The sequence below is a fragment of the Rhamphochromis longiceps genome, linkage group LG13 (assembly GCF_057381845.1).
Source record: "Rhamphochromis longiceps isolate RC_006_pf linkage group LG13, R_longiceps_female_GT1.1, whole genome shotgun sequence".
NCBI lineage: Eukaryota > Metazoa > Chordata > Actinopteri > Cichliformes > Cichlidae > Rhamphochromis > Rhamphochromis longiceps.
The window spans coordinates 518,941-789,963 of NC_140569.1; the positions used below are offsets into that span (position 1 = coordinate 518,941).

The 271,023-nt window shown below is 43.1% G+C and overlaps 4 protein-coding genes and 3 pseudogenes across 10 annotated transcripts in view; 4 read left to right on the forward strand and 3 right to left on the reverse strand.

Moving 5' to 3' along the window:
- The first annotated feature begins 6,937 nt into the window (after positions 1–6,937).
- Positions 6,938–8,173, forward strand: LOC146654941 (uncharacterized; annotated as a pseudogene).
- Positions 8,174–17,827: 9,654 nt separating this feature from the next.
- pitx3 (paired-like homeodomain 3) lies at positions 17,828–36,763 on the forward strand. 2 transcript variants are annotated; one of them, XM_085427726.1, is made up of 4 exons: positions 17,828–18,030; positions 23,777–23,947; positions 28,174–28,379; positions 35,321–36,763. In XM_085427726.1, exons 2-4 carry the CDS (start codon positions 23,839–23,841, stop codon positions 35,891–35,893), a joined length of 888 nt encoding a protein of 295 aa, XP_085283852.1. In that variant the 5' UTR covers positions 17,828–18,030; positions 23,777–23,838; the 3' UTR covers positions 35,894–36,763. The 2 variants fall into 2 exon arrangements, with proteins under 2 accessions (XP_085283852.1, XP_085283851.1); XM_085427725.1 differs by having other exon boundaries at positions 23,830–23,947.
- Positions 36,764–88,232: 51,469 nt separating this feature from the next.
- On the forward strand, positions 88,233–91,359 carry LOC146654943 (uncharacterized; annotated as a pseudogene).
- A 3,991-nt stretch (positions 91,360–95,350) lies between these two features.
- Positions 95,351–98,387, reverse strand: LOC146654944 (uncharacterized; annotated as a pseudogene).
- A 29,308-nt stretch (positions 98,388–127,695) lies between these two features.
- hspa12a (heat shock protein family A (Hsp70) member 12A) lies at positions 127,696–199,613 on the reverse strand. Of its 5 annotated transcripts, none has more exons than XM_085427909.1 (12): positions 199,256–199,613; positions 169,313–169,389; positions 168,734–168,858; positions 164,150–164,336; positions 155,020–155,124; positions 153,935–154,051; positions 149,056–149,227; positions 137,539–137,628; positions 135,931–136,035; positions 135,595–135,853; positions 133,619–133,722; positions 127,696–131,795 (listed from the first exon to the last, which is right to left on the reverse strand). In XM_085427909.1, the coding sequence occupies exons 1-12, from the start codon at positions 199,293–199,295 to the stop codon at positions 131,164–131,166; spliced, it is 2,013 nt and encodes a 670-aa protein (XP_085284035.1). In that variant the 5' UTR covers positions 199,296–199,613; the 3' UTR covers positions 127,696–131,163. The 5 variants fall into 5 exon arrangements, with proteins under 5 accessions (XP_085284035.1, XP_085284033.1, XP_085284036.1 ...); XM_085427907.1 differs by having other exon boundaries at positions 168,734–168,861; XM_085427910.1 differs by having other exon boundaries at positions 137,539–137,625; positions 199,256–199,611.
- A 30,880-nt stretch (positions 199,614–230,493) lies between these two features.
- On the forward strand, positions 230,494–252,888 carry eno4 (enolase 4). Its single transcript, XM_085428565.1, has 13 exons — positions 230,494–231,204; positions 234,589–234,717; positions 237,732–237,889; positions 238,202–238,317; positions 240,101–240,267; positions 240,342–240,470; positions 240,673–240,741; positions 241,770–241,934; positions 242,088–242,213; positions 242,336–242,510; positions 245,182–245,243; positions 251,560–251,677; positions 252,203–252,888. The coding sequence occupies exons 1-13, from the start codon at positions 231,037–231,039 to the stop codon at positions 252,322–252,324; spliced, it is 1,704 nt and encodes a 567-aa protein (XP_085284691.1). The 5' UTR covers positions 230,494–231,036; the 3' UTR covers positions 252,325–252,888.
- An 8,444-nt stretch (positions 252,889–261,332) lies between these two features.
- Positions 261,333–271,023, reverse strand: part of shtn1 (shootin 1) — a 41,951-nt gene continuing 32,260 nt past the window's right edge. The window contains exons 10-16 of one of the 2 annotated variants that reach the window (XM_085427913.1): positions 270,355–270,508; positions 269,997–270,111; positions 268,973–269,055; positions 265,805–265,905; positions 264,126–264,176; positions 263,670–263,787; positions 261,333–262,541 (exon numbers count right to left, since the gene is read on the reverse strand). In XM_085427913.1, coding sequence (XP_085284039.1) covers positions 263,677–263,787; positions 264,126–264,176; positions 265,805–265,905; positions 268,973–269,055; positions 269,997–270,111; positions 270,355–270,508 — 615 coding nt within the window. In that variant the 3' untranslated portion in view covers positions 261,333–262,541; positions 263,670–263,676. Of the gene's footprint in view, positions 262,542–263,669; positions 263,788–264,125; positions 264,177–265,804; positions 265,909–268,972; positions 269,056–269,996; positions 270,112–270,354; positions 270,509–271,023 lie in introns of both variants that reach the window. The other variant, XM_085427912.1, reaches the window with a different exon arrangement.

The following is a 271,023-nucleotide window of genomic DNA, read 5'->3' on the forward strand; positions in this document are numbered from 1 at the left end:
TTATCAGAGAACCACTGTTAGCCGTCAAACCTTCCAAGACTCAAGAAATGATTTTTAATGACCAGGAGTTTGTGTTGCACTCAACGATATCCCTTTGCTACCATGATCAGTGGCTTATGAAACATCCGGAGTTCTCTCCATGACATTTCTTTCATCCGAGCTAAAAATATTGATTTAAAGTCGTGGACGTGATTGGGTTTATCATGAATGACAGACACAAGAATAAGAGCACTGATCTTTCTTTAACTCTGCAGGGTAAAGTTTGGATTATGGATGCACTTTCTTATTGGACGTAAACCGGGTGAATTTTCAGTAGAGTGGCGCCTACCTACAGAACGATCCCGCTAGCAAACCTGACTCAGCGGACCGAGTTTGATCCGTCCACTCTATTCAGGACGCCCGGGACAGCAGGGTGCGATCATTCGCAGAGTTAATAGTTCTGATTAAATCTTCTGGAACCTAAACCATGTCCTCCTCACAGCCTGATGTTCCTGCTCCTCCGGAGTCGCCTGAACCTGAATTCTCTGTCAGCGGGTTAGAAAAATGTGTCACATCTAGCTTCTGTCAGCACAATCGGACTGATGCCTTTGACTTTGTGAAAACTGTCAACAGCTGTCCTGACTTTAACAGCATGAAGGTCCCTGCTATAATGTAACCTGAATCAGACCATGATCTTCATTTGAATCCATCATTACTCCGAGCTAACCAGTTCATCCTGAACTAAACTGCAGATTATTTTAACCTTTAAATAACACCGTTTGTTTACCTTAGTTTATTTTGTAGCACATTTCACATGTACAGACCCAGTATCTGATTTGAAGCCATGAGCACTTGATGCAAGCTGAGCAGTCCTCAGCAACAAACCTCTCTTCTTCCTCTCCTGTCCTTCTTTCTTATCTTTCTCCATCTGATTGAAGTTCGCTCTTTAAAATGCAGCAGTGGGACCTTTAGCAGACACACTGCACACATGAACAGTTTGTGTTTGCTGCTGTTTAGAAGCGCTGCATTTCTGCTAATTACAAACTTTACTCTTTATGCTCCTCTCGCTCCTCTTTCGTAGCTGGATGCTGAGCACAGCAGCCAAACTTATGCACAGCTGCACTTTTTGTATCCAAAAAACAAACAACAACAACAACAAAACTGAGTTACTTCCCACCTGGCTGTAGGGGTGGCTGTAGCTCAGGTGGTAGAGCAGGTCATCCACTGGTCGGAAGGTTGGTGGTTCGATTCTTGACTTCCCCTAGTCTACGTGCCAAATATCCTTGGGCAAGATACTAACCCCAAATTGCTCTCTGATGCATCCATCGGAGTATGAATGTGTGTGAATTTTAGCTATAAAGCACTTAGAAAAATGTGCATGGGTGAATGCACAAGTTGTGTAAAGCGCTTTGAGTGCTCAGATGAGTAGAAAAGCGCTATATACTGTAAGAACCAGTCCATTTACCATCTATGTTGTATAGCAGCGGTCCCCAACCTTTTTTGCGCCACGGACCGGTTTATGCCCGACAATATTCGGGTCAGCTGGAGGCGCAGTCGAAGATTGCAGCGGTCCCAGATCAGATGTACACACTGGAACTCTTTCCCATGTTGCTGTCTGTGTTTATTGTGCTATGGTGTGTTGATATCTGTGCATTCCTGTATTATCCTTTTGTGTTACACATTTCGATGTTTTTTTTCCTCGCTACCTAGCCTGACCTGTTTCCCCAATGTGATGTTTGTGTATTGTATGTATGGTCAACAAGGCGCACATCTCGGTTGTGGGCCTTTAAGGCCTTTAAGGTGTCGCGGATAAATACAACAAAATAAAACTAGTACCGGTACTGAAAAAAAGACGATTTATTCATAACACAGGTGAAAAGACCCAGGAAAACCGAGTTAACAATAAGAACGATAACAAAATAACGCTGAAAACCGATAAAAACCCTGAAAACTATACATTTCACACCTGAGCCTCAACTCTCGCGGCCCGGCACCAAACGACTCACGGACCGGTACCGGTCCGAGGCCCGGGGGTTGGGGACCGCTGTTGTATAGCATTTCCTGTGGGAGTCTCTGGGGTCTCCAAAGTCAGCTATGCACTGGTTGTTTCAGTCCCTCCCTCCGACCATCCGGCTTTGTGTCACGACCTAACTGAGGTGTTCCCCAAAGATCTTGGACTCTATAGATCTGCTTCCTTGTGCTCCTTTGCCCTGTAGCTGCCTCTACAGTTTAGCCAAGTCCTTTTTAAAATTGTGTTTTTGGTCTTATTTGATAGGAGCAGTAAAAGCAGAAGGAGAGAAAGGAAGACATGTGGCAAAGGACTACGGTAAATGGTAAATGGCCTGTCCCCCCTAGGGACCCCAACATGCTTTACACACCCAGTCATCCACCCATTCACTCTCACATTCACACACTGGTGGAGGCAGCTACAGTTGTAGCCACAGCTGCCCTGGGGCAGACTGACAGAAGCGAGGCTGCCATATCGCGCCATCGGCCCCTCTGGCCAACACCAGTAGGCGGTAGGTGAAGTGCCTTGCCCAAGGACACAACGACCGAGACTGACGGGTTGGGATTCAAACCCGGACCAGCCGCTCTCAGCAGTTCATGGTTGCCTGCTCTAAATCGGCGCCCGCTGAGGTACATCAGTGACGGTTGAGCTCCTGGTATCATTGGTGTCTCTTCCTGGTGCAGGTTTTTTCTTTGTTTAAAAGAAAGATAAATAACTCTGTCCCTGTTTGGCCTGAACAAAATAACTTTAAAGAACTGTGACCTCTGTTCTCCTCTGCTTTTGACCTTCTGCAGTGGCTATCAACTTCTGGAGCTGGGCCTGTGCACCACTTCCAGTCAAGTATAAAGGACGGAGGAAGACGGTCTTCGCTTCTAGTATTTGGTAATGCCATTTGAGTCAACTAATGCACCAGTTGCTTTTGAGCCCCTAGTGAACGATGTCCTCACTCTGTCTTTGTCTAACTCGACCACATCCTAATCCAACTTTAAGTCTAACATCTGTCAAGTTGGTCAACATCTCTTGGAAAACCGTCTCTGTGTAAAGGGTGAGATGTGAGTGGTTCACGCCAAGTTTCATTTCTTGGTTTCACTGTTGAGAAAGGTCAGTGCAAGCAGTGATGGAGTGGCCTGCCCCCCCAGCAGAAAGCAGCTTCAATGATTCATGTTGATTACAAATAGATTCCTGGAGAAACAATTTGCAAAATTTTACCACCATGCCCTAGACTAATCGCAGCTCTCCCAAAGTTAGATTTCAGTGGGACTCAAGAACGAAAGCATCACTTCCTGTTCCTGTTACAACACACAGCTTATCTGTGCAGCCAGGTTAGTTAAAAACCTGTAGATAACATCTTATTTCATAGTGTAATAATTCACATTTCTGTTTAATCATCTGCTGATTAAATTCACAGTATTCATTCACCCTTAGAAACTGTCTCTGTTCCCAAACCAACAAAAAACAAACCAAAAAAACTTCCATCCACTCTCAAAACCACCCAGCTGTTTATTGATCACATCTTCTTATTTCGGAATAATAATTCACCTCTCATGTGTGGAGCGCTCAGTCTTTTATCCATTTTCACCCCCAGACTAATGGAAAAACTGAGCATGCTAACCACCTGCACTGATGCCGCTCTTTGCTGTGTTGCATCATCCAACCGGTCAACTTGGAGATCTCACCTGCCCTGGATTAATTATGCGCACAACCACATGACATCAGCGACAACTCTACTGTCCCTGTTTGCGTCCCCAGTCGGCCACCAGCCTGCACTTTTTCCAGATGCTCTTTGTTTCCTCTTTACAGGATATCTTACACCATCATTTCCAGTTGAAGGCAGCTGAAGCATCAATGGCGTGAGAGGGGCTGGGCTTGGTGGACTGGGAAAGATATGGCCTGGTTGCTCCAACCTGGGCAAACATTACAACTTTGTATAATCTGAAGACTCCCTACATTTTGATGTCATTACTTCAGTGAGAAATCTGGTGTTGTCTGATGATAAAAACTAAAACCCTTGAAACTGGTCTTGTGCATAAACACCTGCAGATATAAAAAATTTTATGGATGATGCTGCAGATTGTGTTTTAAGCTATTACAATAAAGCTTAACTTCCACCCACTCGCATGGATAAGAAAGACACAAACCACGTAAACACAATTTTCCTACCCTCCTGCCTTCTTTGTAAAGAGTGCAGAGGAAAGGGGAGAGAGTGATTAGTCCCATCATAATCACCCGTCCCCTCAGCACCACCGCTCCACTGCAGCAGGCCAGAGACCACACCCCTGCCATAAACTGATATTGATCTTATCTGAAAAATAAACCAATAAATGTAGAAATACAACATCTTGAAATACTTTATTTATCAAACACAAACTGTCGCTAAACCTAATATATTCTTGAAAGGTTTACAACAGACATGGCAAAAATCTCCATAGTCCTGAATGCACTCCAATGTTTCCAGAAGCCAGAACTCGAGCTGTAAACTGGGAATCAAACGAGGTTTTTATGGAGGTTTCCTGTGGGATATGTGGTCTCTGTAAACTGACCTACATGCTTAGCTAGCTGCACAGTCTGAATTCTTTGAGCTGGTTGCAACAGTCTTCTTTATTAAAACCAAAGAACTGTCTCTTGTTTACTATTCACTCTCTGCCCTTCTGTATCACCTGAGCTGCAGAACATGGACAAGTAGTTTATCAGTGCTGGCATTCAGCGTGGGCTTTTCACACACCAGGTGTAAAAGAAAGACAAATACACCTGCCTTCGATTGTCGGTCATTTTCATACCCAACCTGCACCAGTGGTTGGATTTGCAAGCCTCCGGGGCTAGCATCAGCAGCAAATGGCATTGAAAGATGACAAACACTGTATTGTGTATATGTGTAATATCATATCTCGAGGGCCACAGCTGTGTTTAGTTGTGTTAACGTGTCAGATAAGTGTGATTCATGCGCTTCTTTGAATCAGTGTGGAACCGGTGCTCTCTCACTATAGTCCAAGCGTCCTATTCCCCATAGTCAAATTAAGAAACAAAGCCTAATGTGAGATGTTTTTGCTGTGATTCTTGACCTTATGAAGTCGTCATGTGTTTGTTATTTTTCCATACTCAAATTCAAATTTTTTTATTTGTCACGTACACAGTCATACACAGTACGATATGTAGTGAAATGCTTGGAGAACTGCTCGTGACCTAAAGAAAACAAAAAAGGAAAAGGCTATGAATAAGATAGGAAATAAATATGAAAAATTAAAAAGGGTAAATTTAACTAGGAAGGAATAAAATATAAATTAAGGTTAAAAATGAAATAACTGTACAACACAAATTAGAATGAAGGGTAAATTTAACTGGGAAGAATAAGATAAAATATATAAATTAAAGTTGAAAATAAAATAACTGTACAACAAAATACACAATACACAATATAGAACTATATAAGAATGTATGAAGAAATATAAATAAATATATACACAATAACAGCAGCGTGATTTAAGTAATGAAGTGAAAACAATGTCCAGAAAGTCCAGTGTGTGTGTAAGAACCATATGTGTGGGTCAGTACTGTGTGGTGGTGTGATTGAGAGACCGTATCGCCTGCGGGAAGAAGCTCCTCCTCAGTCTCTCTGTGTTGGTCTTCAGGGAGCAGAATCGCTTTCCTGACCTCAGCAGAGAGAACAGTCTGTTGTTGGGATGGCTGAGGTCCTTCACGATCTTCCTGGCCTTGGTCCAGCACCGCAGGTCAGGGAGCTCGGAGCGGATGGTGCGCTCAGCTGACCGCACAACCCTCTGTAGAGCTCGTCTGTCCTGCATGGTGCTGTTCCCGAACCAGGTTAAGATGTTTCCCGTCAGGATGCTCTCTATGGTGCACGAGTAAAAGTTCCTGAGCACCTTGGAGGGCAGTTGGAAGTCTCTCAAGCGTCTGAGGTGGTAGAGACGCTGTCGGGCCTTTTTCACCACGGTGTTGATGTGACAGGACCATGACAGGTCCTGCGTGATGTGAACTCCGAGGTATTTGAAGCTGTCCACTCTCTCCACTGGGCACTCGTTGATGACGGGGGTCTGGTAGTTCCTCTCCTTCTTAGTGCTGAAGTCCACTATCAGCTCCTTTGTCTTACTGACGTTTAGAAGGAGGTTGTTCCTCTGGCACCAGTTCTCCAGATTCCTAATCTCCTTCAGGTAGGCAGTCTCGTTGTTATCAGAGATCAGGCCCACCACGACGGTGTCGTCAGCAAACTTGATGATGGTGGTGGAGCTGGTAGTGGCCACACAGTCATATGTGTACAAAGAGTACAGCAGGGGGCTCAGAACACACCCCTGGGGGGCTCCAGTGCTGAGAGTGGTGGAGGCTGAGATATGTCCGCCCATCCTTACTGCCTGTGGTCTGCCAGTTAGGAAGTTGGAGATCCACTGACACATAGATGAGCTGAGTCCCAGATGCTCCAGCTTGGTGGTGAGTGTGGAGGGAATTATGGTATTACAGTTTTTGCTCGTTGCTTGAACACTATAAACCCATGCTTAGACTAAAGTAACACAACTTGAAGCTTTTGTTACCATACCCCAAACACATGTACCCATACCTTAAACAAAAGTGCTGCTTTGCACTCTGGTTGCAATTATGCAACACACTTACTCCTTTATGCAACACACATGGTCCTGCATACTACACTCTATTTCATACATAAGACACTTCGTTCAAAAATGAAATTTCAGGGTGCCATTTGGAAAACACATGTATCCAAAATACAAAACACATCGGGTAATTGCAACCACTCAAATACACACCTGAAGGCACTTACTTGCAAAACTGAACACCAATTAGCCAACCACAAAAAGCCCTCAGTTTAGCCATTTCAAGAACTTTGCAAGCATGGATGGAGGGAGAGCAAGAGGAAGAGGAGGAGGAGGTCAAAGAGGCCATGCACGGACCTATATTTCTGATGATATAAGAGCAACTTTGGTGGACCATGTCATCAACCACGGCCTGACTATGAGGGAAGCTGGGCAGAGAGTCCACCCACATCTAAGCCGCTTCACAGTGGCATCTGTAATAAGAAAATTCCGACTAGAAAACAGGTCTGTCTTCATCTCACTGCCTTCTACTCTACTCAGATGGTTTTTATAGTACTGTTCTACAGTTACCATATCAAGTGTGCAGGGTACTGCAGGGTGCTAATGCTCCTTTTGCAGCCAAAGTGGTAGTTTCTGTGAAACATACCATGATTACTTATATTGAAGTACAGTGTTGTACAGTGGATGATACAGTATATACAGTAAAGTACTGTAAGAAAAATAAGCAAACCGATGACAATATGTGGTTGTATTTCTCTAGAATGACTCGAAGACCTTCTGGGGGAGGACGCCAACGCCTGTTCACACAACGGCAGGAACTTGCCGTTGTGGACCTAGTGAGGGCAGACAATGCTATGCGTCTCCACCAGCTACGAAAGCAAATACTTGCAGACAGGCAAGTGTTCAACAACATAAACCATGTGAGCATCACCACCATCAGATGCATCTTGGGAAAACACAGCATCACCATGAAGCAGCTCTACAGAGTCCCATTTGAGAGGAACAGTGACAGGGTCAAAGGACTTCGAGCTGAATATGTACGGGTACGTGTAACTGTCCCTTACATTTACAATAGAGTATTGGTGAAGTCCAGTAGCAGCTGAATATGTACCATATCAGTACCACATGGATCTATTCTGAGAGCTACACAGGTACCTGTGTGATGGGGTGAGGGTTCTGTATGTGTAGCACTGTAGTACAGGGATATGTTCCCCTTTTTTTCAGAGAATCTTGGCCATGGATGGAGCTGCACAGCCTCATGAATACATTTTCATTGATGAAGCTGGATTCGACCTGAGCAAAACAAGACGACGGGGTCGTAATGTAATTGGCCAAAGGGCAATTGTGCACGTTCCAGGGCAGCGCGGGGGAAATATCACATTATGTGCCGCCATAAGCCTTCGAGGGCTTCTGCATCATCATGCAAAACTAGGTCCATACAATAGGCAACATATACTCACATTTCTAGATGCTCTCCATGATATAGTTGTACAGAACAGACCAGATCAGCCCAGGTTTGTGGTGATATGGGATAATGTCAGTTTCCATCGGGCTGCTCTGGTCCAGGCCTGGTTCTCCAACCACAGTCAACTTGAAGTGGTATGCTTGCCCCCTTACTCACCATTTTTAAACCCTATAGAGGAATTTTTTTAGGCTTGGAGATGGCGTGTATATGACTGCCAACTACATGCCTGCATGCCTCTTCTGCAGGCAATGGAACAGGCCTGCGGCGACATTCAGGTGACAGCAATCCATGGATGGTTTTGACATGGAAGAGGATATTTTCCCCAGTGCCTAGCGGGAGAAGACATTGCTTGCGATGTTGATGAGGTCCTGTGGCCAGACCCCAACAGATGGCGGGATCCATGAGCCCACGTATGCACAATTGTCATGATTTTTTGTTTACAGTATAGTGTTTTTTCTATTACTGTATTATGGGTTTTTTGTTTTTGTTTTGTTTTTTTGCTTTATCTGAATTCATGGTACTGCAATGTACAGTGCTGCAATGTACAATATTGAGTAGGCCTATTTGCTTTTTTGGTTGTTTGCAAATGTGTCTCCTGAAAATATGCCTTCTGAATGAACAATGGAAATCAAAGACTGCAGTGCTTTATATAAAGTAGACTAGTGTGTTCCCCCTGCTCTGTAAGTGTTTGCATATGATGCAAGTATGTGTCATTTTGTCAACAGAGTTACATTTTGACAAAGGAATGTCAGGTTTTGATAGCAGAGTTTAGGTTTTGAGAGTAGAGTTTCAATTTGGTGCAGATGTGAATGGTATATTTCCCAGTGTTGTGTCATGTGTACTTGTGTTTAGGGTTTTGGCACAATGAGCAAAGTTTTGCAAAATGTGTTCAGGCAACGGGCAAAAACTGTAAGTAAGGATGAATAACTGCATGCTTAAACTCGCTTGGTACTTGACCTGACAAGAGGCTGGTATTGATCTACGGAGGACGACTCAGAGGGACTGGACACAAGTTGTTCAAATAGTGTTGAAAAATCCTCAGCAGTATCTGAGCCGAAGGCACGATAGCATCGCATAAGTGCAGCCCGTTTAACAACAGGACTAAGAGGAACAACGTCAAATACAATGAGCATATGGTCAAAGAATACAGCATCCTCCACATGTAAGTTACAGACAGATAACCCATATGATAACACCAAGTCCAACGTGTGACCAGGTTCTTGAGTGGCACCTTTAACAGACTGAACAAGATTAAAAGAGTTCACCAGGTCCATGAACTCCTTAGCCAGGGGCTTCATGGGCAACAGATGAAAATCACCAAGCAGCAGGACCTGGTCAAACCGGGATGCACAGTCAGCGAGAAACTCAGAAAACTCAGATAAAAACTCCTTGTTATATTTAGGAGGCCGATAAACTATTGCACACAGCAATGAAGGCGAGTGGCCCAGTTCACACAGGCAAAGTTCAAAGCTGGTGTGGCGTGTCCATGAGGATAGTTGCTTAAACTCAAAGTGTGCTTTAAAAACAGCTAACCCCCCGCCATGACCAGAAGCTCTCGGAGCGCTAACATAAGCACAGCTGGCGGGCAGCAGTTCAGAAAAGGTGCTTAACTCACCGGGGGAACTCCAGGTTTCAGTCAAACAGAGGAAATCCAAAGCATGGGAAGAACAGAAATCCTTCAAAATAAATGTCTTATTTGCCACCGATCTGGCATTTATTAACCCAACCTGAGGGGAGCTGGTTCAGAGGAGTCATAGCCCTGCCCCCAAGGACATGAAGCAGACATGGAGGAGATCCAGGCCCCAGACATCTAGAGGCCCCCCAGAGCACGAGAGCACCTAGCCCCAGACACTGGGAACCACCAACGCACCAGTGGGTGAGGACATCAGCCACTGGCAGGGAGTGTGGTGGGGGGAGATTCCTCGGGGGCCCTGAGATGTTCCCAGAGAGGTGGAGTCTAAGACCCCGACTGACACATGACAGGCACACACAGACACAAACATGCATTCCCACCCTCACGCACACACATACAAATAATGAGCACTCACCCAACGTGGAGACAAACAAATGAACACTGTACGCACACTCACCCTCCCCAGACATACTCTATAGCCCAGGTCCAGGTACCATCACCCCCAGAGGGGCAATCTGCCCCCAGACCCAGGAGATGTTTCCCTTTGCTCTGGGGTGGAGACAAGCAGACCATCCCCGGTCCTTCAGCAGCAGGGAGGCCCAGCATCCCAGACCCCGACCACCAACTCCTCCTCCCGGTTCCCCGCCCCCTTTCTTGGGTTTCTGCTACCTGAGGTACTCACTAAGCACATGATCAATTGTGGTCATCTTCCTGATGTATTCATGATTTCTTTTGTTTCCTTCTGACACTCACTAGTTGTTACTACATTTCTCCAGTCTGAAAGACGTCTTGGGTGAGGGGGTTCCTGACTGTAAAGAACAGCAGTGGGAGCAGAGCATCTCTGTTTTGATGGCAACTTGTGCAATTGTCTTGAAGTTGGCCTCTAGTGTTGTTTGCCACATACCACTGAATTTCTGATAATGGCTCTGGTGTTTCTGTCAATTCCTCTCTAGGCTCAGCTTTTGTACTGAGCCATGTGCCTCTTCATCTTATCCACTATGTTAACTGGCATGTTACATGCCAGAATTCAGATGGGGATCAGGACTGTCCCGCCTTTGGGAAACCATTCTAGGTGCACATCATCCACGAGCATCTCGTTCATTTGTGCTGCCAGACGTTCATGGAGTGCAGTTAGCTTCTTTAGCCATCAGATGTGAACCATATCAGGGCCTGGTGCTGTACAACTCTTCATGTTTGAGGCTCTTTCTTGGATATTTGACACTGTGATGGTTACTGGACCCTGTTCAGGGAGGTGCTGCTCAGTCCACTAGACACTGAACATTGTTGTTATGTGTTGCGTCCTTCTCCCATAAGGATGCAACATAAAAGGTTTTTTAACCATGAAAGGAGCTTTTAGAGATGGTGACAAAGAATGGATCAAACAGGAAGAGAAGATCTAAAACAAAAAACTGAATACAAAAAGAAGATAGAAAGGAAGCTACAGTACAGCAATACCTGTGAGGAGGTATGCAAAATCAAAAAGAAAACATGGACACTTGTAGGTGATGTGGAAAGAGCTGATGATGTCACGGCGGGGTGCGCCGATGTGTGCGGAAACAGGACCCAAAAGCAGATGATGACGAGGAATAGTAATGATTAACAGAAAAGTGAACCTTTATTGCGATGACGGCAGGAAATGAACCAAGAGACCAAAGCAAACAGGCAAAACACTAAGAAACAAAACACTAAGCTGGCAAAACACTAAGACCAAAAACTATAACTATGACTGAGGTGGAAAATAAACAGGCTAAGACTATGACTGTAACTCTGGTGAGATAAACAGACGAACTGACAATGGCATGAAGAAAACAAAAGGCTTAAATACAGACATGAGGTGATCAGGGGAAGTGGCGACACATGGGGGAAAACAGCTGACAGACATAAACCTAATGACAGGACCAGGAGAGGAAAGCTAAATACAATGAACAAAGAACACATGACATTGTCAGAATAAAACAGGAAATGACAACACAACTTAACAGACCTAATACGTGATGAAATAAATAGAAAACCCCAAAACATAGAAAACCCAGGAACAATAACTGCCTAAACTAAAGGCAAATAGGAAATAACACAAACTAATAACATATCAAAAAATACAAAGAAAACTCAGAGTGCTGGGTCGGAGACCCAGCCTGTGACAGATGAGCTCGACCAGTTCTTCGATAGATTCAACCCTATGGTCCCACCCACTGCCACAGCTTCTCCTTCTCCTTGCATTTCTAATGCAGCAGCTTCTTCCTCTCTCACACCTGTGTCCCCACCTTTGTCTGTCACAGACACAAGGGTAAGACTGGCGCTAGGAAGACACTGCTGTGGGAAGGCTGCTGGCCCACACGGTGTGTGTCCAAGGCTTCTTAAGGTTGTATTGCCCAACTGTGTCCACCTTTCTACAGGATCTTAAATCTAAGTCTACAGTTGGGGCGGGTGCCGACACTTTGGAAAACATCCTGTACTGTGCCAAAATAATAATAATTGCACATCATCAAAACACTGAGACTTGAGGTCAAAGACTAAAATGATCCACTGCAGTTTGCATACAAACAACACATGCAGTGAATGAGTAGTTGTCAAACAGCTAACAGGTACAGGTACAGGTACTGTGCTGCAGTGGTTTGTATCATATCTATCTAATAGACTCCAGTTTGTGCATGTAAATGGAGAGTCCTCTTCACACACTGAGGTTAATTATGGAGTTCCACAGGGTTCAGTGCTAGGACCAGTTCTGTTTACATTATACATGCTTCCCTTAGGCAGCATCATTAGAAGACATAGCATACATTTACACTGCTATGCAGATGACACCCAGCTCTATCTGTCCATGAAGCCAGATAACACACACCAATGAGTTAAACTGCAGGAATGTCTTAAAGACATAAAGACCTGGATGGCCGCTAACTTTCTGCTTCTTAATTCAGATCAAACTGAGGTTATTGTACTCGGCCCTGAAAATCTTAGAAATATGGTATCTAAGCAGATTCTTACTCTGGATGGCATTACCTTGGCCTCCAGTAACGCTGTGAGGAACCTTGGAGTCATTTTGACCAGGACATGTCCTTCAATGCACATATTAAACAAATATGTAAGACTGCTTTCTTCCATTTGTGCAACATCTCTAAAGTTAGAAATATCCTGTCTCAGAGTGACGCTGAAAAACTAGTTCATGCATTTATTACTTCCAGGATGGACGACTGTAATTCATTATTATCAGGAAGTCCTAAAAACTCCCTGAAAAGCCTTCAGCTAATCCAAAATGCTGCAGCAAGAGTCCTGACAGGGACTAGAAAGAGAGAGCAGATTTCTCCCGCTTTGGCTTCCTGTTAAATCCAGAATTCAAAATCCTGCTCCTCACATACAAGGTCTTAAATAATCAGGCCCCATCTGATCTTAATGACCTTGTAGTACCATATCACCCTATTAGAGCACTTCGCTCTCGCTCTGCAGGCCTACTTGTTGTTCCTAGAGTATTTAAAAGTAGAATGGGAGGCAGAGCCTTCAGTTTTCAGGCCCCTCTTCTGTGGAACCAGCTTCCAGTTTGGATTCAGGAGACAGACACTATCTCTACTTTCAAGATTAGCCTTCAAACTTTCCTTTTTGCTAAAGCATATAGTTAGGGCTGGACCAGGTGACCCTGGATCCTCCCTTAGTTATGCTGCAATAGACTTAAGCTCCCATCATGCACTGGGTGTTTCTTCTTCACTCACTATGTATTAACAGACCTCTCTGCATTGAATCATATCTGTTATTACAGTTTTTTCTGATTGCTTAAGCACATTTTTTGTAACTATTGGCTAATTTTGCAAAACTCTTCACACAAATAAGAAAACCTGTCACCCAATTATCAAAACATTTTAGTTCTTTTGCAAAAGCAAACACAGCTAGATTAACTCTTCACACCTTCGTAAAAATGGTGTTTCCGTATCAAACAGTACACACAAGCCATCATCTACTAAGCACACAATGCGCCAACTGCACACTGATGGTATGAATACAAAACACATCTGGCTTTTGCTTTCTCTGTGCACAAGGTAGGCTATGTCAGTTTGAGCTCATACTTCTGTCATAGATCCATAAGCATAGAGGGATCCAAACTTCAAGTACTGGTGTTTATTCAAACACATCAAAACAAACACAAGTGTTTATTTCCAAGTATAGGATTATTTGCAATCGCCATAATGACTATATGGGTTTCTTGGTCTGCAGTGAACATGCTTCCTCTGCCCCCTCCTCATCTTCCTCTCCCCCCTCCTCATCTTCCTCTCCCCCTTCCTCGTCTTCCTCTTGCTCCTCCTTGTCCTTGTCGTCCTCTTCATCCTACTTCTTCACCTCCACGTCCTCTTCCTCGGCCTCCTCTACTTCTCACTCTTTCTGCTCCCTCCATTGTACTCCGCACACACAGCTTACCTGTATTATAGTGCTTAGGCTGATTGCAAAGTGAACTAATTATCTAAGAAAGTTTTCACATGTGAAAGTGTGCCAGACAGTTGGCAAGTTAGTGTTAATGATAGCCATACATGTGTATACTTTTGCTAGGAGTGTGTTGGAAATTTGGTAATTGAGTGTTGTGCAGTGAATTGTGCCTACAGTTTTGCAAAGTGTGTGTTACAAAATTGCAAACTGAGTGCAAAGCAGTTTTTGTGCTTTTAGTTTTGCAAACTCAGTGAGTGGTTTTGCTATAAGTCTGAATAGTTTTAGAGATTGTGCTACAGGAATCACAGTTAGGGTTTAAGCATTCAGAAAAAACTGTAATCTCTGTCTCTCTTCCACAGCATGTCTTTATCCTGTCTTCCTTCTCTCACCCCAACCAATCACAGCAGATGGCCCCGCCCCTCCCTGAGCCTGGTTCTGCCGGAGGTTTCTTCCTGTTACAGTTTTTACCGAATGCCTAAACACTAACTGTGAATCCTGTAGCACAATTTCTAAAACTAGTCAGACTTATAGCAAAACCACTCACTGAGTGTGCAAAACTAAAAGCACAAAAACTGCTTTGCACTCAGTTTGCAATTTTGTAACACACACTTTGCAAAACTGTAGGCACAATTCACTGCACAACACCCAATTTCCAAATTTCCAACACACTCCTAGCAAAAGTATACACATGTATGGCTATCATTAACACTAATTTGCCAACTGTCTGGCACACTTTCACATGTGAAAACTTTCTTAGATAATTAGTTCACTTTGCAATCAGCCTAAGCACTATAATACAGGTAAGCTGTGTGTGCGGAGTACAATGGAGGGAGCAGAAAGAGTGAGAAGTAGAGGAGGCCGAGGAAGAGGACGTGGAGGTGAAGAAGTAGGATGAAGAGGACGACAAGGACAAGGAGGAGCAAGAGGAAGACGAGGAGGGGGCAGAGGAAGCATGTTCACTGCAGACCACGTAACCCATATAGTCATTATGGCGATTGCAAATAATCCTATACTTGGAAATAAACACTTGTGTTTGTTTTGATGTGTTTGAATAAACAGCAGTACTTGAAGTTTGGATCCCTCTATGCTTATGGATCTATGACAGAAGTATGAGCTCAAACTGACATAGCCTACCTTGTGCACAGGGAAGGCAAACGCCAGATGTGTTTTGTATTCATACCATCAGTGTGCAGTTGGCGCATTGTGTGCTTAGTAGATGATGGCTTGTGTGTACTGTTTGATACGGAAACACCATTTTTACGAAGGTGTGAAGAGTTAATCTAGCTGTGTTTGCTTTTGCAAGAGAACTACAATGTTTGGATAATTGGGTGACAGGTTGTTTTATTTGTGTGTAGAGTTTTGCTAAATTAGCCAATAGTTACATAACATGTGCTTAAGCAATCAGAAAAAACTGTAAAAGGGAGTTTTTCCTTCCCACTGTCGCCAAAGTGCTGCTCATAGGGGGTCATATGATTGTTGGTTTTTTCTCTGTATGTATTATTGTACGATCTACTGTACAATATAAAGCACCTTGAGGTGCCTGTTGTTGTGATTTGGCGCTGTGTAAATAAAATGGAATTGAATTGAATTGAATTGAATGATGTTGCCCTACATAATTCACCGTGAGAGAATTATGTTCTTGCACTTTCAATACCTCCAAATAAATATACTCAAAAGCAAGCTCACAGAGGTGGGAGCAGATTCCTCCTCTGTTTCCTGGATCACCGACTACCTGACAGAAAGCCCATAGTTATCAGGTTGGGTGGGACACTAATGAGCAGCACATGGGCTTTCCCGGCTCCATTTCTTTTCACACTGTATACTTCAAATACAACTCTGAGTCCTGTCACATCTAGAAATACTTGGACGACCGTGCCACTGTGGCATGTATCAGAAATGAAACAGAGTCTGTCCATTGTAAAAGCCTTCATTGACTGGAGTTACAAAAATGGTTCATATTAAACACCTCTAAGATGAAGGAAATGATAGTAGATTCAGAGGTTTGTGGTTTAGACATAGAGGTTGTAACAAAATATAAATATCGAGGTTTTCACCTGAATAACAAACTAGACTGGTCCCTCTATACAGACAAACTATTATAAGAAGTAGCAAAGTCCCCTCTTTTTGTTAAGAAAACTAAGAATATGCTGAGATCTGCAGTAAAATGCTACAGATGTTCTATCAGTCTGCGGTGGCAAGTGTGCTTTTCTATGATGCAGTGTGCTGGGGGGGGCATTAGAAACACGGATGCAGGCAGACTGGTGAGGAAAGTTGGCTTTGTAATTGGAACCAGACTGGACACGCTGGGAGACGTGGTGGAAAGATGCACACCAAAGATGTTAGAGCCAGTAACTCTGATCAGCCACTTTATCTTTATGGAACAAAAACAGCAGTACTGGAGGATTCTTGTCTCTTTATTGGAAAACAGAGAAATACAGAGAATCACCCCCAACCATCGAGCTTTTTAATTCTCATACAAATAGCAGATTAGCTCTGTCAGACTTTTCCAATAAAATGATTCTTATTCTTATTATCGTCATAAGCCTTTCCAGTATGGCTCCATCTCCAGCCTCGCTGGGACTGCTCTCGTATCGTTCCCTCCACTGAGCGCACACCTTGGATAGTTTAGTGGCAGACATCTTTGTTCTCCTGACTTTTAACTGTCTGGTTTACCTGTTCAGGTATTCATAAAATTACATAAATATAAAATAAAATCCAACTGATAACAACACTTTTTTCACATTTTAAACTATTAATTGTATTTCAATTTGTGTAAGCATGTAAACATGCAAATACATTTAATTTAATATTAAAATAATCAATAAAAATACAAAAGACTTGATGGAGTTTAAAGTTGATAGAATTGCATTAAAACTTAATTTGCCTTCCTGGAAACACATTTTTTTCTGTATTTTAATTATGAAAAATTTCAGTATTTGTACATGATGGTAAATTCCATTATTTCAGCTACCAGAATATTCAGTAGGTTTGTTCTTGTTGTTTTGATAGTGGCCATTCTGGAGGCTAATAACAGATTGTTGATTTTTGTTGTTGTTGATGTTTATGAAAATCATTTCTCTATAGTGGTGCTTCCTCTTTAAAAGTCCAGTGAATCCGTTGATTGGTATCAGCTGCATTAGTCACAGAATTCCAGGTTCACTGAACACGTGGTTAAATATGTTAAATTACGCCACATGTAGAGCTGCGTTTGAGTGTTGTCATTGTGATCGCTGCTCTCAGAGACGCTCAGAAATACTTCCGAGCGTGGACAAGACTTCTTTTAAAACGTGCCGGTGAAGTGAAATCTTCCACAGGAAGCACAGATGCATTTCTTTTCTATTCAAGTAAATATTCGAGCTTATGTGACAGATCTATGTATTTCTGTGTCAAAGAAACTTCAGTGTAAACTAAACTGAAAATGATTAAATTCAATTTAAACTAAACTATTGTTCATTTTTCTGGTTGAATTTTAAAGCTATAAGTGCAGCTGTTCCCTACAAACAATGTGCAGGTAAATAATAACCAGAGTTGTGCAGTCAGGAAGAGATGGAGGGTGTTTGTAGACAGAGCCAATGGGAGTTCAGTGTTTGCGTGTGTTTGCACATCAGTGTGTCTGAGTGTGTGTGTGTGTGTGTGTGTGTGTGGGGGGGTTCGCCTCTCCTCTCTGCAGTGGACCTGTCGCACACAATACTTAGCACCAGATCAACCCCTCCCATCCCCGCACCCCCTCCCGCCTCTTCCCTATACTCTGTGTGGGATCAAGTCTCACTCGTCCACAGCCTTCATGTCTGACAGTACCGAGGATAGAAGAAGAGGAGGAAGACAGAGAGTGACGGCAGACACATTCTTCTGAGGTTTGGACGCACCCGGGGAAGTTTTTGTCCATGTCACCAGCAGACCTGACGCCAGGACAGCCATCAGCCTGCAGCAGAGCTCTTTGCCCTTTCCACGGATTAATTTAACTAGCCTGGGATTCCATGTAAGTGAAACTGCCCAACTTTCCCCGCGCCCCTTCAGTAATTTTGTCTTTTTATTTTTCAGCTTTTCTTGGTGTGTTTGAAATCCAAGTAGATTTTTTTTCCTGTGCATTAAAGTTCGCAAGACGACCAAAGTAAAAATTGAGAGGCTTCGTTAACGTTCTTCTGTGGGACGATTTGCACTTTTCCAAAATACACACGTTGTTTGTTCTTGGACAGAGTCAGAAGAATAAACCGTGAATAGCGCTTGGAACGCAAATAAAATCCCGTCTGCGTTCCTCACGAGCAGATCACTGTGCTGATGAAAAGCGACCGTTTGATGCTTCAGTTAAATCACAGTGAATGTTAACTTTATACACGGCCGGCGTGACGTGCTTCGAGTAAATCCGACAATTCGCACTTGGTACAAGAGAGCGGTGCTGTTTGCTGCAGCGCTTCTCCGTGGGTAGGTGTTCGAGGCCTGTTTTTCTTTTACCTCTATTTTTGTAATAACCAGAAAGATGATCATCTCGAAACGTGTTCAAACGACGGCGTGACAATATTTGAAAATGTGAAAAATATTTGTGAATGTGAGGAAAACTGATGGGAGGCTGCAGAGGCCCGAGGAAACCCCACGAACCCGCGGACATACACGCGCGCGGATACTCACAAGCTTCACTCTGTATAATCACACTGAAGGGAATCTTCAAGGAAACAGCAGCAGCAACAACAATAATAATAATGCTATTATTATTATTGTTATTATTATTATTATTATTGTTCCACAAAATAATTTTGTTTCATTCCTTTAAAATAACAAAAAAGGGAAAGAGCGTGAAACTGTCACTACAGAATAAACAGATCAAAATGTTCGATCACTATAAGCTCGCGCTGTTTATATTATTATTATTATTATTATTATTATTATTATTATTATTATTATTATTATTATTATTGTTCCACAAAATAATTTTGTTTCATTCCTTTAAAATAATAAAAAAGGGAAAGAGCGTGAAACTGTCACTACAGAATAAACAGATCAAAATGTTCGATCACTATAAACTCAGAAGCTCGCGCTGCTCATATTATTATTTTTATTGTTATTATTATTATTGTTGTTGTTATCATTATAAACATGAAAATCAAAGCGATTGTTCTTTTTTAAATTTATAAATGACCATCTTAGCGTTGCCCCTGCAGGCCTGTACTTTATAGCCTTTTTTGCATATGTTTTCAGATCCGGACATATGAAAATACTTACTTGAATTTGTTTAATCGAAGTTCACGTTTGGCCTCAGGGCACAATGGAAATATTTTACACCCAGCCGAGGGCCGAGGTGCTCCGCTGAGAGGCCAAGGTTCCAGCACAATGACTTATCAACATGTTTACATTACTTTTGTGATCTGTCGAAGTAATAATAACAATAACAACAACAACAACAACAACAACAATAATACTAATAATACTACTAATAATAATAACAATAATAATAACAACAATAATACTAATACTAATAATAATAATAATAATAATAATAATACTAATAATAATAATAATAATAATAATACAGACTTGGAGTTGACTGTCATTTGTGCTCCATCTAATAATAAGAAGCAGATCGCACACTGTTCAAACACAACCTTTAGTTATAAATGGACCCAGATTCACGCGCGGGACTTAACCCGGCCGTCTGTGAATAAAATCGCGAGTGTTTAGTATTCCCCTGCAGGTCTGAATTTCTGTTAACTAAAGTTGCTTCGCAGACTGAGCTGAATGGGTGAAATGCATTTTTTATCGGGCCTAATAAATTCTTGATGTGGAAACGCTCTGTACTGATCACTGTCGAGAGCTTCTATTGGCTCGCCCAACCAATTATTCCTCCGTGATTCTGCTGCAGGACTTCATCGGCCTCGCTCCCTCAATCATATGCAAATGGCTGTTATAGGAGGGCAGAAATTAACATCTACAAACATTGGACCGAAATTCCATCTGCCGCCTCTTAGGAGGAGGAGGCCCTTAATAAGTTCTCAGACAGCAAAGTGACACACATCTTAATCAACTCTTAATCCCAGGAATTAATTCTCAACGCGTTTATGAATAATTCCCGGGCTAATGCCTGCTGTCCGTGGAAATGCAAGCACGCCGCCGCGCGCACTGCCAGATGGACCGCCAGAACTGCAGAAATGAGAGGATTCCACTTTTTCACAAGTATTTATTGTATTATCGTCAGCAGATATATGCTTTGAGCTCGATTTCACCAGGCTGCTACTCATGCAAAGCGCTTCTGCTCATGCAAACTGTTGATTTGCGTTTACTTCCTAGCAGGACCCCCGCCCGCCTCCTCCAGATTACCCGTGTTTTAGGCTTTGTTTCAAAGCTGAGGTAGAGGTTCGAGTGTGCTCCAGGAAAGAGCCGCGGTCTGTGTTAGAAAGCAGAGGTAAGATCCGTGAAAAAGTCTGCTCAGCTCAGTGGTTCGGTCACGGGAGGCTGTGCGGTCAGTGATTAGTCACACTGTCAGCTGCTGAGGCCCGGCCTGCTCGTTAGCTCGGTGATAGTTTGTTGGACATACTGAGCAGGGAGGGAGGATGAGGGCTTTTGATTTTACAAATATAATCGAGCCCTTCATGAGAAAGTGTGTGTGAGTGCTGGTGGGTGGGGCTGTGGCACGTTGTTTTGGACAAAATGACTGGCTTGCATCACCCGCACTCGCCCTCACTGCCGAGCCAGCCGGCCTCTCGGGCCTCTCAGCACCACATTGACAGCAGGCCCCGCGTCCATCCATCACTGCCACGGCGGATATAGTGCCCCAAACTAGCTCACTGTCATTTCTGGCCAAAATACCGGACCTTGCTGATACTAAACCTGGGCGGCTGTTGCTCTGTCGAGTCCATCGCCGTTTAAGTGGCGTCTGTGGAGGGCTGTTAGCTTTAAAACAGAGAAGTGGCTCAACAACAATCCAGCGCAAAGGTAAACATCCATTGATGGTCTGCTTTTCAAATGAAAAGAGTTCATTATCATATAAGCTGATTGCCTGAATTCATATCTTGTTGCAGTTTTTGCTGCTTTTGTTTGACTTTTACAGTGAAGCCTATAGATGGGCCTTGAATGTAAAAGTGTGTGTTTGTCGTTGTTAAGTCATCCCGTTAAAGAAAAGTTGGAAAATAAAACAGTAACTGATCTTTTTAACCCACCGTCCATGTCAGAGTCATTAATCCAAAGCACTGAGGTCTCGCCCCCCACCCCCGGGATCCAGCTGTAGCTTCCACGCAGTGCTCATTTTCCCGTCTGTTGTGAAATGTTGTCACCATTGTCACGGATGCTCAATAAAAAAAAGAGACTCAAGTCTTTTTTCTCTGAAGTGTAGCAAATGTTGGTGGTGATCACACGAACGTGCTTTTTAAAGGCTGAGAAACAGAAGTGGAAGAAAACGTTGATTCAGATGTGGCATATGTCGCACACCTTTCATCACAACATGTAGGTTGGCCTCAGCGCAGCATCACACCCGCTGACACGATGTGAAGAGGGAGCAGGAAGAAAATGCAGTTGTATGTTTTTGTGTGTTGTTGTGCCAAACAGCATTTGCTCTGTGAACGTTAGTGGAGGACATTTGCATTTGTCAGGCTGAGTTTGGCGTTGTGTGGTTCTTTCTGGGATTACATTTAGTATTCTTACTTGATTTTGTCTTATTAAGCTGACCTCTAAATATTAGGACTTTATGTCCTCTCTGTAGGAGTCTTTAGGTGTGTTTTGCATGGGGCTACAAATATATGCATAGACTCTTTAGGGCATTTCTGCCAAGAGAAACGGATTAGAACAATAGAATAAAGACAAAACAAGAAAAACTCCATGTGGTCACTGGTTCTACCTCCCATATTTCAAGAGTAGAGTATAGATGAGTGACAAATTAAAAGAAAACCATTGCTACATGTTGAGCCACCACACACACCCAGATTTCTTCAGTGCTCCTTATTGTAAAGATGAAGCTCTCCTGGGAGCTGGAACTTCATCTTGCTCGTTTAGTGTTTGATAGTAGAGCGTAATGTCTGCCAAGCTGGTCTAAAATCTCCTGTAGGTGTTTAACTGACTCCAGATGGAGCGACTGTAATGACCATAACACGCGATTCAGATCATTTTCATCTGCATTAAGCATTAAGTGAGCCATCACATCATATGGATGGAGGCACGGTCCTCCTGGAAGAGACCAGTCCGGTCAGGATAACCATTTCATTTTGACAAAAAGGTCAGAACAACTTTGAGCCCTTTTCTCAAACTTCTTTTCAGGCCATTGCTTTTAATGAATTCCTACCGTAAAACAGGGGATAGTGTTTAATCCATGTTAGCAGTGGGATGGTGGTCTTTGATGCAACACCGCAGTCCGAGCCCTCTGATTTAACTCTAGCAGAATGTCAGGCCTGGCATAGTGGCAAACAGAGGACAGGGAAACACATTCGTGATGGAGGGGCTGAGGAGAGGTGGGGGTCACAAATACCCGTTCGCCTGGAAATCTAAATGTGCTGCTTCTAAGTATAAAGCTTGTAACCACAACGTTAACTACACACAGACACTGGCAACATCAAACGGGGAGCAGCCGTATCATCTTTTTAAACCTCTGATGACATGGATTCGCTGACAGTAGCCTCAAGACCTGCTCTGAATTTTCACTCACTAACCGAACGTGGAAAATGCAAAGTCAATCAAAAAGACGAGTAAACATTGGCACCGTGCTGAGTTTAGGGTGGGTCTTTATCCCTTTGATTCCCTTTTCTTTGATTTGATTGAGTCCAGCACTTTGCAGCTGACAGTAACATCGATGAGCCTGCACTGATCCGCTCGCTTCAGGACCGTTTCTACTGGCTTCATTTCTGAACCAGCATTTTGTGATTAAACCAAATCCTGTTTTCACCTCAAAGCCACAAATCATCCCATCGTTTTCTATAACTGCATTTTCAAAATCAGCTGCTTTCAGATTAATAAAACAGTGACCGACACTTTGACCTCACTGTCTTAAGTTTGTCTTGGAAATGTCATAGTGTGTTTTACAGCCAGACCTCTACAGCGCTCCCTGTGTATCCCAAAATAGAGCCAATTCAAGGCAGGTCTACTTATAGCTGCTTGTGTCAGCCTTCTATACAGGGGATCATAATCATAACCACAACCGAGTGTGAAAGGAAAGCTTGGAGAGAGAAGAGAGCATGTATCGACAAGTACAACAAATACACACAGACCCACATGAAACACTGTGATTCAGAGGGTGATACAAAGATGTCAGGTGATCCTCAGATGCAAAGATGATTGTATGCACATGATGAACCACACTGTGTGTTTGATTTGATGCACTTCAAGTCAGAGTATTTGATAATATTTTTGAATTTTTCACGATTATGAAAACTCAGTCCCTTCCTTTTTACATTAAAGAAAGGAGTTGTGCACAACACATGATGTTGGTAACATCAGTATTTTATCAGCTCTGTATGGATTATGGCAGCTGGACATGAGTCATAAATATAAAACTGGAGAAAACATGGATAAATGTTTGAACGGAGTCACGACTGTCCCTGCAGTAAGACAACATTAAAGAAGGATAATCATCTGAAATCAACACTGCAAACAATAAAGTAACAATATTACAAAATGATGAAAATGTTCTTGGAAATAAAATATTTAAAAAGGTAAAATCGTCTTTCTGTTGGTAGAATTGTAGATTTATCAGATGATAATTGTGGTCGCTGACCTTTAGGCCGCTGTTTCTTTCTTTATGCTGACTGCAGGTGGTGAAAAGTGTTCTGACCGTGTCTTTCGCTCCGTGTGTGTCTGTGTGCAGAGCCTGGTTATGGATTTTAACCTTCTGACGGACGGTGATCCCCGCAGCCCGGCGCTGTCGCTCTCAGACTCCGGGACCCCGCAGCATGACCCGGGATGTAAAGGCCTGGACCAGAGCGGTCAGTCTGATCTCTGTCTGACACATGACTGATGCACTGCGCAAATGTACGACTAAATGGTTTATTAGTTTACTCTAACAGCGAGATGATATTTCCGTGAAGATGACTGGAAAAGAAACTGGTGGTTTTCTGCTTTTTCTGCGGGCTGTTGTGTCTGCTGACCTCGAGTGTAATGTCATTACAGAAGTGAAGAAAGGCTCGGAGTGTTGCGCTGCGAGTGGAATTACATTCTGAGCCTTTTTCATTTGCGGGTGATTTGTGTCGGCGCAGACTCTCTAGGCCCAAACTCAGGCCGATGATAAGCTCTAATCAAACGTCGCTCAATCCGACTTTGAATATGAAAATGAACCGCCGAACAATCAAACGTAATTCTCGCCGTGGACGCGCACCGGACCGGTTGCGGCCGTCGCCACATTTCTGTGTTTAATCACCAAAGCGACGAAGAACAGCTTCCCGTCATCTCTTCCGCCAATTTCTACGTGACCGTGAGACGGACGGACACCGAGAGGCGGCGGCTTCAGTTCCGTTCTTACAGAGAAACAAACTGTGTTTGATGAAGCTGCCACTCATCTTCGCTATAAAAAAATTAACCCACTGAAATTTTTATACGTTTCACAGACTTGCGTGACGTGACCGGTCGTACATAAGAATCATCGTCTCCGCTCTCTAAGGTCTGATCTGAACCCAGACACCCGTCTGCCAGTCCGTGTCAGTGCCGTGAGGCTGTGTGTTTATGTGTGTGTAACCCAATCTAATGGCTCCACTCCGCTACGAGATCCGTGGCACTAACAAACTGTCAAACACGCGCTATTCTAAAGAGAAATACGGCGCTCCCTCCGCAGCACCTGCTGTCGCCTTTTGTTCTCCTGCTTCTGTCACATTTCTCATCCAGTTAAAACTGCTTATTATTATTATAATAATAAATCAAAGAAAGCTTTTAGTTTGAAGGTAAAACTCAGTGTTTAAAGTTCAAAATCTAAATCACACAATTTATGAATTACAAGCCTTTACTCCACAATCAAAACGCAAAATAACTCTACTTCATAAACAATGAATACATTGATGCCAGGTCACTCATGGAAATGAGATTTTAATCTCAATGAGATTTTTTACCTGGATAAATAAAAGACTAATAATAATAATTATAATAATAATAACATTAAAGTCTGGTTTAAAGAAATTGTCTTTTGCAATAAAACATGTCATAACTTCCATTTACCACACACACACACACACACACACACACACACACACACACACACACACACACACACACACACACACACACACACACAGGCTATTTTATATATATGCGTGTGTGTGTTACTTTCAGTTTAATGTTCACGTGATCATGAACAAAACATACAACCTTAAGCTCTGTTATTCTGGAGAATAGGTTGCCACACCTCACCACACCGAGCTGACGCCTATGCTGCAGGCGTAACTGAACGAGTGTGCGGTGCTACTGGACGCTTTCTCTCTGGATAAAAGGCTCCACTCCTGTAAAACCTGACTGGCTTCTGAAAGCTGGGATCTGGACTCGTCTACGTTTAGCAGCTCATGTCTTTTTCTTCTTTCTGTGAATGCATCTTGCTCTTTGTTTTTTTTCCCAGCTGTTGAAAAGTAATTTGGTTAAAAGCTTCTTGAAGTTGTTTTCCGTATTAAAATCTCAGAGAGGCTGACCTGGAAGGACTTTGTCATGTCGGCACATTATCAGTCCGATTGCTCCTATTGTCCGTCGCTGCATTACTCTAAAAGTCGCTGCCCTTTCGTCCGTATTGTGTTATAGATTCTGGCCTTAAGTGACAGCTTACCCAGTGTCAGTTTACTGCCAGATAGCAGCTTCAGCTTATTCATTTGGTCGGTGGTCCCTTGGAGCCTGCTTTTAAACCCTGCTGATCATTTTGAACTGCTCCCAGAGAGCTAAGCCCTCACCAAACAGAGCCCAACCTGCCCTCGTCACAAAAGCCTGATCCACAGGATTAACTGGCCAACTAATTTCACTTCTTTCTGTGAGGTCCTCAAATTGCAGGAGTCAGATCTGTCAGAGAGGAGGCCTGGCAGACATAACATGCAGTCCCTTAAACACTGCACTGGGGGCGAAATGCAATCACTCTGTTCTCCTGCACATCTCTGACCATAATGCACTGTTTGCAGGCATTCCCTGCAGGCAACACGATGTTACGTTCTGGGACAGAGCGATACCATCTGATGATTCTCTCACATTATTATCCAGTCAGTTTCAGCTGGTCTGGATAGTGCCGGAGCCATCCAGCATGAAAGGTGTCAGAAAAATGTTTCCAGTGTCTCTAGCTCTCTCCGAAGCCAGCAAAATCCCCATTTTGGGAAATCACTGTCCTACGGCATTCGGATGATTTCCCAGAAAAGAACCTGAGCGTTCAGTTTTTCTGGTGTCTATATTCAAACAAGTAGGACATGTTTATAAAATAATAAAGTACATTTCCTGTGGTTTTTCACTCTCAATCTTTTCTTAATGATTATTAATGGATGCTGGAAGCGCATCAAAAATACACAAGTTCAAATGCAGAGATGGTCATGGAAGTGATGCGTGGTTGCTGTGCGACAACCCAGCAGCAACCCTGAAACAGCAGCTGTACTGCTGAAGCTTTAGGATGCAGGAAACCCAAAACTCAGGCATAAACCGAACTGGGAACAGTAAGAACAGAAGCACACACAGCACAGCCTGGGTGTAAGGACACGACAAGGAACAGAGGAAAGGTAAGGGCGCAGAGAAAACACCTGGGGGACACAATCCACTAATGAGCCAAGAAAGCCAAAGCCCAGTGTGACACACATGGAAACAGGGACTATCAAAATAAAACAGGAAACGCACGAGCTCGGCATGGACAAAAAGGTAAACAAACAGACTTCTGGAGACGGATACACGTGAACAGACTAAATACAAGAGAAGTGACACAGGAGCAAGGGAACCCCGAGAGCACTTAACCAAACACAAAGTAAGACGTGGAAGTATGATAACAGAAGCACAGGCAAGGATGGCCTCTGTAATCACAACGTGGAACGGACTCTGAATGTCAGGAATACAAGTCCGAACAGAGCCGGGCCGCGGCACTCCTTATGTTCACGCACACTTCCAGAGAAACACTTTATTTTTATGATCCGGGGCAACAGGAAGAGCAGTTTGTAAATATCACAAAAAAGAAAACAACAACAAATAAAAACATTAACACTGCTTCTGCCAACTATTTAACACACAATATGACTATAACAAATATCACTGATGTTAAAGTCTGTTTCTGTGTTACTCGGACGTTAGCTTGCATGTTCGTTTTGTGACATTACTTAAAGTGAAAACACTTCAGATTTAGCTACATAAAACCACTTTGTTTCCTAATTTATACAAATTTAAAATTTGCACGTTAATTTGCACATGTTAACTTTACTGCATAACAAAACTGGATCTGTTTGCACTGGTATAATGGTTAAATGGGTCCAGTCAGATGGGTGCTTGAAGCCTGACTCCTCCTGTAGCCTCTCACTCAGTGTTTGAGTATTAGAGAGTACTTAGACATGGATGTAGGAGGGACATGACTGTATGTATGACTGGATGACCTTTACTTGAAAGGTACCATGTGACCACCATTTACCAGTTATAAATGAGATGACTGTGGGTATAAAATGAAAACCATTTGTTAACTTCCTGAGTACGAGTCAGAAAAGCATAGATGCTGAATGAACTGAGAAACCAGCAAACACTCTTGTTTTCATGTATTTTACTTAAAGGTTACAGTCAATAAATGTTTTATACATATTTACACATTTCTGTTATTTGAGAAACGAGTTCCTCCTTGTAGGTGTGGTGCTGATTACAGTGATGTACAGCAGGTGTAGTTGGTGTTAAATGACTTCTTATGGATTTGTTGATTAATGCTGATCAGTTTTATTGGCCTTTATTACTTACAGCGAACATATGACAGAAATCTGAGTCACTGTGTCCACAGCTGCTTTCATGTGGTCTTGAGTAGAGTACAGTTATGACTGTGAGCTGATTTGCATCGTCAGCCACGGCAACATGCAGTTATATGCATGTTTCTTCCTTTTAAAAAACGGGTATGTTTAATTCTAATCATTACTGTACAGTCATGTATGAACCTTCACGACCAGCCGTTTGATAGTCTATAGAGTCGTTGCTGTCACTTCCTCCTTGTGTCTCATGCAATGTGTTATACCCTGTGTGTCTGTAGACACAGAGAAATCCCAGCAGAACCAGCTGGACGAGTCCAGCGCCGAGGACGGCTCTCTGAAGAAGAAGCAGCGGCGGCAGAGAACACACTTCACTAGCCAGCAGCTGCAGGAACTGGAGGCCACCTTTCAGAGGAACCGCTACCCTGACATGAGCACCAGAGAGGAGATTGCAGTATGGACCAACCTCACCGAGGCTCGGGTCAGGGTGGGTACATGAGTGCTGTCATGGTGGGGAGAGGGAAGCCCTGACTGTATTTTGTTCCAGTATAGGTGACAAGGCTGCACAACATGTTTCCAAGCATTTCCCTGCATTAACGTTTGGTGGCCTTTGACTGTGTCCCCCAAGTGTGCAAACTTATTAACTGTGACCTCTGCAAACCACAACTTTAGTGCCATTGTCAAGCTTGGCAAAGTTAAACCTGCTACTTCTAAGTGTGCGTTCACAGTGACTGCAGCACTGCGTGAAAAATCGTGATCTCCTTAATTTGAATGGCGTCAGCCTGCACAGGAGAAGGCAGAGTGCAGAGCTCAGGCAAATAAGATGCAGACGTCTCCTCACAACATGTTGTTGTCCAGCAAGTCTATGAGCCAGTCCCACAGATGAGTCTGTGATGGGCTACTGTTCATAAACAATAGTGACAAATGGACTCTGACATATTACTCTGCTTTTACTTCAGGGTGGAATTATTCTTATTCTAATTTCATCAAGTGAAACGAGCCTTTTTAGCTTTGTTGGCTCTTCAGAGTTTGAACCAAGTTTCTTCTGATTGGCTGCAGGTGGGAAGGTTTGTGTGCACACAGCACGAGCTGAAAGGACCACATCAGAAATATCTCCCTCACTTTGTGCACCTCCAAAAATTCAAAGGCAGAAAAGTGTCTTTGCAATCTGGGGGGTTTAATCCTGTCGGATCTTCATCTGCTCAGGAAAACACTTTACTCTGTAATACTGATTGTAATCTTTAAAATTTATGTTCATCTGTAAAGCTGGGGCAGAATTCATGATTTTAGCACAACTCAAGAACGGGATACGTCAGTCTTCTGTGTGCACCGTGCTATTCAATGTTGAAATATGTCATTAACAAATCTGCCCCCATGGATGTGACTCCATGTAATTAGCTGGGTAAAACATTTTGTTCCCTTCACCAAAGCGTGAGTTTGGACAATAAACCTAAATGTTAGGACGTGGCCACACCCACTGGTTTGGTCATTGTAGCTATATGAAGCAGGAGGACACACATTGTGATGGATGACAATACAATCGCTGGCCTGCCTGACAAGTAATGGATCAAATTAATGTTGGCTGTAGGAAAGGTCACATAGCACGCACGCTCGGCTGATATTTGGAAAGGACAATAGAGCGCACATCGTGTCGTTCCTAACGTCCATCGGTGGAATCTAAAAACTCTCGATGCGGACCGTTGAAGCAGATTCCTCCATGTTCCAAAGATTTCATCTGTCAGTGTGATTCGTGTGATTTGTCAGGGAGCTATTGTTAAACATCAAAGCTGGCTGTGCTGTGCCAGTTTTTACTTAAAGTGACTTTAAAGCGAGGCAATGACAGTCATGTTTCCAACTAAAACATGTATTTCAGGATGTTGTGCGTGTGGGAACAATCACTGTGGATCCGAAACAAAGTGGTTTTGTGGCACAACCTGCCCCCGGTGTGCGGTAACCATCCAGTGTAGTTGTAGGATCTGGTTTTGTGTGCAAAGTTCACCGTAGCAATCACAGTTAGTTTAAATATGTCTGTGAAGGTTCTCAGTCATCACAGTCTAAGGAGCCCGGAAAGAAAAAAAGAGTCTGGACTTGTTTGAGTTACTCATAGTGCAGCTTACAGAGCGCTAAAACATTTCATCTGTAAATGTTCACACAAAACAAAAGTTTGATTTTGTTGCCTTTCAAAGTAAGTTTTAGAACTTCTATGTGCTTCATTCTTGTGCAATGAGGCTCTCCTCTCTGCAGGATGAGGAAAATGGTTGACTCTTTAAAAATGTGCGGTCACATGACCCACTTCCTCTATGGTTTCGTAGAAACAGGGCGTGGCACAGATCACCCCACTGTTGATAAGACGGATTCTTGGGTAAAGAGCGAACTGATCATAAAGAACTTCTACGTGATGCATTATTGGTTTTCATTTCATTTTGGATCAGCGTGATCTACACTGACTGTATGTTGAACTGAACGCTGACATCAGCAGATTAGCAGACTCATATTTTTGGATTTGAAATGTGAAATACACCCCATGAAATACACTCCGCATCAGGGCGTGGCCGGCCTTACACTTTCATGTTCTTGTCATGGCTTTGTGTCAGTCTTAAATTAAAAATTATAATCAAATGTTCAGAGACTCGGACAAATCCAAGGTTGGTTTCAGTGCAGGAGATTTAAATTGACTGTCGGTGGCATATTCAGCGGCAGGTAAGTGGGACTTTAGTCGGGGCGTGCGGTAAATCAGTGCTGATAATGATGCTGGATGAGAAACGTTTGTACAACTCAGTGAATGTTGGTGGATGGCAGCACATTTTGTAAAGACATCCAAAGTATTAGATGTAATGATGATGTAAAGTGCTACATGCCAGTACTCGCCTTAAATCTATTGCAAACATTGTTGATTCCTGGTCTAAGGAGAGTTAAAACCTAACAGATAAATGAAGCTTTTAACCTGCTTGTGTGGCTTAATAGAGTCGAGGTCTCAGAGGTCAGCACGTTTGGTCTCTTACTCTAAAGATGAGACTAAATTGAATAAACAGCTCCCAACAGTCAGGAGTGCTCTGGGTTTGCTAAACCTGTAAACTAAAGCTGGCAGTTGTTGAGCGGGTTGCTGTGAAACCTGATTATTGTTTGGTAGGTTTGGCTTTCTGACAGCTCGGGTCAGTCAGGTGACGCACTAAAGACGGGCCCAGTCTCTGCACTGGTAGATGTGTCAACAGACGAAACTGGGTCAGAGTTTCTGTGGTGACTATTTTTCAGGCACAGACAAAAAGTAACAAAGTGGAGTACGGTAACCAGTCCATCTCATCAAATGTGTCTCACTGTGGTTTCAGAGGGATCGTTGGATTTGTGTATTTATTTCAGCAAAAGACGCATAAAAGTGAAAAAAACCTCTCTCAGAAACCTTCAAACAGCATTGCAGACGACTCTCACAAGCTTGTCCTGACACTTCTCTGTTACTGTAGGATCGGGTGATGCACAGCATGCACCAACACAGAGGTTCAGGAGGATTAAAGCAGCAGAAAACGTGAATATGACAGACATGTGGTTCTGAACAGATCACCAGGAAGCAAATATAAAGTGTTTTTCACAGACATGTAGTCACAAAGCGCTGTGCATCACAAATGAAAACGACAGGAATAATGACAATAAACTCATAGGAAATACAGTTAATAAGATAAAAAAAAACAAAACAAGGAAAAATACAGAAAAAAATAAATTCAAACAAAACAGAATAAAGAAACAAAAATGTTTGTAAGGACTTTGAGTCCATAGAGTCAGCTGAACAAAGTCTTTGTGCTGAAAAGCTCCGTCACCCCGAGCTTCAAGGGTAGACCGCCCGCAGGGGCGAGACGGGAATTAAAATATATATTTATATATATGTAAAATAATTTAAAAATGACTTCTAAAATCTGCAGGAAGCCAGTGTAAAGAGTATAAAATAAGAGCACTGAAGCACATTACTGATCTGGCAGTGGTATTTTCTATAGCTTGGAGATGTGACAGAGAAGTGGCTGAGTGGAGCGTCACAGTCATCTGTGCACGATATCAGAAATATATGCACAATTTTCTCCGGTTCAGCCGAGGAAACTCGAGCTCACAGTTTAGTGTTGCTTAATGAAAGAAACGGGGATGTGAAATAGCGTTTACATGTCAATCAGAGTGAATCAGATATTACACCAAGTATTTATATGGATGGTGGAGTGTGTCAAACACCATTGTTCTGCAAAGTTTGTCCAGAAATGTAGCTACAGAAGAACTCCTCTCATTTTGAAAAACCCTAGATTTGAATTTTCCACTAAAGCTTTAATCCGATATATATCCTCCAAATATAGGGCCATAAAAGCACCAATGTGACGCTTGCCCTTCCCTGACATTTCTTTCATTGAGATTTCGCAATTCAAATAAGTGAATTATGAGTTTTAATAAGCCTTTCCTAATATGACTGTTTGACAGTACACTTACTGTCTGTGATCATCACGTATTTCAGAGACTGTGGGTTCGTGCGCACACAATATTACTGAGTATTTGACAGAGAGTTATGGTTAAGAGACAGTTTCTAACTTTCTTGGTCCTTCGCTTTTGTCTTTGTTATTGAAATAAAATTATGAGTGAAACTGTTAGACGTCAACTTTCAGATAAATTACATCTTCCTGTCTGTGGCATTTCATGCTGTGTGTTTCTCTACAGTTTAACCTTTTCTACCCTCAACATTACCTGTTGGCTCTGTCATTGCAAATGAACTTTCATGTAACTTCCACAAAACAATAAAAAACAAAAAGAATAAAAGTTTTTTAATTAGAGCTAGTCTTAATTTGATGTAGCAGCTAAAATAAGTATTAAAATGTTACCAGTTTTCTAAGTAAATATATTTGTAAATGTGATACAACAACACATATAAAAGGTGTCACACAAGGAACATCTCATGATCTCAAGACCTCTGCAGCCTCACTGCTGCAAAACATACTGATGGCGTTGGTTAAAGAAGAAAGGACTGAAGGTGCCAGCGAGCACTGTTGGGGCCATAATCACCATAACCACGTTTATAATGACACAAATTGCCAGATATTTATGAAACTATTCTTTTTAGTGAGATATAGCCTTCATGCTGTTCTTTAAACCAAAATATGTTATGGAAATATGAGCATGCTGTGCAGCACTGAGAAAGCTTACATGCTGGAGTTGTAACAATGTTTGAAAAATCTCAAAATAAAATATATATGAACTTATATTTGTATGATTATACAAACTACGATTCTGAGCCCAGTGCAGAATTGTCAGGTATAGTGTTCCCACAGTGTTCCCACAGTGTTCACATAGTGTTCCCACAGTGTTCCCACAGTGTTCCCACAGTGTTCACATAGTGTTCACATAGTGTTCCCACAGTGTTCCCACAGTGTTCACATAGTGTTCCCACAGTGTTCCCACAGTGTTTCCACAGTGTTCCCACAGTGTTCACATAGTGTTCCCACAGTGTTCCCACAGTGTTCACATAGTGTTCCCACAGTGTTCCCACAGTGTTCCCACAGTGTTCCCAGTGTTCCCACAGTGTTCACATAGTGTTCCCACAGTGTTCCCACAGTGTTTCCACAGTGTTCCCACAGTGTTCCCATAGTGTTCCCACAGTGTTCCCATAGTGTTCCCAGTGTTTCCACAGTGTTCACATAGTGTTCCCACAGTGTTCACATAGTGTTCACATAGTGTTCCCACAGTGTTTCCACAGTGTTCCCACAGTGTTCACATAGTGTTCCCACAGTGTTCCCACAGTGTTCCCACAGTGTTCCCAGTGTTCCCACAGTGTTCACATAGTGTTCCCACAGTGTTCACATAGTGTTCACATAGTGTTCCCAGTGTTTCCACAGTGTTCACATAGTGTTCCCACAGTGTTCACATAGTGTTCACATAGTGTTCCCACAGTGTTTCCACAGTGTTCCCACAGTGTTCCCATAGTGTTCCCACAGTGTTCCCACAGTGTTCCCATAGTGTTCCCAGTGTTTCCACAGTGTTCACACAGTGTTCACATAGTGTTCACATAGTGTTCCCACAGTGTTCCCACAGTGTTCACATAGTGTTCCCACAGTGTTCCCACAGTGTTCCCACAGTGTTCCCAGTGTTCCCACAGTGTTCACATAGTGTTCCCACAGTGTTCCCACAGTGTTTCCACAGTGTTCCCACAGTGTTCCCATAGTGTTCCCACAGTGTTCCCATAGTGTTCCCAGTGTTTCCACAGTGTTCACATAGTGTTCCCACAGTGTTCACATAGTGTTCACATAGTGTTCCCACAGTGTTTCCACAGTGTTCCCACAGTGTTCCCATAGTGTTCCCACAGTGTTTCCACAGTGTTCACATAGTGTTCCCACAGTGTTCACATAGTGTTCACATAGTGTTCCCACAGTGTTTCCACAGTGTTCCCACAGTGTTCCCATAGTGTTCCCACAGTGTTCCCAGTGTTTCCACAGTGTTCCCATAGTGTTCCCACAGTGTTCCCATAGTGTTCCCACAGTGTTCCCAGTGTTTCCACAGTGTTCCCACAGTGTTCACATAGTGTTCACATAGTGTTCCCACAGTGTTTCCACAGTGTTCCCACAGTGTTCCCATAGTGTTCCCACAGTGTTCCCAGTGTTTCCACAGTGTTCCCATAGTGTTCCCATAGTGTTCCCACAGTGTTCCCAGTGTTTCCACAGTGTTCACATAGTGTTCCCACAGTGTTCCCGCAGTGTTCCCACAGTGTTCCCATAGTGTTCCCACAGTGTTCCCGCAGTGTTCCCACAGTGTTCCCATAGTGTTCCCATAGTGTTCCCACAGTGTTCCCAGTGTTTCCACAGTGTTCACATAGTGTTCCCACAGTGTTCCCGCAGTGTTCCCACAGTGTTCCCATAGTGTTCCCACAGTGTTCCCACAGTGTTCCCTTCCAAACTGGCAGATGTACAAACATCCAGAATGACCACACAGTGATATCTGTGAGTTAGGAGATGCTGAGCATTGTGTATTGTCCTAATTATGATGAGTTATGTATACCTGTGTTTAATGGAATTGTCTGGGTTTATTAATGACGACAGAATAAAACAGTGTTTTGGGGTTACAATACATATACGTATATGTATGTTTTTATAGATGTTCCAAAAATGTAACAAATACAGACAAAATGTAAGGTTTTCTTCTGAAAAGAAGGCAGCTGTAACGATTCACTGTCTGAGCTTGTTTGTCTGATGGTTTCTGTGCAACCTGACTGTGGAGCTGCAGCTTTCACGAGTAACTGAAGGATTTAAACCAGGAAAGTGAAGCCAAAAAAGAGAATTCAGAACATGTCCAGCTGTGTTTGTGAAAAAAGAACGTTTTGGATGCCAAAACAATGTTCTTATGCCTCACACTGACCTGTTCATACACACACTGTATGAACTGTAACATATAACTAGCTATTTTTGTGCGTCCTAGGTATGGTTCAAGAACCGGCGTGCCAAGTGGAGAAAGCGCGAGAGGAACCAGCAGGCAGAGTTATGCAAAAATGGCTTCGGTGCCCAATTCAATGGACTCATGCAGCCCTATGATGACATGTACACGGGTTATTCCTATAACAACTGGGCCACCAAGAGCCTAGCAGCAAGCAGCCCACTCTCTGCCAAGAGCTTCCCATTCTTTAACTCAATGAATGTAAGCCCCCTGTCATCCCAGCCCATGTTCTCCCCACCAAGCACCATCCCCTCCATGAACATGGCCTCTAGCATGGTGCCCACAGCAGTAGCTGGAGTTCCTGCTACGAGCCTCAACAACCTGGGCAATCTCAACAACCTCAACAGTCCCTCAGCACTCAACTCGGTAGCAGTGACCGCAGCCACCTGCCCCTACGCCACCACAGCCAGTCCCTACATGTACAGAGACACCTGTAACTCCAGTCTGGCCAGCCTGCGGCTCAAGGCCAAGCAGCACACCAATTTCGCCTATCCAGCAGTGCAGAACCCCGTGTCCAACTTGAGCCCCTGTCAATATGCTGTGGACCGGCCAGTATGAACTAGAAACTCTGACTCAGTCAACCAGCTGTAAACTCACTGCTACCCCACTTCACATCTCCTTAGTTCCATCTGTAACGTGGCCGATGCACAGCAGACTGCCAGCTTGTGTGTTCATGGTACACAATAAGAGTTATCTCCACAACTGACACAACAAATAGACGTGTTCAGATGGACCACTGCGCTTTGTCGCTGAACTGACCAACTGCTTCAAATGATTTTTAAATATTATTGTTCCTTTTCATTTTTGCCTTCTTTTGAACTGCATGATTAGAATAAATGTAGAAACCAAGGCTAAAGAAAACAAAGATGCTGCAACTGGACTGCTGCTGGCCCACAAAACCCTTTGAGCTGCAGTCTTCGCTGCAAAGACAACTGGAAGATGTATATAGTTGAATTTTTCTGTTTGTTTTGTATGTGAAAAATATATCAAATGTAGTACGGATGACAGGAGCATGTTCTACAAATACAAAGGCCTAGTTTGATGTTCTATGAGCACATTCTTTAAGAACTTTATTGTGAATTCCTCGACCGTTGAAGGATCATAGGTCAAAGGTCGGCTTGGAGAGGTGACAGGTTAGTCCTGAAATACGAGCACAACCTCGAATTTAAACAAACAAACACACACACACATGCACCAGAATGAGCAAGAAGTTTCAAGTAAATATAAAAAGCCATTGAGTATATAGATTTGTGTGGTGTTATACAAAGAAAGTCCATGACTGTAAACATGTATGTAAGAGTGCAGTTGTTATAACAAAAAACCAAACAAAAAACAAGCGAGCTTTCTTCCTGGTGTAGCCTGCTTTGTCTCATTCATGAACCAATTAAAGGATCCGATTCTATGAACCGTGGAGAGCATCTATCACTCCGTTTCTCTCATTTCAAAGACGTGACACGAACTAAAACATGCTGTTCTCAAAGCAATGTGCATGATGTGATGGAAACACTCACCTCAGCAGCAAGTAGCAGGCTGGAAGAGAGTTCGATGGGAAATAGTGCTCACTGATATGTTTGACCTACAGTGTGAGTGGTGCCCACAGGAGATCCAGTAACGCTGAGAGAATTCACAGAGACGCTGCCAGTATTATATAAAGGCTTTGAGGAGCAGGGTGTCCCAGCAAAGTCAGAAACAAGGAGTTTGCATCAACATTTCCACTGCTGTTCCCTTTATCGGACTCATTCAGCTTTAAACCACAGGGTGACTTTATCTCGAGTGGGTTTTAACACTGAAGCACTGTGAAACTCCCAGAATTAATATGGAGAGTATGAAGAAAATGAAGAAACTTAAAAAAATCATTTTATATAAAAATTAAACAAAAATCTTAATATTCCTTTGATTATGGACCGTGAGGCAAATACAGAGTTTAAAGAAAAATCTCTATGAATATGTTTAGATCTTCTAACACAATTTTCAGCATGTTTTTGTGACACAAAGTCAGAAGCCATAAACAAAAAGCAACAATCAAATGCCACACGTTTACAGTAGGAGCCTTTTACCTTTTCAGTGCTTTTCTCTCCATCACTTTTAAGACAGTTTTTACTCAGAAGACTTACCAGATGAGCGTGCTTTGGAACAATGGAGAAGAAGATTTAATGTGAAGCATCGTGGATGTTTGAAGCTTGTTACCAGCTCACCGTTAAGCTAAATCAAGCCTCAGAGACCAGGGTGGGGCTGGAAAACAAGATGTTAGAGGGGCAAATATTTCTTCTTATCCATATTTAAACACTTATTGAATTACCAATGGCTGAACTTAATGCACGCGTTCTTTGTTTCTCTATTGATTTATTTCTATGTATTATAATTATAAACATATCTATATATTAATTAGATCTATTTCATTACAAATGTCATTTATTAGACCAGCTGTAAGAACACAAAAAGGAAAATATTTTAGAAATCTGTCAAAGACGTAAATAACTGGTTTCACACCCGCCACATTGGAGTTCTCTGAGAAGCCAGAAATCAATCAAGCTTAATATTCAACGACTCACATTTTTCATTTCTTTTCAGGAATACAAATAAATATGTGTCATTTTTGTATCTTAATTAAATAAACAAAATAAAAAAATTTTCAGCTTTGTTGAAAAACAGTAAATTTAAAATGAAAAAATAACAATAATTAGAATTAAAAATATTATATTTTGAAATCTAATTTCACATATTGTGAACGCTTGCAGGTGGATTAACATCACACAAACAAAAACAATGACTCTCAGCTGTCCTATTGGCTGAGGGTGTAATTAACTCATTAAGGCCTGTATGTCCATAATTACATTACAGCCCTGCAAAATCAATAGAATTATTTTACTTCTCAGGCTGAATGAGATGCTTGTTTTTAAAATGAAATATTAAATCCTATAATAATAAAATCAAACAGACATTCTCCAGTGGAGATCCTGATCACAGGACCTTTCATCAGATACTGATTGTTGTGTGAGTGTTTTTTAAGATTTGTTGTAATGATTAATAATCCAGTAATATTCTTCATACAGCTGAAGAGTCACATTTGCATAAGCTTCTATATAAACTTCTATTCACCAGAATTATGAATATTTAAAAACAGGCCAAATCACCCACATCTAAAGAACAGTAATGACTACATCACCCTAAATGTTAAGCTGTAGATTAAGGGTGTTGTGCACACACAAACATGTGCTGCAGTATTAAACACACCCTCAGAAACAAAGCAGCACTGTCAGATTGTACAACAAGCAGCAAGGAGCGCTCAAATTAACCTGCTGATCCAGCTGCAGCGAGTCTCCTGGTGGCCTCCTCACAGACCTGTTTTGTGGAGTGAAGAGAAACGGTCACAGTATGTGCTCCTCACAGCCACACCACAATAAAGAATCAATACTCCACCGGAGGGTTTATAGGTCCCTGATGTTTCCTCAGACCCACAGAAAGAGAGGAGAGGGCACAGAGCGTGGTCTGGAAAAAATACAGAACGAAGTAAGTTCTAACAATTACCTCAGAGAGTAGGGGAGAAGAGCAAACTAACAGGGAGGAGTTAGCGCTAGAAACAGAGAAGATTCAGCCGTTCTCTAGTTTTGCTTTAACCTAATATTTCATAAATGGTTTTAAAACAATCCCGACACCTCAGAGGAAGTTAGGGATTATGCTTTAAGAAATGATGCATTAATTACTTTTAACATAAGGACTTTAGATGATTATGTTCAAAATAGAAAAGGATAGATTTGATATATGTACAACACCGATGAAGACGTAATCTAATGTTTGTAATATTTTTATTTACATTATAATCACTACTATATTACTTTTTTTAAAAAAGCATAATTTTAAAATAGAATTAGACAGGCGGCGTGGCATAAATGACACGTCTGGAGAGTTTAGGAGTCAAAAATATTAATTAGAACATATTACAGTTTTTGCCCGTTGCCTGAACACATTTTGCAAAACTTTGCTCATTGTGCCAAAACCCTAAACACAAGTACACATGACACAACACTGGGAAATATACCATTCACATCTGCACCAAATTGAAACTCTACTCTCAAAACCTAAACTCTGCTATCAAAACCTGACATTCCTTTGTCAAAATGTAACTCTGTTGACAAAATGACACATACTTGCATCGTATGCAAACACTTACAGAGCAGGGGGAACACACTAGTCTACTTTATATAAAGCACTGCAGTCTTTGATTTCCATTGTTCATTCAGAAGGCATATTTTCAGGAGACACATTTGCAAACAACCAAAAAAGCAAATAGGCCTACTCAATATTGTACATTGCAGCACTGTACATTGCAGTACCATGAATTCAGATAAAGCAAAAAACAAAACAAAAACAAAAAACCCATAATACAGTAATAGAAAAAACACTATACTGTAAACAAAAAATCATGACAATTGTGCATACGTGGGCTCATGGATCCCGCCGTCTGTTGGGGTCTGGCCACAGGACCTCATCAACATCGCAAGCAATGTCTTCTCCCGCTAGGCACTGGGGAAAATATCCTCTTCCATGTCAAAACCATCCATGGATTGCTGTCACCTGAATGTCGCCGCAGGCCTGTTCCATTGCCTGCAGAAGAGGCATGCAGGCATGTAGTTGGCGGTCATATACACGCCATCTCCAAGCCTAAAAAAATTCCTCTATAGGGTTTAAAAATGGTGAGTAAGGGGGCAAGCATACCACTTCAAGTTGACTGTGGTTGGAGAACCAGGCCTGGACCAGAGCAGCCCGATGGAAACTGACATTATCCCATATCACCACAAACCTGGGCTGATCTGGTCTGTTCTGTACAACTATATCATGGAGAGCATCTAGAAATGTGAGTATATGTTGCCTATTGTATGGACCTAGTTTTGCATGATGATGCAGAAGCCCTCGAAGGCTTATGGCGGCACACAATGTGATATTTCCCCCGCGCTGCCCTGGAACGTGCACAATTGCCCTTTGGCCAATTACATTACGACCCCGTCGTCTTGTTTTGCACAGGTCGAATCCAGCTTCATCAATGAAAATGTATTCATGAGGCTGTGCAGCTCCATCCATGGCCAAGATTCTCTGAAAAAAAGGGGAACATATCACTGTACTACAGTGCTACACATACAGAACCCTCACCCCATCACACAGGTACCTGTGTAGCTCTCAGAATGTATTCATGTGGTACTGATATGGTACATATTCAGCTCGAAGTCCTTTGACCCTGTCACTGTTCCTCTCAAATGGGACTCTGTAGAGCTGCTTCATGGTGATGCTGTGTTTTCCCAAGATGCATCTGATGGTGGTGATGCTCACATGGTTTATGTTGTTGAACACTTGCCTGTCTGCAAGTATTTGCTTTCGTAGCTGGTGGAGACGCATAGCATTGTCTGCCCTCACTAGGTCCACAACGGCAAGTTCCTGCCGTTGTGTGAACAGGCGTTGGCGTCCTCCCCCAGAAGGTCTTCGAGTCATTCTAGAGAAATACAACCACATATTGTCATCGGTTTGCTTATTTTTCTTACAGTACTTTACTGTATATACTGTATCATCCACTGTACAACACTGTACTTCAATATAAGTAATCATGGTATGTTTCACAGAAACTACCACTTTGGCTGCAAAAGGAGCATTAGCACCCTGCAGTACCCTGCACACTTGATATGGTAACTGTAGAACAGTACTATAAAAACCATCTGAGTAGAGTAGAAGGCAGTGAGATGAAGACAGACCTGTTTTCTAGTCGGAATTTTCTTATTACAGATGCCACTGTGAAGCGGCTTAGATGTGGGTGGACTCTCTGCCCAGCTTCCCTCATAGTCAGGCCGTGGTTGATGACATGGTCCACCAAAGTTGCTCTTATATCATCAGAAATATAGGTCCGTGCATGGCCTCTTTGACCTCCTCCTCCTCTTCCTCTTGCTCTCCCTCCATCCATGCTTGCAAAGTTCTTGAAATGGCTAAACTGAGGGCTTTTTGTGGTTGGCTAATTGGTGTTCAGTTTTGCAAGTAAGTGCCTTCAGGTGTGTATTTGAGTGGTTGCAATTACCCGATGTGTTTTGTATTTTGGATACATGTGTTTTCCAAATGGCACCCTGAAATTTCATTTTTGAACGAAGTGTCTTATGTATGAAATAGAGTGTAGTATGCAGGACCATGTGTGTTGCATAAAGGAGTAAGTGTGTTGCATAATTGCAACCAGAGTGCAAAGCAGCACTTTTGTTTAAGGTATGGGTACATGTGTTTGGGGTATGGTAACAAAAGCTTCAAGTTGTGTTACTTTAGTCTAAGCATGGGTTTATAGTGTTCAAGCAACGAGCAAAAACTGTAAAATGGCGACCCATGACACTATTGGCAGGACTCATGCATTATGGGAGTGCTGCTAAAACTCCTTATGTGTGTGTTTGACATCTATCCGCCCATTTTCTTGCTCTTTCTGGGATTTAAGATCACCTTTATTAGTCCCACACGTGGGAAATGTGTTTTGTTACAGCAGAAAGTGGACAGTGCAAAGTTACATAGCAAAAATGAGAAAAACACTGGTATAGGATAAGATGATAAGGCCACTTCCAGCTCATCTAGGAGACACCAAAATGTTCCAAAGCTAGTCAAGAGACATAATCTGTCCAGTCTGTCCTGTGTCTGCACAGGGGTCTCCTCCTGGTAGACCATGTGCACAACACCTCCTCAGATGACCCAGTTAGAGGCCTGAACCACTTCAGCTGGCTCCTTTTGTTATGGAGAAGTAGTTATGGTGCTCTGTACCTCCGAATGACTGAACTCCTCACCCTATCAGTGAGGGACAGCCCAGCCACACTTCTTGGATCAGCAGTCTCATTCTTTTGGTCACGACCCAATGCGTGAGACCATAGGTGACGATATAGGATAGAAAATGGGACTGACGGTCATGGCAGGGATGGGCACCGCTGCAGTGGTTGCGGGACAGTGTCAGGCTTGCAGGGCAGCTGGGACTGACGGGGTAAAATGAACTCAGCTGAGCTGGAGACACGGTGACTCAAAAGTCTTAGTATCACAAAAATGTGATTTAGTGTGGTCGTGTGTTGATATTGTAAATGATGATGGGTTAAGGTTAGGGTTAACGATACACCAGGAGCAGGCAGTGGTGCATTATGTGCAACTAAAGAAGCTGCAGGCCTAGACCAAGTGCCAGATGTAGGGGCTAGAGCAGCTGGTCCCACAGTCTGGATCTTCTCCAGTGCTGCTTGTCTCAAGCCCGATAGTGACACTGCATTGAATCGGGAGGAGGATGATACCCAGGCGTTCCTGGAGACGATGCAGGAGACAGCAGAGGCATGGTCACTGTGGTTGTTGCTGCTGTCGGGGGAAGCCCAGCCTGCAGCCAGCTTTGTGAGGGTGCTCTGCTGAATCCATAAAGTATTTATGGACTCACTGGGCCTCTGCAACACCAGGATGGAGGTGTATGATTGCCCCTTTGCATTTGTTATCCACATCTGAAATTGGCCATCCACAAGCAATTTGTGGAGGAACTCTCCCGTGAGACAGCCCAGTGGGCCCACTGCCATCAGCAGCCAAGCCTGGAGGCGGCAGCCACACTGCAGAGTATCACCTGGTGGCACCGGTCCCTGCCCTGAGGCTCTCCAGCCCTGCTCCTGCTTTGTTGATTGTTGAGCAGTGTGTCTCTGGAGTGAATAATGGACTGATTTTATTGGCCGGGTACCTGACAGAACGTGCACCAATGATGTGCATCCTGCCCGCACTGTCAGCTGCTGAACCAGCGTGCCATTCCAAAAGTGTCTTTGTGCTCATTACCAGTAGTTAAGCACAGTGGCCTGGACCTTATCGGGCCATTTCACTGGAGTGCTTGTATTGCTTTGTATTATTTCTGGTGGATTATGGACACAGTATCATGAAGCTGAGCCAGAGTTTCTGCAAAGAGTGTATTTAATTTCTGCTAGTGCTGTTTCTGGTTATCTCCAAGCAAAGATACTGACTGACTGGGCACATGTCTCGCACACTGAAACAGCTGTATGAAATAGGGGGAATTAATCTGCTACCACCCTCAGACTGACGGGTTGGTGGAGCGGCTGAAGAAGAGTTTAAAATCCATGACTCCTTAGTTAATTCCCGAGGATGAACACAATTGGGATCCTGCATAGTCACACCACTCTCACAGAGCAACATGTTGAAACACATCCCTACAGGTTAGCTGAACACAAGAGGCAAATAGCTCAGAAGGAGGTGACTGCTATGCTGGAGATGAGTGTAACAGAGAAGTTCCACAGTGCCTGGCGTAGCCCCATAGTTCTTGTATTGAAGAAAGAAGGGTCTGTCTGGTTCTGTGGGGACCAGGTGGCCAAGGTGAATGACGTGTCACAGTCTGATGCTGGAAGGATGTTGCCCCTAGTCCATGACACCTGGGCAGACACATGCCATAGCATGATGGTCACAGTCCAACATGGCCAACCCAAAGAAGTCTTCAGTTGCATGGAGGGAGGTGCAATATCTGGGTAGTGACAGCATCTGGGTACATACAGGCTGTGTCCCAATCCAGCGACCGCACGCTTCGTAGTGCACATCTGGAGACCGATTACGTCACAGCGACTCGACGAAGGGTGTCCCAATTCGAAGTGTACTCCAAATGCGGTCGACAAATGCGCAGTTCATTTCCCCAAATTTGAAGTGTGGTCCGGTGTAGACTTTGTGGTCCCACAATTCATAGCGCGGCGGTGGGTGTGGATATTTTTTTCGGAAAAAAACGCAGATGGCTGAAGCGGAGCGGCCGAAGAGTAAACTGTCAAAAGTAAGTACTGAATATGATGTCACTTATGTGCGAATGTTTAATAACGAAGAACATTAAAACATGACTGTTGGCCACATGTCGGCAAAGTTATGTGACATTAGCGATGTTTGTACTAACTTGATTTTAAAGCCTTTACTTTAAAATATGCGCCGTTCAATAGTCGACCTTAATCTGACAGAGACTCTGATGATTTTGTGGATAATTAAAGTCAGTCATATATCCACAAACACAACGAGCTGAAAGTCAGTGATGCTGCTCGGTTTGCAGTCCTGAATATCACGGCACAAGCAGGATCCACTGCACTGTTAATGTGAGCTGTGTTATATTGTTGCCTCTGTGCGGTGGTGTCGAGCCAAACGGACTTTAACGTGTGTTTGAACGAGCTGACGGTTCACTCGTTAAGCTGAAAGAAAGATGCTGGGAGAAAGTACTCAGGGCCTTCAGGTTACACACTATGAAAGGCAGCAACAAGTTTAATGTTCAGACACCTAAAGTCTGTATCAGCAGCAGAATGGAGCTAAAATAAATGTTGGTTTCAGTTCTATGAAGCTTTGAGTATTTTGGATCAGTAGCTGCTGTGTTTGTTGCATCATATTGCTGTAACTGTTTATATGCTTTATATATTCTGAGCTAAGTTGATCTATAGTGTTACATCATATTCTATAAGGATGTTATGTGTTTGTAGACTTTCTGCCCAGTTTGACCCATTTAGCAGACGTCAGCCTGTTTAAGGCTCTGATGTCTATTCTGTGTGACTTACAGCAGTTATGACATGGTCTGATTTTCTCACCCAATAAAGGAATATTTCATATATCAGTCTACTCTTCATTCTATCAGACACAGTTATCACAGCTCCTACATTTGATTTTTACACATGTATGTAAGCATTGAGCCAAATTTAGTAATGCCAACATATTAAAAGAACAATATTTGTCTCTTATATATAACACATCTGTATATACACTGTCACAGATACTCGTCTTTGAGTGAAGATTTAAGGTGACAGGAAATATAAATAACTGCAACTTGAATCTTTGAATCTTTGACACAGAGTTCAAGCTCACTGCTGTGATATATCATAATAATCTGACAATAAATATAACATTGTCCATATTATATTTACATTACACAGTGAGATGACTTTAGTCTCATGAACAACATGAACTAATTGTTATTTACTAACTAATCTTAAATGACTGTTCAGCACAGAAATGAAGCCCAACAATCATGTTTTACAGTCCGGTGGTCTCAGCCTCAGATACTCAACTAATCAAAGTGATGTTATGACAAAAATGAATGAACAAATGGTTGCTAGGAAACCTGAGCAGCGCGACGAAGGCCAGACCGTCCCATTTCACAAGCCTCTCACTTCCGCACTTCTCATACTTCGTAGTACCCGCCGTACGTGGTCCGTGAACTGCGCGTACTCCGAAGCGTGCGGGCGCTGGATTGGGACACAGCCTCAGTCTCTGATGCACCTGCCAGCCTCCCAGGTGGGGGGGGGGGGGGGGGGGGGGGGGGGGGGGGTGGATCCACAGATGGAGAAAGCTATAGGACCAAAAAAACAAGTGGGGCGGTTTTTGGGGCTGCTGGCTACTACCTCCAGTTTGGTAAATGGACTGATTCTTATACAGCGCTATACTTCTCTCCCAGAGTACTCAAAGCACTCTATACAACACACAAGTGCTCTACACTCACACTCCAGAGGGCAACTTTGGATTAGCATCTTGCCCTAAGATATTTGACATGCAGACTGAGGAAGCCAAGGATCAAACCACCAACCTTCCAATCGGTGACTGATCTGCTCTACCACCTGAGCCACAGCCACCTCCAAGTTTGTGCCTCACTGCACAGTGCACTGCTACACCACCACATGAGGAGTGCCACCACCACCGGGTTTTGCAGGTTTGAGGAGAGTGCAGTGTGTCAGCATGCTATGGTAGATGCGTTGTCTTGGAGAAGGTGGACTGAATGAAAGCAAAGAATGTGACAAATATAATTAGGATTCAAGCAGAAAAGCAGTTCACAGAATTACTGTTGAAATCACAGAGTAAATCAACAGACGGGTTACTGTTTGTTCCTGGGAGGGGATTAGAAAAAAATGAGAAGAGCTGGGGTGGAGCAAGCTTTTGAAGTAGTTAATTAAAGAGACTTTTTGTGATGGTTTTTATTACCTCGTTGTTCACCTTTTTAAAGTGGAAAACATCTCAGCTGTTAATTGCCAGCAGTAATTTGGAAAAAGATGCATGTAAAGATGAATAAGTGTGACACATAACTCTGGATATTTGTTAGCGCTTGAGCACCACGGTGACACTACTCTATCTGCTGCAGTTATTACTACAAGGGCTGGCACATCAACAGCATGAAGGCCATGTTGTAGCTGCTCCATTTATTATTATTTGGTCAAATGAAGTTATTTTACTTATTTTTAATCCTGTTCTGCAGAATCATGGTCTGAATGCTTTCTTGCGGCAATCACGTTTGCTTTCATAAGAGGAGCACTGTAGACTCTTCTTGTTAATCTTGTTGTTTTATTTATTCGTTTTATTTTATTGTATCTTTCCTATTATTATCTGTGCGTTATGCCGGAGTGGACGGGGGTTAAGACCAGGTTGGTGAAAGAAAGGAGAAGAAAACAGAGGACTAGAACGAGAAAATGGACAGAAAGAAAGAGAGAAAAGAACATGCGGGGTTTCTGCTACATCTGTAACAAAATACACCGAACAAAACCCAGGGAGGCACACAAACAAACATGTGTGTGTGTGAGAGAGTGAGAAAGTTGGCCGAGGATGGGGTCCTGGACCCAAGGCCCCCCCCATGGGATGCAGTTAATCCGCCCCCAGATCCCCAGCCAGTATTCAAGAAACGTACTGTTGCTGAGTCCATGTTTTGGTACCTTAAATGAAAGTTTCCATCTTAAATAACCTTTTCTAGGTTTCCGCCTTTTCGTGCCATGAAAACTTTCTTTTTCCTGACAGATATCTGGATTGTTCCAAATGGATGTTGGTTTACATGGGATAAGTGAAGATGCTGTTATTTTAAAAAATCGCCATCAGCCTCTCAGCGGTGTTTATATAAAGATGCTTAATACTGGTGCTTATGAGAGCGAGATGAGACGTTTTTACAGGGTTCTTGTTCTCGATCCAGCCACAGATCTAGAACAAGAACTCCATCTTGATTTGATCCATTCTGAAACATATAGCAACCTGTTGGATAAGAAATAGTCATGAGATTGTGGTAGTTCTACACCACCATTGTGTTTTTGTTTTTTGTAGTTTTCAGACTTATTCGTGATGGTTGATTTTTCTGTAAAAGTTTCGAGATGGTTGAGTCTAGTGACCTGAACTAGACAGTAGAGGGTTTATTGGGAAACAGTGGGAACAGTTTATTTTAATTGTGTTGTAGGTAAAGTGCTCCAACGTGTGAGATCATCTTCTACTGATTTTAGTAGAGCAATATGGTTCAATCATATGGTCTGAGCATCTGGTGGAAAGATTATACCCGACTGTAGTCGAGATGTTCTGAAATGTACCATTCAGAGGCAGAACTGTAGATTTCCTCCAGGTAACAGAGTAGTCTGACATGGATGAGAAAGTATCTATGAGAATGATTGTCTTCAGAAGAGAGGTTTGGGAGTTGCACGTAGGCTAATCTTATGGTCTGGAAAGTAACATCTACATGTTGGTTGCAAAAGTTCCAGTTTACCCAGTCAAATGCTTTCTCTGCATCTATAGAGACAGCTGTTTCTACGCGGATGATGGTGGAATAATCTGTGGGTGTATTATTGGCTCAGTGTCTACCTTTGAGAAAACCTGTTTTATTATGCTGTATTATGAATGGAGCGATTTTTTTCATCAATCCAATTAAATCAGATTAAATTCAGTTTGATTTCTATAGGGCCAATTCACAACAACAGCTGCCCCAGGGCACTTTATATTGGAAAGTAAAGACCATACGATAATACGACCCTCTTCATGTTTCTAAAGATCACTTTAAAGTCTCTGGTTTCATTTTTGCTTTGTGTTCATACCTAAACACTAAGAGTAAGATCACATGTGTGCTGGTGTGTAGGACTGTAGCCTCAGGTATATATTGTTAAACGATAATTATGAGAGAATGTGTTTCAGGTCATTTCACAGAGAAATGCAACAGTAATGTAGTTTAACGACTTACTTCCTCCTGGGAATAATTAAGTAATGCATTACATTACATTTAAGGTATTAGTAAGTAATTAACTCAAAAATGGTTCTGTGTAATACATTACTTTTTTTGAGTATTGACACCTACGCTGATCACAGCAAAGTGCAGAAATACCAACACCCACAATCCTTTGACCTACAGCATGTAATCAGTTTGCAGGAATGTAATGTCTTTGATTTGCTGCTTAGAGATGGTGGCGACTCTCAAACCGGAGCCGCTAACAATTAATAAGGGATTGATAAGGAACTAAATCGATAATGGAATCGTAAGTGCTAAATTCTGATCAATCCCCACCTTTAGCCCTAACTATATCAAAAAGGTGTGTGTGCAGAGCGAGAGCGAAGTGCTCTAATAGGGTGATAGAGGAATGGCTTATTTGAAGAGTTTCAGTCAGGTTTCAGAGCTCATCACAGCACAGAAACAGCTTTAGTGAAGGTTACAAATGATCTTCTTATGGCCTCTGACAGTGGACTCATCTCTGTGCTTGTCCTGCTAGACCTCAGTGCAGCGTTCGATACTGTCGACCATAATATCCTATTAGAGCGATTAGAACATGCTGTAGGTATTACAGGTACTGCACTGCAGTGGTTTGTATCATATCTATCTAATAGACTCCAGTTTGTTCATGCCGAACACCAATGAGCTTTGTAATAAAAAGCCACCAGAGCAACACAAATCACCGGGAAAAGACTCGGGTGCTGCTGAAACAGTGTCTTGGATCATGCTTGAAGGAGGCGTAGGACTGGCTGAGCAAGTGTGATCTGTGGGGGGAGACAGCCGAGTAGGACCTTCAACGGTCCCAGAACGGATGTCCTGAGAGAATCTGCGCCAGTTAGTCATTAATGGATTTATAATGCTGTACTAACAATCGCAGGGACTGCTCATGTGATTATGATGCCCTGCTTTGAAATAGCGGTCCTGACTGTACTGTCACTGTACAGTCCGATACGTGGGAAGGACCCAAAAGCAGACCCAATGAACAACAAATTAATTAAGTGAACAACCTTTTATTTGTCCAGGGGGTGAACTGGGGTAGTGGGCTGAGGTGAGAGTCTCAGGCATCACTGGAAACAGAGGAAGAGAGCGGTTAGTGGAGGGACAGAGAATAACAGCCTGGTGACAGAGAAGAATGGAGAAGGTGCTTCTCAGGTTGAGAGAAGTGAGGCCTTGGGGGAGGAGTGTGTGAGAGGTAGACAGTCCCACCTTGTGAGAGACGGGCAGGAGGGCAGGCAGAGAAGAGAGCCAGCGGAGGCTATTCAGGTGAGCCGTGAGGGAAAATCCAGCGACGGCAGGTAAGGATGCAGAGAGCACAGGAAGACACAAAGGTAGCACAGAGACCGCTCCCAAATTCAAGAGTACATGAGCCAAGTTACCACCAAGGGTAGTAGACGGTCTGGCAGAGAGTGGAAGTCTTAAACACTGGATGGCTGATTGCTGTTTGAAGGCTTGCAGGTGGTCACAGCAGGTGAGAAATGGAAACCACGCCCTGATGGATGGCAGCACACAGACCACGACAGATAACTGGTGTGTACACAGAGTCGAGCTACATGTTTCAGTCTTCATATAAAACTATGGAGATTGTTCTTCACATCACTTTTCACAATGCATGTATTATAGCTGAAGCCAGCGTTGTGTCATGCTGGAGACAGAAATGGGTGTGTACCGCACCATGGTTGAGGTCGAAGCTGAACTTGGAGGAGAGCTCAGGCAAATTTGTGATGGAGGCTCAGTGAAGCAGGAGCTGGCACATCTCGTATTAATAGGACAGGAATGATTTAGGGCTTTCAGAAAACCTATGTTCATATGCCAGGTGGTGGAAAGTTTGAAAACACACAAACAGACAATACGTTACCACACTTCCTTTTATCTTTCATCACATCTGCCTACAGTTTGTCTTCTCTCTTCTGACCTTGTATTGTGTCTCCTCTCCTGCGTCTCCTCCCCCTTTGTGCCCCGAGGCCACGGGTCAGCCTGTGGTCCTGTTCTTCCTCCAACTGTAATACATTAGGAGGATTAACATTCCTACAGTAAGCCTTTGCAGTGCCGAGCCGACCGATCTAGCTTTTCTGTTCTCTTCTCCAGCCCCTCCAGCTTGTGCTGTCTTGCATGTAATTTCCTGTTTGCCTTAAAACTCCCCCCACTATCCTGATCATGGACTCCAATATGCATGCCATGCACACAGTTTGAAGAGATGTTGTGAGTTTGTGTTGCAGACACATTGTCAGCTTACGGCACGGGCTCCCCTCACTTTCACTTTATTCTTCTTCTTCTGTTCATGTTCGATGCAATCTCCTGTAATCAGTAGATATGTTGAACATAACATGATGATTCTTCTTCTTGTTGTTGTGATAAACCATTGGGCTTATGTCACTTTTTATTCCAAAATACTGCTGTAAAGAAAGTCACACAAAAAGAAACTAACAACATTGACACAACAGTAGAATTAATCTACATTTGTACAATAGCTATATTTAATGAGAAACAATAACATATTTTACTGATTCTCTCCAAAGGCTGTAGCTCTTCACTCTAAGCCCACAGTTTCCTATTAAAATAGCTTTATTGTGTCGTCGCGTTTATCAGTGAAAAAAATGCTTCTGTAGAAAACTGCAGAGGATCAAAATGATAAATATTAAGTCAAATATAAATATGCCTTTTTAGAACCTGAAATGCTACTTAATAATGATGCTATATTTGTCTATATACAAAGAAACTTACATGTCTGTGACGTATATCACTGAATATCCATTCTTAGGTTTATGAAGTAAAACTATGAGGTTATCTTTGCAATGATGATTGGAAAATGCCTTATGTGTGCGCAGACACACACACACACACACACACACACACTGACTGCAGACTAGCCTGGTATAAAACCAGTCCCAGGCACCTCTAATTGGGCGATATTTATCCAGGAGCCCAGGAGAGCAGAGTGCATGCAGGGCTGTTTTCACAAGGGATTAACCCAGGTCCAAATCCAAACACTGTTCACAGAGAAAAACCCCGACAGTCTCATTGCATTATCTGGCAAAGACTCGCCCACTCTTATTTATCTCATTGTTTTGGAGCAGCAGGTCTGCTGGAAGGTGACAGAGCTTCAAAAGCACATTAAGTTATAAAAATGTGTCTTTATGTAGAGACTGCAGTTTTGACAAATTAAACCCCTCAGTGATTATATTCAATCAGGGTCGATATCTATGTATCGATGTAATGTGCAGTAAGTCCATTTACTAACAGTCAAGAGAGGAAAGATCTAATATGACAGTTTTCAACACAGTGTGCATAGTACCAATTAGCTGGGACAGGCTTTCTCTCTCCTGTTCAGAAATAATGACAATCACAATAACATGCCTGTTATGAGTGATGTACAAATCAGTTTTTTAAAGAGTAAATGTATTTTTTTTGTTCGCTGCAGCAGAACATTATTAAATAGTGCCTGTGTGGTCATCACGAGTCGGATTAGGCTCTGGTAGATGGGATCTATTAGGTCCTGAAGTTTTCACTGAACACATGGTCAGTTGTGGCCATCTTCCAGATGTCCTGTTGTTTGTTGTCTTATCCTGGATGGTGGTTCGGATTCACTAGTTCTCAGCCTCCTTCCTTCTGTTTAGCTGCTGGTCATGATGTCGGTTTGGATATGTGGTGAGAGGGAAACATGAAGATGAAACCAGGAGATGTCCTTACTGAATTAACAGGGAGAGGGGGGCCCAAAGAAATACTTTTCTTTCTTATTCTCATTTAAAATGTCTCACTTTTATTATATAATTATCTGAATCTTACAACCAAAGTTTTTATCTGACGTAAAATGTATAGAAATCATACATATACCAACAAGACTGTACATCACTGTCACAACAGCGTTTTCATTCAAAGGCTTTATGGCTTTAAGACCTGGTCTCTAGTCAAAATGCCCGGATTGATTTTTTGTCCCAGTCCAGCCCTGTCTGCAATGTTGCCGACCCGCTCAGTTAGCAGTTAGTTTCCCTCAGTTACCATGCCACTGCACTTCTCCAGTCTGAAGTCATCACTGTAAATAAGGGGTGTCGAATTCCAGGCCTCAAGGGCTGGTGTCCTGCAGGTTTTAGATATCACCCTGGGTCAACACACCTGAATCACATGATGACTTCATTCCCAGGCCTCTGGAGAACTTCAAGACACGCTGAGATCATTTAGCCATTTAAATCAGCTGTGTTGGATCAAGGACACATCTAAAACCTGCAGGACACCAGCCCCCGAGGCCTGGACTTCAACACCTGTACTGCAGCTGTTTAAGCAAGATGGCGCCGGTGTGCATGGCTGACCGTCTCCGACCACGTCTTCGCCTCGGCGTTGTACTTCTCGTTGTTTTATCTTTGGTTTTATGTTCTCTAGGTGATTGTACACTAATAACTTATGACAGAGACACGCTCCTGAATCTTCGGTTTTCCTGTTCTCAACGACCTGACTGCCTTGGGACCGCCGGTGCCGCTATCCCCCTGATGCCTGTCTCCCCTACCTATGTGACCTATCCTCCTCTTCCCATGCTCCGTAGGAAACGCTTCAGGAAACGGGGTAGGAGGAGCGGCGTCCGTGTCCGCGTTAAGGCTTATATCAGAGCCATGGCTATGGACTTCCCTTCTACAAGCCGTGAGCTATCCTGTTTCTTCCACTATCTCAGCAGCCACTCTGCGGCTAGATTGCTAACCCACCGTTGGATTTGCTCCGTCGGCCTTCAAACCTACCCTGCTCGCCCAGTGGCTTACCACTCTGCCCGATTTTGGATAACACCGCCTGGCCGCGGTGTTCAACATAACAACCTTTGCTCCTTGCGACGGGCTACTACAAAGGTCCTGGCCCCCCGGATTCGGATGGCCTTATTTAATGTCAGGTCTCTTTCAAATAAGGCCTTCCTCCTAAATGACTTTTTTCTCACCTCGGGACTGGATGTCCTATTTCTAACGGAGACCTGGACTTCTCCGGGTGAGTTCATCCCCTTCTCTGAGCTTCTACCTCCTGACTGTGCCTTCTTTAGCTCACCTAGGCTAACTGGTAGAGGTGGTGGCTTAGCCTCGGTTTTCAATAATAAACATGATGCACGGCTGCTATCCTCTCCAACCTATTCCAGTTTTGAAGTTCAGCTATTGGAACTGACGGGCTCTCGGATCACTTTGTGTGTCGTGGTCTATCGTCCGCCTAAATATCATAAGATGTTTATCTCTGAATTTGCTGATTTTTTGGGATCCGTTCTTTTTAAATATGATTCTGTTATTGTCTCTGGAGATTTTAACATTCATGTCTGCTGTATGAATGACCAATTGGCTAAAGACTTTCTTGTGCTGACTGATTCTTTTAATCTTATTCAGTGGGTGAATGAGCCTACCCATGTTCAAGGCCACACCCTTGATTTGGTTTTTTCATTCAATGTGGACATTTGCATTAAGGAAATCAGGAATACTGGTCTCTCTGATCATTCCCCGGTCATCTTCGATGTAGACCTGGGTGATACTGGACAATACCTAAACTCTCCTCTTTATCCTACGCGCACTATTAATGCTAATACTGTGGTCAACTTTATTACGTCTTTTGTTAACTCCCCATTTAGTATGCTGGATTGTTCTTCCCCACACACACTTGAGAACTCTACTAATACTCTTTTTACCACCTGTTCCTCGATTCTTAACATTGTTGCACCCATCAAAATGAAACGCCCTAGAACTTTCTCACAATGCTGGTTAAATGATTCTGTTCGTGCCCTACGACGTATATGTCGGCGTGATGAGAGGAAGTGGAGGAGTGATAGACTTCAGTCTTCTTATGATATTTTACGTATTAGCCGCTCGAAGTTCCAAACTGCTGCCAGAACGGCTAAAGCGGCTTTTCTCTCTAAAATTATTACCACTAATGGTGATAATCCACGAATTCTATTTAAAATCTTTAACTCTGTGGTGAACCCCCGTCCCTCTATGCCACTGCTGTCTTCCCCGGGTCTTTGTGGAAAATTCTCAAACTATTTTTTAGATAAAGTTTTATCCCTTAGATCTACTCTTCCTCTGGTGACTGATTGTATGTCTACTCCTGATTGTTCGGCCACCTTTTATCAATTTGAACCCGTTTCTCTCTCCACTCTGAAGCGTCTAATTGATAAATTGAACAATACTAACTGTGTACATGATGCTCTCCCATCCCGTATTGTTAAGGATTGTTTCAGTGTAATTGGACCTTGTTTATTGTCCATATTGAACTTCTCCTTGCTTTCTGGCTATGTACCTTCAGCTCTCAAGCATGCCATAATCCAACCTGTTCTAAAAAAAAGGAACCTTGAGCTTAGTGATTTTGCCAATTTTAGGCCAATTTCTAAGCTTCCCTTTCTGGCTAAAATACTTGAGAAGGTGGTTCTGCTCCAACTGCAGACCTACCTTGATGAGAATAATATAAATGATAAATTTCAATCGGCCTTCAAACAACATCACAGCACAGAATCAGCATTGCTTCGTGTTTTCAATGATCTCCTACTAATGGCTGACAACGGACGCCCCTCAGTCTTAGTGCTTTTGGATCTATCATCGGCATTTGACATGGTTGACCATAATATCTTATTAGCGAGACTTGAGCACACTGTAGGCATCAAGGGCGCTGCCCTGGATTGGTTTAAATCCTATCTCTCCAATCGGCTCTCTACGGTACATCTGGCTACATCCTCTTCCTCGGCTGTACCTGTTTGCTGTGGTGTCCCCCAGGGATCTGTGCTGGGCCCTACCCTTTTCTCATTATACTTGCTTCCTTTAAGTGCCATCTTTGAGAAATACCATATTGCTTATCACTATTATGCAGATGATATCCAGCTCTATTTTGAGCTAAACGACGATCTTGCTCTGTCTCTGAATAGCCTCCGAGAATGCATGTCTGAGGCCAAGAAGTGGTTGTTGTCGAATTCTCTTATCCTTAATGAGAAGAAAACCGAGATTATGATTTTTGGTAGTAATGCCCTTCGTGCCAAACTCCGGGATGCCTTTGGTTTTCTTAGTTGTTCTCTCTCTGATACTGTCAGGAATCTGGGTGTCTTATTTGACAGCTCCTTTTCATTTGACAAACAAGTGTCTGCTGTTGTCAGATCTAGTTTTTACCAGCTTCGTCTTATCTCTAAGGCTAGGCGCTATATCCCGCATAAAGATCTCGAAAAGCTCATCCACGCCTTTGTAACGTCGAGGCTAGACTATTGTAATTCACTTTATTGTGGTCTCCACTCTTCCCTTTTACAGAGATTACAGACAGTTCAGAATGCTGCAGCTCGCATTCTAACTAAAACCAGCAAGTTTGCCCACATTACTCCTGTCCTTGCCGATCTGCACTGGTTGCCTGTCAAATATCGTATTCAATTTAAAATTTTGTTGTTTACTTTTAAAATTACTAACAACACTGCACCCAGCTACCTTAAGGACCTTTTAAACCCTTATGCTCCTGCCAGGGCTTTAAGGTCATCGTCACAGTTACTGCTGGCTCAGCCCAGATCTCGACTTAAGACTAGAGGTGATCGATCGTTTGCTCTTGTTGCACCTGTGCTTTGGAACAATCTCCCGATTGGCATCCGGGCATCTGATTCTATTCATTCTTTTAAATCACAGCTTAAAACATATCTTTTTAAACTTGCCTTCTCCACCTTTTAATTGCTGTTTTGTTTGTTTGTTTGTTTGGTTGCTGTGACCTATTGACCTCTTGTATTAATTCCCTCCTATCTTTCTATTGGTGTTTTTTATTATGGTGGTACAGCTTTTATCTTGCTATTACCCATGTGCTGTAGTCATTCTTATTGGTAGCTTTTATCTATGAACATAACTCCTTATTTTTTTTTTTATCCGTTATCAATGTTTGAACCTTTTATTGTTTTATGTAAAGCACTTTGGTATGCCCAAGGCTTTTAAATGTGCTCTATAAATAAAGATTGTTGTTGTTGTTGTTGTAGATCCTGGTGGTGTGGATCAGTGAATCGATGTCTCGTTCACTCCTGGCACACAGCTTGATGTCATACAGGAGGTGCCTGATGATTGCTTGTGAAATTAGCTTGTAGTTGGTCTCTAGTGTTGTAGGCCACATCCCCATTGACTTCCTGATGAAGGCCCTTAGGGTCTTACTAACACTAAACCAGTGAACTACTGTGAATATTGACATGAGCTTGAGCTGTTGGTTCACCTCGAGGCTGATCTTGTTGTAACACTACTGCTGATGTGTTAACAGACCTCTCTGCATTGAATCATATCTGTTATTAACCTCTGTCTCTCTTCCACAGCATGTCTTTATCCTGTCTTCCTTCTCTCACCGCAACCAATCACAGCAGATGGCCCCGCCCCTCCCTGAGCCTGGTTCTGTCGGAGGTTTCTTGTTGTTAAAAGGGAGTTTTTCCTTCCCACTGTCGCCAAAGTGCTTGCTCATAGGGGGTCATATGATTGTTGGGTTTTTCCTCTGTATGTATTTTTGTAGGTCGACCTTACAATATAAAGTTTGTTCTAGCAGTTGATATACCTTGGACAAGTAAATATGACTGGAGCATTACATCTTTTCACAATCTGAACTACTGATGTGAACTTTGGGGGAGATCTTTTGGAGAACATTTGCTGTTCTGCATCATATGATGTCCATCTGTCAAAGCAAAAGCATAACCCCACATCATGATGAGCAGGTGCTGAGCTTTAACCTCAAGACGAAAGCTGCAGGTCCCAATAATATACCGAGTCGTCTGTTAAAGGGATGTGCACAAGAACTCACTCACATCTTCAGGGAGATATTCAGCATCTCCTCGTGTCAAGCTGCTGTGCCATTCTGCTACAAAACTGCAGCCTTCAGCGGTGCCAAAGAAACCCTCAGTCACCTGCTTAAATGACTGTTGGCCTGTAGCACTTACATCCTTGAAAATGAAGTGCTTCGAGAGACTGATTAAGGATAACATCACCTCACTCTGCCACTCTCACTTGACCCTCTTCAATTTGCATATCAAACGAACTGAGGATGCTATATCGACTGCACCTGAGCCTGAGTCACCCAGAGGAAAAGAACTCGTGTCCGGATGCTGTTTGCAGAATTCAGCTCAGCATTTAACACCATAATCATCCAGCATCTGGTAAAAAAAACTTGGCCCACTGGGGATGAAGACACCCGTTCAAAACTGGTACTCGATTTTCTGACAAACAGGCTTCAGTTTGTGCGGGTGGGAAACAACACATCTACCATCTAAGCACTGGTTCTCCTCAGGGGTGTGTCCTGAGACTGCTGTTATACACCCTAATGACACATGACTGCTGTGCAAAGTTTGGTACAAATCACATCATTAAGTATGCAGACGATACAACAATGGGGAGACTCCTACAGGGAGGAGGTGGAGCGTTTCACGTTTCACGTGACGTTTTACGTCAGGGTACAGCAACAACAACTTGGTCCTGATTTAGGATAAAAACAAGGAGTTACTGATCGACTTCAGGAAAAACAGCTCACATTCACACCACTCTAGATCAACACCAGCACAGTAGAGAGCGTGCAGCACATTCCTGGGAGTTCATGTGATGAACAATCTGTCCTGGTCCCTGCACACCAAGTAAACCACTGCCTGCACTTTTTTGGAGGCTGAAAAGGTTGCATCTGAGTCCAGATGTTATCACCACCTCCTACAGAGGCACAGTTGAGAGTGTGCGCTGACAAGCAGCATGTCTCTCTGGACAGAGAGCAGCAGTGCTTCAGACAAAAAGAGAAGAGTGTTGAGGTCAGCCGAGAGGACTATTTGGGTCACGCTGCCATCTGTTGAGGGTCTGGCCAAACAACGCTGCTTATGTAAAAACCGAAATCTTGAATGTCAAATCCAACTATGGCAGGAAAAGAACGATTGAGTCATCATTCCTGGTTATTTGCTAAAAGGAGATGGAGACTAGAGATGTGTAAGTGAAAAGTCATAAATAAAAATGTAAAATACAAATAACCCACAGTGAGATACACCAGTTATACAGCCAGTTATACATGGAGTGCTGCATGTCCATCCATTCTTTACGGGTCGGGAGCCTCCCCTTTTCTTTAGGTTCAAACATAAAAAGAGGAATCCTGTAACGTAAACTGAGACGTGGCATGAGACAAGCCACTGAAATCTATGAGAAGAAATGTTACTTTCATTTCATTAAAGTTGTGTAACTTCGCATCTTTGACTAACCAAATGTTTTACTGTGTGAAAAATACATCAACCATATATTGTGACAGGCTATTACAGGAGCAAAGAGCTGCCACCCAGGCTAAAAACATTTATAATATATAATGGATTGGATTTATATAGCGCTTTTCAAGGCACCCAAAGCGCTTTACAATACCACTATTCATTCACTCTCACATTCACACACTGGTGGAGGCAGCTACAGTTGTAGCCACAGCTGCCCTGGGGCAGACTGACAGAAGCGAGGCTGCCATATTGCGCCATCGGCCCCTCTGGCCAACACCAGTAGGCAAGTAGGGTAAAGTGTAAAGTGTCTTGCCCAAGGACACAACGACCAGGACAGAGAGCCCAGGGATCGAACCGGCGACCTTCTGGTTACAGATGCGATTCCCAACCCCCTGAGCCACGGTCGCCCCATAGCGTGATATATATCTATATCACGCTATAACAAAAGCTTTTTCATGATCTTACAATAAAAATATTGTACAAACCTGAAAATCCTATGGTTTGAACAAAACCAAAGGTGGGGGAGTGTGTTTCATGATAAACAGAAAGTGGTGTGATGCCAGGAGCATTTCTACTCTCTCCAGCGGCTGCTCGCCACATCTGGAGTTCCTGAGCATTAAGTGCCGCCCTTTCTATCTGCCCCGTGAGTTCACCTCGGTCATCGCCACGGCGGTCTACATCCCACCCCAAGCGGACACAGGTATGGCTTTGTCCGAATTACATGATGTGCTGAGCTCGCTTCAAAACAAGGACCCGGGCACAGCCCTCATTGTAGCAGGAGACTTTAACAAAGCGAACCTCAGACAAGTCATGCCAAACCTTTACCAGCATGTCTCGTGTCCAACGAGAGGGGATCGGATTTTGGATCACTGCTACACGCCATACAAGCAGGGCTACAAAGCTGTCTCACACCCGGCTTTTGGGAAGTCTGACCACAACGCCATCTGCCTCATCCCCCAGTATAAACAAAGCATACGGAGGGAAGAAGTAACCACGAGGGAGGTAAAACGGTGGACTGCCCAATCAGAAGCTACGCTACAGGACGCACTCAACGACGTGGACTGGGACATGTTCAGAGCATGCGCAGTCGACATCAACGAGTTTACGGAAGTAGCAGTATGCTTCGTCAATATGCTAGCGGAGGAGATTATCCCCACTGCGAGAGTCACCACATTCCCAAACCAGAAACCGTGGATGGACAGATCGATCCGCACTGCAGTAAACGCCAGGACCGCCTCCTACAACGCGGGTCTCGCCACTGGCGATATGAGCGCCTACAAAGCGGCCTCATACGGCGTGCGGCGCGCGGTGAGAGATGCCAAACGCAGGTACCGGGAACGTGTGGAGTCCCGCTTCCACCAGGGCGACACACGGAGTATGTGGCACGGACTACGCACCATTACGGACTACAAAGCCAGGGACACTGCGCCGATCAACGCCGACTCTGCATTCACCAACGAGCTTAATCGGTTCTACGCCCGTTTCGAGGTTAGCCAGGCGGCTAATGCTATCTACCGCCTGACTACCGAGGACAGTGACGTCATCAGCGAGAGACCGGTGACCAGCATCGCGGAGCATGACGTCCGAGCGGCACTGAGGAGAGTGAACACAAGGAAAGCGGCGGGGCCAGACGGCATCACCGGCCGTCTGCTGCGCTGCTGTGCTGACCAGCTAGCAGGTGTGTTCACTTACATCTTCAACGAGTCCGTGGCGAAGTCTGTGGTCCCCACATGCTTCAAAAGATCCACCATCATCCCTGTGCCCAAGAACAGCAACCCCTCATCCCTGAACGATTACCGGCCAGTTGCACTGACCTCGGTAGTAATGAAGGTGTTTGAGAGGCTGCTGAAGAACATCATCTCCTCCTCCATCCCAGACACCACAGATCCGCTGCAGTTCGCCTACAGATCCAACAGATCCACAGAGGATGCCATCGCCCGCGTCCTACACACCACTCTCAGCCACGTGGACAAGAAACAGGGTAACTATGTGCGAATGCTGTTTGTTGATTACAGTTCAGCGTTTAACACAATAGTGCCCTGCAGACTGTTCACAAAGCTGAGGGATCTGGGACTTAACAGCCGTCTGTGTGCATGGGTGTTGGACTTCCTCACTGGCAGAACTCAGGTGGTGAGGGTGGGCAGGTGCTTCTCCAACAGCATCACCATCAACACAGGAGCACCTCAGGGATGTGTCCTCTCGCCACTGCTCTACTCCCTCTACACTTCAGACTGTGTGGCCACCCATGGCTCCAACACCATTGTGAAGTTTGCTGACGACACAGTGGTGTTGGGTGCCATCTCCAACAACGATGAGGCGGCCTACATGGATGAAGTGAAGAATCTGGCATCATGGTGCCAGGACAACCACCTCCAGCTGAACGTCGGCAAGACCAAGGAGCTGGTGGTGGACTTCAGAAGGGGTCAGCACAGAGACTACAAGCCCATTATCATCAATGGAGCTCCAGTGGAGAGGGTGCAGTCCTTCAAGTATCTTGGTGTCCACATCTCCTCAGACCTGACATGGGCTGCCCACATTCAGGTCCAGACCAAAAAGGCTAGGCAGCGCCTGTATCACCTACGACAACTGAGGAAGTTCAGGGTCTCTCCAGAGATCCTCAGGATTTTCTATACAGGCGCTGTGGAGAGCATCCTCACACAGAACATGACATCGTGGTTTGGGAACAGCTGTGTGAAGGACCAAAAAGCTCTCCAGAGAGTGATCCGTACAGCAGAACGCTGCTGCAGGATTGCTCTCCCCCCGCTTCAGGACACCTACACCAGGAGATGCCGGACTAGAGCAGCGCAGATACTGAAGGACCCGTCCCATCCTGGCAACAAACTGTTCCAACTTCTGCAATCTGGTAGAAGGTTCCGCATCTTCCGGGCAAGGACAGAGAGACTCAAGAGGAGCTTCTATCCCCAAGCCATCCGTGCCCTAAACACACACACCCGCCCGCTCACATCATCTATAATTGACTGAGACAGGACTCTCTTCCAGACACTAAACCAAGGCACAATGTACATTTCAATTCCTTTAATTTTAAATATGTTTATATTGTCTATCCTGTAAAATAGTCAGATATCTATTCATATTAATGTACAGAATTCACCTGCTTGCTGCTACTACTGCACATTCACCCAGTGAATATACTGTATGTATATATATATATGATGTTCTTCCTCTACACCCCCCCCCCCCCCAATTTTTGTACATGTCGAGGAGCGTGTCAGGCTACATTTCACTGTGTGTTATACTTGTATAACTATGCATGTGACAAATAAAGAACCTTGAACCTTGAATAAAGTCTTTACATTATAACATATCTTTTGTTGTTCTAAGATGAATTAGATGTTTACATTAACCTCCTAAAACCCAAACTCTTCCACAGCAGCATTTTAAATTTCTCTTTGGGCTGATTGGGACCTGATGAATGTAAAAACAAAGAATTACCTGATTTTTTTTAACCTAATTTTTGTTTCTAAGAGAAATGAGAGCCACATATGAGGATCTTTGTTTAAAATTTCGATAGAACAGCAGCAGCATAATGTCCTCGTAAGTGGATATCAGGCCCTTGTAGAGCAAAATTGAGTATTTTGGTGTAAATAACCCAAAATGTGATGCCCACATATGTGGACGTCAGGTCCTAGGAGGTTGAAACATAATTAAGTTGGTGACGGTGCAGAGCAGCGTCTCATTTATCAGAATTGATTAAGTTATGTTTTATGCTTGGATTGAGGCGTGGGAACATTTTGCTGTTATTGAACAGATAAGCACACGGACACTTAGAAGAAACCTCACAGACGTGGGGCTTTCTTATAGTCGATTTCTTATTGATGAGCTGGAGGGACACGGGAGGCTCCATGGATACAAACTACACCTGAACTGCATTCAGGCAGGTTATGTTGTCACACAGAGTCCTGTGGGACATTTACTGAAATATCTTGACCCATATGGGGTTGAGCAACCACGCAGAAATCACCCTAACCCTATCTCTAAGGGAGAGGCCAGCCACCCTTCGGAGGAAGCTCATTTCTGCCGCTTGTATCCGCGATCTCGTTCTTTCGGTCACTACCCACAGCTCGTGGCCATAGGTGAGGGTAGGGACGTAGATCGACCGGTAAATTGAGAGCTTCGCTTTTACACTCAGCTCCCTCTTCACCACGACGGACCGGTGCAGCGTCCACATTACTGCAGCTGCAGCCCCAATCCGTCTGTCGATCTCTGGCTCCCTTCTCCCATCACTCGCGAACAAGACCCCGAGATACTTGAACTCCTCCACTTGGGGCAGGAACTCATCCCCGACCCGGAGTGGGCACTCCACCCTTTTCCGGCTGAGAACCATGGCCTCAGATTTGGAGGTGCTGATCCTCATTCCCGCTGCTTCACACTCGGCTGTGAACCGTTCCAGTGCGAGCTGGAGGCCATCACCCGATGAAGCCAACAGAACCATATCATCCGCGAAAAGCGGGTCCGGGTCCGGCAATCACAACTGGCCAGTGGGCCTTTCTGAGATGGCATCATGCTCAGCACTGGATAAACACCTCCACGAACTAAAAGACAATAAAACAGTGTAACTATGTTTCTATTCTTTTACTGAGTCATTGTGTGTGTGTGTGTGTGTGTGTGTGTGTGTGTGTGTGTGTGTGTGTGTGTGTGTGTGTGTGTGTGTGTTAGAGAGAGAGAGAGTATAAAAAGTGTGCATTAACACCCAGCGGGCACGTAAACCAGCCTTATTATCACTGTGTTCAGCACATGAAACTATCCTTCTTTCACTGCCCAGAAACATAGAATTACACTGTTCAAAGCTATTCATGTTCAGAAATCCCCCTTTTCCACAGTATCACGCAGACATGGCTGTTATTGTTGAGTAAAGTATTGTTGTGTGGTGCTTTTGGGTTTGATTGATTGATTGAATCTTTATTTTGAACATGTTGAAAAAGTATAAAAAAAATAGAATTAAAAGAGACAAATGAACAAAGCAAACAAAAGGAAAACGAGCAACCACAACTCCAAATAACGTCCATGTTCAAAAAGGAGCAGGAAGAAGCATAAGCTTATTTAATCCCACCCCTTTTCCACTATCTAGTATCAATAGACTACAGAAATACCTCCTTGCAATTACATTATATGTTATGTGTAATTTTTTTTTTTTAAATATATACACATATATGTTTCTATCTATCCATACATACGTATATACACACATACGCACATATACACATTTTCAATAACCCCATTAACACCTCAAGGATACACAACCTACAATTATATATATATATATATATATATATATATATACCAACAAACCCGTGCATGCGCACACACATGAAAATATTAGACAAGAACACCCTATCAAATCTCTACCTTTTCCCTGTACCCTGTAAAAACCATATCCTTAAACCGCTTTTTAAACTGCGCCATGCTTGGACATTGCTTCATATCTTTACTTAGTCTGTTCCACAGCTTCACTCCACACACAGAGATGCAAAAACTTTTTAATGTTGTACGGATACGAGGATGTTTTAAATTTAATTCCCCCCTCAAATTGTATCCCCGTTCCCTTTTAGAAAACATTTTTAGAATATTGTCAGGAAGCAGGTTATTTATTGCTTTATATATAATTTGTGCTGTGAGAAAATGAACCAGATCTGTGAATTTTAGAATTTTTGATTTTAAGAATAGTGGATTTGTATGATCTCTGTAACCAGTTTTATGGATTATCCTTATGGCCCTTTTTTGTAATATAAAGATTGATGATAGCGAACATTTGTAAGTATTGCCCCAAACCTCTGCACAGTAATTCAAATACGGTGCAATCAGGGAACAATAGAGAATGTGGAGTGATTTGTGGTCCAGAATGTGTTTTACTTTACTCAAGATTGAGACACTTCTTGAAATTTTGTTATGTATATGATTTATATGAGACTTCCAGTTTAATTTATCATCTATAATCACACCAAGAAACTTATGTTGAAGTACTCTTTCAATTTCCACACCATCTACATGAATCTGCACTTGTGCATTTCTAAGGGAATTCCCAAATAAGATAATTTTAGTTTTACTTAGATTTAGCGATAGTTTGTTCCTGTTAAACCATTTTTTAATTTTGCACATTTCTGAAGTAATTGTATCCAGCAGCTCCTTTAGATTCCCCCCAGAACAAAAAATATTTGTGTCATCTGCAAATATAACTAATTTTAATATATCAGATGCCTTACAAATATCATTTATATAAATAATAAATAATTTTGGACCCAGTACAGAGCCTTGTGGAACACCACAAGCAATGTCCAAGCATGATGAGGAATGGACACCCAGCTTCACAAATTGTTTCCGGTCACTTAAATAATTTTTCACCCATTGTAGTACAACCCCCCTAATCCCATACCGTTCCAGTTTATTAATTAATATGTCATGATTGATTGTGTCGAATGCTTTCTTGAGATCCAGAAATACTCCAGCTGCATACTGTTTCTGATCTATAGCATTCGTAATCTCCTCAACTGATTCGATTAATGCCAGAGATGTTGATCTTTTTGATCTGAATCCATATTGACTGTCAGAGAGTAATTTATATTTATCTAAGAATTTGTCTAATCGTTTATTAAACAGGTTTTCTAGGATTTTGGAGAATTGTGGTAGTAAAGAAACAGGCCTGTAATTTGTGAAGTGGCGTCTATCCCCGGTTTTATACCTGTACCTGCTGCGGAGACTCAGGTCGTTTGGAGTGGAGGGCCCACTCCTGAAGACCTTCTATGACTCTGTTGTGGCTTCTGCTATCTTTTATGGCGTGGTCTGCTGGGGCGGCAGCATCTCTGCTGGGGACAGGAAGAGACTGAACAGGGTGATCCGAAGGGCCAGCTCTGTTCTAGGATGCCCTCTGGACCCAGTGGAGGTGGTGAGTGACAGGAGAACGGCGGCTAAGCTGTCATCCCTGTTGGACAACGTCTCCCACCCCATGCAGCAGACTGTGACAGCACTGAGCAGCTCCTTCAGTGGGAGACTGCGGCACCCACGGTGTGGGACGGAGAGATTTCGCAGGTCTTTCCTCCCCACTGCTGTCAGACTCCATAATAAAGACTTTAACTGAACAAACACACACATCCACACATATGCAATAATACTAAGTGCAATAATCTTTTCTGGCATCGTTGTATTTTTACTCAGTTGTATATAGCATTCGTATTCTATTTTTATCTTATTGTATATTTTTATTCTATTTTATCCTACTGTATATAGTATATTATTTTATTCTATTCTGTACAGCTGTGTACTGTATTTATTCTTATTGTATTCTAATTTTTGCGTCATAACTTTTGCACTGTCCACTTCCTGCTGTGACCAAACAAATTTCCCACGTGTGGGACTAATAAAGGTTATCTTATCTTATCTTATCTTATCTTATCTTATACAGCGGCACAACTTTAGCTATTTTCATTTTGTTTGGCACTTTTCCCGTCTGAAATGATAAGTTGCAAATATATGTTAGAGGTCCTACAATTCCTTCAATGACCTTCTTGACGATTTTCATGTCAATATCATTACAATCAGTGGATGTTTTATATTTACACATGTGTACAATGTCAATTATTTCTTTTTCCTCCACTGATGTGAGGAACATTGAGTTAGGGTTCCTATCAATCAGGTTTTCACTACATTCTACTGATGGCAGTGACTCAGGAATTTGTTCTGCCAGTTTTGGTCCAATATTTACAAAATAATGATTAAAGCTGTTGACCTTATCAGCAGTGTTTTCCATAATATTGCCATTATCGATAAAGTATTGTGGATAACTTTGTTGTCCAGAATTATTTTTAATGATACCGTTTAAAACATCCCATATTCCTTTCATATTATGTTTATTGTTGTTCAATATTTTACTATAATACTCCTTTCTACATACACGTATAATATTGGTCAACTTATTTTTGTATTTTTTATATTTATTTTCAGCTTCTTTTGTTCTTTGTTTTAGGTATTCCCTATAGAGTGTATTTTTCTTTTTACATGCATTTTGTAAACCCTTAGTGAGCCATGGTCTATCTGAATATTTGTGCTTTCTGTTGTATTTTATTGTTGGACAGTTTTTATCGTACAACTCCATGAATATTCTTAAAAATATGCCATATGCAATATCAATATCAGCTTCTTTGTACACATTGTCCCAGTCCTGATTTAATAGATCGTTCTTAAATGCAGTCATAGTTTCTTCTGTCCTTACACGTCTGTATCTCAGTTGTTCTTCATGCTGATTTTTCTTATAATTAGTGTCATAAACTGCAAAAACTGGTAGGTGATCACTGATGTCATTAATTAATATTCCGCTCACAATGTTGTTTTCCATATTGTTAGTGAAAATATTGTCAAGTAAGGTGGCACAATGTGGTGTAATTCTGCTAGGCCTGGTTATTTTAGGATGTAAACTCAAACTGTACATAGTGTTTAGGAATCCGTCGCTCATTTTATGCTTTTTTGGATTCAACAGGTCAATATTAAAATCACCACAGATAAACACAACTTTTTGATTTGTTTTAGAGAATATTTCCTCTATGAAGTCATTAAATACTTGAATACTAGAGCCAGGTGTTCTATATATACAGCTAATTATTACATTTTTCTCTTTTTCCTTATAAATTTCAATTGTTATACATTCTAGTAAATTATCAATTACAGTTGTCATACTTTCTACCACCTTGTAGTTTAGGTTTTTATCCACATACACAGCTACTCCCCCTCCACTCTTGTTCCTTCTATTTACAAAATTCACTTCATATCCCTCCAGTCCAAAGTCCATTCCTTTCTCCGCATTGATCCATGTTTCAGAAATGGCAATAATTCCAAATGGATTTGTCAACTCATTTAGATATTCCTTTATATTGTTGAAGTTGGCATACAGACTTCTGCTATTAAAATGGATTATTGATCATTTATTTTCCGTGTTGATGGTGTGCTTAAACTGTTCATCAGTGAAGTAGCAGCAGTTACAGCTGATGTTGTAGAAGAAATTATTTTCCGGGTCTATATCCTTTTCTAAGTCTAGAACATTATGGTCTGTGTATCGAAATGTTCTCAGTTCCAGATTATCATAAAGAGAATTCCAATGAGTCATGTTGATATTGTTGCCGGATGCAGATGAAGTTCTTTTGGACTGTGCCATGTGTTGTGTTGTGTGTCACGTCACATGTGTATTCATACCTCCAGAGTAAGTTGACCTCAGTATTTGTCCAGCTCTTCCATATTTCTGATGACCAACACTTTGGCTTGTTCCGGTGTTCCATTGAGTTTAATGAATACTTTGCAGTTGGTGGTCCATGTATTTTGAATTTTTCCCTGTTTCTTCAAGTAACGTGCTTTCCTGGCAATGTCCGCATTTCTTTTTATCAGATGTTCGTTCATGAAGACATCGGATCCTTTCAGTTTCCTTCCTTGTTTTAACAGTGCTGTTTTCTGTTTTCTGTTTGCAAATCTCACAATGATGGCTGGTTTGTCACTGTCATTTTTTCGGGGTAGAGGGTGGCAAGCCTCAATGTTGTTATAATCCACTTCCACACCTTTGGACCGTAGAAAGGTAACCACTTGATGCTCCGTGGAGTTGACATCTTCCTCTCCTGGCCCTCCTACATTGTCAGTGGCGACCGCCCGGGCATATGACCGGGGTTTGATGCGAAGCCCCGTGATGATAACATCGTTCATCCGGGTGTCCTGCTCCAAATCCACCACTCTGTTCTCCAGGTACGCCAGCCGCCGATCCTTCTCGGCGTTCTGGATGCGGAGAGCCTTAACTTCCTCGACCAGGTCCAGGATGGCTTTCTGCTGCAGTTTGACAGTAGAAATCTCCTCTGTCATAAACTCCAGCGACTTCTTAATATCGTCTCCTTCCTCGGCTGACAGAACTTTTTTCGGGCCCATGCTGAGAGACGCTCTTGTAGCTTTGCCGTGACGACCGGCTAGCTAGTTGATGCTAGCGTCCTTCCTCTCACTCCTTCCTCTCAACGTGTTACCCACTCACGTGGGTAACACGTTGAACCAAAAGAAATCTGTTCTTTTACTGATGTGAGATTTTTATAACTGTTAACATTTACAGGAAGAGCTGCAACAAGCTGCACATTTGTGAAACACCAACAGAATACGCAGAAGCAGAGATGCAGTTGCTCCAAGTGGATGCGTGATTCCCACGTACACCATCCCTCATGGTTTTGGAGGACAGGATCCTCTGAAACAGTTCCTCGGGAGGCAGTGGATGCCAGCAGAGAGGACCTTATACCTGTGATGAACCCATTCTCACCTTGTGTTGCCTTATCACGTCAGAGAACCTCTTACTTCAACCAAGCACAGCAGATGAACCCAATGAATATCTTTTCCTATAATACAGAATGACTTATAAACCTGCTTTGGGAAATTTTGCTAACAAAAATGATTTTTATTATTTGTTTTGATTTTGTGTTCAAGATTGTAGCAAATGAATATGTTTAACCAAATCAATGTTCTCAAGTGAACGATCAAAGTTGAACCAGGTCCTTGACATGAACTGCCCCACGCCCACCCGTGACTACGGTTCCTGCACTGTTACCTTTCCATCCTTAGCTGAGATCTTTAGTTGCAGTGACAGCACTACAATCCAGTTTCTGGGACAGACACGGCTTATTTTTATTCTTTAGTTTTAAACAAAGAAAGAATTCATTGTTTTTATCTGATGTTAAAAACTGGTTGATTTGGGGATGTTAATTATTAATTTTTTTTACTACAGATAGCTTTATAAAAGTAGTATTGTTTTTCTTTTTTAATGTTTTGACTGACATATTTATGCAAACAACAGGCGTTTTAAACCTGTTTATTAGGTGAAATGAAAACTTTGTAAATATTTAAATACTCAAAATGTTTAGAAAATAAAAGAATAGAAAGAAATGCATTTGATCCTGTTTGATTTCTGTTTTCAGATTAAACTGCTGATTTATACATTCGTTCATGAATTCTTGTTACCAGTGTTTTCAATATGACTAAACATGCTGTACAGCTGCTACACACCCTTGAACAGTTTCTTGTAAACTAGTAAATGTAAAAGTTCAGGATTATTTATCGATAAACAAACACTGTTAGATATTAACCTGCATTTTATTTGTGTTTGAGGAAGAGAAAACATGACTCTTGATAAACACTACAGAACTTAGATGCCAGCCTTCTGTGTATTTTATTCTGGTCAACTATTGCATCGAACACACTCCGATGCAAATAAGTTATTCCTCGATACATGTTCTAAAACAGATGACTGGTGTAAAGGTTAAAAACACTTCATATTAAATCTCTTAAATTATGACTAAAACGAGATCCCCTCCAGCAGACATGTTGCACAACACAGACCCGGCTTTGACACGTCATCAGAACTCTGTCAGAATAAACACAGTTCCAACAATATGAACTGATTAGAGATGCTTAGTTAACATTTCAACTAGTAAAACTTTGAAGTATGAAACTTTAACATTTATGTTTTTCATGATGAACACAAATTGATGTTATTCCCCATTTTTGAAAAGAAATTCAAATAACATAAAAAGTTCCTGTGGGTTACTACAAAAACACATCCCTGAAATTTAAGCTCCTTTTTAATCCAATGATGTGTTTCCTATATGTGGGTGAAAACAAACAAATTAGCACCTCATTGTTCCCTCAAACCTGTCATCCAGAAACAACAAACTCTTATCCTTTGGGCAACTGAAGAACACTTGGCTCTTTAAAGCTACAGTCACTGGTGCAAATACGCTGATTACATCTGGGTCAAAATCAAAATCCATGAAGTAGAGTCGTTCACTGCTCACATTTACTCAGTGGATAGAAGGCATATTCGGAAAAGCACATGTCGGTGGACTGTGTGTTTACATCAACACAGAATGGTTACCGAGCACTGCTGATGGAATTTATCTATTTCTCCTGTTTTGGCTTCCCTTCATTGGCTTCCTGTTAAATCCAGAATTCAAAATCCTGCTCCTCACATACAAGGTCTTAAATAATCAGGCCCCATCTGATCTTAATGACCTTGTAGTACCATATCACCCTATTAGAGCACTTCGCTCTCGCTCTGCAGGCCTACTTGTTGTTCCTAGAGTATTTAAAAGTAGAATGGGAGGCAGAGCCTTCAGTTTTCAGGCCCCTCTTCTGTGGAACCAGCTTCCAGTTTGGATTCAGGAGACAGACACTATCTCTACTTTCAAGATTAGGCTTCAAACTTTCCTTTTTGCTAAAGCATATAGTTAGGGCTGGATCGGGTGATCCTTCCAGGTTTCTTCCTGTTAAAAGGGAGTTCTTCCTTCCCACTGTCGCCAAAGTGCTCGTTCATATGATTCTTGGGTGTTTCTCTGCATACATTATTGTAGGGTCTACTCTGCAGTATAAAGCACCTTGAGGTGACTGTTGTTGTGATTTTGTGCTGTATAAATAAAACTGAATTGACCTGAATTGAAATTGAGCTATGAATACAGTGTAGAGGAGTTTTTGACCATACTTCCTGGGAGATAGTTGATTGAATTGCTCTTGCTCCTCTTTGAGAAAGAGGGCACATTGTGAGCCTCAGCTGAACGAGAATATTCATTCTCTGACGTATCTGCAGACAAGCGCAGTGAAAATGAAAAGAGGAGGCACTCCAAGATCCTCTCCGGAGTTTCCTGAAATTCTTTGAACATAATGTTTAGTATCAAAGAGCTGTAAAGAAGACAAATCCTGAGTTTTTGTATCACCACCCAGGTCTCAAGTTCCTTGTATGGTTTTTATTTCTCTTATTGATCTTCTGACTACAGATCAATATCTGTAGTTACATTAAGCAATATAATGTGTGAGATCTTATTGAAAAAACTTGTAACCTTATGCAGAGAACCTGTTGTTATTGACCTCTTAATATCCCCTTTATGTCCTGCTCTTTGTGATGAGTGTAATTATTATGTTCCCCTATTTATCTTATTTAATCCTGTTTTTATCACTGTTGGCTGTCGTATTTTAACTGTGGTCAACACATCTCTTAGTTCACGTGCAGTTCTCACTTTCTTTAAACATGCTATTGTGCAACCACTCTTAAACATGCATTATATAAACATTATTTACAAAACAGAACTCAGAGCTCAGCATGATAACATTCACAGAGTCCTGAGAAACTTTGAAGGCAGGGGACGGAGAATGTTACACGAGGGGAACACACAGGAAGTGATGTAACGGGGAGCCAGTGAGTCCTGGGGGAGATGTCCATCAGAGTGTGCTGTGGGGTGAGCACAGTGAGGGAAGGATGCAAGGTGAAACTCACATACAACCTCATCTTATCTTTGTCTAACATTTTAATTTGTTTGATCTGAAACATTTAAGTGTGACAAAATCAGGAAGTGGGGCACTTTTTCACACCAGCACATGATGCCATCTCTGACCTCCACACAGCACATCCAGTGTTTTCAGGTCTGTATCTTGATATTACTTACTACACATAACAAAATGACTCATACTTTCTTAATCACGCCACTTAAAATGTAGATTGTCCTGTGGAATACTGGACTTGTCCCAATGGAAAAGCTGTAAAGAAATCCCAGGCTGAGTTATTCCAGATGGACCATTCTGCGCAGATATTTTTGATAAGGGATGATGATGCCCTTCTGAAATATGCTGCTGAGCAGAGAGGCTCAAGTGACAGCATTGGTGCCATTCCTGGGTCTGGAATGGAGGAGATGAGGGTGTTGTCACAGTGGTGACTCTGCCACTTTTGATCCTGTGGATAAGAGCGGGTGAGTGGGAGCTGGCGCTGCATAGTTCGAGGTCTTGGAGTGCCTGTTTTTCCCCGTACTGGAACAGAAAACAAAAGGACCCCTGACCTCTTTCTATGTCTGTCTCTGCACTGCACTGTCTCACATTCTTAGTCTGACTCTCAGATTAGTTTTAATGTTCCTACTCCTCTGTGAAAATAAAACTGAATTGGTAGATGTGAGTCATCTAAAATGCCAAGTGCTGCTCAGCGCTCAGAAATACTGATTTAAATTGGCTGTGAAACTAGAAATAATTCAGTTGATTCAAACTGAACTCATATTTTGCTAAGTGAAATTCAAGGCTTTAATAGTGTATGTATTTCTGTCTTTAAATATTGCTCCTTACCTGATAGCATCTCCGTCTCAAACTGATCGTTAAACACACCACGAGTTAGATCATTTTTATTTCTAAGACCTTTGAGCATTTTTACCCTCTTTAAATATATTCTGATAATAGAAAGAAAAGAGAGAGAGAACCCACTCAGTAAAAACATGCTTAAAAACCCTGAAGAGAAGTGAAAGAAGACTTTGCCAGATGTCTAAAAATGTTGAGATTGGGATTGCACCTCTGCGAACACCTCATAAAACAATTGATTCAAACTCCGATCTGTCCTGCTGTGAGGCAGTGTTGCTAATCACTACACAACTGCACATATATGAACCCATAAATGTGCTTTTTTATATTGCCATCTGGAAATCTATGTTCTCCTATGCTCAGAGTTGTGTCACTGTCTGATAACAACCATTTCGCAAATAAAAACAAAAGTTCAAGTGTTTGCAACATGTACGTGTCATAGATCGGCTGTAGGCTGCAGGGTGGACTGAAATGCAGGAGACATCAGAATCCTGTCAGGCAAAAATAAACAAAGTCTAAAAACACGAGGAAAGAGTCGGAAAACATGGCACAAGGACTTGAAAGGAATTAAAACTAAACATCAAGCACAAGAAACAAAGACTGCCACGAATGAAATGGGAAGTAACGTACCACAGAGATGAAAATGAACAAGGATGCAGGAATATACAAGAACTTAAGGAATTAAATATACATCCGACCGTTACCATGAACAGAATTAGATGAGAAACTAAAACCACAGAATATAAATATAAAGAAAACAACCAGGAAACTATGTTATAAGAAAAATACTTATCATATAAAGCAGACCCAAGTCTGCCAGGTCCAAAGTCAGGGATCTTAATCGTAGGTGTTATGTAGGTGTCCCCTTAAATGTAACTTTTAAACCAAATGAAACAAAATTTTAGCTTTGATGTTGACAGTGCACCATCACTTTTCCCTTGACTGGAAGTCTAATCAAGACAAAATTGCTCAGTAGGTAAGTGTGAATTCAAATTTAGCTGATTTCAGGTCTTTGAACAACATCACACCCATGGCTTCATTACCCATGAATGCTAATTTCAGCCCTAAACACATGCTAGGCTTTGAGGCAACAATTCTAACAACTACACCATCATGCTAGCCAACCACTGGTGCTTCAGGGGACATGATCATAGACTGGGAATTATGAAACTATAAAATAGTGATCAGTTTAGTCGTCTTTGGAGACCACTCTCTCCTTATTTGTCACATAATGAGACTTGGTCGCTGCCCTTCAGTGTCACATTTGAAAGCACAGAGTATCACAGTAGATAACGTAATATTTCACTGACAGGCAAACAGGTGTATTGAATTCAAACCACGATATAATCCCAACAATAACCTGCAATCTATGGTTGAACTGCTTGCAGGGGCCGCTGTTATTTTCATGGTGCTGGGTGTCTGACCTGCATCTTAAAATTCAGGCCTTGTAGAGTTTTTGCTTCTTTGAGTTTTATATTGTAGGTCATTGTTTTGCTTTTTGTACTTTAGCTCGGGTTACTTTTGTAGTGTTTCAGTTTAGTATAGCCTCCCCAGTGTCCTTCTGTTTCTTGTGAAGTCCTCATATCTGTTTCCTGTTTGTTACTTCCTGCTTTATTTTGGTAGTCTTTTGTCTCCTGTGCTTTGTATTGATTATTCAGTTCCTTCTTGTCTTGCTACCCAGATTCTCTTCACCTGTACATTATTTTCCTCAGCTGTGTTCACTTCCTCTAATTTGTGGACTTTGACTTAGTCCAAATCGTAAAATAAAGGCATGTTAATAGTTTATTCTGTTGCCTCAAAAGCCTGCATTTGGGTCCTCCTCCTGCAAATCCTTTATGCCTATCACCACTGACCAAAATATACTTCCTAAATATACTTTGGACCAAACAATTTTGTGTGTGCACGCATATTTCCAGAGGTGAGAAGTAACAAAGTACAAATACTTAAGTAGAATTTTAGGCGTCTTTAATTTTCTGCCAGCTTATATTTTACTCCCAACTACTCAGTGATGGAGAAAGAGGAAGATGTAAGAAACAGGACAGGAAAGAAAGAATGGAGATTGGACTGATTTTTGTGTGTGGTGGATGGGTTAATGTAAACGGGCATCCCCCATGGATGGTAGGGACAAATGTCCATGTTAATGACACTATATCCTTGCTTTGGACATGTGTCCCAATCAACAAAGAGCAAGAATGGCCTCATATGTCTTCTACCATTCTGAGAGATGATAGCATCTCCTCGTTTATCTCACAAATGCTCTCTGCTGTTATTCCAGCAGGCCCAGCTGACAGCTGCACAGTCAGTCTTCTCCTATAGAGTAACTTACTGCAAAAGCATGAGACTTCCCCACATTTATATTTATAGGGTGGAAATCTGTAACATTTGAAGGAGTAAAAGGCCAAAGGTCTTTCAGAGTTGTCACTTTTTCCTGGACCGTTCACTGACAGGAGAAAATTCCTACACTCGATCACAGGATGAGCTCATTCTTGACACCTCACGATGCCCTTGTCTTCAAAGGGAAAGTGTTTCCCATGTGCAGACAATAATTGTCCACTGATGAGCCATTATGTTGACAGGTTTACTGACTGATGGCATTTTCAAGATGAAGTACTTCCTCAGCACAGACAGTTCAAAGCCCTGTCCTTTCTCCAATACAATATATAGATTTGACTTTCACACAGTTTGTAAGAACTCAGTGTTTAGATTTCACTATAAAAAGAGATGGAGATATACCTGCATTGTTTTCCATTCTTTAAGCTCAATGATGACGGACACTAATTCCATTAAATCAATTTTGTCACTTCAGGAAACTTTGCACAGTAAGACCAAGGCCCTCAGGAGCACACATGTAACAAAACACTAAAAGGAACCAAAACATGTCATGTTAATTACATTTAGGGACTTCCAGTAATGGCAGGTGAAACAACTGCTGGAGATGTAAGGTAGAGCAGAACAGAAGCTAAATATAGCCTAACTTTGTGGTAGTACCAGCTGAACATATGGGGGGGGGGATGAGCAAGAGTTAGTTCTCCATCATCAGCCTGACAGTAACCAACTGTCAGGTGATATTTCTAATGAGAAAAGTCAGCTGCTGCTCTATGCTGCTGACTATGTTGCCATCAGTTTCACCGGCTCTGCAGACCCAAGTGGAAGATGATGCGGTGGACAGTGGGAATGAGCATGCCTGAGCAACATCTGGGGATGCCTATGTAGGATGCCCCCCTCAGTACCTGGCTACGCAAACCAGGGGTCTCACCTGTGGCACCTCCTTCATGTCTCTGGTCCTGGTCCAGCGGATCCAGCAGCATTGCCCAAGACTCCCTGCTCAGGAAAATGTCGGGCCTGGTTAATAATACCTGTGCATACTGGACCACAATGGGCAGTGCATTACAAACAATCCTGTTGTGTTTTACGTTGCACTGTTGTTATTTTCACAGTTTGGCAAGTGCAATAGGTCAGGCCCCCCAAAATTGCGTTATGGAGTTTGTTACAGACATGCAGTTACAGTTGGGATGTTCTGAATGTTTTATTTACATAACTGAAATCATCTTGTTTGTACAAAACAAATGTTGGGGTGCCAGCATAAATAAAGTGCAACTATGTACATTAGCTGTCTGTGAACATGACTCAATCCTTTTTCTGCTCCACTGGCTTCTCAAGGACACCTAGCAGCCTGTCCATCCTCTCGGCTCTCCGTTCCTCCATTTGACGTTGCTGTGCCATGTCCTCTTTTATTAGAGCAATGAGTTCATCCTTCCCATCCCTCCTCCTTTTTTGCCACTCGTGCCTCGTGCAAACTGCAATGTCAGGCAAAAAATTTCTTGTGGGACAGGGGCAGCACTGACTAAGGCCACACATTTACTTTTTCAGGCCCTAGGTTGGGGTCAGGGGGTTCTGACATGGCAGGTGTGATAACCTTTGCAAATATATGATGTGCTGCAGACACAGATATTTGGCGTGTACACAGCTACATTCCTGCCTGGTATATGTTGACATTTCTGTTTGTGGCCCAGGAAGGGTCATATTAGTACAATTGATTACACGTGTAGTGGTGATACTTCTATTCACACTGCCTTCTGTCTGGTAAATGATTCACGGATTTGTGGGACTGTGCATTTACGGTCACGTGGGTCCGACAGGTGTCACAAGATTCACCTTGACATTTACTGTTCAACTTCCACTGACTTTTACATCTTGGTATTTGTTTCGCTCCTTCACACATATCTTACATTTTAGGGTGTTGCTGTCCTCTGCCGCTGTTTCAACCTCCTCCGCCGCTGATGCCATCATTACGCACTGACCTGGCTGCGTCGCGCTATGCATTGTGGGATATATGGGACCACAAAGCATGCACCGGACCACGCTTGAAATTTGGGGAAACCGACGGCACATTTGGAGTACGCATTTGGAGTACACTTCGAATTGGGACAGCCGACGTTGTGTCGCTGTGACGTAATAGGTCTCAAAATGCGTACTCCGGAGCGTGCGGTCGCTGAATTGGGACACAGCCTATCTCTCCACACCGTTACATATTCCATATGTACGGGTTACGAGCCCCCTTGTCCGTGGCTTGTGGATATTTCTTTAAGACACTCCGGCACACCCGGCTGTGCAGACATGACACCAGTGATTGTTTGACCTCCACTTGTGTTGTGTGTGTGTGTGTGTGTGTGTGTGTGTGTGTGTGTGTGTGTGTGTGTGTGTGTGAGTGCCTTGAGAGTGCTGTATGTATGTGCGTCCGTTAGGAGCGTGCTTCGGCATCCTCCGTGGGCACTGCCTCTCCCCCGGTATTCCCCTGGTAGCCCCGGTATTTCCGGTATGCCCTGGTATTCCTTAGCTTGGTTCCCCCTAGCTGGCCCTTTGCTTCCCCTTGGTTGGTCTCTCTTCCCCAGCTTATTGCCTTGAAAAATAGGCTTATGCGCCGGTCGGACCACGCTGTGCGGCTGCTGGCTAGCGAGTAGCTCGGTTACAGTGAGCAAACACAGCAGGGACACAGCTTCAGCGTTCAAGCATACGCTGTCGCCCGGGCACTGTGCAGCTCGGCTGCAAAGTATGTAAACACAGAGGGGCTTCAGCATTCCAAGTGTTCGCTGTTGGCCTGCTTAACACCTGTTGCTGATTCACTGCTGGCCCCTCCCACAGCGTCCCTCCCATGGCTCCGCCTCTGTGAGGCCTGGGCTGGTGGAGGTTGACTATCAGGTGACGGATGTTGAAGAAGCTTCCATCCTCTCCTCCGGTGTTGCCCACCTGTCCCTGGGCTGCGCCCTGCTGGTCCCCAGGCACAGTGTCGGGCGAGATGGGTCCCTTCAGCTCTTGATTGGAGCATGCCGGGTGTGGGAATTAGCCCTTCCTGAGGTGCCATCTAGTAGAGTGGAACTCAAGGTTGATGCTGTCACGCTGCCTCAACGCCTCCTGTCTAAGGTGCTGCTGCTGCCTGGTTGGCCTGGTTGCAGGCAGTTGAGTGCCCTGCCTCCCAGCATTTATGGTCCCCTGCCCGCAGTTGGTTGCTGCCGTGCATGGTGGGAGTAGTTACCTTTGGCCCCTCCCCAGATAGCCCTCCCCCGGTCCCTTGTTTCCCCTTCGGGCCTTCCCTGGGCAGGGTGGCATGCCCTAACAAGGGCGTGAGGGTTGCTTATGCCCTGCTGGTGGCCATTTTGTCGCTCCCTCTATGGGGTGGAGCTTGACACGACAGCTGCAGGCCGACTGGGCATGGAGAGCCTGCCCCAATCCTGTGCCTCTCAGGCTAAATGAGGATGATGGCTGCAGCGTTCCCTCCCATGGCCCTGCCTCTGCGAGGCCTGGGCTGGTGGAGGTTGATTATCGTGAGGTGGATGTTGAAGAAGCTTCCATCCCCTCTGGCTATCACTGGAGTGGGGCCCCAGACGAGTGAACCCATTTCTGGGTCGCCTGATTCCGGGCCCCTCCGACAGCATTCCCTCCCATGGCCCTGCCTCTGTGAGGCCTGGGCTGGTGGAGGTTGATTGTCAGGAGGTTGATATTTATGACGCTCACTTGGGCCCTCAGTGGTCTGAGCCACCAGCCCCTCCCGTGTCGTGGATGGTGCAGGTCAGCTGCTCTGCTCCTGGGACAGGCCCTGGGTCTCGTCCTACCTCGGCCATCCACTGAGTGGCCGAGCTGCTGCAAAAGGCTCTCTCTCCCTGGCACTGTGTCACTGCCTAGTGCCAGGTGGGTATCTGTTGTGACTTGACATTTCCAGCCTTCCCGTATGGAGCGTCATCCTTTTTTTTTTTTTTTGTATGGAGCGTCATCCGCATATAGCGGCTTTCTGTCACAGCGATAGCCAGCTGCTGTGCTCGAGTGGCTTGGTAGGCTGTGTTCCCCTGGCGGTTCACCCGCGTTCGCCGGTGTTGTGATATTTTGATACCATGATAGCATTTACAGGATATTGTTTTATAGTGATATCATACATGAAACTGTTACTCAATAAGGCCCATTTACTAGTTGTTTTTCTCTTTCTCTCTGACCCAAGAATTGATGTGTAAGAATCACAGGCTGGTACCCCAAGGTCGAAAATACCACAGAGACGAGACCACTTCCTTACTCCCATCCTCCCTTTTTCTTTATCTCTTAGAAAAAGGCTCGTTAAAGGCCAGGTGGTTTGTTTCAGAATTCACTAATGAAAGAACTCTGTATTCTATGTCTATGAGTGTATTTTGCTGGGATGATCATAAATTGTAGCTGAACTGATAAACTACACACAGGATACTTCTTTGCTCACAAGGCAGGAAGACGTTTCCTTATTTGGTCTGTACCGGTTTGAACTGAGAACTTGCTGACACACGAACCTTTTTTTCCTCTATATAAGCTGTTATGTACTAAATAAACCTTTGAGTCGATTGGGAAGGCAACCTAAAGCAGTCTCTGTTTTCTTGTTCTCCCAAGCTGCTCCCGAGCTCGTACTAACACGCTGAATGGCATACCTGAGTGTTACTTTAAATAATTAGGAATCTTAGAAGGAAAGGACAGAACTCTGCTTATCGCTCGTGCCTTGGAGGGAAAACCGGGATGGACATTTTTTTCCTTCAATTTGGTGTCAGAAGTGGGATTGACTGACAGAAGGTAAATATGCGTCTTTCATATTTATATAAAGACCGTATTATACCTCTCTCAGTGATCGATCCATAAAAAAACGGGATATGCTGACGAAGTTTCACTTAGTGATCCAGAGAGATACACTGACGACTTCCTCAGTCCCCGAATAAAGTAAATTAACCCTTGTGTGGTGTTGGTGGACCCGCTAGAGTTGTGGCTTTCCAAATTAACACTATCAAACAATTTTATGTTAAATTACTATGAATTAATGTGCTTCTCGTTTTTCTTTTATATAAAATGTTATAAATAAATCAGTTATAATCAAGTGGAGTGAGTGGAAAGACACAACACATTTATACGTAAAAAAAAAATAATAATAATTAATTGTTTAATTTTTCTTTTGAAAAAAAAAAAACAAAAACACGGGTCTCAAGGGTTAAAAGCAGTAAATTAAAAGCAGAAAGACACAGGAAGTTGCCTGTTGTTTTGCGAGAAGTTGCTCGTTAAGCGAGAAGTTGCTCGTTAAGTGAGAGTTGCTCACCCAAACAAAAATTGCTAGCAATAAATTTAAAGTGACCTCAGCTGTGCCGCAGCGAAAATACTAACCTAAATCCTCCTAGCGTGTAAACCCCACTGGAAATCACTGAACATGGGTCAGAATTATTCAAAGACCACAGACAGGTCCGATAAAAAATCTAAAGTACCTGTAAAACCAAAAATTAATAAAATACAAAATAAAGTCTCAAATAACGGCTCAGTACAACTCCCATTTCCGGTTACGTGTAACCTACGTCCGCGAATCGGTGAAGACGTCCATGATCACGTATCCAGAACATGCGGAAGTGCTTACGGGACTGACTTTGTCTACAACTTAAGAAGTTCAATGCATTCTAATTTTTTTCCGGAGCCCTATCCCGAACGATTATCGCCAGAAAACAGGTCAGTAAAACTGAAGGCCAGTGCAGATACTACCACGAAAGCTAAAAGTGTTAAGATAAAGTTGAATTTTGATGTAGAAGGCTCAGAGGAAAGTGAGAAACTAATGTATGCAGGATTACCCGCTCCAGCACAGCAAGGAAGTTTCAGAGGACGGAAGGATAAAAGTAGAGATATGTGTTTTTATTGTGGCTCAGTTTTCCAGCAGCCGCAGACACCCAGAGCAAAAATGAATTTGTGTATTTCATTTAACATAAAGGGTGAAATGTTTGCTGACACTGATAACAGCTTATGTTTTCTCTGCCCTATGTACCGACATGATGGAGAAGGAACATCCTCTGTGTCAGCTGGACCCTCAGCAGAGAATGAACTCAACATCCTTTTTGTCCGGTACTCTATGTCACACACTGTGCCAAAAAAACGTGTACAGACGCCACTACCAGGTAATCCCATGACTGGGAGCCACACTTTTGTTTCTCTAAGGTCAAACAGTGATTTTGTCACATAACTCAGACATAGGTTACGAAATATGTCGACACATAGATGTAACCTACCTTATATTGACTTTATACCTTAAATACAACAAGCCAGTATATGTCAAGCAATGTCCCATTTCCACGGAAAAAGCCGCAGCTCTAGATGTCATCATAGGAGATTTAGAGACTACAGGAGTAATAAAGCCTACAGTATCTCCATATAATACTCCTGTCAATCCTGTGCCAAAGCCTAACAAACCTGGCGTATGGCGTTTCATACAAGACTTAAGGCAAATTAATGCAGTCAACATTCCTCTGCCACCTCTCGTTTCAGATGTTCACAGCATATTGACATGCATTGCATACACATTTTACCGTGGTGGATTTATGCTCCGCTCCTTTTTCTCAGTGCCTGTGCATGAAGACACACAGCCGATATTTGCATTCACACATAGAAATAAGCAGTACACATGGACTCGTTTGCCCCAAGGCATGGTAGACAGCCCTGCTGCTTTCTCAATGGTGATCCGTGCTACCCTGGACAGCTTCACTCCTCCAGGGCTGTACTGGATGACCTCCTCCTCTGTGCTGAAAGTGAAAAACTATGTCAAACTGCTACACACATGCTTCTCCAGCACCTCCAAAAGACTGGCCACAAAGCATCAGCAAAGAAAATGCAGTACTGTCAGACTTCTGTTCAATATTTGGGATTCACACTGTCTCACGGAAAACGTTCCATGACTGCAGACAGGGTCAAAGCTGTGACCTCCGTCCCTCGTCCCACTACACAGAAGGAAATGTTGTCCTTCCTGGGCATGGTGAACTATTGCAGACAGTGGATACCAGACTGTTCTTTTCATGACCACATTCTGCGTGACTGTTGTAAAAAAGAGAAGCCTCCTCGAATACTGTGGTCCACAGAAATGACTGCCTCTTTCAATGCATTACAGGGAGTGCTGACCTCCGCCACTCAAAGGTGCTGCCTGAATTGTTCAGGGAATGCCGGCCTGCCTGAGGGCGGTAGCAGCTTGCTCTATCATGATAAGGGACTGCGAGAAGCTTACACTCTCACATGACACTATTCTACACACCAATCACCAGGTCACGACCATTCTAGCAAACATAACTACACAACATATGCAAATCTCACTATAAAAGCAAGCAGCACACCCAATTCGCCAGCACATTTATTGATCCTATGCTGTGTTCTTCTGACCGACAGGATGGCTCAGACAGGCTTGACGATCATGACTGCATGACACGTATACAGGAATCCACAGCACCACGTCCAGATTTAGAGCAAACACCTATCCCAGACTCAGCCACGGTTTATGTGGACGGGTCCTGTTCAAGGCCGAATGACAACTCATTTCTTTGTGGCTATTCAGTGGTCACATTGCCTGACATAATACTAGAGGCTCACTCATTACCATTTCACTCAGCACAAAAAGCAGAGCTCATGGCTTTAATACGCGCCTGTGAGCTACATTTGGATAAGCATGTGACAATTTACGCAGACAGCCGCTATGCATTTGGCGTTGTGCATGACTTTGGCACATTGTGGAGACAAAGAGGATTTAGATCTGCTGATGGAAAACCGATTGCTAATTCTGATCTTGTGCAAAGACTTTTTCAGGCTATACAGCTACCATCGGCCGTTGCAGTTGTAAAAACGAAAGGACACAGTACAGCTGACACAGACGAAGCAACAGGTAATGCCTTAGCAGACGTGACTGCCAAGGCTGCAGCTGCGTCACAGCTCCCACCTCCGCAGGAAGTATTATCTGTGCCCCTACAGCTGCCACTTGTTACACTCCCAGACTATTTAGAAACAAATGTTGATTTAAAATTCATACAAGAGCAAGCCTCTGCATGTGATTACACCTATTGGGAGAATAATGACTGTACCTTAGATGACAGAGATGGCTTATACAAAATCTTAAGGGTTTGATTGCCCTCCCATATTCCCTGATGCCAGTCCTTGCCCGACATTTTCACTGTGTGAGTCATGTCGGACAAAGAGGGGTAATAGGGGCAATAAAATCAAGATTTGTAATTGAGAAAACATCACATGCAGTAAAAAGCATATTAGCAACCTGTCTAACATGTGCACGAACTAATGTAGGTAGCTCAAAAGCAAAACATCAGCATTTACCACAACCAGATTTTCCATTTCATACATTATGACTCCATCTGCAGTAACCAAATTATTTCCATTTGAAATAAGACTATTTCCAACACCATGGTCAGCTTCCAGAGGGGCACCGCTAGTAGAAGGTGATGTAGATATTGCATTGTCCGACTATGTCTACAATTTGGTAGAAAAACTGAATAATAACTATCAGAAAGTTTGTCTCTCTCAGCCTTTCCCCTCCACAGTTCCACCAGTGGAGACAAGGAGATGCGTGTTGGTGAAGTCGCTAAAACCAAGGACACTTTGGGAGGCCGCGCGTGTTCCAGCCCCAGACTGTACTGGCAGTGACGAAGAACCAGCATCCTCACAGACGGACAACCTCAGTGGATTCATGCCAGCAGGGTTAAGACCAGCCCAATCGGACCATCTCAGGCGTCGATCAAGCAGATGACATCTCCGGCGGGCCAGCGCCAGGATCCAATTCAATCCACATACACACACAATCACTGATTAACACACAACGCCTGAAAGAGCCAAGACTCAGAGAGCTCTTTGATGCTTCACCTGAACAACAACAAGGTACTCAAACATCCAGCAGGAACAGAAAGCCAAAAGTACCACATGATGTCTAACCTGATAAAGCTAGACTCATTCCATCCTGATAATGGAGAAAATGAAATGCCCATTGTCATCATACGACGCTTATTCTGTGTCTCTCGAACCTGGGACCAGGCCAGGAGACGACTGAAGAACTGTTTTTCTTATATATTTAGGTTATTTATCATATCTATCGCATTAACCTTAGGATTTTTCTTTGCTATTTTGTATTGTAAACTGCAACCATGTTCACATTTCTGCAGGTCATATTTTGCTGACTATACCTCATGCTCTATTTTGCAAGACACCTACTTAATGCACTCATTACGTTCCCTAAAATCAGTAAATAGCAACATAGACGCCACTAATAAACCATTTTATGCGCCCTCTAGAACAGGAGTCAACTCCTGGTATGAAAATGCCAGAACAGCCGCTCGTGATTTAGGAAACAGTAACTGTTATGTCTGTTCAAAGGCTAATCCAGAACAGGTAATAGTAGGATACCCCATATCCGGTTTCCCCCTCACTGAGGGACTAGAGGAAATCGGCGGAGATAATGCTCTCCTTAAAGACACTTTACAGTTGACTCTGAGCCCTCTCGACTGCTTACTTAGACACACACACACACCAACTAACCCTGAGACTCCATTAGGCGAATTATTGAAGTTATCTAATGACACCGCAGGGACCTGCGCCCCAATGAAACGCCCTAAGAATAGGTTAAAGCCCTCACTGCCCCTAGGACAGATCCCTTTCCATTTTAATACTAGTATGATATGTCTGCGCAGACTAAAGTTAACTGGCCCAGACACACACATAGATTATACAAAGGATAACTATACATTCTTCTCTGACTCCCCAGGTGCACGCTGTAATGAGACATGGCTAGCTGTCTCTGTGGCTGAAGTTGTATCATATCTGGAGGAACACACACACAGTTCAAGTTCGAGCAGAGACTCGATCATTGTTCCCCCAGACAGTGTATTAAATGATACTGACTGGGGGGAGTTAGTTAAATCACACATGGTCACGCGCCTAACTAGAGCAATCTCTAACGGTTATTGGTTGTGCAACAATACTCTTAGACTAGCCCTACCTGTTAATTGGACCGGTACCTGTGGTCTAGTGACCGTTGATGTATGCTGTACTTTCATTCCCAATAACACCGCCCCTAACGGTTCATTCACACAAGCTATGAATAAACTTGAAGCATTACAGATAGAACTAATTGCCAATGCAGGTCACGGTCAGTGGCTAGATAAGTGGCTACAGGACACGTTTGGAAAATGGAAGAAACTAATTGTAGCCTTTGTAACCGTTGCAGCATGTTTTCGATGATTATTGTCTGTTGTGTGATACCATGTATACGCTCTCGGAATTTTTGATATTAAGCTTGCTCGAAGGACCAGTTACAGTTATGATTTGTCTTTATATTATGTTACTACATTCTGTCTTTATACTATGTTATCATTTCATGATAAAAGGAGGGAACTGTTGTGATATTTTGATACCATGATAGCATTTACAGGATATTGTTTTATAGTGATATCATACATGAAACTGTTACTCAATAAGGCCCATTTACTAGTTGTTTTTCTCTTTCTCTCTGACCCAAGAATTGATGTGTAAGAATCACAGGCTGGTACCCCAAGGTCGAAAATACCACAGAGACGAGACCACTTCCTTACTCCCATCCTCCCTTCTTTATCTCTTAGAAAAAGGCTCGTTAAAGGCCAGGTGGTTTGTTTCAGAATTCACTAATGAAAGAACTCTGTATTCTATGTCTATGAGTGTATTTTGCTGGGATGATCATAAATTGTAGCTGAACTGATAAACTACACACAGGATACTTCTTTGCTCACAAGGCAGGAAGACGTTTCCTTATTTGGTCTGTACTGGTTTGAACTGAGAACTTGCTGACACACGAACCTTTTTTTCCTCTATATAAGCTGTTATGTACTAAATAAACCTTTGAGTCGATTGGGAAGGCAACCTAAAGCAGTCTCTGTTTTCTTGTTCTCCCAAGCTGCTCCCGAGCTCGTACTAACACGCTGAATGGCATACCTGAGTGTTACTTTAAATAATTAGGAATCTTAGAAGGAAAGGACAGAACTCTGCTTATCGCTCGTGCCTTGGAGGGAAAACCGGGATGGACATTTTTTTTCCTTCAGCCGGGTTACACGCCAGTCTCACCTCGCTGGGGGTGAAGGAGGCAGGACAAAAGACACGCTGTCCAGGAATAAATAACTGAATGAAAAGAGGTAAGAAGAAACACCTCAAGTGCATCATGGGAATCCCCTGGCAGCCTAAAACTTTTGCAGCATAACTAAGGGAGGATTCAGGGTCACCTGGTCCAGCCCTAACTATATGCTTTAGCAAAAAGGAAAGTTTGAGCCTAATCTTGAAAGTAGAGATAGTGTCTGTCTCCTGAATCCAAACTGGAAGCTGGTTCCACAGAAGAGGGGCCTGAAAACTGAAGGCTCTGCCTCCCATTCTACTTTTAAATACTCTAGGAACAACAAGTAGGCCTGCAGAGCGAGAGCGAAGTGCTCTAATAGGGTGATATGGTACTACAAGGTCATTAAGATAAGATGGGGCCTGATTATTTAAGACCTTGCATGTGAGGAGCAGGATTTTGAATTCTGGATTTAACAGGAAGCCAAAACAGGAGAAATCTGCTCTCTCTTTCTAGTCCCTGTCAGGACTCTTGCTGCAGCATTTTGGATCAGCTGAAGGCTTTTCAGCGAGTTTTTAGGACTTCCTGATAATAATGAATTACAGTCGTCCAGCCTGGAAGTAATAAATGCATGAACTAGTTTTTCAGCGTCACTCTGAGACAGGATATTTCTGATTTCAGAGATGTTGCCTAAATGCAAGTAAGCTCCCCTATATATTTTTTTAATATATGAGTTGTGTCATAGCCCTGGACCTCCCAGTGGATTTTTCCTAGAGCCACAAGGTGAAGGACATATGGTGGCTAAAAATGACTACACTTTCACACAGTGTTACTGGAGGCCAAAGTAATGCCATCCAGTGTAAGGGTCTGGTTAGATATTGTGTTTTGAAATTTTTTAGGTTCAAGGTTTACAATGACCTCAGTTTTATCTGAACTTAGAATCAAGATATTAAAGCTCACCCAGGCCTTGATATCTTTAAGACATGCCCATAGCTTAAATAATATGTGTGCATCTGTGAAAATGTATGCTGTGACTTCTAATAATATTGCCCAAGGGAAGCATGTGAGCTCCTCCACGACTAACTCCTCTGGGTTAAGAGATTCCCCATTTCCACCTGGTGTAACACATGGTGCTCCGTGGTGTACTGACGTATGGAAAGTGAAAAAGAGGTGAATGAAGTTTATTAGATATGAGTCAACACATGAAGCACAATTCCTTTAATAGCTATGGTATGTTGTACTATCTGTAGTAAAATATTGTGGTCAGTGGCATCAATGCTGCAGTGCAGTCTACAGAGGTCCATGGTCAGAGACCATAAAGAGGATATTAGTAATTTTCACCAGTGCTGTTTCTATACTGTGACCAATTCTGAAACTTCAAGATTTTGTATATAAAAGGAAAGCTGAAGGTTGGTTTATAATAACAGCAGGGCCAAATAAAGGCCTTTTTAAGTAATGGGTTAAATTATAACATCTCAAAAGACTAAGCTACATAGCCCCTAAAAAAGACAGATTAATCACATTAAAAATTTATTTGTAATTTGTAAAATTGTATTTTGAAATGGATTTATCTGATAGGATACATCACTGAAGATGCATACCAGTGCATCTAGGAGATGTGTCTTTATAGTTAAACTCTGGCTGAGCCAGTGACGCTTAGGAAGAGTCTAGGTGACAACCAAGAAAGTTTGGTGACTACTGGAGAGACAGATGACAGCTCCGAAAGACGGCTCCAGGGGTAGGGTGGGCTAGCATCCCGGTCTGCAGTTTTCGTGAGAAAGCACCCCAAAAAGCTACGGAAAGCCCTAAAGAAAGATACCCCCAGGAGATCCCGAGAGGGGGGGAGGATGAGGTCTCCAATCGGACGGACTCAAGGTTAACAACCAACGCAATGGAAAGGACTACGAGTAAGACATGTATCTGCGGCAAGCTGTGTAAGAACCAGCTTGGCCTAAAGGTCCATCAGGCTAGAATGAAATGTTTGGAGCGGGAGAGTGAGGTGCAACGCACAGGTCCTGAACCTGGTGAGACGCAGGAGGAGCCCGGCCAGGAGGCACCCCACAGAGCCCAGTCCCTCCATGCACTGGACTCTTCCAATCCAAGCAGTGTAGTTCCACAACAGCAGATTAAGTGGCCCCCAGCCAGCAGCCGGAGCGAGTGGCAGAAGTTTGATGAGGATGTCTCCAACATCATACAAGCTGTGGCCAAAAGAGATGCCGACAGCAGGCTTAAAACAATGACCACCATCATAGTCAGCTACGCCTCAGAAAGGTTCGGCCTGATCGAGAAGTGTAACAACAAGACCCCTTACACCATGAACCGCAGGGCCATGAAGATTCATCAACTGCGCCAGGAGCTCAGGAGCCTTAAGAAGCAGTTCAAGAACGCTGATGTGGAGGAGAAGCAAGCTTTAGAGGAGCTGCATAACATCTTGCGGAAGAAGCTGATTACCCTCCGTAGAGCAGAATGGCACAGGAGGCGAGGAAGAGAGAGAGCCAGGAAACGTGCAGCTTTTATTGCTGATCCCTTTCGCTTTTCCAAACAATTGCTTGGGGTTAAGCGAAGCGGGCAGTTGGAGTGCTCAGCAGAGGAGGTGAATAACTTCCTTCATGAGACCATGAGTGACCCACTGAGGGAACAAGACTTGGGACCAAACAAAGCTCTCATCAACCCTGCCCCACCATCAGTAGAGTTCAAGTTGACGGAGCCAAGTTTGAAGGAGGTGTGTGAGGTCATCAAAGCAGCCCGCTCAGCATCCTCCCCAGGTCCCAGTGGCGTACCCTACCTTGTTTATAAGTGCTGCCCAGAGCTGCTTCGCCACCTGTGGAAGATCTTAAAGGTGATATGGCGGAGAGGGAGAGTTGCTGATCAGTGGAGGTGCGCAGAGGGAGTCTGGATTCCCAAAGAGGAGGATTCGAAAAACATAAACCAGTTTCAGAGCATCTCGCTATTGAGCGTGGAGGGGAAGGTGTTTTTTAGCGTTGTCTCCCGGAGGTTGACCGAGTTTCTCCTTAGAAACAATTACATTGATCCATCAGTTCAGAAGGGGGGGATCCCAGGAGTTCCTGGTTGCCTAGAGCACACTGGTGTAGTTACACACCTTATAAGAGAAGCCCATGAGAACAGAGGCAACCTAACCGTATTGTGGCTGGACCTGACTAATGCGTATGGGTCGATCCCACACAAACTGGTTGAGCATGCTTTACACCTCCACCATGTCCCCAGCAAGATCAAGGACCTGATCCTGGACTATTATGCCAATTTCAGGCTTAGGGTCACTTCTAGGGCAGTTACGTCAGACTGGCACCGACTCGGGAAAGGTATAATAACAGGCTGTACCATCTCAGTTACGCTCTTTGCCCTGGAAATGAACATGGTGGTAAAGGCTGCGGAGGTGGAGTGCAGAGGGCCGTTAACAAGGTCAGGTGTTCGTCAGCCCCCTATCAGAGCCTATATGGATGACCTCACCATTACAACATCATCAGTTCCCAGGTGTAGGTGGATCTTGCAAGGTCTTGAGAGACTCATCTCATGGGCAAGGATGAGTTTTAAACCTTCCAAGTCAAGATCGATGGTACTGAAGAAGGGCAAGGTGACGGACAAGTTCCGGTTCTCAATTTCAGGATCCATAACGGAACAACCAGTTAAGAGCTTGGGGAAACTCTTAGACTCCAGCCTGAAAGACTCTACTGCTATTCAGAAGGCAAATGAGGAGCTGGGAGCGTGGCTCATTAAGGTGGATAAGTCCGGCCTGCCTGGAAGATTTAAAGCCTGGATCTACCAGCATTCCATCTTGCCCCGAATCCTGTGGCCCTTGCTTGTCTATACAGTTCCAATAACTACTGTGGAATCCCTTGAAAGAAAGATCAGTGGCTTTCTTCGTAAGTGGCTGGGACTTCCCCGCAGTCTCACCAGCGCTGCCTTGTATGGGGCAAGCAACAGCATGCAGTTACCCTTCAGTGGTCTCACAGAAGAGTTCAAGGTGGCTCGCACACGAGAAGCCCTACAGTACAGAGATTCTAAAGACTGCAAGGTGGCATCAGCAGGTATTGAGGTAAGGACAGGAAGAAAGTGGAAGGCTGAGAAGGCAGTTGAGGTGGCGGAGTCACACCTAAGGCAGAAAACACTGGTGAGGGTCTTAGCAACAGGGGGAGCAGGCTTGGGGTACGTCTCAAAGGCCCACGTCAGCAGGGCACAGGGAAAGGAGACACACCAGCTACTCTAGGAAGAGGTCCGATCAGGTGTGGAGGAGGAGTGAGTAAGTAGAGCTGTAGGCCTTAAGTGGCAGGGAGCATGGACAAGGTGGGAGAGCACCTTGCAGCGCAAGGGGGCGGGGATAGCTCAGTAGGTAAAGTGGTCGCCCCATGATCGGAAGGTCGGCGGTTCGAATCCACTTAACGGCTACCCTGAGGTACCCCTGAGCAAGGTACCGTCCCTACACACTGCTCCCCGGGCGCCTGCTTAGTGGGCTGCCCACTGCTTCACTGAGTGAATGGGTCAAATGCAGAGGAAAAACAAGTAATTTCCCCATGGGGATCAATAAAGTATCCATTATTATTATTATTATTATTAAGGTCACCTGGGCAAACATCATGCAGGCAGACTTCCACCGGATCCGATTCCTAGTGCAGGCAGTATACGACACTCTGCCAAGCCCAGCAAACCTCCATCTGTGGGGAAAGAGCGAGACACCTGTCTGTCCCCTGTGCTCTGGAAGAGGGACCCTAGAACACCTCCTTAGCAGCTGCCCAAGGGCCCTGGCCGATGGTCGGCATCGTTGGCGGCACGACCAGGTGCTCAGAGTAGTTGCTGAAAAGATTGCCTCAGCAATCAGCACCAGCAAGCATCATCATGCTCCGAGGAAGGCAATCTCTTTTATTAAGGCTGGAGAGAAACCCCAGGTGCGCCCACATTTGACAACTGGCCTCCTCAACACAGCCTCTGATTGGCAGCTACAGGCTGACCTGTGTAAACAACTAACTCAGAACATTGCAAAAACATCACTCTGGCCAGACATGATAATTATTTCTGAGGCATCAAAACAGCTGATCATGCTGGATCTCACAGTGTCCTGGGAAGAGCGGATTGAGGAGGCCAATGAAAGGAAACGAGGAAAGTACCAGGAACTAGTGCAGGAGTGCAGGGGAAGGGGCTGGAAGACTTTCTATGAGCCCATAGAAGTGGGTTGTAGGGGCTTTGCAGGACGATCACTCTGCAAAGTCCTAGGCCGGCTGGGCGTGGCTGGGGCAGCCAAGAAGAGGGCCATCCAGGCTGTGAGTGAAGCGGCAGAGAAAGCCACAAGGTGGTTGTGGATCAAGAGGGCTGATCCGTGGGTAGCTACTGGTACGCAAGTTGGGGCCTGATCACCCCCGGCTGGGTCGCCTGGGCGAGGGTGTATGATGTTGTGAGACCCGAAACACCTGATGACCCTAGGATACATCACTGAGATGTGAGATGTGTCTTTATAGTATAGATCTGAAAATGGTTTTTGAAGTGAGGTTACTATTGAGAGCTTTATCCTGTTTTTTGTGAAATCCATGCACCATTTGAAGCATTTATTAATGGAGTAATAATTACATCAAAATATTGATTTATAATTAGTGATTTTAAATACATTATTAAGTAATACATTACTTAAGTAATGTAAATGAAAGAATTAAAAAATTTATTTTAAATAAATTCACTAATGCATATTTTATTGCACAATTCATTATTGAAGCATGAAATTCTTTATTTTGGTGTGTGTTACCCTTCTGGTCAGGCTTTCAGATGAATATAAATTTTATCGAGGTTTCTGATCAAAGTGCTGGAGGTAAAAGCTGCTGCCCTCCTCAGCCTGTGCTGTGAGAATTCTGCAGGCTAGCAGGACTTGTGGGTGTTGATTTGTGGGCCCTGATAATGACACCCTGTGAGCCACTGCACCAGCTCCTGGTTGATGGAGCAGCACACCAGGCAGACCAACCTGAACACTGGACAGACTACAAGAAAGACCAGTAGTGGCTCACGCTGATATTGGAATACAAGGCAAATAGTGCACTCATGGCATTCATCAAGCACTCAATGGGACTGTGAAGACAACACTGGAGGCCAACTCAAGAATGGATAGAGATATCGATTCAGGAGAGGACATGGATTGATTCTTACAGAGTGCTTTTTCACTCAAAGTGCTTTACACAACATGCCACATTCACCCATTTACACCAGCACTGTTTGAATACCATCAGAAACCTCCTGTACATGGATGATATTAAGCTGTAAGCCAGGACTGAGCGACATTTCGACTGACTGATCCATCATGTCACCATCTGTATCGAGGATCCGGGAGGGCATTTGAATTGGATAAGTGTCACCAAATGGTTGCAAAGAGAGGGAAGGCAACACAGCTGGACTGATTTTTTATGTTTGTTTGTTTTCTTTAATGGTATAAACAATGAAAGGTGGTGGATTTGCCAATTGGTCATGATGGGCTCTGGGCAGGACCAATTACAATACATCATTACTGAGGTGAAGAGGAAGCGATTGGTCCTGTACTTCAGCTAGAATGAAACCAAGACACAAAGCTGGATTTATTCTGTCTTTGCTGCGCTGCTGCCTCTTCTTCTCCCCCCCTCCCTCTCCTGTTCATACATCATGAAACTGATTAATGATCAGCTGATCGGCTTTTCTCTCTCATTTGTTTATTGCCCACTTTGCGTCAGAAAGAGGAAACCAGCGGATAAACCACAGCAGCACGTTTAAGCTTAATAAGCTGTTGTTAGAATTGATTTAATATCACTGTCTAGTATCAGCTGATGTTTGCTGGAGCCACAGCCCTAAAGTTGCTGGTCATGATGTCGGTTTGGATATGTGGTGAGAGGGAAACACCACAGTTCCAACCCAGGAGATGTCCTTAAGTGGCCATCTGGTGTGAACTGTATAGAAATCATACATAAATACCAACAAGACTGTACATCACTGTCACAACAGCGTTTGTTTTCATTCAAAGGCTTTATGGTTTTTCCTGTAAACCTGGTGGGCCGGTCTCTAGGGCCAGCCCAGCCCTGGAAAGTGATCTGGATTTAAGGGGTAGAAAAATTACTCTATTAAACTTTATTCAGTTGTATTTCTATACTTTCAAATCACAACATCAGCTGCCTCAAGATGTTTTCTATCATAAGGTAGTGTAAGGAAGAGGCCTCCCTTACTACTATTTATTTATAATCTGTTCAGCACCTTAGAAGCACCTTTCACTTTATTAGAAGCACCTTATCTAGCACTTTATTTAGCATCGCACTTTAAGCATAGATTTGCACAGGAAGAACAGTTGCACACAAGGAGTTTAATTATTTATTGAATATTTATTGGGTATTTTAAAATCAGTTGGTAGCCTTGTTTCAGGTCCTGCACAGCTGCTGCTTATCAAGGATTGTGGTGGTTGTCTTTAAAAAGGCAAAGGTTGTGATTGAGAGTAAATAAGGTTTACCAGTAAGGAGAACTAATGCATGTGTGTGTGTAGAAGTCTAGAATTAAAGGGGGGGGGCAAAGAAATGATTGTAAGATGTGATTACTCACCTTTCTTTCCTGGTGTTTGGGCAAATTCTTCCCCGGGGGTCCAGACACCATGGGTTAAGAGAGTGTGGGGAATCTCTGGTGCTTGGGTTTTGGGGGTTTTATAATAATGGGTGTGGTGTCTGATTAAAGTGTAAAATATTTAATAATATGGAAATATGAAATGTATGTATATCTTTATTCAAATTGTGTTGTATACTGTGGTGGAAGGTTGGGATTTAAGAATTTACCTGTGAGTGGAACAATGTCTGTGACAGCTGAAGGTATTTAAGGCTGCCAGTTGTCATTAGAGAGGGTGTTTTGTTTGGGAGGAGAGCTTCATGTTTGTTCCACTAACACTTGTCTTGGTCTGCCTTGCAGTAACCCTACGATATGAAGGATAACTAAGATCCCAAAGGGGTATGTACCCCTGACACATAGAGGAAGTGGCAGTGATGAATGAATCCATCATTGACTAGAAAAGGTTAGAACAAAGGCTCTAATAATGGCAGCACATGAACAGGCACCAGATCTATGGAGGCATAGGCAAACCACATCCCACAGGACGCAGGTTGCAGACTGTACAAAGGTACGCTATAGACTATCTGACACATAGCAGCAGGATGTGAGATGCAAACTGAGGCAGGGGACACTGAGAGGCACAGCCAAGCGGCTGGGATAGTGTACAAGAAGATCTGTGCTGTATGTGGACAACAAGTCCCAGCGGGAGACGCCACCAAGAGTGACTGAGAACAAAAGGGCTCAGGTGTATGGGACTTTCTGTGTCAATCCCCCGAAACCCAGGTACAGTGCTTCCGAGGTGGAGCTGCAGATAGGCAAAGGAAATAAGACGTGACTTTGTCTTTTCTCTTCATGTCACAGAGTGAAAACAAACCCTGATTAAAGATGAAGAGAAGAGATTTTACAGTTTGGATATAGAATTGAAAAAATGATTTACTTTGCAATGAGGAAAAAATCCATCATTTATTAAACTAACACACTTTTTCTCATTTTAATCCATGGCCACATTCAGCCCACTGATCTCCAAAACAGAAAACACAGTCACCTGCTGCATAATAACCTGAGAACAAAAAGCAAGATGCCCAAATGTTTGGGAAATGTTAAAAATGGATAGCAATGAATAATAATAAATAAAACAATGTTATCGAGTTTTACTCGGCCAAAGAAGAGTGCAACTGCTTATTCTAAAATTAGTGGAAAACTTATTTTGTATCTGCTTTTTTCTCTTTTAACCTTTTATAGCTATCAGCTGTGTCCTCATCATCCATTTAATGTTGATAGTACGCCTCCTAGTGGTGTCAGGAATAATTTCAGAATGGAGATTTTAAAGATGTGATTCAGGCCCTTATCTCATTAAATAATGACTTGCTTGTTTTGTTTTTTATGATTTTGTTTCTCTTACATGCCCTTGTATGAACAAATGTACATGGATGCTGTTGGTCCAATAAGTCAGAGACAACACACAGCCAGCATGTTTGTGTCCTAATGCTGGAGGTCACCTGGGCTGTAGAGAGGCTGAGCACCCTGATAACTGTAAGGAAAGCAACACAAATAGATTTATTTGGAATATAGTGAAGGTACTTTTTCCATAAACAACATGCAACATCAGAAGTACTAAAGTAAGTAATGACTATCCTAATATTAATATCCTAACACTATTTGTATGAAATCTAGAGCAGTCATGCACTTCTGAGTTGGTGAAACACCAACGTGTTACTATGGAGTAGGAAAGGGAAACTGGGATGTGTAAACAGAAATCCTGACAGAGCCCCACTGACTCTGTGTCCAACTGCAGCAAGTGCTCTGTCAAATGAACTCACTAGAGGGCAGCATGGGACTGTCTCTACTGCCACCTAGTGGTGACTGGAGCTGGAGGACAGGATGGGGATGGGGTGGTTGATTAGTTTTCATGATTTAATTTCATTGGTGACTTTTTTGTTACAGTACACTTTCAGTTAAAGAAGAAATGCTCGGGGAAAAGATTTAGAACAAATCAATTTCAATTAAAGGTGCATTTGTTATTTTTATAATTATCTGAGTTATTACATCTCAGATTGTGAGCACATGCATATTTCAAACATTTACTGCATAATTAGATTTATTTCTCATAAAAATGTCAGTGTATTATTATATTCCATTGCTATTTATACAACAGTAAATTAAACATGATAGGTAAATTAAAATATTCACATTCTTTGCTGCAAAGTCTTATTCGGTCTCTGTGTATATCTCATTTTATTCCACAATTTCTTCTTTTGTGGATGTTGGGAGAAAACTCTGTAAAAAACCCAGGAGAAATAAAGACACAATGAGACAAAGTTACTTTCTTTGCTAAACGTGTACACGGGTGAGCTGCTGAGAACAACTCACACCATGAACAGAGGCTTGGCACTTTTTATAGGAGAGACAGTGAGAACAGGATAAGAAAATAATAAACAGATAAAATAAACAACTCCATATGTGGTGCTAGTCTCGTCAGCAGAGAGCTGAGAGAGAGCTGTGAGAGATAAAACAATATGTCCCAAAACAATATGTCTTTGCTGGGAAAGTCTAAAAGGATAATTCTAAACTAATCTAACCATAGACAAAGGGCATCTTTGTACATTTAAAAGAAGGTAAAGAAACAGAATCATTTTTCCTGTAACATATTCCCTCCTGTTTTAACTTATTTTAAATGTATACACCAATTGTCTGTAAAGGTTATTTATTAAGTATCTTTAGCAATTTTTTAATTGTCAAAATGTCAGCATAGCAGAAATGTAAATCATGTGGTCTAAAGAATAAAACAAATAAAATAAAAAGAATTAAGGAAAATACAGTAAAAGAAAGCATAAAAGTAATAATGAAGAAAAAAAAATAAAACTAAAACTACAAAAAATAAAAGAAAATAAAAGAATAAGAAAACCTTATGTTGTACCTGTATAAACTACTAATGTGTTAATCAGTGCATGATCACTTGACAAGTCATTTTTAATCACCACGTCATTTATTAGCAGCTATTACAAGTTCCTCTAACAGAATTGCGACGGGATGCTGTTCTTCTTGAGGCACGGCAACATAAGCAGTCATTGTAGTTGTTATCATCTTTGAAATCATTACTCTTAGACATGGCACCACACACAACACTAATATGAGCAGTGCTACCATGATGAAACCTAGAAAGACAAACGGCTTCGCTGCAGCAGCCAACCACGAGCCGCCAAATAGCCAGTCCAGCCAGCCTTGTGGTGTGGCTGCTCCAGATGTGTGGTCAGCGACATATTTCTGCAGAATGGTCAAATTCTGCAAAGCTTCATAAATGTCTCCTCCAGCTTCGTATCCTTCAGGGATAAACGTGCAACATGTCTCCCCGATCAGCTTACAAACTCCTCCTTGTGATGCTGTTAGCAGGTCCAGTGTCAGTCTGTTCTGCAGCACCATCGTTCTGATGGCCTTCTGTTCTCCTGCTAAAACCGTTCCCAGGGTCTTAGTTAAGTTGATGTGTCGTAGCAGAGCATATCGGTTGATTTCCACGTGATCCCGCACCTCGGCAACTCCAATGCCGGGGATCAAGCTCTGTAAGAATTTCACTCCTCCTCCCCAGATGCGAAACTCTCCCGGCACTCCAGTGTCCACTGTAATGCCGAAAGAATTGGGTGTGGCGATGTCCACTTCACGTCTCTGTCGGCTGCTTGGGTGATGTGCAACACTTTGCATGAAGAAGACGTGATCCGATAGTTGCACCAGGGCGCACAGACCCCCCCCAACCTTCAGGGAGTGACAGATAAGCCTTATTGCCACATAGGAAGTACCAGTCAGCCAAAACTCTGGTTCCTCTACTGCTGGGTGCCGTCCGTGCACATCCTGTCTGGTACTGAGTCTTTGTTTGTAGTGGCATTCGGTAGCTGTAGTCGGAGCGACAGTTGAGGCTCATCAGCGTCGCGTTACTGGCACAGGTTGTGTTGGTTGAACAGGCCATACACTTCCTCTCATTCCTCGGTGGGCAGAAAGTGTGTATTTACATAGGTGAGTAGGCAGCTCCCCCACTGCCCGCGATCCATTGTTCATCACACATACTGGCAGTTGTGCTGCGTTCAGGTTGTTCAGTAGAATTACATCAGGCAGTGGGTCTGAGACTTGGGGCCAGGTCAGTAGGTAGGTCTGTCCGGAACAGTGCACATTCGTGAGTGACGATGACCTCCAGGTTGCTTTAGCTGGGATGCTGTAGTTGGCCTTGGACCAAAGAGTACCGTAGCCTGGATGTGTTGCCAGGCCCAACAGGCACCAACTGTGATCTTCAGGTATGCTGTATGGCCACAGACCAGACGTCTGTGAGGATAGGGGCATATGGGTACATGCATAGCAGTCAGTTTTATTATTCAAGTGAGCTGTAGTGTTCATAAACTGCCACCAGAAGTTAGTGGCGTAGCCATGGGGAAACTTGGTGTACTTTCCTTTGTCATACAGTGTCTGCCTTTTCTTCATATAGCGTGACTTGTTGTCCCTCACGGAAGCAAAGATGAGGAGCCCGGCCAGGGTCAGGGCCGCTGCAGTTATTAGGAGCCACCACCTCATGACAACAGGACACACCCTCCTGTCGTGAGTAGACCCCCCGGCCAGAAAGGCTGTTCCCTCCACCGGGCGAGATCACAACAATTGGGCGAGCCTGTGTCGACTGAGTTTAGATGGCTTCACTTACTCGCCTGCAGTGACTCTGATGGATCCAGGATGGTCGTTCCGCAATTTTGCAAGCGGTGGGCGTGGTGAGGAGAACCTGATGTGGTCCCTCCCACCTGGGTGCGCTCCAGTTTTTTCTTTGGAGCACCTTGATCAGAACCCAGTCACCGGGCTGTAATCTGCAAGACACTGGAGAAACATCATCAGGTTGTTGATTATGTACAATGATCTCCTTGTTTTCTAACAGCTTAGACATCCATTCTGCTAATGTGTTTTCTCTGATTGATTTGTCTATTGGTTGACTGGTGATGGGCAGTGGGAACGGCCTACCATGAATGATTTCAAATGGAGTTAGTTTATGGGAGCCTTGCGTTAAGCGCATCCACATTTTCACTAAACCCAAACATTCAGGCCACGGCCTTCCTGTTTCTGCGATGCATTTCCTGAGCCTTTGTTTTATAGCGCCGTTAGTTCTCTCTACAAGGCCTGCGCTCTGAGGGTGATACGCACAATGGTGTTTTATGCTGAAACCGAGTGCTTCAGAGACCTTAGTGATGACATCATTTACAAAATGAGTGCCGTTGTCTGATCGTATCAAAGCTAGGATGCCATATGTGGGTATGAAGTGATTGCACAGGCACTTTGCTACTGAAATTGCATCTGCCTTTTTCACTGGATAGATTTCCGGCCATTTTGAGAACACATCTATAACCACTAGGGCGTATTTCGACCCTTGACATTCGCTTAGCTCAATAAAATCCATATGAATTGTGTGAAAAGGGTGAGGTTTTTGACACGTCATGCACGTTCTGACAAATTGTTTTGCTGAAGTTTCAAAATTTACAGTGTAGAAATGAGAGTTGACAATACAGGTCATTCCCCCCGATGACAAATGCGTACAGCCATGAGTCACTAATGCCGCCATCTTGTGGAGAGATTTTGGCAACACTGGCTTGCCATAACACATAATTAAGTCGTTTGTCAGAACTGCACCGTGTTTTAGCCATTTTGTCTGTTCGGCTGTGCTTGCTGCTTTTTGTTCATTTTGCAACACATCCAGTGGAATCTGATGTGTGTTAACTGCCATCAATGTGATGTTTGTCATTTGTGCCGCCTGTTTTGCTGCTCTGTCAGCAAAGTTGTTGCCTGTAGTAATGAGTCAGTAGGCGTTGTAAGAGGTTGGCATACTGAACCGGTTTTCCGGTTGATGTAATCATTCCTCTGTTTTGCCAAATTTTTTGCAAAATGATGCACAGCAGAGAAAACATACTGGCTGTCTGTATGTATATTTATTAGTTTGTCTTTGTGTATTTCACTTTCGCGTATCACAGCTATCAGCTCAGCGCTCTGTGCAGAACATGAAGAAGAAAGTGGTTTTGCTTCTATTATCCTACTATCTGTGGTTACTGCGTAACCTACACAATTTCGGCCTGTGCTGTAAGGTCAAATGCTGTTCTCCTAGCTTCCACACTTGCTGATCATAAGGTGGATCTGGGCCTGGAGGTTGTTTAAATCTCAGAATGTTGTGATACTCGGTTGGTTTCTGGAAAGTGGATGTGGCGGGTGTGTGTTGATGGGCCACATCGTGTAGTGCTTTTAGCTCTGGTGGGGTGTCATTTAGCATGCACTCAGCAGTTAATTGTTGTACAATTGTGTGGCCTGCAGCTGACTGTACAACTAATTTGTCCTTTGAAAACTGTAAGTTCGTAAGTGGCTGCCTCAAAACTGTTTTGCATTATTTCTCTGTGGCCTACTCCTACAATCTCGTGTGAAGTGACCTTCCTCTCCACGGTTCTAGCAGGCATTGTCTCTATTTTATCTGCTGTCTCTGCGTGGCTGTCTACAGCCTTGGTGTCTGTGACCTTTCTTGCCTCTCTGTTCCTGATAGCCACCTGCAAATGAGTCTCTTAGTCTATTGTCAACACGTCTGCCTTATTTTTAAGTTATAGAATGCTTCTTCTTTTTTCTCTTCTCTATAGATGCAACACTACATTTTCACTTAAGGCATTTTTAGATAATTTCTAGTTTTTCAAACAATTCATGCATCTCACACATTTCAAACTTTCAAGTTACGGTTGTTTCCCATTTATACAAATATATATATATATTTAAACTTTGCATTGCTCACAGCTCATAGCTCACAGCTCTAAACCTAGGCATTTTTCAATCATATGCCTAATCACTATGTGTCATTGTGATTCTCAAGTATTGTCACAAGTTCGTTTAAATTCGTTTCCAAAACCAACAAAATAATCAAACAAAAACAAAAAACATACACGTGTCAGGACACAAAAGAAAAAAGAAAAAAATGCTGCCACCCGAACAAGGCAGAAGTCTGCATATGTTGGCTTTTAATAGCATGCAGCTTCTGCTCTAAAAAAAAAACAAATAAATAAAAATAAAAGAAAATGTGTAACATGCTCATCAGCTTAGCAGTGTCTACATATTTAATTCAGCTTCTCAATCCTGTAGTTTTAGCTGTTGTCTACAGGGTTTTGCTTATTGGTTGTTATTATAGGTGTGCTCTATATCTCAGCAATGTGTCATTCTAGGATGATAGGTTTCAAGCTGGTCAAGTGCCTCTATGCACTTCATTAGTTTAGTTATTCTCTGTATTGTCTTCATCTCACATGTCATTACACTGAGTTTCAGCAAACCTTAAGCTTGATGCAGACTACTGTTTAACAATTATCCACCTCACATCATAACCGACTAAGGTGCCTCTTCATATTAATATTATGTCATTGTTAATATTATCCTCTTTGTCTTATATAACAGCAATAGCATATTATACTATTTTATTAGTGTGTACCACTATACTACTACTGAGCCAATTTGATAGTTAGGATCATCTTATTCAGCAAACAGATAATTTAGAATTCATCCAATCTGCGGTCACATTTGTTCTCTCTGTTGCATGGCGGACCAGGCAGTTCTATTATATTATTTATATTTTATTTTGTATCCATCAAGGGCTTCAGATGACCTGCAGTATCATCCTTTTCCCAGGATGGAGACAGTTACCTTTTCACACACTGTCCTTGGCTGAACAATGACACAGCCTTAATATACTTTATTTATTTTATTAAAATATTTTCGTGTGAATTATTTGCTTTATATTCATTTTATACATTGTGGGCATGGTCATCATGCCAACTGTGTTTCATTGTTAATATCACTTTACAGGTTGTTATCCTTGCTATTATTAATTTCAAATACTCTAAAGATAATTTCTACTGTAATTTTCCCTTTGTTTATCTTTATTTCGTACTTTTTATATTTATATCTACTCAGTGGGGTCTGTTTTCAACCCTTTTAAACTACTTCAAACTACTTTGATCTCTAGTTTTCACTTAATAAGGGATTATTAAGTTCTTCCTGATATGGGTGTTGCTGCAGATGCGGCTGCAGGCATGAGTGATGGTTTACTAAAAAGATTGTGGGCACTGCACAGTGTCTCGTCTTCTGGTTTTACTAAACTGGCAGTTGAGTTCTATTCTTCTGACTGTTTATATTTTGTTTTCTTAAATTTCTCAATTTACAGACATTGTTTTGTCCGGCCCCTGGACTTTTCTTTTCTCACCACTGCTCGTCAGCAGGAGTGAGTTTTAATTTCACTTGCTTGATTACCCATCTTATTTGTGTATTTACTTATTTTTGTTTAAGTAATGTATACGCGATACAGCTGCTATCACCTTCGCTGGTATTAGAGACGAGAGTGGTTGCTCACACGCCCTTCGACTTTCGGACTAGTTCCGAAAGCGGTGTGAACTTTACGAGACGGAACTCGACCGTTCTCTCAACTCACCAGCACTTCAGTGAATAGCAGTAAAAGAAAAACACAGTAGGAGCAGCTCAGTCTCTTATTGGACTGTGAAAATTCAGCTTGCTCCGTTAATTAAAACAATACACACACACACATTCACATTCACAGCTTCGACGCGCGCGCGACCGGAACCCTTATGATAAGGGGAGCTCCCAGAGCTACTTACTCCCTAGACCCAGTCTAGACCCAGCTGGGGGAGCTACCCAGAGCTCCAAACCTAACCCACAGAGGTGGGGAGCTTCCAGTCGACGAGCTCCAAGCTACCAGTCGACGAGCTACTTCCGCTATTTCAAATTCCCTGAATTTAAAATACGCTTTTACGCAAGATTGTGTCAGTGTGTCTGTATCTACCTGGTCAGTGTCGCCGGGTCTGGTCCACCTCGATCGGGTCCCACCACCGTGGGTCGCTTTCTAAGACGTTGGCCAAGACCCGAATTTAACGCTCTTGGTCTTTTATCACACACCTGGTGTGTGAGCTGTCGACAGGCGAACAACGTGGACTGGTCACGGAGATGGGACACGATGGAGGTGATCCGGCTCGAAGGACCAAGAAATGTTAGGAGAAAACTCTGTAAAAAACCCAGGAGAAATAAAGACACAATGAGACAAAGTTACTTTCTTTGCTAAACGTGTACACGGGTGAGCTGCTGAGAACAACTCACACCATGAACAGAGGCTTGGCACTTTTTATAGGAGAGACAGTGAGAACAGGATAAGAAAATAATAAACAGATAAAATAAACAACTCCATATGTGGTGCTAGTCTCGTCAGCAGAGAGCTGGGAGAGAGCTGTGAGAGATAAAACAATCTAAAACAATATGTCCCAAAACAATATGTCTTTGCTGGGAAAGTCTAAAAGGATAATTCTAAACTAATCTAACCATAGACAAAGGGCATCTTTGTACATTTAAAAGAAGGTAAAGAAACATATAATCATTTTTCCTGTAACAGTGGAACAGGAAATGTTGAGAATCCAATCCAGCCTGTGTTTCCAAGCCATGCTTAACCAACCACAATCACCATTTCACTTTAGCTTAAGATAATTCATTTAAACATAATGTGCAGTCTGAGTTTCAACCTCATGGATGTAGTAGGTTTATACAGTTACTGCACAATGACACAATGACAGTGGGGTGCAGCGAAAAAGGCAAAGTCAGTCCACATAAACAAACGTCCTTACTGCATCTTTGTCCTGAGGTTGGGTGCAAAAGCAGGAAATGCTTAAAGCTTTGTTGTTTAAAAAACCCAACAGAATAATCAAAATTATTAATAAGCATTCTACTAATGTTCACTGGAAAGCACCAAACAGTTGCTTTCTTTACAGGAAAACTCAACCTGATCTTGGTCTAAACATGTACCGAAAACTTTTAGTGAGAGTACAACCAAAGAAACATGTAGAAGAATATACAGAGAAAACTGTTTTGTGTCATTCCTCCCGCCATGTGGTTAAAATGGAAAGCCTTTCATAAATATGCTCATAGTTGTAGATGTAACATTTTCTGCTATTATATTCTGATTACTACAGGGAGTGCAGAATTATTAGGCAAGTTGTATTTTTGAGGAATAATGTTATTATTGAACAACAACCATGTTCTCAATGAACCCAAAAAACTCATTAATATCAAAGCTGAATGTTTTTGGAAGTAGTTTTTAGTTTTAGCTATTTTAGGGGGATATCTGTGTGTGCAGGTGACTATTACTGTGCATAATTATTAGGCAACTTAACAAAAAACAAATATATACCCATTTCAATTACTTATTTTTACCAGTGACACCAATATAACATCTCCACATTCACAAATATACATTTCTGACATTCAAAAACAAAACAAAAACAAATCAGCGACCAATATAGCCACCTTTCTTTGCAAGGACACTCAAAAGCCTGCCATCCATGGATTCTGTCAGTGTTTTGATCTGTTCACCATCAACATTGCGTGCAGCAGCAACCACAGCCTCCCAGACACTGTTCAGAGAGGTGTACTGTTTTCCCTCCTTGTAAATCTCACATTTGATGATGGACCACAGGTTCTCAATGGGGTTCAGATCAGGTGAACAAGGAGGCCATGTCATTAGTGTTTCTTCTTTTATACCCTTTCTTGCCAGCCACGCTGTGGAGTACTTGGACGCGTGTGATGGAGCATTGTCCTGCATGAAAATCATGTTTTTCTTGAAGGATGCAGACTTCTTCCTGTACCACTGCTTGAAGAAGGTGTCTTCCAGAAACTGGCAGTAGGACTGGGAGTTGAGCTTGACTCCATCCTCAACCCGAAAAGGCCCCACAAGCTCATCTTTGATGATACCAGCCCAAACCAGTACTCCACCTCCACCTTGCTGGCGTCTGAGTGGGACTGGAGCTCTCTGCCCTTTACCAATCCAGCCACGGGCCCATCCATCTGGCCCATCAAGACTCACTCTCATTTCATCAGTCCATAAAACCTTAGAAAAACCAGTCTTGAGATATTTCTTGGCCCAGTCTTGACGTTTCAGCTTGTGTGTCTTGTTCAGTGGTGGTCGTCTTTCAGCCTTTCTTACCTTGGCCATGTCTCTGAGTATTGCACACCTTGTGCTTTTGGGCACTCCAGTGATGTTGCAGCTCTGAAATATGGCCAAACTGGTGGCAAGTGGCATCTTGGCAGCTGCACGCTTGACTTTTCTCAGTTCATGGGCAGTTATTTTGCGCCTTGGTTTTTCCACACGCTTCTTGCGACCCTGTTGACTATTTTGAATGAAACGCTTGATTGTTCGATGATCACGCTTCAGAAGCTTTGCAATTTTGAGACTGCTGCATCCCTCTGCAAGATATCTCACTATTTTTGACTTTTCTGAGCCTGTCAAGTCCTTCTTTTGACCCATTTTGCCAAAGGAAAGGACGTTGCCTAATAATTATGCACACCTGATATAGGGTGTTGATGTCATTAGACCACACCCCTTCTCATTACAGAGATGCACATCACCTAATATGCTTAATTGGTAGTAGGCTTTCGAGCCTATACAGCTTGGAGTAAGACAACATGCATGAAGAGGATGATGTGGACAAAATACTCATTTGCCTAATAATTCTGCACTCCCTGTAATAGAAAACATGTTGATGCATTCGTTTTAAAATTTGAAAACTCTGCCGTTTGATACCTGAAAACAAAACCTTTAAAATGAGCAGCAGAGCTTACATGCATCAGTTTTTTATAGTGCCATTACTGCAGTGTTATCATTGTCGTTTTAACCACCTCAACAACTGCAGAGTACACACCGCACATGTCCAACTTGCTCCTTCTCTGCTTAACAAAGCCAACGGCCCGCTGATGCCTGTCAGGGCAAATATCATCCTCCTAATGTTGCGATATCGTTTGTGCAAACACAAATCAACAGTAGATTATACGGTGAGGTAGCTGCTTTCTCCTGTTCGTTTGGATACAGAACGGTGCCAGACTAAATCTTGTCTAGTGTGTCACATATATCTGTAATTCCAAAGGTCCTTTGCATGTATGTGTGTGGATGCAAGTGTGTCTGCAAAGCACTTATTAATCTGTCCATGGCCTTTCCCTAGCTTATGAAGTGCTGATTGTTTGTCATTGTTTTGGCTTCATTTATTTGAACACACACCCCATAATCACGCTTGCAAATATACAGCTTTAAAAAGGCGAGCTGCCATTTTCATCATGGCACTAACAAAGTGCATTTGAAATCACTTTGACTTCCCCTGAGCTGAGCCGTGAGTGCTTGCACAATACCAATCAGAAGAAAAAACTCTCGGCTTCAAAGCTTCAAGCTTGACTACATTAATAATATTAATAAAACAGCAAATTGAATATGTGGGCTCAGAGGTGGGGGGAGAAAACGTCTTAATCCTCTAAAGACATCCATCTTTGTCTGCGACTCTTGTTTCTCTTTTCATTATTGGCTCATTGAAAGTGAAGGCTAATGACAAAATAGCAGGCTAATTCCTGTAATTATCTGTATTTGTCAGAGGAATTTTTGGAATGACAGTGCTTCTTTTTCTAATCTTTAAGCCAGTTGTGAGGGGTGGCATTGTTACTAACAAAGCATTTATAGACAGGTCATGAATTAGCGAGGTATAGATGTAGGTGGCAAGAAAAATAGCTTCCCTGTGGAATGCTTGCACAACAAACTTAACCCCTGGCCGTTAGTGTCTATTGCAACAGGAGCAATTCAACACTGACGGAGAGGTAACGAGAGAGCATTTTTGCAGGAGGGTGCAACATTGAGGAACAACCAATAAATGAATGTTGACTAAAAGCATAACAGGACACATTATGCTCACAGACAAACCTGAAAGCAGCAGAGACCTCACACTGAACAGCAAAACGTTCAACTGTTCACTGTCTTCCCACATTGCCAGCAGAAAGATTAGGTCTGTGTTACCCTTATAATAAAACAATTTTAAATACCAAAATGTGTTTCGACCTTCATAATAAATGATTCCAGCAGTAATATGAGATACACTAAGAAGTCTGCATAGTGAGCAGAGGCTGAATAAAATGTTGTCACACACAGTCAGAGCAGTGTTTTACAGCAGCTGCTGAAATTAGCTTTAACTTGTTTTGTGCTGATACTTGACAGCTTGAGAAGACAACCGTTGCTGTGCTTCTGCAATTCATTCACACATGAGGGTATGTAAGGCTGCACATTTCTGTAGTCTAGATATATATAATCTTATATCTGTGCTGATCTTTATGTCATTGAAGATAATGTATGGCAAAAACTACCGTTCTCCAGACTATGCCTGGACTACTGTAAGTTATTGTGAGAATATCCTAAAAACTCCCTGAAAAGTCTTTCTTCTGTGCTGCTTCTGTGGAACCAGCTCCCAATTTGGATTCAGGAGACAGACACTATCTCTACTTTTAAGATTAGGCTTCAAACTTTCCTTTTTGCTAAAGCACATACAGGTGTGAACAAAATTGTTGGTACTGTTACGTTTCGGTGTTGTCGGTGTGTTGTTTTTGGCGTGACTGTTATGTGTTTCCTGTTTTACTTTGAAAGTCTGTGTTATCTTAGTGTTTTCAGTTTACGTTTCCCTGTCTCGTCAGTTCTAATTTGCCCCAGCTGTGTTTCCCTCCTGTTGTCCATTTTCCTGATTGCTCCCTCTATGTATTTAAACCCTGTGTTTCAGGGTGTCATGGTCGCGATCTCCCCCGTGTTGTAAATAGTTTGGTGTTTTGTTGTAAATAAATAGTTTGTTGTAAATAGATTTGTCGATACTTTCGTTTCGGGATTTTGGTGGTGAGCTTTAGTGGGGTTTTTTTGTGTGTTTTTTTTTTTTCTTTATTTTTACTTTTTTCGTGTTGCACTCCGGTTGCCTAGGCCGGGGTGTAACATAACGACAGCCACCAGCGAGAGGTCCCGGGTTCAAATCCCGGACGAGCCCCCAATTATGTTACGTTTTTAGTCTAGGCAAGTAATTAAACGCAACAAGAAGTTTTCCCATCCACACCCCACCCAAGCAAGAACACCAACAATGATACCTTTTAAAGTGCTAAGCAGCCATTTATTTACTTCGGCAGTGAGCGATGCCAAAAATAACAAACAAAACTCCCTCGTGGTCCCTGCGCTTCCCTACACAATGTGAAAAAAACCAAACAAAAGACAATTCACTTACCTAGCTTTCTAATGAGAAAACAGGAGAAAACTTATTCAACAAAAATGGCTTCTCACGCCTACTACGCTGCTGCAGTGAAGGATATATACAAAGTGAACAAAACGTACGATCGCTACTTGACAAATCTATTTACAGCTATTTACAAAATGGACATAATAACGCCAGACATACACACGAAAACTCTACACTGCAGTAAATCAACACACAGGTTCTTGGTTAAGTGGTGGAGGTTCGGGGAGAGAGGCCAGGTGGCTGTCATCCGGTAGTTAAATACTGGAGGTGATCCATCAATTATCCAATCCGAGGATAGGCAGAGATTCCACCCAGATCCCTAACAGCCACGCCCAGGTGTCCACCTCCTAGAAAAAAAAAAGGGGAAAGATACCCACAGCCATCCTCTGGTGGGAGGAGTAACACAAAACAAACACATCACTGGATCATAACATTTCCCCCCACCCAATAAAAAAAATCAAACATTTAACCCCACACAAAAATGTTTGATTCAAGACCTAGAGAGGGCATCAGCCATGACATTCTCTAAGCCCTTTTTGTATCGGACTTCAATGTTGAAGTCCTGGAGGAGTAAGGACCAGCGCATAAGGCGCTGGTTGCTGTTCTGCATCCGAGTTAGGAACTGGAGAGGGTTGTGGTCAGAGAACACGACAGTTGGAACAGGACTGGATCCAAGGTACACTTCAAAGTGCTGCAAGGCCAGCAATAAGGCTAAGGCTTCCTTTTCGATCGTGCTGTAATGCAATTGGTGTTTTAGGAATTTTTTGGAAAAGAAACAGACTGGATGGTCAATGCCATTTTCATCCTCCTGCAAAAGCACTGCCCCAGCCCCCAAGGCACTGGCGTCCACCTCAAGCTTGAATGGACGTGCGAAATCAGGGGCGGCCAGCACAGGAGCACTACAAAGGAGAGCTTTGACAGCTTCGAAAGCAAACTGACATGTCTCAGACCATATAAATGGTGATTTTGGACTGGCAAGACTGGTTAACGGGGCTACTACCTCAGAGAAGTTCTTGCAGAATCCACGATAATAACCTGCCATGCCTAGAAAACGCCGCAGCTCCCGACGGGTCTGCGGAGCTGGGAAATCTAATATTGCCTGCACTTTCACAGCAACAGGGAGGACCTGACCCTGTCCGACTTGTTTCCCCAGGTAGGTTACAACAGCCTTTCCAAACTCACATTTAGCCAGGTTTAGTGTCAGAGAGGCATCACGCAGACGGTCAAATATTTCGCTAAGGGTTTTGAGGTGTTCAGTCCAAGTGGATGAATAGGCAACTATATCATCCAGATACACTTCACAATTTCTGACTCCATGTAGCACAGTGTTCATCAGCCGCTGGAAGGTGGCTGGGGCATTCCGTAGCCCGAACGGCATGACGGTATACTGCAAAAAATGGTCAGGCGTAACAAAGGCACTGATTTCGGATGCACGGTCCGTTAACGGAACCTGCCAGTATCCCTTTAGGAGGTCAAGCTTGGTCACGAAGGTTGCTGATCCAACACGGTCGACCAAGTCATCCATGCGTGGGAGTGGGAAAGAGTCTGGTTTTGTAACAGCATTTACCTTTCGGAAGTCATTACAGAAACGGGAGGTTTGATCGGGTTTTGGGACGAGAAGTGATGGTGAGCTCCAAGAGCTATTACTGGGAAGAGCAAAACCATGGTCGAGAAGATACTGGACTTCCTGCTGCATTATGGCACGCTTAGTGGGATTTACTCTGTAGGCATGTTGCTTGATGGGCTTGTGATCACCCACATCAATATCGTGACTTAGCACATGCGTTTGAGTGGGGATATCACCGAAAAGAGTTGAGTAATTTTTAATGAGCTCACGGACATCGGATTTTTCGGGATCAGACAGATGTGCTAAATAGGCATCCAAGTCAGCCAAGATTTCAGAGTTCCTAAGACGCACCCCAGAGACAGAGCTGTTCCTATCCTCCAACCCATCATCGCAGGGACTATATAAGGGTTGAGAGACGGACACCGACACAATAGGTAACACAGCAGGTGACAGACTAGAGCGTTCGCGATCAATGTATTCCTTCAACATGTTGATGTGACAGACGCGACTTTTCTTCTTACGATCAGGGGTTAACACAACATAGTCAGTTTCACTTAGTTTGCGCTCAATGACATACGGACCGGAAAACTTTGCCTGCAGGGGTGAACCAACGACAGGCAAGAAAACCAACACGCGATCACCTGACCGAAACATCCGTGCTACAGACTTTCTATCAAAGTGGGTTTTCATTCTGACCTGAGCCTTTGCTAGCGCGCCACGAGCAAAGTCACAGGCATTATGCAGCCTCTCTTTAAACAAACTAACATAGTCCAGAATGTTTTCTTTCGGACGATGTCTATCAGAGAGAAATCTCTCTTTCAAAAGACGTAGCGGACCGCGCACCGTGTGGCCAAAAACTAAATCAGCTGGACTGAACCCCAAAGACTCCTGGCATGTCTCCCTGACGGCGAACAATAGCAGTGGCAACCCCTCATCCCACTCACGGCCAGACTCAGTGCAAAACTTGCGAAGCATGTTTTTCAGAGTTTGGTGGAACCTTTCCAATGCACCCTGACTCTCCGGGTGATACGCGCTGGAAGTGCGATGGGTGACACCGAGCTCTGTCATGACCTGGGCAAAGATTTTATACATAAAGTTTGTGCCCTGATCCGTTTGGATACGTTTAGGCAGTCCAAAGGTAGAGAAGAACTTAACTAGTGCTTTCACAATCCCACGGGTTTTTAACGAGCGCAACGGGATGGCCTCAGGATAACGGGTGGCAGTACACATCATGGTGAGTAGGTATTGGTTTCCGGACTTTGTTTTTGGAAGAGGACCAACGCAATCAACGATAACATGTTCGAAAGGTTCCCCAATGACTGGGATGGGTTTTAACGGCGCAGCTGGAATCACCTGATTTGGTTTACCGGCAAGCTGACATGTGTGGCACGAGCGGCAGAATCTTACAACATCAGATTTGAGACCAGGCCAGAAGAAGTAACGGAGGACACGGTTGTATGTTTTTGTGATTCCCAAGTGACCGGACATGATGTGGTCATGTGCTAAGCTTAGGACCTGGGGACGGAATGACTGCGGAACAACGATCTGCTGCACTTCCTCATGTGTGCAGCCAGAACTGGGAGTCCAGTAGCGCATCAGCACCCCATCCTCAATGAGGTAAGACGCAGATTTCCCACTCTTAGGTTCTGTCACATAAGCCCAACAAGATGACAAGCTCTCATCATTTTTCTGAGCTTCTATGAGCGTTTCTTTATCTACTGACAGTGTCATAGCTTCCTCATCAGCCTGAAGCTCTACAGAAACGGGGGCACTTTCACAGTCGGGTCGCAAGCTTGTTGGATCTGAATCACTTAAGAAGGAGTCGCTAAGATCCACCAAGTCTCCATGTTTGCGTGCCTGCGCACGTGTCACAGCACACACAGGAAACAACGGGGCAGCGTTTGGGATGGCGAGATCAAAACCCCCATTTTCTGTAAGTGGTGCTTCAATTACCTCAGGCAACGGAAAAACTTTGCAGCCGGCTAGATCGTTTCCAAGGATGACGTCAATGCCTGCAACCGGTAACTGGGGTCGCACCCCAAGTTTAACCTCACCCGACACAAACTGAGACGAAAGCTGCACAAAGTGTAAAGGCACACGTATTACACACATCCTAACTCCCCAGGCTAACACATCAGCACCACAATAGGATTGAGCTGAGAACGGTAAGACCCCCTCACGAATGAGCGACTGTTTTGCACCAGTGTCCCGCAAAATACTAACAGGAACCCTCTTTTCTTCTCCCATCAATGAAACAAAACCGTTTGACACAAAAGGCTTGAACTCTTCATCTACTTTATCCTTCTGAATTACAGTCACATCTTCTAATGCATGAGGTTTGGTCTGTAGGAGGTTTATTGGGGAAGGAGATGTACCCTTCCTGATCTGTTCTTTTCTTTTCAGAACGGGACAAGCAGCAATGAGGTGTCCCTGCTTATGGCAAAAATAACACTCTCTATCGTCGATGAATGAGGTGGTGGTACGGCGGGTGCTCTTTGGAGACCAGATATGTGGGCTAACGGAGGTCTGTGGGCTGTGAACAGGGAATGAAAACACCGCTTTGTGTGTCAACACAAACTCATCAGCCTGTACAGCAGCAGTGGCGAGAGTCGTAACCTTCTGTTCATTTAAGTAGGTTACCACTTTGTCTGGGAGTTGACTTTTAAACTCTTCTAACATCACCAACTCACGCAAGTCATCTAATGTTTTTACTTTTGTAGCATGACACCACTTATCAAATAGAGTTTTCTTTTCTCTGGCAAACTCCACATACGTCTGGTTGGCAGATTTTTTCCCATTCCTAAATCTTTGCCTGTAAGCCTCTGGCACAAGCTCGTATGCACGCAGGACAGCAGCTTTCACAATATCATAGTCCAAACTGTCCTCCAGTGAAAGAGCGGTGCATACCTCTTGAGCTTTCCCCACCAATTTGCATTGAAGTAAAAGAGACCATACATTCTTTGGCCAGTGTAGTGCACCTGCAATGCGCTCAAACACTGTGAAATAAGAGTCTACCTCAGTTTCTCTAAATGCTGGCACTAATTTGATGTGTCTACTTACATCAAAGCTGTCTTCCGGCTTAGGGGATGGTGACTGCGGAGCTGACCGAGGTGTAGGAGGACTGGCAGATACAGAGGTTCCCCTCTCTATCTCCAGAGCCCTCACCCTTAAGTGCATAGCTTCCACCTCCACCTGCTGCTTTTTTAACTCCACTTCCCTTATTCGCAGCGTTAACTGCAGCTCTTCCGCAGAAAGGCTAGGTTGAGAAGGGAGATCTTTCAGTGGGGCAGGAATACCAGCAACCGCCCCCAGCTCGACGCCCTCTGCAGGACCCGGCTCACCAAACAACCCCCTTTCATTCAGTTTAAGACACAGGAGCTCTTTAAGCTCTTTTTTCTTTGCATTCAATGGCACAGTCACATCAAAGAAATTGGCAATAAGAATGAGGTCAGCCTTTTTACATCTGTCCAACTTTTCTTCAGTTGGGCCTAAAGTGAAATCCTCCAACTTAAATTCCATTTTAACACACACCCACCCACACAAGAAAAAACTGCCAACCAGAAAAGTAGAGACAACCAAGAACACAGACAGCCGATCCGCGACAACAGCCACGACAAAGAACAAACAAAAAGAACAAACCAAAAGGACACACCAAAAGAACCACAGAAAAGACGAGCCCCCAATTGTTACACCCCGGCCTAGGCAACCGGCGTGCAACGTATGAAAATAAAAATAAGAAAAAAAACACACGAGAAACAAACTAAAGCTCTCCACCAAAATCCCAAAACGAAGGTGTCTCAAACGAAAATATTAACAAACCCATTCACAGCTATTTACAACTACATAAGACAATAAACACCCAGGCTGAGATCTTCCTCCACCTCTCCTGTATCTCCCCCTCCTGCAGAGGGAGCTCCTGAGGAGAGGAAAGCTCCTGCAAGATGTGACAATCTCCCCCACCAGTTGAAGAGCCCCCCAGGTGGCTCGACGCACCGGCGGCACCCTGCTCCAGGGCTGGGCCCCCATGCACCCACCCGCCCACAACCCCGGCAACACACCAACCAGGACCCAAGCCCCCGAGGCCCGGTCCGGGTCCCAGCCCAGAGACGGAGCGCCCCCAGAACCTCACGCCCATCCCGGACCCACCCAGGGGCAGCCAGGCTACCAGGTCAGTAACCCACGTCCGTCAGCACAGACCCTCCCCTAGCCCCGCTGCACGCAGCCGCGAGGAAACAGTCACCTGAGAGCCAACAGAGCCCCTAACCGGACATGACCGCTACCCCGGGTTGAGCCCCCCAAGGAAGATGCCTCCGGGGAACCCCCCGACGCCCTAAGCCTGTCCCTACCCCCACACCAATCACAACAGTGAAGGCGGGACCAAACTATGACCCCCCACCCCCACTAGGTGATGGAGCTGATCAAAGGAGCCCAGAGCAATTGATCTAAAGAACATATTATCAACGTTTGAGGAGGCTGCGCCTGTCGCTCTATGTGGGAGCGCCAGTGCTACGGTTGGTTGTCTCAGTTACGGCTGAGTGTACATGACTGTTTGTTGTAGCGTTCGCACGGTGATGAAAAGCTTGAAGAGACACTTCTTGTTCAGACATTTAAACTTATTTCATAAACACATTTTGGTTCATTTTATTTCATGGCAATACCATTGGGTTTAGAAAAGTTCTATACTTTGTTTGGATGTCGATATATGTATGTGTATATATATATATTTTTTCTTTTTCTTTTTCTATTTTATTGACTATTTTTCTTTGTAGGATATGTTATGTCAAGCGGCCAGCGGGAGCCTGAGAGTCTGGCTTATAGTAACCCAAACAAGCACTAGGCTATATGTGTGGATCTGTTTGCAGGGGGTTTGGCAGTCACCATGTTCGATCTGGTGTAATTGCTCATTGTGTTCTTGGTTTGGGCTTCAGCCAGATATGTTTATTTTCTGGGGGCCTCTGGATGTCTGGAGTTTTGATCTCCTCCATACCCGCTTCACACCCTGGAGGACGGGGCTGTGGCCCCCCCACACTCCCTAGCAGATCATTACATGGAGAAACCTTTGGAATGCAAGCATGCTGATCCACACAGGTATGCACACATGGGTATTCACAGACGCGGACTAAAGCTTTCTTGGCTGCTGCCTCAAAGCACACTGTGCGCTGTCTATCTTGCGTGCTGCACAATATCGTTTATTATTTAGTAAATATTGATATCTATGACTAGCTAGTTTATTGTGATGGTGCTTTGTTTTCTCTATTATTATGTTGCTCTTTGTTGTTTGCTGTCTCCTCTGTTTGTTTTTTTTGTTTGTTTTTTTTTTTTTTCTCCATACAGGTGACCCAGGAGTTCTTTTTTTTTTTTCTCTCTTCCCCCCCCTTCTCACCGTCTCTTCTCCCCTTTGGTTTTCTTTCTTTCTCTCATTCATTCCCCCTGTCCTATTTATTAAAAAAAAAAAAAAAAAAAAAAATGACAAAGGATGAACTGAAGCTCTGCCATCACGTAATGTCGCATACTGCTGTTTCTGATGTCATTTAGGAAAAAAAAAAAAAAAAAAAAAAAAAAAAAAAGATATGTTTATTTTACTTATCAATGTGTTTTTTTTTTGTTTGTTGTTTTTTTTTCTTTCTTTTTTTTTTTTTCCTTCTTCTTCCTCCCCTCTCTTTCCTCTTCTCCTATGCCTGTTGTGCATCTGGAGCTTTCATATTTTACTATTTGAGCAGGGATGAGCACAGCGCGATCATTTAGTGATCGGGTGGTAAATTTTGTAAGCTGGAATGTAAAATCACTCAACCATCCAGTCAAGCGGAAAAAGGTTATTACTCATTTACAACGACTTAGAACGGATATAGCATTTTGGATATAGGAATTTTGTTGCTTCTAATACTGACTGCTTTCCGTCCTGTCCACCACCATCCCTTTTGGATGATATTTTTGATTTTAAGCCAAATGCTAAGCGGGTTATAAGTGATGTTTATGAGCTGTTGAGTAATTTTAGGCTGTCCACATTGCAATCACTTAGGGAACGATGGGGAAGTGATCTTGGCCAACGGATTACAGATGAGACTTGGCACAAGATAATCAATAGCATTTCTTCATCATCTATTTGCCTTAAACATGTGGTGATTCAGTTCAAAGTTGTTCACCGTCTCCATTGGTCTAAAACTAGACTGAGCAAAATCAAGGATGGGTTTGACCCCACATGTGACCGGTGCAAACGAGAGCCTGCTTCCCTATTTCACATGTTCTGGGCGTGTCCAAAACTGGGTAGCTTTTGGAAAAGCATATTTGAAACCATATCCAACATATTTGGTGTTCCAATTGCACCCTGCCCGTTTATAGCTATTTTTGGAGTGACGCCTTGTGATGCCAGTCTTTCCAAATCACACTCTGATCTTCTGGCCTTCTGCACTCTTTTGGCCCGTAGAATGATATTATTGAAATGGAAAGAGCCACTTCCACCTGTATATGGGCAATGGGTTAAGGATGTCATGTACTATACTCAGCTGGAAAAGATCCGCTACACTGTAAAAGGTTCGGTTCAGCGGTTCTATGACACATGGCAACCTTTTCTTACTTACTTTGAAAGATTAAGTCCGGATACTATTGCTTAATGTGCGTGTGAGTGGGGTTTTTTTTTGTTTTTGTTTTTTTCTCTTGCTGTTGTTCATTTATTTTATTATTTACTTTGTATCTGTAACTTTATTTTATTTTATGTTATTTTGTCTCTCCTTTCCTCTCTGGCTGGGTTTTAGTTACACTGTTCTGGGGGGGTGGGGGCACAACTGTTTGTTAATTTTGCCATAATTGTTGTTGGAAGCAATTCTTTGTTCAATAAAAAGACCTTGATCAAAAAAAAAAAGAAATGTATATTTGTGAATGTGGAGATGTTATATTGGTGTCACTGGTAAAAATAAATCATTGAAATGGGTATATATTTGTTTTTTGTTAAGTTGCCTAATAATTATGCACAGTAATAGTCACCTGCACACAGATATCCCCCTAAAATAGCTAAAACTAAAAACAAACTAAAAACTACTTCCAAAAACATTCAGCTTTGATATTAATGAGCTTTTTGGGTTCATTGAGAACATGGTTGTTGTTGTTCAATAATAAAATTATTCCTCAAAAATACAACTTGCCTAATAATTCTGCACTCCCTGTAGTGTGTAACTTGAAGGCCCTGAGTACTTTCTCCCACACTGGAAACACTGGGAGGATAACATTATTTGAACATTACCTAATAAGACTGATTCAGCACAGACAGTTATGTTAAACTTTCCTAGCAGTCCTTCACAAACAGGGAACAGTCTGTCTATTCTCTCCATCTGTCAGCTGCTGCTGGCTCTTCCTCCTCCTCTTCCTCACATACTGCTGAGTTTGTCCTGGTGGATCATCAGGGGTGCAAAGTCTCACAGATGATGTGCAGCAGTGGGTCCCTCAGTCTGTCCTCACTCTGGACACTTGCAGTCGTCACACATGGAAATCAAATGTGTGATAAGCTGCAGGATTCAAACACAAGTGTAACTTATAAACACATGTTCATACTTTTATTCCACAATCAGAGAGAAAGAAACAGAGAGAGAGTGCAGGACAGACAGACAGGTGACAGTCTCAGGTGTACACACTGCTACACAACAGCACCAGAGAAGCAGGATTTAGTGTTTGTGTTATTACGAGTGTAAACAAGAAGAGTTCCAGATGGTGCAGTGGACACATGTGTGACTGCTGTGATTAAAGCATCTTTCTTTCAGCTTAACGAGTGAACCGTCAGCTCGTTCAAACACACGTTAAAGTCCGTTTGGCTCGACACCACCGAACAGAGGCAGCAATATAACATAGCTCACATTAACAGTGCAGTGGATCCTGCTTGTGCCGTGATGTTCAGGACTGCAAACCGAGCAGCATCACTGACTTTCAGCTTGTTGTGTTTGTGGATATATGACTGACTTTAATTATCCATGAAATCATCACAATCTCTGTAAGATTAAAGTCAGCTATTGAACGGCGCATATTTTGAAGTAAAGGCTTTAAAACCAAGTTAGTACAAACATCGCTAATGTCACATAACTTTCCCGACATGTGGCCAACAGTAATGTTTTAATGTTCTACATTATAAAAACATTTGCGCATAAATAAGTGACATAATATTCAGTACTTACTTCTGAAAGCTTACTCTTCGTCCGCTCCGCTTCTGCCGTTTTTTTTCGGCAAAATTATCCACACCACCGCCGCGCTATGAAGTCTGGGATATGTTGGGCCATGAAGGCAGGGAAATTAAGGACGCATTTGAGGGCCGCATTTCGAGCAGCCTTTGAATTGGGACAGCCTTCGTCGTGTCGCTGTGACATAATCGGCCTTAAAAATATATATTTTTTTAAATTTTTTACTTTATTTAACAAACAATGAGTATACAACATACGAACAGATGAAGTATACAAAACAACAGAACATGAACACAAAAAGCCAAGGGTAAAAGAAAAAGGTAACAATTATAAGATTCACATACATATATTGTTTTGAGAGGCTTTTTGTTGGTGCAGTCTGATATTGATTGTATGTACATTTTCACATCCTTAAAATAATGAAAGAAATATGGTGTTTTATTAGTAAGCTTACATTTATGGATAAAAACTTTAGCTAAAAGTATTAACAAATTTATCATAAAAAAACATTTCTCATACTTCTTGGGGAACTTAAAGAAACAGAATAAAACATTTTCCCATCGTAAAGAAAACTCCCTTAAAATATGGACAATAACAAACCTGCTAAATTCTTTCCAGAATCTCTGTGTAAAAGAACAGTACCAAAAAAGATGTGTCACAGTTTCTGGATGATCCCCACAGAAAGTACAATTAGTATTTATGTCCCTTTTAAATTTGACCATGTAGTGACTGGCTGGATAACATTTATGTAGAATTTTAAAAGAGACTTCTTTCACCTTATTTACAATCAAATATTTATGGGGGACCATCCAAACTGTCTTCCACTTGATATCTGGAACATATCGGTTCCAATAAGATATTATATATGGGAGAGAGACGATATCTTCTTGGAATAAACTACGTATTCTCTTATTGCTGTTACCAAGTTCCTGTGAAAAGCAGATTTTTCCTATTGGTGACTCAGCTGGATCAGGGAGAGTGACTGAGGTAGAGATCGAGCTGTCAGTGTTTTTATATAACATTAAAGTCCCTGAGGGTATGGCACCAAGCACCATTGAGAATTCCTGAACACTGATTGGAAAATTATATAGTGCAATAAAGTCATCGTATGTAAGTAGTTGTCCCTCTTTATTAACCAGCTGAGCCACCAATAGGATCCCATTGTGGACCCAAGTTTCCAGGAAAAGTGATTTATTTTTCTATAAAATATCTCTGTTGTTCCAGATAAGGTATTTGTGAGGTGAGAAGTTGTGTTTATAAATGAGGGTCCACGCTAAGAGGACCTGCTTATGGAAGGATGAAAGCTTTAAATCGGCCTTAAAATGCGGCCTTTAAGGCTGCAGACCCCAAATCCGGTCATTAGTGCTTCCTGGCTTGTGTAGTTACTAGGTAACAAAAGCTCAACACTGCCCCTAGCGTCCTGGAGCACTTCCGTTGTGTTTTGGAGTTTGCAGTTATTTATTTGTAAAAAATGTTTGGAATCATGTCTGATTTTCGTTCCACTTCTCACGTGTGCACCACTTTGTGTTGGTCTTTCACCTGGAATTCCAATAAAACTGATTCATGTTTGTGGCTGTAATGTGACAAAATGTGGGAATATTCAAGGGGGCTGAATACTTTTGCAAGCCACTGTATGCAATTTCAACAATGTTAAAGTGTTCGGTTAATGTTTTTGCTATAATTATTCTGCATGCATACTCTGACATGATGTGAGGATAGTCAGCACTACAACTACAGCACACACTTTAATCCGCTCGTGCTACACTGTCAGTGTGACAGTCCAACCAGATTAACACAGGTGATTAACAGGTGACACCCTCACCGGGATTCATTCTAACCAGATTAACATTTCCTGTTTCATGTTAAACACATCAGATACAACCGCTACAGCTGTCCATCTTTTTGTATGTACTACCCTCTTATAAACTAAGATATATATAAAATTTCTGTGTTCCAGCTCCCTACTTACCTCATGTGTTTTAGAGTCCTCCATTTCCCTCTGTTGTTCATCAGATTATCATCATAACTCTTCATGTCGTGTGGGCTCCAGTCTGTCAGTGTCTGTGTCAGTCTCTCAGTCAGTCAGCTTCAGGTAACTCTGCCTTGAGTTTTTGCTAAGCTTCCCAGTGCTAGCTAATAAAGCTGCATTTTGAATTTACCTCTGTCTAAGATATCCTGCATTTTTGGTCCCTCCAACTAATACACAGCACCCTATGACATGTGCACACTACAAACAAAAGTATCACAGAAAGTTCATTCTCTTCATCTGGACATAGCGTTTCATCATCATCAGGTGACTTCTTCAGTCTTAGTTGACTGCAGGTTTCCAACCTTATGAGCTTAATGAGTGAAATGTTCACCACTGACTAACAATGGGCTAAGATCAGTTTCATGATCATTAATATGAAAATGATGTCTGCACTCTGTGCTGGATGACACAGAGACGTGGAGTGTAGAGGAAATAAGATACACAAGTAACTAATTTCAACAATGTCAAGTATAATATAATATAATATAAACCAGAAATATATAATATTATATGTGTGTGCAGTGTATATAAAACTAAGATAGCTCATGTTTCATAAAAGTGTTGGTGTATGGGGTTACTAATGTCATAGCTGTGAGCTAGCACCACTGACCAACAATGGGCTGAGGTCAGTTTCATGATCATTACGTTTTGAAAATCAATCAAGATCTAAAAATATTACTAACAAATTACTCTATATACCAAAGTTTACAAGTTTTCAGAGACTATGTTTTCAAAGGCACGAGCAACAAAGAGGATTGCAGCAGATAATTGCAGGAAACCTTCAGCAAATGTGCACGAGGCCCAGTAGGGGGCACAGAACTCAAGCAAAACAGCTTCCTCCTAAAGTGCTTTGAGTGGATGGTAAAACTAGTGATGTACTATATAAATGTTAGTACAGTCAGGGGTAAGGGCAAAGCTGGTGGTTTCCCACCCCTGCACCAAAGGAACCAATCAGGAGTAAAAATGGAAAACATATGGATCAATCATGTTGCTACACTGATGCAAGATTTCATTGAGGGCAATCTTGGCTTATTGTATAGATAACATCAATCAAATGGTAAATGGACTGCTTCTTATGTAACGCTTTTCTACTCTGAGCACTTAAAGCGCTTGAAAGAATGAGAAAATTTATTAGAATTAACATGAAACTTCTGCTTTGTGGGATGATTGTGATGGCACGCATGAGGAGGAGAAGATGAGGGCTTTTGGCATTTTTATTTTTTACATTTTTAAAAAAAATATGAGATTCTACAGATGCACTTGTTACATACCTCCAGCCATAGAAATGCAGGCTCTGTCCTCATTCATTGGGTTGAAATTGGGTTCAAAATAAGTGCCTCTGAAAATATTAAGAGCCTCAGAATTTCTGATGATCATGTTGCTAGGCAACAAACAGGGAAAGGCTTTGCAAGAACTGACCAGGTTTGCTAGTGCTGGTTCTTGTTGAAGAAATATTTTCACTGATTACTGCCAATCTAAACAATAGAGAAGGTCACAGAATGGAAATAACATTTACACATTATGTGTGTAATATAATCATGAAGCATGAAAAAACATTTTTACTGATCACTGTCAACCTGAAGTGCAGATAAGTCATTGAAAAAAATAAATAGTATACATTAGATTATTCAAATAAATGTCTTTGTGACACTGTGGAGAATCAATGCATGTGATTATGTCAACCGATTTTAGACTGGAAGGTGCCAGTTTAGCTCAGTGGGCGAGCAGGCAAGTACATGCTGCATGAAGTAGAGGCCTGGGTTTGAGTCTAACCTGCACCCTTTGCTTCCTCACTTTCCTGTCTGTCTATCCAATAAAGAGCAAGCTAAGAAGATTGCACCCTGTCAGAAGCTTGTTTACAATTTTGAACTATATATGTACCTTGATTCAGTTTTTTCTTAATAAATCCAACAGTAACTATGTGAAATAATTAATATCAGTATATGATGTATGTGCTTTTTCACTTCATCTGTGTTCACCTCTTAATACCATGACCTGTGGTGCTCTCTAATAGATAATAACACAGTCTTTCTCCCTCAGTGAGCCTGTGTTTGGTTCCTTTACAGGTGAAAACTTCCTGATAATTTAAGAAGGTTACACAAATTTTCCATTAGGTTGTTGAACTTAGATTCTGTCTTTTTTTCATGACAGGAATCATTAACGAGCACGTGTGTCAAGCTGCCTGTTATTGTCCTGTGATTTCATTGGTTAGTCATATTGCTCTGAACTCTGCCATTAACTGCAAGAGAACGCATAAGTGAGAGGGCAGCTAAGCTGGCAACTAAAAGGCCATTTGGAGAGTCTGGGTCCCTCCACATTGCTGTAGCAACTACTCTGCTTCATTGTTACGTGAGGGAAGTTGGCCACACCTATCCAACTCTCTCACCCTTTCTCTACAGGCCCCTTCTACTGACCCTGGCACACACACACAAACACCATACCCAAGCTAAAAACAACCTTGCCCTGTAAAGGGTCGAGTAGCTCTCTACCTGCACTTGTGTAAGAATAACACACTCTGCATAAATGTGTTCTGGTTACTGAATAAGTGGTTGTGTTTAGTTTTATATTCAGCTGAGTGAATCACTGGTGGTGGTGTTTGAAGAGAACTGAAAGAGAAAAAGCTGAATTTAATGGAAAATTGGTTCCTCTATGGGGGTTTGTAACCTTTAAAGCACAGCAGAAACAACAGCTTGTTTTGTTCTTTCTTGTTTAGCAGTCAGATTTACTTACGACCATGTCTTTCTTATTAAAACGGAAAATACACCCATGAGCCTTTATACTGAGCTCCTCACATCTGTGGATATTGTGTAAATGTCAGTGTAGTCACTTTGGTCTGTACAGAGAACTGTAATGTTTTGGTTCAGATGGTTGTATGCAGGTTGAAATCCTTTAGCTAACAAAATGTTTAGGCTGTTAGATTTGGCCCACATCTTAGCCTCCATATCCTGTAAGTGCAACACAACATTATTACACTGGATTAGAATAGATTTGCCATATGAAAAGATACAAAGAGATACAATCTTGCCTTGTGGTGACAGTTGTCGTAATTTGGCAATACATAAATAAAATTGAATTGAATTGAACTTAATTTCTAAGACTGTAACATAACAATATCAAAGAATGCACACACACACACACACACACACACACACACACACACACACACACACACACACACTGAATTCAGTGAATTAATCTAAGCGTCATTAGTTTAAATTCATCTCTGCTACACTTGATGTTACCTAACTCTGCCCATGAACACAACAGCCACTATGCAGCAGTGCAACACAGTGCTTTACTGTAAATTCACCACAGTACTGCAAGCAAAGCTATTTGTCCCGCACTGAACTGCTGAGTGTTTTGAATAACATAATATATTTCAGTTTGTTTTGCAGGACATTTTACAATATAAAAAACACAGCATTACATTAGATTCATAGTTACTTTATGATTTAAAAAAGTATTTAAAAATGCATGGTCAGGCGCTTCCTGGTCTTGATGTCAGTGGCTTCTATCTCCTCCTTTGACCAGCTTATTATCTCAGCAGGGTATCTGATCACGGGCAGGGCAGGGCGTAGGTGTTGATAGGCCGGATCTCATTGTTAACGTTTAGCTGACTGCTCAGGACTTGGCTGACCCTCTGCGGGTACTTGGTGGTTGCAGCTAGGGCTGCCACAAACGATTATTTTGATAGTCGACTAGTCACCGATTATTTTTGCGATTAGTCGACTAATCAGATCATCATCCATTGGACGTACAGCGTACAGCTTATTGCACCAGCAGCATCTGGTCTTATATAACTATCATTAGCTTACAGCTTGAAGTGTTTGTGCTAACTAAAAATAAAGACAAGATGGTAGTTTATTAATTTTTAATGAAATTTGCAGATTGTTTCGGTGAAGTTTAATAAACTCCTTGCTTTCTAAAATATAACAGGACACCGGAGTAAATTCTCCAGCGTCTCACACTTCTGATAATCAGCTGTCTGCTTGACAGTTTTAGCTGTGCAAAAACTATAACTTTAATCTCAGCCAAACCGATTTACTCAGGAACAAATAAAATACTAAAGAAAGCCAAACAATAACATTTTTAAGTTATCTAAGTGACTTATATATATGTTTAACCTGACTAGCGAAAGACGGCGGTGGGTTTGAAAACGATTTGCCGGGAGTCCGGTGTTCTCACGGCTCTAGTTAGCCTTGCCCCCGGCTAGCTATCGAGCTAGTGGGTAACAGACGTCTCCGAAAACGTCGGAGCGCTTTTGAAAATATGTGGTGTCCTGATAAACTGAGCAGATATTTGAGGTTTACACAGCTACATTCTCGCCTGAAAATATGTTAAACGTTTATTTTGTGACCCAGAAAGAATAATAAGAGTAATATTAAAACTAACTAGCTGCCGCCATTGTTGACAACTGCGCTGGGCTGCGCTATGAATTCTGGGACACAGCTTCTTCTTCTTCGGGGTTTAACGGCAGCTGGCATCCTTGTACATGCAGTGCTGCCATCTTCTGTTTCAGTCCGTTATTACACTCTTAAATCCTACTACTCATTCCTGCGTCCTTTGTGATCTTACAAAGCTTCAAACGATGCGTCGACTATTAGTCGTCGACGATTTTAATAGTCGACATAATCGTGACTAGTCGACTAATCGTGGCAGCCCTAGTTGCAGCTTACCTTGATCTTAGCCTCTAGCCTTCTCCATGGAGGGTACTGCCCCTTGTGGCCATTCAACTTGTAGCCAAGCATCTCACTGATCTCTGCTGCCATATTGTAGATCAGCTTGTTAGTCTCGGTAATGGTAGCTGTAGGTATCGTCCGTAGTGCTGTATTAACGTCATCTAGCAGACCTTCTGAGGGTACCCTATTAGAGCACTTCGCTCTTGCACTGCAGGCCTACTTGTTGTTCCTAGAGTATCGGGAATGGGAGAATGGGAGGCAGAGCCTTCAGTTTTCAGGCCCCTCTTCTGTGGAACCAGCTTCCAGTTTGGATTCAGGAGACAGACACTATCTCTACTTTCAAGATTAGGCTTCAAACTTTCCTCTTTGCTAAAGCATATAGTTAGGGCTGGACCAGGTGACCCTGAATCCTCCCTTAGTTATGCTGCAATAGACGTAGGCTGCCGGGGATTCCCATGATGCATTGGGTTTTTCCTTTCCAGTCACCTTTCTCACTCACTATGTATTAACAGACCTCTCTGCATTGAATCATATCTGTTATTAACCTCTGTCTCTCTTCCACAGCATGTCTTTATCCTGTCTTCCTTCTCTCACCCCAACCAATCACAGCAGATGGCCCCGCCCCTCCCTGAGCCTGGTTCTGCTGAAGGTTTCTTCCTGTTAAAAGGGAGTTTTTCCTTCCCACTGTTGCCAAAGTGCTTGCTCATAGGGGGTCATATGATTGTTGGGAATTTCTCTGTATCCATTATTGTATGATCTACTGTACAATATAAAGTGCCTTGAGGCGACTGTTATTGTGATTTGGTGCTGTATAAATAGAATGGAATTGAATTACTTCACGCAGTTTTGGTAACCGGCTACGGGGGTCCAGGTTTCAAGCTTGGCCATGATCCTACCTTTCAGGTCAGTTCCTCTCACACTCAATGATCCTTCTCCTCTTGCACTTGGGGCGTGGTACCCAATCTCAGGTGGGGGTGATGATATCTCCCCCACACAATCCAGGCAAGTTAAGCCCACCATCCACCTGAGCATCTTCATCTCCACAGCAGTGAGGATCTGCTCATGTTTCTTGGTGGCTGGCCAGCATTCTGCTACTATAGGGCCACCGGCCATATGACTGCCTTTTAGATCTTAGCTTTGAGGTGTTCGGGCATCCTCTGATAACATAGGATGCAGGTCGATTCACGCCATTTAAGCCATGCTGCACATCCGCGAGGGTCTCACTGTCCACACAGACCAAGGTATTCAGTGGTCTTCTTTAACTCCTGGCCATCGATCTGGATCAATCCCAGAGTTCGAGGGCCACATTTTAGGTACTCCATCTTCTTGGTGTTCAGGTGCATTCCACTTTCTTCCAGCCAGTCCTTCTACTCTTGCAACTGCTCTTGGAGGGGCAGGTGGTCTGGGTCAGCAAATGCAACATCGTCAGCGTAAAGGAAGCTCCAGTGTATTCGTGATTGTAGGTCGGCCGTTGCTGTGTCCATGCAGAGGATGAACAGCAGGGGTGACAGGGCTGAACCTTGGTGGACGCCGATGGTGATGCTAAACGGTGACGAGGTACCTGCAGGGCATATGACTTTGCTGGTGACATTTTGGTAGAGTAGCTGCATCCATTGCACTTATTCTTCTGGGATGCTATGTGACCTAAGTGCTTTCCAGATAAGGCTGGAAAGCACGTGGTCGAAAGCTTTCTCCAGGTCCAAGAATGCCACATGCGCCATCCCGTTCATCTCCCTGTGCTTTTCCATAAGCAGTCGAGCAGCATGAATGGCATCCGTGGTGCTGGAGCCCTTGACAAATCCACACTGGTTTGGGGTAAGCTCAACGATATCACAAAGGCATTTATTCAGGATTCGCTCAAAGATTTTCATTGCATGACAGAGTAGTCGAATCGACGCATAGTTGGTGCACTGGCTGACATTCTCCTTGCCTTTCCAGATTGGCATGGTGGTGCTGGTTGTCCAGGCCTGGGAAGGCTTGTTCTCGGCTGCAATACGATTAAGGAGATCCGCTAGGAACGCATCTTCCATATTTTGGCTGGGATGTCATCTGGTCCGGTTGCCTTTCCATTCTTCATCTTCGTCAGTGCCTTCCGCACACAGGTACTGGGCGGGGAATGGGCGGGGGGACTTTGGATCGGCGGGTGTGGGAATTCCTGATTGGAGATGCCAGCAAGCATCTAAGATAATTTGAGATTTCCAGTTACAGATGGACAAAATGGTGATGGCCAACCAACCGGACATTTGTTAGCTAGAATCAAAATCAGTGACTTTTTGCCTGCCCAACAAATACTTTTAAGTATTAGAAGGCTCAGACAAATAAATTAAAGAGCCTTTAAAATTAGGAGAGAGTGGGGTGAGTTGTGCCAGTTTTTACTTACAGTGAGGCCATGACAGTAATGCTTCCAACTAAAACATGTACTTATATTTCAGGATGTTTCAGGATGTTGTGCATCCCTGGGAACAATCACTGTGGATCCAAAACAAAGTGGTCTTGTGGCACACCTTGCCCCCAGTGCGGGGTAAGTTATAAAAGCAAGTTGCGCCACATGAGCACATCCAAAGTCAATTTTATTAAACAAGGCCTAGCGCCACACGGCCACATGTTCAGAACAAAATGAAATTCAAATGAAGACGAAATGAACTGCAATTGTCTTCACAGATCTGGCCTACTTCATAACATCCCACTCTTTGATGCTACCCACTACCACCAAGTTTTTGTGATGTGGGTAGTGTTTTTATACACTAGGGATGACTCCATCATCATCTTCTTTGAAAGTGAAGCTGGGCTTTCCATTCACAGACCTATTACTACTTGACCTTAAAAACTTGCACCACCGTTGGAACCATCAACCATCTCAACCAATCCAGCGTAGTCGTAGGATTTGGCTTTGTTGCAATGAGGCTCTCTTCCTTGCAGGATGAGTAAAATGGTTGACTCTTCAAAAATGTGCAGTCACATGACCAATTTCCTCTATGGCTTTGCAGAAACAAGACCACTTTCCCCTACACTTAAATACAGTAAAGTATTTTTAATTTGTAACTTCCCACTTCTGGTGCAGTTCCCACATAATCTCCTAAATAATTAACTAAATTCAATGAAAATGGAAATTACTTGCAGCCTTTAAAATGAGGTCTGCAGTGCTTTGAGAACTCATGTCAAAAATAACATGCTAGTCCTACGAGCAAACTTTTTTTCTTTTAAAAAAGTGGAGTCCTTGACGTCTCACAATAATAAAACCAGGGTAGAGCCAGCTCATTCCTCATTAGAGCCACTTGGTGGCAGTGTTGCTTCACAAACATGTAGCCATTGTTCTTCAGATTGTGTCAGCTTGGCTCTAACAGACCTGCTGATAAAACCTTAAAGCGTTGGTCGGTGTGTTAGGAAATACAAAGGTCTAAATCTAAAATTAGATAGCTAATCATACAAGTAACACGCAGGCTGTGGTTGCACATGTTAGCATAGATAAACACACTTTGCGTAACTTTAACATTTTAATTGTTGGTTGCCTTGGCTCTGCTACTAAGACCTATGAAATGACCCCATTTTAACTAAGCTGAAGAAAGTACAGCAAACAATTTGAAATAAACATTTTATTAGTGACAGTGAATATCTGGCATTGGTAAAATACACATAGTACTGCATGAAAAATAATAAACATAAAAATGTCTTTGCTTAAACAATAAAGTTTCCTTAGTTTTTGCGTTCCAGAGTGGCTAAGGTGATCCTTACAACAAGCTCTGTGATTTTAGCTGCGAAATCTTCTGAATTCTTGGATTTTCTAGAGTCTTAAGGAGATGCTTAAAGACAACGCAAGCTGACTAGAGTGCTACTCAAATCACATCCAAATAACCTGAAATCATTCACTCATTGACCAAAAATGATGCTTCACACACCAAGAATAAAGTCAGCTAAAGTCAGCTAGTCAGCTAAATCTTGCTAATCTTGTTATAGCTTTAGGTAAAAAGCTGCTACATAACAGTACCCTGTGCATCACATAACACTCAAAGGTGTACAAAACACATAGCAATCATCTAATGTTAAACAAGAAAACCACGGTGCTATTAGAGTCTTACATTTATGCTTTGTGAACACAGAGACGTGTAAAATAAAAGGTTATTAGTTCAGTTATCAGTAATGTTTGTTATGAGCTGCCATCGCTTGAGCTCAAACACCAGAGCTCAAAAAGAGGACACTACCAGAGTAAACATCAGTAGTTAAGCGTGGTTTTGTGTATTAGTAATAGCAGCCATTCCTATGTGACACATGCAAAACGTGCATCGCAGAAAGAGTGCTGAAGACAGCAGAGGGCACTGGAGCTTGTGCAGCTTTGTACACTTACACTGAAAGGCGAGACCAGCTTTAATTCACAGTTTAAACAAAGGATCAAAGGAAATCCATAATAATTCAGACATAACTCATAACTGCTGCATATCTGGACCATGGCAGTGAAAAAATGAAATTCAAAAGTGTGATTATATAATTTAAGGGAGTTTGTTGCAGCTGAGACTGAGTGTTTTTCCTCCTAAATCTCCTGCTGACTGTCAGTGTGCTCCACAGGTGCCACTCTAATGATGGCACCTGGGGGTGCTGATGTATACTGAGTATACGTCAAAGTACTTGTACTTTTTCTTAAAGTATGTATTTGTAACTTTCCAAAGTATGAAATTTAAACAATAATGTGGCCCTAATGCAACGACTGTTAAAGGGCAGACTGCCTCCTACATCTGTGCAACACTGAGACTAGAAAGGCCAACAGTTAACGTCTGAATCTTATGGACGTTTCAACAAATTAATCTTAAGTCAAAAACAGGCGAAGCTATGAAATCAGGTTTTGCACGTTCCAATTCGATCGTTTTCTGCTTATTCAAATACGGATCTTCCTCCATTGCAGGGACGAACGGATGTCTTTATGAACCGAGCTGCAGGTGAAAGTAAGCACTGTATGTTCTTGGCGGTGACAGAATTTGAACATCACATTTATTCATGCTAGGCACTATCATGATTGAGACTTTTTTGGAGATCTGGAGATTTTACCTGTATGATTATTGGTGACTGTGCCTCACACTTTAATGAAGAGAATCTGAATGTGTGCGGTCCAACTGGGCCGTGCACATTCAGATCGTGGAACCATGCAACCCTACGGGCTGAAATATTTTTAAGGACAAAGGTATTCAAGCTTTTTTGTGTGATTGCAAAGTGACAGTAAGGTGACGCATCCAGTCTTTGAAGGAACACAACAAAGCCTCTAACTCTCACGTTCTGGCTGGTGAGAAAGAAATGTTGAGGATGTCCATGTGACAGAACATGAGCTTTCTTCTCTCCTTCATGTGCACGTACACAAAAACACAGACATATGCACTCTTGGATTTGAAATTGCTCGTACAATGCTAAAAATCTGTACAATATTTAAATACTGTATTTACAGAAATAAATACACTGTTGTTTGCCTCAACTGGCCTGCTGCACCTTATACGTGCAATCAAAGAGGTCGAGTGGGCGGGGTCATTCTTTCCACAGCTGATAATCAGAAGCAAAAACTAATAAAGGCCACAGTTAAGCAGATTGATGGTTGTTCTTTCTTTAGGATTGAGCTTGCAGCACATTTCACATTACTGGAATCAGATATAACACTGGATTACATCAAAGGGCCAAGCTGGTGCATTTGCATGATTCAGCCTAATGGTAAAGTGGCTATATACTTTATAAATATACTACTATAAATGTAGTTGCAATAGAATCACCACACCTTCAGCCTTTACATGGGTTCCCTTCGTCTGTGTAGTACTGGGTCTAAAGGCTTGATCATGAAACCAAAGCATGAAGAGGACAGCATGTTTTTCCTGGTAGAAGAAGCTTTCCACTCCAGCGGTGGACAAAGGCTAATAAAAGTTGAAAAAATCAGCAACCTCGGTTGAGTAAAAACCCATATTTCTACAGATGGTACAGTGACTACCATGAGTGCACCAAACCCTACATGAGGCTGTAAACATAAAGTATGTTGCTACAGGCGAAGCACAAATATGATCTCTTATGTATGTAAGTATTAAATGTCTATGCAGGATGTAAAACACGTGTTTCATAGATTGTAATAATGAAATCTATGAATGAATGAGCCTGACAGTGAGAGTCCGCCCAGCTGGAAGCTGAATTCAATCTAAAAATATGAACTACTCTCACATCTCCCATTAATGGAAAAAAGAGCAAAATGACTCAAATTAATATTTTTGCGTGCGTTCTCAACGCATTAAGAATGATATAGTGTATATTTGTAACTTTAGTTTTGGTAAATGTTAGCGAGTCAGCGTGGTTTCACTTGTAGCGGCTACCCAAAGATGTCACAGCGTTAACACTTTGCATCAATCCTCCATAGCTGAACATTTTTACATAGTAATGCTAGTTATTTTTAAGCTAGCAATCTCACAAATGGAAGATGACTGCAAGTCGTCCATTTGGCAGACTGGCCATGTATAAGGAAAACTGTGTGTTTTGCCCTCGAGGGAACCATTCAAAGGGCTGAATATTGCAGAACTACTAACATCACATGAGTTTATATAGAAGAACATTAAGATATTTTTGTGTAGCTCTTCTGAGGATGTTTACTGACCCTTTCATAGTCTCAGAACAGAACAACAACAAACAAAGATGAATTCACCGTATGTGTTCCTCTCTGTGCCAGAGGCAGTAGATCTGCATAACATAGATTAAAGTATGGAGAAGCTTCTGTCAGGAGCTTTTAAGCCTCATCACTGGGTTCAGGGGTTTCCTTGGAGGGAATGACCACTAGAATGCTGCTTATCCACGAAACCTGACAGATGTGGTGAAGTGACGAACCTAAAACATACTAAGCTCTCATTAGTGCCTCTCTTACCTCGATGATACGCGGATTCTAAAGCTGAATGTCTGAGTTTAAGTTAAGTTTGCACACATCATCACTTTAGTGCTTAAATGAAGAGCGACTGAACCTTCCCGGTACACGCCCCTACAGGTGTGTGTTTGTATGTATGTGTAAGCTGTTAGCGTCCGTCTCCACAGCTCCGGACTGGAGCACGACTTCTCTTTTGATACTTAATGGCTTAGGAAATCAATGCTAGCTTTGACAGTGCGTCCGGTAGACACGTCCACTGCCATGGCTCGGATCTCCGTGTCGCCGAACTGCATGAGCGTCTGGATCTCTCGGCGTGCCGCTGTACTTTCTGTTCCGCTCACGTCTAAGCGCAGTGTCCCACACTTCCTGACACCGGGCTCGCTGATGAAGCTCGCATTCTCCTTCTCAGAGCAGTAAACATGGATGACAATAACCTGCTGGGAAGGTTTAGCCGGCGTGTAGCTCCGCTTGACCATCTCGCCAAGCGCCACAGACTGGTCCGCAGCTATGAAGGTGTCGAAGACATCCGTGCACCAGCGCGTTCCATCTTTAACTAGCAGCTTCTCCGGTGGGTGCTTCCCCTCCACAAAACGATTGAGGACACCAACCCCGTATGTGAGTGGCGAGCGGCGGACTTTAATCACACTGGGGTCCAGGCCAAACAGAACAGCGCCTTTCAGGATGGTTAGGCCAACGTCATGGGGAATGATAATGCGGCTGCGGCCCTGAAGCATGTTCTGGACAGCTTGCTGCAGCAAGGGAGACTCGGCAAAACCTCCCACTAAAAACAGGAACTTGATGTCACTGACTTCTGGCTTCTCGAAGAGCTCAGCTGCAGGAGAAACACAGAAATGCCTTTTATTCATACCCAGTGAGTGCACTGATACACAGCTGTTTATATCTTCCTTTCACTGATAAACAGCTGAATTTGAATTTTATGACCACCACCAGTCTCTGAGCCTGGTTCTGAAGGACGCCTTATTCTCCTCCCACTGTTGCTCATGTGATTGTTGGGCTTTTCTGTGTATTGCACGGGGTTAACCTTTCAATATAAAGCACCTCAAGGCAACTGTTGTGATTTGGCGTTATGTAAATGAATCGAATTGAACCTGTCACCAAAATAACATGGTTTATGAGGCTTGGCCTTGCTGTTCTACAGATCCTCATCATCTGGCCATAGCAGGTTTCCTCTTGTAAAAGTCTTCATGCTTTCCCATTTCTAGAGAATCCTTCCAATCAGATAATCGATGTTATTATCTCTCAGTGTTTTCGCTCATCAGTGCGATTCATACACACGATGATGGCAGGAAGTTGTCACGCAAGGCTGAAAAAACAGGACTTACTCATTTTAAATTGGTTCTAACACGGGAGCAAGAATACAATTACCCGTTTTGGTGTTTAAACTTCATTAAGGTTTGTGGATTTCCTTTGATGTCTTTCTTGAGACAACGTATGGATATTAGGCAGATTGTTTATTAGATTCCTCACTTTGGGGCTTAATGAACGGACAGAGAGCAGGTCTCTCCCACGTTAGCTTCTCTTCTTTGGCGTCCTGTTAAATCCAGAATTGAATTCAAACTCGTTCTCCTCACATACAAGTGCATGTGCCACAGGTTTCTTCCTGTTTAAAGGAAGTTTTTCCTTCCCACTGATGCCAAATGCTTGCTCATGGAGGATTGTCTAACTGCTGGGTTTCTCTCCACTACTGTAACATATTTACAATTTGAGGCAGCTGTTGATGTGAGTTAGCACTTTATACATTAAACTGAATTAAATTCAGTTGTAGCACTGTCTTTGCAGTGTTTTCAAATGCGTTACAAATGTCACAGAAAAACAGGGGTTTTATTTTATTTATGTTATGCTATAATAAATTGCTATAATCACTATCTGTATTGAAGCAGGCCCATCCATCCTTAAGAAATGTGACCTACTTTCATGTGGTTGAGCAAACTGTGGATTATCTAGGCCAGGCAACGCCAGGCCTCGAGTGCCGGTGTCCTGCAGGTTTTAGATCTCACCCTGGGTCAACACACCTGAATCAAATGATTAGTTCATTACCAGGCCTCTGGAGAACTTCAAGACATGTTGAGGAGATAATTTAGCCATTTGAATCAGCTGTGTTTGATCAAGGACACATCTAAAACCTGCAGGACACCGGCACTCGAGGCCTGGAGTTGCCCACCCCTGATCTAGGCTGTCTGGAGTTAGGGAGTGACCAACCCTGTCAGTTTGAAACTGAGCAACAACAACACATTGAACAGAATGTTACTGATCCCAGTGAAGATTTTTGACACTCATTGTTCAATACTTATACGATCTTTTGTACACGTAAGGGTCATTTTTCCCATTAGTTACTTGAGAGTAGTGGCACAGTGACTAAAGGTTGTCTTAAAAGTTGCATTGCAGTTTTAATGTATTATTATTAGCAATACAAATACTATTATTTACTTTGCAACTTGCTTGACTCTAAGGTACTTTTTGAACATGGACGTTATTTGGAGTTGTGGTTGCTCGTTTTCCTTTTGTTTGCTTTGTTCATTTGTCTCTTTTAATTCTATTTTTTTTTATACTTTTTCAACATGTTCAAAATAAAGATTCAATCAATCAATCAAGGTGAGCGATATGTGTTTATGCAGGTGTTATAATGTAGCTTACTGAGATGTTGGATGATGTGGTCTATGGTGGGCTTAAAGAGGGAGTTCATAGCATCTGGATTCATCCGCAGCATCCCCTGAGATGACCACTTCACAAAGTCCACACTGGAAAGAGAGGAGAACATCTGTTACATACACTGTATTCATTTCAGTTCACAGGCAGATCATTAGTTAGTTACAATAAATTATCAAATCAAAACATCACTGAACTGTCAAATTTCACAAAATGGCAAAGACTCATATTTATAAATGACAGCACAAAATGTAACTAATGATACAACTGAACTGTTGTTCACTTTATTCTCATCCAGATACAACATGTTTGTTACAAATGGGACTAAAAATGCAAGAGTTTAACTGTTTATTAATGCAAGTCAGAGATAGAAATCAAAAAAAGACTTTTGCTTCAGGTGATGGTCCAGAAAATGAAAGCATCTCTTAGGCTCTTAACATGTTAGCACAGCCTACAGACAGCCACTAGCTACAGCAGTATGAAAAAGTAATTGCCCCCTAAACCTAATAAGTGATTAGGCCACCCTGACAGCAACAACTGCAACCAAGCGTTTCTGCTAACTGGCTGTTACAGTGCTGTGGAGGGTTGTCGAGGTCGCCTTGTCAAGGTCATGTCACAGCATCTCCATCAGATTCAGGTCAGGACTTTGACTAGGCCACTCCAAAGTCTTCATCTTGTTTTCCTTGAAACATTCAGAGGTGGACCCGCTGGTGTGTTGCGGATCATCGTCCTGCTGCAGAACCCAAGTGTGCTTCAGCTTGAGGTCTTGATGGCTGGACAGTCTCCTTGAGGGTGTTTTGGTAGACGGCAGAATTTATGGTTCCATTTACCACAGCAAGTCTTTGGGTCCTGAGGCAGCAGGACGGCCCCAGAGCATCACACTACCACCACCTTATTTTACTGCTGGCAACATGTTGCTTTTCCCAAAAGTCTTGGGACTCATCAAGATGATTCAAGATCAAGAAACTGAGAGGGGTCTTTATGTTCCTGTTGCTCGGCAGTGGTTTGGAACTCATTTTTTGCCCAGTGTCTTTCTTATGGTGGAGTCATGAACTCTGACCTTAACTGAGGCAAGTAAGCCCTGTGGTTCTTTGGATGTTGTTTTGGGGTTCAGTGACCTCTTGCAAGAGTTGTTGTTGTGCTCTTGGGGTCATTTTGGTTGGCCAGCCACTCCAGGGAAAGTTCACCACTGTTCCGTGTTTTCGTCATTTGTGGATAATATCTGTCATTTTTGGTTCGCTGGAGTTCTACAGCTTTAGAATGGCTTTATAACATTTTGCAGACAGAGATTTCAGTTACTTTGTTTCTCATTTGTCCCTGAGTTTCCTTGGATTGCGTCATGGTGTCTGGCTTTTGAGGATCTTTTGGTCTACTCCACTTTGTCAGGCAGGTCCTATTTAAGTGGTTTATTGAGAACAGGTGTGGCAGAAATCAGGCCTGGCGGTTGCTAGAGTAATTCAGCTGAATAAAGGGGACAAACACTTTTCACACTTTTAAAATTTCATCTTAGTCAAGATGTTGACAAGCTAAAAAAAACTAATATGTGCCTAATCTGTCTTGATGGATGCTCAATCATCCAGGTCAGTAAATCCCAAAAGGCAGCTCATCTGGACTTAGCGTTTAGAATGGTACTGAGGAACTGGCCTCCCAGCCCATTGTTCATCAGTGGGCTAGGAGATGTCCCCTGATGTCCTGTTCATAAGGTTGGAAACCTGCAGTCAGCTGAGACTGAAGAAGCCCCCTGATGATAATGAAACGTTTCTGAAAACGTCCAGATGAACAGAATCAACCTTTTGGATCATGTACAGAATCAAATGTGATCAAGAAATATTGCAACATGAAATCACAGAGTCAATATAATTCAGATTAAATCTGTATCAAAAGCAAACGAGCGCATCTTTTTGGTGTCAGGATTATAGAGACGCTCATGTCAGTCCAGGATTGGGTTTTCTGTTTACACTCACTTGCTTTTGCGCAGAGCATGTTCCACACTGTGGCCCCTGAACTTCTTGTAGTAGTCAATGAAGGAGAAGGGCAGGTTAATATTGAGAGGATTGGTTCTGTCAGGGGCTGCAGCTCTCTTTCGAGACTCAAATGCAATCATCAGATCCACCCACGCAGCTGGCCTCTTTATCTTAAATTGGTCAATGAAATCTTGGCCAAAGATCTTACACAGCAGCTTCTCAAATTCATAGTCAATCCCAATGGACCCATAGGGGCCACCTGAGAAAACAGACAGCTGTGAGTCACATGAACACGGTCTGATGCTTTAGCAAAGTGTTACGCTACACGTGCTGTACCCGAAGCCTTGTAGAGCTCTTTCAGATGTCCTTCTGGAAGACGGATCTGATGGACAGTCAGGTCAACTGTTCCTCCACCACAGTCCACCACCACATATCGGTCACCTGTGCAGAGAAGTGAGCAGGTGAGAAGCGTGGCATGAGACAAAGTGCATGCACTGTGTTGTTTACAGGAACATGACTTTGTCTGGCACTCCTGCTTCTGGAGTGAGGCCACAGAGAGCACTGCTGACCTGATCCTTGTAAACTCAGTTCTAAGGCAGTGTAGAAGGAAGCAAACCACTCAGGACAGGTGGAGCTAACAGGTTTAATAGCCTCTATTAACCCTGTAAGACCCATCACAAAATAGCCAGAAAATTCAGATTTTTTAGAACTGAGATGTTTATGAACCCTTATAACAAAATCCACAAAATGTGTTTATTGCTTTATCATGTTGTGTTTGATAGATTTTTATTATGTGTATGTTTTGTATTGCATTTGATACATTGAGTGTTTTTGACAACTGTTTGATAACAACGATGTTAATTTTAGACAAAAAAAGAGTTTTGTCCATAACATTTTGAAATGATGGCAAATATTGATCATGTTGATGCAGGTCTCAGAAACTCATGTATCAAATATGATACAAAAAGTTAATATGTATCCATGTTGAAAGCAATAATTATAGTCTTTGTATTAAAGTCAGTCTTCAATTTTTAGTTAGAACTTTTAAAGATGAAGGGTGTGTAACAGCACAGCCACTCGGCTGTGACATGGGAACAGCACAGAAACCACAGCTCCCGTGGTTATTAAAGCTCGCTAGCAGGACGGCGTTTAGCAGACTGATACTGTCAGCTGCAGGTAAGCATTTGTCCAGTGTTCAAGAGCAGAGATGCTAATGAGCTATCAAGCCTGTAAAGCAGGGTTTCCAGTGGTTTGTGCTGTGATTGGTTGTTTGCTAACCAGTCAAATGGTTTATGTGTTAATTTAGCAGAGCTGCACATGTGCCGCTGATGGGTATCCCGAATAAGCCTTAAAACCTCTTCAGCTGGGCTCTTTTCCCACCTAAAAGGAAAGGTTTGTAAAATAAATGAGCTCAGTTTAAAGTGGCTCTAAAACCACATGTGTGTGTTGAAGGAACAGAAACTAATTTTATAGGGAGGCTGTAATATCCTGTCAGGTGACTGTTTATTCTGATATGACCAACAACATAACAACCAACCACAGCAATGCGTCCCTCTGGCTGATCCAGCCTTTCCCAGTTAGTGCAATCAAATGAACTTATTTAGCAAACTGCATCAGTGTTATTTGGCTCCATGCTGGACACACATCCCCGCTGTGGTTGTGTCAGAAGGGTAAGAAACTGCCAAATCAAATGTGTGGCCCTACCTTCTGCCAAGCCAGCAGCTGAACGATGCTTAAACTATGTCGGTGTTTCTGAACACTTGAGTTTTTTTTATTTCTTTATACGTTTGGTGCCAATTCTCTAAATATTAGGTTTATGATGCTGGTTTCTTAATCGGCATCATAATCTCTTAATCTATGACAGGATGACAGTACATGAAAGAGCCAAAGGAGGCAGCCTAAAGTAAAAGAGAACAGATGAGTAAAAGAAGAGAGAGACTCTACCTTCTTCCAGCTCCGACCAAAGCTCCCCTATGACATTTTCCACCAAAAACGTGCGACTCTGCCGGTTGCGCCGTACATGCTCCTTAGCTGCTTGTTAACAGAAAGAGAGTGTTCTGGTGAGTCTGACCAAGGCAGGAAGCGTTGCTATGAGAAGTTGTGGGGCTCATATACAGTGGAGTGTGAGACAAGCAGCAGCCTGAGATGAATCCATACTATGAGCAGGATCTCTATAGAGATCTTTTCAGGAACAGTTTCATTAAAATGCTTATTAAATGGGTCATTTGGTTGGCATACATACATACAGTCACTACAGAACATGATATACAACGTCATGCACAGAATCTAAGTGGAAAATGGATCTATTCAGTCTTATTTATATAGATGCGAATCACAACAGTCACCTCAGGACACTTTAGCTTGTAAGTTAACGACCCTACAAGAATACAGAGAAAACCCAAACAATTGGACAACGCTCCACGAGCAAGCAGTTTGGCGACAGTGGGAAGGCAAAACTCCCTTTTCGTCTGCAGATTAACTCTGTTTATGTATTTTCCATTATCACCACAGACGGTCTGCAGCGTGTTGGTGATGTCACCAACCCTGAACTACAGGTGCTGCATACCAGTGATTGTTGCATAATGGGGAGGTTAGGTCTTATCAACCAATCAGCATTTGCAGTCGCAAACTTGATCCACTGCCAGCGACATGCAGTTGGGATCTGAAGTCCCACAGATGTGTCCATCCACATGTTTGGTTTGGAATGAGCCGGAAAGACGATAAAAGAATAAAGCATGAAAATGCAGATTTTTAACTCTTGCTTACACTCCAGCTTTTTGTATGTTATAACCAATAGCAGCACAAGTAAGAGTGGCAAACCAGCAGTAACACATACTTTGTGCACTGCCTCCAAATGACAACAGAAGACGGGCCCTGGAGCAGGGCGGCCACCCGAGCGCTCTCTCTGCTCGACCACACATTTAGCTTTAGCAAACCGACTGCAGGGTCCTTTACAGGGGCCCTCTTCTGTGTTGTGTCATCTACTTAGCTTAGACCATTCAGCTTCCCTGATGTATAATTCATGGCGATCATCCAGGCACGTCACCGTGCATACTATATCACTCTGTGCCGGGTCCCGATCCGTCATGTGTGGACCAGTTTTGATGCACCGTGTTATGGGGTTCAAACAGTGTTTAGAGAAAACGTCACAGCTGTTCCGACAGTCCCACTAAAGACTTTTCTGTGGGCGAAAATCCTCTTTTTCTCTGTTTACCTGAACTTTGTTTGCTGTTTTAGCTGTTTTTGTTGTTTCATGGTTGTTTCATGGTTTTGTGGGGTTTTAGCTGAGATTCTGATGTTTCCATGGATACCACACATCTATGTTTAAATATCTGTACATCCTGTTAAACCAGCTGTTCTCCCTTTTACCCCCGGTAAGGGGAATGGAGGTTCAACAAGTTAATTGTTTATTGCTTAATTACTTTGTTAAGCTGAGGTTTAAGGCCTGGACAATTGTCAAACCTTTTGTTCTCCATTATGGAAAATTGCTGAAAATAAAAATGGTTATGACTTTAGCTCCTGATTCGATCAAGTCTCCACGTCACTGAAATGCAGACAGGTTCCGCTCACTTTATGTTTTCGCTCGTTGCCTTTTTCCCGACCCACTTGGGTTTAAATGCCTCAGTGTCTCTGTGTACCTGGCCTGTACCACTACACCTGCTGTTTTGGAATATCTGCCCCACTTCCTTCTTTCACACAATGGTATGATTCCAGTCTGCCTTTGCATGTGATTGGCTGCATGATGTGTCCGTCAAAGTCTCACCCTAACCTGCATGGATTCTCAGCAGGGCTGAAGATTCGGCTCACACATAATAATTACATCGTGTGAAACCCATGACCTAGAGCAATATTTAAGTGCGTTCCCAGCTCTGACAAATGTTTTTAACTGACTTTAGCAAGGACTGCCTAAAGTTAGCACATGAGTAGGTGTAAAGGCCAGCCAGCAGACCTGACATCCATCACACTTTCCTGTTTTAAAAGGTGGCGTGGCCTGGAAGAAAGAGATGTGCAGCTGAAAAGCTGCTATAAAGAAAGACCATGTAAATAAAATCACTCATCCTGCAGCACTGTGTGGATGGGTCCTTTTTGTGTTACAAATGGGAAGAAACAGGACCAGGCTTGGGAATGAGGCTCATTTGACACAACCAGCTGGGGAAGAGGGGCGAGGTCAAAAAGACAAACGCTGAAACAGAGCCAGGAGATCACAGTAATATAAATGTATGCTATGTCTTCTAATGATGCTGCCTAAGGGAAGCATGTATAATGTAAACAGAATTGGTCCTAGCACTGAACCCTGTGGAACTCCATAATTAACCTCAGTGTGTGAAGAGGACTCTCCATTTACATGCACAAACTGGAGTCTATTAGATAGATATGATACAAACCACTGCAGCGCAGTACCTGCAGCATGCAGCTACTTCTCTAATAAAATGTTATTGTGAGTAGTAACAAACACTGAGGTTTAACAGGAAGCTTAGAGATCGTTCTGTGATTAGCTGAGACAGCTAATGATGCTTTTTAAGTAAAGGTTTAATTCCTGCACCCTCCTGTGGTACTTAACCTGTTAACAGAGAGACTCAGTGCTATCTGAGTTCATCGTTCTAAAAACATTTAGTGTAAACTTTCATTTTTACCAGAGCAGGTCCCTTTGACGATGAAAATGTTCAGTCCAACTATAAAGAATTTTAATTACACATGATGCAGAGAGGGATGGACAATCAGTAGTTATGTACAAGAATCTCAGGCTAAATGATACCTGAAAGATCAATCCAAACCAATCAATATAGAAATAACATAAACATTACAAAACATTACAGATGTGTGATTTGGACTAAACCATGTGAGGAAGAATATGCTTCAGTGGGAATGCACATCCAAAGGAAACTGCAGTCGTGTTCCAATAGTCTTTAATATTCTGACAGCTTATTTATTATGGACTCATGTGTGTACTATGAGATGAGATGCATGCACCTGACTGTTCACAGGGATCCTCCAACAGAGTGTTGGACTAACGGACTCTCCTATCTCCAAGGAAAGCTCAGAAAATGACAGAACTGACACCCAAGTCTTTAAATCATCTTTAAACCATTGTTTCTAATAATACTACTCTGAGACGTATTCACCGAGGAGTGACCGTCACCACTTACAGGACAGTTTGTTAGGTAGATTTCTAATCAGCCATTCTCATGGCAGCATCTCACTGCATTTAGGCATGTCAACAGGGTTAATATTATTAGTTATTTTTGTTGTTTGTACTGGGGGACCATTTCCAAGGCATCCAGTTACAGCTAGAAATATGTTCTCCAAATGCAGTGACACTCGTTTCCTGATGTATTCATTGTCACCTGAATTGTACAGTCTGTTGCAAAAACGCACATTTCAAAGGTCCGTTTTCAATTGCTCTGAATCTTTGAAGCCCTGAGTGCTTCCTGCTTGAATATGACAAAACCAATGAATGGTTTCTCTACGATTACAAACTGTCATGGTCCTGGGTCATTTGACTCAGCATTTTGTGTTTATTATTATTATGATCTTGTGTTCTAGTTCGTTCTGATCATGTTTTTGTGTTTTGATGCATGTCCCTCTGCTCTCTGTCTGTACCGTGTCTCTGAGTTCAGTCTGTGCATTTCCTGTTTTACTTTGAAGGTCTGTGTCTTATGTCAGTGTGTTCAGTTTTGTGCTCTCCCTGTCTCATCTGTGTAATTAGTGTCAGCCGTGCCTCCCAGCTGTTTCCTCTTAGTCCTGTTCACCTCTTGTATTTAGTGTCTGCGTCGTCCCTCATTCGACTCCGTGTTCTGTTTGCCTGCCTGTTAGTTTATTTGCTTTGTTTAGTTAGTTTTCTGTTCAGTATGCAATCTCCCAATAAAGCCGGGTGTTTTCACATTCGCCTCCGTGAGTCCTGCTCTTGGGTTCACCATTCCCTCCTGCCTTCACACAGCTATGGCACAAACTCTGTGATTTTTCTATTCATTTCTGTGTTTTATAGCATGCCTGCCTGTAGCCGAGGTCTGAGCTGCAGGCGGTGCCAGCACTCACACTCTTCTATTCTGAACTCATGCTTGTGTTGCACAGGCAGTGTACTGTTTAGCATTAACCCTACAAACTGAATGGAACATATGTTACTCTAAAGCTTTGATGATGCCTTTTAGGAAGTGAGGTGTTAGAGCGATATGATGATGCGTGCTCGATCATCCAGGTGAGGAAATCCCAGAACGCTGATTTTGTTCATCTGGACGTCGTCAGTGTCAGAAACATTTCATCACACATCCAAGACTGAGCCTGAGACTCAGCTGGATTCAAGTTTCCCCCCATTATACACAATAAACTAGCACTATTTACTTAATAATGAACAATGGCTTCAATTTCATAATGATTGGTAGGTAAACTGTCAACATTGAAACTGCCATCTTCAGACGAACAGAATCGGTTTTCTGGCACTGTGATACATGCAGTATACATGCAGTATACATGCAGTATACATGCAGTATACAAGCAGTATACAAGCAGTATACATGCAGTATACATGCAGTATACATGCAGTATACATGCAGTATATTTGGTCTTGTGCACGTGTATAAAAGTGTGCTGCAAAGGTGCACAACTAGAGCAAACTCATTCGTATCCATCCATCCATCTTCATCCGCTTTATCCGGGGCCGGGTCGCGGGGGCAGCAGCCTAAGCAAAGAGGCCCAGACCTCCCTCTCCCCAGCCACCTCCTCCAGCTTATCCGGGGGAACACCAAGGCGTTCCCAGGCCAGCCGAGAGATATAATCTCTCCAGCGTGTCCTGGGTCTGCCCCGGGGCCTCCTCCCGGTGGGACATGCCTGGAACACCTCACCCAGGAGGCGCCCAGGGGGCATCCTTATCAGATGCCCGAACCACCTCAGCTGGCTCCTTTCGATGTGGAGCAGCAGCTGCTCTACTCTGAGCCCCTCCCGGATGGCCGAACTTCTCACCCTATCTCTAAGGGAGAGGCCAGCCACCCTTCGGAGGAAGCTCATTTCTGCCGCTTGTATCCGCGATCTCGTTCTTTCGGTCACTACCCACAGCTCGTGGCCATAGGTGAGGGTAGGGACGTAGATCGACCGGTAAATTGAGAGCTTCGCTTTTACACTCAGCTCCCTCTTCACCATGACGGACCGGTGCAGCGTCCGCATTACTGCAGCTGCAGCCCCAATCCGTCTGTCGATCTCCGGCTCCCTTCTCCCATCACTCAAGAACAAGACCCCGAGATACTTGAACTCCTCCACTTGGGGCAGGAACTCATCCCCGACCCGGAGTGGGCACTCCACCCTTTTCCGGCTGAGAACCATGGCCTCAGATTTGGAGGTGCTGATCCTCATTCCCGCTGCTTCACACTCGGCTGCGAACCGCTCCAGTGCGAGCTGGAGGCCCTCACCCGATGAAGCCAACAGAACCACATCATCTGCAAAAATCAGAGATGAGATTCTGAGGCCACCAAAGCGAAAGCCCTCCGCCACTTGGCTGCGCCTAGAAATCCTGTCCATAAAAATTATGAACAGAACCGGAGACAAAGGGCAGCCCTGGCGGAGCCCATCACCCACCAGGAACGAGTCCGACTTATTGCCGGCAATGCGAACCAAGCTCTTGCAACGGTTGTATAGGGATCGAATGGCCCGTAGCAATGGGCCAGACACCCCATACTCCCGCAACACCTCCCACAGGACACCCCGAGGGACACGGTCGAATGCCTTCTCCAAGTCCACAAAACACATGTAGACTGGTTGGGCAAACTCCCATGCACCCTCAAGTATCCTGGAGAGGATAAAGAGCTGGTCCAGTGTTCCGCGACCAGGACGAAAACCGCATTGTTCCTCCTGTATCCGAGGTTCGACTAACGGACGAACTCTCCTTTCCAGCACCCTGGCATAGACTTTCCCAGGGAGGCTGAGGAGTGTGATCCCCCTATAGTTGGAACACACCCTCCGGTCCCCCTTCTTAAAGATGGGGACCACCACCCCGGTCTGCCAGTCCACAGGTACTGCCCCTGATCTCCACGCAACATTACAGAGGCGTGTCAACCAGGACAGCCCTACAACGTCCAGAGCCTTCAGGAACTCGGGGCGGACCTCATCAACACCAGGGGCTCTGCCACCAAGGAGTTGTTTAACTGCCTCAGTGACCTCGCCCCCGGAAATTGGCGGGTCATTCCCCTCATCCCCAGACTCTGCTTCCTCCTCGGAAGACGTGTCAGTGGGATTAAGGAGGTCCTCGAAGTATTCCTTCCACCGCCTGACAATTTTCTCAGTCGACGTCAGCAGCGCTCCGCCAGCACTATACACAGTGCAGGTAGAGCACCGCTTTCCCCTCCTGAGACGTCTGACGGTTTGCCAGAATCTCTTCGAGGCAGTCCAAAAGTCTTTTTCCATGGCCTCTCCGAACTCCTCCCACACCCGAGTTTTTGCTTCAGCCACTGCCCGAGCCGCATTCCGCTTGGCCTGTCCATACCTGTCGGCTGCCTCCGGAGTCCCACAGGCTAACCAAGCCCGATAGGACTCCTCCTTCAGCCTGGTGGCTCCCTTCACCTCTGGTGTCCACCATTTGGTTCGGGGATTACCACCACGGCAGGCACCAACCACCTTGCGGCCGCAGCTCAATGCAGCAGCTTCGGCAATGGAGACGCTGAACATGGTCCATTCGGACTCAATGTCCCCAGTCTCCCTCGGAATGCTGTTGAAGCTCTGCCAGAGGTGTGCGTTGAAGATCTCGCGGACTGGGGCCTCTGCTAGACGTTCCCAGCACACCCTCACTACGCGTTTAGGTGCACCAGGTCTGTCCAGCGTCCTCCCCCGCCACCTGATCCAACTCACCACCAGGTGGTGATCAGTTGACAGCTCAGCCCCTCTCTTTACCCGAGTGTCCAGAACATATGGTCGCAGGTCTGCTGATACGATTACAAAATTGATCATCGACCTACGGCCTAGAGCGTCCTGGTGCCACGTGCACTTATGGACACTCTTATGTTCGAACAGGGTGTTCGTTATGGCCAAACTGTGATTAGCACAGAAGTCCAATAACAAAGCACCGCTCGGGTTCAGATCAGGGAGGCCGTTCCTCCCAATCACGCCCCTCCAGGTCTCGCTGTCGTTACCCACGTGAGCATTGAAGTCTCCCAGCAGGACAACAGAGTCTCCAGGTGGAGCACCCTCCAGCACCCCCCCCAGGGACTCTAAGAAGGCTGGGTACTCTGAACTGCCACTCGGCGCATAAGCGCAGATGACAGTCAGGACCCGTTCCCCGACCCTAAGGCGCAGGGAACAAACCCTCTCGTCCACCGGGAAAAACCCCAACGTACTCCAGACTGAGACAGAGTCCAGCCCCTCTCCAGGAGACTGGTTCCAGAGCCCAAGCCATGCGTAGAGGTGAGCCCGACTATATCTAGCCGGTACCTCTCCACCTCACGCACTAACTCAGGCTCCTTCCCCACCAGAGAGGTGACATTCCATGTCCCTATTGCCAGTCTTGGCAGCCGGGGGTCAGTCCGCCAGGGCCTCCGCTCCTGGCCGCCACCCGGCACACAATGCACCCGACCCCTATGGCGCCTCCTGCGGGTGGTGGGCCTGCGGGAGGATGGGCCCATGTCTCCTCTTCGGGCTGTGCCCGACCGGGCCCCATGGACTAAGGCCCGGCCACCAGACGCTCGCCCTCGGGCACCCTCCCCGGGCCTGGCTCCAGGGCGGGGCCCCGGTAACCCTATCCCGGGCAGGGTAAACTGTTCCCTCGGTGTCCTTTTCATAAGGGTCTTATGAATCGCTCTTTGTCTGCTCCCTCACCCAGGGCCAGTTTGCCATGGGAGACCCTACCAGGGGGCAAAAGCCCCCAGACAACATAGCCCCTGGGATCCCTGGGACACACAAACCCCTCTACCACGATAAGGTAGTGATTCAAGGAGGTTCTTTTGTGTATCCATGGATACACAAAAGAACCAACAATGCAAATGGAAACAAGCAAGGCCAAAATGAGTCTTTGAATGTGGAGTTTGTCTTTATGCAGACTAACAATAGGACTGATAAACCTTGTAAGTCTTCTGTTTTGGTTGTGGTGATGAACACATGCTTTGCACCAAATACAACTTAAATATGTGAGAAAGAACGCACAGAGAGCTCATTGCTGTTTAACATTTTCACTTTGCATCATTGGCACACTGCTTGATAGACTAGAAATGATTCTGTCCTGCTTTTAATGTGGAAGCATAGAAAACAGGCCACATGTTTAACTCGTTCCAGGCCTAATAAAACCATAATTAAAGTCCTTTTGCTCAGATGGGAGGTTGAAATTTCATGTAATTTCACCCCTAATTACTATTGCACAGATTTCGATTGCAAATGACATTCCTATGTTTTGGGTTAGTGGGGGCAACATGAGCAAGCATTTGGTGGTCTGGCCTTAGCCCGCGGAGCCAGCCATGCTCAGCCCGAACGAGCCACATGGTTGTACCCCTTCACACAGGAGGGGCTGCAGGGGACCAGTGCGCTGTGGACCAGGCAGCAGCTGAGGGTGGACGTATTGGTGATCCAACCCCCAGTTGCTGAAACTGGTTTTAGATATATGTGACGTCCACTTTTTGGTGGGAGAGCGCCCAAACTGGTGTTTGAGGGCGAGAGACACTGGTCCCACCTGATGACTCGACTGTCTTACTGGTGTTGAGGTTTACATTTATAATCTTAAATGCTTATATGCTGATTATATTGCTTTATATAAGAAAGGCCTAACTCTGAGTACACTCTGTGCCAAAAGTGCTGACAGGAAACTGCATGCGTTTGCAGAAGCGTGGTAACTGCAGTAGAAAGTGAAACCAACTAGGCTGTTTGATCGAAACGTAAAGTGTGGTGTGACGTAGAGAGCAAGTGCATAAATACCTAGGCTTCTGTTTGTGCTTCAGACCTGGGGTTGTGTGTTTTGTGTTCAGGACCACTTCTGAACTGTGTCTTTTTGGCCGTAAAGAATACAAAAGAACCGAATTTAATACTGGGAAACTTTAACACTAATGTGGAGGGGATGTGACTGCAGGGACTGACATGCTCAGCTGTGAAGCAGAGTGTTTTCTATCCAACATCCAAGATTCACCCTGACTTTCCCAACTTTCTGTTGCAGTTTGCATGGCTGACACGCATCTGCAACACTGCAAGGACACTGCCTCTGGATTGGCTGACCCTCTTCAAGAGGGTGTACCAGAGAGTGTGCTGCAACTTTTGGGCCTCAAGCTTCTCAGCCCCCTGGGAGGATGTATGCCAGAGAGTTGGAGAGGATCTATTAGTCAAACCTCAGATTCGAAAAGGAAAGGAGCCATTTCAGGCATCTAACCAGGATGCTTCCTGAGCACATCCTAGGTGAGATTTGCTGGGCATGTCCCACCAGGATGAGACCGGGGAGCAAACCCAGGTCAGACTGGAGCAATTACATCTCCTGGCTGGCTTTTGAACATCTTGGTGTCCCCCAGAGGAGCTAGGAAAGATGGTGGAGAGAGGGAGGTCTGGGCTCTGTTTAGACTGTTGCCCCCGTGACCTAGATACAGTGGGGCAAAAAAGTATTTAGTCAGCCACCGATTGTGCAAGTTCCCCCACCTAAAATGATGACAGAGGTCAGTAATTTGCACCAGAGGTACACTTCAACTGTGAGAGACAGAATGTGAAAAAAAAATCCATGAATCCACATGGTAGGATTTGTAAAGAATTTATTGGTAAATCAGGGTGGAAAATAAGTATTTGGTCAATAACAAAAATACAACTCAATACTTTGTAACATAACCTTTGTTGGCAATAACAGAGGTCAAACGTTTACTATAGGTCTTTACCAGGTTTGCACACACAGTAGCTGGTATTTTGGCCCATTCCTCCATGCAGATCTTCTCGAGAGCAGTGATGTTTTGGGGCTGTCGCCGAGCAACACGGACTTTCAACTCCCGCCACAGATTTTCTATGGGGTTGAGGTCTGGAGACTGGCTAGGCCACTCCAGGACTTTCAAATGCTTCTTACGGAGCCACTCCTTTGTTGCCCGGGCGGTGTGTTTTGGATCATTGTCATGTTGGAAGACCCAGCCTCGTTTCATCTTCAAAGTTCTCACTGATGGAAGGAGGTTTTGGCTCAAAATCTCACGATACATGGCCCCATTCATTCTGTCCTTAACACGGATCAGTCGTCCTGTCACCTTGGCAGAAAAACAGCCCCGTAGCATGATGTTTCCACCCCCATGCTTCACAGTAGGTATGGTGTTCTTGGGATGCGACTCAGTATTCTTCTTCCTCCAAACACGACGAGTTGAGTTTATACCAAAAAGTTCTACTTTGGTTTCATCTGACCACATGACATTCTCCCAATCCTCTGCTGTATCATCCATGTGCTCTCTGGCAAACTTCAGACGGGCCTGGACATGCACTGGCTTCAGCAGCAGAACACGTCTGGCACTGCGGGATTTGATTCCCTGCCGTTGTAGTGTGTTACTGATGGTGACCTTTGTTACTTTGGTCCCAGCTCTCTGCAGGTCATTCACCAGGTCCCCCCGTGTGGTTCTGGGATCTTTGCTCACCGTTCTCATGATCAGTTTGACCCCACGGGATGAGATCTTGCGTGGAGCCCCAGATCGAGGGAGATTATCAGTGGTCTTGTATGTCTTCCATTTTCTGATGATTGCTCCCACAGTTGATTTTTTCACACCAAGCTGCTTGCCTATTGTAGATTCACTCTTCCCAGTCTGGTGCAGGTCTACAATACTTTTCCTGGTGTCCTTCGAAAGCTCTTTGGTCTTGGCCATGGCGGAGTTTGGAGTCTGACTGTTTGAGGCTGTGGACAGGTGTCTTTTATACAGATGATGAGTTCAAACAGGTGCCATTCATACAGGTAACGAGTGGGGGACAGAAAAGCTTCTTACAGAAGACGTTACAGGTCTGTGAGAGCCAGAGATTTTCCTTGTTTGAGCTGACCAAATACTTATTTTCCACCCTGATTTACGAATAAATTCTTTACAAATCCTACCATGTGGATTCATGGATTTTTTTTCACATTCTGTCTCTCACAGTTGAAGTGTACCTCTGGTGCAAATTACTGACCTCTGTCATCATTTTAAGTGGGGGAACTTGCACAATCGGTGGCTGACTAAATACTTTTTTGCCCCACTGTACGTGACAGAAAATGTACGGATTGATGGATAATAAATCTGAAGAAGCTGATTAGTACAACACAATTCTCAGAGAAGAAGCAAACATAAAGGGAAATGTGAAGACTCAAAAGAAACGAGTTGGTGTACGTTTGAATCGTTTTTGAAAAGTTGTGTAATAATTACCTGGTGATGCTATAAAGAAAACAACATAAGGGAAAATGTTATGATGCCAGTAACAATGTTGCCATCGGAAATCAAACACTGAACATGACTGTGTGCATGTATGAATGAAAACATGCTCGTGGCTTCAGAATAATCTCTTATATCTGTTAGTGAGACATACCTTGGCTCATCCCACTGCCCACATTGTCAGAGGGGCTGAAGCCATTCTGTGTGGTCTGGGTGCCCAGGTCCACCATCTGGTGGAGGCGGAGCTTGCGGCAATAGATCGATGCTGCTTCAGGTTCTAAGGCGATGATCAGCTGCTCAGGGTTTTCCCGGGATACCAGACCAGACTAGACAAGAGCATGCACAACACAATACGCTTCAGCTTTAAAGGACAAGAAAAGGTTTCTTTTGTCTTTTCAGCTTCTTCTACTGTGTCCACATGTAGTATACACTGAGGTACCCCGTGTTTGCTGAATTATTAGTCACAACTGTACCTCACCTTTGACCCTGTGACAGGTGGGATAGGTTACAGCCCCCTGAGAAAATGGGGTTTTCTCTTTTAATCTACAAGATCATCCGGTCTCTTATGCTTTGTCACAATTAAAATATTTACAATTAAAACCTTCCTCTTTTTAGTCTGACACTTTAACTATTTCACAATTTAGCGTATATAGAAGTTTTTCTTCTGGTTATTCGTACATGACTACATCACTCATGAAGAGAGCTGCAACAATTAAAAATCCACTATTTGTTTTCACTGATGCCTAATAAACCCTTTATGGACTGGTCACTAGACAAGCATATGGATTTTTAAATAGAAAAACACACCATCAAGAATAAAAGTTTAAAAAACAAAAGCCAGAACACAAAGCTGGAACAAACACTCTGTGGAAACGTAACACTCTCTGCTTTGCCTTTCATTAGCTTTAGCAGTAAGACCTGTAACAGCGTTAAAGGTTTAGCATAAACACCTCTCTGACAGACTCAACACCAACTTACAACAATATATTGACCAGAAAAAGAAAATACAGCCACCCACCCCCACTAGGTGATGTAACTGATCAGTGGGGACCAGAGAGAAACAAAGTCATTGGTTTTTTGAAAAAGCAAAAGTTTCCTCCTGATTAATTTGATCATGCAGTAAAATTCTATATAGATGGACACATAAGCAGTTTTTTGGTTTCCAGTTCATCAGAACAGTTTTCTTGGCAATGTATAAGGAAGTAAGGAGTATAAATGATGTATTTGCTTCCATGTCTAGCAAAGACATCATTCTAAATTGAATTCTCTTTCTAGAGAGAATTCAATTTAGCTGGTGAGCCTCACCCAGCCTCACCAGCTGGGTGAGGCTGGGATACCATACCTAAACCATGTGTCTTCACATATTCACTGCCAGAGCATTTGGACAGGCGTGCAGGACCATATAACACGGACACAGCTTGCAGCACAGTTGCTGCAGGCTGCTCACCCACACTTCAGAGAGGGCTGATGTGGTCTGGGTCTGGGACTTGCTGACTCCTTACTGCGCCCTAGTTTGTGGTCTGGGATGGCTCAGTCTCTTCTACGTGGGAGGTGGATCTGCTTGGTGTTGGGTGGTTTTTGGGCACCTGCAGCCCCGTTCATGCTGGGATGGCTGGCCTATGGCAGGGTGGGCTGCCCCTTGCCTCTGGTCTTCTAGGGCTCTTGATCTTTAGCCATGGTGCTTCATCTGGGCCTCCCTCTTCTTAGTCCTGGGGTGGACACGAAGTTGTCATTGTGATGTGTAGCCTCGGATCAGTACTCTATGGTCTCCTGGGTCCTGCGGCTCCTGGTTGTGTTATTGCAGCTTCTCACTCTCACTATAAGGATGTCAAAGACATCTACACAAACACTCACACATGTTTGTTGCACATTCTTTCCAGGTCTGTTTGCTGTTGTATATATGCAGCCGTTGGCGACTCATTTCACTTTCTTATTAGTGCACCTATCTTGGAGTGGAGCTAAAAAAGCAAATTCATGTATTTATAGATTATTTAATTGATCATCATCACTACCAGAGTACTTCAGTCTCAGACCGCAGTTGTACTTCTGGTTTTTAGGATTTTTAAAATTAGAATGGGAGGCAGAGCTTCCAGTTTCCAGTTTGGATTAGTGAAACAGGCACACACTCAGCTTTAAAGCTTTCCTTTTAGTTAGTGCTGACTGACCACCTTAATGCTCCAATAGGCTTAGGCTGCTGGCAGGCTTCCCATCATACACTGAGCATTTGTCCTTCACTCACCTGTTTCGACACTACTTTATTTAATCATGAGTAAATATTAAACTCTTGCTCTTTTTCCCGTAGGCCGCCTTTTGTCCTCACTCTCTCTGCTCTAGTTGTTTTATCCTCACCCCCAGCGGGTGCCTCAGTCTGGTTCTACTGGTGTTTCGTTCTTCTTATAGGGGAGTTTTCCTTCCCACTGTTGTTAAACACTGACTTAGAGACTTAGAGCTTTTTATTGTCATTGTGCAGTTTCTTGCACAGCGAAATTGGGTAGCTGGACCACAAAGGTGCAAAAGAAAGAAGAGAAAACAAAATACAATGAGGGGAAAAAAATAATATAAATAAAATAAAAAGGTGGATGGAACATTGTTTGATTATCTCTCTAACAATATGCCGAACTTTAAATACAGAGTTCATTGAGGTGCCTTGTGTTGTGAATCAGGACTATAAGAATAAAACTGAACTGAAAATAAATCTGACTACAGCCGTCCCAAGTTAAATACAATAAAGTTCAATTAACAACTTTTTCTACTCACAGGAAGCAACAGGCCAAGGAATGCAATGAATGCATAACATGGCGATTATACAAATCTGCAATCAAGAGTGAAGAATGTGCTGTGACTAATGCTGCACATTAGCTGTGATATGAAGCAGTGATTAAGAACTGCTGGTGAGGAATGACACGTGCAGTGTAAGCACAGAACAGAAAACTGCAGCTGTTACAAATCACAGTCCACCAAAACAAAGATGAAAGTGATAATGACTGCATCTCACATTTGTGTCGTTGTTCACATTTCCTTTAGTTTTCTTTCCTTACTTCATCTCATGGCTACTTTAAATGCACAAAATCAGCTGCTCTGCTTTGAACAGAAAGTCCAGAGAAGCTGCACTGAAGCAGTTAGAGACGAAAGCAGTGGCTTTACTGTAACTAATGCTGCCACCAATTAAAAGCAGCTGCTGACATGTGGAAAATGTAGGAGCTGAGTGGCACAGTGGAAACCAAATTTGTATTGACCCAAACTTAGTGATCTCCAGCAGGGCAACAACTTTCCCTTCAGCTAACTTTTACTTGGACAGCTGCAGCACATGTGTCCAGCGCATGTACCAGGCGCATTCAGCCATGGTAAATGGACTGATTCTCATACAGCGCTTTTCTACTCTGAGCACTTCACACAATTTACCTCCTTCACTTTTTAATACGCTGTTTCAAATGTCTAACATTTACGTTCCCTGATGGCATCAGAAAAACGTAGGAATAGTACCTTGCCCGAGATATTTGGCATGCACACTGGGATCAAACCACTAACCTTCTGGTTAGTAGGTGACCTGCTCTACCACCTGAGCTACAGCCATACGACGGGTTTGGCAGTCAGAGACAAACATGATGCCGTGGTATCAACAAAGACTCTTACAGATCTTGTAAATGTCACCTGAAACAAATTTAATACCAAAAGTCTGCTTTGTAAGAATTTCCATTTAGTGGTTTGAACAGTTAAGACTTGTTTCAACCAAGCAGTTTGTTGTTAAACTTCAATTTTCCTCATCATCTTCAGGGTTTCCAACAATGTATTTCAAGTCTGACTTGAGCTAATTTATCATCTAAGCATAACATTAAGAAGATGTTTTTACAGATGCAAAGCCTGAAACACTGGTTTTATAACACATGGTCTCAACAATGCATTCAGACGTTGTCCTCTAAATGTGCAAATTTAGTTAGAAGACCTAAATGCCATGTTGCAATACTATACTGCTATGGTAGCCAACGTTTTAAATGCAAGTTTGACAGATTTGTGAGTGTACACTTTATCCAAAACCTAGTGACGGTTTACTCATCGTTGCCAGTGGGTAGCTGTAGCTCAGGAGGTAGAGCAGGTCACCTACTGATCGGAAGGTTAGTGGTTCGATCCCTGACTCCTCCAGTCTGCATGTCAAGAGTGTGAATGTGCATGAATGTAGTTAGGAAGCACTCTGTTTAGAGAAAATTATGTGACTGGGTGAATGTGGCATGCCGTACAGAGCACTTTGAGTAATCTGGGACACTAGAAAAGTGCTATATAAGAGTCAGTCCGTTCACTGTCTGAACAGAGTTTCGTCATGTTACTTTTGCACTATTATGTTCCGGCACATGTCTTGGTTAAGCTACACATTAGGCTGACATCAGGGGCCAGAGCTGAAACTGGTCTGGGCCAGCACAGGGCCAGCAGTGTGTCTGCAACTGGCCCGTGGCTGCACACAACTTACACATAGCCCATATACCGCAAAGAATGACGGCCCTTTGGTGGCCCAGATCAGGTTTGCCAGAGGTGGCCCACACATGGGCCAGCACAGGACCACCAGCGTGTCTGCAACTGGCCTTGTGCTGGCCCATGTGTTGGCCACCTCTGGCAGACCAGATCTGGGCCACCAAAGGGCCGTCATTCTTTGCGGTATGTGGGCCATGTGTAAGCACATTGTGTGGGCCAGATCGGGGCCATACCAATTTTGCTATGTGGGGCACACCCAACATCTTCTAAGTGAGGTGTTTTTGCCATGTCCAGCTGACAGGAGGATTTTTATAGATTCGGGACACATTAGAGTAATTATATCTCTGGAGTGACCTCAGTGTACCCCAAGAAGAGCTCCAGGAAGTGGCCAAGCAGAGGGAGGTCTGGATATCTGTGATTAGATTTTAGCCCTTGTGACTGGGAACCCAGATAAGCAGCAGAACATGGATGTATGGATTTACAGGTATGGATACAACGACACTCAACAGTAATTCTACTTAATGTTAAAATCACCACTACATTTGTGGGTGAGTGGGGGAAGAGTCTACCTTGTAAGCAGCTTCCCTCATGAACTGCTTTGCAGGCATTTTCCAGATGGCAGGAACTGTGATCACCCATCTGACATCACTGTTGTCAAACTCGCCGCCTGTCTGATCACTCAGCTCCTGTTGAAAGAACATTTAAACGCGCCATTTAATCCTTATGCATTTCAAGTTGCTATACATCAATACAACCATTATAGCCCAAATTTTAATAATATGTATGCATTAAGTGCATAGTAATTACATAAATTGCAAAAAAGTGCAATAAACTATAAAAAAATTGAAAATTGTTTTTTGTTTTTTTAACATATATTTCTAGTTAGAGAAATTTAAGAGGCTTATCCCTCAAAACTGTAAATACAAAAAAGTTGCACAAACTAGTTTCCCACCACAGGAAATTTATTTTGAGTGTCTTCATAGTTTTATTTTTGAAATAAACCAATTTTCATATGCTGCAGGAAAAACGAAAATAAATATTATAATGCAAATTTGCAAAATAACAGCATATGCATCAAAATAAACTATTTCCAGCAGTGCAATATGAGTCCAAAGCATCCCAGAAACGACACAGAAAGTCATAAAGTCAAACATAACTTTTAAAAACACCAGTATAGGCTTATGAGGCCTTGATGGTAAAAAACTACATTTCCGCAAAATGACGTCACTTCCGGTTTCGGGCAGGTCATGGCGGACATGCGACAGTTCACGCTAATGGACGTAGGAAGTGTTACAAACAGCTGATCGGATCGGCAAAGCGTGTTTCTGGAATATTATGTTTTTGTTGCTGCAAGTGCTTTTTATACAGTTTTTGCAAAGCTATATGTGGAAGGAAACCGTGACCGAGGACAAGCTGATGGCATAAGATCTAAGTACAACTCCTCCGGTTTCATATGCAAAAAAAATTATTGTGCTAGCTTACGTGGTTGCAGTGCTACCAGAATTTAAAAATAGTTACGCAAAATGGAGCGTGCCCGCTCCGACCGGCTTTAAAGGGTTAAATTCTACACATCTTCCAATGTTTGTCAACAGAAGCTTAATCAAAGGAGAAAATATTACTTTGCATGAGTAAGAGAACAGAAAACATGTGTTACCTTCAGTGCTTGTTCCTTAAAGAAAGCCAACGCATAGGCAAAGATGTCCAGAGCTTTGACACGCTTCCCATTAGCTGCATGGAGGTCAGTGTTGATGGACAGGTTCTGATTGCAGAGAGAAGACATCACAGTCAATATATCACTGCTAGTTTCTTTTCTATTCCCTTTGTGGATTGTCCACACGCATCTACTACCACGCCACACTGTACAATCTACTCCATACATTCTTAACGACCTCTCATCCATGACCAATTTAGACGTATCAGTTATTGTAACATGCATGAGTCACGGGTAAACATCTAAACTTGACAAAAACAGCTGGGGTAAAAAAGTGTCTGTCTGTGAAGTGACACCAACTATTCTGACACTGAAGGACTCACAGCCATTGGATGCACTCAGTTTCATAATGTATGTAAAAAAAAGGTCTATCAGATGTAACAGCATGTTTCAAGTAGCCACATATTTAAGCTCATGGTGGGCTGAATGGCAGTGGTCTTTTTTTGGATTTTCAAACTTCACATGGCTCACGTCTGTACCTGTACTTGCTGGGAAAAAAATAGAAAGTGAAACATTTTGACATATCCCTATAGTGGGCCTATAACTCAGAAAACTCCTAATCATAATAATATTGTACAAAAAACAAGCCGATTATGAGAGACTCAGATGGAGGGACTCCCTGAATATCCACGTAATGATCCTTTTACTTCAGTAACTGTTGACTGTGGGAGAAAAGTGTGTTGTAATTATGAGCAGTAACGGGCTCTGAGCCAAAAGCCATTGGCAGAAATACAGAGCACAGCAAAAATATTTGCCCCCTGGTTATCTCTTTATTTTTGCATTTCTCACACTATGTTAGACACGTTAGCCGTTGATGTTAACGCAATTTAGTATCCAGTATACAGAACTGTTTTCTGTGAAAAACAAAGTGAAGGTGCGCCCAACTTATTTGAACCTTTGGCTTCTATAATATGTGGTTCTATAGGGCTTTGGAGTTGACGTAAAGCCGCAATGCATTGTGGGAGCGCGGCACTCTTTTAGCAGGCTATGAACCAAAACAAACACAGATTTCAGCACAAGACCCCTGCTTGGTTTTGCTGGCGTGCAGGGAGAGTCACAGCTTCAGTGATGCATGCTGTACTTGCTACAAGTTTGGACACACCAGTGTTGTGAATCGTGTGTGTAACCTCGAAAAGTCTGTGTCTACTGTGCAAACAAGATCTTACACATGAAGAGGACGCACGAAAGGCCTACACTGAGACAATGGCAGCAAAGTTTATGCGGTTTTTTAGTGAACACAAATTTTCCAGAACTCGGAGCATCTCCAGACGGACTCACAATGTGTGACTGTTGTGGGAAGATGTATCTGGAGATTAACTGTCCACAGCATAAAGCAGGCATTGGCTGCACAAGACACAAACTTCTGCCTTCGGCCACAAAGAGAGTTTTCTGTGATACGCATCTTCCCTGATGTGGATTTCTGGGAACCGCGTTTGAAGAAAGCACAAGACTTCTTCCAAAAAGTGTGTCCTCCTGAACTAGTGGGAAAATATTTCTCAAAAGAAGGGCTGCTCTAAATAACCAATAGTGTTTTATTTTGTGGGTCACGATTGATGCCAGCTGTGCGTAGCCATGTTAATAGTTTGCATTTCAAGTACATCTGAACAAGTCTTGAATAAAAAAACTAAAAAACATATGTCCTTTCCGTTTTATTGAAAGCACTTCATAGAAAGTTACATGGGTTACAATGAACTGTACAAACAACACAGCATTTTAAAGAATATTTAATAAGAGCAAGTTTCATTTCACCGAGGTTTGACAACCACATTTGGGCACATATTTACCAAAATGCAGCAAATCTTAACTATCTTATCCAGCAGCACACCAACAGAAATCTATGGTAGAGAACTCCATATCAGCTCGTCTCACCGCTGCTATCCAGGCCTGACGTCTTCTTTTGGTAATATCCGATACATGTGATGCCTGACGTTGCTTCTAGAAGGGGAAACGATAAAAAGAGAGCCCATTTTCCAGCTTATTCCCTTCCCGATTGTGCAATCTAACACTACAACCAACAACACGCCAAGTACGAACCATGGCTCACATTATCCGTGTGCTTTCACCCTTTGTTTGGCATGTTCAAATGGCCCCTTGACCAAAACTCCTGGCCACGCCCCCTCCCGTGACATCAGGCTCCAAAGCCCTATTGCGTGCAGTGTACATAACCTAATGTCAGCTAGATCAATATTAAAATGTATAATATTGTTAAAGTCACTAAAATTTGTGACGTGAGCTCTATGTCTGCTTGTGAAACTCAGAAATTCAGTAGAGCTGATATGTAGCTATATTAAATATTCACATAAGTATTTTAAATGTATAGAAATGTTTTAAATGAATGAACGTGTGTCTTTGACCGTTATTGTGTAACTTACTTTCAGACTAGTTAATCATAGGGGATAGACATAGGGGATTTCTGCGGATTTCTCCTGTTTCTTTCCTTGTTTTTACTTCTGTTGATTCTCCTGATTCTTTTCCAGTTGCTGACCAAACACAAAACCATCCACTGAAGTGCACCATACTTCCCAGCTGACTGGCAAGTTAGGGATTCATAGTTTTCGAGATTAGCTTCTGATTCTGATCTTTTCCATATCTCTCGAGGAATACTGGATTTAGGTGAGGAGCGTTCTGCAGCAACTACTGGGAAATCGTTTATATGTGAAATCAGAAAAACGTAAGTTTCATGCCACCACTGTCTCATTCATGGGTCACATTTTGGCCAGGGGGCAGGTGACGTCCCAGAGTCTCGAAAACAGCTCCAGCGTTTTCTAGTGTTTGCCAATTCCCACAGGTAATTCATAAGAAACTACAGCCAAGTCGCCGCTCCGCTCCCTTGGTTCGCTTCACTCAAGGTACCGTTCACCTGGTCCTCCCACCACCTGGTTGGTGTAGGGGCATACTGTCTCACAGGTCTGATCCCCAAGGCAAACTCCAGCCGAGCGCCTTTTTCTCCCACCGCAGAACAAAATTATGATGTGGGAAATATCCGTTGGGTTATGGATGTGCAGAGTTGGCCCAATGGATAACCGCTGTTATCTATTGGGCCCATTGGGTTATCCAAGGTTCGTGTGCCACCCAGGAGTGAGAAGGACAATAACTTTTCTCAGACAACATTTCTGGTGGCCATCCCTAAACAAAGATGTGAGAGAGTCTGTTGCCATTTGTCCTGCCTGCGCCTGTAACAAGTCCTCCACCAAGCACCTCAGGCCTACTCCACCCATTAACCACACCAATCCAGGGCGCATGCGCACGCAGCGACCGGCAGTGAGCGAGAGCTTGGCATCCTAAGTTTTTAAGTGTTTAAGTTCTTATCGTTTCTTTTCGTTTCTATCGCTGGCATGTGTTTTGGTTGAAGGAAGTGACAGTTTTCTTACAAAGTGACGCTCCACAACAGTGAGAACATCATGGATTCTTTTTTCTTCATTGTGGTTGGATTTCTACTGTGCTGGCTTGTTTCCGATGATGTGGGCGAGGCCGTGAGTCAGCTGAGGATTGTTTGCTCCCGCGACGAACTGTTAAAACTTGATGGTAAGGACCTCACCTCATGTATGCCGGATTTTATACATAGAGACTCTAACAGAACGAGTGAGAAGAGGAAAAGAGGGAGACGTGGAGGTGTTAAATTGCGTCTGAGGAGACAACAGGTCAGTCGGTTTCCCCTGCCGTCTGTTATCCTTGGAAATGTTCAGTCTCTTAGGAACAAGCTGGATGAACTCCAGGGAAACGTCAGGTTCCAGAAAGACTTCAGGGACAGCTGAGTGATGGCTTTTTCCGAGACATGGCCGACGGAGCTGGACCAGGACACCGATTTTTCAATTGACGGTTTTGGAGCTCCCTTTCGCCGGGATCGGGATGCACGGGTAACAAGGAAATCTCAAGGAGGGGGAGTATGCTTGTATGTGAACAAACGTTACTGTAGCGCTGTGACTGTTAGAGAGTGTATTTGTACACCAGATGTTGAACTTTTATCCGTGTCGCTGCGCCCTTTTTATCTCCCTCGTGAGTTTCCACAACTTTTTATTACCATAGCTTACATTCAGGGCTCACCCCGCCTCCACCTGCAGCATCATCTCAGACGTAGTGCAGAAGCTGCAGGCGCTCTCTCCTGACGCCCAAACTTTATAATGGGGGACTTTAACCATGTCTCTCTTGAATCAACTTTGGGCAATCTGTATCAATATGTATCCTGTCCTACCAGACGGGATAAAATGTTGGACCTTTGTTACGGATCGGTGAAGAATGCTTATAAATCCCTCCCGCTTCCTCCTCTGGGATCTTCTGACCATAACTGTGCATCTTCTGCCCATCTATAAAACGGTCTTAAAACGAGAGACAAAGGATGTTGACATATGGTCAGAAGAATCTGTGCTTACAGATTGGGAAGTTTTTATTCAGTCTTGTGGAGATGATCTCGACGCTTTGGTGGATGTTACTAGCTCTTATGCAATATTTTGTAAAGACATGATTATACCCCGTAAGCGCGTTAAAGTCTACGCTAACAATAAGCCGTGGGTCACTAAAAGCGTCAAATCCTGTTTAAGGAAAAAGAGACAGGCCTTTAAAGAGGGGGCTGTTACCGATTTTCAGACAGCCACCAAAGAAATGAAAATCGAGCTCTTGAAAGCAAAACAGAGCTACAAAAACCTTCTTGAAAGCAAATTTGCTGCAAAAAATTTTGGGTCTGCCTGGACTTGTATGAAAACCATAGCAGGGTTTCAAACTCCTCAGAGCAGCAGTCAGGTCATTTTAGATGGTTTTAATTCAGACAGAGATTTTGCAAATGCCTTAAACATGTTTTATGCTCGTTTTAGTTCTTCTGATTTTAGCGAGGATATTTTGGAACTGAAACAGAAACTGAGAGATACTCAGCACTTTATCATTGAACTCAGCGATGTTAAAAAGGCCTTTCGTACAGTCAATGTGAACAAGAGCCAGGGTCCTGATAATATTAGTGGCCGCCTAATTAAATCTTGTGCTGATGAACTCAGTCCTATATTTCAGGTTATTTTGAACAAATCCTTGCAAACACAACACGTGCCCTCTCTTTGGAAAGAAGCAGTCGTGGTTCCTGTCCCTAAATCTAGTCGTCCAACAATTCTAAACGACTTCAGGCCTGTTGCCTCACTTCAGTTGTCATGAAAGTCTTTGAAAAAAATCATCAGAAATGTGATTATGAAAGAGACTGAACATCAGCTGGATCCAATGCAGTTTGCATACAGGCCCAACAGAGGAGTGGAGGACGCACTTTTGACTTCACTAAATCTGATTCTTAAACATGTAGAGAGTAAAGGGACTTTTGCAAGACTTCTTTTCATTGATTTTTCTTCGGCTTTTAATACAACACAGCCCCATATTTTAATTAAAAGACTTTTAGAACAGTTTGAAATCAGGAAAAACCTGCTGGGCTGGATTTTAGATTTTCTAACTGACAGGTCACAAAGAGTGAGAATAAATGGGGTTCTGTCTGACCCAGTGTTCTCCTCCACAGGTTCTCCTCGAGGGTGCGTCCTATCGCCCTTATTATTCACTCTCTATACAAACATGTGTCAGAGCAGACATGAAAACAGGGCCATTAATACTAATTAATACTTGTTAATACTTGTACAGCTGCTGTTATTGTGTATATATTTATTTATATTTCTTCATACATTCTTATATAGTTCTATATTGTGTATTTTGTTGTACAGTTATTTTATTTTCAACTTTAATTTATATATTTTATCTTATTCTTTCCCAGTTAAATTTACCCTTCATTCTAATTTGTGTTGTACAGTTATTTCATTTTTAACCTTAATTTATATTTTATTCCTTCCTAGTTAAATTCACCCTTTTTAATTTTTCATATTTATTTCCTATCTTATTCATAGCCTTTTCCTTTTTTGTTCTCTTTAGGTCACGAGCAGTTGTCCAAGCATTTCACTGCATATCGTACTGTGTATGACTGTGTACGTGACAAATAAAATTTGAATTTGAAATTTGAATTATTAAATATGCAGATGACTCCGTTATTGTCAGCTTACTGAAAGAGGGTGAAATTAACCACGGTCCAGTCATTGATGACTTTGTTCAGTGGTGTGAGGAGTCTTATCTCCAGCTGAACATATCTAAAACAAAAGATATGGTTGTTGATTTTAGGAAACAACAAAATGGGCACGGAGTCACTTTAACTAAAGGTCAGAAAATAGAGCAAGTACAATCATATAAATATCTTGGGACCATAATCAATGAAAAACTGAACTTTGATCAGAATTGCAAATCAGTTTGTAAAAAGGGTCACCAGCACCTTTATTGCCTTAGGAAACTTGCTCATTTCCACATTGACCAAAACATTTTAACTTCGTTCTTTTATTGAGTCTGTTTAATCCTTTTGTTTGGTGGCATGGTTCGGTCAGACCTCTGTCACAGAGAAAAACTCACTGAATCAGATAGTGAGATGGTCCAGTCGTCTGACAGGTGAGCCACAGTCTTGTTTAGCCTCCCTGTACTCCAAGCAGGTACAGAGGATGGCTTTATCAATCCTTAAAAATGGTTCCCATCCGCTAAGGGGTGAATTTCAGCGTCTTCCCTCAGGACGGAGGTTTCTATTTCCGAGATGCAGGACAAAGCGTTATAAAAACAGCTTTGTCCCCGTTGCTGTCACTGAATTAAATAAGAACTGTTTTTGATTCGAAATATTAAATTACTATATATGTGCCACAGTGAGGTTTATATCTTTATTAGGTCTGTGTGTTTTTGAAGGGATGCCAAATGCTGTCATTTTTTCTGTAAAGCAAATTTAGCTATGGGTATGAATAAAGTTACCTTGACACCACACCGCCCTTGGTCACACGTAGGCTTAGATTTCTTCACCGTCTCCCTGCCTCTTCGGGGAGGAATGTCATTCTCACCATCGTAGAGAGGTTCTCTAAATCAGCACAGTTCATTGTACTAGAAAAATTGCCCACTGCCATAGAAAATGCTCAGCTATTAGTCGATCATGTTTTCAGACTCCACGGCATCTCTCAGGAAATAGTTTCAGATCGAGGTCCCCGATTCACTTCACAAGTTTGGAAAGCATTCTGCACAGCTCTGGGCGCCAGAGTCAATCTGAGCTCTGGGTACCACCCACAAACCAACAGCCAAACAGAAAGGCTAAATCAGTGCGTGCTGTCACATAACCCCTTGTCCTGGTCCACCCTGTTATCATGGATTGAGTACACACATAATTCACTTACCACTTCTGCTACTGGTCTGATCCTGTAATAAATGCATGAACGAGTTTTTCAGCGTCACTCTGAAACAGGATATTTCTAACTTTAAAGATGTTGCACAAATGGAAGAAAGCAGTCTTACATATTTGTTTAATATGTGCGGTGAAGGACATGTCCTGGTCAAAAATGACTCCAAGGTTCCTCACAGCGTTACTGGAGGCCAAGGTAATGCCATCCAGAGTCAGGTACTTCTGATTAGAGACCTTAGTTTTCACAGGAGCTACAGTATCCAGAGTCGTACGTAGTGAGGAGGTGAAATTATTAACAAGATGATCGACCTCTGTTGGGGTAGCGTTCAGATAGATGCTCTGCTCTGTGTTGGTACAGGGCATTGGAGATGATAACAGTGGGTGGATTATATTCTTAAACTTAGTTACAGTGCTTTCAGAAAGACATCTACTGTGATAAAGTCTACTCTCCACTGCTGTGTAATCAATTATTGTAAATGTAAATGTTATCAGGAAATGATCAGACAGCAGAGGGTTTTCAGGAAACGCTGTTAAATGTTCAGTTTCTATGCCATATGTTAAAACAAGATCTAGAGTGTGATTACAGTGGTGGGTGGGTTCTTTTACATGTTGAGAGAAGCCAATTGAGTCTAATAACAGATTAAATGCCATGTTGAGGCTGTCATTTTTAGCATCTACATGGATGTATGGATGGATTCAGAATTTGGATTTCGTCCACTATCACTGCCTTTCACCTGCCCAACGTTTGCTTCGGAGCTCTGGATTTGCAGCTCGGACCATTCCTGCTACAAAACCACTCACTCGGGTTAACGACTCCTCCTCCCAACGGGAAAAATGCCTATATGGGGTTTGGTTGAAAGGGCAGCTGCCTACACAGAGAAGCCCAGACCTCCCTCTCCCCAGCCTATACAGGGGAACACTGTTGCATTCGGACATCTTCGGACACCTGTTGGGACATCTCGCCCACTAGGTGCGCAGGTGGCATTCTTATGAGATGCCCAGACCACCTTAAATGGTTCCTTTTGATGTGGAGGAGTAGCAGTTTTACTCTAAGGAATCCAGCGACCCTCTGGAGAAAGCCATTTCCACCACTTGTATCCACGATCTCATCCGTTCCGGCACTACTCAAAACTAATGACCACAGGTGAGGGTAAGGCTTAGGGGCAACAACTCATCACCGATTGGGAATGGGCACATCAACCTTTTCTTGCTGAGGACCCATAGCTTCTGAAGGGGCTGATTCTCATTCCTACCATTTCACACTCCACTATGAGCCAGTGCAAGCTAGAACACATCACCTATAAAAATCACAGATGAGATTATACGGCCACCAAAGTGAAAATCTTTAAAAATACTGGTGGTCGCCTGTAGATACGCCTATGGTGTCAATTTCAAAATTGCCTTGCTCTTGAGCTATTCCTTTCACAAACTTGGGTGTCCACACTGAACGCCCTCCTTTTACACCTGAGCAGTAAAAACTGCATTTTGTATTTACTTGGTTCATCTTTGTCTGATATTAAGATTTGTTCGATTAGCTTGCCCGAACAGCAGGACCGTCACATTTTCCATCAGATGAGTCACTGAGTGGTGACGACGGAGTGTGCCTGTGCTGATCCCGCCTGGAAGAAGAGTGACCTAACGAGCTGCTATGCTCATGATGTAATGTGTGTATATGCTACAGTATGTGTTGGGCAAAATACTGAACAATGAATGACTCTGAATTCCTCTGTTTTGTATATTAGTGTGTGATTTTAAGTAGTATGTATAGAATAATGCTAATGACTGGCTATCCTTACTGTGAAGCAGTATGAGTGGTCAGGAAGTCTAGAAAGTGAAATTTAATGTCAATGTTCTTACTGCAGTGGTGTGGAGCTTCATTTTGAATTTTTCAAGGTAAAGCCAGTGTTTGGATTCGCTGGGGTCCAGGTCGTGATAGAAGTCACGAGCCGCATAACCAAAACTGTGGAACTTCCTGTCTGGAGTGAGAAGGATGGTGGTGGGGGTCTTCTGATTGGATACGCCTGGGTCCCCACCCTCCCAACGCCTGGAAAAAAACGACAGTTATCAATATATGTGCAGTAAATCTGCTTTTAAGTGAATACTGTTTTACACTTCGGGGTACAGTTTTGAGGTGGTTGACCCCAGCAACTTGAAATTTGTCCAGGAAAGCCTTAAGGAGTTGGTCTTTGGTCACATGTTTTCATCAGACTTTTGATGCACTTCTCCTCCAAGGTTGAGCCCATCCACCTCAAAATCACACAAAACAAGCAGAATGCGAACACTTATCGTTTCCACAATTGCTTTCTTTAGTATTTTTAGACCTCTTTCCCTGTTTTAGTAAAGCCAGTGACTCTAGTCTCTCCCCTGGACCTGTGATTAATTGTCCTGAGGAAAAGATTAAATAAACCTTGCATTCCTGTGAACCTTCCCATCTCTTCAGTCTGCTTTTGGCTCCGCCTTTTCCCCTTTGGCCTTCGGACATATCCAAGCTAAACGCTTACAGGTGTTTTCATTTTCCTTTATATAATTTGTCTGCAGCGACTGGTTCTACCGGAGGACCAGCAGAATTTGGGCACAAGTACAGATCACACTTTTTAAAATAGCAAATTTCCTGCTGTTTGTAAATGCCAGCAGGCAGTGTTGGAGCAGCTTGGAAAAATAAATGCAATCCCTGGTGACGACGAGTCTAGACAAAGGGCTGTTCAGCTGTTACGGCTCTCGTAATACATGCATACCGTTTTAAACAATACAATAATTATTGTGTCTCTAAGTCAAGGACTTTAGAGGTTTTATGGTCATTCCAACACATGTCCTCAAAGTTTTTTTATTTTTTTATTTTTATTTTTCACAAAATGGATTTTATTGGTGTTTTCGTACGATTTTTAAGAGCCAGAAAAAAAATAAATCTTTCGTATCTCTTTGTGTAATAAGCAAAGTTGTGGTTACGACTTCACAGTAGCCTATTTAATCTTTTTTAGCCAGAACACCAACTCACTCGAGCCTCCCCTCACATGATGGTAATGTCACGTGTGATATAGGATTTCTTCTGTACTGTTTTGTTCGACCGCTGTGTATTCAGTAACACATACTGAATTATGTGGTAAACAAGCTAAAATATGTTTTGTATCTGATTCCCAAAAGTGATCACTACCTCCAGTTTACCTCATTAAAGGCTGCGTCTTCTCTGTTTAATTCAATTAAATTCAACAAACAGCTCTATTCAAATACTAATAGCTTAATACTTAGTAATATTAATTACTTAAAGCAAGAATAACATAATCAAATAAAAACAGAACTTGAACAGAAATCACAGTTTACAGCTACCCAAGGACAAGATCAGGAAGCCCATAAAAGTTCAAGAGCTGTGAAAAAAAATCCTTTCAGGCTGAAAGATGCAGAAGATATTTAACATTTCAAAATGAATTTAATATATCAAAATGTTTTTGCCTTTGTGAATGTTTTATCTGAACTTTTAACTGTTTATCAAGTTTTGGGATTTATCCTCTTTCACGTACAGCTCTCTTATTTCTTTCTTTTTTGGTAATTTTGAGGGACATTCAACACAAACCTTTGTATCAAACTGAAGACATTTCAGGGTGTTGTTGTGGAGTTACGACCCCACCATCATCACAACAAAACTCCTTGTATTGTTACTTTTAATATTTCATTAACACACAATGAAAAGCAAGAATTCATTATGTCTTAGTTTTCCATGGCTTTGCTTCAAAGCTGACAATCCAGCATCCAGGAACATTTATAACTTTCTAATATGAAGCTGTGCTTCTAAAGCTTTAAGCGTCCTAAAAGATGCACGCGTAGAATTATTTGAAAATCCTAGGTGACTTCCTGCCTAAGCTGTCACAGTCACAAGATTTTCAGAGAACATAACCTCTGACCTTGACCTTGAGTACAAGACTCATCCAAGACCTGGTAGGGTCTCCCCAAGACAAATTGGTCTTGGGTGAGAAGTTTTCATAGGAAGCTGAAAGTCACTCATCCAAGCGACTTCCAGTGTTCCTCTCTCTCCAGGACGTGTACATCCTTATCACTAAAAGACTGGCCACTGAAGAAGTCACTTTGCTGAGTGATGAAACGTTTCTCCCAGATGCACAGAACTGAGCATCAAGACACCTGGTGGTGCGTTGGATCAGGTAGTGGGGGCGAGTCCTGGACAGACCGAGCGTAGCATGCCTAAACGTACAGTGATGGTATCATAAGGAGATCTGGAGCGGTGTCTCTGGACTGACAGACTGGGGTGATAGTTCCTATCTTTGAATAAGGGCCCGGAGTATGTGCTCCAACTCCAGGGGACAACACGCTAAGCCTCTCTGAGAACAGTCTATGCCAAGGTGCAGAGTTTGTTTGACCTTGGATACAAGAGGAACAATGCAGTTTCCATTCTGGAACGTTGGGCCAGTTCTAAATGATATTTGAGGGGGATTCCCCAACTTGTCTACATGTGTTTTGTTAATATGGAGAAGGCATTCGACAACATCCCTCAGAGTATCCTGGGGGGGGGGGGGGGGGGGGGGGGTGCATTGGGAGTATGGGATGGCCAGCACGTTGCTACGATCCCTGTACAATGTTCCCAGTCTTTCCAGTCTGTCTTGTTGAGGAGGGCACAAATAGTTAGCTGTCAATTACAGAGCACAAGCATTCGAGCTTTGTATAGTGACGGAAAGACAGAGATCATGGATACAAGCAGCAAATTTTCTCTGAAGGGTGGCTGGATTCTCCCTTGGAGAGAGAGTGAGGGGCTCAGAGTAGAGCCGCTGCTCCTCCACATGAAAAGGAGCCAGTTCAGGTGGTTTGGGCACCAACATGAAAATCCTAGGTGACTTCCTGTCTAAGTTATCACCTCGAGGTCAGACATGAATATATACATATACATCTGTATATTAGGACTGAGCGTTACTAGTCAACTAACCAACTAATCGGCACAATTGTTGTCACAGTCCTGGTTCGGTGACCCAGTGTTTTTGGGTTTTGTACTTTTACTTTTGATGTTATTATGAATTATGAGTGTTTGTGTTTTGGTTTCTGTCCCAGTATTTCTAGCTCATAGTTTTGTAGAACTGCTGAGTCCTTGTTTTTAGGTTTTGTTATTTGGTTTCCCAGAGTTACTCTGTGCTCACACTTCTCCGTGTTCCCTCCGTCTGTCCATGGTGTCACTCTGCTTGTGAATCTGTTAAGTTCAGTGTCTTGTCTGGCTCTGTGAGTTTCCTGTTTTATTCTGAAGGTCTCTGTCTCATGTGAGTGTGTTCGGTACGTTTCCCCTGTCTCGTCAGCTCTGACTTCTCCCAGCTGTGTTGCCCTCCTGTCTCCCATCCCTTGATTACTGCTGTGTGTATTTACGCCCTGTGTGTTCTCCAGCCTGTTGCCGGTTCGTCTGCGTTATTTCCCTCCGTCAACCTGTGTATCTGTGTGTTCCTATGTTTTTCTCCTCGGGTCTCCAGTTGACGTTTCAGGTTTGTTTTGTTAGTTTTTTCCAGTTTAGGTTTTGCTTAGTTTCCTCCACGCCTTTGCCGTTTCTGTTTGTATCTCCACCTTCAATAAAATTCCCCTGCATCTCAGCTGCCAGCATCTTGGGTCCACACGGCTCATCCCGCGAGCCGTGACAGTACAAACCGACCAGCCCGCCGGAGGACGTTCTGTCCGGCCCGTCGGTCCAGCCTTCAAAAGGGAAGCGGCGATCATGCCGACGCCCTTCGCCTCAGCTAGACCCGGAGACTTCTGAATTGCTGGCTGTGGTGAGCGAAAGAGACGTTAATCATGGGTTTTCTGACTTTGGGACTATTTACTCCGGGGCCGTGCCCAGCAGCATTCAGCTCAGTCTTCAGTGTCCCTGTTACCTGTAGCTCAATCTCCAGTTCTGTCGCCCTCTCAGCCATCCATTATCTCTATGCAGGGAGAAAATCTCATTCCCACCCAGGGTGTTTCTCACAGTTTAGCTGCTTTAGGTACAGTTATTCACTCCAGGGCCTCCCCAGAGGCTAGGTAGCCCCCGAGGAACTGCACGCGGTGACAGCGCTGCCTGGGCGGAGCCCTGCGCAGCTCCAGTTACCTCTGTGCCTGCCAGAGGTCTCCGCACACAGTCTCACAGATTAAAGTCCAACAGGCAAACAAAAGCACTGTTTTTACCTTTATGCTGGATGTTCATCATGAAATGAATCTTTTAAATTATTTGCGCAATCGATTAAACATTAAAAAGTAACTTTAGGTTAATATTCTTCCTTCTTTTGTCTGTTTTGCTGACACTTTTCTGTGTCACATGTCCAATTAGCTACATTTAGTTTTCATTTGCCTGCCAGAACATCTTCCTTCAGCCTTGGTGATAAAAGACTGTTTTTAATTTTTGTTCACAGCCGAACGGATCAAGTTCAGTGCACCACCAGCCCACCATCACATTCCACCTCAGTTTCCACTGCAGTGTCAGCCTACCTCATGGTGTGAATGCACTCTGGTTCCTTAGCAAAGGCGTAAGCATAACCGCTGGATGTGGTGCCAAAGTCAATGGCAACTACGACCACAAAGGACGGCCCTGACGGTACCTGGTCTGTATCATTCTGCTGTGCACAAAGAGGAACAGACAGTTTGATGGTGTTAGGACATATGATGAGTTCAAAACAACCAATCAGCATATGCAAATAAAAAATAACAACATCAAAATGGTAAAGTGATATCACAGGTGAGTAAATATCTGCAGGATGTTCAGTGTTCACTTTGAATGGCACCGTGATGATGGAGACTGCAGGTTTATTTCTGCATTTACTCAGTCTTGGTGTCCTGCTGTTATGTAACATATATGAGTGAAGAGCAGACGGTCTCTACCTAACAGTTTGTAAGGACTTTGCTGTTACTGCTGTAGGATATGTTAAATAGATCATGACCCTCCAATGCCAGGTGTTGTGGCACTCAAGCATGATACAAAGGTAATCAGATTACCAGAATGAGAAGAAACGTGTCAGATCACACTCGTCCTGCAGGAACAATAATTACAAACATGAACACATGAGTCACCTGAGTGTGTGAAGGAGAGAGAGGTGTAATTCCAGGGTCGCCCATGCTCTTTGCTGGAGAAGGATCAGCCATTGCATCTGTACATGAAGACAGCAAAGGATTTATTATGCAGTCCTACGATGCAGTTCACTTTCTATTGAGTATTTATATAAAGTTGCACGCTGTCGTGTCATTTTTAAAGCATGTCTTTATTTGAACATCAGTAGGAAATTTATTCCTTTTACACGTTTTCATTTTATGCACCTTCTTTTTATGCCGTGCATTTGTGCAGCTGTAAGCTTTTGCTACTGTGTAGTGAACAAGGACTACAGATCTGCAGGTCATCATTTATACATCTATATGCAGTGTTGGGGAGTAACAGAATACATGTACCGGTGTTACGTATGTAAAATACAATATGAGTAACTGTATTCTGTTAGTTTAAAGGTTACCATTTAAAAAGGTGGCATTCAGTGCCTGTGTCTCAGTCTCGTGGCCCAGGTCACCTCTACAGCCCGCATAACAACGTAAAGAAATATTTGAAGCATGTAAATATAATAATAACCACTGCAGCCAAACAGAGAGCCTGACGAGCCCAGCTATTAAGACTCGACTGTACACCGTGTTCGTGTTTTCCTCTGAAATAGGGCTGCTTAATAAATCAAATTTTAATCTCGATTACGATCTGGGCTTTCAACAATCATTAAAAAGGACTGAGCCGATTATTAGCCCCTCCCTCGTGCTTTACTTGTGCTTGACAGTCTTTAAAGTCATTATTCAACACATTGTTATTGTTAAATAAATATGTCAAATAATCGAGATCTCAATTTCAGTGAAAATAATCGTGATTATCATTTTTGCCCTAATCGAGCAGCCCTACTCTGAAACAATAAGTTCTGTTGGAGTCTTTCAACGCCTCTCTCTGTTTCTCACTAGCAAAGTTGACCCAGACAACAAAGTAAAGCTAGTTTTCAGCTATGAGCCGACACGAACCCGACGTATTAGTCAGAGGTCCCTTTACTACAGTTCAGAGCCGCGGACCTGTTTTATATACGCGTGGAATAGTTTCTACACGAGATCGCTGCAAAAAGTGCAGCCTTACCTAATGTCCACCTACTGTTACTCATTTATATTAAGATTTAAACATCTAGCTGGTGTTGGTGTGGAGAGTAGCCATCAGTAATAGTAATAAATCACACAGCAATAGGACATTCATGTAGCTGTAAAAAGCATGGTAATATATTAAGTAATCCAAAGTACTCAGTTACATTACTCTCATTGAGTAACGTAACAGAATACATTACAGAATACATTTTGGGGCATGTAATCTGTAGTGGGATACATTTTGAAAGTAACCTTCCCAGCACTGTCTATATGATATAGAGCTAGTTAAATGAACATTTTTATGATAAGGGTTCATTTTCTCTCCTGCTCATCTTTTTTATCCCAAACTGAAACATTCAATGTATCTCCTTGCATCTTCTGACCTTTCACATTACCCACAAACGAGCCTCTAAGGCTGAGGCCATACGCACTCTTTTTTAAATGTTACATTGTTGGAGACAACCATTCATTCATCTACAAAAACAACATGCACAGCATGCTTCCTGCATCAGTCGACTCCTGACTCAACCCTGCGATGCAGCCATACTCCTGTTAGGGGACAACTTTGAGATATTATTTTATTTAAAAATGACAGACTTACATTAACTTAGTAATTAGTACTTAATTAAACCTGAAAATAAACTTCCTGTTGGTTAAATAATCAACTGACAGCCACTATTAGCAGGTTTGTCCTGATCTCCATCCAGACGACACCGTAATTTAAAGGACACTGCTAACAGAAGCCTAGCTTAGCCACTGACTTAAATTAGCTCCACACTTTAAGCACAATACTACGATAAACATAACAAATTGTTATCAAGGCCAGCTGACTAAAGATTTCCATGGTCACACTGACTTTTTTCTTGAACACAAGAAGGCAATAAGGCTCTGAAACTAAGACATGCTGCTTCCATAGTTGGTAAGCACCAAAGAAATGACCCAGAACACCAAAGAAAACCGTGTTCCTGCAGAGGCTGCTGACCATGAACTCTGTAAATGGCCCAGAAGTGAAAGGATGCTGCTTTGTGGGTGTCAAACGGCCAAATGACAACATTTTCTGTGTGGAAAGTGCAGAAAATGTCTGTTACACCTGTCTTCAAAACACAATGGCATTTCAGTAGAATAGGAGATTGTCTACCCATTTGCTTCCATCATTTTCATTAGTCTGGCTTAATAACCTTCAGTGAAAGTGTTCTTTGAATGCATACAATAATAATACTCCCCAGACATATTGTAAGTGTCTGGCAGAATTGTCTCACGGCGGGACATCGTGTTATCCATCCTATTTTTCCAGCTCATTCACCCTTTTCTCTTGCCATCCCCTACAGAGTGGATGAGTGGTCTGAAGACCCATAATACACTTTGCCAGGCAATTACAGTGCAGAATTACAGACCACCTGTGGCTAGACTCCATCTAGCCACAGTCCACTCTCCCAAATCACTTTACAGCCTGGAGTTTTATTCCCAACAAAGGGTCGAAAAATCTCATCACAATTAGCAAAGTAAAGTAACGGTAATCTTATAATAAATAATATTTCAATCTTTCTGTGCCAGCAGAGTGTTCACTTCTGTTCAATGATTCATTTAATGTCTAAGGCATGTTTACGCTGAAATTCTAATTCTTCCCCTCCAGCATTCATCCGTTCTCTCATCCGTGACAATCACACAATAATTTAAGTCATCCTGCGGCAACCCTGTGTCGTCCATACAGTGATAAGACTGCTGGGTTTGTCCAACCACGTCATCATTCTTCCCCATTAATCACATTTCTATACTATCTATATGAAAACTAACGATTGAAAATATTTTAGACAAACAAACATGATGAACTGTTAGTGCACATTAAATTAAACTGCATTCAATCCACTAAAAATAATTAAAGTTCATTGAACTTTTTATAGAGTTCAAGTCGCTGAACTTTAATTCACAAATCTATCAATTTTAAGACAAAATAGAAACTAAGCTTTAAAAACAAAGTGTTATTTATTACATTTACTCTATATGATGTTCAAACCTAAGATTTCATTTTCCAAAGTAAAGGTTAAACTATTAGTCATGCCCTTATGTTTCCAAATGATCAAACAAGAAAATGCAAAAACTAACATTTAATCAACCAGTTAAACAAAGAGACAAAAGTCTGGTAAATTAGTATGAAGAGTCCACACAGAGGGCACGTTGTAGTGGATGACTGGGTCAAACAAGTGACAGGGGACTGAGATCCACAGATTAGAAATGTGTTTTTAATCGTTTCATTTTGAAAATATTCTTAGTTTCCTCCTGCAGTTTGCTTAGGTGCAACACAGGAAAGCCTGTGGTCAGGGTTAGATCTGTGCATCTGGCAGAAAACCCTCCAGATGACCATGCTTTGTTCAAGCCAACCAATGACAACCAAGAGGGTAGGGCTGCTCAATTAATCGAATTTTAATCTCGATTACGATCTGGGCTTTCAACGATCATTAAAAAGGACTGAGACGATTATTAGCCCCTCCCTCGTGCTTTACTCTCGCGCTGCTCCGTGTGGCAAATCGAGCGCACCTCTCTGCATTTCGAACACGTGTCACAACAATTAAGAGCAGCGGTCTCCAACCTTTTTTGCACCACGGACCGGTTTATGCCCGACAATATTTTCATGGACCGGCCTTTAAGGTGTCGCGGATAAATACAACAAAATAAAACTAGTACCGGTACTGAAAAAAAGAAAATTTATTCATAACACACGTGAAAAGACCCAGGAAAACAGAGTTGACTATAAAAACGATAACAAAATAACGCTGAAAACCGATAAAAACCCTGAAAACTATACATTTCACACCTGAGCCTCAACTTTCGCGGGTACCGGTACCGGTCCGAGGCCCGGGGGTTGGGGACCGCTGATTAAGAGGACCCGAGGGAAGCTCGGAAAGCTAAACAGAAGTTATTTGGAGAGGAGAGTGACTGCCGCTGGTTGAAAAGAGGTAAAACAAAACTTCAGTGGTGTGGAAACATTATGGGTTGGCGGAGTCAGACGTGGATCAAGTAGACACAGTGTGTAAACTTTGCTACGGTGTCGTAGCTGCACCACAGAGCAACACTGCAAAGTTCACTAAACATAGATGTTTACATTTTTCATTTATTTCTTATATTGAAAACATTTGCACTGTTATCAGTATTTGCACACTATTTTATGACAATCTTTAAAGTAGGGCTGCTTGATTATGGCAAAAATGATAATCACGATTATTTTCACTGAAATTGAGATCTCGATTATTTGACAATATTTATTTAACCCTTTAAGACCTACCATAGAACCAAGTCCGCCAGAGCTTATTTTATTTTTTTACATGCTGTGGAGCCATTTTTGGGAGCATTTCAAGTTGCTATACATCAATACAACTGTTATAGCCCATAATATGTATGCATTAAGTGCATAGTAATTACATTAATTGCAAAAAAGTGCAATAAACTACAAAAAAATTGAAAATTGTTTTTTTACATATATTTCTACTTGGAGAAATTTAAGAGGTTTATCCCTCAAAGCTTTAAATACAAAAAAGTTGCAAAAAATAGTTTACAACAACAGGAAATTTATTTTGAGTGTCTTCATAGTTTTATTTTGGAGATACAGCAATTTTTATATACTGCAGGAAAAACAAAAAACAATCCTATGATGCAAATTTGCAAAGAAAACAGCATGTGCATCAAAATAAACTATTTCCAGCAGTGCAATTCGAGTTCTAAGCATCCCAGAAACTATTCAGAAAAGTCAAACATGACCAGTATAGGCTTTTAAGGCCTACAAGTAAAAAAAAACTACATTTTCTGCAAAAATGACGTCACTTCCGGTTTCAGACAGGAAATGGCGGACATGCAACAGTTCGCCTTGACGTCTGTTTCAATGTGGGAAGTGTTACGAACAGCTGATCGGATCGGCAAAGCGTGTTTCTGGAATATTGTGTTTTTGTTCCTGCAAGCGCTTTTTATGCAATTTTTGCAAAGCTTTATGTGGAAGGAAACCGTGACCGAGGACAAGCTGATGGCATAAGATGTAAGTACAACTCCTCCGGTTTCATATGCAAAACAAATTATTGTGCTAGCTTACACGGTTCAGGTTCTACAGGGATTTAAAAATAGTTACACAAAACGGAGCGTGCTGCTCTGACCGGCTTTAAAGGGTTAACAATAACAATGTGTTGAACAATGACTTTAAAAAATAATATAAAATAGTGTGCAAATACTGATAACAGTGCAAATGTTTGCAATATAAGAAATAAATGAAAAATGTCAACATCTATGTTTAGTGAACTTTGCAGTGTTGCTCTGTGGTGCAGCTACGACACCGTAGCAAAGTTTACACACTGTGTCTACTTGATCCACGTCTGACTGAACCCATAATGTTTCCACACCACTGAAGCTTTTTTTTACCTCTTTTCAACCAACGGCAGTCACTCTCCTCTCCAAATAACTTCTGCTTAGCTTTCCGAGCTTCCCTCGGGTCCTCTTAATTGTTGTGACACGTGTTCGAAATGCAGAGAGGTGCGCTCGATTTGCCACACGGAGCAGCGCAAGAGTAAAGCACGAGGGAGGGGCTAATAATCGTCTCAGTCCTTTTTAATGATCGTTGAAAGCCCAGATTGTAATCATGATTAAAATTCGATTAATTGAGCAGCCCTACTTTAAAGCCATTATTCAACACATTGTTACTGTTAAATAAATATCATCAAATAATCGAGATCTCAATTTCAGTGAAAATAATCGTTATTATCATTTTTGCCATAATCGAGCAGCCCTACAAGAGGGTAATACTACTATAAGGGACTGTAGAGCACATCGAGTTAAGTACAATGCAGGTCGGAGTGTTCCTGCTTTTCTTGCACGCTTTTTAATCCCACTGCCCTTTTTGGTCAAATAAAAGCACAAGCAGGGCAGAGTCTATATCTTTATTGTTCTCAAGGAACACAAGCTAAAGTATTTGTTTGCCATAGAGCACCCCAATGGCTTTTAGGATTGTTAACGATCAGGACATGAATATTATTATGTACATCCAAACATTCCTTTAATGCCAGGCGTTCTGTAAACGACCTTTCATTGTCATGAGTTTGTTCAGTACATATTTCTGGATTGTGAGAGTTGAGACAGTATGAGCACGATTATCCACCACACAAAAGAAAGCTGCGTTTAACATGGCTTAAAATGTTACTAACTTGTCACAGCTTTGCACTAATGTGCAACACAGTTCCTGCATCGCTATCACTGAAACACATTTCCATAAAAACAAGGTGAATAAGGAGAAAACAATATAGCTAAGAAATTTATCAGGTGATAGTAAATAAGACAATGAAAACACATCAGATGTCAATGTGAAATAATCATGCTTCACTGCTATGGATGGTGTAATGTGTTAGGAATGTGAAGCATGCCACATCATTTGATGGAAATGATAAGAATCACAAAGGGCTGAACTCAAAGATGTTTCAAAAACACTAGAAAAGACAAACTTGTCAAACGTTTGTTACAGAAATTCAAAACTCTGATCAATTTTAATGGAGGGATTGGCCGATTACGTCCGAGATGAGATGACTGGATGTGAGGCTCCTGAGACTGAATGAGACCGTAGATCTCACTCTAAAGACATACCAACGAGTTATGTGACGACCTTGAAGGGTCTTTAAACACTTCTGCTTCCAGAGAGCTACAGCTGCACCGCCTCTGGCTTCCTGCTTAAGGAAGCGTTTCACCTCTCTCGAGGTCTCAACTCCACTGACCAAAATCTAGCTTCTCTACATTCTGTTAACCCCGGTCGACCGTTTCATTCCTGTCACTTCACACACACTTCAGATCTCTACCCAATCTGATACCAGACCAGTATCATGTTCACTGGTCCAACCAACATGTCCTACGACATGGCCATCGAGCTCCCCATGGAGCAGTATCCCCTCGTGGTCACCTGCTCTCCCTATCCCCTAGGGAAAATAAGGCTATGGAGGAGTACATTACAGAGGCTCTCCAACAGGGCTTTATTTGACCCGCCACCTTCCCAGCCACCGCTGGGTTCTTCTTTAAGAAGAAGGATGGCACAGTTGGCTGCTGGCAGAGCCTGTGGGCACGCCACTGCAGCCCCCTCTGACTTCTGCTCCGTGGCTGCTGAGTGACCCCTTGTCTCAGGGGCACAGATGCCTCTCCGATGATCCTCCTTGGGCTCTCGCACTCTGGGGCCTGGAGAAACCTTTTGAATACATGTGCTCTCATCCACACAGGTGTTCACACCTGTGTGCACATCTGTGAGCACACCTGTGTGCACACAGGTGTGCTCACAAGACTGAGGCATTTTTATATCATAAAATAAAATAAAACTCAGCATAATTTGGACCATTAAGGATCACTGTTCACTGGATGAAAAGCTGAATAACATTATAGAAAGAAACAAGAGTGAGCTGGTGTAGCTGCAGCATTACATTACTTTAAACCACAGGTCAGCATGCATGGATAAGGAATGATAATACGGAATGCCGGCACGGGTTGTGCTTTGCACACAGCTGTCTCTCAGTGTACTTCCAGTTTCCCATCAAAAAATCTCTATTTTCTGCATTATTTGCTTGTTATGCACCAGGCGCTGTTTTTTTTATTTCAATGAATTTGACAAGAAAGTCTGATTTCTGCTGTTTAACAGCAAAGACTTTTACAAATGATTGCTTATCAGTGTCTCAAATCAAACCTCTGTAACTTTGCTCTGCTTCACTTCAGCAGCATCAGGTAATGTTCACATATTGATTCATGGTATTTTACCTGCTATAAAAAGCCAGGCCATCATGTTTTTCTGTTTTAGCCTCAGTTACTTTGACACAAAGGCATCTGCTGTGATGCTCACACCTCTGATGAAGTCTCACAGTGTCAGCTTTGTTTTATACCAAGATAGTTTACACCGAGTTTGTAATTGCAGAGAAACAGTCAAAAAAAATGGAATTAAATATTTAGAATTTACAAGCTTCTTTCAGCAGTACGTATCCAAGATAAATGTAATATTTCTGCCTGTCTGAGTCAAAACTGAAATGAATTCAATCAAATCGAAATCTTGTTACTCCGAACTGAATAAGTTGTAGAAATCAGTGATGACACCCAGCACTACAACTGGCCTCTCCACAATGTGGAGGCTCTTCTCTGACATCATAATAACATAGCTGAACAGGCACATTCAACATTTAAGATCATATACTTGTCATTGTAGAAAGATACAAAGACATTTTGTTTGGTGACAATTAACCAGCAAAAAGGGATAAACTTCACTTTAAAAAGGCAAAAAACTAATATAAAGATCTAAGAATAAAAAGAGCTATGTACGAACAACAGGAATATTTGCAAACGTTGTGTTGTTGTTATGAGAGCAAGTGCAGACATTCTGTTTTTTTACATGACTGCAAAGATTGCAAAGTTGTGCATGTGCCCGTGCACTAAATCAGTCCCAACAGTTTGCTAATAAAGGCCACAGCCATGAGGAGGAAGCTGCTTTTCACTCTTTCCTGGTTTTAAATGTCCAGTATCTATTCCCCCAAGGTAAAAGTGTAAAAAGGTGATGACCAGGTATGTCGACTCTCTGCTTATGAAGCTGGCTTTCTGTTTAAAGCGGTCAGCATACACAGTGTGCCATTGTTGGAGTATTGCTCCCTCCCTCTGGTTGCCTCGACGACACGGGTAAGGTGTTTTTTTTTTTTGTCTGCTTAGCAAACCACACTGTAACACACTGAGTGAGGAGCTGAGTGCGTTACAGTGAGTGAGGAGCTGAGTAACACACTCGGTGTTACACTCATGAGGGCGTTACAGTGAGTGAGATCCGAGGACGTTACAGTGAGTGAGATCCGAGGGCGTTACAGTGAGTGAGAGCCGAGTGCGTTACAGTGAGTGAGATCCGAGGGCGTTACAGTGAGTGAGAGCCGAGTGCGTTACAGTGAGTGAGGAGCTGAGTGACACACTCGGTGTTACACTCATGAGGGCGTTACAGTGAGTGAGAGCCGAGGGCGTTACAGTGAGTGAGATCCGAGCGCGTTACAGTGAGTGAGATCCGAGGGCGTTACAGTGAGTGAGAGCCGAGGGCGTTACAGTGAGTGAGAGCCGAGGGCGTTACAGTGAGTGAGATCCGAGGGCGTTACAGTGAGTGAGATCCGAGGGCGTTACAGTGAGTGAGATCCGAGGGCGTTACAGTGAGTGAGATCCGAGGGCGTTACAGTGAGTGAGAGCCGAGGGCGTTACAGTGAGTGAGATCCGAGGGCGTTACAGTGAGTGAGAGCCGAGTGCGTTACAGTGAGTGAGAGCCGAGGGCGTTACAGTGAGTGAGATCCGAGGGCGTTACAGTGAGTGAGAGCCGAGTGCGTTACAGTGAGTGAGAGCCGAGGGCGTTACAGTGAGTGAGATCCCAGTGCGTTGCAGTGAGTGAGGAGCTGAGTGACACACTCGGTGTTACACTCATGAGTGCGTTACAGTGAGTAACACACTCGGTGTTACACTCATGAGTGCGTTACAGTGAGTAACACACTCGGTGTTACACTCATGAGGGCGTTACAGTGAGTGAGATCCGAGGGCGTTACAGTGAGTGAGAGCCGAGGGCGTTACAGTGAGTGAAATCCCAGTGCGTTGCAGTGAGTGAGGAGCTGAGTGACACACTCGGTGTTACACTCATGAGTGCGTTACAGTGAGTAACACACTCGGTGTTACACTCATGAGGGCGTTACAGTGAGTGAGAGCCGAGGGCGTTACAGTGAGTGAGATCCGAGCACGTTACAGTGAGTGAGATCCGAGGGCGTTACAGTGAGTGAGAGCCGAGGGCGTTACAGTGAGTGAGATCCGAGGGCGTTACAGTGAGTGAGATCCGAGGGCGTTACAGTGAGTGAGAGCCGAGGGCGTTACAGTGAGTGAGATCCGAGGGTGTTACAGTGAGTGAGATCCGAGGGCGTTACAGTGAGTGAGAGCCGAGTGCGTTACAGTGAGTGAGATCCAAGGGCGTTACAGTGAGTGAGATCCGAGGGCGTTACAGTGAGTGAGAGCCGAGTGCGTTACAGTGAGTGAGAGCCGAGGGCGTTACAGTGAGTGAGATCCCAGTGCGTTGCAGTGAGTGAGGAGCTGAGTGACACACTCGGTGTTACACTCATGAGTGCGTTACAGTGAGTAACACACTCGGTGTTACACTCATGAGTGCGTTACAGTGAGTAACACACTCGGTGTTACACTCATGAGGGTGTTACAGTGAATGAGATCCGAGGGCGTTACAGTGAGTGAGAGCCGAGGGCGTTACAGTGAGTGAAATCCCAGTGCGTTGCAGTGAGTGAGGAGCTGAGTGACACACTCGGTGTTACACTCATGAGTGCGTTACAGTGAGTAACACACTCGGTGTTACACTCATGAGGGCGTTACAGTGAGTGAGAGCCGAGGGCGTTACAGTGAGTGAGAGCCGAGTGCGTTACAGTGAGTGAGAGCCGAGGGCGTTACAGTGAGTGAGAGCCGAGGGCGTTACAGTGAGTGAGATCCGAGGGCGTTACAGTGAGTGAGATCCGAGGGCGTTACAGTGAGTGAGAGCCGAGGGCGTTACAGTGAGTGAGATCCCAGTGCGTTGCAGTGAGTGAGGAGCTGAGTGACACACTCGGTGTTACACTCATGAGTGCGTTACAGTGAGTAACACACTCGGTGTTACACTCATGAGGGCGTTACAGTGAGTGAGATCCGAGGGCGTTACAGTGAGTGAGAGCCGAGGGCGTTACAGTGAGTGAAATCCCAGTGCGTTGCAGTGAGTGAGGAGCTGAGTGACACACTCGGTGTTACACTCATGAGTGCGTTACAGTGAGTAACACACTCGGTGTTACACTCATGAGGGCGTTACAGTGAGTGAGAGCCGAGGGCGTTACAGTGAGTGAGAGCCGAGTGCGTTACAGTGAGTGAGAGCCGAGTGCGTTACAGTGAGTGAGAGCCGAGGGCGTTACAGTGAGTGAGATCCGAGGGCGTTACAGTGAGTGAGATCCGAGGGCGTTACAGTGAGTGAAATCCCAGTGCGTTGCAGTGAGTGAGGAGCTGAGTGACACACTCGGTGTTACACTCATGAGTGTGTTACAGTGAGTAACACACTCGGTGTTACACTCATGAGGGCGTTACAGCGAGTGAGATCCGAGGGCGTTACAGTGAGTGAGATCCGAGGGCGTTACAGTGAGTGAGATCCGAGGGTGTTACAGTGAGTGAGGAGCTGAGTGACACACTCGGTGTTACACTCATGAGGGCGTTACAGTGAGTGTAGGGCTGCCACAAACAATTACTTTGATAGTCAACTACTCACTGATTATTTTTGTGATTAGTCGACTAATCAGATCATCATCCATTGGACATAAAACCTTCAGCTTATTGCACCAGCAGCATCTGCTCTTATATAACTATCACTAGCTTACAGCTTTAAGTGTGTAAGGTATGTGCTAACTAAAAATAAAGACAAGATGACAGTTTATTAAATTTTAATGAAATCTGCAGATTGTTTCGGTGAAGTTTAATAAACTCCTTGCTATCTAAAATATAACAGGACACTGGAGTATATTAGGGCTGCCACAAACGATTATTTTGATAGTCGACTAGTCACCGATTATTTTTGCGATTAGTCGACTAATCAGATCATCATCCATTGGACGTACAGCGTACAGCTTATTGCACCAGCAGCATCTGGTCTTATATAACTATCATTAGCTTACAGCTTGAAGTGTTTGTGCTAACTAAAAATAAAGACAAGATGGTAGTTTATTAATTTTTAATGAAATTTGCAGATTGTTTCGGTGAAGTTTAATAAACTCCTTGCTATCTAAAATATAACAGGACACCGGAGTAAATTCTCCAGCATCTCACACTTCTGATAATCAGCTGTCTGCTTGACAGTTTTAGCTGTGCAAAAACTATAACTTTAATCTCAGCCAAACCGATTTACTCAGGAACAAATAAAATACTAAAGAAAGCCAAACAATAACATTTGTAAGTTATCTAAGTGACTTATATATATATGTTTAACCTGACTAGCGAAAGACGGCGGTGGGTTTGAAAACGATTTGCCGGGAGTCCGGTGTTCTCACCGCGCTAGTTAGCCTTGCCCCCGCCTAGCTAACGAGCTAGTGGGTAACAGACGTCTCCGAAAACGTCGGAGCGCTTTTGAAAATATGTGGTGTCTTGATAAACTGTGCAGATATTTGAGGTTTACACAGCTACATTCTCGCCTGAAAATATGTTAAACGTTTATTTTGTGACCCAGAAAGAATAATAAGAGTAAAGTTAAAACTAACTAGCTGCCGCCATTGTTGACAACTGTGCTGGGCTGCGCTATGAATTCTGGGACACAGCTTCTTCTTCTTCGGGGTTTAACGGCAGCTGGCATCCTTGTACATGCAGTGCTGCCATCTTCTGTTTCAGTCCGTTATTACACTCTTAAATCCTACTACTCATTCCTGCGTCCTTTGTGATCTTACAAAGCTTCAAACGATGCGTCGACTATTAAATTAGTCGTCGACGATTTTAATAGTCGACATAATCGTGACTAGTCGACTAATCGTGGCAGCCCTAGAGTATATACTCGAGCATCTCACACTTCTGATAATCAGCTGTCTGCTTGATGTTTATTCAGCTGTGTAAAAACTATAACTTTAATCTCAGCCAAACCGATTTACTCAGGAACAAATAAAACACTGAAAAAAGCCAAACAACAACATTTTTAAGTTATCTAAGTGACTTATATATCATGTTTAACCTGAGTAGCGAAAGACGGCGGTGGGTTTGAAAACAATTTGCCGGGAGTCCGGTGTTCTCACGGCTCTACTGAGCCTTGCCCCCGGCTAGCTATCGAGCTAGTGGGTAACAGACGTCTCCGAAAACGTCGGAGCACTTTTGAAAATATGTGGTGTCTTGATAAACTGAGCAGATAGTTGAGGTTTACACAGCTACATTCTCGCCTGAAAATATGTTAAACATTTATTTTGTGACCCAGAAACAACAATAAGAGTAATATTAGATATTAATAATTATATAATATTTATTAATATAATATTTATATAATATTAAAATGTAATAAATTCTGTTTTCATGGATGCCTGGATGTTAAACTTAATTGTTACACCTGGTAAAGAAGCAACGCTGACCATTTTATTAAAGATGAAAGAATTTAGACAGTTTAACTCTCAGTGATGCCGCAGTGTTGGTTTGACTTTGGGACCTGAAGCGGACGGAGTTTTGGACCCAGAAACGGTTAATGAGTTACAGACCGGATAAGTTATTGAGTTCTCTATGTGCTGTACTCAGTTCCTTCAGAATATTTGTTGAGCCCAGCTGTTTATGACGTTTATTCAGCTGTGTAAAAACTATAACTTTAATCTCAGCCAAACCGATTTACTCAGGAACAAATAAAATACTGAAAAAAGCCAAACAACAACATTTTTAAGTTATCTAAGTGACTTATATATCATGTTTAACCTGAGTAGCGAAAAACGCTAGCGAAATTGTTCTCCAATTCTTTTTGTTTGGCTTGTATACGCTATCATTCGTTCTTGAAGGTATGTTTTTGCACAATCCCAAATTATAAGGGGAGACATTTCTGGAGTGTTGTTTACAGACATGTATGTTGAATACGTGGCAGTAAACAATGCTGAATGAGGCTACAAAGAAGTGAAGTCCTTATCATTTAAAGTGGATGCATATTATCTCCACTGCTCTGATTGGTCCTTTGTGTTCTTTGTTCCAGAGGAGTAGGGAGTGATCTTATAATGTTATTGGGAGTGTCTCTATATTTCCAATTCTATACAGCTCTGAATTTGAGCTGAAAAATAAGTGGATTCTATAGGATCCGCGTCTACTTGAGTAAAACGTGAAATCCCTTCTCTCAGGAAACAGAGCTCCAGACGTCCACTAGGCCTGCCTCTGTACTTTGATTTTAAAGCATTCTCCTCCTCTCCTCAGATCACTGCACAAAAGAAACATCTTACCACTGTGCTAACCAGCAAGGGTTTCTCCACCATGTGCCAAGTTGTGTTTTGCTTGGAATTCAAATACTTATAAAATCATTTATAACTTTCATGAAATGCATTTTTTCTGGATTTGTGGTTCCATCTCTCCACCATACTACATACCATAAAGAAATTAGAGAGCCTTTATTTCTTACTCGACAGCCAATCTTACCAACAATGTAACCCGACCCTATTATGTGTGTTAGTTCACTTTTCACTGTCATAAACTCAAAAACAAATCAAAGTTCGCACTAAACAGAAACAGAAGATTCTTGATAGAAAATAGCAGCATATGAAAATGCAAAGATGAGACACACACAAAGATTGGCAGCCATTACAATAGCAGAAGGGGGACCTCATTAAATTCACTGAAGCAAACCAGAGGGCACAAACACAAAACACATCAGCTATCAAAGAGCCACATTCATCAGGGGCAAGAACAAAATGAGCATGAGGAGAGAATGTGCTGTTTCTTCTACCATCTGAGCACACATTCATAGAAGCTAAGCAGAGACCCCCACGCACAGTCGTCCTGGTCGTGCCAGAACAGCCTTTCAGCAATTACAGCCACTGCATGCTCCTACGTACGCGCTCCTACGTACGCGCTTCTACGTAGACGCTCCTACATACGCGCTCCTACACACACGCTTCTACGTAGACGCTCCTACATACGCGCTCCTACATACGCGCTCCTACATACGCGCTCCTACATACGCGCTTCTACATATGCGCTTCTACACACATGCTCCTACACATGTCCCCTTCCTGTTTTCCTTTTTATATGTTGATCACACTTAAATGTTTCAGATCATCAAACAAGTTTAAATATTAGCCAAAGATAACACCAACCACATTTCACTGTTGATATGATGTTCCTTTTCTCAAATGTTGTGTGTGTGTGTGTGTGTGTGTGTGTGTGTGTGTGTGTGTGTGTGTGTGTGTGGTTGTATTGAGTAAACTGTGAGTGATAAAGTTTTAAAGAAGTAAATATTTCGATATAACTGGATTGAGAGGGATTATGTTGGCTCACTAACTATCAGCTCAGAGTAAGTTAATTAGATAACTACACTTAGGTGATTTAATCATTATTTTGTGACTATATGTCCCATCCTCTACACCCTGCAGACCCACACTGTCATAGCTGGACTGGCCATCGGGCATACCGGGCATTTGCCTGGTGGGCCGCTGGCGATTTTTTGTTTTTAATGGGCCGATCGATTTTTTTTTGGAAGGGTATAAATAATGAAAGGTGTTGGATTGGCCAGTTGGTCATGATCGACTCTGGGCTGGACCAATTACAGCCGAGGAGGTCGAATGCTGGACTAGTAAACGGGAGGCCAAACTCAAAACACGACTTTATTAACAGAAAGGCAAAGACGATACGAAAGTACACTGGGAAGAACTAAAACTAACTCACAAGGAGGCGGGGAAACCACAGGGAAATGCCCACAACACTGAGGGACAAAGCCACACAGAACAGAGGGAGATTCTGACATAAATACACAGAAGGTAATGAAGGAAGTGGGAACACATGGGGAGCACAGCTGAGGACAAGTACGCATAACGAGACAGGAAGGACACAGAACTGAAAATACTGACCCAAGACGCGGACCTTAAACGTAACACAGGAAGAACACAGAGATGCAGAGAGGAGGGAGAGAGATAGCAAGGTACAGGAACTCAGAGCTATATGAACACAGACACACAGAGGAAGATACAGGAGCAAAGACACGATCCGACAACCAAAACCATAACCACCTAAGGACAAGGACTCAACTTTAAACTAACAAGGTGGACTCAAACCAAAATACAAACCCTCAAAGACCCCCACACACCCCCACACAGTGTGAAATCCAGAACGTCCCGACTCAACAACTCCTTCCTCCTCACTGCTGTCAGACTCTTGAACAGCTGACCTATTTTAACAGTAATAATAATTTTTGCACATCAGGTCATCTCACATATTAAACCAGCATATTGAGCTCATAGCTCTTTTGCACACACATCTATTTAACACTTCAATTTTTGTCTCCATTTATTTATTTATACTATTTGTATTTTACCTGTTCTAGTTCTGTTTGCACATATTAATGTGTGGACAGCAGAGAAAGACTTTCATTGTACAGAGAAATGATTTCTTTGTGCACATGACAATAAACACTTTGAATCTTGAATTATTTTGTCCTGCTGTTGCTAAATTTGTTAACTTACTTTAATAAATATCCTTCAAGTAAAATCACTCCCTTCTGAACCCTTTGTACAACAGTAAAGGTAAAAACAGTATTAAAGATCCTCATTAGTATCAAATCAAATCAAATCAAATCATAAAAGGTTAGTCCAGCACTTTAAAAGTAACAAGTTCTAACTTAGTTCTAATCACTATATTCATGTGCACTGTTACCTCTACGTTGTCTCCTCTTTTGAATTTTGCATCTTCATCTGATGATGACGTTATAGCGTTGAGGTCCTAGTCGTCCCTTCTCCCTTCCTGCTCACCGCCATTAAATAATTGACCGTGTGGCTTTGAAGCAGAACGACTGTGAAAGACTGTAGTTGTGCTTCGTGACTGGGCGTGGCCCATCAGCAGAAAGTGCCTGTGTGACTGGGTGAATGGGGCAGGTTGTACAAAGTGCTGTGAGGGATCAGGTCGAGCAGAAAAGTGCCATATAAGAATGAGTCCATGAAGCAGCTCATAACAAAGGCATTATTAGGTCCTTCCTCTCAGCTTGTAATATATTTCTCTATCACTCAGTAAATAAGATGATGAACATGAGAGTGAATATCTCCTTAAACTCTTCTCCCGCGATGATCCTGAGTCATACTACATGACATCATTATTAATGGGAAAGATGAAACGAGCAACATGAGATTTCAGCTCCCATCTTCTCTTAGCAGCATGTCTCCACCCCTCACAGCTCCCTGAGTTTAGTTCCTGCCCGTTTTAAACATCTCATCACTAATTTACTTAACAAACTAATCTGTTTGGTTCACACTCACGCTCCTCTTTCTGTTTCTTTTCCCATTTTTGTCTCATCTAAGGAACACTTAGAACATAAGCTCTAGTTGGCAGAAGTGGAAACGAGTGATTCTTGCATTTGTGTCACTGTGCTTTTTGTTCGGCTTGTTTACTGGCATGGAGAAATTCTCTTTCACACAGTGTTACTACACTGCTCAGGGGTCACATTCACATAGATTTTAATGCTTCTCCTGCATCAGTGAGAAATGTGGCTTTTGTGCCAAAAACAAGGCCCGGATGAGTCTGACGGCGAGCAGGTCAATAAATAACTTTGATGTACAGTTCTTTGCTGTACTAAAATGAAACTATGACGAAAAAGAAACTGTTCCCTTTTTTGTAAATGAAATGCAAGTTAACGATATTTGATTTGATAGCCTATGAATATCTTCTGCTGTTTCCTCTCTTTCCTCCACAATTTACACTTTATACATCCATCCAGCTGCTTCCACTTCTCCTTTTCAGGGTCGCGGGGGCGCTGGAGCCTGTCATAGGGCGAGAGGCGGGGTACACCCTGGACAGGTCGCCAGTCTGTCGCAGGGCCAACACACAGAGACAGACAACCATTCACTCCCACATTCACACCTATGGGCAATTTGGATTAACCAATTAACCTATCCCCACAAACTGCATGTCTCTGGATGGTGGGAGGAAGCAGGAGTACCCGGAGGGAACCCACGCAAACACGGGGAGAACATGCAAACTCCACACAGAAAGACCCGGCCTGATGGTGGAATTGAACTCAGGACCTCCTTGTTGTGCGGCAACAGTGCTAACCACCGTGCTGCCCAGTTTACACTTTAATTAAAGGATATTTAATAAAGCAGATTAATAAAGCAAACGCCAAATGAATGGAACTACACTGATGTAATTAACCTACTCTGAGCTAATGCTGATTATTCTCTTGTCCTTTGAAGGACAAAGGCTGGAGCAGGTCCAGGCCTGACGCTGCACCCATCTTATTAAATCTATAATCTAACACAACAAAGGTGAGAAGAAAAATCATCTGAACATTCAACCACATGGATATAATTCACTTCATGTTTCATTTGGTTTGTGTCTTTAGCACCTTTTCACATTAAGATTCATTTTAACAACACACCGACCCCTGAGTCCCCGTGTTTTTAACTCGGTGGGCGTGATTAAGGATGCCGTGCAGGTGCGTCCGCCCTCCCTGCACCGCAGACCACGCCCCCCCTACTTTTAAAATGTAAAATAAAGTATTCCCCCGTGTTTGTCAGTTGCAGTAAAGCCAATACAGCTTCCTTTTCTTAAATCATACACTTTAAAAGTCACACACACAGACATGCGTGCGCACACACACACACACACACACACACACACACACACACACACACACACACACACAGCTTCCAAGGTTGTTTCTATAAAGGCTCCAGAGAGGCTGTTAGAATCATTTCACAGATCATATGTTCTCATTTATTAAATGGGTTAAACGTAATTATTTGTAATATACCTGATTATATTCTGATCAGTATTATGCATAATTAACTATGAGCAAACTCACACATGAAACGTGATTTCTGCAGTCACACACAATCTGCCAAAGCTGGATCGCGTCCACACACACACACACACACACACACACACACACACACACACACACACACACACACACACACACACACACACAGATGTCCGACACTAATCTTTTTAACGACTCTGTTTTAGAGCCTTTAAGCCTCTCAGATGTGATGACAGGGGAAGCTGCAGGACTTCCAGTCTCTCTGTGGCCCACCTCTCTGGACAACCTTCATTATTAGAGCACAAAGTCAAAGCTGACATTGAAGGTCTTTTTCAAGAAGCCATATTATATGAAAGGGCATGGAGAGAGAGCTGTACAACATACTTTTTATCTTTTCAATACAACCCCTGTGACATGACAATGGTACCAAAACAGCCATAACACAGGCAGTCTGAGGCCTTCTTCATACTGAGGAATCACACTGGTATTGGATCAGTACTATGGCTATACTATCACACCTGAACAGGAAAAAGTGCATCCCTGTACCACTGCGTTTGGCATGATGACCCTTTACACTGCATCGGCAATCATGTTTAGTAGGGCTGGCACCAACACGTCTAACTGAAATGGCTCATACCACCGGACCAAAAGCACCCTCTGAGGCAGCGGTGTCGTGTAGGTCTGTGTCTGCAGCAAATCCTCATATCCACCCACTTGCTTCCTAAGCACTCCTGGCCTTAGCCCCTCTTAGCCTTTCACATTTTTATATTAGCATTTAAGTTTTCGGGTGATGTCCAATAACATTTGGATCTGAATTCTTTTTACCAGGAACTTTAGCACCACCTGCTCAGTGGTCACAGTAATATGATTAGAGACTGCCAGCTACCCTTTACATTTCTTTTCTTACACCAAGTACTTCAAACTCGATTCACGATAAAACTTAAAGTAGCCACAGACATCATAACCTTTAGTGTAATATTTAGATTTGAAAGACCCAATTTGTTGTACACTAAAATAAAGACTTCTATAAGTAACGACGTAGAAAGATGGCAGACAGAAAGAACGCAGCCTCCTGAAGAGGTCACACTAAGGAAATGCCTTCAAACTCTCTGCAGAACAATGGCTTTCCTTCCTGCCTGTCTGTAATGGAAGAACTGACATCAACAAAAGCTGCACTCAGATATGGGCTGAGCACTGAAGATAACTCCCTACACCCAGGTTAGATAAAAATAGAGCGCTGATATCATCATTACCTGGAGTTATTTTTGACTCCATCAAACCTGCATTAACAGGAGCCTGTTCATAGTTAGCATGTCTGGACTTCTCTTACTGTATCACATGCATGTTTTTAGATTCTGCAGCCCTGCATTTCCTGGAATGTGTGCATATTGAAACACAGCATGAATTATTTAAGACTGAGGAAATATTCATAACTAGGCAACGAGGCTTCACATTTGTGGGACAGATTCACGATGGCTGTAACCTAGAGTAGGGTTAGGGTAAAGCTGACAGTATTTGTTGGTGCTCTGCTGTACTACAGAACCAAGAAAACACATAAACCGACATCCACGGATTCTGTAACAATAACAATAGCTTAGTACAACACAACATGTTAAATGTATCCAACAGTCCACGGCTTTGTAAGTAACAGACTAGAACCCGGGGCAGCATAAACATCTGATACCTGTGTGCTAAATGGTTAGCATAAACGACTGATCAGTCTAAAGTATAGCCTGTATAGTTCTAAAAAACTTGTTATAGTATGAACATGAACAGTAGCTGCAAGTGTAAAGATTATTTTCTGATGCAGCATATATATACTGACAATTAAATGTTCTGTTCTAAAATTTACAAAGCAATTTACAAAACTTGTTATTTTACAGTTTATATATACACAACCTGTCAAAAGCTTCAGAACAGCCCAGTTCTTCCAGCTGTTTATTGCAATTCAAGTTGTTCAGGTCCAATCAACATCTTGAAATGGTCCAAGGGTAAGTGGTGAACTGCCAGAGGTTAAAAAAACAGGTAAGGTTACCCAAAACTGAAAAACTATTTACATTTCAGAATTATACAAAAGACGTTTTTCAGGGACAACATGGGTTAACAGTTTAAAGCTGTTCTGCAGCAATGGAGGTTGATCAAGTCTTGTAAGCTGGTGCTACTAATTCCTACAGCTGGTCCAACTTTTCTGGATTACTTCCCCCTCTGTCTGCATATAGCAGTGTGGTACCAGACCCTCATGAGCATCAGCTGAATAGTACTGTACTGCAGAAAGTAGTGTTTTGGTACAGAAGTGGTGAGAAAAAGGCGATTAACAATGGAAGAGAGACAGACAGACCATCATAACACTTATAAATGTCGGTCTGTCCTACAGAGAGACTGCAAAGAAAGTCAAGGTGTCAGTGAGTACAGGCACTCAGAAACGAACTCTGGCAGGAAGAGGTCTGGCAGACCCTAAGACACAACTGAATCAGTGATAGGCGGCTCACAGGACAACAGCTTCAAGCAGCTTAGTAGTGCTTGTAGTAAGCAAGTCTCAGTTTCAGCTGTGAAGAGAAGCTGCAGGTTTGACAGGACGAGCTGCAGCAAGAAAGCCATTGGTAAGACAGAACAAGACAAAGAGGCTTGTCTGGGCCATGAAACATTGGACCACTGAAGACTGGAAGAAGGTATTATGGACTGATGAATCAAAATTTGAAATCTTCAGTTCATCGATTCATTTGTACACCGTGGAGTAGGTGTAAGGATGGGTCCACAGTGTTTGGCATCAACTGTCAAACATGGAGGAGGAAGTGTGACGGTCTGGGGCTGTTTGCTGGATCCAGGGTCGGTGACTCGTACAGAGACGCTCCCTGAACCAGAACCACAGCACTCTGCAGCTCCATGCAGGACCCTCTGGTATGCACCTAGTTGGTCAGGGCTTCATCCTACAGCAAGATAATGACCCAAAACATGAGTCCAAGCTGTGCCAGAACCACCTCAGGAAAAAAGAACAAGACTGTAAGTTTGGAAACACGGAGTGTCCAACACAGGCTCCAGACTAAAACCCCATCGAGCTGGTTTGGGATGAACTGGACAGAAGAGTGAAAGCAAAGCATTTTGGTCTATAAACTAATTCCATGATTTATTTTTTAACTCCAGTTGCTTATTTGTACCATGCTTTCATTTCAGAGTGCAATGAGACATTAAACCGAGTAATTTTCAATAAAAAACTGGAAAAAATGAGGTGTTGTAAAACTTTTGACTGGTAGTGTGTATCAACACACAACTCTGTTCTGATGTTTTTGCTAAGAAGATGTCATGAAACTTTTCTCGTCTGATGGCAGTGGTCTCTGCCACAGTGCTCACTGACTGTTAAATACACAATGTTCATTATAGTCACCAGCTGAAACTAGCATTTACTACACATGACACTTCAAACTGGTTTTTCTTAGAGGTTTTCTACTATTAAAACATAATAGTGAAGTATTACTATTAGTAAGGTTGGTGGTTCAATCTCTGGCTGCTCTAGTCTCCAAATATCCTTGAGTAAGACACTGACCCAAACAGCTCTCTGATTGGAGTGTGAATATTAGACAGACGAGAAAAAGGTGCCTGTGTGAATGAGGCATGTTGTACAAAGTGCTGTGAGTGCTCAGGGAGAGTAGAAAAGCGCGGTATAAGAACTAACAAACTGATGACTTTTAGACATCAACAGGATATGAAACAACACATGAAACTGTGCATTTAATGTTGTATAGTTTGTAGAATCATGCTGTTTGACTGGGCAGTGCAAAAGAAGACAGCAGAATGTTAAGAGTCGTGTAGGAATACGGCACAACGCAGACGTCCTAACAATGTTTTGTTTCCAAATGAGCTGTTTCCGCACTCCCTCCAGAAAACTTACTATCTGATTGCCTGACAGAAGCCCCTCCCCCATCCTGTGACCCGCTCCGCTGCAGATCAGCCCCTCCCTCAACACATGGATTATGTCAGAGAATGAATCCTGGAAACAGCCTCTGGCTCCCATTTACTCTCCAGCATTCCACGGCACATCTTTATGGGAGTGGGATGATTCTTCTTCTCCCTCTTTTTGGTGTTTTGCTCAGGCAGGGCGGTGATTGATTAACAAATGTCTTCATATGTATTTTGAGGTTAAGTTCCACAAAGCCCCTTCTAACCGTAAGTAGAAGGGGCTAAGTATCACCGCTACATCCTTTCTCCATGGGGTGTGGCCTGCATTGGCCTAGTGCAGGTAACACACTGGCTCTGAAAGCTTATAATGACATATAACTGAGTGAACACCTAGTTATAGTTGACAGTTAAACATGAGAAAGAAATGTGCAAAGTGTTTCTGACAATGTTTTCCACAAGCAGTAGCTCCTGCTGAGGACCAAATGCTTTTAAGGAAGATAAGTGATTTTCTCCATGTGAGAGTGAATATAGTTTTGTGTTTGTATCTTAAGGTGTGGCTATGGCTCAGGTTGTAGGGCCATCTGACCCCTGGCTCTCCACACCTACATGTCAAAGTAACCTTGGGCATGATACCCACAACACCCCGATGCATGTGTGTGATGCAGTCTGTTCCTACTTTGTTCTTCTGGATTTGTTCTTAGTTTCACTTTGTTTCCAGAGTCAGTTTTCTTTTTTTAGTTCAGCTTTAATAGTTTCAGTGTTGATATTAGTCCTTGTAATTATTATTGTATGGATGGCAAATGCCTCGGGGCAGATTTAGGAAAAATATAGGTATTACAATAAAAACACAAAACTGTTTCAAAGCAGCTGACTTCCAGTCTGGTAACATGTCCATCAAAGCCAGTGCTTCAAAATCACATCACTTTGATTTTAGTTAACTAAAACGCTGTTGCACATCTAATTTTGGCTTTTACTTTAGTTTTCGTTAACTATAATAACCTTGTTTGATTATAAGATCCACAGGACCACGCCTCCATGTTGAAGCCGTGTAACGTCACCTGAGGGATGGTGGCAAAAATATCTGGAGCGACTGGTTATGTGGGGTTTGCTTCTTTATGTGTTCATCCTTTCCAGTGTCCACAAAGCGCTTGTTCATTTGGGGGTCGTCTGATTTTGGGGGGTTTTCTCCGTATTGTTGTAGGTCTTTACCTTACAATATAAACCACCTTGAGGTGACTGTTGTTGTGATTTAGCGCTAAATAAACAGAACTGACTTGAATAAAAAGGTCAGCTGTGCTCGACTGGTATCGTGGTCACTGTATGAAGATATTAACAGGCCTGTGTTTGCTAACTCCTGACTGACAGCTGAAGGTTTGGGTGTGCTCAGTGCTGACGATGACAGTCTCACTGTTTGTACTGCTATGAATAACACAGGCCCTGGATTAGTAACTCCCTTCATCACATTCAGATGATACAAACGTTTCACACATACACTGCACCTTTTTCAGACACTTCCAAATAGAAGTGATGAGGCGTGGGAACACATGTCACAAATGAAGCATCATTGTGGAGAAATCTGTTCATCTAGGCTGGAACTTTCTGTTAACGCTGTCATTATTATTATTGTTATTATTATTATTGTTATGGTTATTATTATTGTTATTATTGTTATTGTTATTATTATTATTGTTATAATAATAACAATAATAGTGGTTGGTGCCTGCCGTGGTGGTAATCCCCGAACCAAATGGTGGACACCAGAGGTGAAGGGAGCCACCAGGCTGAAGAAGGAGTCCTATCGGGCTTGGTTATCCTGTGGGACTCCGGAGGCAGCCGACAGGTATCGACAGGCCAAGCGGAATGCGGCTCGGGCAGTGGCTGAAGCAAAAACTCGGGTGTGGGAGGAGTTCGGAGAGGCCATGGAAAAAGACTTTCGGGCTGCCTCGAAGAGATTCTGGCAAACCGTCAGACGTCTCAGGAGGGGAAAGCGGTGCTCTACCTGCACTGTGTATAGTGCTGGCGGAGCGCTGCTGACGTCGACTGAGAAAATTGTCAGGCGGTGGAAGGAATACTTCGAGGACCTCCTTAATCCCACTGACACGTCTTCCGAGGAGGAAGCAGAGTCTGGGGATGAGGGGAATGACCCGCCAATTTCCGGGGGCGAGGTCACTGAGGCAGTTAAACAACTCCTTGGTGGCAGAGCCCCTGGTGTTGATGAGGTCCGCCCCGAGTTCCTGAAGGCTCTGGACAGCTGAGGTGGTTCGGGCATCTGACAAGGATGCCCCCTGGGCGCCTCCTGGGTGAGGTGTTCCAGGCATGTCCCACCGGGAGGAGGCCCCGGGGCAGACCCAGGACACGCTGGAGAGATTATATCTCACGGCTGGCCTGGGAACGCCTTGGTATTCCCCCGGATAAGCTGGAGGAGGTGGCTGGGGAGAGGGAGGTCTGGGCCTCTTTGCTTAGGCTGCTGCCCCCGCGACCCGGCCCCGGACAAAGCGGATGAAAATGGATGGATGGATGGATGGATGGATGGATGGATGGATATTATTGTTATTGATATTATTGTTATTGTTATTATTGTTATTGTTATTGATATTATTATTGTTATTGTTGTTATTGTTATTATTGTTGTTATTGTTATTATTATTATTGATATTATTATTGTTGTTATTGTTATTATTATTGTTACTGATATTATTATTATTGTTATGGTTATTATTATTGTTATTGATATTATTATTATTGTTGTTATTATTATTGTTATTGATACTATTATTGTTGTTATTGTTATTATTATTGTTATTGATATTATTATTGTTGTTATTGTTATTATTATTGTTACTGATATTATTATTATTGTTATTGTTATTATTATTGTTGCTGATATTATTATTATTGTTATGGTTGTTGTTATTATTATTGTTATTGATATTATTATTATTGTTATTGTTATTATTATTGTTATTGATATTATTATTATTGTTATTGATATTATTATTGTTACTGATATTATTATTATTGTTGTTATTGTTATTATTATTGTTACTGATATTATTATTATTGTTATTATTATTGTTACTGATATTATTATTATTGTTATGGTTGTTGTTATTATTATTGTTATTGATATTATTATTATTGTTATTGTTATTATTATTGTTATTGATATTATTATTATTGTTGTTATTGTTATTGTTATTATTATTTTTATTTTTATTGTTGTTATTGTTATTATTATTGTTGTTGTTATTGTTATTATTAGTTTTGAAAAATGAGATCGCAGATGCAGGAGAAGAAACAAGCTATGTGTCTGTGTGTGTCTGTGTGTGTGTCTCTGTGTGTTTGTGTGTGTGTGTGTCTCTGTGTGTGTGTGTGTGTGTGTGTGTGTGTGTGTGTGTGTCTCTGTGTGTCTGTGTGTGTGTGTGTGTGTGTGTGTGTGTGTGTGTGTGTGTGTGTCTGTGTGTGTAAAAGTCACCGTCTGATGACTAATAATGTTCCTTCAAGATGTAAAATACTGTTACAGTGTTGCAGTGCATTATGGGATTCCATTGTGCTGGTGGACACTTCAGTCAGTGATATATTAGAAGTATGTCCATCTAAATCCCAGACAGAAAACTGTTAATGTTGTTCAACCAGCAGCTCCTTTAAACTCGACACTAATTTAAAACAGAGACACGTTCATCAACTACACACGTGAAACACATCCAACTCTACAACTGCCTACATCTGCAGAAACATGCCTGATGCAGCCACCAGACAGAGAACAGCATAAATGGCAACACCAGTTATCCCAGCAGTTCTTATCTGGCGTGAGTGAGTTTCCTTTATCGTCCTGTCTAACTGCTGATTCTGCTGTGAAGCTTTGTTAAGCCTACGATGTAATCAGCAGCAATAAAGCTGATATGTGCAGTTTAACATTGTGTAAAGCTGGGTAGGTCTACATGTGTGAGGTGCTTCTCTCTCTCCAGGACCCAGCTATCCCCACTCGTTATCCTCACTGTCATAACAAACAGCCCACAGTGACCCCCACAGCACAGAGCTCAGAAAACTGCTGAAATACCAAAAGGCCCACAGGGGGAAAAATGTATATATGGTCATTCAATGTATCAGACAGTTGTTTTGTAAAGATGGTGCTGCAGACTGACAGAAACATGGTCAAGCTGAACTTCCATGTACAGATGTGTGTAATAACTGCACAGCGTTACCTCAGCCAGCCTTCCATGGCCTCAGTAGCACACAGGCATACGAGCCGCCATGGCAGAAACCCCTGTTTATTAATTCGCACAGTGAGTCCAGGCCAGTGGTAGGCTGCCCATTAGCAAGTTGTTTTTGGTCTAGTATATAGATCCAAGACCCCACCCCAATATAATGAGGGAGCCACAAGCCAGCGTACTTTTAGTATTGCTCCTAAACCCAGCATGGGTTGTACCAGGAAGGGCATCCAGCATCTCTGACAAATCAAACATGCTGATAATCGCTAACATTTCCACACTGGATCAGTCAAGGCCTGGGTCAACGATGACCACCACGGTGGAAACTGTGCTACTTTTAGCCAAAGACAAAGGACGAGAGAGGGGAGGAGGAAAAGGAAATGCGGAGGGTTGGTGTGACAGCAGAGGATCCTAAGGCCAGGGAAGGGGTGGGCAACTCCAGGCCTCGAGGGCCGGTGTCCCTGCAGGTTTTAGATGTGTCCTTGAACCAACACAGCTGATTCAAATGGCTAAATTAGCTCCTCAACGGCTGTGTCCCAATCCAGGCTCTGCAGCCTTAAAGGCCGCATTTTAAGGCTGATTACATCACAGCGACGCGCCGAAGGCTGTCCCAATTTGAAGGCTGCTCGAAATGCGGCCCTCAAATGCGTCCTTCATTTCCCTGAATTTTAAGGATGTGGCGGTGTAGACTTCGTGGCCCAACATATCCCAGAATGCATAGCGCGGCGGTGGGTGTGGATAATTTTGCCGAAAAAAAACGGTGGATGAGGTGCGGCCGAAGAGTGAACTTTAAGTACTGAATATGACGTCACTTATTTATGTGCAAATGTTTAATAACGAAGAACATTAAAACATTACTGTTGGCCACATGTCGGCAAAGTCATGTGACATTAGTGACGTTTGTACTAACTTGGTTTTAAAGCCTTTACTTTAAAATATGCGCCGTTCAATAGCTGAGCTTCATCTTACAGAGAATGATCAAAGCTCATGTAGAAACAAACAAATGAACAAAAGATTTTCTCCTTCATTTCTGTCAAACAAAGCTGTATGACACGTTTCCAGCTGTTAGTATCATGGTTGCTAGGCAACCTGGGCGGCGCGACGGAGGCTAGACCGCCCATTTCACAAGCCTCGCACTTCCGGCCTTAGCAGTCTTTAAGTACGCGGCCCTTGTGGACCGTTGAGGCTGCGTACTTTAAGGCTGCAGACCCTGAATTGGGATACAGCCAACATGTCCTACAGTTCTGCAGAGGCCTGGTAACGAACTAATCATGTGATTCAGGTGTGCTGACCCAAGGTGAGATCTAAAACCTGCAGGACACCGGCCCTCGAGGCCTGGAATTGCCGCTAGGGTGATATGAAGGCAGATAATCCAGACTTACCTTCATATGCAAAAACATATTTCTGAAAATGTTCAACTCTGTCTTTAAAGTACACGGTCTATACTGTTTAGGGAAGTAAAATTGTAGTTAGTATGCCAGACGTGCCTGGGTGTGATGTCACGAGAACATTACCAACAGATAGAAGCTCCGATTTGTGCCTAATTTAGCTCCTGAAACTGAAAGTGCTACAAACAGCGGGAACAACATCATAAATAAACCTAATAATATAATAAACCTTAAACATGTGGCCCACCACAGCAGGTAGTGCCACATGTTTAAGGTTTTTTATGCCATATTCCTTGAATCATAGCCCAAAGGGATTTGTGCCTTCTCCCAGGACTGATCCAAGTATCTTTTCCTTTTTAGGTCAATCTGTAAACTACTGACTGAAACGCCAAAACTCTTTGTTCTTAGCAGGCTAATGTTGTCTTTTTGATTCAGCCACAAAGTGTTGTTTTCTTCCTTCTATCTTCTAGAGCAGCAAATCAGGCATCATTCAGCTGCAGACTATCATGGCTGAGTGAGTCATGAAGAAGTGTTTGTATCTTTGGCAACCTTTCCATTTTTTGGGAACTGTGTGAACTCCTACGAAAGTTCATCCAGCAACCAAAGTGTTGCTGTGAAGATGGAAGATAAACACATGGTCATATGACTTTATTACCTCACAAGTTAGGAGATTAACTCTCACAAGAAGTCGTTTTTAGCTGAGTCCAAGCCAAACAAAGTGTTCTATGAAGCTCTGATTCCTGCGAGACATCATCAGGGTGGAGTCTCTATGGCTTTCATTCAGTGACGTTACATAAGTCTGGAGAGCTGCCAAGTCTCCGGCCCAGGCTTTTTCATTTTCTTTTGTTTTTGTGAGGAAAGAGCTTCTGCACACTCTAACCAGCCAGGCTCTGGAATTTCTGCCTAATTTAAACTCGTCACAACACAAACAGCACAACTTCAGCTCATATATAATACAAGAAATCATTAAAATGCTATAGATAGAGAAGTGCTGGTGGGGGGTACATCGCATAAAATGGTGCCGGATGACCCCACAGGTTGAAACTGTCAAAATAAAAGTCTTTCTTATGTCTGTAAATCTGTAACATATTGTATTGTTAAATATTTCTGTTACTATAGTGGAGCAACTGTAACCCACATAATGTCCTTAGGGATTAATAAAGTGCGCTGATTCTGATAAATGTTGCTTGGTATGCTTAAATGTACATCTGGAGTGCGACACACAGAACTGCTAACAATTGTGTTAGTTCAGCAAGCAATAATAAAATGACCGACTTCAAGCCACTGATACCAACTTTAACACAGCAGGCTCTATGCACGCCGCTGATGTGAACCACAGCTCAGGACTCCAGCTCCATCACACGCCGTGCCAGCGCCGACTGGGCGGGGATGAGCAGTACCTGAGGATGTGGTGCAGACTTCTTTTTTTGCTGCATTGAGTCACAGCTCCGGTGGGATGGGCCACGTGACCAAACCCCGCACCGTTATGGAGGACAGACCTGGTCTGTGTCTGCGGTAACGACCTGCCACACCGAGCTCAGTCGGAAAACACGAGCCAGAGAAAGCTAGAACTTTTAACATCGCCATGTTCGTACATGTCCCTGCTCGGGGCAAGTCCGCGGGCGAGGTCCTGCACAACACGAGTGCCCTTGGAAATCCCAGGCAGGGTTTCAAAGCGCACACAGCCTCTCTGCACTGCAGCAAAGTGTCGCATACGCGTTTTGGCCAGAACTAGACCGAAGCGCGGAGTGCCACCGTCGGACAAATATCAGAGAGTTCCGCGTCTGACAGGCGCCTGCACCGAAAAGCAGCTGCGCAACTGCTATCAGAGCACCGCGGCTTGTACCGACAGAGGTGTTTGTAGAGGCTACGGGATAAGCTAACTCACCTGAGATTATCTTCTCTGACGATGCGTCTTTCTCGGTCATCGTGTCCCGCAGTTTCACCTCCTCTCGAGCCTTCTCTCCGATACAGCTACACCAAGCAATTTTCCTGGTTGCTGAGGCGCACCGGGCCAAAGTGGGGAAAAATCAAACAAAATGTGGTTTTCGTCACTAACGCGGTGCCCCCCCCGAGCTTCGCTTTACCGCCTGTCGTTGTGTGCATAAGACCTGGAGATATTCGTGGACAGGGTTGAGGTTCGTGAGGGTCTAGAAGCAGGAGAGGTGCAGAAAAGCTTCAGCACAGAGGATGTTGGACCCCAGATTTGCTGCTGCTGCTCTGTCCGCCCCTCCCATCACATTCATGGCTGTCCTGACCAGGAATGCTGCCCCTGTCCGGTCTGAGGCAGCTTTGCTCGGTGCAGCCGCAAAAGATGCAGTACTACCCACTGTACCCCACTACCGCTGTGCCCCCCACTACTGTACCAGCATTCAGACTAGTGTAACGAAAACCCCATGAAAAAATTACCAAACGAGTGAATACGTGAAAGACATTCAGGTTAGATTCATACAAGTCGATCGTTTCCCCCCTCCACTTTAATTACTTTAATTAAAAAACAAACAAACGTTTGCATGTTTGTTGCATGGTCCCGAGTCTTCTGATTATTATTGTGTTTTGGGTTTTTCAGGAGGCCCGGGGTAGACCCAGGACCCGCTGGAGAGATTATATCTCTCGGCTGGCCGGTGAACGCCTCAGTGTTCCCCGGACAGGCTGGAGGAGGTGGCTGGGGAGGTCTGGGCTTCTGTGCTTAGGCTGCTGCCCCCGCGACCCAGTCCGGATAAGATGGATGGATACTTCTGTTTAACTGTCTTTAGGTTTGGTTATTATTCTACATGTGTGTGATTCTCTTTGGTCCAGTTCACAAACACAATCTGCATACCCCATACAGATTGTGACAGTCTGTGTGAAGTGGTATACACGGCATTATAATACAGGTGAGAGGTAAGGAAGTGCAAATACGTCGTTACTGCAGGTACGTTATTTTCAGGTAGCTGTCTCTACTTGAGTATTTATTTTTCTGATGTTTTTCTAGATCCTAGATTTTAACAAAAGTATCTGTACTTTGTACTTTTTACATTTTCAAACCAGGCGTAATACTTTGGGTTTCAAACATTTGAAGAGAGCGCTGCTGCTGCCGGGTGTTAACGTGGGCCAGTGTTGTTTTTGGGGGGGCACGATACCGGAACAGTGCAGATGTCTAAAAGTTCTAGTCGCAGTACTTCAGCATCTAGCTAGCCCTACAGAAGAGAAGGAGGAGTAATGCTTCTTAAGTGGCAACATGTTGACTTGACATTTCTTGTTTCCAGTAGGGGGCGCTCTAAATTTTGCTGAGAGTGGGCATATCAGTGTGTTCAGGGCAGGACCGTCATCCTGTGGAGTTTGGACTAGATTTCTATGTGTTATAGAAATATGGCTCATCGTGGCAAAACAAAGCTCTCCATGCTGCCAGGGGTGTATCTTTTGTATGAAAGCTCACAGTTTACAGTGTAACACAAGTCCAACTTCTTAATGTTTTTCTGGACAAATTTGTGGTTGCTGGGGGCACGCACCTTCAAACTGTACCCCAACATGCAATACGTGACATTTCCTGCCCCCGCTACGTGGCGCTGTGGCCATTGTCAAATATTACAATTGAATTGTGTTCAGGAAGTTACAATGCGTGAGAAGTTTGATCGAGATTGGACAATGTATCTGTGAGAGGCGTCTTTGCCACGGCGCCCCGTCGCAAAGACTCAATTCAGTACAGCCCAAGTTAATTTTTATTGATCAAAGTTTCAGTTTACCAGCAAACATGGCAGCTCTGAGAGCACCAGTGGCCTCTTTGAGCAGCAAACAAAAAACGCCTTCTGCATCTGTTTGCAGGATGATTGTTGTCAAAGTCAAGGCTGTGGAGAACAGGCTGGGGGATTATGGCTTCTCTCACATTCCTCTGTTCAGTGTACCTTGTTAGGACCCAATTTCTTGCTGAGGTCATTCAACACAACTTACTCTCTCTGCAAATCGGGACACAAATGTTTCTATACCATCCAGCCAGGCCTACAAAACCTCTCACCTTCCTCTCAGTGGTGGGAACAGGAAATGATTGGGTGGTGTCCACATATCCTTTATCCAAACGTCACCAGTTCTAGGATGAAAGTTAGAAATGGCATTTATTTACCAGAAATCAATACAAAAATCTTTCTGTTTGTCAGAACAGTGGGGATGCACCACTAGCTACTGGAAACTTTAGTTATTCCCAGTTCCAGCACTTTCTGCAGCACTGGCACCAAACTTTTCAGGTGAACTGGGGCATTCTCCTTAATCTGTATCTTGTACTGGAAGTGGTGCGTTTGAGTGACTCATGCATGAACAGAAGACTATAACTGATGGAAATTAACTTACATTTATTATTAAGATGACTATATGCATTTGTGTATAAACATTTACTGCACACTAACAATCACACTACGTTCTTGACTGCCCAATAATTCTAACGTTTTATTATTAAGCTACATGATCATAGCTGATTTATGTTTTGACTTTTAAGAGTTTTATTGGTTAAATGATTCACAGTTATGGTTTTAGACATGTGGGAGTCTTACAGATCCTTACTGCGCAGTATTTATTATATATTACCCGTATTTTAACAGCTTTTACATACTGTAACTACTAGTTGACCTGCTTATTTATGCTACCAAAGACAGTCTAATAAGGATTATAAGACACTACACACTGTGTCATTTGAGGAAAGTACTATGTCTTATTAGATTATGGATTTACAAGGAAATAAATTAATATGGTTACAGTGGGTGTGTTGTTTGTTTGTTTTATTTGTTGTGTTGTTGTGTTGTTTATTTACTGGGGGGAAAAGCGCCAAATACTCACCATCTGTTGTTTTGGTAAATGACTACAAAACTACAAACGGGTTGTAAAAAGGAAGGAAAGGAAAATAGTCAGCGAGAAGGAAGGATGTAGAGGTACAAAGAACAAGGACCAGATGGAAAAAGCACTTAGCAGGCTGGAATCCAAATAGTCCAACTTGTCATTAACGGTTCAGAACGAGCCAAAACAAAAAAGATCAGTTCCCCAATATGAAGGATCTGTCCTGGGATCTTAGTCATGGAGAAGGTTCATCAGACTCACACGTTGTACCTTAATGTTAATCCTTCAATGGAACGCCAGGAACTTAGCTGCAAATGGACAGGCGCTTCAGGGCACAGATGTGTTCATTAAATTTAAATCCAGATATCATGTGTACACAAGAAACATTGGTTTAAACCAAATCTAGATTTCTAGAGTTAGCTCTTGATGATAAAGATGTTGATTTTGATCAGCCAATTAATCAGTTAAACTTTAAAGTCTATCCCAAAGAAAAGAGGTAACAAAAAGGAAAAGTTAGTGTGTTACATTCTTGTGTGTTGGACACAAGAATGTAAAGCATAATTAAAGCCAGGAATAAAGCATTTAAAACACTGAAAATAATAATAATGTGTGTTAAAAATGTAAGGCTCTAAAAGGAAACAGGCAGACGTTAGAAGAATAATTAAAATGGGAGTAAGAGGGAATATTGCATGAAATACTGTAACACTTTGGAGAGAGTCCGGACAACTAATAAATATATGTCTGTCTACGGGAAAGAGTATGGTTATCCAATAATGAAAGATAAATAGTTGATAACAAAAGTAAAGCCGAACTATTGGCAGGAACATTTGCAAAGTTCACAGCATAGAAAGTTTAAATAATGCAGAAACACAAAGGAAAGGAGGCCCTACAAGAAAGAGGTGAACATGAAGGACTGATAACTGTCATGTTTTCAATAGCAGAGTTACATAATGCGTTAAAGAAAGTAATACAGCTCCAGCACCAGATCTAATTAGTTACTGCATGATTGAAAACCTTGGTAAGTTTGGTAAGAGTAGAATAGTAAAATTATCTAACAAAATATGGGGTGAAAGTAAAAAAAAATCAGTGGGAAAAGGCTGTTGTTGTTCCATCTGTAAACCAGGAAAGGATCCAAGCTTAGCTGAGAGTTACAGGCCGATAACTTTAACATCTCATTTGGAGAAAATAATGGAAAAAATAGTGAATGAAAGATTATTTCTTAGAAACTAATGGTAAGATCAAATATTCTCATAGTGGTTTTAGGAAAGAAGAAGCAAGATGGATCCAGCTCTGTGTCTACAACATGTAGTAAGACGACCCAAGGAGAGAGTACAGCTGTGTTTGTAGATACTGAGAAGACATATGATAGGATGTGAAAGAAAGACTCCTGGTCAAGCTGCATCAGATCGACAGGAAAAATGTAGAAATGGATCAGGAATGTTTGAACGAGTAGGAAAAGAGTTCAGTACAGGTTATGAGGTACAGAATGGTAATCCACAAGTATTGTTAGTCCAATAATATGTTCCATATTGATTAATGAGGTATTTAATAATATAATCAATGGGAGTTTCATTGTTTCCAGATGATGGAGTCATTTGGAAGAGAGGAAGAAATATAAGGTTCATCATGACTGAAGTACAGCAAGAACTACAAAAGAGGAGGATTGGGCTCTGGGATGGGGATTTATGTTCTCTGTTACAAACACAAAGTGGATTATTTTGACATAAAAGAGAGTAGATTAGCAGTTTAATCTCAAATTCTATGGAAATGAAACAGAAAAGGTTGATTTATTTTATATTTAGGTATCTGGTGTAATAAAAGGCTTACATGGAAAACACATATTGGGGAAATTTTTTTTTTTATTTAACCTTTATTTAACCAGGAATGTCCCGTTGAGATCAAAGACCTCTTTTTCAAGGGAGTCCTGGCCAAGAGGCAGCACATTTCAAGACAAATACATACGAACAAACAAAGTTAAAATTACACAAAACAATTACACATTATTGAGGCAGCCTGTAGGCCTTTGAGTTTAGTTTTAAAAACATTTAAAGACAACAATTCAGTTAGTTTCCAGTCTTTCTGTAACATGTTCCATGAAAAAGGCGCAGAGTGGACAAAGGCTTTCTTACCCAGCTCTGTGCGGACAAGGGGAACAGACAACAGCAGCTGATCATTTGAGCGCAAGGAGTAAGAACCACTATTTGTCCTTGTGACCAAAGTACAAATATAAGGAGGCAGCAATCCAAGCATAGCTTTGTAAATAAAAGTGTACCAATGCCCCTGTCTTCTAATGGCCAAAGAAGGCCATTTTACTCTTAAGTACAAATCACAGTGATGGGTCAGGTATTTACAATTGGTAATAAACCTCAAGGAAGCATGATACATCGTGTCCAACATTAGAAGACATGAAGAAGAAGCATTCATATACAGAATGTCACCATAATCTAACACAGATAAAAAGGTTGCAGTGACAAGACGTTTTTTTACTGCAAAAGAAAAGCACTGCTTATTACGGAAGAAAAAACGAAGTTTAAGTCTCAGTTTCTTTACTAGTCTCTCTATATGTGGTTTAAAGGTGAAGGAGTCATCAATCCAGACACCAAGGTATTTATATTCATGAACTATCTCTATGGCATTTCCTTCAAGGGTGGACACCACTGGAATAGGCTCCGGGACCTTCTTTGACTTGGAAAACAACATTAGCTTAGTCTTGTCAGCATTGAGAACTAATTTTAGCTGAATAAGTGAATGCTGGAAAGCAACAAAGGCTTTCTGTAAAGTTTCAATGGCCTGAGCAAGAGATGATCCATAACAGTAAATAACTGTGTCGTCAGCATAAAAATGCAAATTTGTGTCTGAGACATTTTGACCCAAGTCATTGATATATAAAAGGAACAGAAGGGGACCCAAAACTGAGCCCTGTGGCACCCCCTTGTGGACAGCAACAAATTTAGAACAAAGACCTTCAAGTTTAATGCACTCGGTTCTATTTTTCAGATAATTTGAGAACCACGCTAATGCATGTTCTGACAATCCAAGGCTGAGCAGTCTGTTTTTTAGGACTGCATGATCAACAGTGTCAAAAGCTTTTGAGAGGTCAATAAAGAGTGACGCACAGTACAATTTCTTATCAAGTGCCACAATAATATCATTTATCACTTTCATAGTGGCAGTGTTAGTACTGTGTTTTTTCCTGAAGCCTGACTGAAATTTGGAGACAATATCATTAGAGTACAAAAACTCTTTCAACTGGTCACAAACTAGAGATTCCAGGATTTTGGATAAAACACACAAATTTGATATTGGCCTATAATTAGTCAACACCGATGGATCACCTCCTTTCAATAAAGGCAAAACGAAAGCTGATTTCCAAACCGCTGGAATTTCTTTGGTTTTAATTGAAAAATTAAATAGAATTGAGAGTGGTTCTGCAATAAAATCAGCTGCCAACTTCAAAAAATAAGGTTCCATCAAGTCTGGACCAGGAGGTTTTCTGTGATCCAAAGCCTTTAAAGCTTTATGCACTTCATAAACACTAAAAGGTACAAAGTTAAAACGGTCTCCAGAAAACATAGAGAGTTCTGGGCAAGTATTTGTTAAAAAAGTTTCTGCAGAAGCAAACAAGGAACCCACTGATAGAAAGTGTTCATTAAAACAATTCAAAATTTCAGTTTTATCATTAATTGAGACTGAATCTTTTACAACAGATTTAGGAAAGGTTTGAGTCATTTTATTGGCGGAAAAAGACTTGATTACTTTCCAAAATTTCTGTGGATCATTGAGGTTCTCAGTGGTGACAGACAAAAAGTATTCAGATTTGGCCTTTTTAATAAGAGAAGTACATTTATTTCTAAGCTGTTTGAAAACAGACCAATCAGTGGAAGTATCTGTTTGTCTCGCCTTGTCCCATGCTCTATTACGCTTGTGTATGCTATCTGCGAGTGTCTGCGAAAACCAAGGATTTTCTCGACCTTTAATTCTAACTTTCCGTAAGGGGGCATGTTTATTAACAATTCCCATAAAACTTTCCTTAAAATAAAGGAATAACTGAAATGTAAAAAGGTTTTGAATATTTTAAGATATTTAAAAGGCAGCGAGTGGGGTGCAGAGTGGACAGCATTAAAGGCTTTATATAAAGGTCTCATTAGATTAGTTCTGGTTTGTGGTTCAGCAGCTAAAACATTGTTAAATAGCTTTAAATTAAAATTCTGTATCAGGCGCTGAGGCTGTGATGTGGGGCCATTCAAACTACACCAGTGTCCACACTGTGAGTTTAAAATGGGTAAACAACTGCTAGAAATCAGAAGACACCAAACTGCTTTAAATTACTTAGTAAAGTTAAAAGGACATAGCATATATAGCACAGAGTATAATTAAACCTAGTCAAGAAAAAGGAAGTGTACAGATAATCAGTTTTGGTTGGATTATAAGGGAAAAATGAATGAGAGACAAATTAGTAACAAAAATATTAGTCCAGCAGTACCATTCTCAGTTTTATTGCCATTGCTACAGTGGGGCAAAAAAGTATTTAGTCAGCCACCGATTGTGCAAGTTCCCCCACTTAAAATGATGACAGAGGTCAGTAATTTGCACCAGAGGTACACTTCAACTGTGAGAGACAGAATGTGAAAAAAAAATCCATGAATCCACATGGTAGGATTTGTAAAGAATTTATTCGTAAATCAGGGTGGAAAATAAGTATTTGGTCACCTCAAACAAGGAAAATCTCTGGCTCTCACAGACCTGTAACGTCTTCTGTAAGAAGCTTTTCTGTCCCCCACTCGTTACCTGTATGAATGGCACCTGTTTGAACTCATCATCTGTATAAAAGACACCTGTCCACAGCCTCAAACAGTCAGACTCCAAACTCCGCCATGGCCAAGACCAAAGAGCTTTCGAAGGACACCAGGAAAAGTATTGTAGACCTGCACCAGACTGGGAAGAGTGAATCTACAATAGGCAAGCAGCTTGGTGTGAAAAAATCAACTGTGGGAGCAATCATCAGAAAATGGAAGACATACAAGACCACTGATAATCTCCCTCGATCTGGGGCTCCACGCAAGATCTCATCCCGTGGGGTCAAAATGATCATGAGAACGGTGAGCAAAGATCCCAGAACCACACGGGGGGACCTGGTGAATGACCTGCAGAGAGCTGGGACCAAAGTAACAAAGGTCACCATCAGTAACACACTACAACGGCAGGGAATCAAATCCCGCAGTGCCAGACGTGTTCCTGCTGAAGCCAGTGCATGTCCAGGCCCGTCTGAAGTTTGCCAGAGAGCACATGGATGATACAGCAGAGGATTGGGAGAATGTCATGTGGTCAGATGAAACCAAAGTAGAACTTTTTGGTATAAACTCAACTCGTCGTGTTTGGAGGAAGAAGAATACTGAGTTGCATCCCAAGAACACCATACCTACTGTGAAGCATGGGGGTGGAAACATCATGCTATGGGGCTGTTTTTGTGCCAAGGGGACAGGACGACTGATCCGTGTTAAGGACAGAATGAATGAGAGCATGAGGGTGGGGATGGATGTTTGTGTCTGTGTGTGCCTGTATGTCTGTGTCTATATGTCAGGTTGGGTGTCAGACGCCACCTCTCTGGGGACATCTCAGGCCCTCCAAGGTTTGGAGGCCTATCTCCACCCACCACCACTTCCCCTGCCAGTGGCGGACTTCCTCAGGTGTCGGTGCGTTGGTGGTTCTTTGTGTCTGGGGGTGGGCGTCCAGGTACACACCGGCTCACTCCTTGGCGGCCGCTTATCGGGACCTGGAGCCTGGTGCTCGCTCGGGCCACTTCGGAGGTGGGGTGCCCCCGGCCTCTCGGCCTGGGGCTCGGTCACTCAGGCGCAGCTGGCTGCCGGCGGAGCTCACGGGCGCGTCACTGCAACCCCCCCTGGCTTCTGCTCCGCGGCTGCTGAGTGAGCCCTCAGCTGGGACTCTCCTCAGCTCTTACTGGGACAGTGGCGCGGCTGCCCCTCTGTTGGTCTTCCTTGGTCTCTTGTGTTCTGGGGGCCTCTGGATGTCTGGAGTTTTGATCTCCTCCATACCTGCTTCATACCCTGGAGGACGGGGCTGTGGCCCCCCCACACTCCCTAGCAGATCGTTACATGGAGAAACCTTTGGAATGCAAGCATGCTGATCCACACAGGTATGCACACAGGTGTACACACGGGTATTCACAGACGCGGACTACAGCTTTCTTGGCTGCTGCCTCAAAGCACATTGTACGCTGTCTATCTTGCGTGCTGCACAATATCGTTTATTATTTAGTATCTACTGATATCTACTGCTAGCTAGTTTATTGTGATGGTGCCGTTTTTTTTATTATGTTGCTCTTTGTTGTTTGCTTTCCCTTCTGTTTTTTTTCTCCATAGAGGTGCTATAAGATGGCGCCGAGTATGGCAGCCTCGTCGCGAGCTCCCCCAAGCAACGGCTTTCTTCTGTGTTTAATTTTACTTTTCCTTTATTTTTTCACTAGCAGCACTTGTCTCCTTGTGTACGACCGACAAACCTTACTGGACATAAAAGACGGTCTTTCTTATAACTTTCCGGAGTTCAAGTTTTGCAACACGGACGCTCCGTTTGCAGACCCCCCATTCATCTCACCTGAGACGCCTTTGTTCTCTGGCCCTGGAGGCCGCAAACGCCGACGCAGAGGGAGAAGATCTGGCGTTCTGGTTCGACTGAGACGGCGCACTAACAGACCATCGTTACCCAGTTTATTACTGGCTAATGTGCAGTCTCTGGAGAACAAGCTGTGCGAGCTTCGGGCACGGATCTCATTCCAGCGAGAGATGCGGGACTGCTGCGTGATCTGCCTCACAGAAACCTGGCTATCGGACAAGGTACCGGACTCCGCATGACAACTACCGGGGTTCTCCGTGCATCGCGCGGACAGGTCACAGGATCTTACTGGGGAAAGCAGAGGCGGTGGTGTGTGTTTCATGATCAACAACAGCTGGTGTGATTATGCGAACGTGCACCCGGTCAAATCCTTCTGCTCACCGGACCTGGAGTACCTGATGATTAAGTGCCGGCCATTCTGGCTACCGAGGGAATTTACAGCAGTGATTATTACGGCTGTTTACATTCCCCCACAAGCCGACACTGACCGTGCACTCAGGGAACTGTACAGCGCGATCAGCAGCGAGGAAACCGCACACCCAGAGGCAGCGTTTATCACAGCCGGAGACTTTAATAAGGGAAACCTGAAGAAAGTCTCACCAAAACTCCACCAACACATCCATTTTAACACTCGTGGAAACCGGCTACTCGACCACTGTTACACCTCTTTCCGGGATGCGTACAAAGCCCTCCCCCGCGCCCCATTCGGCCAATCAGATGACTGCTCCATCCTGCTCCTGCCCGCCTACAGGCAGAAGCTGAAACAGGAAGCTCCAACCCGGAGGGCGGTGCACTGTTGGACGGACCAATCGGAGTCTGCGCTGCGGGACTGTTTTGATCACGCGGACTGGGAAATGTTTCACGTGGCTGCTAGGGACATTGATGAATACACAGACTCAGTCTGTGGATTTATCAGGAAATGCGTGGAAGATGTCGTCCCATCCAGAACAGTTAAATCCTTCCCAAATCAAAAACCCTGGATTAACGGAGATGTTCGCGCGGCACTGGCGGCACGGAGCACCGCCTTTGCCTCCGCGAACACATCGGACTACAAACACGCACATTACCAACTCCGGAAGACGATCAAAGCAGCCAAACGTGAGTACAGGGACAGGGTGGAGCAACAGTTTGACAACCCTCGGAGTATGTGGCAGGGACTAAACACGATCACAGACTTTAGAGGGAAAACCAGCACACCGCAGACCACGGCCTCTCTGTGTGAGGATCTAAACGTATTCTACGCTAGATTCGACACAGCGAACACCATGAGACCGGACAGTGTGCGCACCGCGGATGACGTCAGTGCGCACACTGTGTCTGAGGAGGATGTGCGGAAGTGCTTCAGGAAGGTGAACGCACGCAAAGCTACTGGTCCGGACGGGATTCCCGGCCGCGTCCTCAAGTCATGCGCGGCTCAGCTGGCTGGAGTGTTCACGCACATCTTCAACCTTTCCCTCTCTCTGTCTGTAGTCCCAGCCTGCTTCAAAATGGCCACCATCGTCCCTGTACCCAATCCTCCACCATCTCCTCATTGAACGACTGGCGACCTGTAGCCCTGACCCCCATCGTAAGCAAATGCTTCGAGAAGCTGGTCAGGGACTTCATCTGCTCTGCACTACCCGACTCACTGGACCCTCTACAGTTTGCATACCGCCACAACAGGTCCACTGATGATGCCATAGCCCTGACACTACACACTGCCCTGTCACACCTGGAGAAGAGAGACACGTATGTGAGGATGCTGTTTGTAGATTACAGCTCAGCATTCAATACCATCGTTCCCTCGAAGCTGGACAGGAAACTGCAGGATCTAGGACTGAGCAGCTCCCTCTGCAGCTGGATCCTTAGCTTCCTGTCTGACAGACGCCAGGTGGTCAGACTGGGCAGCATCACCTCATCCCCCATCACACTGAACACTGGTGCTCCACAGGGGTGTGTACTGAGCCCTCTCCTGTACTCACTCTACAGCTACGACTGCACAGCCACTAACAGCTCCAACATCATTGTGAAGTTTGCGGACGACACTACAGTGGTGGGTCTTATCACCAACGGTGATGAGACGGCTTACAGGGAGGAGGTCAGCGCCCTGACCCACTGGTGTCAAGACAACCATCTCACCCTCAACGTCGCAAAGACAAAGGAGTTGATAGTGGACTTCCAGAGGTGCAGAGAAGTACACACCCCCATCACCATCAACGGCGCTGCTGTGGAGAGAGTGAGCAGCTTCCGGTTCCTTGGAGTACATCTGGCTGAGGATCTTACGTGGTCAGTACACACAAACAAAACAGTGAAGAAGGCGCAGCAGCGCCTCTTCTTTCTCAGGAGACTGAAAAGATTCGGCATGAGCCCCCGCATCCTCAGGACCTTCTATCACTGTGCCATTGAGAGCATCCTCACTGGATGCATCACCACCTGGTATGGCAACAGCACCGCCTACAACTGCAAAGCTCTCCAGCGAGTAGTGCGGTGCTCTGAACGGATAATTGGAGGTGAGCTTCCCTCCCTCCAAGACATCTACAGGAAGCGGTGCCTGAGGAAAGCGGGGAGGATCATCAAGGACTCCAGTCACCCCAGCCATAAACTGTTCAGACTACTTCCATCAGGAAGGAGGTTCTGCAGCATCCGGTCCCGTACCAGCAGACTGAGAGACAGCTTTTTCCATCAGGCCATCAGACTGCTGAACACTTCATAGACACCTCAGCTTCACTACTGGAACTTCAACATTATGCACTCCACACTGTATATAAATGCCACTTGTTTTGCACATATTCAACTCTGTATATTTTATATATTTTATTATTTTTATTTTATTTTATTTTATTTTTTTTACTATTTAATTTGTAAAAATGTGTATACACACACACACACACACACACACACACACACACACACACACACACACACACACACACACACACACGTAGGAAAATATTTAGTATACACATCCAGAAATGCATACACTATTATATATTGTACATATATTTATTAGTTTCAGGTTGGCCATTCTTGTATTTTGCTCGTTTGTGTTGTTGTGTTTGCACATCTCTGTTGCTTGTGGGGCTCGCACACAAGAATTTCACTCGCATGTGCTGTGCCAGTGTGCCTGCACATGTGATGTGACAATAAAAGTGATTTGATTTGATTTGATTTGATTTGATTTGATCCAGGTGTTTTGTTTGGGTTTTTTTTCCTTTCTTCCCCCCCTTCTCACCGTCTCTTCTCCCCTTTGGTTTTCTTTCTCTCCCTCTCTTTCTTTCATTCTCTCTCCCTGTTCTATCCCCCAGTCATGTCTGTCCCGTTTGTAGCAACTGAAAATAAAATAAATTCATAATTATAATAAAGGTCAATCAAATGGACCAATATGGCAAGGCCATGATGATCCACTTGGTAAAATAAATCCGCTTGGCATCTTTCTTGGCCTTCAGACAACAATTCTGATGCTAAAGATCCAAACGGGACACAAAAAAAAAAAAGAAAAAAAAAAGGACAGAATGAATGGGGCCATGTATCGTGAGATTTTGAGCCAAAACCTCCTTCCATCAGTGAGAACTTTGAAGATGAAACGAGGCTGGGTCTTCCAACATGACAATGATCCAAAACACACCGCCCGGGCAACAAAGGAGTGGCTCCGTAAGAAGCATTTGAAAGTCCTGGAGTGGCCTAGCCAGTCTCCAGACCTCAACCCCATAGAAAATCTGTGGCGGGAGTTGAAAGTCCGTGTTGCTCGGCGACAGCCCCAAAACATCACTGCTCTCGAGAAGATCTGCATGGAGGAATGGGCCAAAATACCAGCTACTGTGTGTGCAAACCTGGTAAAGACCTATAGTAAACGTTTGACCTCTGTTATTGCCAACAAAGGTTATGTTACAAAGTATTGAGTTGTATTTTTGTTATTGACCAAATACTTATTTTCCAGCCTGATTTGGCGCGAGATATGTGAAGACTTATCATTTTCTGGGGGTGCTCTGTCTCCGGGCTGGAGCCCTGGCTGGGCCTTGGGGGCTTGGGTCCTGGTTAGTGTGTCGCCGGGGTTGTGGGCGGGTGGGTGTATGGGGGCTCAGCCCAGGTGCCTGGTGCCGCCGGTGCATCGAGCCACCTGAGGGGCTCTTCAACTGGTGGGGGAGGCTGTTACATCTTTGCAGGAGGTCTCCTCTCTCCAGGAACTCACTCTGCAGGTGGGGGAGAGATATAGGAGACGTGAAGGATGAACTCAACCTTGGTGTCTATTATATTGTGTAGTCTGGGAGATGAGTGGATGATGGGGTGGGTGCAGTTTTCTCTGTGGTGGGGTCGGGTGGGCTATCCTGGGCTCTGGGGGGCCGGGCAGCGCTGCTGAACTGGGCCCCGGTCCGGATGGGTCTGGGCCCCCTTGCCCTGGTGGCGTCCAGAGTATGGGGGTGTCTACTGGGGTCAGCGGGTGAGCTGGCCCCAGGGAGTGGCCCTTGCTTCTCTCCACCCCAGGGAAGAGGGTAACACTACCTGGGTCTGAGTGCAGTTTCCCCCTCTAGGGGCAAGGGTACCTAGATCTGTGGTATAGAGTACGCTTGAGGAGTGTGATTGTGTGTACAGTGTCTCTCTATGTCTGTCTCCACGTTGGGTGAGCTCACGGGCGCGTCACTGCAACTCCCCCCGGCTTCTGCTCCGCGGCTGCTGAGTGAGCCCTCATCTGGGACTCTCCTCAGCTCTTTCTGGGACAGTGGCGCGGCTGCCCCTCTGTTGGTCTTCCTTGGTCTCTTGTGCTCTGGGGGCCTCTGGATGTCTGGAGTCTTGATCTCCTCCATACCTGCTTCATGCCCTGGAGGACGGGGCTGTGGCCCCCCCACACCCTCTAGCAGATCATTACATGAAGGAACCTTTTAAAAAAACAAGCGCGTCCATGCTCACAGGTGTACACACGGGTGATCACACCCACAAACTACACCCTTTTTGGCTCCTACCTCAAAGCACACTGTGTTCTGTTGATCTTATGTGCTGCACAATAATGTTTAATATTTAGTATTTACTGTCATATTCCCATATATCATTGTGATGTTGTTTATTGTATTACTCTTGTTCTCTTCTGCTTGCTTTCTTTTTTCTTTCTCAGCAGGTGATCCAGGTGATTGATATATGCATTTTCTTTTTCTTTTTTTCTTTTCTGCCCATTCTGTTGGTTTTTGTTTTTTGCCCTTCTCCCCCGTCCCTCTTCTCCGCTGTTTTTTCCCCTCTTTCTTTCTCCCTTTTCTTTTCCTCATTCAAGTCTGTCCCGTATCTAGCAAGTGAAAATAAAAAATAAAATAAACAATAAAAGGTGAATCAAATAGACCATTACAGCAAGGCTGGGATGGTCCATTTGGTAAAGTAAATCCGTTGGGCATCTTTCTTCGCCTTTAGACAATAATTCTGATGCAAAAGAAGCAAACAGGACAGGCAAAAAGAAAAAAAGAAGGAACCACTCAGTTTAGAGAAAGTTCAATTCAATTCAATTTTATTTATATTTATTTATATAGCGCCAAATCACAACAAAAGTTGCCTCAAGGCGCTTCATAGATACAGAGAAAAACCCAACAATCATATGACCCCCTATGAGCAGCACTTTGGCGACAGTGGGAAGGAAAAACTCCCTTTTAACAGGAAGAAACCTCCAGCAGAACCAGGCTCAGGGAGGGGCGGGGCCATCTGCTGTGATTGTTTGGGGTGAGAGAAGGAAGACAGGATAAAGACATGCTGTGGAAGAGAGACAGAGGTTAATAACAGATATGATTCAATGCAGAGAGGTCTATTAACACATAGTGAGTGAGAAAGGTGACTGGAAAGGAAAAACTCAGTGCATCATGGGAATCCCCGGCAGCCTACGTCTATTGCAGCATAACTAAGGGAGGATTCAGGGTCACCTGGTCCAGCCCTAACTATATGCTTTAGCAAAAAGGAAAGTTTGAAGCCTAATCTTGAAAGTAGAGATAGTGTCTGTCTCCTGAATCCAAACTGGAAGCTGGTTCCACAGAAGAGGGGCCTGAAAACTGAAGGCTCTGCCTCCCATTCTACTTTTAAATACTCTAGGAACAACAAGTAGGCCTGCAGAGCGAGAGCGAAGTGCTCTAATAGGGTGATATGGTACTACAAGGTCATTAAGATAAGATGGGGCCTGATTATTTAAGACCTTGTATGTGAGGAGCAGGATTTTGAATTCTGGATTTAACAGGAAGCCAAAACAGGAGAAATCTGCTCTCTCTTTCTAGTCCCTGTCAGGACTCTTGCTGCAGCATTTTGGATCAGCTGAAGGCTTTTCAGGGAGTTTTTAGGACTTCCTGATAATAATGAATTACAGTCGTCCAGCCTGGAAGTAATAAATGCATGAACTAGTTCTTCAGCGTCACTCTGAGACAGGATATTTCTAACTTTAGATATGTTGCACAAATGGAAGAAAGCAGTCTTACATATTTGTTTAATATGTGCATTGAAGGACATGTCCTGGTCAAAATGACTCCAAGGTTCCTCACAGTGTTACTGGAGGCCAAGGTAATGCCATCCAGAGTAAGAGTCTGCATCTGGCCTTGTACTGGCCCATGTGTGGGCCACCTCTGGCAAATCAGATCTGGGCCACCAAAGGGCCGTCATTCTTTGAGGTATGTGGGTCATGGGTAAGCACATTGTGTGGGCCAGATCCGGGCCATACCAATTTTGCTATGTGGGTACTGGGTGTGTGAGCATAGCGGCAACCATGGAATGCTGCTAGCGTAGCTGCTGTTGTTTTCTTCCGTGCTATGTCTTTAAGAATCTACAGGTCCTTCCTGATTGGAGAGCTGGTGGCGGCTGATTGGTCCCCTAATCATGTGGCTGTTTTGAAAGGTCCCTCACCAGCAGTTGTCAGCGGCAGCAACTGGCAGCAGGAGCAGATCTGACCCTGGCTTCCAAACCCTGTGTTTTGTGTGTGTTATTCCTGAGATTTACAGAGGTTGTATATAGTGTGTAAATTAGTTTTCACTTGTAAATAGGCGCTGAAACAGAAGGGGTGAGCTGCGGTAATTTTTCTTGTATTGTTTTCTTCTGTTTATTTCAGTTAGGGTTTTAGGTGTAGCATTTGTCTTTTGTTTGTTTTTTGCTTCACCTACGGTTTTAGATAGCACTTCCTTTCCTGGCTTAGCGTGTTTTGTTTGTTATTTTGGGCTTTGTTCACCCCGGGGTTAAGTTTTCAGTGTAGTCACAACTAAACTACACTTCTCTTCAAAAATTTGGCTTCTGGGTATGGTTTCGGAGACCAGGGCGGGGTCACTTCCTTTCTAACCCTTATGTTTAGTTCCTGTACCCCTAGACTGTGGCATAACACCCAGTCACAAAATCAAGTGCGATATGGGACCACGGTCTGGAGAGTGTAGACAGAGGATAGAGTTGTCCTGCAGGCGGCTGACTTGAGGGTTTATTCCGGGTGCAGACTGGATAGGCGGAGACCTATTCTTGAGCATCCCGAGTGAGAGATGGCCACCGGAAGTAGCGTTGCAGAAACCTAATAGTTCTGTGTACTCTTGGGTGGCAGGTGAAACGAGCAATATGGGCCCAATGCAGAACTTGAGACCTAACAGTATGGGGAACAAATAGCCGCCGGGCTGGCCCTCCTCCAGTGTTGGGTTCCATTTTCTGAGCCTCCTGAATTGCCGCCTCTTCTCCCAGGGAATGACTGCCACGGTGCAGGTGGCAGGTAAAATGGGAACGAGGTCGGTCTTGTCCTCTGAACCAGAGTATTGACGGGATAGGGCGTCGGGCTTGAAGTTGTGAGATCCGGGTCTGTAAGAGATCGAAAACTGGAAACGGGTGAAAAACAGGGCCCACCTTGCTTGTCCAGCGTTGAGTGTTTTGGCAGTTTGTAGGTTGGCTAGGTTCTTATGGTCTGAAGACAACGAAGGGTTGAGCTGCACCCTCTAGCCAATGCCACCACTCCTGCAAAGCGAGTTTGATTGCCAGTATCTCCTGGTCTCCGACATCGTAGTTTCGTTCTGCAGGGATGAGACGGTGAGAGATAGAACTGCTCCAACTCTGGAGTCAGAGGCATCGACCTCCACCACAAACTGCAGTGTGAGGTCAGGCTGGACGAGGATGAGCGCAGAGGCAAATTGCCTCTTGAGTTCTTGAAAAGCTGACTGGGCGGCATCATTCCACTGGAAGAGAATCTTAGAAGAGGTTAATTGGGTGAGAGGTGAGGCAACCTTAATAAAATCCCGAATGAACCTTCTGTGGAAGTTCGCGAACCTGAGGAATCGTATGTAACTGGCACCGATTGGGTGGTTCAGGCCATTCCACCACCACTTTGACTTTGACCGGATCTGGACGAAGGTCCCCCTTCTCTATTATGTAGCCCAAAAAGGCAACTGTGGAGACATATAACTCACACTTTTCACTCTTGACGAATAATCGGTTCTCCAGAAGATGTTGCAGGACCTGTCTGACCTGGACCTCGTGCTTGGACTGGGATTTGGAGAAGATCAGAATGTCATCAAGGTACACAAACATAAACCGCTTGATGAAATCCCTTAGAACGTCATTCACCAGTGCCTGGAAAACTGCTGGGGCATTAGTGAAACAGAATGGCATGACCAAATACTCGAAGTGTCCCAGGTCAGTATTGAATGCAGTTTTCCATTTGTCGCCCTCGCGAATATGGACCAAATGGTAGGCATTTCTCTGATCCAGCTTACTGAAAATTGTGGCCCCCTGGAGGAGCTCAAAGGCAGATGTGAGGAGCGGCAGCGGGTAATTTGTTCATAATTGTAATGTTATATAGTCTATGCACGAAAAACCTCCACAAGGTCGTGATAATGTTCGACAGATTGGAGGACACAGGCAGCTCAGAGGAGATCAATGCGCTGGGAGGTGACGCAACCTTAAGGCAGGTCATGTGACAGCCCCCCCCCCATCCAGTAATGCATCCCTTCTGCCAATTAACGTGAGGGTTGTGTTGCTGAAGCCAGGGGTTCCCTAGAACTAACGGTGTCTGAGTGACTTTGGATATAAAGAAACAAATCTCCATCAAAATGGTTGCCGGAAAGGTTGAGGACTAATGGCTGATGTGTGTGATGTCAGGAAGACGCTGCCCTGATAGAGCAGTGGCACGCAGGGCATGAGCTAAGGGTTTTCCGTATTCAAACAGAGTTGCTGACCTAAATCTTAATCAATGAAATTCTGTTCTGTTCTGGAATCAATCAAAACAGAGAGAGAATGACATTCAGTGTGGACAGAAATCTTGGCTGGTAATGTCAGGTGTGGAGGAGATTTATTATGGCTGAGTTCGCCCACCAGTACTCCTACCCTCACTGGCGGGCATGACCTTTTACGCAACTCCCCGGCTGAGATGCGATGCTGGCGCTCCGCAGCTGCAAGATGTGAGCTGCCAGTCTGCATCGGTTCCCCCCTGTCAGCGCCCTCTGGTGCCCGAAAGGGTCCATGTTCAGCCGATGAGCCCGCACCGAGTTGCCCCACGGCCTCATGGGAGCTGTCGTTCCATGGCGTCTGGCAAGCATGCAGCTGCCCATCCACCTTGATGCACAGTGACATTAATTCATCAAAAGAGGCAGGGACGTCACGCACGATTAATTCATCATTCAGTTCCAACGCGCTCCGAAATGCCTCCGGCCCCCAGCAGGTTACTTCAGCCAAAATCCAAAAATCTATGGAGTAATCAGACATGCTCCGCTTAGCTTGTTTGAAATTGAGCAGGCGGAGTGCAGGGGCTTCAATGCTGGAACCTTTATTTAACACCATCTTGAATTTAGACAAAAAGTTAACATAGGTAATCATAGGGAAACATACAGTTTAGGCATCAACCACTTTGTAGCCACAGTTCAGTGCAGCAGCCTCATCAATGGAGGTGGTGAACATGGTCCATTCAGACTCAATATCCCTGTTCTAAAGGCGGGACTGTGATGCAGTTTTCTGCCTCGGCACTAGGGGGCGCTGCCGTTTTGTGAGTAATGTTTTGACTGGGATGAAAAATGGTGTTCATGGAGGCAGTGTGAATCACAAGTTATGCTCGGGAGCAGTTTTATGTGGGTTCAATGAGAGTGTGCGTCCATAAGACTGGTGAGTTACAGGACATTTCTTGTGTAAGAAGGATAGCCTGTATGTTTTATCGCTCTGGACATCCTCTGACATTTTCTATAAGCTAAGCTAAGCTAAGTTTGCCTAGGCCAAACTGAGTTCGGTTTGAGTTGGTGATTTGTTATGTGTATTTGCCTTCTTTAGTTGGCATCATAAGTTAGTGAGGCACAAGAGTTCAGACTATAAGTAAAGGCCGCCAGCTTAGTAGCAGGGCCTATAAGACAAATATGTGGCTGTAATATGTTACATAGTGGCACTTGACCTGTGCACACCCTGCGATCACTACCGTAGAACTGAACCTCATATCAGAAATCATCATAACAATCCCCAATCTCCCTCAGCTGCAGAAACTCTGCCAGAGGTAACAGTTGAACATCTAGTGGACTGGGGCTTCTGCTGGCATTCCCAGTCTAACCCCACTATACTTTTGGGTGCAGCAGGCCTGTTCATTGTCCTCCCTCACCACCTAATCCAACTCACCACCAGGTGGTGATCAATTGAAAGCTCACCCCTCCATTCACCCGAGTGTCAAGAATGGCCACAGATCTAATGATACGATTACAAAATTGATCATCAACCTCAGGCATTGGGTGTCCTGATATGGAGGACCACAATAATAATAATAATTTAATTTAAAATACAAACACTACTTGTAAATCAATATTTCCAAACAAAGTATTAATCCATAAATAAATACTTCAAATCAATTAATAAAACCTCATATCAAAAACCATTTTCAATTTTCAAATTTAAAAAATAGATTTTTAAAATCGTTTATTTTTAAAACACAATTTAAAAAACAGAAATAAGTAAATGGATTTAAAAATCAAAGATTTATTTCTGACATTTAAAAAAGCAATTCCACTCCTAATTTGAAAATCCATTTCCCTTTCCTGTTTGCTAATCTATTTGCTATTATATTAGCAAAGGAGTCAAAGGAGTCAAAGGAGTCAAAAAGGAGTCAAAGGAGCTTGCAAAGAAAAGCGTCTGGACTTCTTTAAGTTACTTGAAGACGTTTCACCTCTCATCCGAGAAGCTTCTTCAGTTCTAAGGTCAAATGGTGGAGAGTCCCAGATATAAACCTAGTGGGAGTTTCCCCCCACAGAGGGACAAAAGGACCCCCTGATGATCCTCTAATCACCTGAGCCAAGGTGGGAAACTGGGCGTGGGTCCCAATCAGCCAGAGTTTCGGGTGAGTTCATTGTGAAACCTGGCCCCACCTTATCATGTGATGTCCTGAGGTCAGATGGCCCAGGATGTGAGTGGGCGTTAAGGCGTCTGGGAAGGGATCTCAAAACTGGATTATAGATGGCAGAGAGTTGGTGTCGTAAACCCCCGCCTCTGTTCAAAGATGGTCGCTCACGGTGGACATAGATGCTTCTTTCACTCCTCTTTCAAACCATCTGTCCTCTCTGTCCAAAATGTGAACATTGGCATCCTCGAAAGAGTGTCCTTTATCCTTAAGATACAGATGGACTGCTGAGTCTTATCCTGTGGAGGTGGCTCTTCTGTGTTGTGCCATGCGCTTGCAAGCTCCTTTGACTACGATGACCTGGATGACTGAGAACCTTCACAGACATACTGACCTCAGGAATTCGCATGATAAGGTGGGGCCAGGTTTCACAATGAGCTCACCCGAAACCCAAGGCTGATTGTGACCCACACCCAGTTTCACACCTTGGCTTGTGTCATTAGGCAGAGGATCAGTAGGCGGTCCTTTTGCCCCTCTTGGGGGGAAATTCCCACAGGGCTTAAATCTGGGACTCTTCACCATTTGACCTTAGAACTGAAGAAGCTTCTCAGATGAGAGGTGAAACGTCTTCAAGTAACTTAAAGAAGTCCAGACGCTTTTCTTTTGAAGCTCCTCAGTCTACGATGACCTGGATGACTGAGAACCTTCACAGACAGGTTACTTGAACCTATTTGCAAATAATTCAGAGGGAATTGGCTGTTATGCTGGAGATCAGAGTAATAGAAAGATGCCACAGCACATGGAGCAACCCCAGAGCTCTCGTGGTGAGGAAAGATGGGTCTGTTAAACTCTGAGTGGACTACCACAAGTTGAGGAAGTGTCACAGTTTGATGCTTACCCTCACTGGAGCAGTGAGGCGCTGCTCGTTTTTTTCATGACACTGGATTTAACTAAGAGCTACAGGCAGATTTTCTGGTCTCCACCGGGGAAAAAAACAGCCTTCTCCACCCGTACAGTTTGTACCAATTTGTTGCATTTCTCTTCGGCTTGTTTGGAGCCCCAGCTACTTTCCAGCCATTGCATATGCTAATGCTTACCTGGATGAAGTTACCATCCATATTGGCACTTGGGCAAAACATGTAGACTGGGTGACCGCAGCCCTGGAGTACCTGAGTGCTCACGGCCAACCTGAAGAAGTGTGCGATTGCACAGAAAGAGGTACAGTATCTGGGCTACCACTTGGGAAGCAGGCAGGTGTGTCAACAGACCCGGAAAACTAACGCCATTGTATTCTGCTCGTGTCCCAGGACCAAAAAGGAGGTGAGGGAGTTTTGAGGGTTGGCTGGTTCATGCTGGGCTTTGTGAAGCTGAGCAGCGCCTTATCCAATCTCACCTGAAAAGGTGCCTCAGATCCAGTTCAGTAGATGGAGCAGTCCTAGGCGGTGTTTGACCAGGTGAAAAAGGCTTGCTGTCCCTGCTCCACACCCCTAACTTTTCCCTGCCTTTTATTCTGCAGGCAGATGTCTCGAACATGGAACTGGGACTGTTTTGTCCCAGGAGGTAAGGGAGGTCAACCACTCTGTTGTCTACATCAGCCAGAAACTATCTAAGAGAGAGGGGCCAGATACAACACAGTCGAGAGGGAGTGTCTGGCAATCCGGTGGGCGGTCAACTCTTTTCATTACTTACCCCCTGGCATGCCCATTCACCCTCTGTGCAGACAACTGAAATGGTTTCACCTAATTAATGATGTCGACGCCCGGATTAGATGGTGCTATCTGGCTCCCCAGCCTTGTAAGCTCAAGATGATCCATAGGCCAGAGGCACAGATGGTTTTGGCTGATTTCCTGTTACACCCTCTGGGACGGGAGGTGGAGTAGGCTCAGTCAGATGGCTCCATGCCCTCAGTTGGGTGGTGGAAGTATGTGGCGGTGTGTTGTTTGTGGCTCCCCTGCAGAGGCGGGGTGGTGCAGTACCAGCAAGGCTGGCAGGGCAGCTGCGAGTAATTTGCTGATCATGCTTTCTTTTTTTTAGTAGCCCGTTTGGACCGGAGAAGGAGGGCTGAGCATAAGACACGTTGACTGAAAAGCCTCCATTATTGTTGTTGTCGCTGTCCTGGTGGCTATTGTGAATAAAATGGACATTCAAGCTGTTTGTGTGTCAGGTCCTTGCCACATATGCCTGTTGGTGAACATCTACAAGCTTTTTCTGAGGACGATGAAGAAGCCCTAAATGCCCCTGAACTCCCTAGAAAAAATAAAGACAATTAAAACGATTTAAAGAGTAAATTAGTAGTGGTTACAACTCACTGTTGGTAAATTCTTAATATACAAGCAAATGCTATTGATAACATGGAATCAGTATGCCTATGACTGGTGAAAGATTACAAAAAAATCAATTAGAAAATAAATGGACCTATTCTTAAATGACTGAGTTAAGGCTAACATTCCTGTAACATTTTGGCATTGGGTTGCCAACAATCTAAAGGATTTTATTTGTATGGACTAATGTCCTGACTGGACAAAATATTAAATGTCTATTGTGTCTATATTGTGTTCAGAGTCCAACTCATCCTCAGAACGATCCCTACAAAGAGATAATAACCCATATTTCTCCAAGAAGACATTTCTGATATCGTTGTCCTGATGCTCCCACCTAGCCTTCTGATATAGATAAGGTCCTGTCTCATCTCCTTTACCAGAATTAATTTTTCCTCCTGATGTCAAGTTTGCAACAAAAATCTTTTTGGTAAGAAACGATTCTGAAGTCACAAACACCACATGTCAGAAATTGGCAAAGTGTGCAAAAAACAACAAACAGAATCAGAGACAAAGAAGAAGAAACCAACCACAAATAGGAGGATGTGGTTCTTTGTATCATGGCCCAGAGATAACAAGTGTTTATGCAACACCACTATGGAACAAATTTTAAAGTGTCACTTGAACACAACAAAATGCATAAAAATTACACAACAATGTAAAACCTACTAGATAATTATGTGGCATATGTAAACATTAGCATGCCCAACATATTATCAGTTTACTTAATCACACACACACTGCTACATAGTGTTGCTGCGCGCTTCCAATGGCCCATATTAGACCAACTGTGTCTCCTCTCACTGCACCATGTGTGTTTTCGGGCTTCCCCACAACGATGCGCTTTTCCAACACGTTCTCACTTCCGAGGTGTAACATTGTTTCAAAGAGTTTTGGTTCAGTCTTTAGAAACATAGAAACAAACAATAAATATGATGCACAAGTGTGTGTGCACAGATATAAAAAAATGTAAATCTAATCGTCCTAAAGATAAATACTTGAATTAAATTAACAAATAAATCAAAGCCATAAAAAAACGAAAAAACGAAGACAAACCTGAGTCTACCTCGTGGACCTCCCTGGCCAAAATTAACCCCTCATTCACTTACGACCATTTCAGTCCACAAACTCCAAATGTGTGCACATTTAGACAGGTTAACCCCCTAACCAAAGACAGGATATATCAAACTGAATTGTAGCTCTGATAACACTGATGCTTGTTTTTTAAAGGTTTTCAAGGAGTGTAGTGCAAATCAATAGAATGTGAGAAATGAAGTGATGGTCACAAGTGCTCGAGAAAGCTGCCAGACCTCCACTACACTGCACCACTAAAGTGAGATCAGTAGGACCTGGTGTATTTCTTCTTCTGTTTTGTGTGCTTGTTTGTGTTTTATCCTCAGGAAGATCCAAAGTTTGAGGTTGGCATCGTTTGAGGATGAGTTTTGTTTCACAGGATGCTCAGCATCTTACTCCATCTAGTGGCCGCTCAGCATTAGGCCTTCCCCACTTGTGTCTTTCAGTATTGTTTCACACTGCCTATGTCTTGATGTGTTGTGGCGGACAGATGAGAGAAACTTTAGTTCATTTGATGTCCACTTGAAAACAGAGAGGGCAGAGGTTGCTTCTTGGCTTTGCACTCCAAGGACAGTTCCAGTGAAAATATGACTTTTTGTCTTTTCTTCCTTCTTATCCAGAGAGATTGAGACACTTTTTAAAACTGTAATTTTCTTATGCTTTGAGTAGTAAATTGGGGTTACAACAAAAAACTTAAGAGGGCGACATCCTCCAAAAAATCTTGCACATAAAACCAAAACTGTCGGCAGGATTGATTCCACAAAGGGTAAGTGAGTTTGACTTGTTTTGCTCACGTGCGTGATTTGAGTATAATCATAATGTGTTCATTTATAGAGAGCTACCCAGTTCATTAAGAAATTGCAATTGTATGTTTAAGGTTTATGGAATTATTACATTTTTAATTAATATTAAAAACATAAATGTCTTGTTAGCAGTTTTTGAGCTATTGCAGTTTTTACTGAGTCTTGTCTCTCTCTCTCTCTCTCTCTCTCTGTGTGTGTGTGTGTGTGTTTATTTAATTTTGTAAATTAATTTAGCCTATTTTAATTTCTTAAGCTCTTTAAAAATAAATTTCTATTATGTGAATGTTGGATTTTCTCTCCATGAGAGAAAAAATAGACAAGGTCCTAAAATGTGTAGTAAAATAAAAAAAAATCTGCGAGTAATATTCTGCACATTTTGTCAGATTTCTCTTTGTCTTCATGCACAACACTTCACATGTACAGTATTATCACACTGATAAAGCACTTTTAACTTAGCACTGACAGTGACCACGATATTTACAAATGGACCCTTTAACTGATGTCCTTCGTTGCAAAACTAAAGCAGTGGTTTAATTAAAATGGTCTTTAAATTTACAAGCATGTTTCTACTTTATCATTATAAAATAAAAAACACTAAAGCCACCGTGCAAAAAAGTGCAGCGAAACAAAAAAACACATTTGAAAAATACACAACGATACAATTTACTAAACCTACATTGACTTGTGTTAACCTTATAATGTAGGTTATATTTGATAAAGAAGAAGAGAACAATATAGAAAATATTCTTTTACAACCCAGCATTTTCTTTTTCATTGCTTCTGCTTCCTGTAATTCAACATGGTTTAAAAAGGATCGTGCATTTTACAAACCTGACTTCTTTTCATAAAGTAGCCTAGATTACTTGATTTTAGATTTACAAAATTTACAAAATAATGTCACCAGAAAAAAAGAAATAATAACTAATTTTGTGTGTGTAAAATGAGGTAAATCCTCCTCTTATAAAGAAGTGTTACACTGTGCCACCGAAGTAAATTCCTGCCTTAATATTTGTCTGCTGAGACAAATAGGCCTATGTATACATTAGTCTGTGTGTGTGTGTGTGTGTGTGTGTGTGTGTGTGTGTGTGTGTGTGTGTGTGTGTGTGTGTGTGTGTGTGTATATTTACACACACATATATGTGTGTTTGTGTGTAAATATATATACATATATATACACACAGAAATCTCTCTGTTTTTGTACTTCAAACTTTACACTATGTTATGGGATGACGGTAAAGAAGATGAAGTATTTGTGTGCGCCACTAGAGGGCGGTACGTGCAGAAAGTAGAGACACCTTGCTGGCCTGAAAGAAGTATTTCATTATGACACACACATACACACACACCCATATATATATATATATATATATATATATATATATATGGGTGAATCCATTTTTATTTGCATCTCGCTTCAGCCGACACACACACACACACACACACACACACACACACACACACACACACACACATACACACACACACGCACACACACATAAATCCCATATCCTCGATTAAGGGGATTTAGGCTGCTTAAGTACGCGTGGAGAAAACATAGGTGTGTACGCAGAGAAAGCACGGCTGATAAATGACGACATATGAGTGCGTTACAGTGGTTTAAATTTAACAAGGTTGTTTAAAACATGTCTGTGGACTCTTAAGCCTTTTTGATAATCTGCAGTTGCCTCATAATTCATGGGAACTATAACATTTATGGAAAAACTGATGACTTATTACACGTTTAAAATATTTCGTAAGTCGTGTGTGAGAGAGCTGCAGAATATTTGAACCCGTGACAAGTTTGTGTGTGTTGGCATCAAACTGATGAGGATCACTAATTTAAAAAAGGAGATTACAGAGATGCCGTCCTGTTGCGACTGTAGCTGTTTTTGCTGTTCTTTATTCTGCATGTCCAGAAAGCAGAAATCTGGCCACACACACACACACACACACACACACACACACACACACACACACACACACACACACACACACACGGCAACATTCAGAGGAAATGTGTAGCATCACATCAGCGCTGCGCTTCACCACCACAAACGACTCTTGTGTAGATATCAGCCTGAGACTGTCGAAGCTCACCAGTGTTCCCATTCAAGCCACACCTGGTAAAGTTTGAAAACATGACTATGGGATTTTAATTAGACGCAATTAGAGAAGGCGACCATGCGGAGAGCTGGGCGAGCCCTCTGCTTTTTTTCTTTCTTTTTTTTGGGCTGGAGGGGAAAAATACGCTAATTAGGCCGGACTTTTATTCGCGTGACCCGTGGAGACCCTGCGTAAGCTGTTTAACGTCAGCACTCTGATAATTAAAACGGGAATTCGTTTGAATGATCCGTGTTTGTTGACATAAACAGTTACCATCCCATTCACTGCGATGGGATGAGTCGTCTGCGCGACTCTGAATGGCCTGTATGAAAGGATGATCAGCAGAGAAAGACAGAACACTTGCACAGTTTAACATTAGAAAGATCGTCGTGCGTTTCTTCTTTACAAACGATACGATCCCCGAGCATTTTATTCGTTTTAAAACACCAAAATTTGGCGTAAACTGTGATTTTCCAAGAAGCTTTGGGTAGGACTTCCATCCTCTGGCCAAACCTCCGGGGAAGAATGTATTCCTCATCCTGCCAACAAAGCCCGTGTGAGGATTCCCAGAGCTCCTCAGTAACTGCGAGCTGACAATTTCAATGGGCGCCAGCACTTTAAAAAAGACATTCAGAGTTCTAAGTGACAAATGAGCGCTAGACACTTTTCACGCAGCACAATTTCATATGCCATTTGTGTCACTTAGCCCAAACTAGTCATCACACGCGAATCATTTTCGTGGCAGCTGCTGTTGTATCTCTTTTTTATCAGCCCGTAGGCACCCTGCTGATGTAGCCTACCATCTCCGAGAGGACGAACAAAAAGGAACGAATGATGGGCCCATTACAGTCTCAGATGTGAGAGCGTCCAGGAGGAGGCTGGGCTCGGCTTCATGGGCACAGAGATGGACATTTTTAGGAGCTGGTGTGTTAAAAGTGTCTCAGTTTGACAGTCCTGGATGAGTTTTAGTTTGTTTTACTTCTAAAGGTTTCGCTCCAGGCCTGATAGATGAGATGCATGTCAGTATGCAGTGTAACTGAAGAGTTTCTGATTTTCAGCGAGGACACGTTTTTAATTAGGGCAATAAAATCAGTACGTTTGAGTTGAAGAACAGACCTGATCTAAAAGAGAGATTTAGAGCTGATGTTCGATTGAACGAAAATGTTTTTATGAGCAGAAGTAAAAGGTTCAAATGATTTAACCGCAGAGAGGTGGCTTTAGAATACCACACGGTGCCATCTCTCCATAATTACTGTAGTGGCCTAAATACAGTTCTGGTACCATGGACACCGGATATGCTCGGTGAGGGAACCAAGGCGGCCCTTTGCTGACCCAGCTGCCACAGGGGACTCCCGGACCGTCCGGTGAGAAAGAAACGAAAAAATCAAACTAAATAAATGATCGTTGATCTCACGGTCTTTATTCTGTTCTGTTCTTTTACAAAAAAAGAAAAGAAATCACACACACACACACACACACACACACACACACACACACACACACACACACACACACACACACACACACACACACACACACACACACACACACACACCTGTATCTATAGTCTTTCATGCACCGTGTGTGATTTGTTGGTTTATTAGAAGGATGCTGGTAATCTGTAATCTATAATAGCGATGACATTAGACGTGGTATTTGAAAAGCCGACATTTGATGCAGAAAACCCGAGTGTGGACCGAGTTATGAGCGCATACTGTAAGGGGCAGGGACAGGTGTGTTTATGTATACAGCAGTTGAACCGTAAACCTCATTCTGTGTCCATGAAGGAGCTCTTGACTCTCTGATCCTTCCTTATTTATGTGGAAGTGATCCCCGCCACTTGCTGGAAATGTCACCCTTGGCCGTCGCTGCAGACACGTTGGCTCACAAAGCCGCGAGGTGCGGCGACACGAGCGCACACAGCAACAACCTGTCAGATCTTATGTCACTGCTTATTGCACATCCAGTGTTTATTGCGATGCACAAAAGTCCCCCTGTCTTCTCCCTGTATTAAACCAAATTGGACATTTTTCAAAATAAAAGCATCTGACGGCAGGCTCACACTGGATTCTGTTTGTTAGCAGAATAAATGGACTACAGCTGAATTTGTTGTTTAATGATGAATCAAAATGTTGAATACAAAGAGAAAACGAGCCCCGGGCGAACCCCCGAGGCGCTCGTCCAAAGAAAAGTATCTGTCCAATGGGATTTCAAATCCAAAGTTTACTGTGGAAGTGTGGGACGAGCACTTCCACAGTAATGACGGTGACGATTGCTGCATCCTGCGCTTTCAATATAAAGTTGAAGCAATAGCGAGGGGAGAGGCAGCGGAGATTTCAGCATAACGTGGCCATTGTGAATATTTTTTTCATTTGCTCCTGTATTTTTGTTGTCAGATATTTCTGATGTCAGGAATTCTGCCGGCCCTCTGGCCTTGTTGGCATCAGTGGTGAGATTGAATGTTTGCGAGTTCAATTCACAGCCGGTAATAACTTGACACTGGGCGTAATGAAACGCGCGGGGTTAAGGCCTCATTCCAAATATTGTCCTGATCATTTCCCAGACCGCAAGAAAATATTAGAATATTATCGTTCAGCAATATTCCGATTAAAAATGAAATTAATTAATGAAGTTGTTTGTTTTTTTATTTTTGTTTAACGTGGCGCATAGCTGACCTCCTCTACAGTCGGGGAAGATGGGAAGGGAAAACTTTTTTTACAGGTTAAGGGAGCGACGATCCAATCTAACATGAAAGTGTTTTATCGCACGTCCTTCACAGAAACAGCTGCTTTCTTCGATCCTGTTGGGGTCATTCATTTTGCCTACGTCAAACGCCAATATTCGTTTATTTCATCAAGTCTATCTGATGACTAATATTGTTTGTTTTTCACTTTGCACTGAACCATTTCTCAGCACGCTCATTCTTTCATTGTGAACGGCTGCAGGCTGCAGACTGCCATCCTGTGCTGCACTGACGGAGCTGATGCAGCGTGTGTGACACTCTCACTAACACTTCCCCAACTCAGCTCAGACAAGCAGCAGCAGCAGAAAGAGCGGCCTGTGCTTCATGTGGTACAGCTGCTATACGGCCTGTCAACACGACCAGGTTATTTCATGGTTTAGTTTCATATCTGCTCAAAACAGTTTGTAGCAAATGTGTGTTTTTCTTTACATTTATGACATGCTGGTGCTTTACCTTCAATCCGACATGAAAACCCATTTGTTTGATATTCTTTGTGTGAGATGTGACTGTAAACAGCTCCTGTTCTTATTGTTCATTTAATGTCGAATCTATTTTATTTTCTAACCAAGCAAGCATGATGTCATTGATAAAAATGAAACTTACCGTGATGTTAATTTTTCCTAATAAGATTCATTGACCGAGTTGCTACTTGGTAAAATCCTGGGGCCGTACTTCAGAACACGAAATAATCAAAAGCATTACAAATGGCATCCATACATATACGTGCAAAACTATTTTGTTGGTCATCCTAATAGTTTATTAGGGCAACTTTCCGATGGAAGTTACTGTGACCTTATCCTGCACGTACTCTGCACATTCTTGTATAAGTGATTTATTTTAGAGCAGACTTTGCAGCAGGTCCATGCAAATCCAGAACACAAATTCAGCTTTTGCTGCTGGATTTACTGAAAGACTTTGTAAAAATTAATCAAAACATAATTCGTTTGAGTATCGTGCAGACAGGTTAGCATGTCAAACTTGGTGTGATAATGTTTTGTCATCGATTGTGTATCAAACAGGCCGCACACAAATAAAATTATTCAACATGTTTGCTCTGAAATAGACACGTTTGTTTTCCTTACCCTCAACCAAATACCGAACAACAACAGTCACCTCAAGTCACTGTAAAAATAAAACCCCAATAATAATAATAACAACAACAACAACAACAATAATAACAATAATAATAATAACAATAATAATAATAATAATAATAACAACAACAACAATAACAACAACAATAATAATAATAATAACAACAACAACAACAATAATAACAATAATAATAATAACAATAATAATAATAATAACAACAACAACAATAATAACAATAATAATAACAACAACAATAATAATAATAATAATAATAATAATAATAATAATAATAATAGATTAGCCCGTCATGGAATTAAGGACTTGAGGTGAGTGTTGTTGTGATTTTGCACTCCATCAATAAAACTGAAAAAATTAAATTGACACTCGAAAATCTCCCAAATCACGTTTGTATTTGTCAGAGTCACTTTACCACAAATACACAGAAAGATTACAGATATTGAACTACATAGATTTGTAAATCTCACGCTGAAATGCACAGACTGGACAGCATCTGTAACCTGTGCGACTGTGGTATGTAAGGCATGATAACACAATATTAGTGTACAGCTGTATTTTGTTACAGTGGGGAACACAAAGTGATCAGTCATTAACTAATTGATGAGGGGTCGTTACAGCCATCCCCGGTCTGCAGGAACGCGACGAGCTCACACAGATAAACACTGTCACGGGGAAATATCTCCAAGTTTAATCCACGCTAACCGGTTATTCCGTCTAACTGAAAGAAATGCAAAAACCTGGCCTGCCGTTGTCACGTGAACACAACGTTTCTATGGTAACAAAAACCACAAACCGTGCAGAGACAGCTGAGAGGCTCGAAAAATGTCTCACCGAGCGTTTAGTAAACGTGTTTGCGAAGACAAGCGCGACTTTGACGAAATGAAAAACGCCGCCGTGGAGTTTTATCGAGTGAGCAGAGTCCCCCAGGACATGGAGCGAGCTCTACACCAGCTCTTCCTCCACCGGCCCGCAGACCTGCACGGGTACCTGGTAGGACTGTGAGCCTCTTTCTGTCCCTGTGATGTTAGAAAACAAACAAACAGAAGGTTGTTTGAAGTGTATTTGTTGTTCTTCTGTTGAAGGTATTTCCTGTTTGTAAGCACATATGAGGTGCTGTTTGTCACAGCAGCGTGACGGGGTGTCACAGTCATCACAACGAGCAAACAAAACGACTGTAAATAAAAGATAGCCCCAGCCACCTGACGTCACCTGTTGGTTTCAGACATCACCTTCCTGTGATGCACGAATCAGTTAGTTCTTAGTTTGACACACTGATTCAGAAAGTTGGATTTTTAACACTATAGTGTTAAAAATCCAACTTTCTGAATGTTACCCATATGGTGCCCATAGAACATAGCCCATCTGGGCTGGCTCAAGTGGGTCCTACTTGGCTAATCCAGGTGGGTCCCAGATTGGATGCCCATTGTAAGCCCATCCCCACTTGGAACCCCCATAGCCCATGTGGGGCCCACATACTGGTGTTTACTGGGTATGTTGAAATGTTTTGTCACTGGTGGGAATCATGTTGACTAATCCAAGTCAGTACTCAACTTTCTCGCTCTACGAACTCGCTCTACCAAGCGTGTTCACATCACTCCCATCTTATATTCTTTACATTGGCTCCCAATAGAGTTTAGAATTCGCTTTAAAATTCTTGTTTTAACATACAGATTGGCTCCAGATTACTTATCCAAGCTTCTTATAAAATACACTGCTGCTCGCCATCTCCGCTCACAGACTCAGAGTCTCTTAGTTGTTCCCCGTACACGACTGAAGACAAAAGGGGCGGAGCCTTTCAGTCTGTTGCACCAAGGCTGTGGAACAGTTTACCACTACAACTACGTTTACTTGACTCTGTGGATTCTTTTAAAAAACAGTTAAAAACTTTTCTGTTCAAACAAGCCTTTTGTTGATCTACATATTTTATTTTATTTTTTTTACATTATTTACATTTGATCTTTTACATTGTGTATAATGTCAAATCAAATCAAATCAAATCACTTTTATTGTCACATCACATGTGCAGGTACATTGGTACAGCACATGTGAGTGAAATTCTTGTGTGCGAGCTTCACAAGCAACAGAGTTGTGCAAAATACAATAATGTAAACAAGCAAAATACAAGAATGGCTACATCTGAAACTAATAAATATATGTACAATATATAATAGTATATGCATTTCTGGATGTGTATACTAAATATTTTTCTACGTGTGTGTGTGTGTGTGTGTGTGTGTGTGTGTGTGTGTGTGTGTGTGTGTGTGTGTGTGTGTACACACATATTTTACAAATTAAATTGAGTAAACAATAAATAAAATATATAAAATAAATAAAATAAAATATACAGAGTTGAATATGTGCAAAACAGTGGCATTACTGTACAGTATGGAGTGCATAATGTTAAAGTTCCAGTAGTGAAGCTGAGGTATCTATGACGTGTTCAGCAGTCTGATGGCCTGGTGGAAGAAGCTGTCTCTCAGTCTGCTGGTACGGGACCGGATGCTGCAGAACCTCCTTCCTGATGGAAGCAGTCTGAACAGTTTATGGCTGGGGTGACTGGAGTCCTTGATGATCCTCCCCGCTTTCCTCAGGCACCGCTTCCTGTAGATGTCTTGGAGGGAGGGAAGCTCACCTCCAATTATCCGTTCAGAGCACCGCACTACTCGCTAATGTCTATTGATTGTATTGTTTATTTTAATATTTTAATATTTGTGTACAGCGCTTTGTGACTGTCTGTCTGTGAAAAGCGCTTAATAAATAAAGTTTACTTGCTTTCTTACTCTTCCCACTATTGGGAAGCAGACAGCACACAGCTATGTTAACTGGCTGCTCGTTGGTCAGGTGAAGCAGCTATGCCCTTAACTCCAGTAGCCTCTAAGACGAAAGAAGAAATAGAGGCCCGATCTGGTTTTGTACCAGGCTTCAAATACCAATAACACGAAGGTGTTTTTCAGGTTGTAAAATTTGCCATTTGAACATGGGAGTCTATTGACCCACTTTTTGATTCAGCCTACCCATTAATATTAACAGCCACTGGTAACACTCTGGTGTCATGCCGCTCAGTTGTGCACCACGCAATTTTTCTAATTTTGCAAATATACTTGGTGATGCAACTCCTGCAACCAGGTGAGGCCTCGAGTGTACAGTCGGTGTATTTTTACTGCCTTTTAAAGGATACATCAGTGCAGAAGCTCAGAGATTTTCCACAGGCAAAGGTGCTGCAGCTTGCAGCAAATTATGTTTACTCGTCTTTACTTAACAAACCTAGTCCTCTAAAGAAAACCCCGTGAGCTATAAGACGAACTTAGGACTTACAAGTTATGCTAACTAGATTATGTTGAATACACAGTAATTAACTGGCTAGCTCCTGGCTAACAAGTGCCCCTTAATGTTAAATTAAATGCAGTGTATGCAGCTTTAGTTTTGCAAACTTAGAAGATGTCAGTGTGTATTGGCTGGTTTCTTTTATTGCAATATTGACATTATGTGTTGAAAGGCAGAAATCTCAGTGTTTATTGTAGTGTAAGGTTAACATGAAAACAGACACTAGTACTCAAGTGTCCAAAGGCTTCTTTGTTGCTCTGATGAGATTATAGTTGTTCTTTCACTACTTTCAAGGTATATTGAATGGAACATGATGTGATTTTGTAAATCATGTTCAGTGTAAGAGAAAGGACGGTCAGCCTGGGTACAGCCATTAGCTCGTGACAACTCATTGAGCACGTTTGATGCGGTCATTGTGAAAACACTTCATTTTTACCTGTCATGACCGTTTTAAACTATACATGTATATCTCACAGTTGGGTGCATTAATATTTCAGCACCGACAAATGAACAATGACAAGGACTCATTAATCTCTACAAGAGTCTGATTCATGGTGGCCAGCATGCTGGAAACCACATCGCACATCTGAAAGAACCAAAGTGGAAACACAACAAACATTATGAGCACAAATATAGTTTGGAATGACAGCGTTAGCCCGTTTCCTCTGCTGCTTTCGTGCTGTTAGATCTCAAAGGCCTCATTAGGTGAATGTGCAGTAGTAGCATGTATGCAGCAAGCAGGTGAATTCTGTACATTAAGTGAATTAAATAAGAATAGACAATATGAACATTTTACAAAATAGACAATATGAACATATTTAAAATTTAAAAAGAATTTGAAAGGTGCATTGTGGTCAGCACACGTCGCTGCTGCTTTTACAGGTGAATTTAAAATGTAAATAAAATGTGTTTTTGATGTTTTCTACACATGTTGTGTTTACTCTGTAACTACTGAACCATGCTATCATTGATGGTAAGGAGGAAACAGAATTGGTTAAATAACGTCACTCAGATACTGCGAGGTGTTTTTAACCATAACCATCCCTTCAGGCGGATTACTTTGCAAACCTCGCGGCACCACCGAGAATCAGCAGAGTGACGGGACGGCAGGTTTACGATGCCAGAGGACGACTTTCTGTTGAGGCAGAGGTCTACTGTGTTGTTCACAACAAGGACAAGGTAAAAGTCATTTGTCTCATTGTGGCCTTTAACTGGTGAACTCAGAGCTTTCTTATGTGACTGTGGCTGAATGTGATATGGATGAGTTTGGAGAACAAGCCAAAGGGTTGAAGAACATGTTGTTCATTAGTGCAGGAGCAGGTTTGTTTGGCTATGACGCACGACCTTAAATCAGCTCTCAGTTTAGTGAACAGATAAAATGACCTTACCCTCAGCCAGGCTGTCACCCTGCCAGGTGGCCCTGCACTGATAACTCGATAACAAGGCGCCTTGGAATTTTGAAATTCATACCACAGAGGCATCGCGTAAAAATCTCAGACAAGTTTCAATTTTAGTCGCCTCGACTGTCAGAGGTCAAGTTTTCCAAAAATCTTGTAATTGCGATAACTGAAGAAGGAAGTCACGTAGGATTTTCAAACATGAATCTACTAAATGTCTGAGGGGTCGCACTCGTGGCCACCAGCATTTTCATACATATGAGTTTACCTGGTTTGAGTTTTGCACGTCTCTTGCACTGTCTGGTGTTGCACTGTCTTTGTTTTGGTTTTTGCCATTTTGCACACTTGCACGTGTGCAGGCTGTCTGTCACATGTAGCACATGTAGCATGGTGTTGGAGTCACTGTGTGCCACTGCACATGGCTGGAATGACAATAAAGCCACTTGACTTGACCTAAGAGGAATTCATTGTGTGATAGTGCTGGAAAGTCTGACATTCATCTAAACTCCACTGGTACTGGTTAATACAGCAGTACATCTCAGTGTACCCGGTGCCCAAACAGTCACACTGAATGTTACCCACATGGCTAACCTGCAGCCTCCTTCCTCCTAATGAGGAGAAATGAAATGGTTGAAATGATATGAACCCTAACACCATACTGCTGGAGGCAGCGCAGGCAGAGGTCATTGTGCAGGCGCAGCAATTTCTCCATAGGTATGATCACTCTGCCCTCCAAGTATATGTTAGGAGAGCATTAATGAAATGTTAGGTTTTACTGAATAAATACAAATAAAACAGGAAACACTTTGGTCATTCCATATTAGAAAAAACAGAGTCAAATAAAAACAAATTTACAAAGTAACTGTTGTGCGTTGGATGCCAGGGTGTGCGCTGTGAACCAGTCCTACTGAAGAAATCCTTCACTCACGTGCTCGCGCCAGTGCTGCCCACCTCAGTAATTCTCTTCATTCCACCTGGTGTTTCTCTGCTCCACGTGGGCCTCCAGCTTCACTTGGGTGGTGCTGCACCCTGCTCAGCTCCCTGTCCCCAGACCTGAGGGCTTATTCCTGTCATCAAGCTTTGTATGCTTGTGCACTAACATAACCTTAGTCAGGAGGATTTTGTAATAATAATAATAATAATGCATTTTATTTGAGGGCGCCTTTCAGAAACCCAAGGTCACCTTACAAAAAACACAATTAATAAAAGGAACAATAGTCATAAAATACATAAAATAAGTTAAAATTACAAAACAGAGCGTGACAACAGATAAAATCAGCATTAAAGCGAATAAGCCAGTTTAAGCAGATGTGTTTTGAGCTGTGTCTTAAATACAGAAAGGGAGTCAATATTTCTTAGTGCAGGAGGAAGAGAGTTCCAGAGCCGAGGAGCAGAGCGACTGAAAGCTCTGCTCCTCACAGTGATGAGGTGCGAGGATGAACAGCAGATGATGATCTGAGAGGGCAGGAAACAGCGGTGATATGGAGCAGGTCACACAAATACTGTATGACACCCAAACTCTTAACCTGAGGGGAGGGAAGGGTAGGCGAATTTTCAATGTTAATGGAAAAGCTGTGGGATTTGGATAAGATAGAGGCTGTACCAATAAGTAAAACTTCAGTTTTATTACTGTTGAGTTTGAGGAAATTGGAGGAGAACCAGGATCTAATCTCAATAAGACAGTCTGAGAGGGAAGAAGGTGGGAGGGATGAACTGGGTTTAGAAGAAAGGTAGAGCCGGGTGTCATCGGCATAACAGTGAAAATTTATATTATATTTTCAGAACATATGACCAAGAGGGAGCAAGTAAGTAATGAATAAAAGAGGCCCTAATACTGAACCCTGGGGCACACCAGCAGAAACAGGACAGAGAGTTGAAGACTGGGATTTAAGTTGGATAAACTGAGTGCGGTCTGAGAGATAGGAGGTGAACCAGGAAAGGGGGGTGTGACTAATGCCAATGGAAGCTATCCATGGTATCAAACGCCGCACTAAGATCAAGAAGGATGAGGATGGATAGGAGACCAGAATCAGCTGCCATCAGAAGGTCATTGGTAATCCTTAGCAGAGCAGTTTCTGTGCTGTGATTGGGGCGGAAACCCGATTGAAATGGTTCATAGAGATTATGGTCATTGAGATGTAAATGAAGCTGGGCGGCGACAACTTTTTCAAGAATTTTTGAAATGAAGGGGAGATTTGATATAGGGCGAAGATGATCAAAGTTATTGGGGTCTGCACCAGGCTTTTTGAGAGTTGGAATAACAGAAGCATTTTCAGTGCTTCAGGAACAATCCCAGTGTTCAGGGAGGAATGAATAATATTGGTTATGAGAGGAGCTAACAAGGGAAGACAGGCTTTAACTAACACAGTGGGGAGGGGGTCAAGGTGACAGGTGGATGACTTAGATGTTTTAATGAGATTAGATACATCAGTTATGGAAGGAAGAGTAAAGCTTGAAAATAGGAAGACAGTGGGGGAAACAGGAAGTCTACTTCAGAGTCAGGAGCTCCTACAGAGTTAAGTTGACGGTGAATGTCTGAGATTTTACAAGTGAAAAAAGAGATGAGAGAGTTGCAAAAATCTGTCGCGCAAGAGAACAGCAGCGCCTTTTGCTAATCAGCCATATAGTTCATTTACATTTTATATGTCACCTGACGACAGGAAAAGGTAGATGATGTCATTTCCTAGCACTTTATACTGAGAGGTAAATACCCTGCAACATAAGAACTTTTACCTTGTACTAGTAAATCACCTTTTTTACCCTTCTGAAGGAGTCCTTCATGTTTGTGGTGTGTAGAGCATGTCATCAGCTGCTGTTTCGAGCCACTTGGTCCCTGAGAGTCAAGAGAGGACTGAGCATGTGATGGCTGCTGTGCTGTGGATCAATGAGCCTCTGAACAGCATGCTGAAAGACCGAAATCCTTGTGACCAGTTACAAATCGACGATATACTCAGGTAGCACCTAATACTACTTATTAGTAGTACTTCATTAGTAGTATTTTTCAGTGCTATGTGTTACCTTAAGGAACACGTGTCATATCATGTTCAGTCACAAAAACCATTTAACACATCTGTCCTGAAGTGGCCACTGAAGCCAGGATCCTGGACATGAACTGGGAGGTGTAAGAAACAGATTTGACTGCAGTCTACTGACATTCACGCTGTACTTCTCTTGCTCTTCTGAAAATCTTCCTTAGGAATCAGGCTTGTCAGGGATTGTTACGTTGATTAAACCACATTTTTATTTGCTCATCTGAAATGATGTAGCACTTTCTTTAAGGACCGCTGTCTGGAGGAAAAAGAGGTCCGGGACAGGGAGAGGCCTGAGGTGATTCCCTCTTCATCTCCTCCACAAACTAAAGACAAGAAGATCATTAATAAAGGTGAGTGAGTGGTAAGTCCTGCCCTGAGCTTTCTGTCTTTAGTCATCAAATGTCATCAAATGTGCGGTGACTCCCAAACTAGGCGAGTGGCTCCAGCAGATCCCGGGAACAACATCGGAGATCTCTGTCCAGAAGAGCGCAGTCCTGGGAACAGCTAAGATACTGTGCAGGACCCTCAAGCGCCCAGGCCTCTGGTAGAGGACCCGAGCTTGAAGGATAAACCGCCCGGTGTTTTATTTTATAACACATAACCGACAAAAAGAGCTTTTAACTAGGGCTGGGTATCGTCAATCGTCGATTTCTATAATCGATTCCATTTTGACTCAGACAGTCAGAAAGTGTATAAAACAAAGCTGACACTGAGACTTCATCAGAGGTGTGAGCATCACAGCAGAGGCCTTTGTGTCAAAGTAACTGAGGATGAAACAGACAAACATGATGGAGATTTTCCTGGCCTGGCTTTTTATAGCAGGTCAGAAAACCATGAATCAAACCATGAATGAACATTACCTGCTGCTGCTGAAGTGAAGCAGAGTTATTACGGTTTGATTACAGACACAGCTGAGCAATCATTTGTAAAAGTTTACACGTCTTTGCTGTTAAACAGCAGAAATCAGACTTTGTTGTCGGAGGTCATTTTTGAAAAAACACAACTGTGGCCAGCAGCGCTGCACACAGCAGCAGACTGGTGCGTGATGGCAATGAATAATGCAGAAAACAGAGGTTTGATGGTAAACTGGTCTCTCAATACTGTGAGAGAGAGAGCTGTGCAGGAAGTGAGGTTTTATGGTGGTGGAAGCAAAAAACAGCCAAAGTCAGAGGGAGTTCATGACGCTGTTTGTCAAACGTGAAGCGTAGTTTGAGCTTCTTTTGCTGCTGGTTCGGTGAATTTTGGTCAGAGTGATGAAACCTGCAGCTGTGACATGTCTGGTAAAATACGTTTATATTTAACAATCGATTCAGGATTTAATCGATGTCGCTTTATTGAAACCAAAATTGATTGGAATCAGAAAATTGATTTTTTTAAACCAACTCCTACTTTGAATATTTTGACATTGTTATCTGATAGCTTTCCTTTCATTATTAGATAGACTGGCACTCTTTATGAGGCAGTAAGTGAAAAGGTTTGATCGTGTTGTGTTTGCTGTTAGGAAAGGATACAAAGAGGCACCTGAAATGGATTTATTTTCATCCTGTTAATCGCTGCGATGTCTCCCTCCAGCTCTCACTCTCTGCTCTTTCACAGCATTCAGTTTAATACAAAACTAATAATTCGTAATATCTCACACACAGTTTTTCTTCTTGTTTTGGCTGCTCCCTTTTTTGGTCACCACAGGGAATCATTTATCTTCATGTCATCCACCCTTTGCATTACCTCCTCCTGCCCTCCTTCAAACTTCGACTGTGTGCTCAAGCTTTCTTTTAGTGTAAACTGGAGTTTGTGAGCGATCAGTAAAATCAAAGTTCTCGTAGTCCTGCACCTTTTGAGCCATCTTGAATCAATTCTGGGGTCTTATTTGGTCCAATTTTTTGAAGCATTACCCTAAAATTAAAACTTTCAATGTTTTGGTCACTGTGTTATAAAAACTGTGTAAAATCACCACTGTGGTCAGATTAAAAACAAAGAAACTGAGTTCAAAACAAGACTGGAAGTTTTGCTTCTCTCACTGTTTCTTGCTCTTGTGGAGGTTCAGGTTCTTTCTCTGATTAATCTTAGGTTTTTTTCTCTGTTACAAGCCAGAAATATGCTCCAAACTCTTTTGGGATTTTTATTATATTACAGGTAAAAAGAGCATCGTGGAAAAGCCATTTCCTGCAGTGGAACCACAAAAGCCAGTTCTACAGGGAAGCTTGGCTGTTGGCTCAGTGTCGCTGGCTGTGGCCAAAACTGGGGCACAGATACAGGGCATCCATCTGTACGAACACATAGCAGCTCTGAGGAACCAGGAGGTTTGATAATGAAAACACATACTGGATATTCGACGCTGGAAACAACATATAATAATGTTATTCATTTTGTTCAGCCTCCGGCACAGTTTCACATCCCTGTTTCCTTGGTGACATTGCTCAGCTGTGGCAAGACCTCGCCGGGAAAACTGAATTTACTGGAGGAAGTGATCCTGATCCCCAAAGTGGGACAACAAGTCAAACAAGTACAAAACAGAAACCTTTGGCTTACTTCTTCCTGTTGTCATCCTCCATAGACTAGCTCACAGTTAGTGTGTAGATCTCAGTGTTTCCTTTTTTGCTGTTTTGATGCAGTAGATTATTAGTAAGTCACCTTGGTTTCTTTATATTCTCCATTTTTCACTCTACAGTTTATAAAACATACTGAAATCTGACCTTCTTCCACAGATTATCACAATGGCTCTTGAGGTACAGAAGGAGATGATGAGAATAATGAAAACTTTAACCAATGGCGGGGTGAGGGACATTGCTGTTTATTAATTTTAAGAGTAGGCGCTGAATTCAGCAGATTGTATGAGGGCAGAGAATGCACACGGCGGAGGCAGGATTCAGAGATTTCCTGAAAAATATAACAGAGAATTGTATTAAGTGTTCATTGTTAAATTTGAAATTAATGTATCTGTGCTTATCTAAAGATCTAAAATGCTTCTTAAACGATTCCTCTATTTACCTGTGAATAGTTTGCATTTCATTTTCAGCCCTGCTGACTGACCCCTAGAACTAAAAAACAAAGAGTGGAGAGTGGGAGTTTGACAGTTGGCTTCTAATAACCTTGCAATGAGGACTATCTCATTCAGATATACAGTATTAATATAAACTTGTCTATTGTCATCCACATGTAGCTTCAGCTAAGCTACTTTGCAGCAAAAATATCTAAACAAAAACATACTTTCACCAACATTGTCACGTTACAAGTACCAGGTTTGGTTGGACCGCCTTCTGCCCTCACGGTTATTTCATTTATTTTTCAGTAAGGTGCTGAAAGCAAGTCAGAGGTTTTAGTCTATATTAGGATGATGTAGTCTAATTTTGATGAGCACCTTGCTCACTGCAGCTTCACTCTCCTCTTCATCCTCTGCTCCACAGCCGGACTCGTTTTGAAGTCAGACATGTAGTGATTATCTGCTTACAATTGTTTAGTAAGTGGCTAATTATAGTTCCTGCTTTAACCTGGCTGTTCTTTCTGGCCTCTGCCATCTACAAGCCATTTTCATCCAAAGAAGAGCTGCATTGGATGTTTTTTTTTCTTCTTTCTTCTTCCCCAGATTGTCTGCACCAAAAGTCATGCCATGTTGAAATTCAATAAAATCAGCTTTTGTCTCTATTCCAACCATAGCAAGTTCTACTCACCATGTTTACATGCCTAAATACAGCGAGTTTGTTCCACTGATTAGCTTTACTGAGTAGGTGCACCCAATAAAGTGTCTCACAGTTGTTTATGTATATATAATAGTTACTTATGTGAACCATGTGCTTGTTCCAAGGCCAGCGAAGCATTTGTATGTGACAGCGGGGCCCTGGCTGTAAGCCACGAGCGAGCAGAGCAGCCTCTGGATCTGATCGCTGAAGCCTGCACCAACCTTGGAGTTCCACTGGGCACACAGATCCATTTAGCTTTGAACTGTGCTGCTCATGAGCTCCTGGACCCTGTAAGTTCACCAAAAATAGTCAAACACTTTATGGAAAATAATGTGTTGACATGTTCTTGTGAACTTTTTCAAAGCAAATACATCATAAGCATATCAGTTTAAAAAAACAACAAGATTTATCGTCTTCTTGCTGGATTCTCTAATCTCTTGTAGTCTAAGGGGAAGTATGAAGTTGCTACTGGAGTTCTGAAATCGCCCGATGAGTTAGTCGACCTGTACCAAACCCTCATCAGCAAATACCCAGCAGTGGTGGCTTTAATAGACCCATTTAGGCAAGAGGTAAGCAAGGCTAGCAAATAAATCTTGGACTAGTTCTGTGTCTTCTCTAAATATAGTTTTGCTGTCAACAAAATGTTCATGATTGCTGTGTATTCATGTTCCTGTGTCTGTTAATTCATAAGGACAGAGACCAGTGGGAGAAGCTGAGCAGTATGATTGGAAACTCGTGTTCACTGCTCTCTGATGTCTCCTACAAGTCACAGGGACCTCCCCTTCCTGGAGTCAGAGGCCATATCTTAAAACATATCAATGAGACAACAGTCAGTGACCTGATCCACATGACATCAGAGCAACAAGGTAACAGCTGGAGAAGAGAAAGATGGCACATGGATGAATGAAGCAAACTGCATAAAGTGCAATGAGTGGTCAGGTAGAGTAGAAAAGCACTATGTAAGAACCAGTCCATTGACCAGTTACATCAGGTCCAAGTAACAGTGAACAACTCAGTTAGTTGCAAAAATGAAATGTTTGCAATAGGAGTATTCCTTATGCTTCCTCTTCAACAGTCAATGATTTCTTCCGCAACCTGTATAATTAATGGTACAATGCATCTGGTACGCATTTACACACAGCAGACAGTGATGTTCATCTCAGGTTCACTCTTAAAAATTTGCTGACCTTACTCTCTTACACTCCAAACTGAGTAATATACAGTAACTTGTTGCAAAAAGAACTGATCCAACATATTCTCTCTTTCAACATCTAACATACATGTAAAATACTACATACTACATGCTTCTTGGTGTAATTCAACATGCACAGCTATGACCCAATATTGCATCTTTCTAAATGAGGATTGGATTAAATAAAAAGCCTGTACATCATCAGAAGGGTAAAACTAACCAATCTCAGAGTGGTCTAATCCTGCTGTCACAGCTGGTCAGGCTGGACTCAATGCAGGACTCTGAGTCATACAGGTAAGATATATACATATGTACATTGATGAAGGATCACGGCTCCAGGGGAGGTCCAGGGCATCCAGGGGATGTTCAGGGCATCCAGGGGATGTTCAGGGCAAGGGTAACACGTCTACACTCCTCTTCACACATTCTGTGACTCACACGCTCACAGACTCACTCCACACTGAAATCCACTCACGCTCACGTTCATCCAACAGGGTCCACAGGAAACAAGAAGGGTTCCAGGAAGGTTGAGGTAAGTACAACGATCCAATGAAGAACATCACCGACATGTAAGGGTTGAGCTGAGACACATGGAAAAGAGTATTTCTGTGCATGCTCCGAGGACGCTTCAACTAGACTGAGACAAGGTTGACCATGGAGTCAATCTCAAACTGCCCATTGAAGTTGGGAGCCAGTTTCCTGGACTTGATTCAGACTGGAACGTACTGCGCTGAAAGCAGTCCATCGGTTTTCCATTGGGCAGCTCAGGTGGCTCTCCAGATGTGGCGGTGCCTGCGTAGATGATGTTGAACAGAGGGAACCATACGCTCACTCTCAACTGTTGGGAACAGCCGCCGTTGGTAGCCCTGTGATGCGACAGCAGACGTGAGGCTAATATGGGCATATTCGATGCAAGTGAGGTAAGAACTCCAGGTGCTCTGTTTGGTGGAGGTGAGGCAGTGAAGTGCTGCCTCCAACTCCTGGTAGGTACATTCGGTTTGGCCATTAGTCTACAGGTGAAATCCTGAAGACAAACTAACCTTGGCTCCGACTGCCGGACAGAACCCTTTCCAAACTCTAGAGTTGAACTTGTCCCGGGTCTGATATGATGTCCAAGGGGATCGCGTGAAGTTGAAAGACAGGTTTGGTAAGGATTTGGGTGGTTTCTGTTGTGAGGAAAAGCCACGAAATGTGCTGGTTTTGAGAACTGGACAACAATAGTCAGAATTACCATATTTCCTGCAGAAGGAGGAGGCCTGTCATAAAATCAAGTGCGATCTGAGACCATGGTCGTCTGGAGGTCGGCAGAGGTCGAAGTAGGCCTGCAAAAGGAAAGGTTTGAGGCTTATTTTGAGCTCAAGTAGAGCAAGCTAAAATATGCTCCCTGGTATGCCAAGTGTAGGCCACCAGGCGTTCCAGGAAAGAGATAGTCTGATTGATGCCTGGATGCCAGGTGAACCTCGCCGTGTGGTCCCACTGGAGAACTCAGGACTGGACTAGGGTTGAAACGTAGAGCCACTCGGGCGGCCTGGTTCTGGGATCAGGTTTGTTGTACTGTGCCTCACAAACTGTGGACTTTATCCCCCATGTAACAGCTCCGATAACATGAGGAAGATTGAGGACTCCTTCAGAACGTCCTCTGAGGAAGAAAACTGCTGAGACAGTGCGTCGGGCTTGACATCCCGTGAACCAGGCCTGTAGGTGATAGAGAACTGAAAATGTGTGAAAAACAGTGCCCACCTGGCTTGATGGGCGCTCATCCATTTTGCAGTTTGACGATACGCCAGGTCCTTGTGATCAGTCCAGACTATGAATGGTTGGGGCGTTCCCTCGAGCCAGTGATGCCAGGGCTAACTTGATGAGGAGGAGTTCTCTATCCTCCACATTGAATTCACGAAAGAAGTAAGCAAAAGGATGTAGCTTACCTTCATACTGCTGCGAGGTGATTAAAAGCAGCCTAAGAAGACTGATCCCACTGAACCTTGGGAGAGGTGAGTGAGATATTAGACGATCTTACTGATATTCCAGATGAAGCTGCGATAAAAGTTAGTTAAACCCAAAAAGCATTGGAGCTGCTTCCAATCTGGGGGTTTGGACCAGTCGAGTACTCGTCGGACCTTCACTGGGTCTGGTTTGATGTTCCCCTGCTCAGTAATGAAGCCCAAGAAGGAGACTGTTTCCATGTGAAATTCACATTTCTCAGCTTAAACAAATAGACGGTTTTCCAGCAAATGTTGTAACACCTGTTTGACAGTCTATAGGTATATAAAAATATTGGAAATTATTGCCACAATGGTGCATTACTATAACAGCTAACTGTCTGTTTGTGTCTTGTTGGCATACAGGTTCTGTGTTGATGGGAACTACATGCAGTGAGCCATGCAGTGAGGATTCTTTGTCAGATATAGTAAGTCTTCTTCCTGGTTTCTGAGTGATGCTGCCATGGTGGCGAACAGTGTCAATGTGAAGTTCTGTATAAGCAGACGGCAGCCATCTGCTTATACAGAAATTCACATTAAACAGAAATTTACATGAACTACTTACATTAAAAGTATAGCCAAACCCATAGATTTAAAACAGATATTCGTCTACAAATAGTGACAGAATTTCTGCATGACAGTGCCTTACCTGAAAAATGATAGGTGCCCAGCAGCCTCGCTTTGTGTGTAACCAGAATGCAACCAGCTGGTAACCAGTTGAGTCACACTATTGCACTGACCAGTTTCAGAAGTATTGTGCTTATCAGCACAGACTCACTTAGAATGATTTCCATTTGATGGCAATATTTTCGCATTTCCAAATTATTATCTTTTTTTTTTCAAATATAATAAATTAAGATCATATACCTAGCCCTTTATTTGTCATGTGCAAATAAGGGGATATCTATCTTAAAGCTCAGGAAACTATTTCGACAACTTGCCAAACAGCTAAAAGAGCAAATGAGAGCAGGTCCAAAGATATCCACTACAACCTGAGATTCTGGCAAAATACATTTATATTTAAAAATAGATTCAGGATTTAATGAATCAATATCGCTTTATTCAAACTAAAATTGATTTGAATTGGGGAAATTGGCTGTCTCAGTGCCAGCCTGACAGGATGACCAAGACTATTGACTCCCTGTTCACCCTGCAGCGATGTTTGGCCTGGAGGCAGCTGAACTATTACAGCAGGCTCAAGATAGTCATTGCTGTGCCAAGGAGGTGTCAAGGGGCCTCTCCAGGAGATCTAGCAGTTCTAGAAGGTCTAGGGCTTCCACATATCAGCCAGCTTCTGAAGTCCCAGACTTACCCTCGGACCAGGCCAACCATCCCCATCCCTGTCTCCCCAGCGCAGGGCGACTTGGTCAGCTCTGGAGGCAGACCTTTGGTTGGTGTCTACCTTGACTGAGGACTAATGCCTGCTGTTCTTCCGTAGACCTTGAATGACCATCTTGATCCTTTCCTCAGTGCGCGACCCCCAGCAATTCCAGATACTGCGGGAAAAACTTGGCCCTCTTGGGAAAAGGTTCAACACAGGAAGTGGATGCCGATAACTGACAAGCTGGGTTCTCTCCCCACTACTTTTTAGTTCTTAAGCGGGACAGGAGACTTCACTCAATTTTGGATTTCAAGAGGTCTTAACCATTATCGTCAGCCCCTAAGATGCAAGATGCTGATGAATCCGGGGGTGAGGCAGGCTGTCAAAGCTTTAGCTTGCCACCATCAAGCTAAAGTATGTCTACTTCCAGATTCCTATCTGGCAGGGGCACTCCCCCGGGCTCAGGCCAGGGGAGCAGAGACTCCATCTGCAGATGTTCGACCAGATCTGGTGCCACTTTGTAAGAGTAGAGGTTGACCTTTTTGCCTCCAGGAAGTAAACAAATTCCCTCACCCTAACCCACCAGGGCTGCCTACTCCTTTTGCTGGGGACTGTTTGCCTCTTGATGTGCAGTCCACCAGTTGGGAAACTGGGGCCACAATTGACACCACCATGCAATTTCTGCAGTCAGGCTTGAACCTACACCACTGTACTCTGGTCATGTGGACTTTGGTCAACTGCTTGCCCACTGAGCTAAACAACACTGCTCAAGTGACCTACTCAAGTGCCCTGAGGGTCGTGCCCTCTGAATATCTACTAGATGATAGGAGTGCAGGTCTACAGACAATTCTTATTGTGACCATCACCAGTACTAACCAGCTGGTCTACACAATACAATGGCTTGCAAAAGTATTGGGCCCCCTTGAACTTTCCCACATTTTGTCACATTACAGCCACAAACATGAATCAATGTTATTGTAATTCCACGTGAAAGACCAACACAAAGTGGTGTACACGTGAGAAGTGGAACGAAAATCAGACACGATTCCAAACATTTTTTACAAATAAATAACTGCAAAGTGGGGTGTGCGTAATTATTCAGCCCCCTGAGTCGATACTCTGTAGAACCAGCTTTTGCTGCAATTCCAGCTGCCAGTCTTTTAGGGTCTGTCTCTACCAGCTTTGCACATCTACAGACTGAAATCTTTGCCCATTCTTCTTTGCAGAACAGCTCCAGCTCAGTCAGATTAGATGGACAGCGTTTGTGAACAGCAGTTTTCAGATCTTGCCACAGATTCTCGATTGGATTTAGATCTGGACTTTGACTGGGCCGTTCTAACACATGGATGTGTTTTGTTTTAAATCATCCCAATGTTGCCCTGGCTTTATGTTTAGGGTCATTATCCTGCTGGAAGATGAACCTCCGCCCCAGTCCAGAGAAGCACCCCCAGAGCATGATGCTGCCACCACCATATCTGACAGTGGGGATGGTGCGTTCAGAGTGATGTGCAGTGTTAGTTTTCCACACATAGCGTTTTGTATTTTGGTCTCATCTGACCAGAGCACCTTCTTCCACATGTTTGCTGTGTCCCCACATGGCTTGTGGCAAACTGCAAACGGGACTTCTTATGGTTTTCTGTTAACAATGGCTTTCTTCTTGCCACTCTTCCATAAAGGCCAACTTTGTGCAGTGCACGACTAATAGTTGTCCTATGGACAGATTCCCCCACCTGAGCTGTAGATCTCTGCAGCTCGTCCAGAGTCACCATGGGCCTCTTGGCTGCATTTCTGATCAGCGCTCTGCTTGTTCGGCCTGTGAGTTTAGGTGGACGGCCTTGTCTTGGTAGGTTTACAGTTGTGCCATGCTCCTTCCATTTCTGGATGATGGCTTGAACAGTGCTCCGTGGGATGTTCAAGGCTTGGGAAATGTTTTTGTAGCCTAAGCCTGCTTTGAATTTCTCAATAACTTTATCCCTGACCTGTCTGCTGTGTTCTTTGGACTTCATGGTGTTGTTGCTCCCAATGTTCTCTTAGACAACCTCTGAGGCCGTCACAGAGCAGCTGTATCTGTACTGACATTAGATCACACACAGGTGCACTCTATTTAGTCATTAGCACTCATCAAGCAACGTCTATGTGCAACTGACTGCACTCAGACCAAAGGGGGCTGAATAATTACGCACACCCCACTTTGCAGTTATTTATTTGTAAAAGATGTTTGGAATCATGTCTGATTTTCGTTCCACTTCTCACGTGTGCACCACTTTGTGTTGGTCTTTCACGTGGAATTACAATAAAACTGATTCATGTTTGTGGCTGTAATGTGACAAAATGTGGGAAAGTTCAAGGGGGCCGAATACTTTTGCAAGCTACTGTAGCAGCAGTGATGAGTGAGAGGCTTGGTTTCAAGAGTAATAACCACAAGGAATAGTACCTTCCATGGAGAAGCCCAAGATCAAGGTAGCATGGAGGGAAATTGGCCAACTATCAGAGTTGCAGAAAGGTGCGAAGAAGGTGCCTTAGAAATACAGCAAGCTGTCTATACCTGATGCCTTGAACAGGGGAACAATATGAAAACAGCCCCACCAAGACTGGAGACAGAGCAATACTGGAAGAGCATATGGGAGAAGGCTGTAACCCATAATGGCAATGCTCAGTGGCTAGTGGATCTAAGGCAGACCACCACAACTGCACTGAACAGGATCCAGTAACCACCACAAGCGCAGATAAAGAGTCTCAAGCAAGAATAGTTGGACAGCACCAGGCCCTGAAATGATTCACGCCTACTGGTTGACTGTAATCCATGAGCCTCTGGCACAAATGAACCAGCTGCTAATTTACAAGACACACCTGGAATGCTTAACTGAAGGCCGGACAGTCCTGATCCCCAAGGACCCCAGAAGGGATCAGTCCCATACAACTACCGGCCAATAACCTGCCTCAGTACCAGACGCTCCTGTCAACTATCATAGCGGCTAAGATGAACAGGCACATGGCTCAATACATGAGCGGGGCACAGAAAGGAATTGGCAGGAATACCAGAGGAGCAAATCATCAGCTGCTGGTAAACAGAGCAGTCGCCTGAGACTGGATGACCAGACTGACCAGCCTGTGCACTGCCTGGCTTGATTACAAGAAGGCCTATCACTCGGTGCCCCACAGGTGGATCCTGGAATGCCTAGAATTGTACAAGATCAACAGGACCCTAAGAGACTTCATAAGGAATTCAATGGGGATGTGGCGTACAACATGTGGGATGATATCAAGCTGTATGCCAAGAAGGCACGGGACATTGATTTACTGATCCACACCACCAGAATCTACCGCAATGACATCGGAATATCATTCAGACCGGAGAAGTGTAGTTGGATGTAAGTAAAGGGAGGGAAGGTAGTCGGAACTGAGGGGATCGCACTTCCAGAAGGCAAAATTGCAGACATTGAGGGCAATAATAAGTACCTGGGAATCCCACAGGCAAATGTAAACCAGGAAGATGCCGCTAGGAAAGCCGCAATCACCAAATACCTGCAGCGGGTCAGGCAAGTCCTGAGGAGTCAGCTGAACGGTAAGAACAAGATCCAGGCTATCAACACCTATGCCCTGCCCGATCAGGTACTGCAGGGGCATTTCATATGTATATAGTGATAACACTACACACCTGTGGAACTTCAGGTTGGGGGTTTGACTCTCAACCAGGGGGGTCTGTATCCAGTAAGGGTCCCTGTCAGCCTGTCAGATACATAGATCAGATACCTAGCTGGGATAATAAGCTGGCCAAAGGAGGAGATAGAAGCCAATGACCTCAAAACAAATCCAGCACCTGTACTGTACGCTAAGCAAAATGGTGTGTTAGTACCATACTCCAGGATGAGACAATGAACATCCATGAGTACATCAGGAAGATGGCCTCAACCGGCCGCGTGCTTAGAGAATACCTAAGCTAGCAAGAACCTGAGAAAGAAAAAGAGCAAGGAGAAGAACCAATCATGGAAGGACAGGCCTCTGCACGGTATGTACCACCGGCAGATGGAGGAGGTGCGTGACATCCAGAAATCCTACGACTGGCTGGACAAAGCCGGACTGAAAGGCAGCACAGAGGCACTAATCATGACCGCACAGGAACAAGCTCTGAGCACAAGATCCATAGAGGCTGGGGTCTATCACACCAGGTAAGACCCCAGGTGCAGGCTGTGTAAAGATGCCCCAGAGACAATCCAGCACATAACATAACGCCCCCAGGGTGGTGGAGAATGACCGAGCTAAGATCCTGTTTCGTCACTCATCCAAGTGACTTCTTCAGTCTTGCAGTCAGCTGAGACTGAACAAGTCACCTGGATGAGTGACGAAACATTTCTCCCACTGAAAAACATCCAGATGAACAGAATAAACCTTTTGGGGGTATAGCTACATCTATCACTACGCCCTTCTTCCCCTGCTTGCCCACATGTCCTATGTCCAGCTGGTTAGCCATCACCAGTTTTTCCATCTGTATCTGTGTCCCACAGGATCTTTGTCAGGTGGTTGATATATATATGTGTGTGTGTATCAGTTGATATTTGATTTATATCCACCATTGTTTTCAAGGTCAGCTACAAATTTATCGGTCTAACGTTGAAACAAAGCTTAATTTGGAAATTATTTAGAAACTATAGTACTTATAAGTGTGGCGTGTATTGTGAAGAAAGAAAGGTGAAACAATAAAAGTGTGGGCTTTGTAAATACTCCCTGGAGCGTGAGGTGCCATGGCAGAGGTTTGTGCTCTTTGGGTGCTTCTTGTTACCTTTTTGTCTTTGTTTTAGTCTATTTATGTGTTTGCATTCAGGTAATGTTGTCTATTTCAAAGTGTTGATGTCTGAGACTGATAGTGATTAATCATGACAAAATAGTATGGTTATTGTTGTGTTAATTTCAGAGTGGTGGATATAGGTAACCATGTTACAATTTATTATTAACATCAGTTGTATTTGAGAACGTTAGAAAGATGCAGTTTGCTATGATGACGAGAACAAAAGAGTTTTTCGATATTCAATTAATTCCTTTGGTTACAATATGACAAAAAGCAGATAAGAGAATAAAAGATAGTCCATTCTTTCCTTGTCGGCTGCACAAAAAGTGACCAGAGACTGCCGTTGGACTACACACTGCATCTTATTGTTTATTGTATGATGCTGCTCTGAACTCCATTTTAAGCAGACTCGTGGAAATGAGTAGTATCTCAGGTAACAATTGCAAGGAGGATTGTTTATTAAGATAACGAGATCAAATATCAAGTAATAAAAAACTGGACCTGTACAAAGGTCACTAATAACCCCGACTGTCCATCCGTTTGCTGTGGAACTGTTCATCTATTTTGATTAACAAGCAGTGTAAATAGATGAAATATTGCTGTTTGTGTCTCAGACTGTGCTTTTCTTCTCGTTCAGGCTGTGGGTCTGGGCCTGCACTATGTCAAACTGGGAGGTCTAAGTGGGGCTGAGAGGATGACTAAATACAACCGGCTGATTTCTATAGAAGAAGAACTGGCCCAACAGGGAATCCTTGGTAGGTTTTTTTTTTTCAGCCTTCCTTGTGATTTTTCTTTGGCTGGACAGAGAAACAAGGCCAGACAAAGCCCGAGAGAGAGAACGGTAGTAGTAGTGTCTGGGTTTGGGAACACGTCTCTCTCTTACTGCTGGATATGAAAGGACACGGTGTGTGAGGAATTGTACAAACGCGTGTTTGTGTGTGTGTGTGAGTGTAAGAGTGAAAACCCCCTACCTTGGATCTGTTAATTGGCCACCTAATTACACACAAGGACAAATACTTTCCCATCCATCATTTCTGAAAAAGCAGGCAGGGGCAGCAGAGGGTTAATGAGAGATGAGTACACGTCTGTCTAATCAGCTGCCATAAGCCGGCATTATTCAGCATGTTTATCTGTGTTTAATGTTTGTGTTCATTCTACACGAAGTGAAAGGGTTAACGTTCCCCAGCCGCAGCAGTACAAATGCTATTTCCATCCAGTTGTCGTAGGTGTCTACGCTCCAGCTTTTGTACATTCACTTTATTTAATTTTGTCTCATCCAGTCTTTAAGGAGAAGCACCCTCCTCCACTGTTCCCTGACAACTCACATAAGCATTCAGGCACCGAGGGAGCAAGGTCTGGATTGGAGGAACACAGCTCACATCTGATTCAGACGGATCTTTGAAGGTGTCTTCATGATAATATAATATATTTACCTTTCACAATTCAGTTTTGCAGTTAACACCACCTGTAATAATCTGCTGAGGTGATTATAACCGTTGTGGATCGATCCAGGGTCACCATTGTATGAGCACCATTCTGCTATGTTTACAGCTCTGAAAAAAGTGTCTCTAACAGTTTGAAATATGAGTTCTTGTCAAGAAAAACATCAAATATATTCACATTTTGAGCTTCAGACTCAAAACACAGTGCTATGTACAATGATGTCATTTTAATTTGAAATAAAAACCAGAACGATTTTAAGGGACGGAAGTTCAAGCCAGTTCAAGCCCCAAACAAGTGCACATGGAAGATTTGCTTTTATATCTTAAATCTGCTGGATGGTGTTTGAAGGAAACGTTTGTATGTTTTTACTCCTCAGCAGTAAAAGAATGAGGGGGTGTTGTCATCAGTGTCAGGTGTACTAAAAGTCTCAGACAGGTTTGTGTCTCAGTGACCTCAACCTCAAGGTCAGAGGTCAAGTTTTCTGAAAATCTTGGAAATGGGATGAAATTAGATTTTGATTCAGTGTCAGTGTGTTTTCAGTGTTTGCATTTTTCAGCAAATAAAAGAGAAAATGATCACGCGTGGCCCAGAAGCATGTTTTCCTGCTGTCTTCCATTTCTGCAGGTCTGCATGTGCGTCGATCCAGAATATCTCCAGGCAGTAGAAGATTTAACTGAAAATCAAATTAATGGAATTAATTTCACAGCTCTGAAAAGAGGTTCATTTATCGCAGTCTTAATTTAAAAGAACTAAAAGACGAGACCACAGTGAAACATTTTAATGTCACAGCTGACGGTGACACATTTTGTTAGCAATCTGATTTAAGAGTGTGACAGTTGAGTCATCGTGTTCGCTGCGCCTGTGGGAGCTTTAAAAGAGCTGGGTAAAGAAAAGGCTGATAGACAGACATATTCAAGTACAGAGCGCTGACAGCGTTATCAAACACTGCCTGCCCCTTGTCAGCACGGGACGTGAGCAAAAGGCTCCTGTGTAACTGGGCAGCGCCTAATGGCTCGCATCCTGCGGAGGAAGTGATTGTGTCTGTGTAACAACAGAAGAGGAAAGACCCAGAGGTGCAGCTCAGAGGAGCTGCATGGACCAGACACAAAGCTGCATCAATGTGTCACATCACTTTGTCATTGAACATAGTACTGATCACCAGGGGTTATAATTTATGCACAGTTTATAGTGCCACAGTCAGGGGTTAAAGCGGGCTAGTGTTTGGTTTGGTTTACTCAGAGGTACAAAAAGACGAAGGCAGGACAGGTGAGGAAGAAGACAAGGAAAGGGATACCTGACACCTCACTCTGGATCACTTTATTGGTGAAGAAAACCTTTGAACAGTGAATTCTAGGATGAACTGCTGTCCCATTCCTCTATTGTACAGTACTACAGAGCTTTTGTGATTTAAAAACAAAGCACGAATAACGAGAATGGGGAAAGAAAGTACGCGTGCTCCTGATGTGGCTGCCCACTGGGATGGCCACATCTGTCTTTGGAAACCACCGCTGTGTCTGATTGGTTGGCCTGCAGCTTGCTTGTATGTCTGCAGCCTGAATTCCCACAGGACCTCAGCTGTGTTGTTTTCAACAAGAATCAGAGGCTTCTGCTCCACATGCAGCACAGATGTTCTTGTACACTGTCCCAGCTTCTCATCCGGTGCCACAGCGGTCACGTCAGTGGGCGTATGTCATTGTCATGAGACACAAACAAACAAAATCACGGTCTAGTAATGCAGTAACGCAGCATGCTTACGGGAAAGGTAATCTAATTACTTTTTTTACAATAGTAATCCCTTAATTTACTCGTTACTTGAAAGAAGTAATCAGATTATGCGTTACTGCCCATCTCTGCTTGGAACAAATTACAACAGGACAACAGGACTGAAGGGTTTTCATCAAAATGGAGCATGGGATGGCTGTTTCTTAATCTTTTATTGTTACTGTCTTTTATTTTAATTGGTTATATGAATTGTAATGACTATAGTGTGTTTTAACATGCTGTAGTTTTGTATAGTTATTTAAAACAGATCGCTCTTGAAAATGAGACCTTGTTTCTCATTGAGATTTACCTGTAGAAATAAAAGTGAAATTAGAAAATAATAATAATACAGAGAAAACGCCAATAATCATATGACCCCCTATGAGCAGCACTTTGGTGACAGTGGGAAGGAAAAACTCCCTTTTAACAGGAAGAAACCTCCAGCAGAACCAGGCTCAGGGAAGAGCAGTCATTGGCTGCAACTGGTTGAGGGTGAGGAGAGGAAGACAGGATAAAGACATGCTGTGGAAGAGGGTGGGAGATTGATAACAACTAATGATTAAATGCAGAGTGGTGCACAAACACATAGTGAATGTGCAGACTGTGTGCCTTTGTATAGAATATTCTTTATTGTCATTGTCACAAGTACAATGAAATTGAAAGATGTCTCCGGTCAGTGCAACATCACGAAAGATAAATACTTAAAAACTATAATAGATATGATATAAAAGATAGAAATACATATAAAATACAGTGTTCTCATACAGTAAATACACCCAAGCAATCCAGGCCTAAGGCCCCATACAGACACTCAACATACGACCTAGTTGATATATCACTCAAACAATCAATCACTCAGTCAATTTGTTAGCGCATCCAACAAAACATGTCTGAAAGCATTCCAACATCAAGGGCACAAATGACAACAGGGGCAATGAAAGTCATCTGCTTTTAGTAGCATTGAGACATGATATTGCAATTGGGTAGAAACTGTGTTTGAGTCTGTTAGTCCTTGTGTATGTTGTTCTATACCGTTTACCTGAAGGCAGCAGTTCGAACATGGAGTGTCCAGGGTGTGAGGTGTCCTTTATGATGTTATGGGCTCTTTTGAGGCAGCGGGAACTGTGTAGGTCTTTCAGTTTGAGGAGAGGGCAGCCGATTGTCCTTTGGGCAGCGTTGATTACTCCCTGGAGTGCTTTCCTCTGAGCCACTGTGCAGCTAGCGTACCATATGCCTATGCAGTACGTTAGTATGCTTTCGATGGAGGCTCTGTAGAAAGACACCAGCAGTCTCTGTGTGATGTTGTTCTTCCTAAGCACTCTCAGAAAGTACAGTCTCTGTTGTGTCTTTTTTAGTAGCTCAGAGGTATTCACACTCCAGGATAGGTTTCCCTCTATGCTGACTCCCAAGAAGCGGAAGTCTGCCACCCTCTCCACACAGTCGTCGCTGATGATTAGTGGTTGGATTTCTGTCTTGTGTCTTCTGTAGTCAATTATGAGTTCTTTGGTCTTTTTCGTGTTTAGGAGAAGGTTGTTATCCTTGCACCATGAAGACAGCCGCTCCACCTCATCTCTGTAGGCAGACTCATCTCCCCCAGATATGAGCCCCACCACAGTAGTGTCATCTGCGAACTTTACAATGGTGTTGCTCTGGTGGGCGGGGGTGCAGTCGTGTGTATAAAGCGAGTAGAGCAGTGGACTAAGCACGCAGCCCTGTGGCGACCCAGTGCTTAGATTTAGGGCTGGAGATGTGTAACGTCCCACTCTCACTCTCTGTCTGCGGTCGGTGAGGAAGCTATTGATCCACTTACAGGTGCTGTGAGGAAGCCCTAGGTCTTTTAGCTTGGCGTCCAGTTTGTATGGAAGAATGGTATTAAATGCCGAGCTATAATCCACAAAGAGCATACGCACATAGCTTCCTTGCCTCTCCAGATGTGTTAATGCTACATTGAGTGCTGTTGCTATGGCGTCCTCTGTCCTCTGTCCTCTGTATGCTTGGTGCCTGTTCTTATACTTACATGATCTTTGGATCTCCTCAGTTGTGACTACCTTCCTTCCCCCTTTTTATCATCTCACAACATTTTCTTCAGTCTGAAGGACATTCTGATGTCTTTGGTATAGAGTGTGGCAACTGATGTATCATTGGCTTAGAAAAGAAAGTTAGCGGGCATCCAGGTCTTTATGTCTTTAAGACATTCCTGCAGTTTAACTCATTGGTGTGTGTTATCTGGCTTCATGGACAGATAGAGCTGGGTGTCATCTGCATAGCAGTGTAAATGTATGCTATGTCTTCTAATGATGCTGCCTAAGGGAAGCATGTATAATGTAAACAGAATTGGTCCTAGCACTGAACCCTGTGGAACTCCATAATTAACCTCAGTGTGTGAAGAGGACTCTCCATTTACATGCACAAACTGGAGTCTATTAGATAGATATGATACAAACCACTGCAGTGCAGTACCTGTAATACCTACAGCATGTTCTAATCGCTCTAATAGGATATTATGGTCGACAGTATCGAACGCTGCACTGAGGTCTAGCAGGACAAGCACAGAGATGAGTGCTCACTAAGTTCAGCTACAGCAGTGAACTTAGTGAAGTGGCTGCATTGGCTTATTAACTGTTAGCTTATTAACAGTTAGCTTATTAACTGTTAGCTTATTTACTGTTAGCTTATTAACTGTTAGCTTATTAACAGTTAGCTTATTAACTGTTAGCTAATGGTACCACTAAGTGAGAACTGCTTTGCTTGCAGATGCTCATGGGGTGCAGTTAGCTTCTTTAGCCAGTAGGTGTGACACGCATCAGGGCCTGGTGCTGTACAACTCTTCATGCTTGAGACTCTTTCTTGGATGTTTGACACTGTGATAGTTAATGGTTCCTGTTCAGGGAGGCTGCTGTGATCTAATCGTAGCTCCACTAGCCACTTTTCTACTTCCGGTATTGCTCTCTCTCCAGCCTCAGTGCCATCTGGTCAGGCTGCTGGACTCGCTGATGCTGACTAATGGACGGTGCCACAGAGAGTCCACCTTGGACGGTTCAGTGGAGAACGTCTGGTTTATTCTTTTATGTTCTGTGTCTCTGGTATACCTCTTCTAGCAGTTAGCCAAATCTGTGAGTCATGACAGCTTCTAAGGTCTCAGGTGTGAACAGCTGTTGTGCCTCTTAGAGACCATTTTCTTCATCACACCTTTTTGTTGTGCTAACTTTCCTCTGTGCTGCCTCTATCTTTGGGTTTCAGTGATGGCCACAGTAGGGATTGTCTGTAATACTGGATTCAGTAGACTTTCAGAGGATGCTTCACGTAGTCTTGGTAGTTGGCCACAGACAGTACAGGTTTCTAGTTAAGCTGCGATGTTCTTTATCAGTTCAGCTGCATTCAATGCCTTTAATATACCAGTTGTTCTTAGAATGTGTGGATGAATATATATCCCTCCTGACATGATGTTGGAACACTGGACTGCCTCACTGGAGTCTTGCATGGCTCGGTTTAATGGGTTTTTCATGTATTTATATTATTCAGGTGTTCTTGGAAGCCCAGTTAACACACTTTGCCCATTAGGGTTTCAGTACCTGGGACTCCTACCATTTGGTGCTACAAATAAAGAAGCTCCTCCTGCGTTCTTTCCAAGCTGCTTAGACTAAAGGATCTGAAGGTTAACACTAACACTAATGTGTCTGGAATTGTACAAACGTTCTACAGTTTTTTAAAAAAGAAGTACAAATAACTAACAAAAACAAGTAGAACAAGTAAAAAGAACTCACAATGGACTCGAATGAACCCTTTGAAAGCCCAGCGTATCGTATGTGATACTTGAGACTTCTACATCATCAGCGTGACTTTTCTTCATCCTCAAAAAATGATAAAAATTGCATGACAAATTTTTAACGACTGAATTACAAAAATATGGCTTATGTAGCAAATGTAATCTGCATATATATAAAACTCATATATATGCAGATTAAAATTTGATATATTTTTGCATAAAGGTGCAACAAACACTCCATTATCACCAAATTAAAGATTCCTGGCAGTTATTTCATGCTTCAGGTTTTAAAGGGTTAAGTAAGGATGTATTTTGCATTTAGTATTCATTTTAAACAAACATTTTGAGAGTGTGAAAGGAATGAAATGAAAAGAAGAAAGTTCTTCCTGTTGTTGTTTGTTTCCCAGCTCACACCCAGTGTTGCTGTAAATGTCAGCGAGTAAAGGCAGCCTCTAATCAATGAAATGTGCCGACACAAACCGAGGCTGGACACACAGCAGCGCTCATCTGAAGCTCCCCAGCAGGCAATTTTTGAAAATACATGAAATGACAATCAAAATAGGTCAAATTAAGTGTTTCCCACACACGCTAACAGGACCTCCCTAATTGCTGGTCCTTGAAGGAACAAAAACACCAAACATTAGCTTGTATCGGCGTGATGTTGAGGGAACACAGTGGTGAGAAGAAGGAAGAAAAGGACATAGCATGGCTTGGGTAATTGCATGTTTTGCCTTAGTTTGCGAGGTCGGCACCGTCCATCAGTCGGCATCAGCGAGTCCAGCAGCTCGAGCTGAGGCAGAGGAAAGAAACCGAAGCGCTGACTTTGTTTCTGCTGAGGAAAAGAAGACTGAGGCAGTGCATCCAAGGGACACCAGCGTCTCTCCTCCTTTGAATGCAAAACTATATGTGAGCATTCAGCTGCGCCCACACAGCCTCGACTAGAAGAACCTCATTAGATAAAGAGGATACAGTGGGGCAAAAAAGTATTTAGTCAGCCACCGATTGTGCAAGTTCCCCCACTTAAAATGATGACAGAGGTCAGTGATTTGCACCAGAGGTACACTTCAACTGTGAGAGACAGAATGTGAAAAAAAAATCCATGAATCCACATGGTAGGATTTGTAAAGAATTTATTCGTAAATCAGGGTGGAAAATAAGTATTTGGTCAATAACAAAAATACAACTCAATACTTTGTAACATAACCTTTGTTGGCAATAACAGAGGTCAAACGTTTACTATAGGTCTTTACCAGGTTTGCACACACAGTAGCTGGTATTTTGGCCCATTCCTCCATGCAGATCTTCTCGAGAGCAGTGATGTTTTGGGGCTGTCGCCGAGCAACACGGACTTTCAACTCCCGCCACAGATTTTCTATGGGGTTGAGGTCTGGAGACTGGCTAGGCCACTCCAGGACTTTCAAATGCTTCTTACGGAGCCACTCCTTTGTTGCCCGGGCGGTGTGTTTTGGATCATTGTCATGTTGGAAGACCCAGCCTCGTTTCATCTTCAAAGTTCTCACTGATGGAAGGAGGTTTTGGCTCAAAATTTCACCATACATGGCCCCATTCATTCTGTCCTTAACACGGATCAGTCGTCCTGTCCCCTTGGCAGAAAAACAGCCCCATAGCATGATGTTTCCACCCCCATGCTTCACAGTAGGTATGGTGTTCTTGGGATGCAACTCAGTATTCTTCTTCCTCCAAACACGACGAGTCGAGTTTATACCAAAAAGTTCTACTTTGGTTTCATCTGACCACATGACATTCTCCCAATCCTCTGCTGTATCATCCATGTGCTCTCTGGCAAACTTCAGACGGGCCTGGACATGCACTGGCTTCAGCAGCGGAACACGTCTGGCACTGCGGGATTTGATTCCCTGCCGTTGTAGTGTGTTACTGATGGTGACCTTTGTTACTTTGGTCCCAGCTCTCTGCAGGTCATTCACCAGGTCCCCCCGTGTGGTTCTGGGATCTTTGCTCACCGTTCTCATGATCATTTTGACCCCACGGGATGAGATCTTGCGTGGAGCCCCAGATCGAGGGAGATTATCAGTGGTCTTGTATGTCTTCCATTTTCTGATGATTGCTCCCACAGTTGATTTTTTCACACCAAGCTGCTTGCCTATTGTAGATTCACTCTTCCCAGTCTGGTGCAGGTCTACAATACTTTTCCTGGTGTCCTTCGAAAGCTCTTTGGTCTTGGCCATGGCGGAGTTTGGAGTCTGACTGTTTGAGGCTGTGGACAGGTGTCTTTTATACAGATGATGAGTTCAAACAGGTGCCATTCATACAGGTAACGAGTGGGGGACAGAAAAGCTTCTTACAGAAGACGTTACAGGTCTGTGAGAGCCAGAGATTTTCCTTGTTTGAGCTGACCAAATACTTATTTTCCACCCTGATTTACGAATAAATTCTTTACAAATCCTACCATGTGAATTCATGGATTTTTTTTCACATTCTGTCTCTCACAGTTGAAGTGTACCTCTGGTGCAAATTACTGACCTCTGTCATCATTTTAAGTGGGGGAACTTGCACAATCGGTGGCTGACTAAATACTTTTTTGCCCCACTGTATGAGGAGGTAGAGACATAAATCTCTTTTTTTCATTTACTCTCGCTCAAGCAGGTCAACTGCACACTGATACTCTAACCTCCAACTAGATAATCCCACACATCCTCACGCTGCTTTGTCAGCTGTCTACACCAACGATTAGTTTGTCGAATCTGCTGAGCGACTGTTTCCTGTTCCTAACGACGTGCTGGTAAATAAACTTAACCAGGACTTCCTCTGCAATATGTGCTTCAGCAGACTGATGAAAGAACGAAGGGAAGCCTTTGAAGCAGTGCTGCTGATGAACTTGGTTAGAACACAGACTTTGATCCACAGTGACATTTCCTGTACACTGTGTCGGGGGCTGGAAATTGCACCTCAGTGTTAAATGAAGCCTAAAGCGTTAATGAACAGCAGCACACAATAGGTGATGGACACCAGCCATAGTTCACAGCTCTCATGTTTCACTCTCTCAGTGAAGAAAGTGTGTGGGAAATGTGGGCAGGTGTTGGGGAAAACAAAACACCGAAGCGGCTCGGCCATGTGGTCAAATCAATCTGTGCCCGGCCCTGCTGGAGATTTTAGACATGGTACAAAGCAGCCAGTGGGGAAAAGTTCAGCATTTCTGGACTCTGTGAAAAGGTCGATGGTTTCCATCTTGTAAAAATAAATACAACAGTGTGCAGATTAAAAACGCCACCATTGTCTCTACAGCCAGTCCAAAACAATGGTGGCGTTGCAGAGAGGCTGCAGGTAGAGCACAGCTGAGACTGAAACGAACCTCATGTTCAACACGCTTTATTTAGACGCTTTGTAAAACATTTAATTAAATGAGTCGTGAGGAGAAAATAACTGCTGCGTGCCATCATAACGTAACAGTTCAGGACTAAGGACAGAGGCTGGCGGTACGACTCAGGCTTGTCTCGCTCCTCTGGAGCGTCTCCGGCTGTGAAAGCGCTGCAAAGTAAACCGCGGTTCGCTTTTTTAACAGCAAAACATGCATTTAAATAAACCAAGTTATAACACATTAACTTGTTTGGGGGGGGGGGGGGGGGTAAATGTGACCTTATACATGGTTTGTACAATAAGAGATCAAATAAAGTTTAAAGGGAAATCAGTGAATATTAATCCTAAGAGCATTAAAAAGCTGCTTCGTGAAGAAAAACACATTTTTATCTTTTATCTGATTGTAAAACACTTTCAGTCAAACTGATCCCTAATTATGTTCAATAAGTGATGACCTTAACCGCTGTCGATTGTTGTTTTTATAGAAAATCCCCCCAAAATGCAAACTGTAAGTAAACGATGGCTGCATCCACTGATATGACACTTTGGTTGCTGTAATCCTGTCGTGAGGCTCGCACTGAGCATTTTCACTCCACCGTGTGACAATCAGAGACACTGCAGCTGGTCACAGTCACACCTGCGTAATCTGCTGCATCCTCCTTTATGACTGTAAGGAGGCCATCATGTACAAACTGGACATCAAACACACTCTTCAAATGATGTCAGATATATTTCTGGAGTTGTGTTTTAAAGAAGTAAAGTGACCATAAATTGATCTTAAGGGTCAACAAGTCGAGTGAGGGTGCACACAGAAAAACAGATAAAATATGTGTAAGTGAAGAGAACCATTGAAACTAAATCTATCACGGCCGCCTGTGATTGCTTACTGGGAGGCTACAAGTTTAACACTGGGCTACATGGAACCATTCAGAGAAAAGCAGAAGCTCGAGGCTGTGAGGCGACTGTGTGTCACTGTGCATAACAATGAACTGGTATTTTACAAAAGGAGCTGAATGAACTGCAGGTGGTGTGCGATACATGCCTTTATTTTACTGGAAGCAAACAGTCCAGCGGGAGTTACTGACACACTTCTGACTCTTCTTCATAGCAGCAGGAACGTGTCTTTCCCTCTGACGGTGACCAAGAATCCATCTGACTGTAATCTCATCAATACAGTCAGAGGTTATTGTAAGTGTGCACTGATGTAAAAGGCTGGGTAATAACACTCCATATTAGTCTTCAGTCACCCACATCCTCTGTACACGTGGATCCTCAGGCGGCGCCACACTGCGGGGAGACACGAGGACGCTGACCTGCACACACACACACATGCATGAAACCAATCAGCAGTGTCACCTTTGTCAGGCTACAGCAGGTAAGGCTGAGAATCTGTGGGTGGGGCCAGCGTGAGCACACAGTGGGATCATTTAGATAAGAAACAAAGGATCCACTCTTTCATCGTGTGCCACGCTGCTTATCAAATATAAGGTTTATGCAACAGGTAACAGTGATGTGCAAGCTATTTATTCAAAAGGATCATTTATTCTTAGTGCTAAAAACAAATGTTTGAAGCTAGCCATTCATTTTCAAAATACTGATACTTTAACATTTCTTTTATTAAGGTGCCAAACTACAGTTTCTGAACAGAAAAATAGTTTTAGTGGCTGAATGTTAGTCTTGTGTAATCACAGCTACACTGGACGTCTCAGAGAAATCCAGCCGCACAGATGAATTCAGCCAGAAATTCCTCTCCTGTTCACAGTGGAGAGGATTAAAGCGCTCGGTGGTATTCAGTAAGACAAGCTGCTGTCACAGTGTGGTCCAGCAGATCCAAAATGTTCCCAGGAGGAAACAGAAAGCTAAAGTGAATGAAGCACCTGCTCTTGCTTTTGTCAGTAACCTTAAAGCAAAGATAAATGCTTCTCGGCTGAACGCTAAAAATCACAGGTGCCTGCAGACAGGCCTCAGATCAGCCAGCGAGACTGTAGGTGTATGTATGGGGGGACAGTATGACGAACATGAAGGTGTACCACAGCATGTCTGCATCATCATCATCACTGGAGCGTCTTTGCAGCCACACTCTGTTGACATGCATGGGCTCGTTCTCTTTCCTGACCTCTGTGAAGTATATGCTAGCCCACAGGTGTCAGTAGATTACCACCGACAGCTGACAATGAACACAGATTGTGTTTGTCACAGCCTGATAAAGATTTTGAAGTTAACACGTACCGCACACCGACTCTCAGCCCTGTGACACTGTGATAAAAACACACGTATGCTGAATTAAATCTGGTAACAATCAGACTCGACTGAGATAATCTGAGATGTTCTTGGAGGAGCCACACGTCAGTCCATTGTCCTCGTTTAGCTCAAAACAAGAGTGGAGAGACGAGTCATCCAGATAAATGACTTATCAGTATCGATCACGTCCAGCGCCCCACCTTTGTGTCAGGCGTCCAGCGCGTCCCGCCGCCTCAGCAGAATCCTCTGCAGCTCGTCGTCTCGGGTTGTTGTCGGAGACGCTGCCTTTGGTTGTTGTACAGTTCTGTTAAAATTCTCCTGGCCAGTTCAAACCACAATAACACAGATCAGGACAAAGAAAAGCAGCAGCTGCATCACAAACACGTATCTGCGTCTTGTTAACACTGCAGTGGAAGTATAATTAAGGTTTCTTCAAGTCTTCATGTTGTGTTTTTAGCATGAGAGTAGCCTCGTTAAATGTGGCACTGCCACTCTGATCTCTGACTTTAGTGTATTTTCATGTTAAATTGTATTCCAAGCACAACTTTGTATGACATGAAAAACAAACAAGTAATTTCAGATGTGAAAACACAGCGAAAGTTCAACTAGTAAAATACGGCTTGTGAGGACGTGTGATTGTTTTAAAGCCCCATTACCATGATTCCTTTAAGTTCCTGAATAGCAGAATTAGAGGGCAGCTTCTCCATCTGATAAAAGGAAAATAGGAGGAAAAAGATGGGTTTGGTAAATAAACAGCAGTCTGACACATTATACTTATTTTTCCTCATTCAGCACTTAGAGGCTAAACTGCACCTCTTACCACAGAGATGAGACACTGTAGGCAAGCACAAGGAAGTATGCTTTCTACAAGAAGCAAATATGTCAACACACAATCATTCTGAGTCACGTCAATTTTCCCATCCTCATTATTTATAATTACCTTGTAGAGCAGGTCCTAATGCTATCTAATTTGGCTGAGCTGTTGAGGCGGAGGAACAAGCAGACGAAAAGATGTCTTTGCCATGTGTCATGTTTTATCAAAACAACAAGCTCTTAGATAATTCCCCACACTGATGGGTTGGAGAGCCCTGAACAATATATGCTCAATGTACAAAAAACTCAGCGAGGTCTGACAACAGCGGACGTCTGCGGCCGGCGCTGCAGTTTGGCAATTTTAGCAACGATGAGCCACATTCACACGTGTCCGTCATCCTTCCAGCTGTACGTCCGCCGCGCTCCCCTTTCATGCTTCCACGTCCTGTATACTCTGTCTGTCTTTAGCCACTCTTTCATTTGTCCAAATAAAAAGTTGACCAGTTGTCAGTGAGGTCACATTTGTGTGTCAGCTGCTGACATTATGAACTCACACACTCCTCAAACGATGCAGCATTAACCTCGACATGGCTCCATCACGAAACAGCAGCATCATCAAGTCTTCGTAGGTCCTTTTCGTTTTTCTATGTAACAGACCTTAGTGTCACCTCCACATTAAGTTTATTATTCATCTTTTGTAACCCCCTTTACATTCACGTCTCTGTTTTGATCTTAAACAGTAGTTCTAGCAGGTCTGTGGCTGCTCTGCTAGTAGAGTGGATCATGTGATCACGCTGTATGCAAACAAATCTGAGGGCAACACTTTGATCTGATGCTATGGAAGGAAAAACTGAATCTCACAGCAGGAATGACCTTGTTACAAAGTCATGCACGAGCTAATAATTATCATGACTTATAGGAGGGTTGCAGTCAACACAACAACTGATAAGAAACATAGTGTTTCATTTTTGAAAAACACCGTCAACACAGCGCTGCAGTATTACCAAATACTGTTGGAATTCAATACCAAGAAAATGGAGGTTAAAAGCATCCACAAACTAGCACCCTCACACCTTTCGGATCTTTTAAACTGATCCAGTCCTGCGAGGTCACTGAGGTCTGCGGATCAAATGCTCCTGGTGGTCCCGATTAAAGCCCAGAGGAGATCAGGCCTTTGCTGTGACTGCTCCTCAGCTGTGGAACAAACTGGCCCTTCACATCAGGACCTCCCCAACACGGGACACTTTCAAACCGTCTGAAAACACACTTTTCTTCCTCGGCTTTTAAATCAGAATGAGTTTGTATTTATTCATCTTATTCTCACTCAAATCTTCTAATTTTATGATTCTTTTTCTTAACTCTTATCATGTCTCCCTGTGTTTTTATTTCTTTTAATTAATTATCTTAATTGTACAGCAGCTTGGTCAACGATTGTTGTTCTAAATGTGCTATATAAATAAATTTGACTTTGGCTTTAAAAATCAAAAACAGCAAATCACGGACCACGTCAGGGTTAGGTTACCTGTTTCCTGCTGCTGTTGGGTGACTGGTTGACAGGTCGAAGCTGAACACCTTTCTTAATCCTTTGCATCATTTCCTCCACTGCCTGCTGCCTGACATCCACTTCTGGCAGTGAGTGACCGACACACACACACACACACACACACACACACACACACACACACACACACACACACACACACACACACACACACACACACACACACGTTTTTTTTATAATGTCTCAGCTGTGGAGAAATGCAACACAGCTTGAACCTGGAGCAGGACCTGAGGACAGAGGCGACACTTGCATAGATGGTGCAGTATTAAGCACCTTCAGGCAACCGTTGTTGTGATTTGGTGCCTTATAAATAAAACTGAACTGAATCATATTTAGTGATTCAACAGCAGTAGATTAGGAACACCACCAACACTTGGGGTTTTCAGAAGCATGTTAGCGTGGTGTAAAGTCATAATTAGCTCTGCGACTGAAATAAAGTTAATTCAGGTTGTTTAAAAAAACACTAAAGAGCCAGACGGGAGTGATTGATGATTTTTTGTTTGTTTTGCACACACATCAGTCTGTTCTACACGACCGAGAATTGTGGAGGTTGATTTGGCTAATGATGAATAATTGGTACTGAGGCTGCTAACTTCAAAGTATTCAAAGTAGTGTGTAAGAGTACCAGAATTACTCTGGAATCAATTTTGACTCTCTGTGTAAAAACACACTATTCAACTATTTTTCATCCTCACGTTTACAAAGGACAACAAAAAGTGTAATTCTACAATAAAGGAGTCCATTCTCAAAGCAATGTGAATATTTAATTTTCTAACATCAAACATTCAGTGGCACACACAATGGAGCAATTGTCACTTAAGATGTCTCTAAAAATCACACAAAGACTATTTTGTGTTAAAGTAATCGTAAAATATTTTTCTCCAGTACTCAAAGAGAGACTATTATTCAGGTGTCAGAGTAGAAGATCCTTGGGTTGCACCTATTCAGCCTTGTATGCAATTCCAACAAATTCCCTGCGTGTAGTGCTCAATTCAGCCGGTACATATTCAAAAACTATTTTAAAAAATGAGGGCACAGTTTAAGCCTATTCAGGCAACACAGATGTCCTACCTGCTCCAACAAGTCAAGGCTTTCAATTTCATTGCACAAATTAAAGAATTCAACTTCCTGACCTAAAAGGCCAGCGATGAAGATTCTGAGTTTGAATTTCTCATGGACCATTTGGCATATTGGTTTGTTCTTCTAATGTGTGAGTGACGTGTGGTAAAAAGGGTTAAAATTGAAAATATCTGAAATGCAAAATCAGAATTCAAAACTCCTAAACTGAAATACATGAAACAAAGCGCCTCGAACAGAAAGAAATACAAAATGAACATGCATCGCACAAAAAACAGAAGAGATTTTCCCAAATCGGGGCAATCAGGAGATAAAGAGAATAATCGTTCTAACTGACATGCATCAAAATATAGAGCAAACCAACGAGGCCTTTCTAGGTCTTTGGCCATATATACAGTGGTGTGAAAACATATTATTAAATATTAGCCAAGTAAACACAAAATGTAGTTTCTAAATGAAGATATTTATAATTAAAGGGAAAAACCCAAACCTCCACGGCCCCGTGTGGAAAAAGTGATCGCTCCTCAATCTAATAACGTGCTGGGCCACCGCAGCCACAGCAGCAACAACTGCAATGCAGCCTTTGAGTCTTTCACAGCACAGTGGAGGATTTTTGGGCCACTCATCTTTGCAGACTTGTTGTCATTCATCCACAGTGGAGGGTTTATAAGCATGAACCACCTTTAAGGTCATGCCACAGCATCTCAATCGGACACAGGTCAGGACTGTGACTAGGCCGGTCTAAAGTGGGTGTGAGGGTAACTTGGTTATTGACCCAGTGTTTTGTGTTTTGGAGTCTTGTTTATTCATTACTATGTTCCCTGCGTGTCTTGTGTTTCCTATTTCAGTTTGCTAAAGCTTGAGTTTTTGCAGCACTTATAGTTTAGGCAGTTATTTGGTCCTGATCATGTCTTTGTTTCGTCCCTGTGTCCTTCCATCAGTGTTCCTGTGGTTAGGTCTGTCTGGTCTTCATGTTTGTGTCTCCGGTCATGTCTCTGTGTGTTGTTCTGTCGTCCCCTCACCTTCTCGCCCCTCCCTCTCCTCCCTCTTGTGGAGATACAGAAATTCTTTTATTGCTGCCGTATAACCTGCATCATTATAACTGCATTAATAACATTCTTTACAGCATCATTCCACTTAATAATATTTCTCACAGTATTGATACTGAATTACAGTTGTTTATTGAAGATGTCCATTTGAGTTGATGTTCGGTTCATTAGAGGTTTTAAGCTTCACTGGCGTGACTGTCCAGGTGATCCATGCTGAGGGAAACTAGAACATAGAAGGATAGCTGCATACATGCTTACAGTACATATAATACATATAATCTAGGAATAGGCCTGAGCAGAGGCCCAAATGTATTCAGCTTCTTGTTGCAACCTGTTGTGTTTTGTTCTACTTGGTAACAGATGACCGGAGTCGACAACCAGCCCTCAGAGACCCTGAAGGCTTGAAGTTATTGCCTTGTTTGGAAGGTGTTATAGAAAAGAGAAGTTCTATGTCTGTTTATAGCCATCTAAGATGTACCATTTACTGTAACTGACGTCTTTAACCTATTTTTACGCCATGGGGGGGCGTGTACCTCACTGCTTTATAAGTGTTCTCAACATGTATTTTGGTCAGAGGACATATGCTGATGTTTTCTCCTGGCTGTTAATAACCTCACCGTTTGATTGCACTTTTCTGGGGCCTCCGAGGTTTGTGACACTGCTCTGCATTGATCGATTTCGCCACACTCTGCTCCCTGGGTTTGTGCGTATCAGTGTGTGTGTGTTCCTCGTACTTCCTGTTTTAGTTTGACAGTCTCTTGTCCTGTGTGTTCCATGTTCAGCCCTGCTTCGAGTTAGTGTGATTATGTTCAGCTGTGGTTTTGTTCGCTCATTTGCCCTTGTGTGTATTTATGTCTGCGTCGCAGTCTCTCTTATCCTCCGGCTGTGTGTTCTGTGTAGTTTTGGCATTCCACCAATAAAGCTGCGATTAAGTTAGTGAGAAAGTAAGACGAGAGAGCAACACACAGACTGGATCAGAGAGCAAGTGTTAGTATCTGTGTACCTGGTGTCTTGGCAGAGTCCTGTTCCACCAGCGGGATGTCAGTTCTGATGCCTCTTCTCCTTCGAATCAGTGATACCAGTGTGCTATATGGAAAGACACAAACACATTGTTCAGTTAGCTGTTATTTAGGCTGCTAACGTTTCCAGAAAAAGTTCACTTTAGCGAGAGAGTAGTGTTCAAATCTAAAACTGAGTGAAAGAAGCGGTCATATTAAACGCAGTGGTATTGATTTCAAATCAAGGTAAACAAAGCATCCCTGAGATAGCTGAGAGCTATAATCCCTCCAGTGTGCTGTGGGACTACCCCTCAGTGTCAGCTCGGCTGGAGATGCTTGAAACATCTCACCAGGAAGGTGTGCAGGAATCACTGGAAACGGCTCCTTTCAATGCAAAGGAGTGGCCAGCATGTCATTTGGAGGAAGCTTGTTTGGACTGTTTGTGTCTGTGATCTTCTTTCAGTCACTACTTCTCGCTTAGGTGACAACAAGCCAGCTACTCCTCTCAACCAAAGCCCCCCAGGCTTTACTGTCATTGCCCATGTGTGGTGCCCAACACACCACACAAAGATTTCAAACAGGACTCTGCTCTTTAAAATGTTCCCCAATTTAAATAAGCCCTCTTGTTCACTGAAGAAACCTTCATCCTAGGCCACACACGTAAAGTCTGGCCCTAGCCTGGCCAATAGGGTCTCATTAGTGTCCTCCACTGCTCCTATCCTGGACAGGGCGTTCATGTCTCTTGGCTGTGGTCCTACAAGAGTCCAACACATACATTGCAGAGGAAAGGTCCCATGGTTGGTCTGGCTTGTGCTCCAACTTATTCACTTCACTTCAAAATCACTTTGCAGCATGTTCAACAACTCCACTCCTGTCTTTACACTGTGGATTACCTGCACTGTGTGGTTGCTGTGATCAGCTCAGTCAACAATTTATTTCCTTATAGTCATTTTACTGTAAAATTATTCCATCACACTCAAACACTTTCACACATTGATGATGTAAAGAGTAAACTGTGTGTGGTCAAACCTGAGTGGGTTCGTGGTTGAAGGCAGGGCTGGAGGAGGTGGAGGAGGTGGAGGTGGAGGTGTTGGAGCTGGGGGTGGGTTGGTAGCGGCCTGAAGCTTTTTCTGGAGCTCTTCAACTGGCCCATCAATCACATCCAGTTACAGTGCCAACACATCACCAAGGACAGAAATTTTTAACTATTATAGTAAACAACTAATAATCTTCCAGGCTGGCAAAAGCCACGGAGAGAATTTCAAGGTCACACTTTAAATCGGTTGTGTCCTTCTGTTGAAACAGCCGCACACACAGCGTGCTCTCCACACTGTTAGTGCTGTTTCCATTCTCCACAATGCCCCCTTCCAATATTGTTCGACCTCACCTGTAAACCTCAGATCCTTGAGCTCCAGTTCAGCCTTGGAGCATTTATTGCTGCACTCCTTCTTCTCCTCCTCCAGGAGCTCCAGTGAGTGCCTCAATGCTATAAGCTCCCTCTGAGTTTCGCTGCTCCCCAGCATGTCCTCCATCGTCTTTATCTGAAGATGGCCCAAGCACACAGAAAATATTTTTTACTACAAAGGATATGCACACTAGTTCAAATCAGCGTAACCTTAAACATGTAGCATGTTTGGTTACATTTTAGACAGAATTGTCATGTCGACTGACAGAATATTACTACTTTGTTTGGCTTTAAAATGAATTTTTGAGTCTCATAATGCAGAGAGTTCATTTTTTAAATGATTTGCTACATTGTAGCACAATACTGCAGACAAACTGACAAAAGTTCACTTTGAAGAAACCACCTCTGCTCTGATAACACGCTGTTACGGCAGCTAGCTTCATGAGGTCAGGGCCTGCAGTGCTTTGCTGTTCGTGCGTTACCGTCACTGGTGTCCACATTCTGGGACTTTCTGTTTGTTCTCCTGCTTTCATTTACAGCTACAGGTAATAATATAATAATACAAACTAATCCAACGGCTGAAATTGTTTCTCTCCTCAATGAAGAAATACACACGGCTGAATTATTTCTAATCTAGGAAATGAATATCCC

Bases quoted from the DNA above. Each gene is read 5' to 3' on its own strand.
- pitx3 (XM_085427726.1), top strand. From the start codon at position 23,839: ATGGATTTTAACCTTCTGACGGACGGTGATCCCCGCAGCCCGGCGCTG. The intron at 23,948-28,173 runs GTCAGTCTGATC...GTGTGTCTGTAG, and splicing joins TAAAGGCCTGGACCAGAGCG to ACACAGAGAAATCCCAGCAG. The intron at 28,380-35,320 runs GTGGGTACATGA...TGTGCGTCCTAG, and splicing joins TCACCGAGGCTCGGGTCAGG to GTATGGTTCAAGAACCGGCG.
- hspa12a (XM_085427907.1), bottom strand. From the start codon at position 199,295: ATGACCGAGAAAGACGCATCGTCAGAGAAGATAATCTCAG. The intron at 164,337-168,733 runs GTAGGCTGACAC...GTTTTTTTCCAG, and splicing joins GAGTGCATTCACACCATGAG to GCGTTGGGAGGGTGGGGACC. The intron at 155,125-164,149 runs GTAAGAACATTG...CTCTGCAATCAG, and splicing joins TGAAGCTCCACACCACTGCA to AACCTGTCCATCAACACTGA.
- eno4 (XM_085428565.1), top strand. From the start codon at position 231,037: ATGTCTCACCGAGCGTTTAGTAAACGTGTTTGCGAAGACAAGCGCGAC. The intron at 234,718-237,731 runs GTAAAAGTCATT...TGTGGTGTGTAG, and splicing joins TTGTTCACAACAAGGACAAG to AGCATGTCATCAGCTGCTGT. The intron at 242,511-245,181 runs GTAACAGCTGGA...GTTGGCATACAG, and splicing joins CATGACATCAGAGCAACAAG to GTTCTGTGTTGATGGGAACT.